Source organism: Heteronotia binoei, chromosome 2, assembly GCF_032191835.1.
Source record: "Heteronotia binoei isolate CCM8104 ecotype False Entrance Well chromosome 2, APGP_CSIRO_Hbin_v1, whole genome shotgun sequence".
Taxonomy (NCBI): domain Eukaryota; kingdom Metazoa; phylum Chordata; class Lepidosauria; order Squamata; family Gekkonidae; genus Heteronotia; species Heteronotia binoei.
Window position 1 is genome coordinate 69,004,133 of NC_083224.1, and position 288,358 is coordinate 69,292,490.

The 288,358-nt window shown below is 43.9% G+C and overlaps 3 protein-coding genes across 3 annotated transcripts; 1 reads left to right on the plus strand and 2 right to left on the minus strand.

Annotated features, from left to right (window-relative positions):
- Positions 1-19,457: 19,457 nt before the first annotated feature.
- LAMB3 (laminin subunit beta 3) lies at positions 19,458-106,267 on the plus strand. The gene is made up of 22 exons (XM_060231253.1): positions 19,458-19,495; positions 22,703-22,857; positions 46,206-46,320; positions 47,313-47,386; positions 49,987-50,178; positions 51,710-51,773; positions 53,023-53,210; positions 60,230-60,350; positions 63,416-63,604; positions 68,055-68,210; positions 71,062-71,255; positions 72,545-72,656; positions 73,483-73,855; positions 75,232-75,392; positions 79,287-79,495; positions 80,813-81,016; positions 83,152-83,296; positions 90,480-90,687; positions 98,911-99,052; positions 101,238-101,414; positions 103,621-103,774; positions 106,086-106,267. Exons 1-22 carry the CDS (start codon positions 19,471-19,473, stop codon positions 106,223-106,225), a joined length of 3,498 nt encoding a protein of 1,165 aa, XP_060087236.1. The 5' UTR covers positions 19,458-19,470; the 3' UTR covers positions 106,226-106,267.
- Positions 106,268-106,739: 472 nt separating this feature from the next.
- On the minus strand, positions 106,740-185,263 carry CAMK1G (calcium/calmodulin dependent protein kinase IG). The gene is made up of 13 exons (XM_060231254.1): positions 185,108-185,263; positions 159,668-159,785; positions 145,296-145,424; positions 143,288-143,362; positions 131,958-132,096; positions 129,599-129,722; positions 127,718-127,793; positions 125,133-125,245; positions 124,335-124,413; positions 120,927-121,014; positions 119,638-120,062; positions 114,454-114,585; positions 106,740-107,715 (listed from the first exon to the last, which is right to left on the minus strand). The coding sequence occupies exons 2-12, from the start codon at positions 159,757-159,759 to the stop codon at positions 114,495-114,497; spliced, it is 1,431 nt and encodes a 476-aa protein (XP_060087237.1). The 5' UTR covers positions 159,760-159,785; positions 185,108-185,263; the 3' UTR covers positions 106,740-107,715; positions 114,454-114,494.
- Positions 185,264-220,884: 35,621 nt separating this feature from the next.
- LOC132567311 (olfactory receptor class A-like protein 1) lies at positions 220,885-221,862 on the minus strand. Its single transcript, XM_060232992.1, has one exon. The coding sequence runs from the start codon at positions 221,860-221,862 to the stop codon at positions 220,885-220,887; it is 978 nt and encodes a 325-aa protein (XP_060088975.1).
- Positions 221,863-288,358: the final 66,496 nt, after the last annotated feature.

The following is a 288,358-nucleotide window of genomic DNA, read 5'->3' on the forward strand; positions in this document are numbered from 1 at the left end:
ACCCACCTTCATTTTCCCTCTGTTACTCCAAGTGCTGCTGGGGAAAGGAAGTTCTGGCCAGGGTTTGCCTGCTCATAGCCAACAAATGGCATCCGTAGATGTGATAGAATACTTCCCTTCCAACTCTATCCCAGTTGTTTGTTGCCCAGATCTGCAAAATCTGAGTTTCATGTAGAAATATGAATAAACTTGGGAAAGTTTTGAAAACTTAACCAGTTCTGATTTTTATGTTTATCTTTAATTTCTGTAAAATTGCTGAATAAAAGGACTGTGTGGTTTTAACTCCTATGCAACTCCTTTCACACCTCTGACTCAAGTTCCCCACCCCAGACCTTCTATTTGTTCCATATATCTACATTTTCCAGGTACAATGGTACAATGTCTTAGAGTCGACTGTCCAAAGCAGCTATTTTCTCCAGGAGAATGGATCTCTGCAGTCTGGAGATCAGTTGTAAATGTTGGAGATCTTCAGGACCCACCTGGAGGCTGACAACCAGAGGCACAATCAAGATCCAAATCACATACCACTGCCCTATAACTATTTGCTTTTTGTAAAATGTGCTGCAATCACTAACTACCAACTGATGTCTAGATTTCATTTAAGCTCCAGAAATACACATTATAATTGAATATGGTAGGAAATTATTACTCAGCGTGGGGGTGCTTTCACACATGTTGAATAATGTACTCTCAATTACTTTCAATGCACTTTGCAATCGGATTTTACTGTGGCAAATAATTGCAAAAGTGTTTTGAAAGTGGACTGAAAGTGCATTATTCAGCATGTGAGAACATGCTGTATATGTTAGCTAACAGGCTTGTGTGATGGACTGCACTTGTTTAAAAGGCTTAGAAATGCTGTACCAACAACTACAGGACTGTGAAGAGGTAATTTTCCACAGAGCCAGAGAGCCTTGAGTGACAGGTTGCTCTAGGCAATCTGGTTAGCATGAGCTGAGAAAAAAAATGTCTTGAGAGAGCTGGATGCTGAGAAGATTTATGCCTTAACTGAGAAGAGACATATTCTAAGACCATCTGATAATAGCCCTGACAGAAAAAGGGTTTAGTGCTGACAGTAAGGTTTCTGCCTTGAGTGAATGCAGTCTGAATTCAGCATTAGCTAAGAGCAGCTTCAACACAGACAGAGAACTGGGGAAAAGTTTGACAAGGAAGTTTGGGTATTAGAGAAGACTCCCCTTCAGGCCAAAAGAATGTATATAGATCTTCGGGGGAGAGAGGAAGATTTTCTACCCAATCAAACAGGGATAGTTATCTCTGAGGAGTATAGAATTCCCTGGTCTGGTGTGATTAGAAACTGTGAAACTGACCTTGAAAATCAGTGAACAACTCAAGAAGCATACTGGTGTTCCAAGAGAAGGGGTTTGGATACTGGGAAGAGGGTACCAGCCTTCTGGACACCAAAAGGGCCAGTGATTACTCCAAAAAAAGTGAACTAGAATGTTTGAGAAAACACTGGAACAAAAGCCTCTAAATAGAAAGATCTAAGTAACTATGAATAAATGAAAAACCTCTTGTTAGCTTGATATGTAAGATCAAAAGTCTGTGCTTGTACTAGTTTTACCTCAATAATTTCAACCCCTTTTGTTATTTTGATTTGTAAAGGATTTCAAGTGCCATTTTTAAGGGTTTAAGTTAAAGGGCGATCTTATCCCTTCCTGCAGATTCCTGGACTGAGCAAATAGTCATAATGGCCCTGTTCAGACAGTATGTTGAGTCCGTGCTAAACTGACCCGGTTCTGTTCCGAATATCTTTGTTTTGGATATTATCGATCAGACTGCCATACCGCAATTCGAATCATTCAGCAGTGAAACCGTCTTCTGCCATCCACACGACGGCACCATGAAGTTCTTTTTTCCTTCGCTTTTATGCGCATTATTCGCATGCACATAGGTTAAAACATTATGTGGTTATGCAGTTATACGCATATCGCTAAGTAGTTAAACAAATGGCAACCGTAAACCGGATGTCTGAGGCTCCTTTTGCTCCGGGACAGCCTTCAGATATCTGGAAGTTGGTCGAGAACTATCCAGACAGGGAAACTACGAGGTGAAACTGGAGAACTCAAAAAACACCACAAAGGAGCAGGTAACAAAATACTCTGGTTCCAAGAAGCATGGGGGGGGGGGGGTGGCTACTATGAGTTAATACCGGAAGGCAGATATTGCTGTCTGATCAGCCACTTTTAATCTGGTATGAAACAGCAGTGACAACTGATTATACTGTGTGTCTGAACAGCCCCAAGATGTTTTACTGACAGAATGGGACAGCTAAAGCTTCTCCAGGAGAGAAGAAAACATGTTACGAAGGCTGTTCAGTTAGTGAGGAAACAGGAAAATAGAGGAAAAAACTAGCTTCTAAGGAAGGGAAGTGGAAGGGGTCCATCATAACTTGAAACACAAACAATTGTATCAAAAGCCATGAACTGAAATAATAGTTCCTTGTATAACTTTGAGGGTTATTTCATATGCCTCAAGCTGCTAGCTGTTTTGTTAAAGAAAATTATTTATTATTTGTCTTTTATTTGATTTTATTTATATCCCGCCCTCCCCGCCGAAGCAGGCTCAACAAAAACCAACCAACCAACCATGAACATAAAAACAAACAAAAAAACCATGAACCATGAAAAAACACGCAATGTACTTTGGGTACAACTAGCTGAAGAATGCTTCCAAACAAATGTGTTGCAGTACCATAGAAATATCTTTGTGAAACTTTTCCGCAGCATTCATCACAGTGGGGGGGTTTGCACTTGATTTGCAACTGGTAATCACTAAAATCACCAGCAGTGGATGTATTGTTCTAATGTACTTGACTGTGGGGGTTTCTTGTGTAAAACCATGTAACCTCAGGAAGTGCATCTCAGGAAGTGAGCTCTGTGTAACAAAAACTTATGCTGGAATAAAACTGGTAAATATTTATGTTGCTACTCCTATTTAATCGCATTTCCTACAGCTGGTTTGAACAGAAGTTTCCTTATTACTACTATCCTGTCTTGCTGGAGATTTTTTTTTAATGTAGGATTTGCACCATTGCATCTGCATTACCCATTCACCAGAAGACACCAGAAGTCTATACAGCATAGTGTTGTGGGTAAGAGTAGAGGACCTTAACCTGGAGAACTGGGTTTGATTCCCCACTGCTCCACATGCAGCCAGCTGGGTGACCTTGGGTCAATCACACCATTCAGAATTTTCAGCCCCACCTCACAATTTGCCTGTTGTGGGGAGAGAAAGGGAAGGTGATTGTAAGCCACTTTAAGACTCCTTAAGGTAGTGAAAAGTGAAATATAAATCAATTCTTCTTTGTCCTCCCCAGGTAATGGCTATCAGATGTATGCTTGGGTTCCATTCTTGAAACTCTGGTGTGTGGGGCAGTTCAAATCAGGACCTTGGTGCATGGGGAGAGGTTGCTTAAGCCTTCCATCCATGCTGTTTTCTTCAGCCTGAAGCTTTAACCCAGTGCTTCCAATATCCAGGTAGGACATGGAGATCTCTCTGGAGGAAATGTCGTTTTCAGAGGGAGGACTCTATGGAATAGCATCCCTGGTAGGTTTACCAGGTCTGCGTTGGAAAATACCCGGAGACTTCGCAGGTGGATCTGGGAGAGGGTGGAGTTTGTGGAGGGGAGGGGCCTCAGCATGGTACAGTGCCATAGAGTCCACCTTTCAAAGCAGCCATTTTCTCCAGGGAAGCTGATCTCTGCCAGCTGCAGATCAGTTGTAAAACTGGGAGATCTCTAGGCCCCATCTGGAGGCTAGAACAACCTGGAGCACTACAGTAAAGGTTAGATGCAAACAAAAAACTGGAAAATCATGAAACGCAATGTAATACTACTTGAATATTTAAACAAAATTCAAAAAACAGCAGCAACAACAGTTCATATTAGAGTGTTGTGTATTTTCTTATAGTGATTACAAGAATTTTTCTATGAACTGTTGTTGCTGCTTTTAAAAAAACATTGTTTAAATATTCAAGCAGTATTACATTGTGTTTTGTGATTTTCCATAGTTTTTTGTTTGCATCCCACCTGGAGGCTCGCAGGTCTAAATTCCTTGGTGAGCTCCCTCCTGTCTCCAAAAGCTGCCCCTAAATCTCCAATAATTTGTCATGCTGATATTAGCAGCTTTAACCAGGGAAACACTACTTGTTCCACTGGGAACCTGACATCTACTGATGGGTTATGCCCAAGCATCAAAGGATCCACAATGGGGCAATTAGCTCCTCCCAAGGCTTTCAAGTCAGGAAATCAAAGTGTGGTGAGACAAGAATTAAGCCTCTTCTGCTATGCGCTGTGGGCCCGATCTGATTAAGCCTCCATGTTGCAGTTTGGAGCATGGAACTCTGAGCACATTATGATTGCCAGGTCCCTCCTGGAAACTGACAGGGAATTGGGGGGACTTACCAGGAGAAAGAGAAAGGCCCATGCCGCTGGCCAGTATCATATAGGAAGTGGTCCTTCTCTCCAAACCCCACCTTCCCGGGCTCTATTCCCAAATCTCCAGGAATTTTCCAACCTGAAGTTGGCAACCCCTGGCTGCATAGAAGCATACTATATGGCTGCAACTCCAAGCATATTTGCTAGTACATTTATTATCCTCAATGGGATTTACTTCTGAGTATACATATTTAGGATTGCTTTGCATGAACTGCCTTTCTGCTGATCAGACCTTCATAGTGTTTCCAACAGGCCTGAAGGAAACTGTCCTGTCTCTGACAGAAGCGTAATGTATGGAAAACGGCAGCTTAAACTTTTCGTGGCATGGAGGTAGATAAAATAACCTGGTAAATAACATTACATTAAACCTTTAGCAGAGGTACAGGCCATGCTTTTTACCAGGCAGTTAACAATCTTACATGTGTACACCAACAGAAGGAAAAGGGGTAGAAACAAGAAATAAGTGGCACACAGGACTTCTTCTAAAATAGCTTCCTAGTTTTGCTTGAGTCTGGGAACCTGAAAGACAAGGAGTTTGTTTACTTGAGGGCTTTGTAATTAATGAAAGGAAATTGTGGGAAGAGGGAGATAAAAACAGAATAAATTTTGCCCCTCTGGTAAGCCTGTTGCCTCTGTAATGCAGCATTTCCATGGGCAGGAGGCTGGCGTTTATTGTTCTGTTATCAGCTTGTGAATCACTTAAGCAGGAAGCAGCAATATTAAGGGAACAGTCATAGGACTGATTCATGCTACCTTGGAAATGTAGACAGCCACTTGTTTTCTCTGTCCAGAATGGGCTATAACACGTATTGATGAAAGAGATCTGGAGAACTCAAAACCTTTTATACTATTGTGTTCTTTTGCTTGGTTCTTACTAAAAGATATTACATGATTCTTGTATTAGAACATGTTACAGTATATGTTGGTTCACCATTGTAGGGATGTCAGCTTCCAGGTGGGACCTGTGGATCCCCTGGAATTATGGCTCATCAGTTTTCCCAGAGGAAATGGATGCTTTGGAGGGTGGACTCTATGGCATTGTAACCTACTGAGGTCCCTGTCCTCACAGGCTTCACCCCCTAGTCTCCAGGAGTTTTGCAACCTGGATCTGGCAATCCCCCTCCCCTACTTGGCAACCCTACACCATGGAGATGAATTATATGGACTCATTTATCGCATAGTGGTAAAGCTGCAGTACTGCAGTCTGAACACTCTGCTCACAACCTGAGTTCGGTCCCAGCTGGTTCAGGTTGACTCAGCCTTTCTTTACAATGGTATGACATAGATAAACTGGACCACCCTCCAAAACCAAGCAATCAACCTTTCACCATTTGAACTAAGAGGAATGGATGAAGAATGCTGGAACAAAGATACAAGATTACAACAATCAGTCTGTGAAATTCCACTCCCCATAAGCAACAGCCTTCAATGTAATTATACAAGCACAGTAAGATCATGTTGGGGCTTTTTCTACTCACTACAGTCCCTCTTCTTCTGAAGTCCCTATACTCCCTAGCCTTTACAGATATTCATTCTGGGTACAGAAATTAACTGAGACAGCAGACCTTGACTCTGAGCTTTGCATATGCAGTCCGCTTTCTGAATGCAGCATAAGAACATAAGAGAAGCCATGTTGGATCAGGCCAATGGCCCACCCAGTCCAATACTCCATGTCACACAGAGGCCAAAAAAACAGGTGCCATCAGGAGGTCCACCAGTGCCGCCAGTACACTAGAAGCACTCTCACTGTTGCCCCCCCACCCCAAGCTCCAAGAATACAGAGCATCATTCCCTGGACAGAGAGTTCCATCAATAAGCTGTGGCTAGTAGCCACTGATGGACTTCTGCTCTGTATGTTTATCTATTCCCTTCTTGAAGCTATATGCATATGTGCATATAGACTGCAGGCATCAAGTATCCACGTCGGGGGTCCTTGATGTGATGTCCATGGGCAACATGGCATCCACAAACAACTTTCTTGGTGCCTACCAAGTCGTTTTTAGAAAGTGAGTGAGACCAGATGGAGTTTTTGCCCAGCATGGCTTCTGATTGATCTAGGGTTGCCAAGTCCCTCTGCTGCTGCGGTGGGGGACTCCTCTCATGTGTGCTTTGCATGATCAGAATGATGATGTCACCCAGAAGTGATGTCATCACACCAGGGACATCATGCCAGGGATGCTCTAGGATTCACAGTACAACTCTATGGTACCATGTGTTATGTATTGAACATAAGTTACCCGGCCGCATGGTGATCACTACTAAAGGCGACCCCCTGGGTCCCCGGATGGAGCTCATCATTCACCCCGCCCATCAAGATCTGTGGCGGGAAGTTTGACCGACCAGGATTGGCCTGGTCGGAGGAGGGGGGTTGTTCCGGGTACTGTATATAAGCAGGGCCTGGCCTGTGTGTTCTCTCTCTTGTAATGTGCTACTGAATAAACTATGTTGCCTTCAAACCGTCTCGGTTCTCAGTACATTACAGTGGCGACGAAGGTGGGATGCTAGCTAGCCCATTCCAGAGGGGCTTAGCAGATCCGGCCGAAGACTTCGAAGGCAAACGGTGGTAGACCGATGCGCCCGCCGCCGCAGCCACGGCTAACCAGAGCGGAACCATGGGCTGGCTCGAAGAATTCAACCCTGCTACCCCGGTGAGGTGGGAGACCTACACAGAGCGGGTCGCGTGCTACCTGCGAGCGAACAGGATAACGGAGGACAGCCTGAAGAGGGATGTCCTCCTGAGCATCTGCGGAGAGGCCACATTCGAGATTGCCAAGGGTCTCTCGGCCCCCGCGAGGATTACGAAGAAGACCTACGAGGAGATTATCAGACTCCTCACCGGGCACTTCTTGCCCCAACCCTCACTGGTCGCCTGCAGGTTCCTCTTCCACAAGAGGGATCAAGAGGCGGGAGAATCGCAGCGGACTACCTGGCAACCCTCCGCCAAATCGTGGGCAACTGCAGCTACGAAAAGCTGGAAGAGACCCCGAGGGACCGTTTCGCCTGGGGCCTGAGTGACGAAAGACTGCAACAGAAGCTCTTCGCGAGGGAAGAGCTCACCCTCCAGAGCGCCTTCAACAAGGCCGTTGCATTCGAGTGGACCATGAAGACCTTCCCCAAAACGAGGGCAGAGGCCGTCCATCAGGAAGAGATGGGCCCCAGCCAACCAGATGAGGAAGAGGCACTCGAGCTACGCCGCCAGACGGGGACGGGCCCACCAGCGCCCCAGCGACCCCGAGTGGCCGATAGACCAGCTGCCACCAAGTGCGCCAGCTGTGGAGACCAACACGAGCGACGGGACTGCCCCTACCGCAACGTGGTCTGCAGAGGCTGTGGCAAGATGGGCCACATCGCAAGGGCCTGCAGGGCCAAGAGCACCTGCCGCCGTCAGACCACCCACCAGGAATTGACCGAGGACCACTCGATCGCCTCAACCTCCGTGCAGGTAATGAACTTGCCCAACGAGACCCCCCAAAAGGTCAAGGTTTCAGTCAGGATCAAGGACAACCCCTGCCTGATGGAACTGGACTCGGGTTCCTCCAACTCCATAATTTCAGAGGAATCCTTAAGGAAGCTGTGCCCATGTGGCCTGCCTAGACTGCGACTGGCAAGCTTCGTGCTTCGAGACTTTCAAAAAAATCCCGTGGAAATCCTGGGGTGGGCAACGGTGGGGGTGGAGTACAGTGGGTTTAGGGATAAACTCGACATCTTGGTGGTTAAATGGAGTCAGCTCACCACCTTGTTGGGCCTGGCCTGGTTTTGGCCGCTGGAAATAAAGATGGTGGGGGTGCAACAGCTGGGGACGAGGGGATTCGAAAATGTGTGCCAGGAGTTCCTGGAGATGTTTGACGGGGCCTTGGGGTGCTACAAGGGCCCTCCCATTTCCTTACCCCTAGATCCCCACGTGCGACCCGTAAGGCTGAAGGCCAGGTGGGTCCCATTCGCTCTGAAACCGAAAATCAAAGCAGAGCTGGACTGTCTCACAGCCCAGGAAGTGCTAGAGCCCGTGGCCTACGCCACGTGGGAGACCCCAATAGTAACCCCAGTGAAGCCAAATGAGGAGGTGCGCATATGTGCCGATTACAAGTGCACCATTAACAAGGCGCTACAGGACAACCCCTACCTCGTTCCAGAAATCAGCCACGTTCTGGCAGCACTAGTGGGGTCCAAAATCTTTGGGAAACTTGACTTGGCCCAGGCGTACCAGCAGCTGCTGGTGGACGCTGCGACGGCAGAAGCGCAAACCATAGTAACCCACAGCGAGGCGTTTAAGGAGCGGCGGTTGCAGTTTGGGGTGAGCGTGGTCCCGGGAGTGTTTCAGAGCCTGATGGATTCTCTCCTCAAAGGGATTCCCGGGGTGCAACCATTTTTCGACAACGTTTTGATCGCTGCACCGGACGCGGAGGAATTTAGCATCTGGCTGCGAGAAGTCCTCCGCCGTTTCCAAGAGGCCGGTCTGAAAGTCAAGCGTGAAAAGTGTTCCCTGGGGGTACCGAGGGTGGAGTTTTTGGGGTTCGCAGTGGACGCTGCGGGAATCCACCCAACGCCGGACAAAACCATAGTGGAAGCCCCCACCCCCAAAAGCAATGCGGAGCTACAAAGTTTCTTGGGGTTATTAAATTTCTATCATTCGTTCTTACCCCACAAAGCCGCCCTAGCTGAACCCCTCCACAGACTCCTAGACAAAAATGCCCCATGGGTCTGGGGAAAGAAACAGGACGCAGCGTTCCAAGCAGTCAAAGGGCTGCTCGTATCCAGCAATGTGCTCCACCATTTAGATGAGAGCCTACCGGTAATCTTGGCATGTGATGCGTCACTGTACGGGGTGGGCGTGGTCCTGGGTCACCAACTTCCGGACGGGAGGGAGGTTCCGGTAGCCTACTACTCGAGGACCCTGACCCCGGCAGAGCGGAATTATGCCCAAATAGACAAGGAGGCCCTAGCAATTGTGGCAGGGGTGCATAAGTTTAACGATTACCTGTACGGGAGACGTTTCACCATAGCCACAGACCACAAACCACTCCTAGGCCTCCTCGCCCCAGACCGCCAAACGCCCCAGATCCTTTCCCAACGCGTTTTGCGGTGGAACCAGTTCCTCAATTCCTACACATATGCCCTGGTCCACCGGCCGAGCAAGGCGATGGGACACGCAGACGCTCTCAGTCGCCTACCGCTGCCCTCCACAGACCCCGACTCGGCTCCAGCCCACCATGTGATGCTCATCGAAACGCTACCGGAGAGACTCCTACACGCAGCAGAGGTAGCAAAAGCCGCGAGGCGGGACAAAGTACTCGCGCGGGTCCTTGACTGGGTGGTGAGGGGCTGGCCAGAGGGAAAACAGGGCGAGGAGTTCAGGGCATACACTACACGCAAGGAAGAACTAGCAGTACACAAGGGATGTCTGTTATGGGGGAGCAGGGTGGTGGTGCCCCCCCACCGCTGCAGAAACAAGTGCTGGAGGCCCTTCATGAAACACATCCAGGAATTGTACGAATGAAGGCCTTAGCCCGCAGTTATGTATGGTGGCCGGGGATGGACGAGGCAATAGAGGGATGGGTCCAGAGGTGCAAAACGTGCCAGGAGTCCCGACCTGAACCGCCCAGTGCCTCCGCGCAACGCTGGGAAACACACAGGAAGCCGTGGTCGAGACTGCACATAGACTTTGCAGGACCCTTTCAGGGCCAAATATTCTTCATCTTGGTGGACGCCTACACCAAGTGGCTAAATGTCATCCCGGTCGCTTCAACCTCGACGGCGGCGGCCATCTGGGTGCTTCGAAAGGCCCTGAGCACATGGCATTCCGGACACCATAGTCTCAGACAACGGGACTGCCTTCACCTCCCGGGAATTCCGGGAGTTCATGCAGAGATACCTGATACAACACATCAGGTCCGCCTCCTTCCATCCGGCCACCAACGGCCAAGCCAAGCGGATGGTGCGTACCACAAAGGAAGCACTGGGCCGCATTGTGCAGGGGGATTGGGACCACCGCCTAGCTGCCTTCCTATTTGATAATAGGATAACTCCCAACCCAGTCACGGGGGTTAGCCCAGCCGAGCTTTTAATGGGACGAAAGCTAATCACGAGATTAGATAGGCTGCACCTCGACCGAGCCACCAGCATCTGAAATTCCCCGGAGATCAGAGAAGCAGCCCGAGGATTTTTCCCAGGGGATCCCATATACGCTAGGAACTATGGGTGCGGCCCCGAATGGGTAGAAGGCCGGGTCCCGCCATTACGAGGTGTCCACCGTGGGAGGCAATGTATTGCGGAGGCATATTGACCAAATACTTTGCCGCACATTGCCAGAAGAACTGGCCGCAATATGGAGCAAAGAGGGCCTCACAGCCGCGCCCCCACAGAGATCTACCTCAACACCGCTGACCTCTCCACCCAAGCAGGAGGTAGAGCCCAACCGCAGCGAGGGCGACTCCCAGGAAACTGGGCCACCAGACGCGTTGCAAGGTGCAGACAACCCCGGACCGGCAGTGCTCCCCCGAGGGGAAACCGTCGCCCTGGCTGCAGCAGAGGCCGCTCCTGCGACCGCCCCGACTCCACCAGTCATCCCAAGGCGGTCTACCCGGGAGCGCACGGCCCCCGCATACTTGTGGGACTATGTGTCCTGAGCTGGGGGGAGGAGTGTTATGTATTGAACATAAGTTACCTGGCCACATGTCGATCGCTACTAAAGGCGACCCCCTGGGTCCCTGGATGGAGCTCGCCATTCGCCCCCCCCCATCAAGATCTGTGGCGGGAAGTTTGACAGACCAGGATTGGCCTGGTCGGAGGAGGGGGGTTGTTCTGGGTACTGTATATAAGCAGGGCCCGGCCCGCGTGTTCTCTCTCTTGTAATGTGCTACTGAATAAACTATGTTGCCTTCAAACCGTCTCAGTTCTCAGTACATTACACCATGTGTGTAGATTTGGGAAATGTGTGGAGATTTGGGAGTTGTGGAGGTTGTCAGGTTCTACCTGGTCATAGAATCAGGTCTTCTATGGTACCATAGAGTTTTATCATTATTCCTAGAGTGTCCCTGGCGTGCTGTGCCCAGTGCGATTACCTCACTTTTGGGTGTTGTCATTGCACAGGGCATGTTCTGTGACGACAAGGCTCTTTGGGGGCAGGGATTCCCCAGCAGTCTGCTCGATGCTGGTGGGTTGGGGCCACTCAAACCAGTGGATTCTCTGCCTCTGGCAGGAGCTTGGCAGCCCTAGATTGACCATTGAAGATTTGATTGACCAATTTTTTTTATGTGACTGAAGGCAAGTTGTATGTAAACAAGACAATACCTTAAAATACATTCCCTTTGAAAGACATCCTGTTAAACAGAGCTTCTGCCTGAAGATTTACTACTATAGTTACACATAACCTCACTACCTGACATTTTGTGGTTGGCTCCACAGTTAAGCATCTCCTGCAGAAGCCATTTTATGGTTGCGTTCACCACCCTGTGTCAGAATTTAAAAAGTGCCTGCAGGCTCAAAAAGGCTGGGGACCCCTGGTCTACTTGTACATTTGGGAATCCTTCAGCAAGTGTGATTCCCACAGACCAGCCTACACATGTTCTGCCTGTGTTTGTGAAAGTTATTTCATATGCTTCACAAACTGGTAGCTTTTTGATGATTGGAAAACAAATCCATTATTAAAAATATAGCCACATGTGTCATTCTCAGAAGAATGCCTTTCTACCACAATTTCTTTCATACATTTGGTTGATCCAGACAAGGGCCATAGCATTTGTAGTCTTCTTTCTTCAAGCCAAACAGATCTATTTCACTTCCCTCCTCATAGTTGTACTGATTTTCCACATTCCACAATGGATCCTTGCCCTGTAGTACGTAGAACTGTGTTGGAAAGTTCAGTTAAATTCCAACTGCTTATCACAGAATGGGAAGAAGTGAAAAGCCATAGTTTAACTTATGCTCTTGTTAGTGTCCTTATTTTTAGACTTTTGCAGTATTTGGCCTAGAAAAGAAGGGATATTTAAGCCCCTCTGCCATCTAATTGCTCATTCCCCTTTGGCTCAATATCCTGGAAGACTAAAAGTATTGTGGGAGGGAACAAGCAATGGTTTATTTTGCACTGTGATAACCATTTAGATTCAATCCCATGTGGATTCGAATAGCATTGTCCTGCGTGTCTAAGTGATATTCACATACAAAGCCTGCTTCGGTGGGGAGGGTGGGTGTTGTGCCCCGGGCGCCCCCCATGGTCCCTCAGTGTGGCTGTCGCCCCTCCACCTGCGACTGCCCCCTTTTGGGCCTCATGCTGGTGTCCCCCCTGGAGGTCTCAGAAAAAAAGGGGGGGGCTGGGTTACTGCACCTCAGGCCCCCTTTCCCCTCTGGCTGTGTTTGGGCTCCTCTCTCTCTCTCAGTTGGCAGCCTCTTTCTCACATCAGCCAGCTTCCTCCCTGACCTCCTGGCCCTTGGCCTTTTATCCCCCTGTCAGTTCCCTCCCCTCTCCCTGGGTCCCACCCACGGCTAGCTCTGCCCCCGTACATAAGCCCGGATGCCGAGGAGAGGTGTCCCTGGGGCTGCTGGGTCATCCAAGGCCCTCAAGGAACGTTGGTCTGCCAACCCCTCCCTCCTCCCTCGTGGGGCTCCTTCTTTGCCTCTCCTCTCTGACCGCTGCCAGCACTGTGGGGTGTACAGTCTCCCCGCGGCCGAGGACAGGCATGCTGGCTGTGGAGGTTGGGGTGCGTTGCCAGCGGCATCACTCCACTGCTGGCTGTCAAGGTGTGTGGCGGTTTGGCCGTGGGGGGAGCAGTGTTGCTGCGGGTAGCCCCCCAGGCACTGGTGGGTGGGGAGGGAGGCTAGCGAGCACGTGGCCCCCCCACGGAGTCCCGGCCCAGGCCGGGCAGGACAGCAGGATACAAATTAAATATTATTATATTATTATTATAAAGTTTTAAACACACACACAATTCTCCCTTTTTTGTAACTCTACTCAGTTCCCTGACATGCTGAGAGCTGTTGACTGTAAGATGGTTTGTTGAATCAAGATTCCAAGATGAAAAATTTGGCACGGCAGCATTAGTAATTGGAGTCTGAGCATGCATGCAGAACAAAAGCAGGGCAGGCACACCCAGCAGCTCTACCCACTTACCAGAATTCTTGCCCCACCCAAGAAAGAACAGGCAAAAACTCCCAGCACAGCCTCCAAATATGTAGCCTTAGGAGATAGATTTTTTTTAGCCCTGAATTGTAGGCTTTACCTTCCGTTTTAAGAATTTAAACAGCCAACAGTACAACTGTTTCCTGAGAGATTAACGCATGTGCATATGTTTGTAAGAAAGAGCCAATGTGCCTACACTTTGCAATTGCTACAATTAAAACCAGGGATGAGTACCTGGATAAATGTGGGATTTGTATCACATGTTCAGCTATACATGTGTGGCAGGTAGCATGAGAATAACCTTACACATATATTAAAATGCCATGGACGGCACGTATTCAACCAGTGCTGTGCCAGCTACATCGGCTCCTTGTGGAGTAGTCAATTCAAGGTTTTGGTTTTGACCTTTAAAGCCTTGAGCAGTGGGACCAACGTATCTGTGGGACCAGTCCCTGGAAGAGCATTGCGCTCTATTGGTAACAACTCTCTGGTGATCCTCAGCCCTAGGGAGGTCCAGCTGTCCTTGAGGGTCTTTTTGGTCCTGACCCCGACCTGATGGAACTCTCTGCCAAAAGACATCAAGGCCCTGCAGGATCTTACTAAGATGTTCTTCCATGCCTTTGGTTGAGAACAATAACAGTTTGTCATTGGCTGATGCCTCCTTTTCCCCACCTACCTCGACACTTTGTAAGTTTTTCTTCCCTCACAGTGTGGCAAAAACTGTGCCACAGTCCAGGATGTGGTAGTCCAGGATGTAAACAAAAACTCATAGGGTGCCATCTGGGATTTTTGAAAAAAATTAAATCTAATTTATTGTGTTGGTTTTAACTTGCATATGCTTTTATGATATATGCTGTACAGCACTCAGACCTCAGCGTGAGCCAGGATGGGGTGATTAACAAATCCAATAAATAATAACAACAAAACAAATCAATTATCCTTAGGATTTATGCTTACTAACTTCAGGATGGAAATTCCTGGAGAGCTTGTGGATGGAGGTTGGGGAGGGTGTGGTTTGGGGAAAGGAGGACCTTTCTAAAGCTGCCATTTTCTTCCAGGGAGCTGATCTCTTTTGTCTGAGATCAGTTGTAATTCCAGGAGATCTCAGGCTCCATCTGGCTGCTTTTGAGAGTGAACTCCATGGCATTATACCCTGCTGAGCTCCTTTCCCTCCCCAAACTCAGCCCTTTCCAAGCTCTCCAAGAATTTCTCAGTTTGGAGTTAGCAACCCTACAGATGACACCTTTGAGGGACATCCTTGACCCCAGAGCCACAGGCTGAGTCACCCTGCTTGTCTTCTCCTGTCCCACCCTGCCCTTGGAAAGGAGGGAGGAAGAACAGGTGGTCCCCACCTCTGTGCTCTCCTTTTGACTTCAGCACAAGCAACAGGGTTGTCAGTCTCCAGCTGGTAGCTGGATATCTCCTGGAATTACAACTGGTTAAAGAGATGAGTTTCCCTGAAGAAAAAGGCTTCTTTGGAGGTACTTTACTGCAATATTCCCTGCAGAGGTCCCTCCCCAAATCCTGCCTTCTCCAACAAGAATGACAGCCTCCTTGTGGGACCTGAGAATCCTCCAGAATTACAGCTGATCTCCAGACTACAGAGATCAGTTCCTCTGGGGAAAATGGATGCTTTGGAGAATAGACTTGGTGGCATTGTACCCCACTGAGGTCTCGGTCCTCCCCAGGCCCCACCTCTAAATCTGTAAGAGTTTCCCAACCTGGAACTGACCACCCTACCCTGCCTCCATCAGTATCCAGGTAGAACCTGACAACCTCTACACCCCCCTCCCCAAAATCTCCAAACATTTCCCAAATCTTCACACATTGTCTGCTTCAAGAAGCTCAGGTATGCCTGGCCAGCAGTGGGGGCTGGCAGTGTATGTATATAGGTGTTAAGGTTGCCAGCCTCCAGGTGGGGCCTGGAGATCTCTCACTTTTACAACTGATCTCCAGCTGGCAGAGATCAGCTCCCCTGGAGAAAATGGCTGTTTTGAAGAGTGGTCTCCATGACATTGTACCATGCTGAGGCCCCTCCCCTCCCCAAACCCCACCCTCTCCTGGATCCACCCTCAAAGTCCCCAGTTATTTTCCAACACAGACCTGGCAACCCTAAATAATGTGTGTGTGTGTGTGTGGGGGGGGAGCAGGCTAGCAGCTGGCCTCAGGAGCCAAAAGTCCCTTGGGCTAGCCCTGTTGAAAAGTTGTGGTACGTAGGCCCTTTGGAGCTCCTTAGAAAAGGGTACATTGAAAACAGACTCAGAAAATGTGGCATCTTAAGGAGTAATGGATTTATTAGCATAGCTTTTGGGAGGGAAGAGTTCACTTCAAGAAAGGCACAGGAACTATAGAGTGCATGGTGAAAGTCAGGGCTAGGATTGCCAGTCTACAGGTGGTGGCTGGCGATCTCCTGGGATTACAAATAATCTCCAAATGACTTGAGAAAATGGCCTCTTTGGAAGGAGGCCTTTATGGTATTGTACCCCATTGAAGTTCCTCTCCTTTGCAAATCCTGCCCTCCAGAGGCTCCGCCCCTCAAATCTCCAGGTATTTCCTAACCCAGGGCTGGCAACCCTAGTCAGGGCATAGCTGAGGTTGCAATATCCTCAGTAAGAAAACATACAAATACATTTGCCTATTGGTTTTCCCTGTAAGTGTAATGCTTCTGTGCCCATTCTCTTGCAATTATTATTTAAGTGACTTTAAAAAAAAAATCATGGCAGAGTAGTAGCTTCTAGTCCTCAGGTTCTGCTGCATCCACTCATGTCTGTTCTTTTTATGAGCAGAATTGTAGCCTCTCTCTCTTTTAACAAGTCCTGGTCCTGTGCCTAAGTACATTTAATAGCATAAAGTTCTCTCTTACTTCAAGTTGTGAAGAAAGCTTCACCTGTTTAATTTCCATGTCAGACCATAAGGCACAGGATTCTCTTTGTTCAAAAGGAGAAAAATGCTGATGCAGCTAGTTATCCAGAGGGTGCAGTGAGACCAGACTGCACAGCCATCTGTAACCCCTCAATTATCTGTCCTGATGACAGTGCGCTAGTCAGTTCTGCTATTGTGAGGAAATCAGCTTTCTCAGTAATCAGACCATTAAGTAGAGTTGTTATGAAACAGTCACTTCCCCCTTTGGAAGTACAGTTATCCTTGGTGTTTTGTTGTGCTTATGGGCACTCACTGAACAGGCCTCTGACAAAGATGCACCCAAAAACTCACTCCATAGCTGTGCCATGTTGAATGTTCCAGAGTCTGGAATTTCTTTGTTCCAATTTCCCAGGGATTGCATCCACAACTTCTCTAGCATAGACACAGAATCTCATTTTCTGCTGGCAGTGTGGGCACAGACATCTCATTTTAATCATACCCCCCACCTGCAGATCCCCACATCATAAACAGCACTGGTCCTTGGGGTCCCTGTTTGTAGGATACAGTCCAGTGTAGGTGAGGCACTGTGAATACCCAACAGCAATATACAAATGTGAAGTATTAAGTAAGGGGAAAGCCTGTACGGCTTTAGAAAAGCAACAATGGGTATGAAAAGAGATTTCTTCTTTATTTCTTCTGTATTTCTTTACAGAGAGTACAAAAAAGGAAAACCAATCTGCTGTTTTAAAGGCAATATAGTTCTGTATTCTTAAATGTACATCCATTGCGGAGCTGGTTAAAGGATTGGCAGTTCTGTAGCTCAGGCATTGCTCACTGTCTAGAAGGTATGATGAGTTATAATGTAAATGGGTGTGTCTTGTCTGAAGAGATCATTGAATCATTCCTTCTATGATTGCTGCACCCACAGGAACTTATTTCCTCAGGTGAGGCCGTGCTTAAAGACAGTGAGCGAAAGACGATAGCTCAGAAGACCAGGTGAGGGATTCAGATCCCTGTAAATGAGAGGAGAAAAATCTAACACCAGAGCAGGTAGGTACTGTGCAGTGGGAGAATATGGAGATGGACATCACCCCCTTTGCCCCAGCATCTATGGCAACAGTGTACTTAATCTCTTCTTCAAGGAACTTTTCTTTGCTTCTAGCCGGCTGTTGATTCACAGTTGTGGGGATGTGTTTTATAAATTGAATGACAAGTCTTTTTGATACACTTCATATTAAAGGCTTGCAGATCTCTAAAGATCTAAGGAACTTTATTATTCAGAATGAAGTTAAAAAAAAAAAGAAGGCAAGCAGGTAAGGACGAGATGTATTGCACCTACTGTGTTAAAAGTGGTATCCTTTCTTTATGTTTCTACATTTAAGATTTATCTGTATGCCATGTATTTGTAGTTGGTTTTTTAAAACACAGCTCCAAAGATAATAAAATTGAATACCAAATATTTGGGTTCTCCGAAGTTTGAGTAGAAATGTAGTACTTTGTTTTGTTTCCCTGGAGAAAACAGAATAAAAGAACAAAATCCAGTTGAACAGTGCCTTGGAGAGTGTCTTTGTGGATAGATACTTATAAAAGAAAAAATTTAAGCAAACATTCATAAAAGTAACCTGAGATCAAGCTATGAATTCTTGAGTTATAGGGCACCTACTTCGGATGACAATGCTTTTGGATCTAGCTTTTCTCTTGGTGTAGTGGTTATGAGTGGCAGACTCTAATCTGGAGAACTGGGTTAGATTCCCACTCCTCCACATGAAGCTAGCTGGGTGACCTTGGGTCAGTCACAGTTCTTTCAGAACTCTCTCATCCCCACCTACCTCACAAGGTGTCTGTTGTGGGGAGAGGAAAGGAAGGTGATTGCAAACTGCTCTGAGACTACTTAAGGTAGTAAAGGGTGGGATAGAAGACCAACTCTTCTTTTACAAATAGGACTGGCTGTGAAAATTAGCTTGTGCAAAACTGTGACCTTTTGTGCAAGAAGGACAGATATAAATGCATGGGGGCCATTTAAGAGCCAGTCTGGTGTAGTGGTTAAGTGCGCGGACTCTTATCTGGGAGAACCAGATTTGATTCCCCACTCCTCCACTTGCACCTGTTGGAATGGCCCTGGGTCAGCCATAGCTCTGGCAGAGGTTGTCCTTGAAAGGGCAGCTGCTGAGCCCTCTCAGCCCCACCCACCTCACAGGGTGACTGTTGTGGGGAAGGAAGATAAAGGAGATTATAAACTGCTCTGAGTCTCCGATTCAGGGAGAAAGGTGGGGTATAAATCTGCAATTTTTCTTCTTCTTCTTCTTCTTCTTGATCTACACTGTGTCTGCAATTGATTGGACATATGTCAAAGCATAAAAGTGCACCACAGACCAATTTGATCACTAGTGAGGTATCACTGTGTCAGCAACTCCAGTGTCACCATTGAATTGTCCCATCATACACCATTTCTGATTTAAAAGAAACAGATGCTAATGCAGAACTCCATATATGTTCTAATGCAACAGGCCCTGCTGTTGCCACAGGGGTTTTTCCATTCACTTCAGTGAAAAGGACAGCTTTGCATATCTGGTGTCATCCCTTTTCAGCCTTTTGTGTACTCAGAGCTGTCTCCTCCAATGAAGGGAAGGAGAGCCCTTATGTAGCTAGGAAGGTCTGTGGGGAGGGACGGTGGCTCAGTGGTAGAGCATCTGCTTGGGAAGCAGAAGGTCCCAGGTTCAATCCCTGGCATCTCCAAAAAAGGGTCCAGGCAAATAGGTGTGAAAAACCTCAGCTTGAGACCCTGGAGAGCCGCTGCCAGTCTGGGAAGACAATACTGACTTTGATGGACCAAGGGTCTGATTCAGTATAAGGCAGCTTCATATGTTCAATGTGCATCTGATCAATTCCATCTGCTTCGTAATGTGTATAGGCCCAAGGAAAGTGAAATAATATAATGACAAACCTGGGCTGGGGAAGGGGTTAGGCTTGGTTTGCCTTTCTCATCATTTATGTACATTTTAAAATCTTTATTTCAGGTGGCTTGTGGACATTCATTATCATGTGGATAATTCTTTTTATTCTAAGTAAGTATTCCTTTCCCTATATATGCCTTACAGAATGAAAGCCTCTGAGACACTGTAGAATATTTTAGATGTTGCTCAGATTTAAAGGTAAATTCTATTGTTCCCAAGATATTTACCGTATTTTTCGCACCATAAGGCACTCCGGACGATAGGACGCACCTTCCTCCTGGGGGGCGATCCGCTGCCTCCAATCCCGGCGCTTCCTCCGTGCCTTTCTGCCTGGCTTCAGCTCTGACGTTTGCAGCAAGCGCCAGGATCGCTCCCTCTGCCCTCCGATCCCGGTGCTTGCTGTAAGCATCAGAGCTGAAGCCAGGCAGAAAGGCACGGAGGAAGCACCCAGCCCCTCTGCAAACCCAGTGCTTTGCGAGCACCGGCTGTGGAGAGGGCAGCATGCTTCCTCCGTGCCTTTCTGCCTGGCTTCAGCTCTGACGCTTACAGCAAGCACCAGGATCGCTCCCTCTGCCCTCCGATCCCGGTGCTTGCTGTAAGCATCAGAGCTGAAGCCAGGCAGAAAGGCACGGAGGAAGCACCCACCCCCTCTGCAAACCCAGTGCTTTGCGAGCACTGGCTGTGGAGAGGGCAACGTGCTTCCTCCGTGCCTTTCTGCCTGGCTTCAGCTCTGATGCTTACAGCAAGTGCCAGGATTGCTCCCTCTGCCCTCCGATCCCGGTGCTTGCTGTAAGCATCAAAGCTGAAGCCAGGCAGAAAGGTATGGAGGAAGCACCCACCCCCTCCGCAAACCCAGCGCTTTGGGAGCGCTGGCTGTGGAGAGGGCAGCGTGCTTGCTCCGTGCCTTTTTGCCTGGCTTCAGCTGTGATGCTTACAGCAAGCGCCGGGATCGGAGGGCAGAGGGAGCGATCCTGGCACTTGCTGTAAGCGTCAGAGCTGAAGCCAGGCAGAAAGGCATGGAGGAAGCACGCTGCCCTCTCCACAGCCGGCGCTCACAAAGCGCTGGGTTTGCGGAGGGGGCGGGTGCTTCCTCCGTGCCTGCCTGGCTTCAGCTCTGATGCTTACAGCAAGTGCCGGGATTGGAGGGCAGAGGGAGCGATCCTGGCACTTGCTGTAAGCGTCAGAGCTGGAGCCAGGCAGGCAGGCGCGGGGGAAGCACCGGGATCAGAGGCGGAGGCAGCGGATTGCACCCCCCCCGGAAGGTAGGTACCGGTACCTTCACTCCATAAGATGCACACACTTTCCCCCCCACTTTTTTGCGGGGGAAAAGTGCGTCTTATGGTGTGAAAAATACGGTACATATAATCTTTGTTTGAAATTGGTTAAAAATTATACTACTCCAGCCAGGATTACTCACCGGAAGTACTTGGCAGCACAAAAAGCCCCCGATAGTCACAACTTTAGAATCTGTCCGATTTAGTCAAAAGATGCCACTTTGTTACTCACCACCCCCACAAAAATGTCAGTACTTAGTGTTAGAACTTTAGTGATAGAACTTTAGTGTTAGAACTTAATGATAGAACTTTAACATGCTTTGCATACAGTCTCAGTAATCACTATAATAACCTGGTAAAGTACTTTAAATTTATTTTGCCCTGTTGCAGATACGTTGAAGAGAGAATGTTTTTTTGGCAGCTGAGCTGAGATTTTGTTAAAGGGACTATCTTGTTTATAATGTAGTCCAGTGAGCTATATAAGCTCTCCACTACCTTTATTTTGGTAGATTCACTTATTGTAAATGCCAGTTCTGTACCTTCAAGCTACAGACATCTATTGCATCTCTGTGTCAAAAATGTAAACATTTCATTGAAGCAATAAAGGCTCACCCCTTCAGCGGTAGTGTTCCCCATTGTGTTGTTAGCAAAATTGCTGGGGGTCTCCTCTTAGATGGGGGAACTAGCATGAGGATTACCCTGGTAGAGCTTAGGAGGGATATTTAACCAATTTAAAGAGGTCAAGTTTCAGAAAGAAGACTCCAGAATAAATATATTTTAAAATGTTTACTATAAGATATGTAGGAAATACAATCACACATATGCAATCAAACACTCATAAACTATAGGCTGGGAAAAATAGAGATGATTGATAGGGATTTTTAGGAATTTTTGCAGAGGATGATACTATCTTTCCAGGTGTGGTCCATGAATCCATGAAGCAGAAAGCATGAAGGTGGAAAGTGGCCCAAACAGAGTTTGGGGGGATAAGTCTGTGGTAGGGTAAGACAAGACACACTGAACTGGCTGACCATATGGCTATATATTACCAAATCTGTGTCCCCAGGCAATGGTATCAGATGTCAGGTGACTTATGACACTACTACATGTGACCTCTGATGTCACAGAAGGAGTGGAAGGTGGTGGCTCCCAGGAGTTTGACAAGATTAGTGATTCATGATGGGTTTACCTAATGTAAACTACCTTAAACAAAGAAAATAATTGGTCAATTTAGAGCCACATTGTAATCTACTGTAACACCATAGCTAACACAATGGGGCTGGTCTGCATGACAGGATTAAGTCCTTAGCAATGGTTGCTTCCTTGGGCTTCTCCTTTGAATCCAGTGATCTCCTAAATGTGTGACAGGAACATTCTTTGTTGCATGGGTGGGCATAACAGCAAGCTCTTTGTTAGCGGCTGGCCTCTTCCATTTGCATTTGCATTGACACACCTGGAATATGTGGTGCTCTTGCTTTACCTTCATGGTGGTTGAGCAGAAACAAGATGGTTGATGTTAAGGACAGGACTCCATCATGCCTTCTGGTGAAGGCTGCTCTTGGGCACTGTCTTCTGTTGACAGGATCACAGTTGTGTTCTGCATGGCTTGGCAGCTTCCTGGGGAAGCCTGATTGAAATTCCTTCTATGCAGGGGAATGCACACAGTCATGTCAGGAACAGGCAGGAAGTTTTCCTTAGCTTGGCTAGAGTACTTGCTGCTTGGCCCCACGCAGAGTGAAATGTCCATATTGGACTGGTGCCCATGTGATTGATTGGACTCAATATAGCAGGATGCATGTGCTTATAAGGATACATAGTCATAATAACTAAGAGTCCAGGGAGTCTGGCACCTGGGTCAGAGTAAACATAGTCCATTAAAGATGGAGAAAAAGGAGTTTGCATATCCACTTGAGTTGTTGTATATATAATGTTTCATCTTGGATCTCTGTACTTAAAGCAACCAGGATGTATGCAGCCTTTTGGGATGTTGCCCTTTTGACCCAATGGATGGCATTCTTAAAATACGGTTCTCATTTCACGCTAGCTTCATCAGACTTCCTGGCTGCACAGAGTACCTGCTCAGATGGGACTTGTTACCCACCTGTGGGAGATCTTCTCATAGGCAGAATCCATCATTTGAAAGCCTCCTCCACTTGTGGACTTGTCCAGCCTGAAACTTACTGCACTCCATATGCGGAAGTATGTATGACCCAACATTTCTTTAGAATTGCCAGCTCTGGGCTGGAAAATACCTTGAGATTTGGGAGGTGGAGCCTGGGGAGGACAGGGTTTGGGGAGGGGAGGGACCTCTGCAGGGTACAATGCCATCAAATTAATCTTCTAAAGCAGCCATTTTCTCCAAAGGAACTGATCTTGTTTGTCTGAAGATCATAGAATCATAGAGTTGGAAGGGACCTCCAGGGCCATCTGGTCCAACCCACAAATACCTACCCCAAATTCACAGGATCTTCATCGCTGTCAGATGGCCATCTAGCCTCTGTTTAAAAACCTCCAAGGAAGGAGAGCCCACCACCTCCCGAGGAACCCTGTTCCACTGAGGAATCGCTCTAATGGTCAGGAAGTTCTTCCTAATGTTGAGCTGGAAATTCTTTTGATTTAATTTCAAGCCATTGGTTCTGGTCCTACCTTCTGGGGCCACAGAAAACAAGTCCACACCATCTTCTAAATGACAGCCCTTCAAGTACTTGAAGATGGTAATCATATCACCTCTCAGCCACCTCCTCTCCAGGCTAAACATCCCCAGCTCCTTCAGCCTTTCCTCATAGGACTTGGTCTCCAGACCCCTCACCATCTTTGTCACCCTCCTCTGGACCCATTCCAGCTTGTCTATATCTTTTTTAAAATGTGGTGCCCAAAACTGAACACAATACTCCAGGTGAGATCAATTGTAATAATGGAGGATCTCCAGGAGGATCATCCTGGAGGCTGACAGACCTAGGAAAAACACACATTTCAGAGTGCTTAGAGTTGCTTTGTGTTTGCCACTGAGAAGATTAGAGTGTTGGTAAAATTACACCCCCCCCTCCCCATTAGGAGGCACAGTGAATGATCTCAGCTTTATAATAGTGCTTCCATGGGCCTCAGGGGTACATATTAAAACAATGGTTTCCACAGAAAGCCTTGCATCTGTTTTCCTGTCTTGCCTAATTATGGTGTGCCTATTTATAGATTAATATCAGCATTCAAGTTACGTTATCTAATATTTTTAAATTAGTTGAACACACAACAAAGTAATTGTCTTCTTTCCCATTATGAAATCAAACCACGGTGTGCCATAAATGCAAAGAAATATAAAACCTCCTACGTGGGCAATGGTTACTTGTTTCAACAAGTGGAACAGCTACATGTCCTTTTTATGTTTCTGTTTGTACCCTATACATAAGCATCTAGGAAATATTTCTCTGGCCTGCTGAATACAATCCTGAGTAATATTTTTGCTTTGGTCCTTAAATATGTCTTGATTGGGACTCACACATATTAGGATTATGCAGGTATTGTACAAATATTTTAAGAACAAGAACATACAATGCTGTCCTTTCTCAACAAAAAGTTCATATTCCTAAAAGTCATGTGGGAATATCCCAGTATCATTTTGGGCTCTGTGGCCTGAAGTGCCACACTTTGTTCAGGGGCCCATAGCTATATGCAGGAAGATGGAAAGCTGGCATCATTCCTGTAGTGTTCCTAAAGTGGAACTGCAGGAATTAGGGTATTATTTCTTACAAATATTACTGTTGATGGTGGGAAAGACAGAGTGTTAATATTTAAACAAATAAAGATAAATTCACATTTCCTTATGTTCTTTATAGGCTTACCAATCCCCAGGTCCCAGTGGGGGTTCTTCTACTTTCCCAGGCTCCTTCCCGCCCCCAGTCAGCTGGCCAGCGTGGGGAGGCCCTGCCCCCAGAGGACCATGTGCCTTTCCACCTCTGGAGGCTTCAGTGTCCAATTGAAAGGCTTCCTCTTGGGATGGTGTGTCTGTAGGGTTGCCAATCCCCAGGTGGGGGAAGGGGATCCCCCGGTTTGGAGGCCCTCCCCCCCCGCTTCAGGGTCATCAGAAAGTGGGGGGAGGGGAGGGAAATGTCTGCTGGGAACTCTGTTATTCCTTATGGAGATCTATTCCCATAGAAAATAATGGAGAATTGATCCGCGGGTATCTGGGGCTCTGGGGGGGGGCTGTTTTTTGAGGTAGAGGTACCAAATTTTCAGTACAGCATCTAGTGCCTCTCCCCAAAAATATCTCTCAGGTTTCAAAATGATTGGACCAGGGGGTCCAATTCTATGAGCCCCAAAAGAAGGTGCCCCTAGCCTTCATTACTTCCTATGGAAGGAAGGCATTGAAAAGGTGTGCCGTCCCTTTAAATGTGATGGCCAGGACTCCCTTTGGAGTTCAATTATACTTGCCACAGCCTTGATCTTAGCTCCACCCCCAATGTCTCCTGGCTCCACCCCCAAAGTCTCCTGGCTCCACCCCCAAAGTCCCCAGATATTTCTTAAATTGGACTTGGCAACCCTATGTGTCTGTGTTACTTTGAAGAAGTTGGCAGCAACTCGTGAGTAGAGAGGCCAATCCCTCACTTCAGAGTCACCAGAAAGGGAGGAGGGGAGGGAAATGTCTGCTGAGCACTTCATTATTCCCTATGTGGAGATCGATTCTCATAGGGTATAATGGGGACTTGATCTGGAGGTTTCGCGGGCTCCGGGGGAACTGTGTTTTGAGGTAGAGGCACCAAATTTGCAGTATAGTATCTAGTGCCTCTCCCCAAAGTACCCCCCAAGTGCCAACCAGAAGTGTCCCAAAGTGTGCTCTTTTGCAATTCTGGTAAATTTCTTGCTGATGGAAACACTCCAGTCCAGAGCCTCTTGTCTGCTCCGCTTGCTTTGGCTGTGATTCCCTCTAATACAATTTAAATCACCCGTGGGGGGGTGGGTGGGCTCCACCCTCCCAGCCTAGGGCACCTGGAAGCCTGGCACCAGCCCTGAATGCGCACCACCTCACCCAAAAGTCTGGCAGAACAGCTCTGTTTTACAGGCCCTGCAGAATTGTAATAGCTCTTGCAGAGCCCTGATGTCAAGTGGGAGCATGTTCCACCAGACCAGGGCCAGGGCCAGGGCCAATTCAATTCAACAACCTTTATTGGCATGATATTGAAGATAACAAGGAACCAAGCCATCCATCAAATGGAAATTTGGAAATACAAAGGCCTGGCAGAACAGCTGTCTTACAGGCCCTGCGGAACTGTAATAGCTCTTGCAGAGCCCCGATCTCAAGTGGGAGCATGTTCCATCAGGCCAGGGCCAGAATCAAAAAAGCCCTGGCCCTGGTTGAAGGTAAGTGGATGTCTCTTGGGTCAGGGATTACAAGGAAATTTAATAAATTGAAGCAAAGCTTGATGTCTCAGTGCAGTGAAGGGAAATTGAGAACTTTAAAATTTATTCACCACAGTCTTTTTAGTACATAATTTTAGTGATACTATGTGAGATGTTCCCAGAATTGTGCTGAACAGTGGAAAGTTTTAAAATTCGTTTTTTGCAACCTCTGCACAGGGTATGGAAGGGGTGGGGGCTTGCTTTCTCTCTTGTTCTTTCCTCACACTCTGCCCTGCTGGCCAATGTGTACTGTCTGAGTCTAGTGCCAACCAGAAGTGTCCCAAAGTGTGCTCTTTTGCAATTCTGGTAAATTTCTTGCTGATGGAAACACTCCAGTCCAGAGCCTCTTGTCTGCTCCGCTTGCTTTGGCTGTGATTCCCTCTAACCTTTATACTTTGTACACCCCAGAGTGACAGCATGTAGCCCAGGAGGGGCAAAGTCCAGACCATATCTATTATAGCAATTTATATAAAATGTGTATTAATTAATCTCATTCAGGAACTTGATTTATATGGCTGAAAGACAAATCTACATTAAAATCTACATCAGTATGCATATATTTACTGCTTGGAGGCAAAGAAAGAAAAAAAAAGGAGTAATTAAGATTGCAGTCTCAAGGAATCATAGAGTTGGAAGGGACCTCCAGGGTCATCTAGTCCCAGGAACACTTTCCTGGGAGTAATCTGCATTGAATAAAAAGGGACTGACTTGCGAGTAGAGCAATTTAGGACTGGTCTCCTAGGTTCCTACTTTTTCCAGCAGGACTCGTGTGCTTCTAACTGCTTTGTGACTGTCAGGAATTCAACAGGTGAATTTATTAAACTGCCTTCTGCATACTGTCTCATCTGATGGGCAATTGATTTGGCAGAGAAAGGCCCTTACCTCCACCTTACACCTTAGCTCTTTTCACTGGAGACCAGGGGCTTTCTACATACTCTACCACTGAGCCATAATCCCGCCCCCCTTTACCAAATAGAACTTTCCTAATACAGTGATACATTCATGGTAACATGTTTGGTACCTGAAATTTGTTTTGTAAGCTGTTAAAGACATAGGAGCCCTGCCAGAAAAAAGGGGATAGCTCTAGGGCCAGCTCAGTTTATTGAACTAACTCAGACCATTTTGTTCATATGTCTGATCTTCCATGATGTAATGCCATGCCTATACAATGAGCAAGTTGCCTATTTCTGATCCCCCAGGCAGCATCTGGAGATTTCTTGCTATTACAATTAGTCTCTGGACAACCAGTTCCCCTGGAGAAAATGACTGATCTGGAAGGTGTATTCTATGACATTATTTGCTACTGAGGTCCTCCCCTGCCCCAAACCCTGCCCTGCCCAGGCTCCACCCTCCCACCCAATCTCCAAGTATTTCCCAAACCAGAACCAGGAATCCTGTTTAGAATAGTGATGGTAGAATGACAGCAGGGCCAGTCCTCCCTCTAGGCAAACTAGGCATTTGCCTAGGGCGCTGAGCTGGGAAGGGCACCAAATTGGGCCCTCTCAGTCAGTGCCATAGGCAAATGCCCTAATTTTGCCACCTGGCCAGCGCATAGTCTTTTTATCGCTCCCTGAGCATCCTCGAGCTCAGGGAATGATACAGAAACTGTGTGCTGGCCAGAAGCCCTCCCCACCCCTCTCTGATGATTGGAAAAAGGGGAGGGGAGGGGGCAGCCTGGGGAGCAGCATCATAGAGGGGGCGGCGGCCGCTGCACTCCCTAGGGTCAGCCCTGAATGATAGTGTTATAGAATGAAGACCTTTTGATCCTATTGATGTTTTGTGGGGAGGGGGGTGGTGGAATCAAGTACACAAAAATCTCCATCTCTCTATGAGGCGTCCCTCAGAGTCCTATGCATGGTGAGGCAGATAATCTTGGAAGTTTATCCATGAACTCACCAGCCTAACTTTCCCTGTGTTCATTGTGTGAGAGTCCATGGATATTAAGGCTTTTTTTGACATAGGTCAAGAACATGGACTCTCATCATTATGTTGCTTGGCAACCAGGAAAGTATTAGTGCATGATAATCACATGGAGCTAGAAAATGCTTTTATTATCTGAGAAAACTATGTCTGTATCATCAGAAAGCCTGCAGAAGAAGTCTTGATTTGTAATTCTGTGTCTGGATGCACTTCTGTTGCTATTCTTTCATGCATATTAAGAAGCAAGCAAGCTAGGTTAGAGTCAGGTTCCAAATAAAAAGAAACCCATAGCAAGTGAGAGGTAGAATCTTTAAGGCAGATAGGAATGTGTTTTTATTGCCAAAAAAACTGGCTACTCCTGCCCTATTTTTCTGAAGTAAAGTTTCTTTTGTCAGATTCCAGTGGCACCTTTAAGACGAACAAAGTTTTATTCTGGGTATAAGCTTCTGTGCACACTTTTGTCCCAAGCAGCCAGTGCACATGGAAGCTTATACCCAGAATAAAACTTAGCTGGTCTTAAAGGTGCCACTGAACTCAAACTTTGTTCTGCTGCTTCGGACACACCCAAATATTGTTAAATTAAGGTGATGGATTTGGGAACTCCAGTCATTATCAGGGAACTATTATTCAGGGAAGATAACTGTTTTCTCCCACCTAGCAAAAGTCTGGGATGCTGTGGTCAACTTAGTTAAGATTACTGAAACCTTTCTACCACCTTTGTCTCTGATGGTGGCAGATCTTCCACTTACCATTATGAAACTGAAAGACGGCAGACTATTTTCATTGTACCTGTTTGCTCACATAGGCTTTTAAAAATATTGAGATTGTCCTCGGATTGCAAGAACTAATATACTGCAGTTAAGGTTTTCTGTCCATATTTTCTGCTTTGGGTGGATTCACATGTTACAAACACAGGTGGAAGCTACTTGAAATGGGTTCCACATTGCAGCTCTTCACCCAGCAGTGACTGGAATGCTCTTGGATACCCTTGGAATCTTTCTATGGCTGCATTCATATGGAGGTTTCATCTGCCTTAGCTTCCAAATGGCAGCAGTTTTCTTTAAAAGGGACATTTATACTAAGTTGACCTCTGTCCAGAGAGGCAGTTTGGTGTAGCGGTTAGGAGCATGGACTCTTATCTGGGAGAACCGGAGTTGATTCTCCACTCCTCCACATGCACCTGTTGATGTGACCTTGAGTCAGTCACAAGTTCTCACAGAGCTGTTCTGATTTAGAGCTGTTCTGGGAGAGCTCTCTCAGCTCCACCTACCTCACAAGCAATGTTCCCTCTAAGCTGCAGAATCTTGTGAGCAAAAATTCTACTTTGTTAGCTACTGGCATTAAAGTTGTGAGCTACTGATAAATTATTGTGTTTTGGGACCATTTTTCCTGAGCTAAGACAAAAATGTGTGACCGAGAGGCTAAAAATCTGTGAGCTAGCTCATGCTAACTCAGCTTAGAGGGAACACTGCTCACAAGGTGTCTGTTGTGGGGAGGGAGAGGGAAAGGAGATTCTCCTTCTCCAGGACTTCCCTGTCACATTTTTTCTCAGTCTTTAAAAAACAATCCTTCTGGAAAGAATGCTATCCAAGCAATGTAAACAAGCCATCTAGATAGGAAGATGTGCATTTCTGAAGGTCCTGCCTACGATTATGCCTTTTTAGAGGAAGGGCTGTGGCTCATTGTTATAGCATCTGTTTTCCATGTAGAAGGTCCCAGGTTCAGTCCTTTACATCTTTAATTAAAAGGATCGGGTAGAAGGTCATGTGAAAGATCTCAGTCTGAGACCCTGGAGAACTTCCAGTCAAAGTAGACAATACTGAATGTGATAAACCAAGGTAATTATAATGACAGGCAGCTGCATGCGAGCTTCCATCAGTCCCATGCAGCCAGTGTTTACCCTGCTGTCCTCCAGGAAACCTTTTTTGAGGGCTTAAAATTGGCTAATGTTTATGATCTACTAGTTCATCTGAATTCCTAGCTTTCACTTCTATAAAGTGAGATCCATAGAGATCTGCAGCAGAAAAAAAAAAGGACAGACTTTTCAAAAATGAAAGCTGAGAGTTGAGAGAAACTGAAAGTCCTCAAAAACTGTGTGATGGCACAGTGAGGAGATCCAGGGAAAATGGCACATTCCAGTCACATGTGGCACACAGTTCCTAGTGAAAAAGTTTCTGTGCTTACAATGGTGATGACAGGGAAGTAGAGAATCATCATCATGAGTTCACACCCTATGTACAGCAACTCCATGACAGCACAGGGCAATCCTGATGGTTATGACTGCTAATGCTGCTGTGAAGAACAGCTGACAAATATTAACAGGAGTGACATGGAGTGGCACCTTATAGAAACAATTTTTGGCGATGTCCAAATGGTGGCTGTTATGAAGAGTCAGTTATGAGGAGGTGTGTGCCTTTTTCTCCTATGAACAAAATCAGTTTCAAGTGGAGTCTATGGCTAGGATCGCTATCTCTGGCTTGGGGAATTCCTGGAGATTTGGGGGTGGTGCCTGGAGGTAGGACATTTCTTCCATAGGAGAAAAAGAAATTCTAGAGTATTTATCCTCTGCGGCACTTTAAGACTTCAGTTTCTCCAAGACTGTATGGTGCACCATAGTATCTACCCTCTGAAGCTGCTAGTTCCTGCTGGGCAGTGATCTCTGTTCCTGGGAGATCAGTTTTCATTCTAGGAGACGTCCAGGCCCCACCTTGAGGTTGGCAGTCATATCCATGATAGTCCTACAGGAAATGTCACACCATATTAATAGGAGTGCATAGGCATGCACAAAGAGTAACAAAAATGGCCTTGTAAAAAAGTGGGAAGCAAACAGGAGAGGTGATGGCAGTAGTGATGTATCTGCTAAAAAATTAATGGCTTCTTAGAAATCTTCAGTGTCTTGTTCATAAAAAATACTAGCATATTGCTCATTTCTGGAGAGCTGTGAAAAGGGTTTTCCATCCTTCATCCTCACAATGGCCTCTGTGATTTGGGTCAATACACCAGGACTGGATCTACATGCTTATTGAGGGGGGGGGGGCAAAATTAAAAAATGACGCCCCCTTATGGGCCATTCTATCTTATGGACCCATAGAATACAATGAACTCCATACCCAATTTGGCAGGCCCCCCTCTGTTGGCGCCCGAGGCAAGCAACCCCCTCTGCCCCCCCCCCCCTTGATCCAGCCCTGCAATACACCATCTTAGAGGAGGCAAATTAGAGCTGACACCCTTTCTTTTAGTTACTTAGTGAATCCAAAGCGGATAACAGCTTCATCTGGCATATTCAAAAGCACAGACTTGAAAATTTCCAACAATAAAAGATCAGTATAAGGTTTGTTCCTGAACATTGAGTATGTAAGGACACAGGTGTGGCTGTTTATTTGTATCTCAGCATAATGTCCTCTACAGTAGTAGATCATTTTTACCCTTCAGAGCCTATGTTATAGTTATGCTTGATGTACATACTATTACTGTATTGCCATGTGAGTTCAAAGCACTCATTGATTTGTGGTTTATGTACGCAGAGTTCTTGCTGTTAGTAATAACCTTCTGTCCTCAAATGCGCCTTCCCTATAAGTATTTGTCTGATGTATCTGCTGTTGACTTTATTATTAGACCCACTTGTAAATCTTCCTTTTAATCAGGGGAAAATAGAAAGCTAAAGGCATAATGTTGATTTAAAATGCATAACTCTCTGCTCTTGAAAGAACCATGCCATGTCCTGGCATGGTATGTCTTTAAAATGTCAAGCTGGAAAGTAGTTAATAAATCAGACCCCTTATGGGATGGGCTCCAGGTCGACTTGAATATCACTGCAACATTCAGAAACAAGATCTGTCCCCAGATTTTTGAAGCTGCTTATAGCAAGCCTGAATGTGATTCTATCCCACCTTTCCAATCTTCTGGCATGCTGGGAACATGCCAAGCTACTTCTTTTATTTGAGGCATTGTCAACATAACTTTTTAGAGATAAGATCTCTACTGCCCTGCAGAGGTATACTAGACTAGCAAAACAAGCTTGCCCAAGACAATACCCATGAGCAATGTATTGGGTGGATTGAGAGAAGTGGTTTTTAAAAATTGTACTGGGGATGACAAAATGTTTCTGATTTATAGCCAGTGAAGCTAAACTGGGGTATGTGGTGGGATACATTATGAGGGAGTTTTGGATTCAGCTATTACATCTCCTGGGCATGCTGTTGCTACTGTGAATGCCTCTGCGTTTGTAGCTACAATGAGAGCTACATGAATCATGATGTGGAAGCAGTCCTGGTTTGGGGGCCTTCTTGCTTTCTCTGCTTCTTGATCATTATCAAGGGAAATGGTGGCTTTAGCAGGTGAAGGAGGATGATGCATAAGGAGACAGGTAGAGAGATGGGTACATTCTGGCTGGCTGCTTGCAGCAGAGCCACCTGAAATTTAATCCATCAAAGATGGAGGTCCTGTGCCTGAGTCATGAGAAGGAGGCCCTGTGCTGGAGGGGTGGACATAGGATCCAACTCTCAGCCCTCAGCAGGGTGCTGCTGATGCCATTGTTGATGATAAAGTGTCTGGGTGTGATCCTGGATGCCTCACTTTCTATGGAGGCCCAGGTCATGGCCATTGCCAGGACAGCTTTTTACCATATCTGGCTGGTCAGACAACTGGCTCCTTATCTCCCTCCTTGCATTCTAGTCACAGCAATCTACACAATGGTCACATCCAGGCTGGATTACTGTAACTCTCTGTATGCCCTGAGCAGTCTGGGCCCAACATATCTATAGGGCCACCTCTCCCACTGTGTCCCTCAAGGAGCATTATGCTCATCTGAACAACAGCTGCTGGTGGCCTTGACCAGAGTCAGAGCCTTTCTGGCTCTGGCTCCAGCCGGGCAAAACACTCTCCCAAGTGAGATCAGGGTCCTGTGGGATCTATTTCAGTTTTGCAGGACCCATAAAACAGAGATGTTGTTCCAGAAATTTGGTTGAGGTGACAGTAGGGTTGCCAAGTCCAATTAAAGAAAAATCTGGGGACTTTGGGGGCGGAGCCAGGAGACTTTGGGGGTGGAGCCAGGAGACATTGGTGCGGAGCCAGGAACAAGGGTGTGACAAGCATAATTGAACTCCAAGGGAGTTCTGGCCATCACATTTAAAGGGACAACACACCTCTTTAAATGCCTTTCTTCCATAAGAAATAATTAAGGATAGGGGCACCATCTTTTGGGGCTCATAGAATTGGACCCTCTGGTCCAATCGTATTGAAACTTGGGAGGTATTTTGGGGAGAGGCACTAGATGCTATACTAAAAATTTGGCGCCTCTACCTCAAAAAACAGCCCCCCTCCAGAGCCCCCAATACCCACGGATGAATTCCCTATTATTCCCTATGGGAATCGTTCTCCATAGGGAATAATAGAGTGCCCAGTAGAAATTTCCCTCCCCCCCCCTACGCTTTCTAAAGGGGGGGGAGGGCCTCCAAACCAGGGAATCCCCTGCCCCCTCCCTCTCTCTCACACACACACTTACCAGATCTTCTTCCGGACAACTCTACTTGCTGTGAAAACGAAAGCAAAAGAAAGGGAGGGGCCGTTCTCAGAAGCCCTTCCTGCTTCCTGCCCAGCCTTAAAGGGGCAGACATTTTGCAAAGGGCTCAGGAGCTCTACAACATGACGCCTACAGGTATGTTCTCCCCCCCCACTCCCCACCCCCGCTTCCAGAGTTTTGAAAAGCGGGGGATCAGGCTGCGAACCCAGAAGTCTCCCGCCAGAGCGGGAGGTTTGGGAAGCCTAGGTGACAGTGTCTAATCATTCTGGTTTCCCCTGCTTTGTCTCCACCCCAACTTAGCTTATTTACTATCTGTGGGGGTGTTTGTCCCCCCACCCTTTTTAAATCTTGGACATTTTATAGACCTTTGAACCATTTTGGTATGTTCAATTATGTTAATTTATTGAACTGTATAATGATTTTATTGTTTTATCTGTAATATCAATCGGTTGTGAACTTCCATGAGCTGGCAGGTCTAATCTCTGAGACTTTATAGCTGAAGTGGCAGTCAAAATAAAAGTTATCAAAACTCATAAAAGTAGAGAGTTAAGAGAAACTAGTGAAGAGTCCTTGTAATAGAAGTGCTGCCAAAAGTCCAAAGTATGTTGTGTTGTGTGATGGTGGTAACTTAGATATTCATTATGAAGGAGTGATAGGTAATATAGAACAGCCTAGATCAAGGGGCCTCAACCTTACTGAACCTGTAGGCATTTCAAGATTTTGAGTATACGGCACTCGAGGCCAATCACAGAATGCTGGAATATTCAAATCCTAGCATTCTCCAATGATGGTGGTGGCAGTCATTATCGAATAGCTACTCCCTGCAGACACAAAGGGGGTGCCTCCTGAACTCTTCTGAAGCAAGTCCTGCTCCAGTGAAACAGAGGAAATGTAGAATTAACTTTTTGCTTTGGGGAAGAGATACTTTGGAGTATTAGTAAGTGGGCACCAGTAAGCAGTAGGGGTCATTGCGCCTACATTGGGGATCACTGGCCTAGATTTATCAGTAATGATTCTGAGACACCTGAAGACACCTATTAATTCTCAAGTACTACTTGGATTCTTGCTTAACTTTGCTGCAACAGACTTAATGCCATCATAAGCAGTCAATAGTCTTAGAGGGGTACAGCATGGTTTAGGGTGGTGTTGTAACATAGCTACCCCTCTGGAATTTGTGACAAATGAATCAGCTCTCTTAAAAAGCCCTCATCGTTTTTTCCATAACAAAGTTTTTAAAAAATATATTATTATATTATGTAGCAGGGTATAGAAAAAAGAGAGGTAGCAAAATCAGAATTATCCACAGTTATTACATTTTGTGTTTGTTGAAGCCACAGTCCCCACCTTTTAAAGCCTTTTTTACTTGGCTTCCTTTTTTTCCTCAATGGAGATTATCTTAAACCAGGGGTCCCCATTGTGGCGCTTGTAGGCACTATGGTGGCTGCTGACACCTGCTGTGGTGCCTGCCAAGTGTTTTCAGAAAGCATGTGGGTCCAGGTGTGGCTCTTGTGCAGCACAGCTTCTGACTGGATACACAGGTTGTCAATCTCCAGGTAGCACCTGGAAATCTCCTGCTATTATAATTGATCTCCAGATGACCAAGAGCAATTCCCCTGGAGCAAATGTCTGCTTTGGAGGGTGAACTCTATGGCATTATATCCTGTTGAGGTCCCTCCCCAGGCTCCACCCCCACAATCTTCAACGAAGAGCTGGCATTGAACACTGAAGATTTGATTGGCTCTGCAGATTAAAATGTTGTTGCTTTGGTGCTATTGCCACCCCAGGATTGGTTTTTAGTCTCTGATTTGCCTTTCCCAGTGTATTTTAAAAATTACTCCTTATTGTCTGCAATTGAACTTTCTCTGGGTATAGTGCTATGTCTTGTGGCAGCCATTTTGTGGTTGTACCCACTACCCTGTGTCAAATGGCAAAGGTTCACACATGCTCAAAAAGGTTGGGGTCCCCTATGAAGTCCTTCAGGTTTTTAAAATCAAGTGGAAAAATCAGTGGAAAAATACCAAGCCTGCTCTGTCCTTTGAGATTTTTTCGAAATCTGCAGTGAATTGTATGTCTGGCCTACTTCTCTCTGCTCAAAGATGAAGATGGATGTCTATGAGAGCTCTGTCTTGGAATTTTCCTTTATAACGTAACTTGATGCTATAATTATATCAGATTTAGAAATGTAAAGAGAGAGGGTTGCGTAATAGAGCTTTAATGAGTAACCCTGACCTGAGCTGACTTATTACTTGTCTCCATCCTACTTCTGCCAATCCTTGAGATAGCTTTCACTCTTTAAAAAAATCTACATACTGTTCTAGCTCTCTCTTGATACAGTCTGTGGTCAGACAAGCATTTTGATCCAAAGTAGTTGCTGTTCCCTTCCAGATTTAAAGTGCATGATCAGACAGCGGCATTTGCCTCCCATTTCTCAGTTGCTGGCACCTCGTTCTGACCCCTTCAAAGTGGAGTTATTAGGCACCAGCAAAAGTCTGGTCCTTATGGATGTCAGCACTTTCATCCCACATTTCTGCATGTCTGAACTGAAGTTAGTTGGGAAGCGTGATCGTTCCCATCTGCCCCCTCTCTTTTTGATCAGATAGGGACATGCACATAAATGCCCCCTGGTCATCAGTCACCACTTGTACATTTATTATTTATAGTTTACAGACATCTCTCTCTCTCTCTTTGTCTCTCATGGGAACTTCTCAAGACTGTGTTTTTCTTAAGAAAACCTCTAAAGGACATTTTCAAAAACATGCTAAACTAAATATCCCAGTAGACTCCTCCAGCAATCCCATTGGCCACTAGCTGCCACCATCCTGGCAGGAGTTTTCAGTGCTATTTAGCATAAGCACTTATGTGCATGCTCAGAAGACAAATGATGAAAGAAAGCTGCTTGACCACCCACTCCATGGTTGCTGCAGAGCAGTAATCTGATCAATCAACTACAGAGTGAGCACATGCTGAAGCAGGTTGCGATGGGACGTGTAATCAAAACTCTCAGGTACAACCCCCCCCCCCCCGGTTTAATTAAAGGTAGGGCCAGATTGCACTAAATCTGTTGTCTGACCACAGCCATAGTTCAACACCAGCAGTCAATAATTCCTTTAATAGTTCAGTTATAAGGACACAGAAAGCTTCACCCTGAGATGCTGTGTATGGTAGCCCAGACTGACAGATGAACCAGCAAGTGTAATGTGTAAAGTGTAATACATGACCAGCAAGTGTAATGTGTAAACATGGTTCCACATAATGAGATCAGTGGCTTTCTTGAGCCATTACTATTCTACTTTATCTTTGCTTATATATCCATACACTTCTTTTTCCCAAAGGCTATTTCAGTCTTCTAAAGGTGTGTACAACGATTTTCCTTTGACCTCCCCGCAAAACCTGGTTGCCAACAACCTGGAGAAAAAGTGTCCTGTTCCTTTAATAGTGCTTTGATATGTGGAAATGGGCAGGTGATGTTCCCCATGGCTTGGGGGTAAATAATAATATCCTGCTAAATAGCTTCATATTAAGTCATTATTGAAAGGACAGGACTTTTTTCCTTCAGGTTGTTAATAACCCTCTGTAAAGCCTGGAGAATTGTTTTGTATTAGAATGCACGTTATGTACTGCAATGAGCCACAGACTTTAGAAACATTCAAAGAACACAGAGTCATAATCCATGTATCAGGCTGCTATCTGAACCTCATTTAAACTTTGTCCTCAATGGGCTGATTTTAATGTGTTTTATACTAGGAGTAACTAGGGTTGCTAACAGGCCTGGAAAAAATGTATCTTTAATAGAAGCTTAATATGTAAAGGTGAGCAGCTTAAGTAGGGGTCCCAATCCCCCATCAGGGGTGGGTTTCCCCCCACTTTTAGGGCCTCCAATGCACCACCACAGAACTGTCTGGTGGGGGAGCCCAGCCTCCAAAAAGCACTGGCATGCTCAAAGTGCCCAGCATGATGACATCATGGCACTGGGCATGTTGCATGGGGGATGCTCTAGCATTAGGGTAAAAACTCTGTGTTGATCATAGAGGACTCCAGGAAAGAGGACTGGAGTCCTCTGCCAGCAGCCAGGTAAGACCTGGCAACCCTAAACTGAAGCTTTTAATGGCATGAAAGCAAATATCATCCTGCTTTGAGGAATGATAGGGTACAAATATTTTAATAAAAAAAGAACAATTTAGCATGAATTAAAAGGATAGAGCATTTTCCTCCAGACCATGGTTTCCCAAACTCCACCCCCCCCACCCTGTGGCCCGGTTATTTTTACACTTCTCCTTGTGGCCCACTAAAATTTGGGAGTGGAGCCAGGAGACAGGAAATAATGTACAAACATGCTTAAAACTCTTGCAATATTTTGTTTAGGAAAGGTAGGAAAATAGTGGGATTTTGCAATGCAATTTTAAAAATAAAAGATAAAGAAAAAGCACAAGGATCACACAGAAGAAAATTAAAAATATAAAATGCTCTCAGATTGGGAAACATGAAATGGCAGGGCATTTCAAGCTTCTCTCTCTCCCCCCCAGATCTACTCAGATTAGCAATGGCAAGGAAGGAAGGAAGGAAGGAAGGAAGGAAGGAAGGAAGGAAGGAAGGAAGGAAGGAAGGAAGGAGAAGAAGAAGAAGACGATATTGGATTTATATCCCGCCCTCCACTCTGAAGAGTCTCAGAGCGGCTTACAATCTCCTTTACCTTCCTCCCCCACAACAGACACCCTGTGAGGTGGGTGGGGCTGGAGAGGGCTCTCACAGCAGCTGCCCTTTCAAGGACAACCTCTGCCAGGGCTATGGCTGACCCAAGGCCATTCCAGCAGGTGCAAGTGGAGGAGTGGGGAATCAAACCCGGTTCTCCCAGATAAGAGTCCGCACACTTAACCACTACACCAAACTGGCTCTCAAAGAGGAAGGAAGGAAGGAAGGAAGGAAGGAAGGAAGGAAGGAAGGAAGGAAGGAAGGAAGGAAGGAAGGAAGGAGACAGGAGAAATGACTGACTGAGAGAAAGAGAGAAAGGGGAGAGAAAGAAGGAAGGAAGACTGGGAAAAGACTGACAGAAAGAGAGAGAAAGAAAGAGAGAAAGTGAGGAAGGAGAAAAGACTGACTGACAGAAAGAGAGAAAAAGAGATAGGGGAGTGGGAAATAAAGCAAATAGACGGGTAACAGAAAGACAGAAAGAAAAAGAAAGAAAGAAAGAAAGAAAGAAAGAAAGAAAGAAAGAAAGAAAGAAAGAAAGAAAGGGGAGAGAATTGGAAACAAATAGAAAAAAAAGAAAAAAGAAAGAGAAAGGAAATGGGAAGGAAGGAAACGGGAGGGAATGAGTGAAAGAAAGGAGGGACAAAAGAAAGAAAGAAAGAAAGAAAGAAAGAAAGAAAGAAAGAAAGAAAGAAAGAGAAAGAAAAAGAAAATCGGAAAGAAATAGGATTGGAGCTGGGTCCCCTGACTTCCGCTGGCCAGGGGGAAGTGGGGAGGCCCACGTGCAAGCGTAGCTGCATCCCCTCACTTCCGCCGGCAAGGGGGATGTCAATGGGAGGCTCCACAACCTGGCATTGAGGCCTGCATGGCCTGGTGCCAGGTTGCGACCCTGCCATTGGGAAATGCTGCTCCAGGCCAATTGGCAGCCTTACATATGCCTCAAGTCCCACCAGATGTCCTCACAAAGAGTTTCTTCTCTTATTTGAGGTGAAGCATTTTTGAGAATTCTTTCACAGCTACCACCTGTCCCCCCCCCCCCCCCAAGCTGGATTCTAGACCCCTGTTTGCATTGCAAACCACCACTGGATCCCCATACTCTTCATCTCCGCTCACACATGGCATTCTCATTTTAAAAATAAGCTTTTCTTCTAGGGGTCTGTATATTTTTTAACATGAAAGTAAAATGATGGGAAAGTCTGCTGAATTTGTGCCAATCATGCAGGTTTGGAGGCATAGGAGCCCAACCAGGAAAAAAGCTGTCAACCCTAAAGGTTTGTAGAATGTTTGTTTTAATAGCCACTAGCAGTAATGTCTGTTTTATATAAATGCTAGTGTTTAGAGCAGGTGTCCCCAGTCTTTTGGAGTGCGTGGGCACCTTTAGAATCCTGACATAGAGTGCTGGCACTAGGGTTGCCAGGTCTGTGCTGGAAAATATCTGGAGACTTTGGGAATAGATGAGGGAGATGGTGGATTTTGGGGAGGAGAGGGGCCTCAGCATGGTACAATGCAATAGAGTCCACCATTCAAAGCAGCCATTTTCTCCAGGGGAGCTGATCTTTGTCAGCTGAGATCAGCTATTTGTTCTATGGGAAACTTACATGAAATGATGGTTATATATGTCTCCCCCCCCCCCCCCAAAAAAAAGGCCATCATGAGGCCTTTGTAATCTGTTAAATAGCCCTTATTGTTTCTCTCCAAATGCCCAAGGACCTATCATTCTATGAGGAAATTAGTGATATCTGACACAGAAATCTCAGTACTCTCACAATTAGAGACTTATGCTGGCAGCTTTGACAATTAAACTGCTGTATAGATTTGGCCTTAAGGGTCTGTAGTTTTGTCTCTAATCCATAGCTTTATTTTCTGATCAGTGATTTCCCCTCTCTACTTTGAAATATGCGCCTCCTCTCACAAACTGCAATTTCAGCCAAAGGCAACGTTATGTTATTAAGCAATGAAAATGTTACACAATTTGTTTAAAACAGACGATTCCTACATTTGCTTTGAGTGTTAATTTTATATAAAATAATAAAAAAATTCAAAACTGCAGCAGTCTGCCTTGTGAAACAAATATTTCAGTGTCCAAGCACAGATGTGGCTAATCTGTGTGGCAGGCAGAACACTTTGGTGAAACTCTTCCAAAGTGGCATGACCTTGATTTCAACAAATGCAAAGTCCTACTGGAATTATTGACAGCAGGCAAACCTTTTACAGTGTTTTACATTGAGCAAAAATGGATGAGATATTTAGAGGATTCAGGTTCCTGAGACTCCCTGGGAGAATGACCTTCTTCCATGATGCCACAGTATATATGAGCATCCACTTTGCCTGCAGAAAGCCTCAGATTCAATCCCCAGGATTTCCAGTTAAAAGGAGCAGATGGTAGGCAGATGTGAAAGACCTCTTCTTGAGGATCCAGAAAGCTTCTGCCGGTCAGAGTCGAGAATACTGGCATTGACAAATAAGTGGTCTGTTTCAGTATAAGTCAGCTTTATTTATGTAAACTGCAGCTTGGAGCATGCATATTACTCCCAGTCTGCAGTTACTCTGTTGGTTGCCCATTAGTTACCAGGTCAATTCAAGGTCCTGGATATCACATACAAAGCCTTGGTCCCTCATATCTACAGATATGCTCTGTGCTCTGCCATGGCAGCTCTGGTCACCTGCAGAAGGTGTCCCCCCTGAAAACGGGCAATAGCAACAGCTGCCTATACATGCATTTTCTCTGTTATGGTTAGGGTTTTAAAAAATGTGTCTTTTCCTGGTAATTCTGAGATGGGAGGTAATGTGGCACTAAAACCTCAACCCATTATACATTTAGTTAATTTCCATGTTATTTTTTACTCTTTTATGTGATGAATTAGTGCTGTTATTCATTGTGATGTTACCAGGTCTCACTAAGGTTGTCAACAAAGGGTAAGGGGGGGGGGGGTTCTATTATTTTAACAGAGGCTTAATGTGTGGAAATGGGTGGGTGAAGGTCTTCATGCCATTGAGGCAAGTAACATAATCTGGTAAACAACAGCTCATTAAGCCTCTGTTGAAAAGACAGGATACTTTTTATCCAGGCTTCTTGCATCCCTAAATCTCACTAGGACCTGCTCACCAAAAGTCTCAGATTTTGAGATACTGGGAAGATGGCAAAAAGCCCTATGTAAAATTACTCAACACTGGCAGAGAAGGGCCTGGGTTCATAACACATCAAAGTAGCAACTAGGATTATAGTTCACTTTAAACCAACATAGCAACACAACACCTATGCTGTTTGAACTGCAGCTCCTCTCCTCAGTTGCTGTTCGGTGACTGGCAATGAATGCCAGGGCTCCTTCTTTCTCCTTCACCCCTACTGGACAATGACAGCTCTCTTTCACAAATCCGGGGGGGGGGGGGAGAAATCTTTTCTTGCACACAGACATCCCCCCATCTCAAAAAACTCCTCACCCACAATAATGCAACATCTTATCTGAACATGGATGCTGGTACCAGAGCTTTCAATAAACCCAGATGCCAGCTTTGTTGCCACATACTCGCAGACAACACAATCACTGGACCTAACATCAACTACTCCATTTTAGACTTACTCCCATGCTCATCTTCTAACATTATATATGCCATTAAATCAGGGCCGGCTCGCCCACTAGGCAAACTAGGTGGTTGCCTAGGGTGTCAGGAGGGTGGGGTGCCAAATTGAGCTCCCCCTCTCACTGCCTCAGGCAAGTGCCTAGTTTGCCTGCCTCCTCTCCCCCCTGCTGCTGACAGCCCCTCCTTTCTTTTCCCTTCCCGTTGCCTCCCCTCCGGCATGATCAAAGCACACCGTGCCTGGGACCTGCCAGCCATGATGTGGCGTGCATCTTATCTTTCAAAGGACGCACTGGAGAAGGCTTGGCTCCCCCTCCCTTCCGGTTCCGGAAAGGAGTGGGGAGAAGCCTCCGGCGTGTTCTTTGAAAGATAAGATACACACCATTTCGTAGCCAGTATGGCCCAGGCATGGCGTGCTCTGATCATGTGGGAGAGGAGGCAACGGGGAGGGGAGGGGAGGGGAGGGGAGGGGGTGGACGGGTGCTGTGCCTCAGTACAGTGCCCTCAGGGGTTGTGACGGAGCATGGTGCTGCGTTGGAGTGCTGCAGGGGTGGTGGTGGGGCACCTGCTTAGGGCACCATGTGCCCTTGGGCTGGCATTATATTAAATGCCAACAATGCCTTTCAGTTCTCTACACAGGGCAAACAGGACAAACCCTATACCAAAGGATAAATGGACACAAATCTGACATCAGGAATCACAAGAATGAGAATGTAGGGGAATACCTTAACCTCCCAGAACATTTAATGGGTGACCTCAAAGTAGCTGTTTTATTGCAAAGGAACTTCAGGAACAGAATTGAAAGGAAATTGCTGATTTATAAGTTATTACAACGCTCAGAACAAACACTCCTCAGGACTTAACAGGGATATTGGTTTCTTAACTCATTGCATATGCTAAACTCATTCTTACCAAGGACTATACTTCTTCTGTATTTTTATACATTTTCTCTCTTGGAATAATATAATGGAATAGTGTTTGTAATGCAATGTAATGTTTATGTAAATAGATTTTTTTCTGACATAACACCTCTTAAGAACAATATATTGGTATAGTATTTAGAACAATGTAATGCGATGAAACTTGAAATATACTGCACCCCACCCCAATTAAGAGGAAAAAATGCTGTTTGTTACCTTCATGCTTAAGGGGAAATGAATGGGGTGTAGTAAAGGAATCTCAGTTAACTTCCGACAATTAGAAAATATTCTTTTACACACATCTCTTATTTTGATATGTTTATTGCTTTAAGTGTTGTTCCCCCTTAATTGGATCTGTACAGCTGTTGACCATGTACACTTGGCTTGTTGTTCCTGTTTTGTCTGAAAACGTCTTCATCATGTTATATGCTAATTTGCTTTTCTATCCTGGCTACAAGTTTGAATGGTTTTCTTCTATTTCATTTTATCTGAAGAAGTGTGTTTGTGCACAAAAGTTCATACCTTGGATAAAACTTTATTGGTCTTAAAGGTGCCACGAGACTCTAGCTTTATTCCATTGCTTCAGACCAACATGGCTACCCACTTGGATGTATCGCTCTTTCATCTGCCTTTTGAAGTAGATTAATTACTGGCTAGCTCATTAAAAAAATTTTTTTAAAACAAACAAACCTTGAAAACTAAACTCCCTCAAAACTCAAGTTGCCTGTATAAGATTTCCCACTAGTACTCCTGGTAATATCACATTTTTTAAAAAGAGGTTTTAGTTGATGTTTGAAATATCTGTAAAGTTTCTTGAATGTGGTATGTAAATATGACCAGTATTTATAACTATAGTATGTCGCTTACGGTATCTGCTTTCTATCCTAGCTCTTTGTATGTTTGCTTAAAGAATTTGGAAGACTTTTCCTTAAGATTTGGGACTTAACATGACCTATCATTTGCTAGTTTGTTTGTGAAGTTGGGGCTGCAGTCTCTTTAAGCCATATATGCTTGATCCTTTGGGGATAACTCAGCCTGCTTGGGTTCTTGAATTACTCACTCCAGCAGAGGAGATGACTTTTGGTCTGCTTGACTTTCCACCTAGTAACCTTTCACCCACTGAAGCTGTTTGCCCTCTATATGACTGAATTAGGAGTGTGTATGGTGCAGTGCGGGCAAGGCTTGAAATGTTCTGAAAGATAAAGACCTTTTTGTTTGTCCAAATGGAGGGACTCCAACCGCAGCAGAAGGCTCAATGAGATAAAATGATAATATGCTTTTAATGTTTTTAGTTCCCTTGTTAATGAATGGATAAAGACATATTCAGCACCTTTGATGCCATGCATGTACAGAGGCAGAGAACCACAGAAGGCCATGAGAGCTGCCACCCTATCTACTTCCCCTTAAGTCTCCCCAAGCCCAGCAGCTTCTATACAATTGATGGACAGGTTTTCACAGACTGCTTGATATGTGACTTATAAACTGAGATAGAGATGGGCACGAACCCCGGTTCAAGCCGGAACTAGGGGTTTGACTTCCATTATCTTCCCATGAACTTCCATGTTTTTCATGGAGGTTTGTGGGAAGGTTTCTGCAGGCTCTGAAGACATTTAAATACCTTTGGCGCTTACTTCTGGGTCTGGCAGCTCAACCTGAAGTGAGCTCCAAAGGCTTTTAAATGCTGCCAGAATCCACCATTGTTAATGAATGGATAAAGACATATTCAGCACCTTTGATGCCATGCATGTACAGAGGCAGAGAACCACAGAAGGCCATGAGAGCTGCCACCCTATCTACTTCCCCTTAAGTCTCCCCAAGCCCAGCAGCTTCTATACAATTGATGGACAGGTTTTCACAGACTGCTTGATATGTGACTTATAAACTGAGATAGAGATGGGCACGAACCCCGGTTCAAGCCGGAACTAGGGGTTTGACTTCCATTATCTTCCCATGAACTTCCATGTTTTTCATGGAGGTTTGTGGGAAGGTTTCTGCAGGCTCTGAAGACATTTAAATACCTTTGGCGCTTACTTCTGGGTCTGGCAGCTCAACCTGAAGTGAGCTCCAAAGGCTTTTAAATGCTTCCAGAATCCACCATTGGCCCATGACCAAACCTGAGTGAGATCTAAAAGCATTCAAATGCCATTGGAGCCTACCTCTGGGTTGGGCTGGCCCAACTGAGCTCCCAGAGTGGGCTATGAAGCCATATAAAGGCCTTCAGAGCTCACTCTTGGAGCTCATTCGGCCAGCCCAACCTGGATGGGCTCCAAAGGCATCTAAATGCTTTTAGAGCTCACTTCCGGGTGGGGCTACACGAGTGATGAGTTTGGTTGACTATAATAGTCCCAGCATATGATCTGAAGATCTTGCTGAATCTGGGGTCTGTTCACTTGGATGTTTTCCTCTTCATTATTTTCAAACTGAAGCATTTAAAAAATATTATCCACATAATATTGTCATATAATCTTTCTCAACCTGCTTTGGCATGTCCTTTTCAGAAAAATTATAGTCAAAGCAGGTTTGCCTACCATGTGAGTGAGAAACTGCAGATTTTTGAAACTTATCACCCACATTCCCCTCAGTATCCAGTTTTCTCCAGTTTTCTCCAGCATGATACCAGTGAGCTGTCTCTGATGGTTAAAACTATTAGTAGTCATCATAAATGCTATAGAGATAAAGTTACTACTAATTAAAAAACCAAAAAGCTGTTCTGCCACAAGAGTGGCAGAAGAAGCTGCCAGGGAACTATGTTATGCACATTGCTAGCGCCAGACCATATGGCGCCCCAGGAGAGGCCCCCCGTGGTCTCACCCCAGCTTGTGGGCAAAGCACACACCCCAGTTCCCTCCCCCCCCCCCCACAGAGTGGAGCTCCCTTTGCTGCCACCATGCTGAGTGTCCTGGTGTGATGGCGCGGTACAGCCTTGCTTCAGGCACTGCAATCTGGACACGCACATTCACGCCGCCTTTGCCTCTGCTGCCCCCTCCCTCCCATGTGATTTAGAAGGCATGGGAGAATGCCAGTGAAAGGGCCACTGATCAGCTGATCGGTGGGACCTTTATCTGCTGGTGGGAAAGGCAGCGGCTCTCCCTTCCTCACTCGCTCACTTGCTCCCCGCCACCACCTGGGGGGGGCACCCAATTCAGTGTCCCCCCCAGGGCTGTACCCATTGAGCTCCCATCAATGAAAGGTAGGAAATAAGTGCAATAGCTAATGTTAAGTAAAAATGAATTGTGCTTTATTACTTTGATCAAGTTTAGGAGGAAGTCCTATACAATATCCTGCTTCAGCTGTCAGATTATTTTTCCCTGTCAGATCCCTAGGTTCTTTCATCCAAGATATTTTTCTTTCTTTCTTTGTTTCCTGTAATGTGCATACCATGTCCCTGAATTTACTTACATTTGAATAATGACTTGGATTTATTATGTAACAAAACCCTTCATTCAGAAAACAAATTATTATTTTCCAAAGGATAGAAATCTCATTTTCTGGGCAATCTAATCCGGTATCTGCCTCTTGCTCTCTTTCAGTGGCAAATGAAATGTTGCCGATGTGATTCCAGAGTATCTCATGCATTCAACAGTCACAGGGTGGACAATGTCCTCTCTTCTAATGGACCCATGCGATGGTGGCAGTCCCAGAATGGTAAGCTTCTAGCCTCCTCAGTATACCCTTCAAGGAACTGTTTTAAAATGTGCATGGGAGTGAAAGTAAAAATCTTACTGGTACTGTCTTTTGAGGGAGGAGGTGTTGAAGCAGAAGACAAGAAACTAGAAACAGCTCTAGAACCACTTTCAGACACTTTCTTAGCAGTGCTGTGTACCAGCCTGTGTCCATTTAAGGACTGATCACACAATACAAAGTCCTTGAGGCAGCCACAAGGCATTTGGATTATGCTTGTGCTGAAAGTTCTGTGGTTTCCAAGCACACAAGGGCCTGATTTGTTATGGGACTACAGAATGCATGGAGAATGGTCTTTGGCCAACCCCTCCCCCTGCAGTCTTCCTGTCCTAAAAGTAAAGTTGCCAGCTCCGCATTGGGTGCAGCCTGAGGATGGTGGGGTTTGGAAAGGGGAGGGACCTCAATAAGGTATAATGCCATAGTGTTCACCTTCCAAAGCATCCATTTTCTCCAGGTGATCTGATTTCTCTTATCTGGAGATCAGTTGTAGTAACAGGAGATTTCCAGCCACCACCTGGGGGCTGGCAGTCTTACCCCAAAGTGCTTGTATTTGCTTTGTGGGGAAGTTACATGTAAGATTTCCAATAGAGCAAACAGTGGTTCCAGAGCTGTTTCAAGTCAGGAAAACAGCATTGCGAGTGGGGAGATGTTGAAGCTCCTTTTCCATGTGTACCATTATCCTGATCAGAATCAGGCCTTTATGCACTTGGAAAGCACAAAACATCCAGTACACATTGTGTGAACTGGCTTTATGATTTTCAAACCTGACTATGCATCAGATTATCATAGAATGGGGATTATGGGTTGAAGGGATTGGGTCACATGGAGTTAGCAAATGGGATTTCAGTTTCAGTAAATCAAGTGCAAAGAGAAACAGGATAGCCAATAAGAAAAGGTTTTGGTTTTACAATCTCCATGACCCGGTCCCATGAAAACTGCTCTTTTATATTTCTTAGATGTGAATCCTGTATCTCTCCAACTAGATCTGGATAGAAAGTTTCAACTGAGTAGCATTCTACTGGACTTCAGGGTATGTATATAGCTGTGTGTTAACTACCGGGAGTGGAGTGGGAGGGAGAGAGAGAGTCACCAACTTCCAGATGGCATCTCCTGCTATTCCTATTGATCTCTAGACAAATGAGATCAAGTTAGCAGGAGAAAATGGCTGTTTTGGAGGGTGGACACTATGGCATTGTATCCTACAGAAGTCCATCTCCTGCTCAAACTCCCCTAAGCTCTACCCCCCAAATCTCCAGGTATTGCTCAATTCAGAGCTGACAACCCTAGGGAGAGAGAATCTGAATCTATAGCTTTCTCAGGGCCCTACATTGCACCCCCCCCCCCGCCAACTATGAAAGTAGTAAAGGCATCCATGGCAGAATAGTTATCAAGTTATTCTATCTCCTTTTCATGCAAATGAGGCATAGGACTGGATTGCCAGGGCTGGAGATGTTCCAGCTAATTTGAGGGTTCTGGGGAGGGGCTACTGGAGAGAGCTGCACTCCTCCTATTCAGGCATTTGCCATGTGCTGCTGACCCTCCCTGCCCTGGAATATTGTGAGATTGTCTGGTTTCTTTAGAATTTTTTGAGTTTCCCCTAACTGGCATTTGGATGCTGCTTCATGATGTCCAACTAGGCATAAATAGGCCTAGTTGGATGACTGGTTATGCTACGACTAATTTGGCAGGCATGTGGTGGCTTGCTCAGGAAAAGCAGGGAGAATTGGTTGGCATCCTGATGAAGCATTGGGTATGACAGAGGGGTGTTTCCTGAACAGCCTGTCATGATAGAGTGGGAAGCTAGGGGTGCCAACATCTAGGTGAGATGGAGATGTTTGAAGATGGTGATCAGTTACCCTGGAGACAACAGCAATTTTGGAGGGTGGGCTCTATACCCTACTGGGGTTCCTCCCTGCCCCAAACTTGCTTGACCCACAGGATGCTCCTCCAAATCTCTGTGAATTTCCAAACTCTGGGTTGGCGACCCTAGGAGCACCCTTGGTTCTGAGCAGCACAATCCAATAAGATGTTTATGCAGTGCATTGATGTTATTTTATGAACTTGGCCTTCCAACAGATATTTTAAGAAGATATTGGATTTATATCCCGCCCTCCACTCCGAAGAGTCTCAGAGCGGCTTACAATCTCCTTTACCTTCCTCCCCCACAACAAACACCCTGTGAGGTGGGTGGGGCTGGAGAGGGCTCTCCCAGCAGCTGCCCTTTCAAGGACAACTTCTGCCAGAGCTATGGCTGACCCAAGGCCATTCCAGCAGGTGCAAGTGGAGGAGTGGGGAATCAAACCCGGTTCTCCCAGATAAGAGTCCACACACTTAACCACTACACCAAACTGGCTCACCAACAGCTCCTGGAATCTGGGAGTTCCCAAAAAGATGCCTTAAATTTCCCCCTGTTATTCCAGCAGGTGCAAGTGGAGGAGTGGGGAATCAAACCCGGTTCTCCCAGATAAGAGTCCACACACTTAACCACTACACCAAACTGGCTCACCAACAGCTCCTGGAATCTGGGAGTTCCCAAAAAGGTGCCTTAAATTTCCCTCTGTTATTGAGTAGCCAAAAGCCAAGAGGTCATGCATTAATTTAAACTTACATTCTGATAATGTCCATGGACAAAATAGCCTCTTTAACGGTAATGTCTTGGGTCCTACGCACTAGAGCTTCTCTTTCCTCGGAAGTTTCAAAACAGAGGCTGGATGGCCATCTTGACAGCAATGCTGATTCTGTGAACTTAAGCAGATCATGGGAGGGAGGGCAGGAAGGGTTGCATCAGTGCTTAGTTCTTGTGGCCCTTTCTTACAGGCCCAAGGGAATGCTGATTGCCACTTTGGGGCCAGGAAGCAATTTTCTCCAGGCCAGTTTGGCCAATGTTCCTGGAGGTGTTTTGCCATCTTCTGGGCATGGAGGTCATTGGGAGTGTGAGGGGAGGTAGTTGTGAATTTCCTACATTTTGCAAATGTTTGGATTAGATGACCCTGGAGGTCCCTACCAGCTCTATGATTCTATTATTCATTGTACCAAACATGGCAATGGCTCATGGCACATTTGGGGAGGGGGATGAAACTTGGCACCTCTTGGCACATTTCATTTGCAGGTGAGAATAAACAAGGCTGGTGGAACAGCTGGCCAAGGTTAAAGCCAGGATGGATTTATATCCTGATTCTAGGCGGCCACCTTTCTCTCCATAGTGACCCAAAGTGGCTTAGAAAAAGAAAAAAAGTTTCCAAATTACTTCCCCCCCTCTGCCCAATAACTAAATAAGATAAAGCTGCAATCTTAAACCCACAGATCTCTGAAAGCCAACAGTAGATGCCTCAGGGAAAGGCTGCTCTCCATGAAGGAAAATTATAAATCCTGTTTGTCTACCCTCATCCCTAGTTTGTCTTCCATATAGCCTTCTTTCTGCCCTTGCCAAGATCAAACATAGCTGGAAAATGTCCCAAAGAAAATCACTTATGCAGCCCTCAAAACTTTAAAAGCTGCATACTTTTTGAAGAGATGTATCATTTAAATTTTCTTGGAGAGGATGAACAGAGACTTGTGAAATTGTATGTTCCTCTGTTTTGGTTTATCAAGGAGAGCTTGCCTTTAGTTCTCTTTCTCTTGTTTCTCTAGAGCCCTCTGCCAGTTGGCATGGTGATTGAAAGATCTACTGACTTTGGCAGGACCTGGAAAATTTATCAGTACTTGTCCACAGATTGTGCCACCTCATTTCCATGGATCTCCAGAGGCCTCCCACAGAGCTGGCAGGATGTCCGGTGTCAGGATATACAGACTCATCACAGACCACCTCAGGGTGGGGGGAAGGTATAGCCAATGTGATGCTTACCACCTACAGAAGGTGATGTGAAGTTCACAAAACTTAGCTAACTTATGGCATCTCAAGTGGTTTGTTTTGACATCTACTGTGATGGTGACAGCCATTCATCTGGCTAGTGGTAACTGTACAACTAGCTTCACCTTTTTCGCGTGGCAAACAGAAACCTCTAAAAAACCAGTTTCTGTTTGCTGCGCGAAAAAAGCGAAGCTAGTTGCAGCTCCAGGGCAGACAGTGTGAAATCCAATGGAACCCCCGCAGAGAAGAGGAGCGTGAGAGTGGCGTAAGGCTAGTGGGAAATCGGTCTATATGTTACCTGATTTAGTGATAAGATACTATTGTTTATCATTCCTAGTTCCCATTCCTATTCTATGCTTTGTGCTTCTCTGCATTAGCCTCTTCTCTGTTAAGGGAATATTTGGCTATCTTATATAGTTTGAAATGCCAGTCAAAGTCCATTACATTGTCACAGTGTGCCATATCTGAGCAGAGCCTTTCTTAGATAAATGACCAGTTGGTGGTATTCACAAACATCACACAAAACCATAGATTGGTGCTCATTGCATCAGTATTTCCATGCACTAACTTCTTCACTAGCAAAAAATGAAATTGCTGAGCAGACAGGTTAAAACGGATAAAAGGAAGTACTTCTTCACCCAAAGGGTGATTAACATGTGGAATTCACTGCCACAGGAGGTGGTGGCGGCCACAAGCATAGCCACCTTCAAGAGGGGTTTAGATAAAAATATGGAGCAGAGGTCCATCAGTGGCTATTAGCCACAGTGTGTGCGTATATATATATAAACAATTTTTTGCCACTGTGTGACACAGAGTGTTGGACTGGATGGGCCATTGGCCTGATCTAACATGGCTTCTCTTATGTTCTTATGTTCTTAATGATGTAGCAGAGCTGGAGAAGTATAGAACAGGGCAACTAAGATGACTAAGGTGTTGGAGCATCTTTCCTATGAGGAAAGGCAGGAAAGTCTGAGACTTTTCAATCTAGAAAAAAATATGGTTAAGGGGGGCATGATAGAGGTTTATAAAATTATACTTCAGGTGCATCAAGTAGAGAGAGTTTTTTCTCCTTCTTCCATAAAACTAGAAGAGGCACCTAATGAAGTGGTTGGGCACCCAGTGAAGTGGTTGGGCACATAAATGGAAATACTTCTTTACTCAGTGAGTACTTGAACTGTGGAATTCACTGCTAATGGATGTAGTGATGGACGTGAATGTAATTGGCTTTAAAAAGGGGTGAGACACATTTATAGAACACCTTCATGCCATGTTTGTTGGTCCTCCAGGTCGACTGGTTGGCTGCTGTGTGAAACAGGACTAGATGGACCATTGGTTGGATCCAGCTGGGGCTGCTCATTTTCTTATGTTCTTAGTACTTGTGTAAAAGTGCAATGGCCTTAGTGGGATGTGTCCATTGACTATTTTCTCCAATAACAAAAGACAGAAACACTTACACTATTATCTTTTGACATTAGTCATTTCTTCCTCCTCTGTTCTTGAAAGATTGAGTTCAACCTCATTGATCTTACATCTGGAATGAGGACATCTCGAAGCCAAAGTATCAACAGTATGTACATATGTTTGTCAATTATATTTATACTGAATGGATTACAGGGGGCAGAACTTGACTGCATGCTCCATTGGAGGATTCCTTCCAGCAGGTATTGAAGGTATCTCAACCCTGACAATAACATATGATTCAGAACCAGATTGTGCTCCTGCTTCTGATTACCTTTGCTGCTGCTTTAAGAACAAATATGTGCTTAGGGGTTGTGTAGGATGGGTGAAGATGTGAGTCATTGATTCTGTGGAAGGAACAGAAATGAATGTATCAGAAGAGGTAGATGCAGAGGAGGACAGTTCATTTTTGAGTAAGTTTTATAGCTGTGAGTGGAGCAGATGCTATGTCTTGGGGCTCAACATTGCATAGTCTGGAATTTTTATCAGAAAATTCTAGACGATTTCTCCCTATTAAATGAAATAATATAATGTTACACAGATAATATTACCTGTTATTATTAGCATGTTCAGCTTCTCTGGGAGCGGCTGTCTGCATCATTCAGGATTTGTTTGCACATTTTCTCTAGGAGGAAGCATGAGAGAGCTGTGAAGTTCAGAATTTTGTGTCAGTTTTATGTTTCACTTATTAGACAATCATCCTGATGTTTATCTAAGAAGCTTAGGGGGGTATATGTGGTCCTCCCCCCATGTCATCACAATAATTATGTAAGTAGGTTTGGCTGTGAGTGACTGGCCCAAGGTCATTTGATAAACTTCATCGCAGAATGCAGTCTGGAACACAGGTTTTCCCGTCATTGTCCTAAAGTCTCACAACTACAGTATGCTGACTACCTTTTAAGTGGGTTTAGCTTAATCCCATTTGGTGCCTGTGGAAACTGGGACTCAAACTGCTGTTCTGATGCCAAATGAAGAACCTCTGCACAGTAGTGCAATTGTGTGTGCTAAGAAATAATAATATTTATTGTTTGGAGACAAGGAAGCATTCCTTAAAATAGTTTAGCAACTCTGCGGGAGCCAGCAATCCATTTAGAAAGCATTCCCTGTGTAGCAAGGTCTGTTACTGATCTTTCTGAAATATACTTCTCTGGATGCAGACATAGCCCTATTATTTTCTTTCATTTATTGGTACATAAAAAGAACTACATACCAGCATGGCTATCACTGTCATGTCATTTTGGATCTTTGGTGTCTGAACCAAAGGCTCTTGGCTTAAAGCTCTTTTTGGCCTTTGTATACTTCTCAGATTTGTGTGTTTTCTCTGCCCTCCATTGTTCTCTCTCATTTGTCTTGGATAGATCTGGCTGAATTCACCAACTTGAGGATCAACTTCACTCACCTGTCCCACCCCACACACCATGGCTACCGCATACCCAGTGCTTTTTATGCCTTGACTGAGATGCAAGTGGAAGGGAGCTGCTTCTGTAACGGACATGCTGACCACTGTGTTGCCCCTGATGCCTCTTCTAGAGAACCCAGTGCTATGGTGAGGACAGTGAAGGTGGCACATTGTTTTCTGTCTCTCCTCCATAGATTCTAGTTTGCCTGCAGTTTGTACAGTTTGTTCCTGCCAGTTTGTAAAGGTATGTCAGAAGCCCATTGTGCTTTTGAAAAGAGAAAGTTTCCTGCAGAGACCAAAATCATGCACTGTAAACACAGGAAGACTGAAATGCAGTTGTACATCTGCTTTTCTCCATGGCCATCAAACCATTCAAAAGCCTGCTACAAGCACATTTAAAACTGTTGTTCTCTGTGTTGCATTTGCACAATTTCTGTTTTTTCTCTTGTACATGCTAACAGCAAGACAAGAAGTAAAAGGGCTTTAAATCAAACAAGTGAATTTAGGAGGACTGGTGTCAGCATACCTCGGGGTTGGGCATCTGCCAGGGCCCGGGGATACTGGCATGGCCCACTAAACTGACCCCCACCTCCCCACTTACTCTGTCACCTGCCTGCATGTCCTTCCCTCACCCGCTCATTTGCAAGCATTCCACCTCCTGTGCTCCTGGCTACCTGGGCTGCACAGCATTTCTAGGCAAAGGTATGTGGGCAGTGCAAGCAGTGTTCCTTATGGTCACAGCAGTGGCACTGCCAGCCACACATACTGCCCAGTGCCACTGAGGAAAAGGCAGGCAGGTGGCAAAGAAGACAGCAGCATCATGAGCAGGCAGGGGAAGGATATCCAGGCAGATGTGGTGTACATGTGTGAAGGTGGAGAGGAAGTGTGAAAGGGGGTGCTGGTGATGGGCAGAGGAGTGGAGCCCCCTGAGCACTTTCTACCCAGGGCTCCTCAGAACCTGGAAATGGTCCTGGAATTCAGCCTCTACAATCAAGGGGCTGATGGAGGAGAGGCTTAGCCATCTGCTCTGATGGAACAGCAAAAATAACTTGGGTCACCCAGCCTGCTTCAAACTGCATTCCTGAATAACTTTGAGCCCCTGAATTTAATCAGGCCTCTGAGCAGCTCAGTCATCCCATTTTCTCTACCTACAAATGCTTTTCTTCATGTGGGCTTTCATGACTTCTGAAAGGGACAGGAGGGCAGACGAGGAAGCAGGGGAGGGAAGGAGTGCAAGAATGATAATTGTGCACATCCCTTATAATATGTCTCCTTTCTCTCTTTCTGTATTTTATCATTTTTTGAGTTAGCAAGACAAATGGACTAAGACGCTTGAGGAAGTTTGGAGAGGAGCTTCAAGAAGAGAATTCTTTCCATAGTCCCTTCAGATGGGAAAAAGCTTAATAGGGAGCAAGGGGGAAATGCAGCTGCAAGATGGAAGCTTCTCTTCCTTTTTTTCTCACCATTTCATAGAGTGAGGAGGAAGATGGGAATATCTTGGTCAAACAAGCTTCGAGGTTTCTTGTGTATATAGGCTGATGGGTCTGAACAGGCAATCACAAGCTTAATGGGATAACTCAGCCTTCAAGAGCAGTGAAAAAGTCAAACTCCATACTTGGGGTTATTACAAAATGAGTTGACAGAATCAAAGTGCCTTTAAATCAGTCAGGCAGCCACATTTGAAATACTATATTCTGTTCAGGTGACCTCATTTCAAAAGCATACCAGGTGACTGGGAAAGGAATAGAAAGTCAGAAGGGAAATTAAAATGATCTGATGTAGGAGCATCTTCAATACAAGGGAAGACTAAAGTATTTGGAGTTTTTTGTTATTAAAAAAATGACTAAAGAAAGGGAGGATATAATAGAAGTTTATAAAATTATGCAATATGAAGCAATTGAATGGAAATAACTTTTACTTCCCAATTATGCAATATTAGAAGAAAGAAGCCCCCAGTGAATCAATTCATAATAGGATCCAAACAAACCAAAATATTTCTTAACAAAATAATTTATTTATGAAATTCACTGCCACAAGATGTGATGATGGCCACTAGTTTGGAAGGGAAGGAGATCGGAAGGGAAGGGAAGGGAAGGAGATCGAGACGAGATAGTGCTCGACCACCTTCCAGCCTGCGTCCCATCCCGATGGTGACAGGTAGGGGGGCAAGGCGAGATTACTCGCCTCCGTCACTGGTGTTATGTAATGCCAGGTCCATTAATAATAAGACCTCTATCCTTCGGGAATTCCTGCTCGAACAGGATACGGACCTGGCATGCGTGACCGAGACCTGGGTCTGCGATGGGGAGACCGTAGCTCTCTCCCAGATCGCGCCCCCAGGATACTCGGTCTTTCACCAGTCGCGGACTAGCGGGCGGGGGGGAGGGGTGGCCCTGTTCATTCGAGAGGTTTACTCCTTCCGGGCCCTCCCGGCTCCGGAGATCAAGGGCATTGAATGTGCCGGCCTGGCGTGGGATGTTGGGGAGGGGTTGGCGATCTGGCTGGTGTACCGACCGCCTAACGCACCGGCCAGCGCCTTACTATCACTGATGGAGGCCGCAACAGGATGGGCATTGAGGCACCCGAGACTTTTGATTCTGGGTGACTTCAATGTCCATGCCGATGACGTGACCTCCAATCAGGCGATGGACCTAGTGTCTTCCATGGCGACACTAGGACTCTCCCAAGTAGTTACGACACCCACTCACCAGGCCGGTCACATGTTAGACTTGATCTTCGCGTCGGGAGTTCTAGTGGACGATCTTGCTTCTATAGCGGTGCCATGGTCGGATCACTATGCCCTCAAGGCTCGTGTGGACGTCCCACCCCAACCCCGTTTGGGCGGCGAGCTTATTTTAGCTCGCCCGCGGAGCCTGATGGACCCGGAACGGTTCCTGACGGCTCTGCGGGATCCCTGCCCCCCTGGCGATTCTCTCGATGACCTGGTGGAGTCCTGGAATAATAGGCTCACCGGAGCCATCGATGAGATCGCGCCTAGGCGTCCTCTGCGCCCTCGCGCAAGGCCGACACCCTGGTATAACCAGGGGCTGCGTCGGCTGAAACGGGGACTCAGACGACTAGAGAGGCAATGGCGGCGTACTCGAGACGAAGCGACTCGAACATCTTATAGAGAGGTTATGAAGTCCTATGAGATGGCAGTCAAGGCCGCAAAGAAAACTTACTTTGCGGCGGAGATTGCGTCCGCAATTTCGCGCCCGGCACAACTGTTCAATACAATCCGGACCCTTACAACGCTGCCACAGGGCAGACCAAATTTTAATGAATTGGAAATTGGCTGTGAGGCTTTTGCGGATTTTTTTGCGGATAAAATCGCATCGCTCCGTTCCGACTTTCCTGCCATATTAGATACAGTTAGCGAACCTGAGGCTCCGTGCCTGTCTTCGGATCGCGTCCTGGACGGCTTCGGCGCGCTCAGCCTGGAAGAAGTTGACAGGATCCTCCTATCTGCACGCCCAACAACTTGTAAATTGGACCCATGCCCCTCCTGGCTTATTAAGACCTGCCGGAGGGAGCTAAGATATCCTATACGGGATATCATAAATAGATCCCTACTGGAGGGGCATTTTCTATCAGCGCTCAGAGAGGCGGTGGTCCGTCCCCTCTTGAAGAAAACATCGTTAGATCCGACCGAATTGGCACACTATCGGCCGGTATCGAATTTGCCCTTTTTGGGCAAACTTATCGAGAGGGCAGTGGCGTTGCAGCTACAGAGCTTCCTGGAGGACGCTTCTATCCTTGACCCCTACCAGTCTGGTTTTCGCCCGGGCCACGGGACGGAGACGGTGCTGGTCGCCCTGGTGGATGACCTTCAGCGGCATCTGGATCAAGGCGGCTCGGCGGTGCTGATGTTGTTGGACCTATCGGCAGCGTTCGATATGGTCGACCATCGGCTTCTGGCGCGCCGCCTTGCCGACGCAGGGATTCAGGGGTTGGCCTTGCAATGGTTTTCCTCTTTCCTTGACGGTCGGGGACAAAGGGTGGCGATTGGGGAGGAACTGTCCCGGAGACACACGCTTGATTGCGGGGTGCCTCAAGGGGCGGTGCTCTCCCCGATGTTATTTAACATCTACATGCGCCCCCTTGCCCAGATTGCCCGAAGGTACGGGCTCGGGTGTCATCAATATGCTGATGACACCCAGCTCTATCTGCTTATGGATGGCCGGCCCGCCTGCGCCCCAGAAAATCTGGACCGAGCGTTACAGGCAGTGGCTAGGTGGTTTAGGCTGAGCGGGCTGAAGCTGAAGCTGAATCCGGCGAAGACAGAGGTCCTGTGCCTTGGTCGCTCCGGCCCGGGAAGGGAAATCCCCCTGCCAGTTTTTGACGGCGCGCCACTAACAGCGTCGGGCAGGGTTAAGAGCCTGGGGGTGCTGTTGGAGCCTTCACTGACAATGGAGGCCCAGATAGCAGCCACTGCCAAGTCCGCGTTTTTTCACCTTCGGCGGGCGAAGCAGTTGGCCCCCTTCCTGGAACGTGACGACCTGGCAACAGTGATTCATGCTACGGTCACCTCGAGGTTAGACTACTGTAATGCCCTCTACATGGGGCTACCCTTGTGCCGGACCCGGAAACTGCAGTTGGTGCAGAACGCTGCTGCCCGGCTGTTATTAGGGCTCCCAAGACGGGAGCACATTCGGCCGGGGCTCCGGGATCTGCACTGGCTGCCAGTAATATTCCGAGTCCGGTACAAGGTGTTGGTTATTACCTTTAAAGCCCTATATGGCCTAGGACCTGTCTACCTTAGGGACCGTCTTTCCCCACACGTTCCCCAGAGAGTACTACGCTCGGGTTCACAAAACCTGTTGGTAGTCCCCGGGCCAAAGGAGGCCCGTCTAAAATCCACCAGGGATCGGGCCTTCTCAGTAATGGCACCTTATTGGTGGAACCAGCTGCCGGAGGAGGTGCGGGCCCTGCGGGACCTAGGGCAGTTCCGCAGGGCCTGTAAGACAGCCCTCTTCCGGCAGGCCTATAATACTGACTGACAAGGAAATCTTTTGGAGGGAACAAAATGCATCTGTAGACCGCCGGTTTTTATCTATCTTGCTTTTATTAATTTATGGTTTTAATTTTACTTGTAAGTGTTTTAAATTGTAGTATTTGAATTATCATGTTGTAAGCCGCCCTGAGACACTTCGGTGCGAAGGGCGGGGTATAAATCCCAATATAAATAAATAAATAGTTTATGTTTTTAAAAGCAACACAAACACCTGTTAGTCATGATGGATGTATGGAAACTCCATGTTTAGAGGCAACATGCCACTAATACTAGTTTGGGAGAAGCAATTGCAGGAGAGAGCTGCTGCCTTTCTGATATGCTTGTGGGCTTTCTGAGGACATCTGGCTTGTTGTTGTGGCAATAGGATGCTGTACTAGGCTGGTTCCATATAGAGGATTTTCCCTGTTTCAATCACCCAACCTGCATTTTTTTCATTTCTTGCATAACATTTTCCTCAGTTCCTGTACAAATTGTGAACAGCCTTCTGCAAAAGAACTCTTTTTCCCCCCAGGATATAAAATCCTGGCATGACATTTTGGGGGTCAGGACAACATTGTAGCACAGTTAGTAGAGGACAACAATAAAAAACTAGTCAGATTGGTAAGTGGTGGCAAGCAGCATTAGAGTTGTCTTCAGGGCTGCAAAAGAAAAGAAAAGGTAAAGGTAGTCCCCTGTTCAAGCACCAGTCGTTTCCAACTCTGGAGTGACGTCACATCATGATGTTTTCACAGCAGACTTTTACAGGGTAGTTTGCCATTGCCTTCCCCAGTCATCTACACTTTACCCCCAGCAAGCTGGGTACTCATTTTACCTACCACAGAAGGATGGAAGGCTGAGTCAACCTGGAGCCGGCTACCTGAACCCAGTTTCTGCCAGGATCGAACTCAGGTCATGAGCAGAGAGCTCAGACTGCAGTACTGCAGCTTTACCACTCTGCACCATGGGGCTGCTCTTCAGGGCTGCAGTGGAGCCTAGATATAGGGAGGAAGAAATGTATTACATAGTGAGATGTTCTTGCTGGTGTCTCATTATGTGCTGCAACTGAGTTAATTTATATATATTTTAAGGGGTGTTGGATTGCACTAATGCTGAGCATTAGTGGAAGGAGAATCATGATGGCAGCAAATGCGAAAGGAAAACAATGGCTGCTAATGGTGAAAAAATAAGAACATAAGAACATAAGAGAACATAAGAGAAGCCATGTTGGATCAGGCCAACGGCCCATCAAGTCCAACACTCTGTGTCACACAGTGGCAAAAAATTTTATATACACACATACACTGTGGCTAATAGCCACTGATGGACCTGTGCTCCATATTTTTATCTAAACCCTTCTTGAAGGTGGCTATACTTGTGGCCGCCACCACCTCCTGTGGCAGTGAATTCCACATGTTAATCACCCTTTGGGTGAAGAAGTACTTCCTTTTATCCATTTTTTGCCTTGTGCTATCTGGAATCTCCATTGCAAGTGCGAATTGAACCAACAGTAGCATTGACATCATGGTTAAATAGAAAAACACACACACCCTTTTGTGGAATCTGCCCAGATGTACTATAAATATGAGGTTCTTATATCTCCATCCCAGTCCCCATTTACTGTGCCATTTTTTTAAAAAAAGATTTTATTGCAATACCATTGTTAGACCCTTCTGAGCCCATTGACTTCAGTGGACTTCCACTGTTAGAAATTCTTAGCATCTAGTCGCAGAGTGTTGGGTTCTTACATTTCTGCCATAATTTAGGTTGAACTGGGTTTCCCACGTTATTAATTTGGCATTGTAGCATTATGCCCAAAATGTGAGAGTCAGAGCCAGCAAAAAAAGAGATACAAGAAACGCACACAGTTTTGTGCAACATTCCTTCATTTAGGCTATGCAGGGTGGTAGTGATCCTGGCAATATCCTGAGCAATAATTTAAATTCCAGGGATCTACATGGGGACTCACACAAGTGGCTCACAGATCTCAGGCATTCCAGTTCAGTGTCTGTAAGAACACCTAATAAAAATGTAGAATCTCCCAGAAATTCTTCTTTGAACAAGTCAGAAGATAACTGATCTCTGTAGGACCATCTAGGCAAAGACAAAGCTGAACACCAGTCCTTTGCCAGAGGGTAGCAGGCTGAATTACAAATAAAGCTGTCTTCCGTTCTAGGTTCATGGACACTGTGTGTGCCAACACAACACAGCTGGTCCCAACTGTGAACATTGTGCTGCTTTCTTCAATGACCAGCCATGGCGACCAGCTGAAGACAGCAACCCCAATGAATGCCTCAGTATGTATGCTTGGAAAAAAAATTGGTCATACTAAGAGATATTTTTAACAAAGTCTTTTAGAAATAATAACTAGGGTTTTTTTTAAAAAAAGACTGGAGTTTCTCCTTTGCTGTTAGCTTACTGAAAATTGTGCTGGGGGGAGTAGGTAAAAGAACCCTAAGGGAAAAAAATAAAAATTACTGGCAAATATCAAAAGGTGGTGGAAATGTCCCAGTCAAGCCCAATCTTGTCAGATCTCAGAAGCTAAGCAGGGCCAACCCTGGCAAGTATTTGGATGGAAGACCTCCAAAGAATATCAAGGCTGGGAGGCAGAGGCAGGATATTAAGCCACTTCTCTGAATGTTCTTCATGCCCCAGTAGGAGTTGTCAGAAGTCAGTCACCACGATTTCCAGGCATGGGCACACACACACGCACACATGCAAAATAATAAAAAAAAAAGTAGTGGAAACTGATGGCAAATGATGAAGATTTTCATTCACAAAGAAGTTTTTTATTGACACAACTGTTGGTATCAGCATGGAGAAAGCATATGAAGGCTGAGTTCAGAGCATATATAGCATGATGTCAATGCACTGATGTACCTTATGGATATAAGAAGCATTCTTGGACCCAAGATATTTCATTTATCATATTCAGATTGCCTTTTTTGGATTAGTGCTTCTGGTTTTGAACAAGTGAATGTGATTTTCACCTGCAAATGCCTTTTCATTTTTGAATCTTAAACTCTACCATTCTAATAAAGTAATTAGAAGGCTTGAATGAATACATAACTCCCATGGATACAATAAGATTAGTGCTATTATTGCAGGGGAAACAGCTGGGTTCTTCTATTGGCATAGTTTTTCTAGAATAAAACTTGGTGGAGGTGGTTATTTGAGGAGGCAAAATGCTGCATCATGAATGTTAATGATGAGGATGCTTGTGACACTGAATGAAAAGAAATAAAAAACCCCCAAATCTCTGTGTTTTGGAAAATTGCCCTACATTGGCCCCTGCCCCAGTCTAGGCCAATGAGTCTCTGCCCTGACTCTGGTTGCCAATATTTGTATAGGTCTTGAACATTGATGTCCCTTGAGACACAGATACCAGCAGATGTTAGGAGTAGATTTATGTGCGATGAGACATTTCTAAGTTACTGAGTGCTAGGCTGCTGTTAAAGGAACAGTTACAGGTAGAACTTTTTCCCTGACCAGTTGGCCAGCAACTTGCATAAGTTCTTTGGGACCACAACTCTTTTTCAGCCCTTATTCCTAAGTGCTCTTAACAAGAGGTGCTAGGCTTCAACTGGGGCCCTTGGTCATGCAACCCACCTGTTTTAACCCTTGAGTTACAGCTGCTGTTCTTAACTGTTTTCCAGCTCAAGCAGCTTTCATTTTCTCCCGAGCAGGGCACAAATTTAGGAAGCCCCTTTCTGAGTTGGACCTGTGTGGCCTTCATAGAGCTTCCAGCAATGAAATGGACTGGCAGCCACTTGGAATATAAAGAGATTAAAACATGAACAAGTTTGATTATCCTATTCTGTGGTATTGATGGTGGTGAAGATGCATTACTTTCCTGCCACCATTGCATCCAGGGCTTTTTTGGTAGAAAAAGCCCAGCAGGAACTTATTTGCATATTAGGCCTCACCTTTTGACATCACCATTGTTTCACATAGGGATTTTTTTGTAGAAAAAGCCTAGCAGAAACTTGCATATTAAGGCACACCCCCTGATGCCAAGCCAGCCAGAACTGCTTGCCTGTGCGTTCCTGCTTTTTAAAAGCCCTGATTGTATCAGTGCAAAGTTGTAGGTTGCGAGGAAGCATCTTTAACCATGTCCCTGATGATATTAACCCAGAATGCTGGGTAGCTAATTGTAACCCTTTGGGTAAGCATTTTGCAGAGAAAAACACATACTCCAGAATTTAGACCATGCACAAATTTGACAGTTCAGTCTCAGAACTGGAGCTTTGTCTAATCCTATTGCTTGGATGAATTTCAGTTATTGTGATCTGAGGATCTGAACAAGTTGTTTGGAGCAAGTTTGTAAGCACTCTTAAGTCCAAGACTTCAGGTGGAAACACAGATCTGTGACTGGCTTGTCACTGAGAGTCATGGACTGGCCACAGTTCTCCATATCCTGACCACATGGCAGCCTAGATTACTGCAACGGGCTCTGTGTGTAGCTGTTTTTGAAGACCATCTGCAAGCAGCAAGACTGATGTCTCAGACAAATAATAGGGAACATATCTGTGTGTGTGTTAAGTGCCATCAAGTTGCCTCCAACTCGTGGTGACCCTTTATATCAATGTCCCCCGAAATGCCCTATTGTCAATGGCCTTGTTCATGTCTTGCAAACTAAGTTTCTTCTAAAAGAGTTCAATTGGCTGCCCAATTAAAGATGTTGGTTATTACCTTTAAAACTCTAAATTGATAGACAACAGAGCTCTAAAATGATCACCTGCTCTCATGGAAATATGTTCACTAGTTCAAATCAGACTGCTCCTATCTGCCAACATAAGAAGAATGCCTAAGTAGTTTTAAAGCATTTATTTTGGGTTTTCCTGGGAGGTATTGCTGCTGTGGCATGTATAAAGTGCTGTCAGGTTGTAGCCGACATATGGTGACTCTGTAGGGTTTTCAAGGCAAGAGACAAACAGAGTTAGTTTGCCATCAGCTGCTTCTGTGAAGCAATTCTGGACTTCTTCGAAGATCTCCCATCCAAGTAGTAACCAGGGGTAATCCTGTTTAGCTTCCAAGATCAGATGAGATTGGGCTAGCCTGATTTTATACAATAATTGTTATAAAATTTATGTCTGTTATTTTTAAAACATGATTATCCTTATTGTTTATTGTCTTAGGAATTCAATGAATGAAGAATGCTGCTGAGATTCCCCCTCCCTAGACACATAGACTACAAACCAATATATATGAATAAACACACCTTCCCTCTATTATTATTAGCTGCTTGCAGTAGGATTTGGTATGGGAGACCAGTGCACCATCTACTGGTTTGCTGAAAAATATACACCATTGGTTTCCATTAATAATAACAAAGATATATATATGGTTTGCTTCTCTCCAGGGTGTAACTGTAATGGTCATTCCAACAAGTGTCATTTTGACCCAGCTGTGTTCCAAGCCAGTGGAGGAGTGAGTGGAGGCGTGTGTGAAGACTGCCAGCACAATACGGCAGGGAGGAACTGTGAGCACTGCAAGACCTATTTTTTCCGTAACCGGCAGTATGACCTCAGCCACCCCGAAGTCTGTCTTCGTAAGTGTGTCCTTTTGATATTCTCTTTTCCACCACATCAAACTTGTTTATTATTTTATTTTTATTTATTTCATATTTGCAGCATGAGTTATAAAAACAAAAAATAGTGTTCCAAAAGCTCACATTCTAAAATAAGATGAAAGGGGCTGACGAAAACTAGGAATACTGGAATATCAAATCCAATTAAGATTAGGTCCCCCAAACAAAATGTTCAAGTTTTTAAAACCATTTTCATCTTATGGTTAACCCCACCCATGCTGAAAGCAAAACAAAAACCCTGGAGTACTATGAATTCTGTTAGCGATCCTTAGACCCCTTTGGAACTACAGTTCCCTGCAGAGAAGGAATAGCTATTTATTTGTCTGAGGTGATTTCCACATGGGGAGGGGCTGGTGTAGTTGCTGAGAGTGCACAGCAACGGTGGAGCTTCCACATGAGAGGAACCACAGTTTGCCTCTCCCAAACTCTGAGTGCTACCTTCCCTTGGCCCAGAAAGGCTAGCTATTTATTTATTTATTTATTTATTTATTTATTTATTTATTTATTTATTTATTTTAAGATTTATACCCCGCCCTTCTCACCTAAGTGTCTCAGGGCGGCTTACAACATAATAATTCAAACACTTCAGTTTAAAACATTTAAAATACAGTTTTTAAAAATTGGCACTAGAATATCATATAGTACCAATAGGGGTACCAATTTTTTTTTAATCCCCAGTTTCCTTATTTTTTTTTTAGAGTAAATTTCTAGTTCCTTCCATTGTGGAGATATAAGAAGGAAAGCCATATCTTTGCAATGAAAGGAATTGGAAACTTTAAAAAGAAGAAAGTTGGTAATTCAGAAAACCTTGTACATGTACTGGTATAAGTATGCCTTCCCCCCTAAGTCTCCTGGTGTCAGGGGGAGGAATTGGCTGCTGCAGGGAAAGGTTTAGGAAAATGGCTGCTATGTGGCCAGGAAAATGTGATATTTTTTGTACACACATAGTTGTATCCGGGCTTTACTGTGACCTTTCCTTAAATATTGGAACAAATGAGGTTTGAGAGACCGGAGAAAAGCTGGGGAAACCGCATGAGGTGTACCAACACGTCATATTGTGAGGAAGTTGGAGATAAAACCCGCTTCCCCAAAACATAGCATTGGGACAGATAATCCATATGGAAGTAGCCTATATGGTCATACTAGGTATTTTGCCTTATTTTTTTGCTGAAGGAAACACAGATTTTCTTATACCAGCTGCTCACTAGCTGATTGCTGATCTTGTAACTGATCTCCTTTCTCATCTGACCTAGAGCCCTCAAGTTTCCAGTATATTTTGCCTCATATCCATTGAAAGGAGGTGTACATGTTTTGTAAACTGACAGGAAGAAATGGTGGTTATTGTGAGGGAATATTATTTAATTTCATTATCATATAATGCCTGTGTGTGATTTATTCAACCTTGTGGTCTGCAGCTTGGCTCACATTTTTGAGTCATCTACTCTGCATGTGAGTGCTGGACAGAATAAGTTTGAACTAAATATGGCTGGGTTGAAACAAAAGTCCTAATTTTAAGGTCCCATTTGTGGGTAAGAAGCTGGACTACCCTATTGTTAATAATTTGACATGATCTTATGGAGCTAGTGAAAGTTCAGCCATGATTGCCTTCTTTCTCTGTGCTTCAGCCATTTCGTTCAGATAGAAATATAGGGATCTTCTATACAGATTATCTACTCTAAGTTTGATGCTTTGAGGAAGCATGTTTTTTCCTGTTTTCCCACAACATTGTGGTATATTTGTGCACTCCAGGGGTTTCCGTGATTTGTCTCTGATCTTTCTCAAACTTGCTTTGCTCTGATGTTTGGGAAAAACCACAGTAGAGTCTAAATGGCTGCTGGGTGGGTAGATAATTTTGGATTTTCTGGCCCATGTGGCTGTAGTGTTGCAAACTCCTACCTCACTGCTAGATGTGCATGCAGCACGATGATGTCACCCAGCAGTGACATCATAATGTCTCTGACATCAAGCACAATGCTCTAGGATTGGGGCAAAAATTCTACAGTTTTTTTGTCTACAAAACCATAGAGTTAGCCCAAAAACCAGCACATTGATGTGCAATGTTGGCAACGTAACACCATCACTTCTGAGAGATATTATCATGTCAGGGATGTCATGCAATGCCATCCCTGTTTGGGGATGGGTTTTTCCCCACTGGCCAACTGGGGGCTGGTGGATTGAAGCCTGGAAGACCAGGAGATCCCTTGGCCAGACTGGGGGGGTGGGTCTGGCAATCCTATGTGGCAGCCATTTTCCTTGACCATGTATTCATGGCAGCCAAATCTTCCCCCAGCATAAAGGGAGTTGTTTTTTTTTAAAAAAAATCATCACTAGAATATTGTTATATTGATACACTGTGTAAGAATATGTGTAGCAGATTCTCTGAATTCCTAGACTTCATGTAAAAACATAAGCAAGTCTCTATCTCCTTCCCTTCAGGAATATAAGGAAACCCATGTATCTTCACAAAGGCAGAGAATAGAGCAGGGGTGTCAAACATGTGGCCTGGGGGCCAAGTTAGGCCCCTGGAGGGCTCTTATCTGGCCTGCGAGCAACTCACTATTGTCTGCTCCCTTCTCCCTCTCTTGCTTCCTTCTGCATCACAACTTGGTTTGCCAGGCTTGCTCAATCACACAGGAGCTAAAAGCAAAGCTCCTCCCTTGGGGAGGAAGAGGAGGAAAGAGAGCTAGCTTTACCAGGTTTTCTCAGTTGCATAGCAGAGCTACTGAGCCAAGCCTCTCTTCCTTCTGTTGGTTGAGGCTCAACAAGCCAGTGAGGTGAATTAGGCTGAGTGTGTATGTTTGTCTATGTTCTTTAAAAAGTTTATATCTCCCCTACCTGGCATTACATTTTATGACACACATGCCCAGCCCGACAAGGTGAAGATTCGTCCCTCATAACAAATGAGTTTGACACCCTTGGGATAGAGACTTGCTGGGAATTCAGAGAACCTACTACACCTATTGTTACAGTGATGTATTAATATAATAATATTCTTATGCCAATATTTTTATAATATATAGTTTTTATTAGTTTTCAAAAAGAAAAAGGGGAAAGGGAAAGTGGAAATAGAAAAGCAATAATACATCTGTTACTAAGAATATAGTAAATTCTGCATGTCAATATATCATTAAAAAGATTGTTTTACAGTATTGTTGCGCATTTAACTTTATATCACAAAGTGTTGTAAATATTGTAAGCCCTCGTTTAAGCTTTCCACTTTGGATTGTATTTCTAACATCCATAATAAAAGATAACAACAAAAATTCATACCAGTAAATCTTATGTAGCTAATCACAAATATAACTTCTCCCAGTACTTTCTTGCCTTTTCCTTGGATTTCCCAGTGAGTAATAAAGTTAAGTAGTCCATTTCTGCTGTTTCCAATATTTTCCCGATCAGTTCCTGTCTCTTAGGGGGTTCTTGAAGTTTCCATTTCTTTGCAAATAATATCCTAGCTGCAGTTTTGTCTCTTTTGTATAATCACTAGGATATATATTGAATAAAAATAGTTCTGGCAATATTTTTTAAACAATTAAGCATTAAACCAATGGAGGCCCCATTACTGCTGTGCTTTATCTGCAGCTGCACCAGCAATGGGGAAAACACAAGATCCCATCATGTAGAAGACATCACTGATAGGTAGCTCTCCCTGCCTTCTCTCAGTGTGCTGAATCTGCCTTGCTTCTTCTGTAACTGCAACGTTTTCCAAGGAAGAAATAGATTAGAGGTGTTTTGGATGGCATTTCTTGTTTTAACTCCTGCCTCCATTTTACCATGAACCATCATAACTGGAATATTTCAGTTCAATGCCAATTTTAAAGAAGCCATGGATTCAGTATTTAAGATGACACTAGCCTCATCCTTGGTGCTCCACTTCTGTAAAATTAGTAACATTTTTCTAAATACTTAATTCCCTAATAAGATGTAGAACATGTGTGTGGGGGATCTCAGAAGGAGAACCAGTACACATACATGTACATTGACCGGTAGCCAGTAGCTGAATTCACTTGCTTGAATTATCTGCTCTACATTTACTTTTACTTGTTTTATGCTTCTAGTACACTGTAGCTTGGGAAGCTGTATTACTTTCTCTTGCAATATTGTTTGGGGTGATTTGTAAGTGCATACAACAGACAAGCACCTTTAATGAATGGATGACATCTTCTGTAGGTTCCAACCCCTTAACATTTGGCCCTGGTAGGCAATGCCCCCAGGCTCCTCTAAGGAACCAGAATTCTTTATTTCTATAGGTGGCAATCCTGTCTAAAAATGAATAGTGTATAAAGAGAAATGAAGAGATGTGAAAACCTCAAGTAAACCCTCGGACTATTGCTTGATGGTATCTGGTGCCATCCTTTGCTACAGCCTCCAACTTCTAAAATATGATGAATATGATGTCTCCTATTTTTAGCTTGTGAATGTGATCCTGATGGCACTGTTTCTGGCTCCAGTTGTGATCCTGTGAATGGCCGCTGTGTCTGCAAGGACAATGTGCAAGGGGACCGCTGCCATCTTTGTAAACCTGGATTCACTCAGCTAGTCAACTCTAACCCCAAAGGTTGCAGAGGTTAGTGAGTCCCCAAGTAGATCATGAGTCTTACTTTAAAAAAAAAGACCAATGTTCAAGATAGTAATTGCCAGCTGAGCAAACAAATCACATGGTAAGACAATGGCTCACCGAAGCGCAACAGTTATTATGGAACTGTTTAGGGATGCTTGCCTAGGAATGGAGGAGATGCTTTTTAATGTCCCAGCTCTTCATAAACAGAAGCATCTTACCCTTTTTGGAGGTTGCCCCTGTTGCCTAATCCAAGAAAGGCAGGTGGAATTATAACTGTATAAGAATTTCCTTGCTTGAGCAGACAACCGGGGGGGGGGGGGGGGAGAGGAAATCCAAGCAGATGGGGGGGGGGGAAATCCAAGCATTCTGTGCCAAGCTATAAGTAATACTGGAGTTCTTTTGGAACCCCAGATATCTCTTTTGGCCCTAAACAAACTACTGGTTGTATGTGGCAATCAGGTGCATGAAGCAATCAGGTTGTATGGAGCCAATGGAAGAGGTAGGGCTAACTCTTCTCCATGCTGTTTCCCCCATAGACTTTCTCTCCTGGTCCTGGTGATATAGTTAAACTCAGTGCTCCATAATCAGAATTTGGCCCCTTTTCATCCAGTCCATGTTTTCACTGCTCAATGTTGTCAGTATGCAGTACCACTAAAATGAATGTAGCTTCTGCAATACTGGGAGAACGACACTGGCAGAGCAAGGGTATAGCCCTATTTTATTTGAGTCATTGAATATTAAACCTTAGCCAGACATTCATTTTAAGAAATTTATTTGCAAAACCCTCCTTCTCCAGGAGCATGCCTAGTCTGACTTTTGCCTGTTAGGCACTTTGTGCCATCAAGAACCAAAAAGGTAAGAAAGAAATCAAGTAGAGGGTCAGGAGTTAAAATAGCAAATATACATGTATTTATTTTGAGAGGAGATAAAAAAAATATAAGAGCCCAATGAAAACCTCATTATAAAGTACAAATGATATATACACAAGGACCAATTAATGTGACATAATGGGTTTTGGCCTGATAAGGTCTTCAGAGGCCAAGAAATATGAGGTACAAATAGGCACATGTTACAAAGAACTGGCAAATAATATGTCAATACTGGACCAAAAATGAATGTTTCAAGGCAAGATTAATAGACACAAGGCAGGAATGTGTATGAGGCATTTTAGAAATAAGTCCTGTGACAAGTGCATATGCAAAGGTGGTAAAAGATGTTACAAGTTGTGTATCTTCTAATTCTGGTCCAGAAAGAAACAATGCAGTCAATTAATCAGAGCCAAAATGTCCTCAATAGAAAACAGTCCAGCAGTTTCCATCCTCGTGTCTTTTAGCCACTTAGTGACAACTAGCACGAACATATATTGCTATATGATTTGAAGAAAAAGAATAAATTATAGTTTTTTCCAGGTATGTGGTAGAGAAAACTTTTTATATATGCCCTAGATTTGTACAACTTAATCCTCATTCTCTGTAGCTCAGCTGCTGACAACTTTGAGGAATAGAGGCTCAACTAAGCTTCATCTGGATGGATCCATATCTGTCCAGCAGTAGAGATTTCAGGGACAAATGCTTTTGGATTGACGTATGCTCCTCACAGTATACATCTGGATGGACTTCAGCTGCTCTCCAGCAGGTGGCAGTGGGTACTTAGTTAAATTTTGAAGAACCACAGAGAACAAAAGCAATAACTAGATAGTAAAATGATTATTGACAAAACAGCTCACCAATTTTAGTATTAGAAGTGTGATGCATATGCCCTTCTCCCTTTGCAAGGGTATTTGCAGGGACGTTAACCCAATAGATTTTTGTTACCAAACATTTCTCTGCAAAAAAACTGAGAATCCATTTTGCTCCATTTTGTACCTATTTGCTGCCAGAAGCTGCCTTGGGCACATTTTCGTAAAAAAACACCAAGTTCTTGCTGACTGTGATACACTGGCTCAAGAAATATATAGGTGGCTTGATGATACCATAGTGCCATTCAGTCAATCAGATTGGGCTTCATGATAATGCCATAATGGTACACTGGAGAAATTTTAATCATGTTACACTGACTCCATGAATGACAACCTCATGGTGAAAACCCAATGGTGAATATTTTCTATGGGGCAAATTTCCCCATCAAAATATCCCCTCCCCATTTTACCTCAATCCAAATTTCAGTACATATCAGCTCTACTTCCATTTCCTGTGCTGATGGTCTCTTCAAAGCAAAGCTTTACTTTAGAAAACGACATTTTTGAAGTAATTCAGAGAGTCTTCCAATATTATGTTGGTGACACAGGAGCTTCCTCTTCCTGTGGCACTTGGGTAAAGTTAGAAAGGTTAAGTTGGAAGTGTTGGGTCACCTGGCAGAAGGTCACACCTTCCAGAAACTAATGTTGGGAAGAGGCACATTCATTAAGTCCTCCATTCTCATGTTAGCTGAGTGGCAAAGGAAGGATGGAGCTGCACAGAAACAGTTCTCGCTCTGTCAAAACACCATTAAAAAGCCTTTGAGCTATTTAAAAATATTATACAGAATGTAGCGATAGACAGAGATGATAGAATTCTAGATTGCAGGCTAGGAGATGTGTGTGTGTCATGTTTTTTAAATGCTTCTGCATTGAGAAACAATATCCTTCTATTTAGAAAAGGAGCCTAACAGGCAGAAGGATTTAACATTGCTGTCTCTCTAGTACTTGCAAGGATACTTTTAAATGACCATCACTGTAATCTGCAGAGGCACAATTTAGAATTCTGTCTCTCTGGTCTACCTCCTCCTCATGCATTGTACATAATTGTGTGATATCTTCTAAAAGAACCAGTCATAACTGCCCCAGGCCTGAAAGAATAACAGCTTCTTTGTCTTTCAGATTGTGCCTGCAACATCTTAGGCAGCCGCAAAGTGCCCTGCGATGATGAAACGGGGCGCTGTTTCTGCCTCCCCAATGTCATGGGGGACAAGTGTGATAAATGTGCTGCAAATCACTGGAAAATTGCTAGTGGCGAGGGCTGCCAGCCTTGCAACTGTGACCCTCGGAATTCCCTCAGTCCTCAGTGTAATGAGGTATTGACTGTGAAGAGGAGGCAGTGAGGTGGCATGCCATGCTTGAGTGTGGGCCTGGCAGAAGGAAATTTCTGTTCAGCCAGTCAGGGCCTCATTCCAATCTTATGGGTAGTGAGAAAAGTAATTTTGCTAAACAGCAACCACTGAAGCTAGTTTATGTGAATGATAGAATCAAAGCGGAAAAGTTTTTCTTAGATTGTACCTGTCTGAACTAGATGAGATGTGGTTCTCTCAAACTGACAACTACAAAGGGCCAAAAGGCCAAATTTGCCACAGGGCCACAATTTGGATTCACACTGCAGTGTGGGTAGGAAAGACTTCTGCCAGTCTGGTGTAGTGGTTAAGTGTGCAGACTCTTATCTTGGAGAACTGGGTTTGATTCCCCACTCTTCCGCTTACAGCTGCTCGAATGGCCTTGGGTTAGCCGTAGCTCTCCTATGAGTTGTCCTTGAAAGGGCAGCTGATGTGAGAGCCCTCTCAGCCCTGTCCACCTCACAGGGTGTCTGTTGTGGGGGAAGAAGATACAGGAGATTGTAAGCCGTTCTGAGTCTCTGATTCAGAGAGAAGGATGGGGTATATATCTGCAGTTTTCTTCTTCCTCTATGGCATTTTCCTGAGCTGAAATGGCTCGGGGAGCTACACATGGCTGTGGGGACGACAAGCTGCTTCAGGAGAACTCCTACCTGAGCTGGGTAGTCTACATCTTGGCAAGGGTTGCATGTTGTATATTTAAATGGTTTCCTATGAATAAAAACCTCTAAGCATGCAAAAGCTGAGTTTATATAGGTTAGGCTAGTTTTGTGTATATTTTAAAGAAGTGGGAGCATTCCAGCAGGTCCTATGCCAGGTATTCTGCCTGATATATGTTCTGAGAACTGTAGTCTTCACAATTTCTTGATGTAATGCCGCCTACTGGACTTTGTAGCTGGCTTTAGAATTGGGCTTTTTAGCTGGAAAATAGTACCTGTTTGCCCCTCAGTATTCCTAGAAGACAGTATATGAAGAAAGGGCACCCATACCCTGCAGGCTGAAGTGCTTATTATAAGTTTACTATCCATAGGCAGGCATCTCAACCTGAGGTTTGAAGCAGCAGGCTGCCTGGAATCCTTCACATCAGCCAGTCTTCTTGGAGGGAATATAGTAGTCCACTTATTTTGTGGTTTGGATGTGGAAACACCTTCTGGTCTAGTCAGTTGTCCTCCAAATTAGTAAAGCCAGTTCTGTGGCACTGTGTCCAAACTTTTTCTGACTGCTTGTGTCTCTCTTTCTTACCATTCCTCTTGTTGCAGTTCACAGGACAGTGCCCATGCAGAGAAGGCTATGGGGGCCTGACATGCTCTGCTTCTGAAATACGGTTTTGCCCAGACCAGACTTATGGAGATGTCAGGACAGGATGCAGAGGTAGGGGATACAAGTCTCTGCACCCACCTGTAAGTTACTGGGTATCTTGTCAAGGATTATGCCTGTCTTGCTGCTCCCTTTCCACAAGACCTTACTGTTGATATTTGGTAGCCTTTTTCTCTTCTACTTCTTGCCATGTATCTGTTGCAACTCTGTTCCCCTGCCACCCTTGATTTGGCCTATTATTGTTGCACAGGATAGTGTCTGGAAAACAATTTAAAAAGCAGAATGTTGGAACTGCTTTCTTTCTCTGGAGTTCTGGGGAGTGTCTCCTGTTGGACTGTGAAATAAGAAAACTTGGTATATACCAAGAGTGCTTCCCCTTCTGCCTCCCTTTCTTTGTACTTGAAACCTGCTTCATAGCAGCCTGGTTTAGCTTTTCTGAAAAAGCAGGATAAATGTCACAGATGCTTCAGGGATATGTATCTTATAAGTAGTCATTTATTCTATTTGATGTTAGTAACAGTGTAACACTTTCACATAGAATTTATTACCTCAAATATATTTTAAAAGTGCAGCAATTGCACATCATGAGTTAAGTAAAGCCCCCACCCCAAGAGGCTTTTCAGGTTGAGAAAATGGCAACCATGCCCCTGTGCCATGGTCCTAATCCAAACTGGGCGCCTGAAGTGCTTCAGAATTGAGATCCCATGGGAAACTCACAGCTTGCATCCTACTACAAGTCCCTGTGGTGATTACAAAGTATATAGTTTTGGCCCTAGAAGAGTATACCTTTGTGAGGCAACATTGTTAGTCTACCACCAGCAAGCCACTTAAACATTCTTGAGCGTTTCATGCCTTTCTCTTTGTCTTCCCCATTCAATAGCATGTGACTGTAATTTCCGGGGCACAGAGGAAGTGGGCTGTGACAAGCTGACAGGCAACTGCCTGTGCCACTCTGGCTTTACTGGAGACCGCTGTGACCAGTGTCAGCGGGGTTACTGCGGCAGCCACATCAGCTGTGAGGCATGCCACCCCTGCTTCCAGGCTTATGATGAGGATATCCATAGGTTTGGTTTGCGCCAGGCCACCCTGAAAAATTCCACTCAGGGGCTACAACTGGGAACACTCAGCTCCGGCTTCAGTACTCGCCTCTTGGAAGCAGAAGGTGAAGTTCAACACATCCAAGGGATCCTGGGAAATCCTCTCATAACAAAGCAGGGGCTGGATCAGGTGGCCAGCACCATTTATACACTCAGGTAAACAGTGTTTTCTTTCTTTTAACTTGTGATAAATAAAGATTGCCTACAGGGCATCAACCTTGTGACTGCCATTGGCTCACATTCCCATTCTCTGCAGCTACTTCACAGACCAGCAGGGGAAAAATTAAGGGGCTTACTAGTATCACTTTAACCATAGAATTTGGGGTGAATTCTAGAGTGTTGCCCAATATGATGACATCACTTCTGGTTTTGCACAAGAAGTGACTGTCCCTGACCTCCCCCAGCATTTTCTGCTGGATTGTCAATTGCCTCTTGTAACACTAGAAATGCCCATGATACGTAGAAAAGAGCCCATATGTTTTACTGCTAAAACTATTTTTTCATATGAGATGGGAACAGGGTCTGGAATTTGTCTGTGATTACTGGCTATCTTCAGGCAAGTCACTATCCTATTTCCTTATGTAGAAAATGAAAATATGAATGACAAATCTCACTTTCCCTCTAAGGGACTGTAAAATAGCTTGCAAATCAAGTTGTGCAGTAAAACTGATAATGAGTTTAAATCAGTTGTTTCACCTTTTGGTGCAGTGGCTAGGAATGCAGGCTGTAATCTGGGAGAACTGGGTTTGATGCCCCACTCCTCCACATGTACCTGCTGAGTGACCTTGGGTCAGTTACAGTTGTCCAAACAGCAGTTCTCTCAAGAGCCATTCTTTCAGCCCCACCTACCTCAAAGAGCTCTTTCAGCCCCACCTATCTCACAAGGTGTTTGTTGTGGGGAGGGGAAGGGGAAGGAGATTACTTCTACTTCTTCTACTGCAACTTCAGCCTTTGTTAATTTAAATTAAAAATTATGTAGGGCAGTGTGCTTTCTATGCTTTTTTTCCTTCATCGAATACCCCAGGAACACTCTGCTGATGAAATATAGGCCAGGGGTGGCCAACGGTAGGTCTCCAGATGTTTTTTGCCTACAACTTCCATTAGCCCCAGCCATTGGCCATGCTGACTGGGGCTGATAGGAGTTTAGGCAAAAAATATCTGGAGAGCTACCGTTGGCCACCCCTGATATAGGCCACAAGCTCAAGCCCTTTAGTCTAGAAAAGTAGCATACTGGCTTCAGAATGGAAGCATGGGCAGAGTGGGGTTGAGAGAAACAGAGAGTGAGAAGCTGCTTCTCATGTGGTGAGGGGAAGAACATGATGCATGTGAGAGGACTTGTCCTACTTGATCCCTCTTCTTCCTGCTAAAGGGGTTGCTGGCCATCACTCAAGCTCTTCTCTTTTTCTTGCCCACCTGCAGCTTGAGGCACAGGTAGGACTCCATGTGTGCATGTGGTGTGTGTGCTGCCCCTAACTCCTACCCCACTTTCTCTTGCCTATGCCATAAGTATGTGTTTTGTTGTATAATTTCAGGCAAACCGTTGCAGATTTAAGATCTGAGATACCTCTTATGGATGAAATGTCCTTCTTAACCACAGACATGGATGCTCTTGCAAGAAGCCTGCTTCTGATTACCACAGAATATCAAAATAAGAAAGCACAGTTTGAAGCTAGTCGCAGTGCAGATTTGTCAGGTATTATGATTTTCTTGATTTGTGGTGGATGCTCTACTGCTGTGAATGGGACAAATGCTTGATTTTAAAAGAGGTCCATATTGCTGATTTTAAATCCTGTCTCAGATACTGAAGAATTGTAAGGCAATCTCTAAGAGCTCAGAAATTACAATCTATCACATTACATTTTTGCAGTCCCATGGTGAAAACAGGTCAGGACACTGATAATCCTTGAAGATCCGGTACTGTAAATAAACAGATTTCTTTCTGAGAATTCTGTGCACTCTTACAAAACTGTATTTCCTAAAACCCCTTAGAAGAAATTCTGGCCATGTTCACAAACAGTGTTTTAGCTATCAAAGATTTCAGGTTTTCACGGCTGGTAACATCATTAGGGTTTGTAGAATCTTTCAGGCTCAAGTGCCGTGTTTTACTGGAGAAAGTTTTCCTTCCAGACGTTTCGTTCTCAGCTGCGGAGAACATTCTCAGTGGCGTTGCAGCCGGAGCAGGCGCTCAGACCTTCTTGGCTGCTGTGCATTGAGTGGGGCCAGGGCTGCTGGAGAGCTGCTATTTCTAGGCTGGAGGGGGTGTGGTGAAAGGGCAATTGGTTTGTGGATGTGCCCATTGTTTGGTCGGGCTTCCTGGAAGGGTAGTGATAAGGAAACTGGCTGTTGAATGTGACCATTGTTCTGTGTTAATTGCTGGGAGGGTTGGAAGGGGTGTGAAGATAAGGAAGATAGTTGTTGACTGTGCAGATTGTTCTGTGGAATGTACATCCACAAACCAATTGCCCTCCACCACACCCCCTCCAGCCTAGAAATAGCAGCTCTCCAGCAACCCTGGCCCCACTCAATGCACAGCAGCCGAGAAGGTCAGAGCGCCTGCTCCGGCTGCAACGCCACTGAGGATGTTCTCCACAGCTGAGAACGAAACGTCTGGAAGAAAAACTTTCTCCAGTAAAACACGGCACTTGAGCCCGAAAGATTCTACAAACCCTAATAGTGTTTTAGCTCTTTAAAACTGTAAATAATTTAGGGCTGAAGACAGATTGTGGATGTCTTTTCTCATGGCTAAAAAAATTATCAAGCTTGTTTCTCCACAGTGGTATCCTTTTTGGGTGTGTGTGTGTCATAGTGTTTACCATTAGGCAAGAGAGTTGTTTGCGCCAAGGGCAACCATATCTCAACCATACAACCTTTACCTATCTTCAAAATTGCTATCGGTCTCTAGCCTTGAGTATTTTGATAACAAATAAATACATAAATAATAGCATTCAATGCTTTTCTCCATGACTGCAACCCACAAGTGAAACTTATGCTGGCAGAAATGTATCTTTTTATTTCAAGATGACTCTCTTCCACTTTCTGTCCCATATTAACAGCACTCACACATGGAAGGCTCAGAGAGTTTCTCGCAATTTCATATATGAAAATGCCCTTTGAGAAAGAAATTAGTAACAGTGGTTTTGCTTGTTAAGTAGAGGTCCTATTAATATTTCCATACATCAGTTTCATTGGCTGCATCTACACACAGTTTGATATTGCACTATATGAGTTGTTCAACTGGATTGTCAGGTGTGGGTAAGGCAAATCAATTGCAAATGCTATGTGCAATATCTAGTAATATGCAGATGAAACCACATTCTTAATCTGAAAGCTGACTTTATAATGCCTATTTAGCCCCTAAAGGCAACTTTGCCTCTGGATGCCATTTGTCAAGGAGTCTGAATCTATGGCCTTAGTGCTGTTAAAAAAAGAAGAAAAGCAGCTGAAGTTGCACTCTGACATCACAACAAACTGCTCATTGCTATGCTCATGCACTCATCTTGCTCCTTTCCCCTCCCTTTGTACATGGAGGTGGATCCACAGTTTCAGTGCCTGATCAATCTCTGATTGTCAAGATATCAAAATTCAGTCACCTTGCTGAATTGGAGTGTGTTTACTCTCCACATTTTGGGGTGTGGAGCCTTGGTTTAATTCCAGTTTAGAATCTTGATTTATGGTTCATGGGAGTTTAAAACACACACGCACACTCACATACAACTAATCTACCAGGTTATTGAAACACATTTTTGCAATTAGTTTTCTTTTCATTTTAGAGTATAAAAGATCTTGAGTTCACAAGGGTTTACTCCTAATTGAATATCACTGTAGTTGCTTTACAGAGAGATTGAGTTGTATTTGTCTGCCTTCTGTTATTGTGGTGGGTGTGAGAGAGAAGAACAAAGCTCAGTTGAAAGGTTTTTTTGTGGCCTTGATAATTTGCATGTAGGGATGCCACCTTTTCTCTGGGTTGAAGTTATTGAATATGAAAGCAAGGGAGTGGAGAATTTAAACAAATAAAACATTCCTCCACATGCTAAAATGTATATCCAGGTTGTGGGTGTCTGAAACAGGGTTAGGGAACTTTGAAATACACCAGCAAGCGAATCCACTGAAATGATTTTAGTTGGGGAAGGGAAAAGGTCTCTCTGAGATTTCTCTAGACCAGGGGTGGCCAAACTGTGGCTTGGGAGCCACATGTGGCTCTTTTACACACATCGTGTGGCTCTCAAAGCTCCCACCACCCCATCAGCTGGCTAGAAATAATTTCCCTGTTTAAATTACTTCTCCAGGCCAAGCCAGCCGCGACCTTGAGAATACATTTAAAGTTAAAGTTGCTTTCTTTCCACCTTCCCCCTCATTATTTTCCTTCCTTCCTTGTGGCTCTCAAACATCCGATGTTCATGTCTTGTGGCTCTCAAACATCTTACATTTATTCTTGTGGCTCTTACATTAAGCAAGTTTGGCCACCCCTGCTCTAGACTTCTTGCTCGCTAATTGGAAGTGTGTATCTTTCTGGGTATATTTTATAAAGTAGTAAATTTAGGTTTTCAGGGATGGGAAAGCACCTCCCCCACCTCAGACACCCATCACACTGACCTATATCTAACCATCTATATATGAAAGGCGCATGGAGTTTTCCTATGTTCTTCTCTGATCCTACAGCCCCTTCCAATCCTGACAAAGTCATTCCTAGTTTGTATGAATAGCCATTTGGGTAGGGAGAGTACAGTGAGGAGGCGGGAGGGAATGAAATTGCCCCCTTTCTTTTGTGGAAATGTACTAGCAAAAGAGGGAGGAGAAGCATTGTCCCCCCTCACTCTGGCTACCCCTCCAAACTGTGCAGCTGTTCTTATGCACAAATACCAGAATGATATTTCCTGAGACTGGGAAGGACTGCAGAACAAGGAGGAATATGGGATGACTTCCCATTCTGCTCATAGATTGTTGGATACAGGTCTACTGATTTATGCTATCAAAATCAGATATTTTTTTTTGACGGGGGGCGGGGGGAGATATTTGGGTCACTTAAGATAGATTGAAATTTGTCTTGGGATAGTGAATAAACCACAAATATTGTGTCAGTATTTTCCACTACATTGCTACAGTTAAACCATTAGCTAGTCTGGATCCATGCAGAATGTTTGCTCTTATTTAAGCCTTAATTCAATTTGATGATGGAACATTCCAGATAGATTGAATTGTTTGATGAATTACTGCATCATCTTCAGGGATGCCTCCTTTCCTGGCCCTGTTGGAGGGAGATATGACTTGCTATGTTCTGATAAAATAGAATGACTATGTGGAGCCAGACGTAGCAGGCACTCCATTTTGTGTCATATGTTTCCAGTTCCCAACCTTTTTACTGCCTTGATGCATTTTTAAAAAAAATCAATTGAAAGTGGAGACAGTAGATGTGAAAGGTAATTGCCAAGTACTTTTCTGTTGACATCTTTGTGATTCACAGGTCTAGTACATTCTTTGTCCTCCCCCACTCTCCCCTTGGTAAAATTAAGTATTGAGGGTTTGGGAAGTAATGCTGCATTTATGAGTCATGGAGCCATTCATACTGCGATTTCCTTTGCTCCCACAGGAGCATTCAAGACTGTCAGTTCATCACACCACACATCTTCCAATGCCAGCTTGCGTATAGCTGGATCTTCTAGACTGCTGACTCAATCCATGCAAAACAGGGAAAAAACTGAGGAGCTAGAAAGCAGTCTTACAGACCATGGCTCAGAATTGGAGGTTCTTCAGGGAGAATTAGCCTTCTCTCCAAACTTGACTCCAGTTATCAACAAGGTGAAACTAACTTATTTATATTTATTCTAGCCAGTTTGGTGTAGTGGTTAAATGCATGGACGCTCATCTGGGAGAACCAGGTTTGATTCCTCACTTCTCCACATGCAACTGCTGGAGTGACCTTGGGTCAGTCATAACTCTTTCAGAGCAGTTCTCTCCAGAGCAGTTTCTGTCAGAGCTCTCTCAGTCTCACCTACCTCACAGGTTGTCTGTTGTGGGAAGGGAAAGGAGATTGTAAGCCGCTTTGAGACTCCAAGTGAAGGGCAGGTATAAATCCAATCGATTATTATTATTATTTCTTGAGATTTCTATCCTGCAGGGTGGGTTACAATAAGACCAATAAACCAGATAAGAACAATTTCCACATAAAAATCAAATTAAAACCTAGAAACAAACCAATTAATAAAGATGGCAAACTACCAATCCAGCAAAGTCAATAAAGTTCCGTGGATGTATCACAAATGTGCACTGAAGGCCCACATATAACAACATCTGCTTGAGCCTTGCTAAACTTGGTATTGCTCTATCTGGTGATATATGAATAATTTGGTATCCAATGAAATTTGTTCCTCATGGTTCTCACTGCAGACTGAGTGGCTTTAATCTTATGAGCCAGTAGATATTATTAGCCAAGGTCTCTCATTTTTATTATTTTTTGTTGTTCTGATATTGCCATGGAGACTCATACCAACATCTCCTGTTACCCTGAAAATCACCAACCATTCATCTTGCTGTTTATCAAGTAGTGTTTTCAAATGAAAACGAATGTATTGTGGGGATGGTAGGGATGTCAGCAATTCTAGTTACATCTGAAACTTAGGGACTCCACCTCATATGAATGTGAGTAATATTGAAAACTGAGGCAGAAATTTAGCAGGATGCAATCGCTTTCTCCCTTTGGGTGCTTTATTTGGTTGTTGCTATGGCTGTATTTCTTTTGTTCAAGATTATCTGCTCAGCATTATTTACTCAGGACTTTCTCCAGTGCCCTTAATGGCCAATCTACCCCACCTATAAGTCTTTGTTTTTCATACCATTTTCTGTTACTTTATGATAATTTTTTTCCCAATTACATCTGCACAGTGTTTAATGTTAATTTAGGGTCAGTTGAATAAATGGCTCTAACTGGTATAAAAGTAACAGTGAATTGGGAACACTAGCAATTAAATATGTGTAAAACACAAAGGCTCCCAATGATGATACATGAGATGAAATGGCTTTGTGACCATGTTAGGATTATTAGCTCCTTGAATTGTTTGGGATCCCCCCCCCCAGTTGATCGCATAGTTCAATTAATTGTGTGGTTGCTTTGTTTAGATGTGCAACAGCATCAGATCAGAGATTTGCACTCCTGGAGAATGTCTTGGAGAACTGTGTCCTCAGCAAAATGCCACAGAATGTGACCCAGGTTTGGGCTGTAGAGGGATCTTCTCACGTTCTAGCAACTCCATCCACACTGCCAGGAAAACTGCTCAAGAGATCCATAAATTAAGCATTCGACTACAGGAGGCTACACAGATGGTGGGTGTCCAGAACAGAATTGGGGTGAGGGAAATTGGGTTCCAAGTGACATCACAGAGGGTGAGGGAGAATGCATGCTGTGTGCTGTAAATGTTCTTTGAACTTGTAAATATGTTATGAAATCTAACATGGAACAGACATCTTCAGTTATAATTATAATCTAATCCAGATTTATGTGATTTCTTAGTATGAATTGTTGTACATGTGCACTAGCACAATTGCTGAATGTCAAGCATTCAACTACTAATCTGGGGCTTGAGCTCTCCTGTACCCAAATGCAGTGTGTGGTGCAAATGGCATGATAATGTTGCCTTGTAAATGAGCATAATGCAAGACAGGGCTTTTTTTGTAGAAGAAGTCCAGCAGGAACTCATTTACATATTAGGCCACACACCCCGATGTCACCATTTTTTAGCACAGGACTTTTTGTAGAAAAAGCCCAGCAGGAACTCATTTGCATGTTGGCCACATCTCCTGACACTAAGCCAGCTGGAACTGCGTTCCTGTGCACTCCTGCTCAAAAAAAGCCGCGTTGCAAGGGGTCATGATGCAATGCTGGAATAGTACAAACCTCGAAGAATAAATTGCAATTAAATTAGGAGGAATAAATACTTTGCTGCGGTGAGGTGATGGTTACAGTTCTGTTACTTTTCTTTTTCTTTTCTTTCTTTTCTTTTTTTTTTTTAAAATACCTATAAGTCTTTTTAATGCTTAAGAACATAAGAACAAAAGAGAAGCCATGTTGGATCAGACCAATGGCCCATCCAATCCAACACTCTGTGTCACACAGTGGTCAAAAAACCCAAGTGCCATCAGGAGGTCCAACACTGGGGCCAGGACACTAATCCTTCTTTTTAGAATTAGTCATCCCCCCATGAGAGATGGCAGGTAACTGAAAAATTGGTTGGGTTGCCAACTCTAGCCTGGGAGATTCCTGGAGATTTGGAAGCAGTTCTGGTGAGGCACACAGGGTCAAGAGCTTGGGGGAACTATTGGAGCCTGCCCTGACAATGGAGGCCCAAATAGCAGCCACTGCTAAGTCCTCATTCTTTCATCTTAGGCGGGCAAGGCAGCTGGCCCCTTTCCTGGAACATGACGATCTGGCAACAGTGATCCATGCAACGGTCACCTCAAGGTTGGACTACTGTAATGCCCTCTACATGGGGCTGCCCCTGTGCTAAACCTGGAAGTTGCAGCTAGTGCAGAATGCTGCCGCCCGGCTGTTATTAGGTCTCTCCAGGTGGGAGCACATTCAGCCGGGGCTCCGTGGACTGCCCTGGCTGCCAATAATATACCGGGTTCAGTAAAAGGTGCTGGTTATTACCTTTAAAGCCCTATATGACCTAGGACCTGCCTACCTTAGGGATTGTCTCTCCCCACATGTTCCCCAGAGAGTGCTTAGATCTGGTTCTCAAAATCTACTAATAATCCCCGGGCCGAAGGAGGCCCGTCTGAAGTCAACCAGGGACAGGGCCTTTTCGATTACAGCCCCTTGCTGGTGGAACCAGCTTCCGGAAGAGGTGAGGGCCCTGCGGGACCTTGGGCAGTTTCGCAGGGCCTGTAAGACAGTCCTTTCCGGTTGGCATATAACTGACCGGTACCTGAAAAACCCCAAAGAAAGGTTGTAGGATAGCACATTGATAGATTGTTTTCTTGTTTTCTTGTTTTAACTGCTGTAAACTATTTAATGTATTTTAATATTCATTAATCTTATTGTTAGAATTTTATGTTGTGAGCCACCCTGAGCCGCCTCGGTGGGGAGGGTAGGATATAATTCGAATAAAATGAAATGAAATGAATTTGGAGAGAGCTCAGTGGTTATGTGATACTCTATCCATGCTTTGAAACTGATATTTTCTCCAGGAGATCTGACTTCTGTAGTCTAGAGGTCAGTTACTATTCCAGAAGACTTCCAGGTCCACTTTGAGGTTGATTAGGGAGGCCAAAAAACAGGGAATAGAGAATCATGTTGAAAGATATCCCTGCAATTAGTAATAGGAGCCTGAAGTTTTAAGGCTGTCCTGCACTCCATTTGGGGTCTTCTTTTTTTTTTTTAGGAGAAAAGCCAGTTTAATCCTATTTAAATTAATAATTAAATATCCCACGGACTCTGACTCTGCCTGCCATGTTAACAGATAAGATCTGCAGAAGTTGCTGCCAACCAGATCCAAGTAAATGTCCGAAGTCTGGGTGACAAAATGAGCACAACCAGGACCCAGATAGATGGAGACATCCGACACACTCAGCAGTTTATCCGCCAAGTTCGCAGCTTTCTCTCTGGTAAGGTCAGAAGGCAGTGTTTAAAACAACATGTATGTAAAAAAAGTAGCAGCAACAACTGGATAGAAGCTGGGGGATGGAGTGCAAAACTGGACAACTGCAAGAACCACATATAGGTATGCTACAATCACTTTAAAATGGGAATTCTTCCAAAGGCCACAGTTTATTTGATGTGTGTGATCCCTGCTGTGCTATCCCTTAGGAATCAGGGATATTGACCCAGTAATCAAGGGTACAGCTAAACATTTTATCATAGATCAATCAGAGCTGAGCAGTCATCTGGGATGTGTATGCTGAGATAAGTATGTGTAATAAAAGTGGGAATCAGAGACATGGGGGCTCTGTTGGCATGACATCATGTGTCTGTAGAAATCACCTTTATTATTTGCTTTATCTTTCTGAAGCCAGCCACCAGAATGACAGCAAGCTATGGGAAACAAAGATGTCTCCCGCCCGCCCCCACCAGTGGGTACCTGACAACCTTAGTATAACTTAACTTTTGGAATGACAAGGATATTTTCATTTTGTCTTCCCTTTTATCTCAATGCTGTGAAAATGATGAGATCCCCAGACCTCTAAAGAGTTCCAGGGGTATCTTTACCGCAGGTCATTGTGCTTGTAAAGAAGTACTAGAAACATATTGTGTTTTTGTGGGATCTGTTTCTTTGCAAATAGCAAATTGAGCATGAGGAATAGGCAGGCACTCTGTAAGCCAATGCTATTCTTTAAATCTAAGCAACTGACAACTGAACAAAACCAGATAGTTTGGCCTCAGGAGCCCCCTCCCCCATATACTTCCCCCCAGTTGAAAAACTCAGACTTCTGCCTCCTTCCCTGGCTTCCTTCTAGTTTCCTCTCTAGGCTGCATGCAAGCAAGCTAGTAGAAAGCTTATCTTATTTAATGACTTTAAAATATTTAACAAATAAAGAAAAAAATTCTACATAGTATATTTCCTTCCTTCCTTCCTTCCTTCCTTCCTTCCTTCCTTCCTTCCTTCCTTCCTTCCTTCCTTCCTTCCTTCCTTCCTTCCTTCCTTTCTTTCTTTCTTTCTTTCTTTCTTTCTTTCTTTCTTTCTTTCTTTCTTTCTTTCTTTCTTTCTTTCTTTCTTTCTTTCTTTCTTTCTTTCTTTCTAAAACAGCAACTTACTTTAATCCTTTTTAGTTGTAAAACACACAATGGGTATTTTTATTGCTCTCAGCCTTGCATTTATTTGAGATTTTAATCTCATTTGAGTTTGTAGTACAGTGCATTATACTTTATTATACCTATGTGGCAGGCCACATGTTTTGTGCTTTATGTTACAAATACTAGTGTGCCATAATACCCCCAATTTTATTTTGAATAAGGCAGATTATGTCCATTGTAGCACTGTTTCCTTATTCTTCCACAGACTTCCTGTGTCGTTTTTAGGCAAATTACTCCCTGCCATTAGATCCCTTTCTCTAAAATTACTGGTTTTGTATTGAGCAGCACAGGACAAGTGAAATTGTATCACTTATTAAGCCAATTAATTGATTAACATGTTAGGAACTATTTAAGGCTGGATATTACAATATAATTCCTTCAACTCTGACAAATGGCATTGTGTTGACAGTCCCACCTTTTTATACATGTGTTCGTACACAATGTTTTCTACCCATTGTCTGATTTCTCTCCTCTGTACTGAAATAGAATCCATTCTGCATAATAGTATTCGTGCTCACAGCTTTATTCAAAAGGTTATCAAGTGGGCTACTTCCTGTGTTCTGCTTAAAACATGCGGGAACTCTCTTTCAAATCAAGGCCACATCTCATGAGAAAAAGAAGAAAGGCAATATGCTTCTGTAGTTCAGAGAAAGGACATGCTAAACTTAGAACAGCTTCCAAAAGTTTAGCCTACATGTCTCGCAAGATGGAAGTCTCCTGGCATAATAAATTTTGCATCAATTCAAATATTGACTGTATACCCATGAAATTTTTAAATAGTTCTATATTGTCATTAGGCCAAATTTAATTAAAGCTTCTATTGTTGACTGTGATTCTGAACAAAATATCTGTGAATCAGAAAAGAAAAAACCCTCTGCAAATTGGGGAAGGGCCCTGATTCAGTGCCAGAACATCTGTTTGGCTTGCTGAAGGTCCTCAGTTCAGTCCATGGCAGGCCCATAGCCAGGATTTTAAAAATCAGGGGCATTTAGTTTTTTCAGGAGGCACTTAGCAGCTCCCCTCCCCCATGGCCATCCCTCTCACCTTCACCACCACTTGGGGATCTTTGCTGCTGGTACTTCTAGTTTGGTGTCGTGGTTAAGTGTGTGGACTCTTATCTGGGAGAACCGGGTTTGATTCCCCACTCCTCCACTTGCACCTGCTGGAATGGCCTTGGGTCAGCCATAGCTCTGGCAAAGGTTGTCCTTGAAAGGGCAGCTGCTGTGAGAGTCCTCTCAGCCCCACCCACCTCACAGGGCGTCTGTTGTGGGGCAGGAAGATAAAGAAGATTATGAGCCACTCTGAGATTCAGAGTGGAGGGTGGGATATAAATCCAATATGGTCGTCGTCGTCGTCGTTGTCATCATCATCATCATCATCTTCTCCTCCTTCTCCTTCTTCTTCCCTTCACTGGGAGCTGCTCTGGAGAACCCCAGTACTGTTTCTTCCCTTCCCCCCCTCCCCAGCTACCCTTGGCCCTTCGGCTGGCTGCCAGGCTCCTGCCTCCCCACACTCCCGAATGCAGAGAACATAAGAGAAGCCATGTTGGATCAGGCCAATGGCCCATCCAGTCCAACACTCTGTGTCACACAGTGGCCAATTTTTACCACCTCCTGTGGCAGTGAATTCCACATGTTTTAACCTGTCTGCTCAGCAATTTCATCGAATGCCCACGAGTTCTTGTATTGTGAGAAAGGGAGAAAAGTACTTCTTTCTCTACTTTCTCCATCCCATGCATTATCTTGTAAACCTCTATGATGTCACCCTGCAGTCGACGTTTCTCCAAGCTAAAGAGTTGTTTTCAATTCCCTTCCTAATAATTCCCAGCATGGCGTTGGCCTTTTTTATTGCAAACGCACACTGTCTTGACATTTTCAATGAGTTATCTACCACGACCCCAAGATCTTTCTCTTGGTCAGTCTCTGCCAGTTCACACCCCATCAACTTGTATTTGTAGCTGGGATTCTTGGCCCCAATGTGCATTACTTTGCACTTGGCCACACTGAACTGCATCTGCCATGTTGACGCCCACTCACCCAGCCACAACAGGTTCCTTTGGAGTTCCTCACAATCCTCTCTGGTTCTCACTACCCTGAACAATTTAGTGCCATCTGCAAACTTGGCCACTTCACTGCTCACTCCCAACTCTAAATCATTTATGAACAAGTTAAAGAGCATGGGACCCAGTACCGAGCCCTGCGGCACCCCACTGCTTACCGTCCTCCATTGCGAAGACTGCCCATTTATACTGACTCTCTGCTTCCTATTACTAAGCCAGTTTTTGATCCACAAGAGGACCTGTCCTTTTACTCCATGACTCTCAAGCTTTCTAAGGAGCCTTTGATGAGGAACTTTATCAAAAGCTTTCTGGAAGTCAAGGTAAACAACATCTATCGGGTCTCCTTTGTCCACATGTTTGTTCACCCCCTCAAAGAAATGTAACAGGTTAGTGAGGCAAGATCTTCCCTTACAGAACCCATGCTGAGTCTTCCTCAATAACCCGTGTTCATCAGTGTGCCTACTCATTCTGTCCTTGATAATGCTTTCTACCAACTTTCCCGGTATTGAAGTCAGACTGACTGGCCTGTAATTTCCCGGATCTCCTCTGGAACCCTTTTTAAAGATGGGGGTGACATTTGCTACCTTTCAGTCCTCAGGAACGGAGGCAGATTTCAATGAAAGATTACAGATTTTTGTCAAAAGATCCACAAGTTCAACGAGTTCTTTCAGAACTCTCGGATGTATGCCATCCGGACCCGGTGACTTATTAGTTTTTAATTTGTCTATCAGTTGTAGGACCTCCTCTTTTGTCACCTCAATCTAACTCACAAAGAGATTTACAAAGGAAGAAAGAAGTCTTCCCAAGCAGGATTTTCAGGACTGGCAAGGGCTGCTTCAGGCTGGGCAAGTGACAGAACTCACTGTGAAACTTCTTTCCCCATTCCCCTGTTCCAGGCACCTCTTGCTGGCTGACTGGCTGGCTCCTTCCTCACTTCCTAACTGAAGGGGGGAGTAGAGATGGGTGAATTCTTCCTCCTTGCTGCCCCAGTAGCTACAGGAATTGGTTTGGGGAAAGGGAAGCCAGATTGAAGAACAGGAGTTTTGGGACTGGACTGTGGGGTGGCTCTGCAAACCCCCATGTGCAGTTCCAGACCTGAGCACAGGGAGCGAGGTGAAGGTGGTTAGCCTTAGGCACAACCAGACACTGGGACATGGTGGAAGAATTTAGGTTTGCAAACCTTGGACTATATTTGGCATCTTTGCACACACACACACACAAACACACGGGGGAAAGCAAACACCCTGTTAAAGTTGATGTTACTGTGATCTGTAGGGAATGGATAGCATTTACACTTCACACCATTTCCTGGGCACCAATTTGGTGTGGTTAAGTGTGCAGACTTTAATCTGGGAGAACCAGGTTTGATTCCCCACTCCTCTGCATGCACCTACTGTGACCTTGGGTCAGTCACAGTTCTTTAAAGACCTACTCTCTCAAGAGCAGTTCTCGAAAGAGCTCTCTCAGCCCCTCCCCACCTCACAGGGTGTCTGTTGTGGGGAGAGGAAGGGAAAGAGATTGTAAGCCACTGAGTGAAGGGTGGGGTATAAATCCAGTGCCAGAGTTACAGGAAGTGCTGCCAGAGTTACAGGAAGTGCTGCAGCTTTTGCGTAGCAAATATAAACCGCTAAAACCCAGTTTACGTTTGCTACCCCAAAGCCGCGGTACTTCCTGTAACTCTGGCGCAGATGGTGGGAAATCTGACCAGACGCTGCAGAGGGAACAGGATTGTGACGGTGAGGAAAGCTGTGTGCGAAAATGGTCTTTGTTTTCCTTAGCACTCATTCACCCAGCCTTCTTGGGGCTCTTGATTTAAAAATCTATATATGTTGCTGAAGTATTCTCTTTGTCAGGTGGGAACAATATATCTCCTTTTTATGAAAATTGTAGTGCCACAGAGCAAGTGGGTTATGAAAATAAAAGATTTCAGTGGATAAAATTAGAGGGGCACTTTAGGTGGGATGATAGGACAGAAAATCTTTAGAGCTCAGCGATATAGTGATGGGTCTGTTACTTACTGCTTTGAAAAATGTCTACAAGTAGAAAGATGGGGGAGAGAGAGAGAAGTATTACTGACAGCAGTGTGTGTTTGTGTGTGTGGGGGGGAGCACATAACTGTGGAAAGCTGTTATCTAACATTGCCAGGTCTGACTCAAGAAATATCAGGGGACTTTGGGTGTGGAGCCAGGAGCAAGGATGTGACAGACATGATTGAACTCTGAAGGGAGTTCTGGCCATCACATTTAGAGGGACTGCATGCCTATTAAATGCCTTCCCTCCATTTGGAAACAGTGAAGGATAGGGGCGCCTTCTTCGGGGCTCATCGAATTGGACCTGCTGGTCCAATCTTTTTGAAACATGGGGGTGTTTTGAGGAGAGGCACTGCATGCTATGCTGAAAATGTGATGCTTCTATCTCAAAAAACAGCCCACCCCCAGTCCCAGATACCCATAGATCAATTTTCTATTACACCTTATGGGAATAATTCTCTGTAGGGTATAATAGAGCATTCAGCAAACATTTCCCTCCCCCCCCTCTAATAATCTAATAATCCTGAAGTGGGGGGAGGGCCTCCAAACTGGGGGATCCCCTGGCCCCACCTGGGGATTGGTAACCCTAACATATGCTCTTTCTAGGCAAAGGCTGACTTTCTGCACAGTCTGAATCTTGATAATTCAGAGTCGTTACATGCAAATGTGGGAAAGGAATCCTGCATAGCTTTTTAAAAAATGAAACACAGCTTTGGAAGGGATAGACCTTGATGGGGGGGGAGGAGGTAGTGTAGAGCCATTTCTTTACAGGGTCATTTTTTTTTGTTCCAAATCACATGCCCACTCAGAAGTTTTCATCAAGGGCTACGTATGTGTGTTTAGTCTCATTAACATGCACTTGGGACATGTACGGAATGCACTAAGCAGACCCCTCTCCTGCTGTCCCTCCACTGGGATCACATCTTCCTAAAATTGTTTCACATATTTTAAAAAATAAAAGACTGTCAAGGGTTTCTTATATACTTTAATGTCAAGCATGTAATTTGTCTGTAATGGCAAGGTCTGTATCCTTCCTTACTCTCCTAAGTGCCATTCTGCTCTCAGTCTCCCAAAATGCTCTTATCCTTTTTGGTTTTGAAAAAAGTACAACATACTTTACTCTAAAAAACTAAATTAGATGTAGAAATAACTTTCTAGGTATTTTATTTCCAAAAGTAATTTGTATTTATTTGCCTTTGGAAAGTCTTTGTAATGTGAGTCATCACAGCAAGGCTTAGGTTTCTGTATGCTAAGCAGGGCTGCCGGCCCTGGACTATCTGGCACCCTAGGCAAGCCTAACTTCTGGAAACTCCCCCTCCCTGTACTGATAACGTCACTGAGTCACATGGGGTGCCCAATTCAGTGCTCCAAGAAGGCTGATGCCCTAGCCCAGTGGTCCTCAACCTTTTTGGCACCAGGGATCGGCAGGGTGGGGGAACTGAATTTGGCCTCCCCCCCCCCATGCTGCACAGCTGCGCAATCTTGCTGCCCCATGCCCCCCGCGGTGCCTCCTCTTCACCCCCACCACGGAGCCTCCTCCCCTCTGATTTTAAGCTAGGGAAAGCACCTTCCGGGCACTTTAAAAGCTCACGGGTGTGTGTGTGTGGGCCATGGGCCATGGACAGGTACCGGTCTGGGGCCCGGGGACCTCTGCCCTAGCTGATCACCTAGTTTGCCTAGTGGCAGAGCCAGGCCTGATGTTAAGTAACAGTATCTGCTAAGACTTGGCTTATTTCTTTGTTCAGAAGAGAGACAGACTTGTCTGCTCCTTACTATACAGCTATGTCATTTTGTTTGATTTAAACCCTTGATGACAACTTCTGTATAACATGAGTGCTTGTTATGGAATTGAATGGAAGATGTAATTTCATGGGCTCTTCATCTGACTTTCCTTTGTAATCTTTACAGAGCCAGACACTGATGCAGCTGCTATCCAGCAGGTCAGCGATTATGTCCTTTCCCTTCACCTTCCAACTGATTTTGCCATGGTCCTCAGGAAGATGAATGAAATCCAGAACTTGGCAGCAAAATTGCAGTGTCCTGAAAGCATCATTGCTCAAACAGCTGGGGACATCACTAGGGCCAAACAGCTTCAGCAGGAGGCTGAAGAAGCCAGGTAAAGAGGGGTTTGGTTGTTGCGCCTCAAAAAAGGATAAACAGAACTGGCACATAACTTCAATAATATTTGGCTTGAGCCTGTGAATGGAGGGAGCCTTTTCTTTCTTACTCTTCAGTAAATGTTAACATGCTTCCTTAGTGAAGTTTCTTAGACTCCTTATGCTTAAAAAGCATTTTCCCTTAAGATGACATGTTTTTCATATTTAATTCATACCTTATTCACATTTATTGCTAGCTGCAGGGCCACTTTTGTGAAGCATCATCCTATACCTTTACAGTAAGTGACTGGAGACAGGAGCCATGTGAGTGGGGACAATTACATTGTCCCTTTCCTGCTGATCGTTGCCCATCACTTTGGCCACACAGCAGTCAGGTGAGAAGTAGCTATGCAGCTGGCCCTTTCCTCTTGTAGTCAATCAGTTTTTGCAACAGTATGGGAAGATGCCATAAGTATGGAGCAAATGTGAATGGGACTTTCTATTAGGCTTTCTCCACTGAATATTGTTTTCCCCCCGAGGTCGGAATAAAGAGTCAGACACAATGCATTGGTATAAACTTGGGCCACTTTTATTAAACATCATAATAAATGGCAAGGGTACTCAGTCAGCGACCTGGCCAGGGCTAGGGGTCACCGTGACTGCTCCCCTGTCATTAGCGGGCGAGAGACCCAGCCCCCCAGCTGGAGCTGTGTGGTCTGCATTCTCCACACCCCGGGTCACCAAACCCCAAGGTTGATTATGCCAGACCCCTAATTCCCCAAAAGGGGGATGCTTCACAGTCCTCTCCTAGCCGCATAGTGCCCTAAACCCCAAAAACCTGCCAACCAAAGTTACCTCCTATTTAGCAGCACCTCCCGATAGCCAAATCCACAATCCACTGCACTGCTATGTAGGGTAGGCAAAAAACACACCCCAGCAACTGCCAGTTGGTGTAGTGGTTAAGTGTAGAGAGTTGGTGTAGTGGTGTAGTGTAGAGAGCCAGTTTGGTGTAGTGATTAAGTGTGCGGACTCTTATCTGGGAGAACCGGGTTTGATTCCCCACTCCTCCACTTGCACCTGCTGGAATGGCCTTGGGTCAGCCATAGTTATCACAGAGGTTGTCCTTGAAAGGGCAGCTGCTGTGAGAGCCCTCTCCAGCCCCACCCACCTCACAGGGTGTTTGTTGTGGGGGAGGAAGGTAAAGGAGATTGTGAGCCGCTCTGAGACTCTTCGGAGTGGAGGGCAGGATATAAATCCAATATCTTCTTCTTCTTCTTCAATCAGCTGGGGCGTAAAAAATTCCTACCTGGCTCCCCAAATGAGGCAACCAGCAACCGCCTACATAACATACAGGGTGGGTGGGAGAGCCGATAATCTGCAGGACTGCCAGCGAAGTGCGGGGTCTGGCTGTTAGGACTGCCAAGCCCAGCCCACAGCATTGCGCTCCCAAACGGCGCACACAGACTCTCTCCTTCCCGGGCGGCAAACAGGCTAACGCAGCCTAGCAGCGTTGCTGCTGGCTGCAAGCCTCAGATTGCCCCCCGAGGTCGGAGTAAAGAGTCAGACACAATGCATTGGTATAAACTTGGGCCACTTTTATTAAACATCATAATAAACGGCAAGGGTACCCAACCGCGATTGGTCCCCTGCCGTTAGCGGGCGAGAGACCCAGCACCCCAGCTGTAGCTGTGTGATTCAGCTCCCGCCAGGCAGGCCCAGCAGGGAGGCATGCACCAGAGGCCCCAAACCCAGATGCACATCTTGATGGAAGGCACCCTCTAGTCGAGCCTCCAGGACGGTCTGCATTCTTCACACCCCAGGTCACCAAACCCCAAGGTTGATCATGCCAGACCCCTAATTCCCCAAAAGGGGGATGCTTCACAGTCCTCCCCTAGCTGCAAAGTGCCCTAAACCACAAAAACCTGCCACTACTAAGGCCAAGTCTCTACTTAGGGCTTAGTGCCCAAAGCCACCCGCAACTCTTGCCGCAAATCTCTCAAGAAAAGCATATTACCTTTTTCTGAGAGATGTACTCCATCCCCTCTGTAGAGGTCAGGAAATTTTGCAGAAACATCCGGATGGGGCAGATAGTGGCCCAACCCCCCTTCCAACACCTTCTTAAGCTCCTTATTAGTCTTATACCGGGCCCTCTCAATAGCTGCAGGGTCCCAAGCACAGTGCCAAACGAGGCGGGGCAGCATGGCTGACCAAATTATGGTGGTCCCAGGCCATCGCTCCCTAATATACTGAAAATCATCGCGGGCCTGCCAAACTAAGGCCTTGCCCTTTAAAAGCCCCAGATCATTACCTCCCAGGTGAACGATTAAAATCTGAGGAGGAGGACCCACACTATCTTGAAATAACAAAAGCAGCAGGTCCGGCCACTGAAGGCCCCGGTGCCCCCACCATTCAATACAAACATGTTGGCTGAGTCCCAGCTGAGATCCGACCAAAGTTCTCTGCGCCTGATGAGCGGCCCAAAACACGTGGCTATGGCCACAGATGAGAACTCGGCTCCTCTGGCAGGAACAACAGCATCTAAAGAGAAAAAACAGTTAAACAAGAACAGAACCAGTAACAGTCCAACAAACAAGTCACTTAAGGCCTGAGGAAAGGTCGAACGTAAGACTTGTAGGCCGATGAACACCAATGGCCCAAGTGCTGAGTGGAGGAGGAAGGATACCCCATGGCGGCAGCCGTCGAGGCTGCCCCAATTCTAAAGGAGTGGGTCCCAAACCGTACCCCAGTCAACCCCAGATCATCCAAAGCCCGTGACATTACTGCCCAAAACTGATGCTTCGTCAACGGGCTACCATCATAATGGCAAAACAAAAACCCATCCTTGGGTCCCTGGACTGCCAAATAAGCAGCCAACGCAGTAACCGGACACAGCTCAAGCTCTGAACAATTACCCAATTCAAGTACGATACCTTTTTGCAACTGATCCATCTTAGAGCGATGGACAGTGATCACTGCCTTACCCTCAGATAGCTTCAGGTCCCTTAACAACAGAGCCTTGCCAGAAACATCGTTTCTGGACTGTGCCACCAGCTCGCTGGCCCCAAAAAAGGCTACTAAAGACGTGGAATGAAACAAACATGCTTCAAAAGAAGAAGCACACACCACATCCCAAATCCCCTTCAAACCCCGCAGAATCGACGGAGATATAGGATATGAAGAACATATGAAGCTGCCTTATAGTGAATCAGACCTTTGGTCCATCAAAGTCAGTATTGTCTTCTCAGACTGGCAGCGGCTCTCCAGGGTCTCAAGCTGAGGTTTTTCACACCTCTTTGCCTGGACCCTTTTTTGGAGATGCCAGGGATTGAACCTGGGACCTTCTGCTTCCCAAGCAGATGCTCTACCACTAAGCCACCGTCCCTCCCCAGGATTCCTCGTATCTACCCTGGGTCCGGCTTCTCTGGCCCACCCATCCAACATTTTCTGAATACGAAAATCAGCTGTTTCCTCCCTATAACCCAGTGCCTTACTGGCAAAAGCCAATGCAGACAGGTGTCCCTTAATGGATCGCACGGCCAATGCCTTACCTCGAAGCGAAACACAGTAATGGAGCAACTGCTCCACTGGGAGGGGCCAAACAATGCGATACCCTACCTCAGCCCTAAAGTCTTCAAACTGCCACACAACCTGTTTGTACGGCTTCCTGGTGCTAGGTGCAATGGCTAGGCCTATCGCTCTGCAGGCCTCGGCTCTCCAATCAGCCATAGCTCCTGGGGCATTGGCACCGCCTCTCTGTTGGCATCTGGGGCCAGCTGATGAAACCTCTCTGTCTGTTTACGAGAGAGAGCGTCAGCCACCCTGTTACTCACCCCAGGAACATGCTTGGCTAAAAACAAAATATTAAGTTGCAAACAACGCAGAGTGAAGGCCCTCACCAAACTGCCGGGATTTGGATGAAAGGGAATTAATGACATGGCCTACCGCCATATGATCACACCAAAAATGAATGCTGTGATTGGCCATATCCTTCTCCCACAGCCAAACCACAACTAAAATGGGAAAGAACTCAAGAAACGTAAGATCTCGGTTCACACCTACCTGTATCCAGGAGTCTGGCCAACTATCTGCGCACCAATGTCCGCGAAAATAGACTCCAAAACCCAAAGACCCTACAGCATTAGACATAACCTGAATCTCAGCTTCTAGCCTCAAGTCCTCTCTCCAGAAGGAGACTCCATTGAAGGACTCCAAAAATTCCTGCCAAACCCTCAAATCATCCCTCATGCTGCAGGTAACCCGTGTTCTATGCTGAGGCAAGCGTAACCCTGCCATAGCATCACAGAGTCTTCTAAGAAAAGCCCTCCCCAGAGCAACCACTTTGCACACAAAGTTGAGATGCCCTACTAACTGTTGCAACTCTAACAAGATAACCTTTTAAAGAAGAAAGGCAAAAATCCTAGCCCTCAATTCAACTATTTTTTGAAGAGGTACCCTGGACAGCTACGCCATAGTATCAATCTCGATCCCCAAAAATGTCAACTTTTGGGTCAGACCCTCCATTTTCTCTGGAGCCAAAGGGACCCCAAGCTCCTCCAGCAGCTCTATAAAGCCAGACAGCAGCAGCCCACAACGCCCAGTCCTCTTGGGACCCACAAAAAGGCAGTCGTCCAAGTAATGAACGACCTCCTGTAAACCCACTTTCTCCTGCACGGCCCATTCCAAGAATGTGCTTAAACACTTGAAAGCAGAACATGATACAGAGCAGCCCATTGGTAATGCTCTATCCATGTAAAACTGGCCCTCAAAAGAAAACCCCAGAAGCTCAAAATCATCAGGATGCACTGGCAGAAGGCGAAATGCAGATTTAATATCTCATTTTGCCAACTCAGCGTCTACCCCGCAGCGCCTCACCATGGCTACCGCCTGGTCAAAGCTAGTATACCTAACTGAGCATAAGTGCTTGGGAATCCCATTGTTCACAGACCTCCCCCTGGGGAAGGAGAGATGGTGAATCAAACAAAATTCACCAGGCGCCTTTTTTGGCACCACGCCCAACAGCGAAACCCTAAGAGTACCCACTGGAGGATGTGAAAAGGGACCCAAGATCCTACCCTCTGCCAACTCCTTAGCAATCTTGTCTCTAACAACCTGTTCCAACCTCTTAACTGACTTAAGGTTCCCAGACATAAATGGGACTCAAGGCCCCTGAAAAGGGATCCTAAAACCAACTTTAAAACCTTTCAACAAATACAAACTATCTGCCCTTCGAGGGTACCTCAACAGCCAATGCTTAAGAAGCCCCACCCTTATCGGGCTGGGCCCCTTTTCTAGCTTGATAGGATCCTCCACCCCCACCAAGCTTTGTTGCATTCTTATGTCCCCGAGATCTGAGGCAGCTGTCAAAGGACTGGGACCCACCGCACATGGGGCATTTGTGCTTGAACTGGCAAGCCTTTCTGCTACACACTCCCAGAGAGCCAAATTCCCAGCAGAGCAAGCGGGGTTGAACCGCCTGCCCCGCTGAGCCGCAGGGAGAGCCTGATGAAGTCGAAGATGTTGTAGATGACCTGCTGACCAGGTGACCGCTATCGGAGTGATCACCCAAGTTAGGCCTAGCCGGAGACATGACCTGCAGCCACAGCTGCTGATGGATACGGTCCCATTGAAGAGAAGGATACAGGGCAGCCCTCATCCGAAATTCCTGATCGTACTCCAACCAGGCAGGGTCGCTAAATGCCGTGTAGCTCTTATAAATGATATCTAAATATTGGAAAAGGGCAGCTGCCCGCCAAAGCTGCGCCCGGGCAATCACCCTGGCATAAATACAAAGCCCCGGAAGCCAATTTGCCCAAGTCCTATCCACCTTTTGCTTTTTTAATTTCTCCTTCTCATCCAATTCCTCCTTATTTTTTTTCTTCAACTCTCGAAAGAACAGAGAAAAAATATCCACATACTCCCTTTCCAGGATTTTTTCCCTGGTTGCCAGAAGCAAGTGATCCCCTAACGGCAAGGCGACATCCCCAAAGGGCAAAGATGTAAAAGGCACCATCCCATAAGGAGAAAGTGTGCCTATAAGAGAACCCGCCATACCCAGATGCCCCACAGGGCCACCTTGCTCGCTAGGCCAAGCCCAATTTGACAGGGACCCCGACTCAGAGGAAGCAGGCACTCCCGGACTCACAGCAGGATATCCCTGCCCAGCCATCAAGGCAGGACCCCATGGCCACGCCTGCCCAACACCAGCCTGCCAATTGTTCCCGGACTTACCTCCAAATCCAGTAGGAACCAAAGATGATCCTACTTCAGATGCTCCAGCCGCTGACACAGCACCCACATCTGTACCACTAGAACCAGCATCCCTGTCGGCTACAACTCCACCAGACCTGCCCTCAAGTATAGACAGCCTGGTTAGTATATTAGCTTGCAACCCCTTCCTAGAAGCCCTATCACCCTCGACCCCTCCAGGAGAAGAAATGCCTGACGCCTGCTCCAAAGCCCACAACCTACGCATAATATTGGCGTCAACTGCTACCTCACCCTCCTCGTCAGACGAGGATAACGGGGATGGGGGCCTCTTAGCTGGCGCCTTGGGTGCTGGCTTCTTACCCTTGGACCTACCAGACCCTTTACCACCGGACATATTCACAGGCACACTAATACCCACAAAGTGGCCACTCACAGGTGCTAACTAAAATGGCTGCCTCCCCTCTGACAAGAAAGGAGCTTAAAATGGCCACTCACAGGTGCTCTCTACTATGACTGCCTCCCCTCCAAGAAAGGGACTCAAAATGGCCGACTACACTCTACCCTCACCAAAGGAAGGCAGCCCAAGCCACCAAAGTCACCCTATATACCCCCTGGGACACAAATCTCCCTTATGAAGAAAGGGAGAGAGCAGACCACCCCAGGCACAACAGAGAACTCCAGCCAGAGCCCTCAGCCAACCCCCCAGCCCAGCAAACCACTCGGCCAAGGGAAGAGGCCGCCGCTGCCGAGCCTTCAGCTGCTCTCCGCAGCTCTCAGGGACCCCCCAAGGAAGCCACCACCGCCAAGCATTAAAACGCTAAAAAAAGGAGCCGCTGCCACCGACATGGAGGCATCCCCACACCCACACAGATGAACAAGCTGCCCTCCGCAGTCTTGATCATCTGCAGGACTGCCAGCAAAGCGTGGGGTCTGGTCATTACGACTGCCAAGCCCCGCCCACAGCATTGCATGCCCAAACGGCGCACGCAGACTCTCTCCTTCCCGGATGGCAAACAGGCTAATGCAGCCTAGCAGCGTTGCTGCTGGCTGCAAGCCTTGAATTAGTATGTATATATAATTTTCCCAAGTGCTTGAAGTTCTCAGTCGGCATTATTGCAGAAATCCTGGCAACCTCACTGTTAGGCAGGCCATGATTCCCATGTTACAAATAGGGTGGATGGGAGGAACTGATATGCAAAGATGTGTGGGAAGTACTTTTAGCTTTGCCTTTAGCAACAGTGATGATTTATACTGAAGGCTAAAACAGATGCTGAGAGTTCACTGACTGGACCTTCCTGCATTTATCCCTTACTGGGACCAAAGTTTAAGGGGAGAAGTTTTGAGCCTTCCCTACTGCACTGTTTTCATAATATGAAACAGTCCCAGGGAACTAATGGGGCAAATAATATATCTTTTGTTACAGTTTGGAGCAGGGCTTTTTTTCTGGAAAAAGAGGTGCAGGAACTCTCATGAGGGAAATGAAGGAGAAACACACAGGTGCCCCGCACAAACCTGTAAACATTATTGAGAATTTTGTGTCCACAAAGAAATTCCAGAACTCTGTTCCACCATATTCCCCCAGGAAAAAAGCCCTGGTTTGGAGTTTATATGTGAACCATGGAGTTCCTGTCTCCCCACTTGTTCTCATAGCCATTATACTGCATGAAACGAGTTGTTCTCATTTTGAGCAGTTAGGGAATGGAACCTTTTTGCAATGACTGTTTTTCATTGAGCACTCAGTGGGCATGTAAGATATCAAGTGAAAACTTGCCCATTTGTGCTGCTTAAAAGCCTCTCAAGGTCATTTACATTCTTTTATATGTTGTTTGGGGGGGGGGGAAGTGTGCCACCTTCACAGACACCTGCTCAAGGCACGTCCCAAGCAGCAGCAACCTGCTGTTGCCCAGTGTTGCTGGGTTTGTTGATCTCATCTTCCATCTTATAATCATTAATCGCAAAGCAGTACATGAAGGGGACTGAGAGGGATGATTTTGATTAGAAGCTGTATACCTTTTGGGTGTTTAACATTTTCCTAGGAACAGAGCAAATACTATTGAAGGCAATGTGGAGGATGTGGCAGAAAATCTGAGACAAGCTAACATAGCACTTCAGGAGGCTGAAGACACTATTCATGGGTCTGGTTATTCCCTTCAGCTCATCCAGGACCGCCTTGATGAGGTGAGTGTGCTTGCTGAGCTGCTGGTATTGTGTCCTTGTATGAAATGTTTGCTGTGAAGTCATGGCTGCCAACTTCCAGGTGGGGCTTGGAGATTTGGAATCTCCAGACTACAGAGATCAGATCCTTCAAAGGAAATGACACTTTCAGAAAGTGGATTATATGGCAACATGTTCTTACTGTGCTTCCTCTTCTCCACTTAAAGGGACTGCACAAGAGAGTCCAAAAGAGCTGAGCTGGTGGGGAGCTGTCTTCCCACTGGCTCAGCTGTTTTCTGGGCTGTCTGCTGCAGTCCCTTTAAGCTCACCCTGTTTGAAGGGACTGCAGAAGAAAGCCACGCCCCCCCCCCCCAAAAAAAACCACCCAGCTGAGTGGCCAGAGGAATATTTTTTTTCTTGTTTTTTTTCTTCTTGGATCTATTGGAACCCTACCTCCCGAATTTGGGATTTCCAAAAAAATCCCAGATCTGAATACTTTATCAGTATTGGGATTCAGGATTTTTCAGGAATCCTGAAATTTTGGGGAGTACAATAGACCAGAATCCAAAAATACCAAGGAAAAAAATATATACTCCTACTCATAAGATTCATAAGGCACAGAGACTTCATACATAGCACATACAGATTGCCTTTCTCTTTTTGCTGTGTAAATGGTGCTTCTTCTTGGAAGTCTTTTATTTTTGTCCTAGAGGCCTTTCCCCCTTTTATCTAGGCATCCTCTTTAAACATATATGGAGCCTTTAGAAACTGGGTGAATTGAGTATATTTTGCCCATGATTACATTTTGTTCCTGTCCTGAAAGAGATCACGGCAGCATGCATGGCTCTGCCCTCTTCCATTCTTTGTCTAGCCAGATGCTATTATTTGCCTAGGCAAATGATGGATCAGGCTATCCACGTAAACATATCCATATAAAATGGGGCAGTGGAGAAACATGTATGCTATCCTGAGCTCCTTGGAGGAAGGGTGGGATAAAAACGTGTTAAACAAAAAAGCAGAATTTTTCACCTGTTCACATATACAGTGTGTGTATGGGAACAATTGAAATCAAAAGTAAAAGAGTTGGTGCTCTTACCAAATTTTATCTTTCCTTTTTTGCTGCCCTCACTTCCAGATTAATGTTGAGGCACTGAAACAGGAACAAATGAAGCCCATATGGTGAAGTCATATTGGTCTCCAAAAACGAGGCAGCATTTAATGAGAATACACAGTTGAAAACTGTAGAGAGCAAATCTTCCAGCAAAATTCACTTGTGTTTTATTAGCACTTCACACAATTAGACACGATGGAGGAGGGAGTAGAATTCCCCTCCCCCAATGTACATTCAATATCTGAAGCTGGGGTGGGAGGTCTGTTTTAAAAAATGGAGCATGTGGGTGGAGGGAGGTGACTTTGTAAATTATCTTCCTGTGCTCTGTTGCTTTCAGCACTTTTAATGCACTTTTCCTCTTAATTTCTTGACCAAATCTACATTTTGATGGACACATGTGCACATGCCTTCAGTGGTTTCCTTCCATCCCAATTCACTTCCAGTATTGGAGCTTGGCTGGAAGAAAAACATCAAAAGCTACAATACACAGGACAGTAAGGCAGGGGAAGGGCTCCGAGAGGTCGTTGCAGTGTCTGACTTGGCCTCGCTGGTCTTAAGCCGAGAGAGAGAGAGAGAGAAAGGCAGGGGAGTGGGTAGGATTAGCTCCATTGTTGCTTTAAATTGATTCCCGCCCTCATTTTGGATGAGACCAAGTGGACATATGTTTAAAACTCATCTGCCATATCTAATTTAGCTAGTGAAGGCTGGACATTCAGTTATCAGAGGCCATAAAATATATTCCATCATTTGTTTGATTTTAAAATGCAAGGAAGAAGTTATGAGTGGGCTGAACGCTCATTAGCAGAGGCAATGGAATACCTTCCCTCATTAATTTGGTCTATTTTAAACTTGCATAACATCTAAAACTTGGCTTTAGTTCTAAAACAACAGAACTTTATTTCCCTTACTTAGATTGGTGAACTTTAACTATTATAATGTTGAAACTATTATAATCTTGATAAGATCATTGCATTCATAATTCCTTAAGGCTGAGACTTCCAATGACAGGAATGAAGTTTCCCATCCAGTACAACAACATTTTTGTAGATGGAGAGGCTTAGTTAAATTGCTAAATGGTTCCTATTTTGGGATGTTCAGATCCAAATGGTCCTTAGTCCAGCTGAGAAGAGTGTACAGGACATCAGTGATCAGCTAAACAACTTTACAAAAAGACTCAGCCAGTTACGGTACAAGACAGACCAGAACCGGGTATGGGCTTCGGATGCCCAGCAAAAAGCAGGGGAAGCCAGTGAGCAAGCAAGGACTACTCAACAGGTATGACAACAGGATCTTAAAGGTGCTGCATTTTTAAAAGAATCTATCTATGATCCAAGGAGAACATACCATGCTCAGGGTCCTATGGGTCCCTGGAAAAAAGATTTCTCTTCCTCCCACACACACATTTCAAGAAGAAAGAGAGAAGGCAGGGAGAATGCCTCTCTAAGGAACCCAAAACCTTTTATTTAACTGGAAAAGCAAATATGCTCTTGTGGGAAAGCAGTTACTATGATTTCAAGTCAAGTGAAGGGTTAAATGGAATGATTAAAACAGTTCTAAACAAGATTCTGCAGCTGAAGGCCCAAATTTACAGCTCATATTCAGTGAGAGCAGAATAAAGTAGTTTTATTGCAATTTGTTTTGGGTTTTTTTGTTTTTATTTTATGCTTTGTTTTGCTTTGTAGTTATGAGCTGCTTCTAGCAAGTGTGGAGAGGTAGCCTACTCATTTTCTAAATAAGTAAATAAGTGTACTTCTTGGGACCTGCAGAATTTTATATCCTAAATCCTCCCTGATGGCTGTATATTAATTTTCCCAGATGCTTGCATAGTCAGGTTTGCAGCATTATTCAAGCATTCCTAGCCAGTGCTTTTTGGCAGATGCTTTAAGTTCTTATCCCAATTTGTCCAGTAATCTGCATAATGACTTGGGTCTCTAGATATAAAACAAACTTCTCTTCTGCTGTTCAGTGCCTGAACTTTGCCCATAAAGAGTCAATTGATGAAGAACTGATAGAACCCCCAGAAAGATTAGGGCTGCCAGATATGCTTCTGTCCAGGCTACTGAGGCCCAGTTCAAATGTTGCAGTGTGCAGGGAGATTGGGCTTAAGCCTCCCCCCATATTGAATTCCCTACCTGATATGGCTACCTTGCTGGGGAAACTTTTATGTATTCATCAGTTTATGTTAAGTCTCATCATTGGTCAAATAAGGACTTCCTGGCTGGTTTCAGGTTGGGAAAATGGCACCATATCTCTGTTTGTTGCAGTCCTGATCAGAAGCTGGCTCATGTATGCCTGAGAATGGAGTTCTTAGCAAGGAACCGAGGGGCATGTCAGTCTGATAGACCTTGTAGTAGACATGAGGATGTGTGAATCAGTTTTTTATGGGTATGGTTTCAGGCAAATTGATGAGCTGAAGTGAATCAAAGGGTGTCCTGGGAGGGCCTAAAACTGCAAGAGGTAGGAAGTAGGGAGTAGGCTGAAGTGCAAATGGTACTCTCCTACACTTAGAAGAGGCAAGGAAGGACTCCTTCCCTTGCAGACAATCAGAAATTTGAGTAAGTAGAATTGCTGGTTATGGATGATACTGAGCTCTGTGGGAGGTTGGGCCATGGTTCTTCCCCCACAGCTATGCTCAGGACCTAACCCAATAGCCTGTGAAGTAGGAGAGATTGCTTAACAGGCAGCAGTGTCTTCCTTTCTTGCCCCTGACCCTTTTCTTCCCCCTCTTAAGGGGAAGTGTTTGTGAGTTTCCTGCATTGTGCAGGCGGTTGGACTAGATGACTCTAGAGGTCCCTTCCAACTCTATGATTCTATGATTCTGTTTCCAGCAAGTAAGGTCTGACATGTTCTCATTGGCCAACTTTCCAGCCCCCTTAATCCTTGGTCCCATTACCTGTACCTGCCTTGGTCCTGCCTCCACTCTCTCATGACAGGCTCTCATCCCATGATAGGCTGGAGGCAATCCCCTTCACAGCCCAGGGGAGCATCCCTCTTGAAGTCTCACTTTGGCACCTAGCTTTGCCTGAACTGTAGATAGTCAGACCTGGCCTTCCAGATATTCTGTCAGACTGCCATCAAACAGCCCATCCCCCTCTTCACCCTTTTTTTTTTTTTGGACTTTCATGACATTGTGGTTCATGCAACGATTTTAAAAGTCACTTTTCTTATTCCCCGGTGAGCCTTGTGCCACACCTGTCATCACTCAGTGCCAGAGTAAGAATCAGGCATGTCTTTCAAGGACCTGGTCTTCTAGCAGATTCCTGGCACTGGTCTCAGTGCCTTCTCCCTCCTGGAGCAGACGCCAGTGGTATGTGTGTGTGTGTGTTGTGGAGCTGAACCAGCCTTCCCTGACAAGTCTCAGTGGTGAAATGGCATAACTCCTCTTAGAAAGAGCTAAGGTTTCTGGCGTTGGTTCTATGGTATCAACATGATCATTTCATCAGAAGCTCATCCATTGTTCTATACATCCACTTCCTGATAGGAATTTGAACAGGTAAAACAAAAATATGCAGAGCTGAAAAGACGGATGGGGCAAGGTTCAAACTTGGGAGCACAAGGGACCCGGATCCAGAGTGTTCAGATGGAAGCCAACACATTGTTTAAAGAAACCTTGGGTATGATGGCAAAGATGGGAGGTAAGTAAAACATGAATGGAAGCTCACATGCCTTTTAGCTGACCTCACAGCCATGCTGTTTCCTGCACTGCCTCACACAAGCACTCTGGACTAGAAATGTTAAACATCTGGTTAAATTTCTGTCTATTATCACTGGAATAGGTAAAATCTTCATGGCTCATTATGCTGTTTTATATGAAGTGTGATCCATTTTCATTGCATTCTGGGGTCTAACGTGGAAAATATTTATTGCAAGATACCCTGTGACCAGCTGAACATGCACGTGCACTTTCTCCAAAATGGAATCTAGGTGTGGCTTTTCAGCTATAAGATTTGTGGACAAATCTGAAACTGCAGGGATCTCAGCATGGCTTAAAGCTTGTTTTTTGGTGCTAGGTCCATTCAGAAGCACTATAAACACTCTGTTCTGTGCAACCCCTCATAGGCTCACTTAAAAACAGCCAACTGCCAAGCCATGTTTTTCAGTGCTTGAGTCACACACTTTAAATCATTCAGGTTTACTGATTTCACTCAATATGTTTTTGGGAATCAGCCAGCATGTGGACTAAATGCCTTGGCCCCAGCAGCAGGTGTTGCATAAATAACTGACTGGCTCAAAGCCAGAGATTTTATTGGGAAGGAGGTTCAGCATTGCTTTCATTGATAAAGCTGTGCCTCTAATGAATGTCTTTCATTGAAGGTGTCTCTCCATGCCAGAGACTTGGCATCTGGCTGCTGCCAGACAGTTACCCCCACTCACTGTTTACTGAATGCAGCAAGAGTATTATTAAATAGGCCAGCTGACAATTTCCCATGCAGAACATGACAAACATACATTATCAGTGTCTGCTGACGTCTGCTGATAAAACCCATTTGGCCTTGGAAGGAAAAGCTGCAGCTGTATCAGGAAGAAGTGCTAACCTGATGAAGATTGGTATGGGCCAGAGGACTCCTTAGTGGCCTGGATCAATGCTTATAGTTAAGGGAATGCTGAGTGGTCTCCCATCACTGGGGTTGTGGATGGGCAGAAAATCTGGACTGCAAAAAGTCTGTGGGAAGAGGCCCAAGTCAGAGCTCAGGATGTTAAAATGATGAATGCTGTTTCCTAGAATTTATTAAGGAGTTTATATTAAGTTGTGGCAGTGTACCAACCCTCATCTTCATGTCCCTGGCTATCTTGGTGCTGCTTGTTGCATGCATATGCATTTACTCCTCTGGGCTGAGATGTTTAAAAAGAAGGTTTGATGCTGAATATGTGCACAAATCTCTGTGCACCTTCAGTAACTTTGCTAAAAAGCAAACAATAACAGAATACAGACGAGAGGACACAACCTGGGTTCTCCAGCAATAAACTGTAATCTTGACAGCTGAAGATGAATGTACTCTTTATAGTAAGAAGCACGTGTTGTATGATTTGTTGGACATAACAGATTTGTCATCCTTTGATCAGACAAGGGTAAAAAATCCAGAACAGATACTGACCAATAACTTCATAATGTTGAAGACAAACAACACAGTGACAATTCTCCATGTGGCTTTCATTGTCAACTGCAAATGGAGCAATGAGCAGTGCACCCACACAGCAATTTTCCCTGCCCTTTCCTTGCCTCAGCTTCCTGTGTTACCAGAGAGCTTCTTAGGGCTTTTAGGTCCTCTGGATTCCTAGAAGTCTCTAGTTTCTTTTGTTGCAAAGATATAACGGAAAAGGCAAGTTGCCACATCAAAAAGGGCTAGAGACTTCGTAGTTGAGAAATCAGAGGAACCTAGTAGATAGAATGTTATGACATTGTAATGCTATTGTTGATTTTTTTAAAAATGGAAAGACCACCATGGTAAAAATAGTTAATTTAGTACTCCACTTTTCTCTACCCTAAGGAGTCTCAAAATGCCTTCCAATAGCCCTTGCTTCCTCTCCCCACAACAAGCACCTTGTGTGGCAGGGGGAGCTGAGAGAGCTCAGAGAGACCAGAGACTGGCCCAAGGTCACCAAGCTGGCTTCATATGAAGGTGTGGGGATTCAGACCTAGTTCTCCAGATTAAAGTCTGCCTTTCTTAACCATTACACCATGCTGGCTTTCTAGTAGGGGAGATGGCAGCCACAATAGAGCTGAGGCAAGGAACATGGTGCTAGTTTTGGGAAAGATCAAAGTACAGTGGGGAGAAATACAGCAAGTGAACAATTAGAGGATAATATTGTGTGGATACTCCCCAAACCCCGCATCATTTTGAATGCCAAACTGGAGAAAACCCTCTGCTTGAAAGCAGCCCAAATGAAGTCTAGAGGTAGCAGAGTTTTTCCGGCATGTTAACCCATTTCTCTTTAACCTTTCAGCTTTAGAAACAGAGCTCCAAGACAGCAACAATGCAATTATCCTTGAATCAGCCAGGCTGGCAGGCTTGGAAAAGCAAGTGGAAACAATTCGAGATCATATCAGCCACAGAGCAGCATACTTTGCCACCTGTACTGATTAGCATGGCTTATTCTCATTTCCTGGCTGATGTCTTTTGCTGAGCAGACAGGTTAAGACGGATAAAAGGAAGTACTTCTTCACCCAAAGGGTGATTAACATGTGGAATTCACTGCCACAGGAGGTGGTGGCGGCCACAAGTATAGCCACCTTCAAGAGGGGTTTAGATAAAAATATGGAGCAGAGGTCCATCAGTGGCTATTAGCCACAGTGTATGTGTGTATATAACATTTTTTGCCACTGTGTGACACAGAGTGTTGGACTTGATGGGCCGTTGGCCTGATCCAACATGGCTTCTCTTATGTTCTTATGTTCAAATCACACAACTTCATCTACCTTTTCTTAAGCAAACTTACCTTTGAACCAAAAAGCTCTTTGTGAAAGACCTTCTTGCTATATCAAACTTTCTGATACAGGAATTGATGGCTGTTGTGTTAACTTATTTGTTCAAACATTTCAAGTTATATATAAAAATCTGGAATTCACTTATTGAATTAAAACCTTTTGATGGCTTCTTCTTTTTTTTAGAGAACATATGTTTATTTTGCATTTTTCTTTCAAGGAAAAACAGGGTTGAAGCTGAATTTGGGATTAGAAGAAATATACACAAACAGGAATGAATAGTGTTTTCACAAACAGTAGCTATACAAATATATCCCAGGCTTCAGGGCTAATGACTGTAACAAGGAATCTGGTTTATTAGCCACCACCTGCTTTACTGACAGCATCACACTTTGCAAACAAAGTATTATAGGAAACAAATCTGCCATTACAGCTGGAGTGGGGGGGGGGGATCTCCAGAGTGAATTAAGAGCCCATTATCAATAACTGGCAAGCATTAGAAAAACAATGAGCTTTATTAAGCACAGTATTTCTTATGCAGTTAATAACTTGGAAGCAGCAGTTAACTATATCAAGAACAGGGAAGCTGGGTAGCCTTCTCTACTTGTTCCAGTGGGACTGTGCAGAAGCCCTGTGTAAAGTTCCATTGAAGCAAAAAATGACTGGGCAGCAGCCATGCTTGGCAGATTGCTCTCAAATCATAGATGAAAAAGCAACACAAACCAGAAAATGTTACTTTCAGTTTCAACCATCACTTCCATAGGGATTCAGAATAAAAAGAAAACACCTTGCAATTGTTCTGTTGTTCTGCTGAACACCTACAGATACATAACATACTTTCACCCCAAAAGAAAAAAAGAAACAAAGGTGTTTTTTTTTTGCAAGGATGTAAATCAATACACTGAAACTGTTAGCAGAAGCCTGTCATCTCTTTCTTCTATAAAAATGTGTCTCTGTTTGAATGAAATGACCCTTCTAACGTTTCAAGGTAATCGCACCATCAGATTTGTCAGGCCTCTGGATGTCCACCTCTTCAGTGAATGGCCACAGCCATCTGAGAATGCAGCTGCACTGGGCAGAATTTAGGCTCTTCTCTCTTTTTGCACTATTGATGTTTGACTTTGAAGCACAGAGAAGCCCTTTGAAGCCCTTCTGCAATGGAAATGGGAGAAATGAAAATAAGTTATTCAGCCATTCAATACTATTTATTTAAAGTATTTTAATTTCGCTTTTTGGCAGAAAACTGACATAAAAAGCCTCCCCCAATACTAAATAATTATTAGAAAGAGTCAAAAGGTGCCAGATAGGGTGCATACTCCAAGGTGGGAAATTTCTGGAGATTAGGAAGTAGAGGATGGACTTTGAGGGGGGAGGGAGACACCTCAGCAGGCTATAGTATAACGTCCTTGCTCCAAAATATCTGTTTTCTCCAAAGGAACTGATCTGTGTTGTCTGGTGATCCCTTGTAATTCTGGAAGATCTCCAGGCCCCACCAGGAGATTAGCAACTCTATGCCAACAGCCAGATAGCTAGTGAAACTTGCAAAACACAAAACTCTCTTCCAAAAGTTCATTGAAAAAGCATGATCTTTACTAGGCTTCTGAAAGCTATAGGGATGGGTTTGGCAGGATATGCCTCACAAGGCAGGTAGTTCCAAATTCTCAGTGCCATGAACTAGCACTGAAAAATCTCTTTAACATGTGACTCTACCACCAATTCTGATGGGGCTTTTTTTTCTCGGGGAACACACTGGAACAGAGTTCAAGGACCTCTTTGTGGAAAAAAAATTCTCAAAGAATGTTTAAAAGTTCATGAGGGACACTTGTGGTGTTTCTCCTTCATTTTCCCTTGAGAGTTCTGGCACTTTTCCCAGGAAAAACGAACAAACAAAAAACACCCACAGAACTGAGCTTCTGATGACTAGATAGGCTTACTCTAGAGAAAGTACTTTCAATTTTTGCAATTTTTATCTTGTTTGTACTTTTATAAAGCCCTATGAGATTTCTTGCTATGCTGTTCCTTTCAGATATTCAACTTCATTCATTCAAAAAGGCAAATGAGCAAAATTGATAAATACATGCATTCTTTTTTTGTGCCCCCCCCTTTGTAATTTCCTCCTTAGTAAGGTTAGGAAAGCTCCCACTCTCCTGACTTTCTAAAAATGATGAAAAATGGAAATATTCAAAAGTAAATGGAGCTATACTGTAATGAAATGGTCAGAAATGCATTGGTGAAAGAGATGGGACTGTGGGCTATGCCACTATATTCCTACCTAGGACTGTAAGTATGTTCCAGACTTAGGGTTGTCAGCTCAGGGTTGGGAAATACCTAGGGATTTTGGAGAAAGGAGGGTGTGGGGAAGGGAGGAACCTCCCAAGCACCCATCTTCTCCAGAGGAATGGATCTCTTTCATCTGGAGATCAGTTTGTAACAATAAATCATCTCCAGGTAGTACCTGGAGATTGGCAACCCTATGACCAGACTAGGTAATTTCTACACCACTTAGTGTGTCATATTCAAAAGCTCACACTTTGTTTCAGCTCTTTTTGAGTTTTATGCTTGTGTTCAGATTTCTGTACAACCTCTATGGTATTGCTCACTGGACATCCCATCCTGTTGATTGTGCTTGATTTACACTATGTAATCTGCCTTGAGTCTCAGTGAGAAAAGTGGACTATAAGTAATCAAAGTAAATGAATAAATATGAGAATGAATAGAAAGACAGTGATTTGCCAACCACCACAACATTCCAATGTTAGGGATTTACTAACTGGACATGGTAGTATTGGACATGGTAGCTAAAACCAGTTTCTGTTTGCTGTGCGAAAACACCGTTTGCTGCAGCCCTGGGGCAGATAGTGTGAAATTGGAAGGAAGCCCCACAGAGAAGACAAACGTGAGAGCGGCATAAGGTGAATGGGAAATCAGTCTGGGTCTTCACATTTACTATACTTTGGTTTTCTGACATGAGTTACATTGAGAGCCCTTGGAGGCAGAATATAAATATTTAATCAATACTATGAATAGTTGGATCATTACCATACATTCCTATAGGGGAGTTTTGCTTGTTTAATGTTTACTTCTTGGGAGTGAAGTCAGCCCCCCCCCCCCATTCATCCTATATAAAAAAGGCAGTTCCCTTGCTTGATCCCATCAGCCTTCTGGTGCAGTACACACCATCCTCCTCTTAGGAGCTGTGAACATAGAATTAATCTAGGATGCACATTTCATGCAAGTGACACTGGATCACAGTTAGTGCTACTTTGAATGCTGAGCATGACAATTTAGTTTTTATTCGTTTTCTATAAAGACTATGGGTTAAGAACATAAGAGATGTTGGATGAGGCCAATGGCCCATCCAGTCCAACATTTTATTTATTTATTTATTTATTCTATGACTTATATCCCGCCCTTCCCACAAAATGGCTCAGGGCGGCTCACAACAAACGACAAAACAATAAACAAAGTGCAAAATTATTACAATTAAAAAGTCAAAGCATTTAAAAACCATAAAATCTTAACATTAAAACTATACCGTATATTTCACTAAGGTCTGATAAGCTACATTAATCTAGTCAGGCGTAGGCTAGCCGGAAGAGGCTTGTCTTACAGGCCCTGCGGAACTGAGTAAGATCCCGCAGGGCCCTCACCTCTTCCGGCAGCTGGTTCCACCATGTGGGGGCCATTGTGGAAAAGGCCCTGTCTCTGGTTGTCTTGAGACGGACTTCTTTGGGCCCGGGGATGGTGAGAAGGTTTTGCGTCCCAGACCTCAGTACTCTCTGGGGAACGTGTGGGGAGAGACGGTCCTTCAGGTAGGCAGGTCCCAGGCCATATAGGGCTTTAAAGGTAATGACCAGCACCTTGTACCGGACCCGGTATATTATTGGAAGCCAGTGCAGAGCCCGAAGACCCGGCCGAATGTGCCCCCACCTTGGGAGGCCCAATAACAGCCGGGCCGCGGCATTCTGCACCAGCTGCAATTTCCGGGTCCGGCACAGGGGCAGCCCCATGTAGAGGGCATTGCAGTAATCCAACCTCGAGGTGACCGTAGCATGGATCACTGTTGCTAGGTCGTCGCGGTCCAGGAAGGGGGCCAACTGCCTTGCCCGCCTAAGATGAAAAAACGCGGACTTGGCAGTGGTTGCTATCTGAGCCTCCATCTTTAGGGACGGCTCCAGTAGCACCCCCAGGCTTTTGACCCTGTCCGCCGCCATCAGCGGCGCACCGTCAAAAGCTGGTAGGGGGATTTCCCCCCCTGGACCACAACGGCCCAAACAAAGGACCTCTGTCTTCGCAGGATTCAGTCTTAGTCCACTCAGTCTGAGCCACTCAGCCACGGCCTGTAGTGCCCGGTCCAGATTTTCTGGGGCGCAGACCGGTCGGCCGTCCATAAGTAGATAGAGCTGGGTGTCATCCGCATACTGGTGACACCCCAGCCCATACCTTCGGGCAATCTGGGCAAGAGGTCGCATATAGATGTTAAATAACATCGGGGAGAGAACTGCTCCCTGGGGCACTCCACAATTAAGTGTGTGCCTCCGGGATAGCTCCCCCCCAATTGCGACCCTTTGTCCCCGACCTTCAAGGAAAGAGGAAAGCCACTGCAAGGCCAACCCCTGAATCCCCGCGTCGGCGAGGCGGCAAGTCAGTAACCGATGGTCGACCGTATCGAACGCCGCCGATAGGTCCAACAGCATCAGCACTGCCGAGCCACCCCGATCCAGATGCCGTTGAAGGTCATCTACCAGGGCAACCAACACCGTCTCCGTCCCGTGACCTGGGCGAAAGCCGGACTGGAGTGGGTCAAGGACGGAAGCGTCCTCCAGGAAAGTCTGTAGCTGCCTCGCCACTGCCCTCTCGATAAGTTTGCCCAGGAAGGGCAAATTTGAGACCGGCCTATAGTGTGCCAATTGGGCCGGGTCTAAAGATGGTTTTTTTAAGAGGGGACGGACCACAGCCTCTTTGAGCGGCGCTGGAAAGAGCCCTTCTGTCAGGGATCTGTTTATGATATCCCGTATAGGATATCTGAGATCCCCTTGGCAAGATTTAATAAGCCAGGAAGGGCATGGGTCCAATGGGTCCATTCGATGTCACACAGTGGCCAAAACCCAGGTGTCATTAGGAGCTCCAGCAAAGGGGCCACAACTCCAGAAGTCCTCCTACTGTTGCTTCCCAAAAATACAGAGCATCACTGCCCCTGACATAGTGTTCCATCTATACCTTGTGGCTAACAGCCACTGATGGATCTCTGCTCCATATGTTTATCCAATCTCCTCTTGAAGCTATATATGCGTGTAGCTGCCACCACTTCCTGCAACAGTGGATTCCATGTTGGATTACTCTTTGGATGAAGAAGTACTTCCTTTTATCTGTTCTAAGCCTACAGCTCATTAATTTCATAAAGTGACCACGAGTTCTTGTATTTTGAGAAAGGGAAAAATATTTTTCTCTGCCTTCTCTATCCTATGCATAATTTTGTAATCCTCTATACCCAGACAACACTATCATTGGATCTAACAGTATTAACTATACCATCTCAGGCTCATTCACCTGCTCATCTTCCAACATTGTATATGCCATTAAATGCCAACAATGCACTTCAATTCTCTACATAAGACAATCAGGACAAACCCTATGTCAAAGGATAAATGGACACAAATCTGACACTAGGAATTCAAAACAGACCTATTCCCCACTAGGCTTGTTCTGGCTTTGGAGCTCTACCCCCCCCCCCCCACACACACTTCCATCCAATTTTGCACAAGCTGCCCCACAGCTGCAACTCGGCCTGCCTCTTTCCCGCAGCAAGCAGAAACCGATTTTCAGAGGATCTTACTTGCTGCAGGAAAGAGGTGGGCCAAGTCTCTGCAGTGTGGCAGCTTGTGCGAAATTGGATGAAAGCGTCAGGGGAAAAAGAGCTCTGACACCAGAACAAGCCTAGTGGGAAATTGGTCTGTTTTGTAATTCCTGATGTCAGATTTGTGTCCCTTTATCCTTTGACATAGGGCTTGTCCTGTTTGTCCTATGCAGAGAAGTGCATTGTTGGCATTTAATGGCATATATAATGTTGGAAGATGAGCAGGGGAAAAAGAGCTTTGACTCCAGAACAAGCCTAGTGGGGAATCGGTCTGAGAAACCCATAGGAGAACATTTCAGTGTTCTAAGACATTCAATGGGTGACCTCAAAGTAGCTGTTTTACTACAAAGAAATTTCAAGAACAGAATGGAAAGGGAAACTGCTGAATTACAAGTTATTATGAAACTTGGAACAAACACCTCCCTGGGACGGAACAGGGATATTGGTTTCTTATCTTATTGCATATGCTAAATCCATTATCACCAAGTAGAGCTATACATCCACTGTATTTCACTGTATTTCTCTTTTAGAATATTGTATCAGAATAATGTCTGTGATATTATGCAACAGAATAGAATAGAAATCTCTCTGACAGAACTACTCTTAGAAAAGGATGTTGTTAGTTTAACCCAGGGGTGGTCAAACTTGCTTAATGTAAGAGCCACAGAATAAATGCCAGGTGTTTGAGAGGCCCAAGACATGAAGAAGAAGAAGAAGAAGATATTGGATTTCTATCCCGCCCTCCACTCCGAAGAGTCTCAGAGCGGCTCACAATCTCCTTTACCTTCCTCCCCCACAACAGACACCCTGTGAGGTGGGTGGGGCTGGAGAGGGCTCTCACAGCAGCTGCCCTTTCAAGGACAACCTCTGCCAGAGCTATGGCTGACCCAAGGCCATGCTAGCAGGTGCAAGTGGAGGAGTGGGGAATCAAGGCCATGCTAGCAGGTGCAAGTGGAGGAGTGGGGAATCAAACCCGGTTCTCCCAGATAAGAGTCCGCACACTTAACCCAGATAAGAGTCCGCACACTTAACCACTACACCAAACTGGCTCTCCACACACCAAACTGGCTCTCCATGAATGTCAGATGTTTGAGAGAAGGAATGAAGGAAGGCAAATAGATGGGGGTGGGAGAAGGGACAGGCGGAAAGAAAACAACTCTAACTTTAAATGAACTCTCCAAGCCACTGGCTGGCTTAGAGAAGCGATTCAAAGAGACAAATGTCTTCTCCAAGCCATCCAACAGGGTGATGAGAGCTTGAGAGCCACACAATATGTGTGAAATGTAGCCCCCAAGCTGCAGTTTGGCCACCCCTGGATTAACCCATGCTTGAGAGGCATACATTCACTGTATTCTAATGTATTTTTGTGTTAGTATTTGAACAGAGTAGACTTCAGCTTCATTCTACAGGAAAATGTTGTTATTTTAACCCATGCTTTAGAGGAAACCAATGGAACATTACAATAGACTCAATTTATTACTCTTCATGATTAAGAGACATGACATTGACATCAGTCTCCAATTCTGACATTTATTACCTTTGTTGTTTTTTTTCTGCCCAGTCAACCCAAACCGACAATTACCAGACCTCAACTTGTCATTCTTTTAATCTGCTAAAAACATTTTCACTATTTTGCATACAAATTCACTGCCCACTCTCTATATATGTAGGACAGCTAATTCCATCCCATACTATTGTCTGATGAAGTGTGCTTTTAGCACACAAAAGCTTACATTCTCAATAAACTTTGTTGGTCTTAAAGGTGTTACTGGACTCCAACTTTGCTCTTTTGTAAACCTCTGTAATGTCATCCCTCAAACGTTGTTTCTCCAAGGGTTGGATCCAGCCAGCCTTTTCTCTGTTTTGTCCAATTCTTCTCCTTCCTACAGCCTCTGTCCTGCATGGTTTTATATTTATGCAGGTCCCATTATCCCCAGTGTAGCTTTGTCAGAGGATATACCTCCACTCTTTTTCATTAGCAGAAAAACTGGCTGGATCCAATTTTATGAATGTTTGTATTATGTATGATTTACCTGTAAAAGCGTGCATGTGATTCATATGGCTGTTTCTCCAATCACATGATCAAGCAAACTCCAGTTTGCCCAGTGCCAAAATATGAGTGGTTATTGGCTTTCCCTGGAACAAGGACCTCTGATTTGAAGTGACTGTGTTTTAGAAAAAAAAGAATGGAGGAAAAGCAAAATAGTGAATTTCTTTCATGGATGGAAAAAGCAGCATTTACTTATGTATAGAAATGAGTCAGCTCATTAGCAAAATGTCAGCTTAGCTATGTGATTCAAGGATGCATTCACTAATAAATACCAGCAGTAAAGGTAGTAAGCTACTGTGTTATTTCCGCATACATTTGAAAGGCCGACCAAAGCTAAATCTTGAAAGAGACAAAATAGTTCACAATAATGTTTAAGCAGTTACAGAAAAAACCTTTAAACACTATTCATTTTTATACTGTTTTTAGATCATTTTAGACAAGCCCAATACAAAATTCAAGGTTCAATCCAGTTCTAGTCATGTGTACTTAAACTGCCCACAGCAGCCATTGCCTCTGGGCATGCTGAGACCCAGCCATATCCCAAGATGCATCCAGTTACTTCAAGGGGAGGCAGTCATCAGCATTGGATGTCTATCTTTTTGAGTCTTTGATCTTAATCAGCTGATTGCATAGTAGCCTGCTTTTGCATGCAGATATGTCTTTGTTGGGTTATTATAGCAGCCATTTGAAAAGTAAATTAATTAAACTCTATGACTTCACATATAACACCCAAAATATTTGAATTTCGCATGTGCTATTAGCGCCTCATGGGATTGGGGTTCACACAAGATAGATGATGGACAAAAATTCCACCCTGTCTGTGGATACTTAAAGCCAGAGACTGGACAAAGCAGACTTTTCTACAAAAGTTTTTGAGGTTGGGGGTGGGAGATCCCTCATTCCTGCCGGGCCCGTAGCCATGGGAGGTTCCTGCCAGGCCCGTAGCCACAGGAGGGCATGGAGGGACACGGCCCCCCAACCCCACCTTGCACCTTTATGGCCCCTCCTTTCCTCAGCCTACTCTCTCTGCCGCCACTTTTCTGGCGGCCTTGGATCTCCCTGCAGCTCTGGCGGCCTCCACTCCACAGGTGCCTTCCCCTCCCTCCCTCCCACCAACTCACCCACCCACTGAAGTAGTAAAGAGTGGGCGGTCTCCCCTGCAGGAAGAAGCTGTGGGAAAAGCTGTGCCGTGCTGTCAGCTGAAGCAGACACGGCTGAGGAGGGTCAGAAAGGTAGAAGGAGCCCTGGGGACAGAGGGGAGGAGTGGAAGAGAGGACCCCAGCCCAGAGGCTCTAGTGGAACCCGATGAGAGCAGAGGGGCACAGGGCTTGGAAAGATTGAGGGGGTATGGCCTGCTGCGCGTACTGGGAGGTGGCTCCACTTTGCTTCTTGTCCGGCTCCCTCCCGGGGTGGTAGGGGATGGTCTGGGAAGGGCTCTTCAGCTCCCATCTCTGCCACCCTTGTCCCTGCCATCCCTGATGGGAAACAAACCCACCCCCCAGCAATATGAGCTGGGAGTTGGTGGCCGGGGCACTTGGCCCAGGCTGGCACCAGCAGAAGAAAACCTCCAGTCCCAGCCCATCTCTCTCCTTTCGACGTGATGTCCTGGAAGCGCTGGCTCTTGCCACCAACCTCCCGCCGCTTCCTGGCATGCTCAGCATGTTCAGCGGGTGGGTGGGAGGAAGGGAGGGAGTGGAGTAAGGCAGGGGCCGCCAGAGCAGTGGGGAGATCCGAGATCACCAGAAAAGTGGTGGCAGAGAGAGTGGGGGCTTCCAGAGGGGGCCCCTCCACCCCCCAAAATTATTTGTGCCCCCCCCCCCAAACTAAAATTTTCTGGCTACAGGCTTGGTTTCTGCCCACCACTGGCCAGTTGGTTGGTGGGGAAAATCCTGCTCCCAGACATAATCTCACTTCCACATGATGTCAGCACATTATCACATCAGCAACACACTGTTTTTTGAGTAAAACTCTATGGTTTGAGTGATTTTACTATAGTTTTGCCCAAAAAGCAGAGTGTTGCCACACAACATTGCTGACATGATGAGATCGCTTCCATGTGACACCAGCACATTGGGGTGTTCCACCTTCACTCTCAGAAAGTCCCTCCCTCACAAGTGCAATCATAGGACCCAGCAACCCTAAATTAAAAAAAAAAATAAGGGGGAGGGTTAACGCACCTCAAATGATAAAAAGAATTCCTGTAGCTCTAAGAAACAGATACCCCAGTGGCTATTGCTAGGGAAACACAACAATATTCAAGTCTTGGTTTTTATTAGAAAAAGTCAGAGGGATAGAGAAGGAGCCCTTTCCAGGGTTGTCTTAGCCTTTGAAGGAGGACTTATTGGGGCCAGACCTGACAACAGCCACCTTGAGAAATGCTACCATGTGACTTGCATGACTCACCAAGGCCCAATTGCTTGCTATTGTTCAACAGCAGTCACTAAGGCCAGTAGCAGACTAGGATCTCGGAGACCCACCTTCAAATCCCCACTCTTCTGTAGAAGCTCCCTCATAATGCAGGGTTGTTGTGAGGATGAAATGGAGGAGAGGAGGAGGTGAAAGCTGCTTTGTGTCCCCATTGAAGAAAATTGGGACATAAATGAAGTAAATAAATAATAAAAATAGTTGAAAATAAGATGCAGATAAAAATATGATGGTGGGTGGGAAGTAGAAAAGGAAACAGGGAAAGTTGAGGATATAGGGTCACCAGAAGGCGAGTAGGAGCAACTAGTGTGTACCCACAAGTCCTTGTAGGTTTCCCACCATGTGATTGGGCCAGACTCAGTCAGGAAAAAGATATGCACTGTTTGGCCAGAGTTTTCCTAGGGAGAGGCTGCCAGGGGGAGGGAAGGAAGGAAAGCAGAAGACAGAGGATTGCCCGCCAAGGTCGGAATAACGAGTCGGACACAATGCATTGGATTAAAATTGGGCCACTTTATTAACTCACAACATGAACAGCAAGGGAACCCCACCAGCGGCCTGGCCAGGGCTAGGGGTCACTGCGACCGCTCCCCTGCCATTAACGGGCGAGGACCCAGCCCCCCTTCCGAAGCTGAGCTGCTCAGCTCCCTCCAGGCAGGCCCAGCAGGGAGGCCCGAACCAGAGGGCCCAAACCCAGACGCACGTCTCGGCAGAAAGGCACCCTCTAGCCGAGCCTCCTGGACAGTCTGCATTCTCCAACCCGGGTCTCCAAACCCCAAGGCCGATCATGCCAGACCCCAAATTTCCCCCAAAGGGGGGGATGCTTCACAGTCCTCCCCTAGCCGCATAGTGTCCTAAACCCCTAAAACCTGCCAACTAAAGTGACCACCTATTTAAAGGCACCTTCCCAGAGCCAATTCCACAATCCACTGCACTGCTATGCAGGGTAGGCGAAAAACACACCCCAGCACCAGCCAATCAGCTGGGGCGTAAAAAATTCCTACCCGGCTCCCCAAATGAGGCAACCAGCAATGCCTACATAGCAGACAGGGCGGGTGGGAGGGCCGATCGTCGAGGGACTGAGGAAGGGACGGGGAGCCAGCCGTTGACTCGGCTAAACCCCGCCCCCAGCAAAGCGCGCCTAAACGCGGCGCAGTCCCACTCTCCCGCCCTGGAGGGCAAACAGGTCTAAGCAGCCTAGCAGCTACGCTGCAGGCTGCAAGACCACGATTATATAAAAGTAGGTTGCCTGGTAGGTGGGAAGGAGAGAAGGAAGCAGGAAAAGGGAAGAGGCTATGGGGACTTTCAGGAAAGGGAACAAGGAGATAATAGGGAGGGGAAATGAGATGCTCCTCGTAAACCCTTGTGGATTAAGTACGTGTTTCTTTCTATTTTGTATTGTATATGCCTCATGCTATATGAAAGCATTATTTTACACTGTATAATCCACTTTGATACTCAGTCAAAAGGGTGGGGGGGATAAAATTAAGTAAAAGTAAGTAAAAGAAAATATTTTTTTGTGAAAGAAGATTGCTTTAGGCCTCATACATTACCCTTAGGAAATTACAATGTAAACAAATTTGTTGTGTCTAATACTTCTCTTGAAATGAGGATCTGTGGGTTTTCTTAAAAAAATCAAGGAAGACATAAAAGAAGGTAAACCATTTGTGGAATCATTTCTGCTCTAAGGCTTTCACATCGTTTTGTACTATTGTTTTGGCACATTATTTGGGAAAAATAAAAATGCAAATAGCTGGTACTTCTATCCCTATGGACAGAAGTTTGTATCTTGCTGTAGTGAATCAGAGTCCAACTGTAATGGGGATGGGCAAGTACAGACAATGAATCAAAGCAGGCTCAAGTTGTTGGATCATAGTCATTATATGGTGTAGATGTGCACTTTATGCCTAGTGAATATGGCTTAGATGTAGACCTCAAAACTACTTGGCTGATACACCTATAATGTGCCAACTTTCAACTTTTATAATGTAGGTGGTATTACAATCCAAAATGGAGTCCACAAATAGTGCCGCCTGGTAGCATTCAGGGCAAAGGGACAGTGAAACCGATTTTGTACTAGGCTTGTTCTGAATGGATAGCCCTTTTGCTCCCAGCAGTTCTCACCATATTCGCACAAGCTGCTTCAGAGCTGCGAGTTGGCACACCGCTTTCCTGCAGCAAGCAAGATTCTCTTACAAGCGGTTTCTGCTTGCCATGGAAGAGCGGTGTGCCAACTTGCAGCTCTGTGGCAGCTTGTGCGAAAACAGAGAGAAGTGCTGGGGGCAAAAGGGCTCTCTGCCTGGAACAAGCACTAGTGTGAAATCGGAATGAGAATTAACGAGGCTTTTTCCTGCAATGGTGCTCATAGTCTGGATCTCTCTCCCCAGGAAATCTTGTTAGAGCAGTAGTAGAGACCTTTTAATATTTCATGCCATTAGAGGCAATAAGAGGTGTTTGATTTTATCTGATTGTTTTTGATGCTGCTATTACCTTTTATTTTGCTGTTTTATGCTATCATTGTCTTATGTTGTGGTGTTGGTTTTAATATTGTGGTCAGTTTCCTTTGTATTGTTAACTACCTTAGGATTCCTTGCAGGGCAAAAAGACAATATCTCAGTTTTTAATCACATATCACAGCTTTGTCTATTCTGTCCGCCTTCTTTGTTCCCTATAGTTAACTCTTACCGTACACACAATAATTAGAACATTTTGTTTAATAACATCAGATAATGCAGCAAACACTTACTGAGGCTTAATAGTTCTTTTGAAGAGCACTGACTCTGAACAAAAGGTTGGCTTCACTTTCTCATGTGTTCCGCATGTTGAAGAACAGTCAAATGGAGATCTGTTTGGAGAGGTCTGATCTTCTGCCGTAGCTGTGCAGGCATTCATGGGGAGAGACTTGCTAACCAGGTGCTTCAAATACGTGCTGTCTGCCATTTTGTCTTGTTCATCAGAAAGATCTAACACATTGTGGAATGGTAACAGAGGCATCAAAGTACTGACATCTTGTCTGGGTTGTTCCTTACTGGTGACTGGTGGACTATTAGGTCTTGATGCATCTTGCACTTCTATGACTGGGAGACTGCTTCCAGCATTGGTGTCTGCATGGTGGCAATTCATATGGAGTTTCTTCATATGATGAACAACAGCTGCAGCATTGAACGCTTGCTAAGAAAGGAGAAGACAGTCTATTTTGTGAAAATGCTTGCCAGAATCTTGGACATTAGTTCCTTTCAGATGCTACTTCACTACAGGCATCTTATCCTTAGAAGCAGACCTCAAGGTGGTCTTCTCCACATGGAGCCCTGCGCAGACTGGTGGCCTGCCACCCCCCCCCCTCCACAGCGCCCCCACGCCTCCCCCCTCCACAGTGCCGCACCCCCTCCTCCCTCCCTTCCCCACCCCGAGTCTATTTCAATGTCTGGAAGGGTGATCGAGCGCCTCCCAGGCTGTCTAAAGGCACCTCCCCCCTCCACCGATAGCAGCTCAGCAGGTAAAACTGTGCTCCGCACTCGCTCAGTGCCTGGGCAGGCCAGCAGCAGCATGAACCAACCGCATCCCGTAAGGACACTGCTGTTGCTCCCAGGTGGAGGGAGCAGTGGTGCCCTTTCAGGACGCAGTTTGTTCATGCTGCTGCTGGCCTGCTCGGGTGCTGAGTGAGTGCACAGCACAGTTTTACTCGCCAATCAGCTGATTGGTGGGAGGGCTGCCATTAGACAGCCCGGGACCGCACTCCATCACCCTTCTGGGCATTGAAATAGACCTAGGGTGGGAAAGGGAGGGAGCAGGAGATGCAGGGGGGCAAACTAGGAGGGGGGGGTAAAGGCTGAATTTGGCGACCCCACCCTGCTGGTGCCCTAGGCAACTGCCTAGTTTGCCTAGTGGGTGAGCTGGCCCTGCTACCCTCATTATAGGCAGAAAGTAATCAATTAAACAAGATAGGTTTCTTTTAATCTAGGATCCCCTACCCATGGAGATAAAATAGCTTTTTAGCCTGCTGTATTGTTGGGATGTTAGCATAATGCAATTTACCTTCCACTTGCTTTTTGCAAAATTTTTCTGGATCTGTGCACTGACAGATGGGTATATGTCGCGGTGGAGGGCTGTGTTGCCATTAATCCTGCAGATGGAGTGAGAGGAAGAGCAGGCATGTAGGCAGATGGTGCTTGCAAGGCATTTTCAATTCTTGCAACAGCTCCATAACTTTTTTGTTATGTTCAATCAGTAGTAACGAAACCCAAAAGAAAATTCAACAAACTACTACATACAAAAATTCTTCAATGGTTGAGGGGGTTCAGAGTGTGGTGCTTCCATCCCTTGCTGTATGAATGGTGACCTTGCATATCAATAGTAGGTCTAATCAACTTTCCCAAGCTGCACTTTCACAAGCCTTTACCATAATATTCCTAAAAGTGCAACAGAAGGTCAAAGATGTTTTTTTTTTAAAAAATCTGACTCCTTGTCCTGCATATAAGCCTCAGTCTCATGGAGATGGTAAGTATATCTCTTGAGTTGTGGTGAGTGTACTACTACACTCTGGGGAAGATGGGTAACCATGCTAGTCTGTCTGTAGCAATAGAAAAGAGTAAGAGTCCAATAGCATCTTAAAAACTAACACAATTTGTGGTAGGGTCACTGCACTTCATGAGCCACTGCTCACTTCTTCAGATACCTCATATCTGAAGAAGTAAGCAGAGACTCATGAAAGCTCATACCCTACCACAAATTTGGTAGTATTTAAGGTGCTACTGGACTCCTACTCTTTTCTTCTGGGGCTTGTGTTATTGAATGATCTTACAATCACATGAACATATGCCTCATACTGAATCAGACCATTGGTCCATTAAGGTCAATCTTGTCTACTCAGACTGGCTCTCTAGAGTCTCAGGCACTTGTCTTTCACATCAACTCTTATCAGATTCTTTCAACTGGAAATGCTGGGACTTTCTGTTTGCTAAGAAGATGTTCTGCAACTGAGCCCCAGCCCCTCCCCCTCAAAATGCTGTCCCCACAGATAATAAGAAATCAGAAGGAAGGAGTCTAGCTTGGCCTTCTCCCTGACCTTTATGACTATTTTGCAGAATAGCACTCAGTTTCAGACTGGCCAGAACATAGGATTACTACCTTGTTAAGAACTAGGACCTAGGTTACACGCCTACACCTGTTGCAGAATGATGTGGTAATGAGATGGAAGAGTACTGAGGAAGTAGAATGGATTGTACCAATTCAGACTGTAGGTGAGACAGTTAAAAGTTTCAAAAGTTGCCCTACATTAACAAACTCACTCCATATTAATAAAAAGGCAAATTAGTACAGGCTGTGAAGAGCTGAGCTAAAATTTTTTTTTCTGGTGAGCTTTTTAAAATTTGCACAGGTTTGGGTTTTTTGTTTTTTTTAATACCGGAAGCATTACAAATGTCTGCCCCACCACTGTCACCTGCAGGCTTTAGAAATAACATCCATTTTACCATCTCAGGATTCTGCTACACCAGTAGGCTTCCCAAGCCTCCTGCCCTGGCGGGAGAATACTGGATTTTCAGCCTCTTTTCCCGCTTTCCATAACTCTGGAAGCGGGGGGAGGAGGGGGGAATGGCGCCAAGGAGCATTTGCGTCGTCCGGGGAGGAGGTGCTGAGCCTGGCAAGGGAATCTTGAGAAGGGAGGCTGGCTCGCCAGCGAGCGGGTGGAGGTGGCTGCCGAACGCAGGCGGGTCTTGACGGACTCCAATGCCCGATGCTTCTTCTCCTCCCTTCCCTTCCCACCCAGCCCCGTTGCAGCAGCCGTTCTTCCTTTTCGCAAGCTGCTTCCTGCGCCCAGTCAGCTGGCTGGGGGGGGGGGGAGGAGAGAAACCCCGCCTGCAAAGGACCATGTGCCTTTGCACCTCCGGAGGCTTGATTGCAAGGCTCCACTTTGGGATGGTGTGACTGCTGCTGTAAAGAAGCTGGCAGCAACTCGTGAGTAGAAAGGCCAGTCCCTCGCTTCAGTTGCCAGAAAGGGGGGGGGGGGAGGGAGGAGGAGAGGGAAACGTCTTCATTATTCCCTATGTGGAGATCAATTCTCATAGGGTATAATGGGGAATTAATCTGGAGGTTTGGGGGGCTCTGGGGGAGCTGTTTTTTGAGGTAAAGGCACCAAATTTTCAATATAGTATCTAGTGCCTCTCCCCAAAGTACCCTCCAAGTTTCAAAACGATTGGACCAGGGGGTCCAATTCTATGAGCCCCAAAAGAAGGTGCCCCTATTCTTTGTTATTTCCTATAGAAGGAAGACATTTTAAAAAGTGTGCTGTCCCTTTAAATGTGATGGCCAGAACTCTCTTGGAGTTCAATTATGCTTGTCACACCCTTGTTCTTGGCTCCGCCCCAATGTCTCCTGGCTCCACCCCCAAAGTCTCCTGGCTCCACCCCCAAAGTCCCCAGATATTTCTTGAATTGGACTTGGCAACCCTATACACCAGTCTAGGTCTGAGAAAGGCCATGCCCAGCTGTTACAGGGAATCTGCATTAATCTATTAATGGACTGATTTCTCCCATTCTAGTGTGCATGAGAGGTTTAAGAACAGCCAGAGCACAGAACTGTTTGCTATGGAAAGCTGGAGATAAAAGCATAACATTCTATTGCCTACCTCTACATGTTTATCAAGGTACTGAGAATTCTCTCTAGTCTTCCTTTCCAGAACTACAATCCACAAGGCCTGGGTCGAGACTAAATTTTTTTCACCAGTCTATTCTGAAACTGCCTGCCAGCTCAATAAAGTAATATTTTTGCTTATCTTTGAGTTATGTTGCCTTGTCTGTCACTGAAAAGAAAACACCTTGCTCTGCCTCGGTGTGAGGGGAGTATAGGTTGTTACAAGTGGAACAGAATCTTCCTGACTCCCACAGATCTCCTGACCTGATCTCTAATCCTGGGGGATCAGGGGACTTGGGGATGGCACGAGAAGCAACTTGGGGGACTGAAGCAGGAAGGGGGAATTGGTGGAAATTACTGTCTCCAGTTAGCAGGAAATTTAATCTAGATCTAACTGCAGGCTTCCTGGGAACAGAGAATGAATAATGATTTTAAACCAATTTCAGTTTTTAGTGGGAATATGCCCTCTGAGAGGGTCTAATCATGGTATCACACTGGCACTGATACCAAACTATGCTATGTTGTCCTACTGTCCAGTTCTACTACATATTGTAAGGGCAACTGCAGTTTTAATTTTTTTTTAAAAAGCATATTATTTTTAACAGCCTTGTACTCTCAGCACATGCAACACAAAACTTTATAGCTCCCTATTCACATTCTCCTCTCTACTGGTTCTTGCAGATGGCAATCCTGTTTAATGAAGACAATCCTGTTTTATGAGCCATGGCTGATGCCACAGCAGTTAAGCTACCATTTGTCACTACTCCATTCCATAGCTGCACTGTCTGATTGCAACAGCATCATTGATCCTACCAGGGGTGCCTGAGAGCTTTCTCACAGGTGAACCTCTTATTTGGATTCTTCTCCAACAAGTGACAGATGAAATCTTTGGCTGTTTGGGAGAAATGAGGAGAGTCAGTGATCAGCATAGGCCTGATATGTACAATGTGGGAAATGAGACAAGCAAACGAAGGAAGCAAAAACAATCTGTCATAAGATTCATTGTTCCAGAGTTTTACTCCTATGAAACATAAAATGGCTCAGAGGCTCTTGCTTCGCTCATATCATAGTGAGACTATAACATGCACTGGCTTTCATGAAAACAATCTCAGAGCATGTGGACATAAGCACAGGAAGCTGCTTCATATTGAGTATCCAAGAAATTGTTCTTCTGTCCCACTTACTAGTTGAAGCATGTTACCTTCCAAATGAGAGTGATTATCACAATCAAGCGGAACTAATGTTCTTTTGTTAAATCTCTGACCACCATTAGTTGCTTGGTGAGAGGCCTATGCACAACCAAATTCATAACATCATGAAAACTTAGGTTTGCCAGGTCCCCCTGGCCACCATTTAGGGATAAGGGGGTAGGATTGCCAGATCCAGGCTGGGAAATGCCTGTAGTTTGGGGGTGGAGCCTGTGGAGGACAGGGACCTCAGTGGATCACAATGCCCCAGAGTCCACCCTCCCAAGCATCTATCTTATTCAGGGGAATTAATCTCTGTAGTCTGGAGATGAGGTGTAATTCTGGGGGATCCCGAGGTCCCACCTGAAGGCTGGTATTGCTATGAAAACTGCTGAGAGATTTTGAGAAGGAGGCAGAAATATACCTGATTCAGAAATATCATCCCAAAATGGAGATTCAAATTCAAAGTAACCTTCTTTGATCTTTTCAAACAGCTTGGACTCTGTCTCTTCATAGAAAGGAGGATACCCACACAGGCTGAGGTAGATTGGGAAAAAAGCAGGGATGGGTTAGACAATACTGTAATCCAGTCTCCAAAAAACAACACACATGCAGACATAGAGAGATTATTCTGAAAGTGGTGGCACAAAAGAGGTTAAGGGGATTCATTACATCAGTACAAAGATACAGGGACTTTTCCCATTCAATATACTGTAAGTCCTATAGGTAAGGTTCTGAATATATTGTTGTGATCTCTGTAGTGTCCAGCACATTACTGGGGCTAAAGAAATGTAAAATCATAATAGTAAACGATGCCTTCAGGCACTACAGAAGGAGGTCTAACCAAGCATAGGAGAAACAATCCCATACTTTTGTAATCATGATGAGCCATATATTGGTAGGGCTGAAAGAGACAATTTGTTCTTGAAATGAGGGGACTTCCTGTTCTCATCAGGGCCACCAAGGCAGCTAAGAAATTTAAAATACCCATGATAAAACATGTCTTCATTAAAGCCAAACAAATAAAATTACAACAATTAAAACCAAACTAAAACACACATAAAAACAACAATTAAAACATTGGGCCTAGCACCACTTGATGTAGCAATGAGGATTAACAGTGGTATCAAGTTCAAAGTATTAATAGACGTCTGAGAGGGCAACTGGTGAGACTTTAGGGATCCATGATCTGATCATCCATCTCTTTCTTTTTTAAATAAACAGTAATTATGGAAAGTCACATTTTTATAGGAACCATGGCTCTATGGGATGATTAAAAAAATTCCTGTTGTTATTTTCCAGATGTAAATTGTTTGTTCATCTGAATATGTTATCCCATCAATATATTGTCCCTACTCAGTGGCGTACCTATTTATTTATTTTAGTTAATTTATTTTTCACCCTTTCCCAAGCGGGCTCAGGGTGGATTACATACGGATAAACCAAGCAAATACAATACAGTAAAACCAATAAAACCAATAAAATACAATTAAAACAGTATTTAAAACTAGCCTATTAGGTGTCTGGGGATGGGGAGGATAATTTTTTAACACCCCTCCCTCCTTTATTTATTGCCATCACCCCTCCCTCCTATTTATTTATTGCCATCAAGTCACAGCTGACTTATGACCACCCTGTATGATTCTCAAGGCAAGAGACGTTCAGAAGTGGTTTGCCATTGCCTGCTTAGCTTCTGAGATCTGAAGGGTTGCCAGGTCCAATTCAAGAAATATCTGGGGACTTTAAGGGTGGAACCAGGAGACATTGCGGGTGGGGCCAGGAGCAAGGTTGTGACAAGCATAATGAACTCCAAAGGGAGTTCTGACCATCACATTTAAAGGGACTGCACATCTTTTAAATGCCTTCCCTTCATTGGAAATAATGAAGGATAGGGACACCTTCTTTTGGGGCTCATAGAATTGGACCCCCTAGTCCAATCCTTTTGAAACCTGGAGGGTTTTGAGGAGAGGTACCAGATGCTATACTGAAAATTTGGTGCCCCTACCTCAAAAAACAGCTCCCAAGCCCCAGATAGCTGCAAATCAATCCTCCATTATTGGTTTCCATAGGGAATAATGGAATGCCCAGCAGACATTTTCCTCCCTCTCCTGATTTCTGATGACCCTGAAGTGGGGGGAGGGCCTCCCAAACTGGGGGAATCCCCTGCCCCCACCTGGGGACTGGCAGTCTTACTAGGCTGTGGCCATCCAGGTCAATACAACAAAATTATTTTCAATAATAATCATTAATAATAATAATAATAATAATAATAATAATAATAATAATAATAATAATAATAATAATAATAATAGCAGCCAGAAAATAGATACATGTGGGCAGCCATATTGGTCTGAGGCAGTAAAACAAAGTTTGGTCTTGAAGGTGCCACTGGATACAAAAGAACCTCAGAAAGTGAAAAATTCCTTGTATATATATATATAATCATGCCAGTTTTTAAAAAAATCAAATTGCAATATGCTATTCCATCACAATAGCCAGTGTGGTGTTGGGACTAGCATCTGTGAAATCCAGGCTCAAATCCCCATGGAAACTTGCTGGGTGACCTTGGGACAGTCATATTACTCTCAGCCTAGCCTTGACCTGGATAGCCCCAGGAGAGCCTGATCTCGCAACATCTCAGAAGCTAAGCAGGGCTGATTTGAAGCCAGGCAATGGCAAACTGCTTCTGAATATCTCCTGCCTTGAAAACCCTTGAATCCCTAGTCTGCCATGGAAGCTTGCTGGGTGACTTTGGGCAAGTCACACACTCTCAGACTAACCTACCTCACAGGGTTGTCGTGAGGATAAAACAGAGGAGAGAACAATGTAAGCCACTGGGGAGAAAGGCAGGATATAAACAAAATAAATCAATTAATTTATGTGTTTTTTTAAAAAAAAATGACATGCCACAAATATCACAGATAAGTAGGCTGGCCAATAAATACTGGGAATGTTTATGGACAGCTTTACAAGCATACTCTGCCAAAGGCAACAGGTGATGACACTCACAGGATGTAAGTAATGACTCCTATTGACCAGCAATCCACAGCTTTACTATATGGCTTTTGTTCTAGCACTTCTGGAGCTGCAAGAAATAAAAACAACATCAAGGTAAGAAACAGAGTGGTAAAGCTGCAGTACTGCAGTCTAAACTCTCCGCTCATGACCTGAGTTTGATCCCGGTGGAAGCTGGGTTAAGGTAGCCAGCTTAAGGCTGACTCAGCCTTCCATCCTTCCGAGGTTGGTAAAATGCGTATCCAGCTTGCTGGGGGGAAAGTGTGGATGACTGGGGAAGGCAATGGCAAACTACCCTGCAAAAAGTCTGCTGTGAAAACGTCGTGATGTGATGTCATCAAGTCAGAAACGACTGGTGCTTGCACAGGGGACTACCTTTTTAAGAAACACTGGGCGTTTTTGCACTCACGTTCAGCCGGCACGACCCCCCTCTTCACCCCTCAGGATCTGCGCGGATTTCGCACTAAATGCCGCGGAGCAGCCGGAAGAGCCGGAAACTCCCGTCGCAAAAGCCGCGCAAACGGAAACTGCTTTTTGGCGGTTTACATTTGAGCAGCTTTTGCGCCGGGAGTTTCCGGCGCAAAAGGCTGCTCTGCGGCATTTAGTGCGAAATCCACGCAGATCCTGCGCGGTGAAGAGGGGGGTCGCGCTGGCTGAAGGTGAGTGCGAAAACGCCCACTGTGAACAATTCTTTAAAAAACAAAACAAAAAAAACCAAATTCTCTTTCAATGTTACAAGACAGAGTTAACATATCAAGAGCTCTGCCAGATCAGATTGGTGGGCCATTTAGTCCAAAGTTCTGTTTTGCACAATAGCTACTCAGTTGCCCTGGAGGACCACAAACATGGCATAAATGCCAAGGCCTTTCTGTGACATTGCCTCTTAGCAGTGGTATTCTGAGATTTACTGTTTCTTAATGTAGAGGCTCCTTTCACCCACTATGGCTAGTAGGTGCTGATGGACATATCCTTCATGAATCTCTCAAGTTTCCTCCTAATACCATCTATGCTTTTGGCCAACACTACACTGTCTGGAAGTGAAGTCTGCAATTTAGTTACAAGCAAGCAAGAAAAAAGATATTAAAATTACCCAGAAAAGGGAGATCCCATTTCTACAGCAGGTAATGGCACCTACCATAGTAATACTGATAATTATTCTGTAAAGCGTAAGTAAAACAAAAACAAGAGAGTCACAACAATCCATGGGAAAAATCAGAAGGATATCCAAAGGTGTCAGAGACAATGTATCAACTTATTACAGAAATTCACCCCAAAATATTTTTCAGTTATACAATGGACAGATTTTCTTCTTTCTGCTGTGTTCCCACTGAAAGCAGGAAAGGGAAAAAAGTTTGGTTCTTTTATAAGTAGTGCAAAATATCCATGAAAAGCAATGCCTCAAAATACATCAGGTGAATTTTTATGATAAATTCATCAGTTGTTTCTGGCATATTTTGATACTTTATTAAACTCATACAAAGCACAGCTTGATGTTCTGGTAGCACAGAGGACAATTTTTTTTACAAATTTCTAAGTCAGTGTCTAGACAATAATTTGTATATTTTCCCTACCTTCCTACATATTAAAGCTGCAGTGCTATGCACACACCCTTTAACTGACATCAATGTGTTCAGGATAAGAATGTTAATACATTCCAGTTTCAGAATTGCATTTGGAACTTCCAGATGAAACTGTTTTATTTCACTAACAAATTTAAGGGACATCAAATGAAAGGGAACTGTGGGGGAAGGGCCCAGAGGTGGCTGGGAACTTAATTTATGATCAATACATTTAGGAAATCTTGCTGGAAGGAAGTTTTCATTCTTATTGTAATATATAACCCCAGAAACAGATAATCCCTATTTTGTTGCTTACCAACATAGCCTGGTGTTCCACATGCTGTAGACATGATGCCATTCTGCTCCATTTTAGACAAGCCAAAGTCAGTGATCATGATTTTGGAGTCCTCCTCAGGAGTTAGGTAGAGCAGGTTTTCAGGCTGTGGACAAGAAGCTGTTATCCCTCTCAACTAGCGGAGATGTGAAACTAATGAGATTGTAGTCTAATGAGCCCTAGAGTAGTCACACTCCATTCAGAATGACTTACCTCTGATTAAGGGCTTCTTAAGCCACTATCCTACTTCTATTCAGAAGAAAGAAACTCAAGGCCAAATCTGCACTTTGAAAATGTTTCATTTTTTTGCACTCTTGACTTAACTGACGGTTAGGAATGGGGATTGTAAGAAATGGTTATTCAAACCAGAAAACTGTATGCATGAGTCATGACATTCTAGTGCTGATACTGTTCCCAGTTTCTTCCAGCTGTGTAAGACCATGGCAAAGTGTCTGAAGCGTTAGGGTTTGTAGAATCTTTCAGGCTCAAGTGCCGTGTTCTACTGGAGAGAGTTTTCCTTCGAGTAGAACACGGCACTTGAGCCCGAAAGATTCTACAAACCCTAATGATGTTACGAGCCGTGAAAACCTGAAATCTTTGATGTCTGAAGCGTGTTAAGATATGTGGCTCAGTACAGATTGGTGGATAGCTATAAGAGTCTATGGAACCCTAGGTAGGTATACTTCACAGACAATTTAGCAGCATCATTGTCAAAACAAGGAATAAGGCCCATTGCGAAGAAAAATACAGTGGGCTTTAGAAAGAGGCTGAGCGAGTGCCCCCCACCCTTGCTGTCTTCCCACCCATCCACTCACCCAAGTCAAGGCATTCACTCCCCCCACCCTTGGCGTCTTCCCACCCCCATCCTAATGCCTCCCCCCCCAAAAAAACACCTCTTCCTCTAAACTACTCACACACTCTTGGCACGCCACTATCCCCCACCTGTGACATTCAGTCATCCAGCCCAACCCTTGGAATTCACTTGCCCCTCCCCCCACTGTCTCCCCACCCATTCTGTAGCTGAAAGAGATGCTGGATTCCCCCCTGCATGTGTGTGTGGGTGTGTCCCTGTCTGTGGTGGCTCAAAGCCCTGAAAGAGGCCCAGAATGGAGATAAGAAAGAATAATTGCAAGGGTGTGGGGGGCATGATGACAGTCACACAGATACTGAAGCTCAGCATTCCTTTTGTTTGCAGTGCATTTTTGCTGCCTTTTCCTGTCATATTCAGACTTGTGGCATTTAGCATCAGCATGAGCTTGTGGCGTGATCTGGGGTGTTTTGCCTGGCTTGGTATAGTGGTTAAGTGTGCGGACTCTTATCTGGGAGAACCGGGTTTGATTCCCCACTCCTCCACTTGCATCTGCTAGCATGGCCTTGGGTCAGCCATAGCTCTGGCAGAGGTTGTCCTTGAAAGGGCAGCTGCTGTGAGAGCCCTCTCAGCCCCACCCACCTCACAGGATGTCTGTTGTGGGGGAGGAAGGTAAAGGAGATTGTGAGCCGCTCTGAGACTCTTCAGAGTGGAGGGCGGGATATAAATCCAATATCTTCTTCTTCTTCTTCTTGGTTGCGTTATGATATACAAAGAGTATGTGCCTCAAGGTGGCTGTTTTCTGTAAGGGAACTGATCTGACTTCAGCTTTCCATCTCCTTCCCCCCCATGCATCCCCTACCTAGGAAAAGTACAGTCTTTCTCTACAGTGTAGACCAAAGCAACTTATATCATTTTTCTCTCCCCCTGGAACAGTTGTAATTCTGAGTCATCTCCAGCCCTCACCTGGAGATTGGCAGCAATAGCCAGCCTTACCTCAGAGAAAGACACAGCTCTGATGCTTCTCTGTGTCCAGTGGTTGCTGAGAGGCCAGCTTTGTGGGCCTCTGAGGGGGCAGCAGAGTGCTATTGCTGGTAATTGGTCTAAAGCCAGTCAGGAGGGCATGATAGAACAGTTGGGCCTGCGTGAGGGTGTGGAAGTCCACAGGAGACAGATGGGGGCTGCATGTCCTGGGTGGTCATCTGTGTGGGCTGTTGAAGGGGTGGCAGAGGTCTGTTGCTGGTGGTGGTTGCAATGCCCTGCATGAGGCTGCAGTAGAGCGGTAGCCCTTTCTGAGGCTGGTTGACAGAGAGGACACAGAGAAGCATAGAAGATGTAGCTGTCTCTAAGGTAAGACTATTTTTGGCAGTTTGTTCAACATTCCTGGGCCTGCAATGGGAGGCCAGAGACGCTGACTGAGCCATGATGGGCCAATGGTTTATGGAGCGCATGCAATGCACCCCTAAACCAAAGGGAGAGCTCTATTTGGCCACCGCACTAGATAATTATGATTCTAAGGCCAAAGTACTATACCTTCAGATCTCGGTGGACTATCCCATTCTCATGAAGATACTGCACAGCTTCCAGGACTTGTCGAATTACAATGCTTGCATCTTTCTCAGTGTATACACCTCGTTCTAAAATACGGTCAAATAATTCCCCTCCAGACACTCTATGACGGAAGACAGAAAAATGATTTTAAAATCCTTCTGACAGAACTGCATGAAAGTTCAATTTGATTGTTGCTTGAACTACTGGAACGTTTCTGTAAATTGAAGTATTTTGCCTGTGTGACATGACTTCCTTTCAGTTTCAATCCCCAATGCCCCCTGAAAAACCACTCATTTGAAGGGGATTATTTTGGGGTGGAGATGAGAAAATTGTGCTCCATGGGTAGAAATCCTTCTGTCCCCAAAAATGCTACAGTAGATCCAAGTCAATGCATTTAGGCAAAGATTATTCCCTTGACTGTGTTCCATTTCTTTTCTTCCATGCTAATTTCCACATAAAGCACTGCTGAATAACTTGTTTACTAGTGATGCTGGCATTTTTGCATCTTATTTATTTAACTGTAATCTAAATGGGCCTATGGACATGGAAATAATTGCTCAAGTGAGAAATTGTGTTATGGCACTTCCATTCCATGAAGAACCCCTGATGAGAGATTGCATCCCATCGTCTACAAAGAATCTCTGGAGTCATTGAACTGACTTAAACTCATCAAGGTTCCAGCCTTCTATAGACTATAATAACTTCTGAAGGAAAACTGGATGGTATGAGCAAGATTAGACGGCGCTAAGGTAAAATATTCTTATCTATCATTCTGGGAGCAAATTAAGACTGTTTAAAGAAAAGTGCTAAGATCCAGAACTATTTGTCAAAGTAAGAAATTAAGGAGAAGTGGAAGGGGGTAAAGGTGGAATTTTTGGAGCTAAGAGAAAGCAGTAAAGTGCAGAAAAATACTTGCTGTTTGGAATTTTTGTGGCTTTGAAAAAAACCCCCAGCCATAACAAAGCTGCAGACTCTCATGACGAAGCAGGAAGTGACGACTCCTTCAAGTATTGTGAGATTTACAATCATAGAGAACAGGACTTCATTGCCAGATAGTCAGGAAGCAAGTGGCGAAAGAAGAGGAACCTCCAAACATCCGGGTATATTCCAGAATCAGGAACCATAGAGAATCATTGAAGGCCATTATAGAAAGGCCAAAGTTTTTTTTCCCCAATTTTAAATAAATTTATTAATATTAATATAACAATAACAATCCAACACATACAACTATTACAATATCTATAACTTTAGCCATCCCATTATGATTATAAAATTATGTAGAGAGACTTAATAGAATACAAAGTCTATATATTTTTCTGGCAGTTGACATGAAACATTTTGTTGTTCTTGTACAAACTTAAAGAAATGATACCATTTTTCCACAAACGTGTTATTGTCTTTTCCGCTTTCTAAAACTTCTGATTGCCGAATTGTGTTTGCTATCTTATCCATTGCTATTATGTCCCAGACCTTCAGGAACCATTGTCTTTTAATAAAAGTTTTAATAAAAATAAACTGGATTTGGACTATAAAAATGTTTAAAACCAACACAAATCATCCTCAAATGGCAAAACAGTTTGGACTATATATTTGGAAATACAGACTAAGCCCTAGGGGAAAAAGGAAAACTTTTTAAAACAGAGGCTTGAAAACATCGCGGCTGCCATTTTGAGGAATTTAAGAACTTTTAAAATTAATATCTGGAGCTAGGAGGCTCCTAGGATGGCAATTTTGGCCTTGCTGGAAAGGGCAGGCTTCAATCTATTGAATGCAACCATTGGATTGTGGATTGGTGAGACCAACTAAGATCCCATTATAAGCAATGGGCAGATAGTAATGTCTGATCAGAAGCTGGGATCTAGAGTTACACGTTTAAGAGCAGCCTCAGTGGGAGAAGGGAAAATGTCTAAACAAGTCCAAGAACAATTGGACACTATAGAAACAAGATTATTAAAGGCAACAAAGGAATTAATAACAGGCAGTGAAAAGAAATTAACTAAAGAAATAACCAAAGAAATCAACTCTAGTGCTAAAGAAGTAAAGAAAGAATTTAAGAAGGAGATTGAGGAACTTAAAAAAGAATCTCAAGCAACAGCAAAAAAACCTGAAGAGATTGAAGTTAAAATAAAAGACCAAGATGCTACTATCAAGAAATTGCAGGATAAAGCAATATTGCAAGACTGTAAGTTGATGGAGAATATGATTCGTCTAAGGGAAGTGCCAGAGGGTGACCAAGAGGATTTGAAGAAGTATATGGCTACAATTTGGCGAATTGCTGGAAGACCCAGTTGAGGTGACCATATATATAGGGTCAACTCAGAATTTGCCAGGAAGCGCAAGCTACCCAGGGACGTGGTAGTGAAATTTACTACAAGGGATGTGGTGGGAAGGATCTTAACCAAGCAGTTTAGTAGCCCAATGGTTGTGGAGGAAAGCAGAGTGAGAATCATGAAGGAATTGCCAAGAAGAAAGCAATTCAAGAAATTGACTGACAAGCTAAGAGAGAAGGGCATAAGATATAGATGGATTTTACCTGAAGGTCTCAGCTTTGAGTATAATAGACTGAGAAAAAACAATAGTGGACACCCAAGGCATGAATGAATTTTTGGTGGACAATAAAGATTTCAAGGGTACAGAATAATTGTAAAAACCATTATGGATTACAAATTAATCTCTTGGAATGTAAATGGACTTAACTCACCTCAAAAAAGAAAGGCAATTTTTCATTGGATTAAAAAGCAGAAATGTAATATAATTTGTCTACAAGAAGTACATATTAAGCAATTGGATTACAATTTTTTATAGAACAAAGCTTTGGGAGAAGAATTTTTCTCACTAGCAAAAGTTAAAAAAGGGAGTTTTTTTATATTAAAAAAGAACTGGAGCCGAAATTGGTTTTTAAAGACAATGAAGGTAGATATATTGCGGTGGAGGTGTTTATTAATGAGAAAAAGACATTGTTGCTGGGACTATATGCCCCTAATGGGGTGAAAGATGCTTTTTTCAAAGACATTTTGCAGCAACTTGATCAAATGACTTATGAGCATGTAATGTTAATGGGAGACTTTAATGGAACTATTAAGAACTCTTTGGACAGATCTGGAAATAAAAAGAATAAAGATGGCAAGTTGCCAAAGGGCGTTTTTGCACTCACCTTCAGCCGGCGTGACCCCCCTCTTTACCGCGCAGGATCTGCGCGGATTTCGCACTAAATGCCGCGGAGCAGCCTTTTGCGCCGGAAACTCCCGGCGCAAAAGCCGCTCAAACGTAAGCCGCCAAAAAGCAGTTTCCGTTTGCGCAGCTTTTGCGACGGGAGTTTCCGGCTCTTCCGGCTGCTCCACGGCATTTAGTGCGAAATCCGCGCAGATCCTGCGCGGTGAAGAGGGGGGTCGCGCCGGCTGAACGTGAGTGCGAAAATGCCCAGAGTCTTTTTTTGAATAAGTAAAGCAAGAAAGTTTGGAAGATATTTGGAGAGAGTTCAATCTTTAGGTATGAGATTATACTTTTTTGTCAGCAAGGCATGACACTTTCTCGAGAATTGATATGATATGGTCTACGAAGGACCTGGGACTTATTGCTAATAAAATAGAGATTAGGGTTTGTATTTTATCTTTGATAAAATAGAAATTCTTCCGAAAATAGGTGCAGACCGCAATCCATTACTGTGGAGACTAAATGAAGATTTGCTGCAAAAAGTTGAAGTAGTGAAATCTCTGGAAAAAGAAACTAAAGCTTTCTTCCAAATGAATGAAGATCAAGATGTTAAAATTCAGACCGTATGCGATGCATACAAAGCTGTTATGAGAGGAATATTAATTTCACTGAATAATAAAGATAAAAGAGCTAAAGAAAAAACAAATGAAGAACTTACAAATAGAAATAGGCAGAAAAGAAAATGACCTGAAGAAAAGACCGGGGAAGAAAAAAATATTGCGAGAGATTACAATTCTACAGAACCAACTGAGACACCTATTGAAAAAGGAAATGGAGTGGAACTTAAAAAGGTTGCAGCAGAAATCTTTTGAAGGCACTAACAAACCAGGGAAGTATCTGGCCTGGCAATTAAAGAAGAAAAGACAGAAGGAATTTATAAATAAAATTATTTCAGATGGTAAAGAAATTTTAGATCAAGCTGGAATTAAAAGGGAATTCTACAAATTTTATGCCAAATTATTTAAAGGCCAACAAGTGAATAAAGAGAAAATTGAGGCCTATTTGCAAAGAATAAAAGTGAAACCTTTAAGTGAAAGCATGGAAAATTTTTGAATGATTCTTTGAGACATTAAAAGTGGTAGCCAATCCGCGACCGGTGTGAGAACCGCGACTTGAGTCAGGAGAGAGGAAGCTGTTGGTAATGGCGGACGCGAGCTGAAATTCTCCTTCTCGGACGCGGAAGACGCAACCAGTGCTGGCGGTGAGCTGAGACAGAATCTTTCTGAGTGTGTTTGACGATCCTAACTCCCCCCCCCCCTTGCTTGTCTATTTCCGGATTTCTTTATTTTTTGCCTTTTCATCTGCGCTTCCGCTGGAGCTTTATTTTTTATTTTTATTTTACTTTTCACTTTGCTGAAGAGGATGGGTTTTGTTCATGCAAATACTTATCTCTGGGATAACTAATTTTTGGTAACAGCTTAAAGGGTAGAGTAGTGGTTCTTAGCAGCTTCTGCTGCGGCTGCTCTCTATTGAAGATTGTGGTTTTTAAATCTATAATTATTGGAAACAGGGTTAGGCATTATATCTAGATTTTTGAAACCTTCCTCTTTGGAGTATAAGAGACTGGAAATTTTGGACTCTAGAAAACATTTTCCTTTTCATCTTTCAGAACGTGGGGATTTATTAGGACTAAAACTAGAACTAAAAAAGAGATTCAGGAATTTTTTAAACTCAACTTGGAGAAAGACACAAAGATCCCAGTTATTTGGGACGCATTCAAGGCCTTCTTTAGAGGAGTTGCCATCCGATATTCAAAGAGGAGGAAGAGAGAACAAAGAAAATCCTACAATGAACTCATAACAAAATTGAAATACTATGAGAAACAACAGAAAACTGGGAATCCAAGAGAGGTGAAGGCCAGAATTATTTTCATCCAACATCAGATAAATATTCTTTTAGCAGAAGAAATGGAGAAAAAATTAAAATGGACAAGACAAAATTATTTTGAAAATGCTAATAAAGTGAGTAGATGGCTGGCTTACAAATTAAGGAAGGAAAAGGAGAAGAAGATCATAAAAATGTTGAAAAATGAATCCAAGGAGGAGGTGTTTCAAAATTCTCAAATGAAAGATATTATTCAAAACTTTTAAAGGAATCTGTACAAAAAGCAAAAGATTGAATAATTCAGGCAAGAAAATTATATAAAGGGAGTCGAAATGAAACAATTAACAAGGGAACAGCAAGCAAGCTTGGAGAGCCCAATCTCAATGCAGGAATTGGTTGATGTAATTAAAACCCAAAAAAGTAACAAGACCCCAGGTCCAGATGGACTTCCGATTGAGTTTTTTAGAGCTTTTGAAGACTTGTTATTGTTGCCTTTTAAGAAAGTAATTGAGAATGTTTATCACTCAGGCGATTTGGGATGAAATTAAGCTGATGTATACTTATACTCCAAAGTGGCTATCCCCGATAGAAGCTCTGACTCATCCCAACTTGTATAATTGGGATAACTCACAAGATTATGCCTATTTGTTGAATAGCCAAAATGATTTGATTGAGGAAGAACTATCCAAGCTAAATTGGTGGCTCCAGTGTCAACTTAAATCAAGATTCCAGAAAGACAAAGAAAGGGGCTTTTCGAATAAACCAATTGAATTAGATCAATATTATAGCCAAAGTCCTTAAGCCAACGGATCCATGCTTCTTTTACAACTTCACCCTGCATCTTGACTTGAAGTAGCCAATCATACGCTTTAGAAATTATCTTCTGCTTGGAGTCTAAAATAAGATCTAATTCAATTGTTGTTCCATATATGGTGGCAATGCAAAGAAGCCAGAAAATATTGGGCTCAAGTTAATATTTGGATTCAAAAAATCTTGAAAATACAAATTAAGCATGTGCCAGAATTGTATCTTCTAAATATTTGTAGGCAAAATCTGCCTATGACAAAACTGAAATTGTTACTGTATATAGTCACCATTGCTAGAACTTTGTATGCCAAGTATTGGAAAAATGATAGAATCCCGAATAGGGACGAATTTATTAATAAGCTGTTGGAAGTCGCTGAATCTGATTTAATGTCCACAAGACTAAGAGATGGTAATGTGCAAAAATGTCAGGAGGAATGGGACCCCATTTACAAATGGGTCAAAAGTAGAGGCTTCGACATGGAGTAGCTAGAACTTTTCTTTTTTCTCTTCAAATCCTCTCCATCCCCCAGTGTGTAAGAGTGGGATGTAGTGGCAGATGTTAGATATAGATGTGTTTTGACTGTATGGCGCGCTTAAGCGTTTACATGTATATAGCTTTTCTTGAGTGTGTTGCGCAGTAAGGTGTCTGGAATGTATCTTTCTTTGTATGATTAATGTGGATTGTATTTGTTTGTTTTTTAATTCTTTCTTTTCTTTGTATGTCTATCTTTTCTTAATAAAATTTCTATATTGACTGGAAAAAAGAAAAGAAAATTTTTGAATGATTCAATTGAGAAAATGGAAATTGAAGCAGCAATTTGTTCAATGAAAGTAGGTAAAGGGCCAGGTCCTGACGGTTTTTCAGCAAAATTTTATAAAGTTTTGACAGAAGTATTTGTACCTAAACTTCAAAAATTGATGAACTGTATCAGGCAAGAGGGGAGGGTACCAAATACATGGAAAGAAGCTGTAATTTCACTTATACCGAAAGAGGAAAGAGATTCCATGAATGTTAAAAACTATAGACCGATTTCACTACTGAATAATGATTATAAAATATTTGCTAGAATTCTAGCAGAACGACTCAAACAGCATTTGAACATTTCTATTCAACAGGAACACAGAGTGTTGGACTAGAGTGTTGGACTGTGTGACACAGAGTGTTGGACTAGATGGGCCATTGGCCTGATCCAACATGGCTTCTCTTATGTTCTCTTAAGTTTCTAGGGCAAATGGCTTCAGTGAGCAGTAGCAAGGTATCTCCAAGCCTTCTTACATGAGACAGTTTATCTAGGTCAGTTAGAAGGACAGTGCTCAGCAACTTAGCTCTTGTGCTCCATGGACCAGCCTTGCCCCCCCTTCTTATTTAATATTTACTGATTGTATGCAGAAATTACTATGCAGCAGAGGCGTCACTAGGGCAGGGCCAAGGGGGCCATTGCCCCCCCCCCCCAGAGCATTCTCATTGGCCCCCTAGGGCTCTTTGAAGGCAGCAGGCGGCAAGCAATCACAGTCTTTATTGGCGGGAGACGCGGGGAGGCTCTTTCAAGGCAGTGGCGAAGCGAGAGAAGGCCGGGAGGGAAGAGGAAAGCGCAGCTCTCCGCAGGCAGGCATCAGAGGGCGAGCAGGCAAACCAGGGAAGGGAGGACGTTGCGAGCCAACCAGCGAGGGAAAGGAGGCTTTAGACGCGCGGGGCGCAGGAGGGAAGGGAAGGGGGCAGGCAGGCAGAGAGCGAGGGAGTCCCTCACGCAGGAGGAAAACAGGCGGCATCGGCCGCGCTCGCAGCAGCAAGAGGAGGAGCGGGTGAGGGGTAGCGCAGGAGCATTGCCGGCAGTGCGCATGAGCGCCAGTGCTGAAGACTCCGCACCGCAGGCGCTGCTGCTGGCGGCGGGGGAGGAGGGGGCAGGCGACGAGGACCCGAAGCGGGCTTCTTTCTCGCTGGTTCTCGCCAGGTGCGCTGAGCTCCCCCAGCCGCCGCTCTCGGCTAGCAACTGGTCTTGCACAAGCCCGCGCCGCCGCCAGCGCCTTGGGAGGGACGGACTGATGGAAGAAGTAGTTTGCAGGACGAGCAGCGCCTCTCCTCAAGTTTCGGGACGGTTACCGTCCCCAAATCTTTCGGCTTCTCCAGGCGGAGGCTTCCTTTGTTCGAACGCGAGGGATTTAGCACCTCTGGGCAGCGCACGAGGACTGCTGCTCTTCCCTCCGAGTCCGGCACACTTGGCCCCAGGGTGCAACCGACTTGGCCCCAGGGTGCAACCCACGCACTTGGCCCCAGGGTGCAACCCACCCCAGTGACGCCACTGCTATGCAGGATAAAAGTATTTAAAATAAAAACAAACCAATCAACAAAATGTAATTTCTCTGTTCTCTCTCTTTGTATTGATTTTTTGCTTTTTCCACAGCCAAAGAAACTCCTTCTTATAAGTTTCATTCATATAAAACTATCTTCATAAAATTCTAGCTACAAAATAATAATGCATAGAGCATCAATAGACATGAGTGTGTATCTAGATATGCACTCGCACACACACATACATAATTTAGAGAACAATGATTTGTCCCGTTTCCTGGTTATAGGAAAGGTAGTGGAAGTGATAGGAAGCATCAGAGTAAAGAATCCGGGATTCTTTACTGTGGTAATGTAAGACGAAACATACTCAGTGGGAATTTGCCACAGACCATGTAGTAACTGTGCCCAAAGAACTAGGATCATTTTCAGTGCAGCTGTCATTCTTATAGATAAATCTCTCTTTAGCAATCCGTGACATAATCTGATTTACCAACAGTTAATCTGCATGAAATAAGATCATTAGATGATTCTCCCTCTAACCCAGGACTAACCGACATGCTAACCCATTTTCCTTTTTAAATGCCACACCATGGAATAAATCTGAAACCTTCAAGCTAATTCCACAGTTTTGTCCTTTTCAGAAAGTTATGAGGTAGTGGTGTGGAATATATCAACAAAATGGGATCTTTTAAGAGCCACCTGCTGGCTCTACTTCACTATGGAGAAGTCACTTCCACCTAGATTTTGTGTTGCATAATTGCTGATACTTGTTATAGACATCCTGAGCCTGCTTCGGCGGGGGAGGGCGGGATATAAATAAAATTTTACATTACATTACATTACATCCTGTTGCCTCAAACACACCAGCTGGGACTTGCACAGATGAAATTCAATGACAATACTGGGATCAGTCAATGATGCTCATATACATATAGGGCTGATGAGTAAATAAGTGGTATGCTGCTCCTACCTTTTTTTCCTAGTCAGTGACAATTTTCTTCCATTACCATGAGTAGCTTTAGACCAAGCAGTTACTGGTGACAGGGAAGGAAGTAGACTTGAGTCTGAGGGAATATTGACTGGGAATAAGTCCCTCAGAACCAGCTGCTGGGAAATTATCCTCTTTCTCTTTGCTCTCAGTAGGTATATTATAGACTAGGGGTGGCCAAACTGAGGCTCGGGAGTTTGGCTATTGAAGCCCCCACCACCCCATCAACCAGTTTAGAGAAGGCAATTTTCTCTTTAAATCGCTTCTCCAAGCCAAGCCAGCTGGCTGCTTGGAGAATGCATTTAAAGTTAAAATTGCTTTATTTCCACCTCTTCCTCCCCCATCTATTTCCCTCCCTCCCTGTCTTGCGGCTCTCAAACATCTGACCTTCATGTCTTGTGGCTCTCAAACACCTGATGCTTATTCTATGTGGCTCTTACAAGTTTAGCCACCCCAATTATAGACCACTTATCAGGCCAGCCCTCTTGGCATAAGGGCTTTTGTTCCATAGCTCTCTTCCTGGGGTGCACAACTGGAACCCAGCCATTTCAAGCAATGACTGGAAGAAGCTCCACCAATACAAAAAAGAAAGCCCTTTATATGAATTTGCTCACTCCAGTCATTTTTGGAGGCCATGCTTTGGTTGCCTCCACCATCTGTGGCTAGATGGGTGGCAACTTAAGAAACAGCTTTCTCAGTCATGGCACCAAAACTTTGGAACTCCCTCCCCAGAGAGATTAATTTGTCTCTTTCTATAGGTGCCTTCTGCCAGTGGAGAAAGACTGTTTTGTTTGGCATGTCTCCAATAATGGTTATTCGCCCTCCTTCCTGGTTCTGGTATTATGTGTTTTTAAAAATTATTTAATAATTTTAATGTTATTTGTTCTAATCTTTAATGTGCACTGCCTTGGGAACCCTGATCAGGTGGCAAGGCTGCACAAAAATATTTTAAATAAAATAAATAAATATGGCATTGAGCCTTCCTATCTGCAGGATTGCCTCTTCTATGCTCCACCATGACAACTTCATTCTTCAGCAGGCACCACCCTGCAAATGGGAAAAGCAACACTTGCCTGTACATGTGCATTCTCTATTATGGCTTCCTCCTTACGGCATGGCCTGCCTAATGAAATCTGGAGGCTCCCAATGTCCTTGCAGTCCACAAGATATGCAAAATTAAAGTATACAGGAGGGCATTTTTACAAAAGTTAGTAGGCTTTTATTATAATGGAATGGTTCAAGATGCTTTAATAAAGGGAACAAGACTGTGGTGGTGAGCTCCCCCTTACTGGCAATCTTCGAGAAGATGAACACTTGTCAGCTATGCTTTAGGCTGATCCTGTATTGAGCAGGGCATTGGACTAGATGGCCTGCATGGCCCCTTCTATTTTTATGATTGTATTGTGTGTAGTATGTGTGCTCTGCTGATATATGTATTTACTCTATTATGTAATTTCTGCATTGTTTAATATATCATATTAATACTAGTTTCAACTTTGTTTCAGATATTTACTTAGTATAATTTTCATAATCCCACTTTTACTTGGTTTAATTTCCACTGCTTATTGGATGTCCTATCCTCATGATGGCATTGAGTTACACTGTGTAATCTGCCTTTAGTCTCAGTGTGAAAGGTAGACTATAAATAATGTAAATAAATACATTAAAATATATCGCACTGAAATATATGGTCTGGCTTTGTTTATGATTGCATTGTTGGACTAGTTCATAATTCAGAAGAAAGTTGGCTTGAGAGATCAGAATGACCCATTCAGTTACATTAACATCAAAACTGAAACCTATGGCTGTGCAGCATCACTATTCATGGTTGAGGAATTTATGTATTTTAAATATCACCATAGTGCCATGGTGTTGCTGTGACATTTAAAGGCCCATCCTCAGGGTGGGCTGTTATCATGAAATTGTCACCCCCCCACCCCCCAGTCCTGTCTTAATACAGTTTCATGTAAGGGTCTGTTCTACTGGCTTCACCACTAAGGCTGGAGACCTCTGAACATGATAGCAGCTTGGGATGAATCTAGAGGAAAGTAGCTTTCATTGTACTACCATAACATTTTAAATTGTATTTGTGTGACAGATATTTGTATTTGTAACTGTGCCCAGCGCTCATCTCTCATGGCACTAGAGGTCACTGACATTTTGCTGCATAGCCTATGACCTGATACTTACAGCTGCATGACCAGATAATAGTGGGTTGAGCTTTCGTAAATGTCTTCCAGAGTTACTATGTTTTCATGCTTTATTCTGCAACAAAGAGATAAATAGTTCACAGTGATATGTCAAAAAGTGCCAGACTAAAAACAATCCCTTCATGTGCTATATATTCTTTTTACTCTCATAGATGTTCCATCATTTCAGTGTATAAATTCTGTTTTACATGGGTTAGAGAATAAACAAGAATACAATACTCTTCAGCAGCTAAGACTGTAATATCTAACCATTTTGCTCCCATGAAGAGTGTGGCTGCTGAACTGGAGGAACTTTTTGTAATTTCCCCATGAGTATCATTAGTTTGGGCTACAAGATGAGAAGTACATTCTTTTTTGTTGGTAGTTCAAGCAAGTTTTTGTTGTTGAATGGTCAAAAGTGTTTAAAATAATGTATTTTACACTGTTCTCATCAATGACAGAAAAAGGGCTTTAAAAAAATGTTTTCTTCTTTTTTTCAGAGTTGTTCAGACTACATAGGACTTGCTGGATCACTGTCTGCTATTTTTTGCCTCTGCCATAATACTAATCAGAAGACTTCTTGCCCTGAACATGATGATTTCATTTAGATTGTATGGTCATTGGCCCTAATTCACTTATCATGTATCTTATCAAGTTCTAAGCAGTTGAACAACAGGTGTGGTATTGCTCTGTGCCCATAAGAATAACATTATGCTGAGATATTCATATAGCAAGTTGGCTTAGGATCTATCTGCACATTACACAATTCTCTTGGGTTGTTGGGGAACAAAAGGATTTTGCATCACACATGCAATGGGAGTTTTGTGCTTCCTGAACATGCTGTTTTCTGTTTGTGATACCAGCATGCAGGGAGAAGTGATTGATGGTGCCTCTCCCCTGCTATTTTCACATCCTCAAACTGCAGCATGGAATGATTACTGGCTCTACTATGAAACTTACATGCAGCCATGTGAATAATTCCATAGGGTTGTTTTGAGACTGCAAAAATTGTGTGTGTGTGTGTGTGTGTGTGTGTGTGCAGGCTGCTGCCATTGCTCCCTGTGTGCTGTGGAAAAAGAGATGGTGTGTGTCAGGGAGGAACAAAGCTCCCACTGCATCCCCCCACAACAAACACAAGGGCTTTGCAATCAAGGGAACAAATTAAAACAATTATTGGAAATAAGCAGCTGAAGAAAAACAATTGTCCATCAATGTTCCCTCTAAGCTGCGGAGTCTTGTGAGCTACTGGCATTAAAATTGTGAGCTACTACATAAATTAATTTGATGTAGGGCCATTTTTCCTGAGCTTAGACAAAAATGTGTGAGCTGGAGACTAAAAAAATATGAGCTAGCTCACACCAACTCAGCTTAGAGGGAACACTGCTGTCCATTCTATTTTGGAAAACCTTACACTAGAAACCTATATAGGCTTTATATTTACGATTTCCTTCAAAGAATCATGGGAACTGTAGATGGTGAAGATCTTGAGAATTCTCTGTAAGAGATTCATGGGCTACTAATAACTCCCATGGATGACTACTATAAATCTGTTTAAGGCTGCTGTATGTTTTTCCATTGGAAAAGATAAAGAGCAACACTCAGAAGTAAATCCTACTGAGCTCAATGGTGCTTACTTCCTTGTAAATCTGCTCTAGAGCACACCCTTTGACCCCTGCATTGAGAACCCTGGCAGTAAACTGTTTTCTTTGCCTAACATGGCATGTGCCATATGCTGCAATGCAGTTGCTTGGGGACTGAGGTCTCATTTGTTTTAGCTTCTGTTGTTTCTTTTGGGCTTGGGATTGCATATATAGGAAAGAAAATATTTGAAACATTCTGTACTATAGTGCACTAAATCATTAATAAAACATTCATATGTCAGCTGTGGCTTCTGCTTCTGCATCTGATGACACAGCCCTTTTGTTGATACTTAGTCCTTGATAAATGAGTACCTTCTAGTGGGCCTCTAGGGATGGTGGTTGTAGCTGGCTATGTTTTAATGTACTCACTTCTTCAGCACGGCTATTTCATTTTCCAGGTTGCTCTCCCGGGTGACTGGTGACTTTTTAATGCACTTTAAAGCATAGAGCTTGCCAGTAGCTCTTTGCTTCACCAGAAAAACTTCTGAAAAGGCTCCTCTGTGAAAAAAGCAAAGTGGGAAGGAAGTTTGGTTTAACTGGTTAGTGGAATACATGTAGAAAAGGCAGTAATGCAAATAGCCAGCAAACAACTAATAACAACTCCTTTCAGAAGCAGATGGCATTACTAATTAGACCTGAGAATTTGGCAGCAAATTCAGTACATTAATTGCATAAATATCCCATGGGAATTGATCTTGTGACTGTTTGGGAAATTTTGAGAGATAATTGCTGAATTAATCAATGATGGATATGTGGACTGAGTGTTAGAACTGCAGACTGAGAGAACATAAAAGGTACCATGCTGGATCAGACCCGTGGACCAACTAGTACACAGTTTTATGAGCAGCCAACCAGTTGCCCTTGGAGGGTCAATCTTCAGGGCACAGAGGCCTTGGACTCCCCCCCGATGTTGTCTCCTAAACTGAAATCCAGAGGTTTACTGCCTTTGGATGTAGAAGTTCCATTTAGTCAGTCTCTGATGAATCTGTCCTCCAAGAATACAACTAATCCCATTTATAAAGCCTTCCATGCTACATCCAGAGAGGCCTCCAGATTAAGGATACAAAAGGTAGCTAGTATGGATTTGGCAGTCTCCTTAGTTCTTCTGGCACAGTAAAAATGGTATCTGACATTTTTGTCTTGATACTCTCAGGTCATTTCTCTACATCAGCTGGGGTGGTATAACTCAAGAGTTGCCCAGAGTTCACTAGGTACAGCTCATATATCTAGGTTTTCTGGTACTGCTTCTGGCATGGCATATTTTTTGCATACACTAAAAATGCACAAAGGAATCCTTTGCAACAAATGCAGAGAATCCTGGGGCATGCTTCCCCTTCCCCAACCCCTATAGAGACAGGCTCACTTTGTTTTGCTTATCTAGAGCAGCTAAAAAGTTTGAATTATCCCCATGCAGAAGTTCAGCATCTAAAATGAGATAATATTTTCAGGATAATTCAGCTATTTATTTCTCATTTTAAACACACCCTTCCTTTGAGTAACTGAGAATGATGTATGATTTTTGCTTCCTGTTACCCTTTTAATAGCCCTGTCAAGTACCTCATGAGAGACTAGTCTAAGGTTACTCAGTGAGTTTCATGGCTGAGTGGGGATTTGAACACAGATTCCCACACTCTTAGTCCAACACTCTACAAAAACTCTGGCTTCAAAGTAATCCTGCAGATTATCTAAAACATCAGAACCTACAGTAATTCCAGATCTATAACTGAGTTTTTGAAATTCTGTTCTGAAAATTAAAACATGGAGAGCAAGGAGATAATGGTTGTCAGTATAGCAATTCACTCAAATATACTGTATGCATGACCCTATGTCTTTGGATGAAAAAAAGAGGGAATAATAGAAGTGAGATGCATGACAAATCGAACTCAACAAACAGGGTGCAGCGGTGATGTGAAATACACAATTCCAGCAATGTTCATGATGCAGAGCAATATAACCTGCCAGAACAATTTGCACGTGTTGATACATGAGATTTTTATTTTTGCCAACAAATGACAAATCTCTTATTAAAGATAAATCAGTGCTGGTGATTCTAGGCTATTATAACATCACTGTGACAACCACATAAACTTACACTGGTACCATGGCAACCTCTACCAGTATATGGGACCAGAAGAGGCAATGGAAATTAGAAAGCTCCCACTGCATTTAATGGAGAGACAAAAGTTCAGTCCCTGTCACCTCTAGTTAGACCTTAGGCACCATGCATTGGGAATGACTTTTTTCTGTGTGCCATGATCTCATCCTAAACACTGTCGTTTATAGATAGAGCAGAACAAAGTTTGAGTCCAGTGGCACCTTTAAGACCAACAAAGTTTTATTCAAGGTATAAGCTTTTGTGTGCATGCACAATTCTTCAGATACAATGAAATGGAAATTATCAGTCCATACATATAGATTGAGGGTGAGCAGTAAATTAGCGTACAACATAATGAAGATGTTTATCAGATTCAAAACCAAACAGAAATAACAATAACAATTAAGGATACATCTGCCCATTGATCTATTCTGCTATGGTTAGTATTGTGTTCAGTTTTGGGCACCACAGTTTAAGAAGGATATAGACGAACTGCAACATGTCCAGAGGAGGGCAATGAAGATTGCAAGGGGTCTGGAGACCAAGTCCTGTGAGGAAAGGCTAAAGGAACTTGGTATGTTTAGCCTTTAGTGGAGATGACTGAGAGGTGATATTATAACAATCTTCAAGTATTTGAAAGACTGTCATATAAAGGATGGTGTGGAGTTGTTTTCTGTTGCCTCAGAAGGTCAGACCCCAACCATTGGGTTGAATTTAAATCAAAAGAGTTTTTGACTAAACATCAGAAAGAACTTCCTGACAGACCGGTTTCTCAGTGAAACAGGGACTGATTTTGCTGTTGCTTATGCTGTTGTCACGTTCGTCTTCTCAGCACGGCGTCCTTTGGATTTCCCACTATCTTTGCTGGGGCTGCAGCAAACATAGTTTTCACATGGCAAACAGAAACCACTAAAAACCAGTTTTCATTTGCCACGCGACAACTGCAATGTTTGCTGCAGTCCTGGCACAGACAGTGGGAAATCTGAAGGATTTTTTGGCCATATTCTGGATATGGCTCATGGGTCACTGGGGTTGGGGGGGGTATTTGTGAATTTCCTGCACTGTGCAAGGGGTTGGACTCAATGAGAAGACGAACATGACAGCAGCGTAAGATGAGTGCGAAATTGGTCTGGCTTTCTCAGGACATGTGTGGGGCTCTCTGGAGGCTAGATGGTGCCTCCAGATTCTAATGCTGATTCTGTGAACTTAGGCAGATCATGAGAGGGAGGGAAGGGTTGTATCAGTGCTTAGTTTTTGTGGCCCTTTCTTACACACCCAGGGAAATGCTGATCTCCAGTTTGGGGTCAGGAAATTTTTTTTTCTCCAGGCCAGTTTGGCCAAGGTTCCTGGAGGGGTTTTTTTGGGGGGGCCATATTCTGGATATGGCTCATGGGTCACTGGGGTTGGGGGGGGGAGGTATTTGTGAATTTCCTGCATTGTGCAGGGGGTTGTACTCAATGACCCTGGAGGTCCCTTTCCACTCTATGATTTAAAAATTATTAAATTTTAAAATGTAATAGAGTTTTAATGTCATGTAATACCTTGTAATGCCCCTCACAGTCTACTCATAGCTTCTCTCCTGATATTTCTTGGTACCTCCATGACATACTAGTTAAATTTCTTACTGCGAGTCTGCATTGTTTTCCTAGTCACCTACAGGAAGACACAGAATGCAGTTCTATTACAAGAGCATTGACAGTAAGCCATCATGGGCACCAAAGGAAAAGTGAAGAAAGTAACCAGCTAAACTGAGGCTGCAAACCAAAGAACACTTTCCTGGGAGTATGACCCTCTGAATAAAATTGGACTTACTTCTGAGCAGCCCTGTATAGGATTGTTCTCTTAGACTGCCTAATTTAGGCTTACATATTTTCTAAATTCTGAATCAAGTATGGGTAGCATTTTAGAAATGAGTCTAAGCTTGCTTCATAGGTTCCAGCAGCTTCAGTGAATAACCAAGATATACTGCAACCCAAAGGGAGTGAAGCGACAATGGTAGTGATGAGGCAAGCACTATTTTACACTGCCACCAAGCAGCCTGTTTGTGCAGCTTATATATCTGCAGATTAATCAATGCAGTGGATCACAAATGGAAAACCATCAGTTAAAAGCCCTAGGAGAAACTTCTCTTTTGGCCTCTGACCTTAGTTGCCCACTTCTTGCACAACAGACTTAGACCAATAAAGGCTTAATTAAGATCTGACAGATGAACATCCCATCCTGTTTATTGAAGAACTCAGTTCTATGGGAGGAAGTGTATTTTTAACTTGCTAAAGCTGGCAATCTTGTTAAAGGTTTTGCATAGGCAGCAGAACACGTGGCCACCTTAGCAGGTTAATAGTGATTAATTCTCACCACTTGAATAGCTGCTCAGCTGAAGAGAGACTGCTTCAAGGACATTTCTGCTGTTGAGGTAGATTCTTCCAGAGCCCCTTTCTACCACGAGTCAATGTATGTAATAGTCAATAAAGACATCCGACTATCCTTGACCAGAATAAAGGCTTTTTCAGCCCTGGCTCCTACCCAGTAGAACTCTCTTGCCAAACAACATCCATACCCTGTGGGACTTTATGAAGTTCTGCGGAACATGCAAGGCAGAGATTTTCTGCTAGGCTTTTGGTTAAGGACAACACTGGTGACTATCTTACTGGTGCTCCCTTCTCCTCCCCTACTCTGTTTCTTCTGCATATAGCAAGTCAGCAATGCGTATTGTATGACTCTCTTGGTGTCATTCTGATGTCATTTTTTAAAAGCTATTTTAACTGGATTTTAAATTGTACAGTTTATGTTGTTAGCTGCCCTGAGCTCTGGGAATTGAGAGAAGGACAGTATCTGAATCTAAATTATAAATAAATGAAATGCTATATACCGTAGTTAATCTCATCTCGACTATTTGCGAGTGATGGGTAGGAAGGTCCTGGTTTCCTTCGTGGCATAGTTGTTAGATTAGTGGCAATATTTAGCAACATTTGTGAGTTTTCTCCCTGCCTCGTATTTCATTTTTAAATAGGAAAAAAATAGTAATTGGGATATAAAGCATTTTAGTCTTTCTTTCAGTCTCTTTTCCAGACCAAACCATGCATTAGCGCATCCACTGCTGGCAGAAGCAGCAAAGATACATACATAAATAATAATTAAAATATAAAAATGGAGGTCTTCAGTTCATGGACGTTTTTATAATGTAAGATACTTGGATAGAATTCATCACACATGGGAGGAGCCATGGGTCAGTGGTAGAGCATCTGCTTGGCATGCAGAAAGTCCCTGGTTCAATCCCTGGCACCTCCAGCTAAAAGATCTAGCAGTAGGTAATGTGAAAGACCTCTGCCTGAGACCTTGGAGAGCTGTTGCCAGTCTGAATAGACAATACTGACTTTGATGAACCAAGGGTCTGGTTCAATATAAAGCAGTTTCATGTGTTCATGCTATCATTATGTCCCATTCACATACACAGCCTAAATGTACTTAATTTCTCTGCAGCCTTTTCCACTGATCCTCAAGCCTTTTCCCATCCTCAAGTATTATGTGCTGACATTTGAATTCCTTAAGCAAAATCTTCATGATACCACAGCAAGATACCACAGCAACTCATGATAATCTTCATGATACCACAGCAAGATACCACAGCAACTCATCTAACGGGAAGGGAGACTCACTTCCTTTATCGCTAGAATTCTGTGACATCACAGCAGCTCAATCAATAGTTAGAAAGGTTTTTGAAATTGCAGTCTGTGTTTTCCTCCATTTTGCTATTTCTCTACCATCACAATGCTTTAAAACAGTCTTCACACTTGGCTGGGTGTCAGAAAATACACAGAAACAGCAACCCATAATGGTATGTGGAGGGACATAGCAAAGGGAAAAACGGTTTTTCCTTTCCTCTGTTCCTTCACTTACCTGTTTCTTCCCATGGCACCTTCCTGAGACCAATTCAAAGAAGGACTCAATAATTTCTTCCAGTAACTCTGGGTTTAGACCCTGTCCTCAGAATAGACTCCGCACACTGCAAATATGTCCATCAGTGTGGACTCCTCAGCTTTCTAAGTGCAGCTGAAACTTTCCTGAACTTAGAGTACTTCTAAGGCTTTAGACAGGACCTCATGTAATTACATTAGAACTGTACTAGACACTATGACTTGGATCCCGCAGAGAGTTTATATTGCCCAAAGGATTTCTATTTGTGAAGCATGACCTTCTTGTCCCGCAGCCTTCAGCTACAGCCCCCAAATGCCTAATGAAATGCTGTTCCTGGTGGGCAAGAACAGCATTTCATGGGCATCTTGGGCTGCAATAGGAGGTGGAAGGTGAGAAAACTTGCTCCACTCCTTTCTATCAGCAGAAAAGCTCCATGGGATCCAGCCCTAGAACTAGAACTATGTCAGTGTCTCTTTGGCTTCTGAACATTCACAAAATGATGCTCATCTGTTTCTAGCTTTCCTATGCATTCACAAAGAATAGAAATCTGCCATGTGTGGATTTAAATCAATAAAAGGAGAGTTAAGTAGCAAAGAGCTACTAGTAGATAAATATACGTAGGACTGCAGTCCATGGATATTAAATTGCCCTACACAGCAGATCCCATGCCTGCAAAGTGTACTTGTGCTTGTAAAGTGTACCTGTGAGCATGTAGGAGATGAATCATTGTCGTTGAGATTTTTGGTGCAATGCTGCTTGTTCCTTTCTAGTTTTCATGTTATTTTTATTCTCTTATCTGCACTACCTAATCACACTTCTCTACTGAAAACACCCACTGCATTGGGAGGGAATCAAAATTTCTAGCAGTATCTTTTCTTTCCACCCAAGACAGTAGGAAATCATCAGCCCCCAGATCAGATGCTGTGGCATCTGTTCCATGTTTCATTCCTAAACAGTTTAAGATAATTACAGCCCCACATTTAGTCTACTTGAATCAACAAGCTGGCACAGAGGAAACAAAGGCTCTCACCAGCTCTCCTTCTATATTGCGCTGCAGGGCTCTGGCTCTCTAAATCTGATCTCATCCCTAGGGCTGACTAACCAGGCTTCATCACCCTATGTGCATAAAAGCATGAGTGAACAAGGCAGACATAACATTATATTTAATTAGCAGGATTTAAAGGAACAGGACTTCCTCTGTCCTTTCATAACCAGAGCCCTAGCTCTGTTCAAATGTAACTATGTCTCAGTTTCAGACCAAGTCAATTCAAATTTGGTGCTTGTTCTCCAATTAAGAATGACATGCATAACCCCAAGCTTCTATTACATTTATTTCAGCTCTGTTCAAGCTCTTTCCCTGTTTGAATCTACTTCAACACTTTTTGTGACTGGAGGGGATGGTACCTGATGTTGAAGCTGGTTTTTTAGCAGCCCCCTCTCCATTCTACAGTTAGCTATGGAATGGATGGCAGAAGATTAAAGTTCCTCTTAACTAACAGATGTGGATAACTGGTGGGCCATTTAAGATCCAAACTTACATACCCTACAATATGTCATAAAAAACCTCAGTGCTCATGTTCATAGCCCTTTCCTTCCCATCCCATCCCATCCCTGAAGGCTTTTCCTGGCATTGCATTTACTCTGCACAGTCATGCTCTGCTCTGGCTTCTGAAGCAACAGTGTTATCTTTTACAAAAACAGCATCACAACCCTCTTAAGCTCATTCAATTCAATGGACTTAGAACAGTGTAATGATGTTTAGGACTGAACTGCAAGTGAAGGGAATCTAAAATGCAGACTGTCAGGTTGACAGTAGGGTTGCCAGACTCCTCCGGGGGTCAGGAAAACCCTTGCTTTTGAAGAAAAATACCACTCCCATTCCCAACTGGCCCAAAAGTCAACATGATAACATCACCTGACATCACATTACCAACATTTCACAGAGATCCTCTAGTTTTTGAGCAAAACTCTATGGTAAAATTGGCTACAAACCTGGCAACCCTAGTTGATACAGCAACTAGATTTTACAAAGGAACCCTGTAAATCTTCCCTCTGATATGTGTAAGGATTTACTAAGGACAGAGACAAATATTAGGTTCTGTCCCTAATAAATAGGAACAGTTAAAGTGTCCAGCTTTGATTGTTGGGCTTCTTGTGGGGTACAATTATAGACTGTAATAATTGATTGGTTCCGCTCACATCATGTTTGCCAGTGGTGAACAGGGAGCCAATTTCCTAATGAACGGCCTGTTTCCTAATGAACTGTTTGTTTACCATTCATGGTTGTTTGGCAGACTGCTTCCCTGACAGCCAGCATGGTGTAGTGGTTAAGGCCAGTGGACAATAATTCTCCTGCTGCTGCTATTGTATTCTCTCCTAACAATCAGCTTTCCTACATCTGTAGCTGCCATCTTCTCCACCATAACACTTATGAGTTTAAAAAATTGCCATTATGCTATTTTGCACTAATAGTTGTGTTATTGCATACTAACTCGATTTATTGCCACAACATCTGGTCCCAGTTTTTACTGTTAAAAGTCTCTATCTTTATTGCAAAATTAAAAGTGGAATCTTAATATACCTTGTTCAGATGCCACCTCCCATACTTCAGTTTCTTCACACAACATTATCTAGTCTAACATCTGCTACATAAGGTTGCCAACTTCCAGGTGAAAATCTCCTGATACTATAGTTGATCTCTAGATGACAGTTATCAGTTTCCCTGAATAAAATAGCTGCTTTGGAGGCTGGACTTGATGGCATTGCACTGTGATGAGGTTTGTCCCCTCCCAAAGCCCCATCTTCCCTAAATTCTTCAGGTATTTCCCAACCCAGAGCTTGCAATCTTATACATGAGTGTGAGTACATTTTCTAATGTTCACTTACAAACTTGTTTATGATTTGTCAGGAAGAATATGAACTTTTAAATGTCAACTTTATACCTTGTTCATAAACAAATGAATAATTTCCCACTGCTTGAATGTTTTTTTTTCCTCTTATGACATGTTGAGACTGAAACTATTGGTCATGAAAACAATCATGAATTTTTTAACCTTTCCACCTAGCTGAAGATGCATGGATGACTGAAATATTATAATTTCTGAAAGGGTTCATTTTCAGCTATTTTATGCTCTTCTTTCAATTCTTTTATGGGAGGAAAAGCTGTGCTGGAAAAATGCAAATAGTGAGAAAAGTGACATAGTGAGTAAAGTGTTTTTAAAAATCCATTATTCCCAAAGTGAGTCTTGCTATGGGAGGATAATTGAGAAGATAAGCAGACCCCTTATAGGCGTGAGGAAGGAGAAAATGACAGTTGTGGTGCGATATTAGAGTCACTTGAATGCCAAGGCAGAATTAAAGAGGATGTAAAGTGTGAAGGAGAAATCTTTTCACCACTCAGCCATGTAATCATAATCAAGCAACTGGGGCAGCTGCTAAACAGGGCAGAAGTTCTTAGAAAACACAATGATTTTGTTTGTCAAACAGAATGGAATGGGAGGAGGACAGCCAGGCAAATGATTGCATAAGCCTTAAGTAGGAAGGCTCAAGGCTTGGTGGGTGCAGGCTTGAAAGGAGATTGTGCTGGAACTTATAATAGAGGAAGTATACTTTACAAAAGGCAAGAATCTGCATCCCTAGTTCCATGTAAAAACCTAGTGTGACATCATCACTCTGCACATGGCCCCAGCCCATGTCCAACAGCCAATGAGATGAAAGGAGAGGCAGGGCAATGTAACAACATTGATCTGTTAATATACCTAGCATAGATCTGTTAGTGGAAGTAGCAGTTTGTTTCTGAAAATTTTAAAAAATTCTGGGGGGAATCCATCTCCACCTGGTGAAGTATGGTTCTTTAGCTGGTTGATAGCTAATTCAATTTCTTTTGTGTTAATTTCTGATTCCATCAGATTTTTGTGTTCTAAAGAAATCTTTGATATTAAGTTGCCATTCAGTATCAATTCCTGAATGTTGTTGATGTTAGGGGCTTTGGAGGAGTATAGTTTAGTGTAATACTCCACAAAACAATTAAGAATTAAATCCTATGAGGTCAAAATATTACCCGATTCATCCTTCAATGAAGAAGAAGAAGAAGAAGATATTGGATTTATATCCCGCCCTTCACTCCGAAGAGTCTCAGAGCGGCTCACAATCTCCTTTACCTTCCTCCCCCACAACAGTCACCCTGTGAGGTGGGTAGGGCTGGAGAGGGCTCTCACAGCAGCTGCCCTTTCAAGGACAACCTCTGCCAGAACTATGGCTGACCCAAGGCCATTCTAGCAGGTGCAAGTGGAGGAGTGGGGAATCAAACCCGGTTCTCCCAGATAAGAGTCCGCACACTTAACCACTACACCAAAAATCAATGTGTCTTGATTTTTTTTGGTCTTTTGCTTTCCAGGCCAGATACCGAAGGGATTTCTTGGATCTTATGTAATATCTTTGTTTTGTGTATATTAGGTTCCTTTGAATCTCCTCGTTTTCAAGAGATTCAAGAATTTTCCTCTCTGCTGTTAGTTTTTGGTAAGCAGACTGACTACGTTTTTTTGTGGCTAAGTTCTAAATTTTTGATTGTGTTTTGCAATTTCTTAACAGTTTCTCTATGTTCTTTTTTTAGGTGTGATGATCACTTGCCCCCACAGGGTGGCTTTAAATGCTTCCCAGAATGTGGATTGTGAAGTGTCTTCAGGTAAGTTTCTTTTAAAAAATGTTTAATGTTAGTGGCCAATTGTTGTTTGATGTCTTCATGTTTTAGAATGGCAACGTTAAATGTCCATTTTCGCTCTAGTGGGCAATGTTGGAATGAGCTGAGACAGCAAGTGAATGGGGCATGGTCTGTCCAGGCCTTATACACAATTTCAGCTGAGGTTATTTTTCCTAACAGTGCATTTGATGTCAAAATTAAGTCTATATGTGAGTAGAACTGAAACCTGGGAAGGCAATAAGTATAGTCTCTCGTGATCGGTTTTTTGCATCTCCAAACATCGTTCAGGGCAAAATTATCTAGTAAGCTCTTCAGTTGAGAGTCTGAGTTATTACTGTGCTCAGCAGATTTTTTTCTGCCTGATTTGTCCAAGACTTTATTTACAATGTAGTTGAAGTCCCCGCCCAGGAGAACTTCTCCCTCCTTGAATTCTTGCAAAGTTGTGAGTGTGTGTTTTAAAAATTGAATTTGCAACTTATTTGGAGCATATATGGAACCTAGTGCGATCATGTGGCCGTCTAGATAGCCTTTGGCAAAGATAAAGCATCCTTGGGGATCTTTAAGTTGCTCTTTTAAGTCAAAATGGGTGTTTTTTGCAATTAGAATTGCTGCGCCTTTGGCTTTTGAGGAGCCAGGGGCGTGAAATTGAATTCCAAACCATGAGGATTTGATGATAGGGTGATCAGCTGTTTGCATGTGAGTTTCTTGTAGAAAATGCTACATATTTTTTTTCTGATGATGCAGTGAGGGCTGCTATATAGAGGGCTAGACCTGCATTGTGGCTATATGAAACTTCCCATTTGCGTGTGACTGTGTGCACTTCATAAAATTATTGACTTGGAGCTGATTTTTTTTACCCTCATAGGGTACAGAAACTCAAATTTTCTCGCAATTGTGGGTAAAAGATTTTATTTTTGTCATCAAGTTACAGCCAACTTATAGTAACCCCATTAGGTTTTCAAGCCAAGTTCAGAAGTGCCTACCTTTGCACACTGACCCTGGCATTCCTTGGTGGTTTCACATCCAAATACTAACCAGGGCTGACTCTGCATAGCTTCTGAGATCTGATGGGATCAGGCTATCCAGGTCAGATTGAGATAGTGATTTTTGATAGGGAGATGGCCATGCTTGCCTGCTTCTTTAAATCTCAGTCCCCAAGCCTGTTTTTTTTTTGTTAAAAAGTACAACTGCAACCCCTTGTCCCCTAGAATGTTTCTGGGTCCACAGACAGAGACTAAAGTAATGAGGGATGGCTTAAAATAACTTCAGTATGAAGAACAACTAAAATGTCTTGTACAGAAGTCTCTAAACCATTTTCAAGGACCCTAGGGTTTGTGAGCTTGAGATAAGTGCCCTAATTACCAGTTCCTTGACTGTTAAATATATGGTTATGTCTCTTAATTATAGAATCTTTCACTACAGGAAACATGTAGTTCTGTCCTAAGATGTAGCACAACTTTTTGCTTGGCTGTCCTCTGTCCCAATCTTTGTCCCATCAGAGCTACTCAACAGTAACATATTAATAACTCTGCCCTATCAACAAGTAAATAGAATCAAAGAGTTGGAAGGTACTTCCAGGGTCATCTAGTTCAACCCCCTGTACACTGCAGGAAATTTACAAATCCTTCCCCCTCATACCCCAATGATCCCATTTTCATGCCCAGAAGATGGCAAAAACCCCTCTAGGAGCCATGGCCAAACTGGTTTGGAAGAAAATGGCTTCCTGACTCTAAAGTGGTGATCAGCATTTCCCTGGGTGTGCAAAAAATGGCCAAGAGAACTAAGCACTGATGCAACCCTTCCTGCCCTCCTTCCCATGATCTGCCTAAGTTCATTGAATCAGCATTGCTGTCAGATGGCCACCTTAAATACTTTTAAGTACAATTAAAAGTGTATGAAGAGGACTTCTCAGTGACAATTTGCAAGTTCAAAATCCTCTTTTTTCAGAGGTTCACTATAGTCTAACTTAAGTGTCCCATGGTCTCATGAAGATGCTTTAGCAGTTGTCATGCAAACTGAAGTTTGATCAGTAGTATATAGCAATGTAGTTTTGTAGTGGGACCAAACTATCAAATTTACAGCTTGACCCGATTGTGGCATCTGCAGAAAATTTCAGCCGTGTAAATAACACAGTGTGCCACCTGCTGGTCCATGTTTGATATTTGTGGCACTTTATGGCCATTCCATTCTTTCAGTTTGTAAAAACTGGTTGCATGGAAGTGGCTGTTTGTAAACTCCTTAATCATGGGTGTAAAAGTTTCATGAGAATGTAGTGCAGGTGGAATAATTAGCATATTCGATTGACATGCCTTGGGTAAAACCTACCACTATCTCCTCCTCTGGAAATACATTTTTTTATTTTCTTAGTACTCTTCCCTGTTCCTCTGATATCAAAAGCATCCCACTAAACCAGAGCTGGAGTAATCAGTCATCATCTACATAGGTACATAAGAAGTTGCTTGCTAGATCAAACCACTGGTCCAACTAGTTCAGCATCCTGTTTCACACAATGGGCAATCAATAGCCATTATGGAGAACCAACAAACAGCATAGATGCCAGTTCCTTCCTTCAGTGTTGCCTCCTAACACAAGCACACAGAGGTTCACTGTCTATGGATGTGGAGGTTCCCTTTTGTCATTATAGCTACTAGCCATTGATAAACCTGTCTTCCATGCATCTGTTTTAAAAGCCATTATTGTGAATTCAGCGGCACCAAATCACAATTTAATTAACTGTTGAATAAGGAAACACTACCCATTATGCACCCTGAATTTATTATCTATGAACATCATTGAGTGTCTGTGAGTTCTAAAATTATAGGAGAAAAAGCTCTCAGTCTACTTTCACCTCCTTCACTACAGCCAACATAAAATTGAGCTTTACCTGTTTCCTCTAATTTGCTGTCCTGTAATTCACAGCCAAGATGTTCTTTGCAAAGTCAGTCATGTTTATGCTGAGTAGCTTGTTCTGTACTGATCAACAAGTCCCTCAGATTTATCATATTATGTACACACTCAATCATTCTTTAATAGTCTCTCATGGACCCCAATACTTTTATTTTGAGCTGATGGATGTTGGGAAATGGGAACATACTCATTCCAATCTGAAGCAATGGCACTGGCTAACAATTAGCTTCTGAGATTTCAGGTTTTCACGGCTGGTAACATCATTAGGGTTTGTAGAATCTTTCGGGCTCAAGTGCCGTGTTCTACTGGAGAAAGTTTTCCTTCCAGACGTTTCGTTCCCAGCTGAGGAGAACATCCTCAGTGGCGTTGCAGCCGGAGCAGGCGCTCTGACCTTCTTGGCTGCTGTGCACAGCAGCCAAGAAGGTCAGAGCGCCTGCTCCAGCTGCAACGCCACTAAGGATGTTCTCCGCAGCTGAGAACGAAATGTCTGGAAGGAAAACTTTCTCCAGTAGAACACGGCACTTGAGTCCGAAAGATTCTACAAACCCTAATTAGCTTCTGGTTCCAGTTCAAAATTAAAGCCCTTCCTGGCCTAGAACCCAGATATCTCAGAGATTACCTCTTTCCATACAACCCCAGTGGCTAATTTATGTTCTTTAGGTCTACCTCTTCCAGTGTTTATGAATATTGTGTCCCTTTAAAAAGGTAAAGGTAGTCCCCTGTGCAAGCACCAGTCGTTTTTGACTCTGGGGTGACGTTGCTTTCACAACGTTTTCACGGCAGATTTCTTACAGGGTGGTTTGCTGTTGCCTTCCCCAGTCATCTACACTTTCCCCCCAGCAAGCTGGGTACTCATTTTACTGACCTTGGAAGGCTGAGTCAACCACAAGCCAGCTACCTGAACCAGCTTCTGCTGGGATTGAACTCAGGTCATGAGCAGAGGGCTCCAACTGCAGTACTGCAGCTTTACCACTCTGCGCCATGGGGCTGTTTACTGCTGCCTATTTTTATTTGCTTCTGACTTTCTGTTTTTTATTGTTTTGTTGCTTATGCTGTGTTAAAAAGAAACTTAAGCACTAGTGGGATATGAATTTTTTTAAAAACAAACAAACAAAAGCTACTTACGATCCAAGCGCTTCCATGAAAATGAATGTTTTCCTGATATTGTTGGTTTGCTTCTTCCAGGAGCTGCCCTCCTCCTCTTGTTTACGGCCCATCTTCTCCAGTGTTGAAGCTGAGTGTTCTGTTAGGATATAAGAATTGTGCCAGTTTTTTTTAAAATGAAGGAAAATATGCTCCCGTAAAAAGAATACACAGCCACTAATGCTAATCTATTAATATGTTCTTGTCTGTTTGTGGAGTTCAGCTAGTTTTCACAACACTGCTGTAGACAATGGGCAGCACCTTGCTAACCTAAGTTATGGTGCTTCACAATTATTGATTAGAACTAAAAGCCATTCCTTCTTAAGGAGAAAGATCCAATTTTAGTGCTGGTATCCAATTTTTAATTTTGATCACTGCCTTTCGCCCTTTTTATGATTAAATTCATATTCATGAACATCCTAAGACAGCAATCTAGACCAGTGATCCATCTTCACGATGATGTTGCTGCAGTTACTCAGAGATGATGGAAAGGTACTCTTATGACCCAACAAACCAAATGTAGCCCAACATCCATGGATGGTGGTCCAACATAAGATTTGTTGACTGGAAGGGTGCATAAATAAAAGGGTGGTTGGATTGCTAGAAAAACACACTCTATGGCTGGAGAGCTGTGTCCAAAATGGTGGGTTTCTAATTGTGCAGATCAACCTTGAGTTTTCATCAACATTTTTTTTAAAAGGAAATGATTGTGCCACTGGTGCACCCCATCTTAGGTTAAGTTCTGACCCAGTTGTGCATCATACCTGTTGCCAGGTTTTACATCAGCAAAGCAACAACTGCTGCACACCAGCTGTCCATGCAACAAATAGTTTAATTATTGTCTCCATATTATGTTAAAAGTCATAAATGTGGATAGATAACAATTAATAATTCATATTTATTTTGCATCTTGATACTTAAGAGCTTCTGATTTTTCAGCACGACAGTTTAAAGCTGGAGCTGAGCTGAGGTTCTTTAGTTCTTACAGAACAGTGGTCTCCTATGTGTTTCCATAGGCACCACGGTGCACACTGACATCTTGCCTGGCACGCACCAAGTGTTTTCAGAAAGTGCATGGGGCCAGGTAGGGCTCTTGCACAGCATGGTTCTGATTGACCACTGGAGATTTGATTGGCTGTGCAGATTTAAAAAAAAATTGCTTTGGTGGCAGATGCCAGCACAGTGTTGGATCTTTCACTCCTCTTTGCCATTGTATTTCAAAAACTACCCCTTTTCTTCCTGCACTGGACATTTCTGTGTGTAACTCCACCTCCTGTGGCAGCCATTTTGTGGTTAGTGCCACCTCCTCTGGCAACCATTTTGTGATTGTGCCCACCACTCTGTATCAGAATTCCAAAGGTGCTCACAGGTTCAAAAAGACTGTTATAGAACACCCTGTTATAGAACACCTGTGCTGCAACAAGAAATTTTCCATCAGAAACATTCTGGTTGTATTGTGGCTATGACTTCTAAGCAGTTACTAGGATGGTATAATAATAATGGAGCTGAGGTATTGATAGCTGCTTTTTTTTACTTTTACAGTGATGGAGGATGCTGGATTGTCATTGCAAAAGATATTAAACTTGTTGTTTATACACACAGAACAGGAACACACACAATTACCATCATGAATCAATTTTGGAAATCATCACACACAAAATCCTGATTATATCCCATCAGTCTCTTCACAACAATAATTTTGTATGCTATTTCTATTAAGGTGACTGCACATATTTGTGTTAAACACACTGCCTTAGAATATTAGATGCTAACATAGTATTTAAAATGGCAATGATGGTAATTTATAGTTGCTTCAAGAGTTGCAGGATCTCATTGTGCTGGGCTCATATAATGTAATTGCCTACCATTGGCAATCAGAGCAACCACACATAAAATCAAATATATTCTGTATTCACAGTTTGCATAGAATTAAGGTCCATGCTTTAATCCAGCAGGTTTAGTAGCCAAGAATTAGCAGCTGTTGATAAGAGCTGTTTGCCATCAAAACAGTGGCAACATGTCTCCTCATATCTGAGAACCATGGGCAGGAGGATGGTGTTGCAGGCATTTTGCTCATGGGCTTCCTAGAGGTTTGCCACTGTGTGAACAGAATCTTGGACCAAATTGGCCCTTGGTCTGATTCACCATGGCTCTTTTCATGTTCCAGATGAAGAGCTCAGATTTTTTTTTTTTAAAAAAATGAAATTAACAACAGCAACAATAATACACTTCAAAACCCAGGGAATTGGATCCAGTGGTCATTTTCACTGATGGAAAGGATTTCAATTTGTGGTATGGGATTTTTTTTTTAACCTCTTCACCCTATTGCAGCCTGAATTTCTCTCTGAAATACCACTGGGTTCAGTTGGAGGTCTGCAGTGCAAAGGTAAATATGTAAAAAAGAAAAGAAAAGAAGAGAAAAAAGTCTCCCTCTTCCATTGTCAAAACTATAGGACTGAGTTCAAAAGAACACAGTCTGTCTGCAGGTTTACCATCTTAAATGATAACAAGACCATAATGAAAATCAATGAAATTAATGGGTGAAAGGGAGCAGGGAAAGGAGGAGAGGCCAAGATTTGTCAATATGGAAGAGGAGATTAATTTTCAGACACTGACCATATATGAAGTCTTGTTTATCTAAATGTCCGGGGGTGGTGTTGTTATCCAAATCATAAGAGCAATTGAAAGGTCTGAGTGTTAATGCAGGGTTATTTTAACACGGAGTTATGGTGATAAAGGACCTGAAGTGCTAGAAAAAAATATTATAGGAATACTTGTAGGGTTGCCAGCTCCCAGATCCCAGTGGGGCTTCCCCATTTTGGGGGGCTTTGGCATGCAACAAGCCAGCTGGGAAACCTCGCCCCAAACAGTGACATCATCACATATCTCCGCCTCTCTCAGTATGTCCCTGGAAGAACATTATGCTCTGGGAACAAATACCTTCTGGTGATCCCCAGCCTGAGAGAGATCCCACTGTCCTGAACTAGGGCCAGGGCCTTTATGACCCTGGCCCCAGCCTGGTGGAACTCACTGCTAGAGAACATCCACACCCTACAGGATTTATTACCTTTCCTTAGGGCTTTTCAGGCAGAGATGTTCAGCCAGACATTTGGTTGAGGCAGGGCTTTTTTGTAGAAAAAGTCCAGCAGGAACTCATCTGCATATTAGCCCACACCCCCTGATGGATGTCACCATTGTTTCACACAGGGCTTTTTAAAAAGAAAAGGCCCAGCAGGAACTCATTTGCATATTAGGCTACACCTCCAATGCCAAGCCAGTCGGAACTGTGTTCCTGTGTGTTCCTGCTCAAATAAAGCCCTGGGTTGAAAACAGCAATGATCTGGCAACCTCATATCCCTATCTCTACCCTCTCACCTCTCCACATCCCTTCTACCCAAGGAAGCTTGGATAGTCTGTTTCCACCATCTTGGATAGTCTGTTTTATTATGGATATTTAAGCACTTTTAATTAGTTATTATTATTATTATTATTTATTGTATCTACCTCTAATGTAAGTCATCCTGAGCCCTGCTTGCTGGGAAAGGTGACCTAACAAATTGAAAATGATGATGACATCACTCTGGGAAGATCCTCTGGTTTTTGGCCAACTCTATGGTTTTGAGGCCAAAAAACCCATATAGTTTTGTCCCAAAACCAGAGCGTTGCCTCTGACATTGTGATGATGTCACTTCCAGATGATGTCATTGCAGTGGGGATGTCACATCCAGCCCTGAACACCACCACCCCAAATCCCCCCACCATAATGAAAAGGGGACCTGGCCAGTTGATCAGTGCCTACTAGCCATGGGAACTAAAGTGAACCTCCATATTCAAAGGCAGCAAAACTCTGGATATCCATCCTAGGAGGCAGCATCAAGAGTAGGGTTTGGACTCTATGCCCTGTTTATATGGCACTCTAGGGCAACTGGCCAGCCACTGTTTGAAACAGGATGCCAAACTAGGTGGACAAGTGGTTCGATCCAGCAGAGCTTTTTTTAAAATTCTTAAACATGGCTGAAGTTTGCAGGATTTATCACATTGGCAAGTGATTCAAAAGAAAAAAAAAAGAGGGATTAGGTCCATGTAGGTCTCCAGTAACCTTAAGGCTACAAAGAAGCAGGTTCAGAAATCAAAGAAACAACCTCCCCAGCAGCCTCTGAACACTGACATTTCAAAATAGTCACTGAACATGGATTGGTCTGAACAAATCAAGGTTGGCATCATGCTGTGCTGAATTATGCAAGACAGGAAGAATCCAAATAAATAAGTAAACATCCTGATGTGGGAGTAGCAAGGACAGAGGCCCCATTTTTGCCAGCACCTTCTGCTTTGTCTTAGGTTATCCCATACCATTTTCCCCCAAGACTTTCCCTTGTAGCTGTGGAGGCCAAAAATACAAAACAAACAACTGGCCCCACATTTTTGCTTCTGTTTGTAAATAGAAACTTGGGCTTTTTGCACCTTTTCCATTTACAAAATTCCTAACTATGGAGAGTTGCATATAGACAGAAGAACAGGTGTCAGTCTTTATTGTTAATTGATTTTATTTTATGTTACTCCCCTCAGTACTTTACATAGCTCAGGGAAGCAGGTGTGGTTCTCCTTCTTCATCTTCACAACAACCTTATGAGGTTGGTTATGTGTAGAGGCAGGACTTGATCTACATGTTTTTTGAGGGGGGGCAAAATTAAAAAATGACACCCCCTTTTGGGCCATTCTATATTATGGTCCCATAGAACACAATGGACTCCATACCCAATTTGGTGCCCCCCTCTGTCGGTGCCCTGGGCAAGCCCCCCTAGATCTGGCCCTGTGTAGAGGTGACAAGTAGTCCAAGATCACACACACAGGGCTGAGTACTTCATTTCTATTGACACCACTCTATCTGAACAATCTATTTCTGCTTTTCCAGTAAACTGGCAGAAGACCAAGAAATATTAATGCATTTGCTAAATAATAATTCATTGTGTTAAACATAGATTCCTGGAAAAGATATTCAGCAATGGAAATTGAAAACTTTCCCATTGTCTTTGAGTGCCAAAGAAATGCAGGGGGGAGGGCTGGCTGCTAAAAGTGGTCCTGCTGCATTCTTCACTTCTCAGAAGGAATGAGAGCCTTTACATTTCCCAGAAACAAAACAGACTCTTTAGTTAAAATGGAACATTCTGACAGAAAATTATAACAGTCAAGAAGCTGAAAGTTCACATCTTGAAACAGGTAGTTAAGCTTTTCAATCCCCACTGAAACTATATTTGCCACCTTTAATTAACAGGGTTACATGATTTTCAAGTGCCCCAGCACTGGGTTTCAAAGGTTAATTCAACTGTCGTGAAAGAGAAATTGACTCACTGGCTAAAGAATGACAGCTTCAGTCTATAAACCGCTTAAAAGCCACAATGTGAATTGGCCTTTACCTTCTTGCAAGTGTGTGACATTCCCCAGTGAGAATTAAGCAGCTAATCGTGATAAAAACATGGCCTTCTTAATATATGCTGATGAAAACATTGGAGCAGAGTAGGGGAATTAAATAGAGACCTTTTATTGGCAAAACTTGTAGATGCTGAATTGTAACCAATATTGCCCTTGACCCAGCCAATCATCTGCACAAGAAATACCAATTTGGCACTCTAGAACTGAGTCATATACTGACAACAAAGTTTGCAGTGAGCGAATTTTCAGGTAATTCAGCAGTACTCAATCTGAATATCAAATGAACTGATTTTTTCAAAGGCTACATTTTTACATACCCTGCATATTTGGAGTGGCATATAGAGCCACTTCATAGGAACCAGTATAGCCCCCTTCATCTCCACAGGGCTACATTCACACCTGGCAGGCACCCTGCTCAAAGTGCACAGCTTTCTAGCAGTGCACTCCATGCCTCTAATAACATTCAGTAACATGTTTCTCCAGGCCCGCATAGGCACCTGCTTCTGTTGAGAATCACATACAAAATGCTGGGCAATAAATTCTTGCTAGATATTCCTGTGGGATGCATATAAGTGCTTTGTATTGGAATAAATGGTCTGGCCATGTTCAGTGTGGCAGGAGTAGGGTTGCCAGCTCTGTACTGGAAATACCTGGAGACTTGGTACAGTGGGCCTCAGTATGGTACAATGCCATCGAATCTACCCTTCAAAGTAGCTATTTTCTCCAGGGGAGCTGATCTTTGCCAGTTAGAGATTGGTTGTTAAAATTGGAGATCTGCAGACCTCACCTAGAGGCTGGCAACCCTAGATGGTTTGGGAATAGAGGGAAAGCATTCTTAAAAGGGTCAGGAATTTACTATGGGTATACTCCTTCTTCTGGATGAATGATTGACGATTTAGGAGAATGCAAACCATACTAAACATGAGGGCTGATTTAACACAACTTTTCCTGAGGATAGCGAATTACCATCTGATGAAAATCACCTTAATTTTTATGCAGCAAATGGAAATTATGAAAGTCCCCCTCTATAATTTCCACACAAGAACCACATTGACAACAAATAATTTTAGAGGAATAAAGTCCTCTATGTGTGTGAGAGAGAGGGGGGAGGGAGGGAGATGAGGAGAATATGTGGGACACTGAATAAAGAATTATTTGTCTGAACAAGCAATACAGAGAAACTTATAGTCCCATACACTCCGGAGCAGAATGGTGTAGCTGCAAAGGATACAGAATTCTCAACCCAGAAACAGAAAAGGTCAAGATTTGTAAGATCTACACTGATGAAAGGGGGCAATCAAGAAATGTGGAGAAAGTAAACATCAGTGAATCTACAACAACAGGAAAAAATGAAGCATAGCAAAAAAAAAAAAAAAAGTGCATCTGAGCACTAAGGACAATGCATATGACACACTTGCAGAACCTAAAGAACTGAAAGGGGCTGCAGAGCCAAGTGTCAGATGATCAACCAGATCAAACAAAGGAGTACCACCAAGAAGACTTTCTTATCTAGCAAAGGCAGAAGCTATACTTGAGCCTTCCTCACGGGAAGACATAGCAAGAAAACCTACAGAAGAAGCAAAAACATGAATAAAAGCCACTTCAACTGAAATGCTCTTGAGCATAGCAGCAGCAAGGAAGATGCATGAGGAGTATCTGGACATAGACTGCCCTTCTACATGAAGAAATAAAGGAAGTTGTTTACATGGAACAGCCACCAGGATTTGAAGAATCTAAAGACAAACAACAGTAAACGGCAAAAGAGCATATATGGACAGGACTAGCCCTGCCACTAGGCAAACTAGGTGATTGCCTAGAGTGCCGGCCTTCTGGGGGCACCGATTGGGCATCCCCCCCATGTGACTCAGTGACCTGGGCTATCCAGGTCAGGGAGCAATTTCAAGTTTTGTGTTTTTCATTTTCTCCACAATTCATCTGTTTTTGAAAATTGGTTATTAGTGCTGGGGGGGCAGATGTTAGCCTTGTCAGATTCAGATTTATTAACAGCCCATGGCCAATATAAAAATATTTGAATATCACAACAATCACAAGGAAAATGATTACACAATAAAATGATTAAAACTTACTAAAATGAAATACATAGATTTACAACTCTAGTAAGACAGTTATGCAATTCAGCTTCCCACAGTTCCTTGAGAAACATAAATGGAGCGCAATTTCATTGCTTGAGTACAGAATTTCACAATTTTTTACTAATCTCCGGGTTCTCATCAGAAAGAAATTTATTAACAATCTCTTCGTTGGAGATTTTGGAACCTTTTGATAATATTGGAGAAATAAAAGTCAAACAAATATCATTATATATCAGGCAATGAAGTAAAACATGTATTGACTCTATTGCACCAACATTACAGGGACAAACTCTCTTAGCTTGAGGGATTTTATTATATCTACCCTTGATGGCAATATAGCTAACCTTGCAAGAGAAAAGGCCCTTCTCTGATTGGCATTCTCCAGGCTATATAGATAAGGGGATGGTTGAAGAAGGTAATGTCTTTGGGAGGCAACAAGGAAGTTTGGTGATTTGGAGATGTCAATCTGACATTCTGTGTCTTCCACTCTCTGCTTAAAAAGCTGTCTAGCTGTATCATGGCCCAAATGAAAAACTGTATCAGGGGAAAGTTTGAGCTGAGCTAACTTGATTGAAAATCATCCTGCAAAATTAACGGTGCAAGACCGCAAGAGTTTTTATATATCTTAAACCAAAGGTCTAATGAGGAAAGAGTTATTCTGGCAGTTATTTTCACCATCCCTGTTTCTAATTGAATAATTGAATTGGAGACACAATTTGGGATCCCATGGGCCTCTCTGGCACCAGAGGCTTGTACCACCATCCCCAAATATCTAAAGAGGAAATTGGGACAAACATTGCCCATTCATTGACCAGTGTCTCACTTTGGGGAATTTATTAAAAGTCATTACCTTGGTTTTATCATAGTTAATTACAAGCTGGTGTTCATTGCAATATGTAGCAAAGCTGCTAAGAGCTCTTTTTAATCCCACTGGAGTTCTTGAGAGAAGAACGGCATCATCAGCATAAAGCAACACTGAAATATGTTTGTGAGCCAATTTGGGTTGATGATGTTTGTTTACGTTAAACAGCCTTACTATATCCTTTATATAGAAAATAAAGAGTAAAGGGGCAAGGAGACATCCTTGTCTGACCCCCTTTCATGTGGTAATGGGTTCCGTGAGCTGTCCCTTCTTGTTATATTTAACTCTTAGGGTGGTATTCTGATATATGGATCTACGTAATTAAAAAAAGTCTTTTATCAATTGAAGATGACTCTAATTTATCTCGCAACTTGATCCTGGAGATGGAATGAAAAGCAGCCTTAAGGTCCACAAAGGTCGCATATAGGGAGGAGGTTCCTTTGTTACCATACTTTTTGATAAAATGCTAAAGGACCAATCAATGGTCTAATGTGGATCTACCCTCCATAAAGCCAGCTTTTTCCACTGGAATGATGTCATTACTGGATAACCAGTCTACCAATTTGTCTTGAAGATGACTAGCATACAGTTTGCTAATTATAGACAATAGACTGATGGGTCTGTAATTGGAAGGGTCATCTGGCTTACCTTTCTTGTAGAGTAGAACAATGACTGCTGTTTCCCAACCTTTAGGGATACGACCTGTAGCGTCGATATAAGTAAAAAGGGAGGCAAAAAAAAAGGCCCACCAGTCCTCATTTTCTATCAAGAATTCAGCTGGAATGCCATCTATTCCGGGAGCTTTATTCCTTTTAAGGCGATGTATGTGTGACTTAACTTCCTGCTCTGAAACCGGAAACCAACCTGGCAAATTATCTGAGAGAGAAATGCTGCTGGGGAGAAGATAATCATCATAAAGACTTTGAAAATAAGTGATCCAGGGGTCTGTATTCAAAGCTATCTTTTTGACTTTACCTGAAATAATTTGCCAAAAAGTATTTTTCTCTTTGGTGGCTTGAATAAGAAGCGTCCATTGTTCTCTGGAGTTATCTATTTTGGCTTTGCGACTCTGGGTGTTGTACAGTCTCTTCTTAATAAGAAGAGACTCATAGTTATTCTTACGCTCATCCGGTCTCGAATAAATGTACCTACTGTGGCCAGAAGGGATTTGGCCTTAACACAAGATTTGGTAAACCAAGGTTTAGAAATCTTAGAATGTTTCAAATTAGGCTTCCTATGAGAACTTAACAGTGTGTTTCCAACTGCTGGATCACTTTATCATATTCCAGCAAGGCATCCTGCAAAAAGTTGAATTAGACAGTGACATACAGAGATGAGAAAGTAACTCAGGAAACAACTGTTCCTTTAATTTGAGACTAAGCTGAGTGGACCATTTGGGATGGCAGAACTGCTCGTCAGAGTTTCGAGGTTCAGCCACTAAAGACGATGAAGAGTGCTCTTTTAAGGGAGGTAGTTCAGCCGTAAGGGAAATAGGAAAATGATCTGCTTCCAAATATGGAAGCACCTGAAACTTAAAAAACTTTTCCCTAAGTAAAGGGCATACCATCATATAATCTAAAGTGCTGGCCTTAGTTCCAGACATAAATATATATTCCCCAGGGTAATCCTCTGGGATAGAGCCATTAAGCATGGCCTAGCCTATATGCAACTTTAATCAAGCATAGGCCTGCAAAGTTAGAATGTTGGTCTTTAAAGAACCTTGGGAAAAAGGAAATCTCTTGATTCTCTCTAATCTTGCCCAAAATGTGGTGGTATTTAGACTCTATATGATCATCACCTGGGCCCAATCAGGCATTTAGATCCCCCAATAGTAAAATCATGGCTTCTGGATGGTTGGAAATTAGAGAAGCTAAATACTGTTCAAGGAAGTCCCAAGTTTTCTCCACATCTGATTTCCTGGTTTGAGGAGGCTGATAAGCATTTATAATATTCAGGCTATCCCCCTCCCATGACATGTGCACTGCCATCGCTAACTGGAACAGAGAGAGTTTCTCTACACATTTAACCTTAAGTGCCAAAGATATGAATAAAGCCAGCCCCCCCTTAAATCTCCCAGGAGATGCCACAACTTTGAAGGCGGAATAACTGTCCATAGTCAAATCTGCAGCCGTCCAGGTTTCTTGCACTGTTATAACATCATATTTCCATTGGATAGGAGGGATTTCAGTATGATGTGCTAGGCAGCGGAACCAGCCAGCAATGTTCCAGGAAAGAATCTTCAGCTGGGAGGAGGAATCCAGGGAATTGGAGTCAAAATAGAGTCAAGATCTGACATTATTTTGACAGGACTGTGGAGGACTGCCCAAAGCACTGTCAGAAAAGGAAACTGCAGTCTGAGAAAAGTTTTGATTAACATATGATGAATCGGAGGGATCAAATATGGCTCTTAACAGCTCCATGTTTGAAGGGATCACCATATCGAAAGACTTATCCACTGATGAGAGATTTGTTGATTCCAAATTGATAAGAGCAGAGGTGTGGTTGTTAATTTCACTTAAATGAGGGGGATCCCAAGTGGAATCAATACTTAGAGAGTTTTCCATTCTCTCTCCTGTTCAGTTAGTATGCAGCTTTAAGGAAGTCTGAGTAGTACAAGGCACAGACTGTTCAGTTCAGGTTTTTGTAGAATTCAGAGTTTGCCTAGGAGTTTCATGTCTCAGATGTACATCTATGTTGTTTGGCTTTCTTGAACAGTTAAATCCTAAGGTAGTTGCTCTCTGGCGAAGATGGACTGAATTCTGTCTTTCAATGCTGGACTGTGAGCTGACCCTTAAATGGGCCAGCAGAGGTCTCCTTTTAGCCACATGAAAAACTCTTATTGGCCGGATCCAGTAAGCGTCAAGATGGAATTTCTTTTTGAATAATAAGCCAGGAATAAAGGAACTTGCAAAAGAGAGTAAATGCCTTTTGCCTTCAGTAGTGTCAGGTAGTCTTTCAATGGTTTTTAAATCAATTTCCCAGACCGATATCCTCAGAAGCTGGCCTAAAGAGTTAATTACTTTATTTCTGCTAGACCATCCGTCAAAATTTATTGGTATCTTAGCTACCACCAGAGTTATCTGGTTTCTGGATAGCATAAGAGAAGTCTCTGGCTTAAGTTTAGCAAGCATATTTGTGACTTGAGCAGAACTCCTCTCTCCAGCGGGCACAGATGAAACCAAGTCAAAAGGGGGTGACTCAGCAAGTTCAGAGTTAGCAGCCACAGCAGGACAGTTTGTGAGAGATCTTATTTAGATGCTTAAAAATGTCCACTACAGTCTCTGTTGTAAGCAAACACTGATCCCCAATTAATTTAAAGATTCCAGCCTTAGGGAGCTCCCTGTTTATCAAGGGGAACGAACCAAACTCATAGGAGGCTGGAGACGAGAAATGGTCTTCTTTCTCCTCTCTGGAGACATTGTCCCCTGCTGGATTATGCAAAACAGAAGTGGGTTGAGCAACATCAGAACCCAGCAGCATAGTCTCCTCATTTATAAGACTTAAAGAAGCAAACCTGTTTTGCAATGGCAGTGAGGGGCAAGGCAACTGCTCATTGTTAAAAAATATCATCAATTCTCAGCTGCTTGCAATTTCTGGATGATGGTTATTGGGGAGAATGAAACTCGTTTTGCTCCCTTCCCCTTTTTTTGAGGGTTTTAAAGGCAGCATTACCAGGTAGGAGAATGCTCCCAGTTAAAACGCTTGAAGTCTTGCAAAAGTATTGTAATGTTTATCCGATCGCAGGAAAAGGAGAGAGAAGCAAACAAAACAGTTCAGCAGCAGCAGCAACAAAGTAACTCTAATTAACTGACCTTCTCTTATCTTGCAGGTCCTCCAAACAGTTCAAAGGAGGAAAATAAGTGTTGCAAATCAGTCAAAAAGAAATTTAGTTAACAATCCCATGATAAGGTTTCCTTAAAAGGGAAACATTTTGTGTCTTTTGGCGGCTGCAGCTAAAATAATTAAAATATATAGTTCAACAGTATTAAAAAAGGAGCTGAGCTACTCCCCACAGTTTCTTACCGCTAGCCAACTGGAACCAACCCGTTAGCCTTGTCTAGGCTGCCAGATAGTCTATGACTGGTCCTGTATATGGACTGAAACAGAATGAGAGATGTTGGAATGAGAAACTTCATCAAATGCTAACAAAGTAAGGATTTGAGTAAGGCAAGATAGAACAATACCTATGCTCAAGATATAAAGACAAAAATGGATTTACATTCTGACTTTGTGGATGACCTGACTTTATGCTATGAAGACAAGAAGGACTGTGATGAAAAAGTTCAACACCTGAATCAAGAAGTAGAACTGAAATAATTTAAAAAAATCATTTACTATCTTGGAATACAAGTAGAAGGAGAAGAAAATGGAAGCTTATAAATCAGAAGCAGAAAATCCTAGAATTTTTGGACTGCATTAATTATGAAAGGAGGTAAGCCAGCAAACACTCCTATGGAGAAAAACTACCTGTACCAGCAGGAAGTAGTAAACTTCTGCCTGGCAAAAAGCAATACAGAGAAGCAATTGGAAGAGTGCTGTACATGAGCACATTGATGCTTCCAGATTTCATAGCAGCTGTGGGCATGTTATGCAGAAAGATCACCAAGCAAAAATCACCAAGCAAAAGGCATTGGAATTCAGTCAAAAGACTTGCGAAGTACCTGCGTGGCACTGCACATCTGAAATGAGCTACCAACAAGTGACAATTACAGACTAGTAAGATACATAGAAGCAGACTGGGCAGGAGATACTACAGACAGAAAGTCAACTAGTGGACATTTATTCTTCTATGGTGGTCAGCTGGAGCAGCAGGAAGCAAGAAACTGAAGCTGAGTATGTATCTGCAACAGACAACTGAAATGGATACTGCAACTAATGTAAGGCTTTGGGATAGAGGATTCCAAGCCAGTACAACTCTTTGAAGACAACCAAGGGTGCATAAAACTTGCACAGATGGAGAAGATCAACTAAAGAACTAAGGACATGGATGTGAAACATCACCTAGAAAGAAATATGCAAGAGGAGGGGCTTGTTGAGTTGGAATACTGTCCTACAGATGAAATAATTGCAGATGTAATCATCACCAAGTCACTTTCTTGAGAAGTCTGAAAACCTAAAGAAGATGAATCTTGTGGACTGTCACTAGACCTTGAGAAGGGGTATTGGAAAAGGCAATGTCTGGTGCACAAAGTAGAAGAGAAGTCGATACTGTTGAGAGCAGCAAAAAGACAATTAGATAGGATAGTGAGGTCAGCACCTTCTCTCCTTTTAAGCGTAATTCCTTGTCTTTCACCAGATTGCTACTCTTGGGGTGCGGTCACACATCGCATTAAAAGCAGGTGTGTAGCACTCAAATTTGAACCGCTAAATATTGATTTGATGCAGGGCCGATCAGACGAGCATCCAAGAATGCAACTCATCCTGTTGTTGAGCAATCAGACATCCAATACTATCACGTTATTTTCTTGGCGCATGTGTGATCAGATGGTGATTCCTGGGGGGGGGTCCATTGGACATGTGCCCAACTGTTTGGAGGTGGAAAATCAAACTTTGCTTCAGAGGCGGGGGGGGGGGGGGGAGGGGAGAAAGTTTCCAGAATTTACTTTGCCGATTCAAACCAGGGGACTGCCAGGAACTACTTTCTTGGAAATTGGCAGTGACAATGATATCTGGAAATCCTCCACATTGAAAATTTTTTTTTTTCCTTTTCTGAATAGTGGGATAACTTCCCCCCCTCTCCCCGATCCTGTGTTGATCGGAGAAGCAGAAGCGACACCTCAGATTCCCAGATGATCTGGCAATGTGCATGTCTGCTGCGGCTTTTTTTTTAAAAAAAAAGGTGGGAGGGACAGTAAACATTCCAAGGGGCAGTATCGTGCGTGAGCTGTCCAAACAGGAAAAAACCGATCGTGCACCGCTTCTGTGAAAAAGGGCCGGACTTTCTGTGCTATCAAATTTATGTGGCATTGATCCGCAACAAGCTGGGATGACCCGGATGACACTCGATTGCCAGATGTGAATGTCTGGATGAACAAATTTAATCCGTCAGCGAGACGGAGCTGTGTCGCCACTAATGGTACATCTGAATGCACCCTTGGGGCAATTTCCCACTTCTCAGAAGTGACACACTCAGTCTTTCTCTCTCAGCTAGAGAAGTAGTTAGGAACCTATCTCTGTTTCTCCTCTTTCCTATCAAGTGTGTTAATTCCTAAATAAACCTTTATCTACAGTTTAATCTGGCTGTGCAATGTTGCTATTTAATTACTCTGCCAACACCAGATACATTTTATAATAACTAATCAAAACACCTTGTTTGCACAACAAACAGCATTTGTTTCCAGAAAGTACCTGTGATACTGATCTTATTTAATTATTTAGACAATATGTATGTCAGCTCACAGAGATCTGTTGGATGCAGCTTACAGCTAAAACAATGAAACAAAACCAGACAAGCCACTAAAACCAGAAAAAAGTTTAAAAAAATAACTAATGAACATCCTGAAATGATATACATAAAACAGTCCTCAGGATAGAAGCAGACTTGTTAGTCAAAAGCCCAGTTAAAAAGAAATGTTTTGTCTGTGTCTAATGGAGAGCAAAGTAGGTACCAGGAGAACCTCAAGCAGGAAGACATTCCAAAGGCAAACTACCCCCACTGAAAAAGTGGTTGGAAAGCATTCAAAAATATTACCTGCAACCTACAGTCTGAAGTGGTACAGTATATTTATTTATTTATTTAATCAAATTTATATCCCGCTCTCCCCTAACTGGCTCAGGGCGGCTCACAAAACAACATAAAATTTAAAGCAAGATATACAATAAAATCATTTCCATACATTTTACAATCATTACGTTCAAAATGTGTATTGATATTCTGATCATTCCAATGTTTTTAGTTTATTATGTTTTTAGTATATTCTCTTATCTCATCATTCAACCATTTCATTATCCCTTATTATCATGCTCTAGCATGAAATATGGTCTTCATTGTAACTGCCTAGAACTAGGGCCAGTAAACTCTTGGTACAGACTTCATTTTGGGAAATAACGAGGAACTATCTCAATTTCTCCAAAGGCATAGCTGCAGAATGATGCAGAAGAGCGACTCATAGAATTCTGTAAAGACAACAATTTATTCATTGTGAACATGTTTTAGACAACTAAACAGTTGACTGTATATGTGGAAGTAATGGAAGCTGTAAAAGGTAAGAAGGACTCCTTTAAGCGGTGGAAAACCAGTCCAAGTGAGATTAATAAAAGGGAACACAGGCAGTGGCAAATCAAATGCAAGACTGTGATCAGGCAGGCAAAAAGGGACTATGAGGAGCATATTGCAAAAAACATAAAGACCAACAATAAAAATTTCTTCAAATATATTAGAAGTAGAAAACCAGCCAGGGAAGCAGTGGGGCCCTTGGATGACCATGGGGTAAAAGGATTACTGAAGGAGGATGGGGAAATGGCTGAGAAGCTGAATGCATTTTTTGCCTCTGTCTTCACCGTGGAAGATGAGAAGTGTTTGCCCGCCCCAGAACCACTAATATTGGAAGGGGTGTTGAAAGACCTGAGTCAGATTGAGGTGACAAAAGAGGAGGTCCTACAACTGATAGACAAATTAAAAACTAATAAGTCACCGGGTCCGGATGGCATACATCCGAGAGTTCTGAAAGAACTCAAAGTTGAACTTGTGGATCTTCTAACAAAAATCTGTAATCTTTCATTGAAATCTGCCTCTGTTCCTGAGGACTGGAAGGTAGCAAATGTCACCCCCATCTTTAAAAAGGGTTCCAGAGGAGATCCAGGAAATTACAGGCCAGTCAGTCTGACTTCAATACCGGGAAAGTTGGTAGAAACCATTATCAAGGACAGAATGAGTAGGCATATTGATGAACACAGGTTATTGAGGAAGACTCAGCATGGGTTCTGTAAGGGAAGATCTTGCCTCACTAACCTGTTACATTTCTTTGAGGGGGTAAACAAACTTGTGGACAAAGGAGACCCGATAGATGTTGTTTACCTTGACTTCCAGAAAGCTTTTGATAAAGTTCCTCATCAAAGGCTCCTTAGAAAACTTGAGAGTCATGGAGTAAAAGGACAGGTCCTCTTGTGGATCAAAAACTGGCTGAGTAATAGGAAGCAGAGAGTGAGTATAAATGGGCAGTCTTCGCAGTGGAGGACGGTAAGCAGTGGGGTGCCGCAGGGCTCGGTACTGGGTCCCATGCTCTTTAACTTGTTCATAAATGATTTAGAGTTGGGAGTGAGCAGTGAAGTGGCCAAATTTGCAGATGACACTAAATTGTTCAGGGTGGTGAGAACCAGAGAGGATTGTGAGGAACTCCAAAGGGATCTGTTGAGGCTGGGTGAGTGGGCGTCAACGTGGCAGATGCGGTTCAATGTGGCCAAGTGCAAAGTAATGCACATTGGGGCCAAGAATCCCAGCTACAAATACAAGTTGATGGGGTGTGAACTGGCAGAGACTGACCAAGAGAGAGATCTTGGGGTCGTGGTAGATAATTCACTGAAAATGTCAAGACAGTGTGCGTTTGCAATAAAAAAGGCCAACGCCATGCTGGGAATTATTAGGAAGGGAATTGAAAACAAATCAGCCAGTATCATAATGCCCCTGTATAAATCGATGGTGCGGTCTCATTTGGAGTACTGTGTGCAGTTCTGGTTGCCGCACCTCAAAAAGGATATTATAGCATTGGAGAAAGTTCAGAAAAGGGCAACTAGAATGATTAAAGGGCTGGAACACCTTCCCTATGAGGAAAGGTTGAAACGCTTAGGGCTCTTTAGCTTGGAGAAACGTCGACTGAGGGGTGACATGATAGAGGTTTACAAGATAATGCATGGGATGGAGAAAGTAGAGAAAAAAGTACTTTTCTCCCTTTCTCACAATACGAGAACTCGTGGGCATTCGATGAAATTGCTGAGCAGACAGGTTAAAACGGATAAAAGGAAGTACTTCTTCACCCAAAGGGTGATTAACATGTGGAATTCACTGCCACAGGAGGTGGTGGCGGCCACAAGCATGGCCACCTTCAAGAGGGGGTTAGATAAAAATATGGAGCAGAGGTCCATCAGTGGCTATTAGCCACAGTGTGTATGTGTGTGGGTGTATATATGTATATATATATATATATATATATATATATATATATATATATATATATATATATATATATATATATATTTGGCCGCTGTGTGACACAGAATGTTGGACTGGATGGGCCATTGGCCTGATCTAACATGGCTTCTCTTATGTTCTTATGTGGACATCACCAGATGGTCAGTGCAGAAATCAGCAGCAGAAAGTGGAGAAGCTCAATTCTCTCTGCTAAAACAATTGTGGTACAGACGATGCGATTGTGGTACAGACCATGTGGTACAGATTGTGCTACAGGCCACAAATTGAAAATTAGAATAACGCTGCAGAAAGACACCAGAACATTCATAGTGCCAAAATACAATCTAAATAACATTTCTGAAGAGTTTAAAGACCATGTAAAGAGCAGATTTGCTCAAGTGAATGGGAAATGGAAGAACTAAGGATTGAAACAAGATATTTTCAAGGTAGAATGCGCAAAAACTATTTCTGTAGCGAAAAGAAAAGCCTCAATGGATGACTGATGAAACTTAAAATTGCTAAAGATAAGATGAAAAGCAAAAATAAAAGGTGACAGAATAGAATCAGACAGAATGCAACATTTAGGGTTGCCAGCCCCCAGATTCCAGTGGGGGTTCCCTTGCTTTTGGGGGCATTGTTCCACCACTGGTCAACTGGCTGGCAGGGAAAACAAGGGACATCATGTAGTGGCACCCTGGTTTTTGGGCAAACTCTATGGTTTTGAAGGCAAAAACCCATCGAGTTTTGCCTGAAAACCAGAGTGCTGCACACGCCAAAGCAATGATGTCGCTTCTGGGTAATGTCATTGCATCAAGGGTGTTGTGTGCAACATCCCATCCACCCCAGAATACCCCGAAATCCTCCCACCATGATGACAAGGGGACTTGGCAGCCTTTGCAACATTCCAGTGACTGGCATGTTGAGACAAAGAGAATCATTATAATAACCAATATAAAGAAACAAAGGAGAACAACCAAAAAAGAAGGAACAAGAGATCTGTTCCACAAAATCCAATAAATCAAAGGGGAATTTAAAGCTTAGTTAGGTATGTTGAAAGATCAACATAGAAATACATGAACAGGACAAAAAAAAGATGGAAACAATACAATGAAGAACTATATAGAAGAGATGAAAGGTTCTTTCCAAGAAGAATCCTTTGAAGAAGAACCTACAGTTCTAGAAGGTAATACGAAAGCTGCACTTAAAGCAATTGGGAGAAACAAATTACCAGGAGTAGCTGCCATATCAATAGAGTTATTTCAAGTCATAGGAGTGGAGTCCATCAAACTCCTAACAAAAATATAGCAACAAATATGAAAAAAAAATGGTGCACAGTCTGGAAATGTTCAATCTACATTCCAGTTCCAAAGAAAGGAAAAACCAAAGACTGCAGCAGCTATTGGACCCCCACATTCATTTCTCACGTAAATATAGCGATGCTCAAAATCTTACAACAATTACCATATATGGAATGAGAAAAGCCAGATATTCAAGCTGGATTAAAAAAATGAAGATGCACTAGAGATCACATTGCAATTTATGAAAATTACTGGATCATATGAGAAAATTTCAGAGGAAAATCAGTTTGTGTTTCATAGAATAGAGCAAAGTTTTTGACTGTGTGGATAATGAAAAAGTTATGATTGGTTCTAAAAGAAATGGCTGGATCTGAAAGAAACGGTACTCATTTGATTGTTTTGATGTGCAATGGATACTCTGGAGAAGAGTATTCCATACTGTTTAGTATGGAATAAGGAGAAACAGAATGGTTTCCAGTTGGCAAAGAAGTCAGACAAGAAAGTATTTTATCTCTCTCTTTCATTTTAAATGCAGAACATATAATAAGGAAAAGTGAATTAAATTTAGAGAAAGGTGAGGTGAAAATTGGTGGGAGAAACATTAACCATTTGAGATATGTGGATGATACCACATTATTGGCAGAAAAGAGTGAAGACTTGAAATTACTGATTAATGTTAATGCAGAAAGCAATATACACTTGAATATCAAGAAGACCATAGTAATTATGAATTATACAACTTTGACAATGAACAAATTGAAAATTGTTAAATATTTTCTATTCTTTGGTTCCATCCTCAACCAAAAGGGAGACTGCAACCCTCTTGTGTCAGAAGCACTCAGAAGGAGGTTGAGACTGGGAAAAGCAGCTATGAAGGACCTGGAAAAGATTCATAAGGATGTACTGCTGGAGACTAAGATGAAGGTAATTCAATTTCATACCATAGTATTTCCCATTGCTTTGTATGGGTGTGAAAGTTGGACAACGAAGAAAGCTGACAGGAAGAAAGCTGATTCATTTGAAATGCAATATATGGCAGGAGAGTTTTATGACCGCCCAAAAGACAAAGAAGTGGATTCTAGATCAAGTCTGAACTCTCCCTAGAAGCTAAAATTACTAAACTGAAGCTATTATATTTTTGGTCATATAATCAGAAGACAAGACTTACTGGAAGAGACACTAATGCTAGGAAAAACTGAAAACAGCAGGAAAAGAGGAAGACCCAACATGAGATGGACTGATTCAATAAAAAAAGCCACAGCCCTCAGTTTGCAAGACATGACCAAGGCTGTTAAGGATAAGATGTTTTGGAGATCATTAATTCATAGAGTCACCATGAGTCAGAACTGACTTGATGGCACTTCACACACACACATGCATGCACACACACACACACACACAGACCATGAGCATGTAACAGAGGTAGGCTTGCCTCATTAAGTTCAAATCTGAATTTGAACAAATAGCGAAATTTGAACAAATAGCGAAAACCGAGCTATTTGACAAGAGGTTATCTCTCCTGTGCCTAGTTCCAAAATACGAATGACTCAAGAATAGCAATCATTTCCCTCTCTCCTCCTTCTCTCTTCTCCTCTTCTTCCTCTCCAATTACCTTGCAGTTATGGCACCATTGAATGTTACTGCAGTGGCTGGAGGTAGGGATGCCAACAGCTGGGGGGGGGGGGTGCACTGTCTTAGTATGATGTTATTTATGCTCATGCCATGAAAGTTTCACCTGCCCGTTTCCACACATTAAACTGCTATTAAAAGGACAGGGCATTATCTCTCCAGGTTGCTGGCAAACCTAGCTGGCTCCTTAGGGTTGCCAAGTCCAATTCAAGACATATCTGGGGACTTTGGGGGTGGAGCCAGGAGACTTTGGGGGTGGAGTCAGGAGACATTGGGGTGAATCCAGAAGCAAGGTTGTGACAAGCATAACTGAACTCCAAAGGGAGTTCTGGCCATCACATTTAAAGGGACTGCACACCTTTTAAATGCCTTCCCTTCATTGGAAATAATGGATAGGGGCACCTTATTCTGAGGCTCATAGAACTGGACCCTCTGGTCCAATCCTTTTGAAACTTGGAGGGTATTTTGAGATGAGGCATCGGATGCTATGCTGCAAATTTGATGCCTCTACCTCAAATATTTGGTGCCTCTACTTCAAAAAATGGTGCCTCTACCTTCCCCAGAACTGCAGATACCTGTTGATCAATTTGCCTTATCCCCTATGAGAATCAGTCTCTATAGGGAATAATGGAGTGCCCAGCAGACATTCTCCCCTTGCTTTCTGATGACCCTGAAGCGGGGGGGAGGCCTCCAAACTGGGGGATCCCCTGCCCGCACCTGGTGATTAGCAACCCTATGGCTCTTCTTCCTTTCCCTAGCACCTTGACTGCATCCATGGGGTACCTGAGGCATCATGGGACACCTGGCATTAGACAAATAGATGCGGATCACACTGATACAAACTTCTGCCTGCAGGAAATACTTTCCTGCTTGGGCTTTGTTTTACATTCCCACCACAGAATATAGCTGCACTCCTCTTCCACTGAGCAGGCATCCCCTTGACGAGCAGTGAACTCTCATGGGTGCCATGAAGAAGTTAAGCCAATTTGATTAAGCCACTGAAATGAATCATAGAAGCAAGCAAGAGCAACTGAGAATCCACTGTGATCACCAAAGCATGGAAGAAGAGAAGCTGCAAACAAGTGTAATTAGGGGATTAATTAAGAGGATGTGCACATGATAGAAAGATCCCATGGAATAAACAGGGCATTTCATTTCACAATTGTGTGCTGCTGTATTCATATATGCCATTCAACAGCACCCAGTCTCTCTGACTAGAGACAGAAGACAGTTCTAAGGGAATGAGAAGCAGAAGCATAGACTCCCACAACAGATACACACATTTCATTTGTTTTGACATTGTCTGTGGTCAATGATAGATTATTGAAACTCTAGAGCCTTTGAATAATGGAAGGAGTGTGCACACACTGGGGAATGATGCCTCTTTCATTCCATTTTCAATATAGGGGGTTGGATTCTGAATAATCTGTGCTAATGAACCCCTTTCTATTTCTGATGCTATTTAATGGTATATCCATCCTCAGGTATATCCTTTGCAACCTGAGGACAAAGGAATAATATTTTAAAATGTTTTTATTCCATTTACTGAATATACGCTGGGATCGAACGGCAGGCTTGATGTGGTCTGGCTGCACCTCTAACCTCTCCAGAACTATTTGTTCTGGAGAAGGAGTGACCTTCTTCTTCTTTTTTAAAAAAAGACTCTGTACATGCACAGAACCACTTATTCACCATAGATGAATATGCAGTTATACACATATCAGTAACTGAGGGGGTGGGGGGTTGCTGCCAGGGAACAGAAGCCACAGATCTCCTGACATCTTGTGTGTGTCTTGGGGTGACTAGATGGCTGGAAATGCATGGTAACAATTACAACTGTAAACACTGGACTTTCTCAGGGGTCAAAGAAGTCTGGGATAAGGATTGGGGGCTGATGACTGGGAACTGGCATGGAATGAAGGACAGATGTTACTTTATGGACATGCATATTAAATCTGGTAGGGAGAAGGGACATCAGACAAAACAGCCTGTCTGATCACAGCTGTACAGAGGATTTTTTAAAAAAAAAACAAATTAAAAAACCTGCATCCTATTATTCTTCCCATATGGAAATCAAAGGAAAGTGCATATCCAGGTGCTGCCCAAGCTCTATTGAGCTTTAGGTTGGCTGCGATATCATGTGCTTTCTAATCATATCCTGGATTTTTTTTTCAAGGCAAGAGACATTCAGAGGAGATATGCCACTGCCCAGCTCTGTCGCATAACCCTGGTATTCTTTTGTGGACTCCCATCCAAATAGTGACTGAAGCTGACTCTGCTTAGCCTCTGAGATCTGAGAGACTGGGTTAGCCCAGTCTATCTAAGTCAAGGCATATCCAGGATTTGGGTTTGGATATTGAACACTGACAAGGGAGTTCTTAAAATTCGAGACTTATGATTGGTGTGAAACTTTTCTTGTATCTTAGAATTTTTGAGTTCTTACTTTTGAAAGTTCCATCTGCCCTAGAATTAGTGATCTTTATTGTTTCTTGCCTTCAGCTTAATACTGGCTGTGTTGATACTTAAACACAAATCTCTGTGTGAGTTCATTGATATTTACTCCTAAGTAGGTGTTCATAGAAAGTCTGCTTCATTGAGCTCAAAACAACAGACAAAAGATCCACATCAGTCCTGAACAAACACATCAGAAAATAGCTGTGTGGTTCTATGTAAAGTTACTCCAATCTAAATTCATTAAACCCAATAATCTTAGACTTGGAGTAATTTTGCATAAGATTGCATAGCAAATCCCATTAATTTAATGTGGCCTGCATGACACATTTCCATTTATTCTGTTAATAAAATGCTTCCCATGAATTAGTAAGCAGTGGTGATATAAACAGTACATGAGCCACTTATTAAAATCCTAAGATTCTTTGTTGTATTTTCTAGCCAATACAGAGTTGTCATGCCCTCAGTTCTGATCTTGTTGTTTCTGCTTGGGGCAAATCCCTGAATTCCTTACTCAGGATTAGATTCTAATTCAGTGCTTTAATATACCCTCGTGTATGATCATTCTTTATACAGATGGCAAACAAAATGCTCATTGCTTCTTCACTCGTGATGTTATGGCAACTTTGCATAGCTGCTAGCAAGACTATATGCAACTGTGAATGTTCACTCCATCTGCTTCATGCTCCCACTCAACCATTTTATCTCCTGTCTGCAGCTTTTTCATGCATCTTTCATGTGGGAATAACAGTGCTGGCCTACCTTAAAAGGGTGTTGGGGGTGAGAGATACTATTTGTGAAAATCTATGAATACTCAAAAGTATTACTAATAATAATAAAAACTACCACCACAATAATAATAGTCACAGGAAAAAAATTAAAGAAGCAACAGAAACGGGAAGTGCTTCCTCTGAGTCCCAGGTTTTGGAGCAAGAAAGTACAACATATTTTATATCTCATAACCATTAAGGAGTGCTCACAAAGTACAGTGTCTATTATTTATTCAGAGTATATTAAGTTTGCTACAAAATCCCTGTTAACTTTAAAGAAGGCTATGAAAATAAAGATATTACTCATTGTATACTTTGTTAGATGGGAGAGCCAGTACTCTGCAATGGTTAGTATAGTAGACTAGGATATGGAAGACCTGGGTAGAGATCCCTACTCTGTCATGACATAGAGAGCCAGCTTGGTGTAGTGGTTAAGTGTGTGGACTCTTATCTGGGAGAACCGGGTTTGATTCCCCACTCCTCCACTTGCACCTGCTAGCATGGCCTTGGGTCAGCCATAGCTCTGGCAGAGGTTGTCCTTGAAAGGGCAGCTGCTGTGAGAGCCCTCTCCAGCCCCACCCACCTCACAGGGTGTCTGTTGTGGGGGAGGAAGGTAAAGGAGATTGTGAGCCGCTCTGAGACTCTTCGGAGTGGAGGGCGGGATATAAATCCAATATCTTCTTCTTCTTCTTCATCTCTGCCTAATCTTAACCTACTTTAGAGGATTGTTGTGAAAAATGGAAGGGACCCCCCCCCTGAATTGGAAGGGAACCCCATGAATTCTACCCTGAGCTCCTCAGAGGAAGGGAGGGATAAAAATACACCAAATAATTATGATAATATAGCTTTGTCACTCAAGAATAACAGCATGCAGAGTGGTTAAATATCTCAGTCCAGATACCTATTGCAAAGGGCAAGAAGTAGTGATATTGAAGGGTACCCCTCCCAACCACTTAAATGAATTAAACTGTTGCTACATTCTTTTTGATCCAAATAATGTCACCAACTGCAATCTAATGAGTGCTGGTATAACCCTGAGTAAATATTTCCCCAAGAAAATGTGTTCCATTTTATACCCTAGGAGCAGTAGATGCATCTACAGATAGTTTGCTGCTGAATGGATCCATTAATAACACCATAGACACACTGGGTTGTTAGCTGAAAGGCAAAGTTAAGATGAATAAGAAAGCAAAATCATGCATTTTTTAAACTCTCTCTTACAATTTCAAATTTCAGAGAGAAAAAAATAGAGGATATTTGTAACACAAAGAATTTTTCCCATATTATTCAGTTATATTATACAATGTAATTCAGCAAATATATAATATGGCACTCAATCAAATTCTGGCACTCACAATCACATATAAAAGAAAAACTCAAGCAGGGAAATATATTCTCAGCAATGAAATGCTCAAAAGAAAAGCACATAACCCATATAGGAGTCATCAGACAACATTACTGATACCAGTGAATTCATTAACTTAGGTCAATGGAAAGGTCATTCAAAAATCACTTTTACAGTTTATTTTCAGATTCATGTTTGCAAAGTAAAGATAGCTCCCTCCCTCATGCTCTCGTGCTTCAAGATAAGTGTCAGAACTAGCGTAGTATTAGTCTGAGCTAAAAAATCTGCTAAACTGTATTTTCAGAATGAAAATCAAATGAAACTGAACCTAAAAGAGAAAATGGATTGTTCAGGATGCACTTTGCACAAGATCAGCAGGGAAGACAAATGAGAGTCAAGGAAACAGGATCAGCTTACCCCCAAGACCCAAATGAAGCAACTTCTGTTCTCTGATTCTCCTGCTCAGCTCTGCAGGGATTAAAGGCAAGCACTGTGCTAACAATAAACTGAGATTAAAGGGGAGGAATGCTGGAGGCTCCTTTCGGGAGATAGTAGCTAGGCAGCTCTTAAAGGGGAGTGAAAGAATATGAGAATACACTTCTCTGTGGGTGTCTCTGAAGCAGTAATGGAAGTGTATTTTACACTTCTAGAGCACCTGTCATTAGCACACTCCAAGGAACATAGCAACAGCCATTGATTTACATTCATGCATACCAAGAAACTGATTTAGCTGGTCCACAATCCATTTCCAAGGGGATCTTGCTGAACTCTTATACTTGCTGCCTGATCATGAGCCAAACAGTGGCTTGCTCCATGGCAGTGGCTTGACAGGTATGGATGTGCTATGCTGCTCTACACAATGTGCCAAAACTCCACTATAATGCCTTTCTCTGAGGCAAATGCACAAAGTGCTGCCCAAAATCCCTAAACTTGAAGAGAGGATCTGATGTACCAGTTTTGAGGCTGGGTTCAATTTTCAATACAAGAACATCAAGAGCATATTATTGATCCAAGAGAAAGATGTCCAGGCCTGATCAGAAGTGCTGGATGCTAGTTGCTTTTGGGAACCATCTGGAAAACACTTTTTTCATTGTGTCTGACTTGAGGACCTTTTCAGGCATCTGTTTGGTCACTGTGAAAAACATAATGCTGGACTTGAGACACCATTGGTCTGACCCAACAGGGCTCTTCTTATGCTCTTGTCTTATAATACATAAGCTGAAAGCTATGGGAACACCATCTAGTCCACTCACCCACCCTTCAAAAGCAGGACTGCCAACCAACCTGTGTATCCCATGCTGAAGTATACCACACACATAAGGAGGAAGAGATGATACAGAGCTCACAGCTAGGGGTGCCAGGTCTCCCTGGGCCACCAGTGGGAGATAGGGTTGACAGCTGCAGGTTGGAAAACTCCTGGAGATTTAGGGATGGAGCATGGGAAGAGGAGAGAGTTCTATAGGGCAGAGGTGTCAAGCTGATTTATTATGAGGGCTGGATCTTACATAAATGTCACTTTGTCAAGCCAGGCCAGGTGTAACACAAGGTACTGGAGATATAAACTTTATACATATGAGTAGGAGCAAGGCCCGTTGTGAAGAGCAATACAATGGGCTCTAAAAGGAGAGTCTGGGCGAGGGAGGGCTGTCTTTTCACCCACCCAAGTGAAGGCATTTACTCCCTCTCCTCCCACGTTAAGGGGAGCTGATCTGTGCCATCTGGAGAGCAGCTGTAGTTCTGAGGGATCTCCAGCCCTCACCTGTCTGAGGTCCCATCTGTCCTCAAACCCCACCATCTCCAGGCCCCACCACTTAAACCCTATCTCCTTCCCTTTATCTGCCGCTATGACTTCAGGTTTCCATCACCTTCCCCTTCCCTGCAGCCTCTACATAGGAGAAGCACAGTCTGAAATCACTTCACTCTCCAAGACTCACATTCTAGCTGTATCTGACAAACTGAGCTGTGACTCATGAAAGCTCATGCCCTGCCACAGATTTTGTAGTTGTTAAGGTGCTACTGGACTCTTGCTTCCTTCAACTAACAAAGACTGCAAGCCATGTTGCAAGGTTTCTTCCCCCTGCCAGTCTGTTACAACTGGAAAGGGAGATCTCTCTTTCTCTGACTTTTTCACTCCCCTTCCCTCTCTCTGAAGATGTGTGCATGCACATGAAAGTTTATACCTGGAATAAAACTTTGTTGGTCTTAAAGCTGCCATGGGACACACTCTCTCTCTGACTCTTTCCTCTCCCCACCCCCACTCACTTCCTTTCCAAAAGAGGAGGGGGAGGAGCCCTCAGCCAATCGAGGGAAGGGAGGCTTGGCTTTCTTGCTGTCCTCTGTGAAGCAGGAAGCAGAAGAGGAGAGAGCTGGGCAAAAGTGAACTGTGAATCAGGAAGCAGATGAGAACCATTTGTTCACACTGTAGGGTGGCCAGACCGTCCCGGGTACCCGGGAAAGTCCCGGTTCTGGCCCCCTATTCCCGGCTCCCGGGCTGGCTATACCGGGATCATTAGAGGTCCCGGTTTAGCCAGCCAGAGAGCCAGTGGGCCCCGCCCGCGCGCGGAGCCCGGCGGCGGTGGCGGAGGCCAGGGAGGAGGCCGGCGCCTCTCCGCCGCCTTCCTGGCCTCCGCGACCGCCGCCGGGCCCCGTGCGCGGGCCCTACACTGCAGGAGGAGGCCGGGGAGGCGGCGGAGAGGCCGGCGCTGGTCGCTGGAGGCCCTCCAGCGACCAGCGCCGACCTCTCCGCCGCCTTCCCGGCCTCCGCGACCGCTGCCGGGCCCCGTGCGCGGAACTCCACTGCAGGCAGAGGCCGGGGAGGTAGCAGAGAGGCCGGCGCTGGTCGCTGGAGGCCCTCCAGCGACCAGCGCCGACCTCTCTGCCGCCTTCCCGGCCTCCGCGACCGCCGCCAGGCCCCGTGCGTGGAACTCCACTGCAGACAGAGGCCGGGGAGGCGGCGGAGAGGCCGGCGCTGGTTGCTGGAGGCCCTCCAGCGACCAGCGCCGGCCACTCCGCCACCTCCCCGGCCTCTCCGCCGCCTCCCCGGCCTCTCCGCCGCCTCCCTGGCCTCTCCGCCGCCACCGGGCCCCGCATGCGGGCCTCCACCCGCCCTGAAAGCAGGTAACCAGGGCAGGCAGGGAGAGAGGGGGCCGAAAGCGGGGGGGGGGCGGCTGGCAGGAGGGGGCGGCCTTCCTTCCTTCCTTCCCTCCCTCCCTCCTCCCTTCCTTCCCTCCTTCCTTCAATCCCTCCCTCCCTCCTTCCTTCCTTCCTTCCTCCCTCCCTTCCTTCCTTCCTTCCTTCCTTCCTTCCTTCCTTCCTTCCTTCCTTCCTTCTTCCTTCCTTCCTTCCTTTCTTCCTTCCCTCCCTCCCTCCTCCCTCCTTCCTTCCTTCCCTCCCTCCCTCCCTCCCTCCTCCCTCCCTTCCTTCCTTCCTTCCTTCCCTCCCTCCCTCCCTCCCTCCTCCCTTCCTTCCTTCCCTCCCTCCCTCCCTCCTCCCTTCCTTCCCTCCTTCCTTCCCTCCCTCCCTCCTCCCTTCCTTCCTTCCTTCCCTCCTCCCTCCCTTCCTTTCTTTCTTCCTTCCCTCCTTCCCTCCCTCCCTCCTCCCTTTCTTCCCTCCCTCCCTCCTTCCTCCCTCCCTCGTTCCTTCCTTTCTTCCTTCCCTCCTTCTCTCCCTCCTTCCTCCCTCCCTCTTTCCTTCCTTCTCTCCTTCCCTCCCTCCCTCCTTCCTTCCTTTCTTCCTTCCTTCCCTCCCTCCTCCCTTCCTTCCTTTCTTCCTTCCCTCCCTCCCTGCTCCCTTCCTTCCCTCCCTCCCTTCTCCCTCCCTTCCCTCCTTCCTTCCCTCCCTCCCTCCTTCCTTCCTTCCTTCCTTCCTTCCTTCCTTCCTTCCTTCCTTCCTTCCTTCCTTCCTTCCTTTCTTCCTTCCCTCCCTCCTTCCTTCCTTCCTTCCTTCCTTCCTTCCTTCCTTCCTTCCTTCCTTCCTTCCTTCCTTCCTTCCTTCCTTCCTTCCTTCCTTCCCTCCTTCCTTCCTTCCTTCCCTCCCTCCCTCCTTCCTTCCTTCCCCCCTTCCCTCCTCCCTCCCTTCCCTCCCTCCTTCCTCCTTCCTTCCTTCCTTCCTTCCTTCCTTCCTTCCTTCCTTCCTTCCTTCCTTCCTTCCTTCCTTCCTTCCTTCCTTCCCTCCCTCCCTCCCTCCCTCTGGCCACCCCTGGAGTAGACAATACTGACTTTGGTGGACCCAAGCACTGATTCAGTATAAGGGAGCTTTGTGTTTGTGACTGGAGTAGACAATACTGACTTTGGTGGACCCAAGCACTGATTCAGTGTAAGGGAGCTTTGTGTTTGTGACTGGACTAGACAATACTGACTTTGGTGGACCCAAGCACTGATTCAGTGTAAGGGAGCTTTGTGTTTGTGACTGGACTAGACGATACTGACTTTGGTGGACCCAAGCACTGATTCAGTGTAAGGGAGCTTTGTGTTTGTGTCTTCTGGTGCAATTTTGTTCTCAGATCCTGTATTTACTTCATCAGTATATGGGATAAGGCACTTTCTCAACTGTGCTGCATAATGCAGCCTATTTATTTTGTCCTGTTTGCTCTGTTGGCTCTATTTGCGCCACCTTCATCACTTTCGGGGTGTGGATCCCCCAGTGGGGTGGTCTCCCGACTCCCTCCGCCGGCTGTTTCTGATAGCCCTGCGCCCCCTCTTTCATTTGATATGTGTCCCGTGCGGGTGCCACCCTCCCGCCGGGAGATGCCGCAAAATGAGCCCCCTTGAGGCTTATGGCGGCAGGGCTCTGGGGAAGCGAGCTAGACTGCTGTTCTTTTGAGGGGTCATAGAGTGTTTCGAGCCCGTCCCTGTGGCATCGGTCCCATCGTTGTGGGGCCCAGGGGGCCGGCGCAGCAGCATGCTGAAGCAGCCTGTTGGTCACTTCCGGGTTCCTGTCCTGCATCTCGACCTGTCACTAATAACACAGGTCACTAATAACACAGGTCGAGATGCAGGACAGAGAGTGAGTATAAATGGCCAGTCTTCGCAGTGGAGGATGGTAAGCAGTGGGGTGCCGCAGGGCTCAGTACTGGGTCCCATGCTCTTTAACTTGTTCATAAATGGTTGGGAGTGAGCAGTGAAGTGGCAAAGTTTGCAGAAGACACTAAATTGTTCAGGGTGGTGAGAACTAGAGAGGATTGTGAGGCACTCCAAAGGGATCTGTTGAGGTTGGGTGAGTGGGTGTCAACGTGGCAGATGAGGTTCAATGCGGCCAAGTGCAAAGTAATGCACATTGGGGCCAAGAATCCCAGCTACAAATACAAGTTGATGGGGTGTGAACTGGCAGAGACTGACCAAGAGATAGATCTTGGGGCTGTGGTAAATAACTCACTGAAAATGTCAAGACAGTGTGCGATTGCAATAAAGAAGGTCAACGCCATGCTGGGAAGTATTAGGAAGGGAATTGATAACAAATCAGCCAGTATGAAATGCCCCTGTATAAATCGATGGTGTGGTCTCATTTGGAGTACTGTGTGCAGTTCTGGTCACCGCACCTCAAAAAGGATATTATAGCATTGGAGAAAGTCCAGAAAAGGGCAACTAGAATGATTAAAGGGTTGGAACACTTTCCCTATGAAGAAAGGTTGAAACGTTTGGGGCTCTTTAGCTTGGAGAAACGTCGCCTGCGGGGTGACATGATAGAGGTTTACAAGATAATGCATGGGATGGAGAAAGTAGAGATAAGAAGTACTTTTCTCCCTTTCTCACAATACAAGAACTCGTGGGCATTTGATGAAATTGCTGAGCAGTCAGGTTAAAACGGATAAAAGGAAGTACTTCTTCACCCAAAGGGTTATTAACATGTGGAATTCACTGCCACAGGAGGTGGTGGTGGCTGCAAGCATAGACAGCTTCAAGAGGGGATTGGATAAAAATATGGAGCAGAGGTCCATCAGTGGCTATTATTATATATATGTATACATATTCATGTATTTATGTGTGTGTGTGTGTGTGTGTGTGTGTGTGTGTATATATATATATATATATATATATATATATATATATATATATATATATATATATATATATATATTTTTTTTTTTACCACTGTGTGACACGGAGTGTTGGACTGGATGGGCCATTGGCCTGATCCAACATGGCTTCTTTTATGTTCTTAGAGGCAATTGTTATTATCACTACTTCAGATTTTTTGAATCAGCACAGGCCATCGTGCTCTGCAATGACTATTCCCATGTGCTTATTCAGGTTCACTTGTTAATGCCAGAGGAATTTTGCTATATATCTCTCTCGGCTTGGCTTCGCGAACGAAGATTTAAGAAGGGTGCAATAGTCCACGTTTGCTGCAGGCTCGCTGGTGGCTGACAAGACCAATGTGGGACAGGCAGGTCCGGCCACAGCGGCTGCAGGGAAAAGTCTGATTTGGGGTTGGTGCTGTAGCAGTGCGATTCTTCCTCAATCTCCTTTTGTCCTCAAGACCAGCTATGTGTGCGTTCTCAAAGGAAGAGACAGCCTGGTGGATGGTGTGCCTCCATGCTTTGCGATCTGAGGCTAGGTCAGACCACTGGTGATATATATATATATATATATATATATATATATATATATATATATATATGACGTCTTTGCTATATATATATATATATATATATATATATATATATATATATATATATGACGTCTTTCTTTAATGATCCATCTGGCTGGATTCCATTTGTATTTAATGCAAACATAAATTGCACTTTTGTCCTTCATACATCATCCTATTGTCAGAGCAATAAGTGAAGAAAGATGAATTTTGTAATTGAAAGGTTTCATCCCTGGCTACTTCAATGAATGAAGAAATACTGCCCTCTAGAGACAGATCCTGCACAGATACCAGGTCTCTAAGATGCTCTTGCTCACTCTTGTCTTCATCATTAGAACCGAGGAGCTATATCTATCAAATGCTCTCTGAGCTTAACTTGTCACATTGGTCACCACATTTTGAGGAAAAAAAGCAAAGCCATGGGTTTATCTCTAGAACTACTGGCCATGCTGTCCCTCACCGCCGCAGTCCAACAAATTAAAAACAGGTTGCTAGATATTAGCACCAAGAACTATACAGTCTGGCTAAGAAAACTTGTTCCCCACTGAGCTTTGAGATCCCTTTCAGTACTGGGTCTTGCAGGTGCCACAGCAGCTTAGAGCTTTCTCCCTTGCCAGATGTAATGCTATGCGCTCTGCCATTCTTTATGGCAGATTCAGCAAGACAGTCTACTCAGTCAGATACTGCCTCTGTAAACAAAAATGTGTTGAGTCAATTACTCATACTCTTCTTTATTGTCATTTGTATACAGATCTTTATCGCAAGTATGTACATCCTCTTTTAGTTAGCATGGTTGATTGTTCTGATGCACTTAAGGTCTACAGACTTTTGAATGATTCTTCATCTAGTGTCACTGAGAAGGTGGCTAAGTTTCTTTACTCTGTTTTAAAGGCACGCCAAGGGATCTCATAGAAACAGTTTATGTTTATGCTTACTCTGATGTATATGTATGCAATCATTCCATTTTACTTTTTTAAATCTAATTTGCTATGATATATATATTTATATATTTTATGCCAATAAAGGCTAACTTGACTCGACTTGACTTGACTTGAGCAGAGCTTACTTTGAAATAAGTGACATGCAGCATGGTCATAAACGGAATGATATCTCTGAAAGCCATCAAAATAAATGAATTTAGAAGGTATAACTCTGCTTAGGATTGCACTGTCAAGATGTCAGTCTTATATCCTAGAAGATGACGCAAGGCTTACCAATGTCAGTAGCAATCACTTCTGAGTAATGTGTTGAGAACTTGGCTTGTGAGGTGCTTAAGAATGACCTGAACACCACTGGGTGACTTTGAAATTGCCATGGAACACACTGTGGGAGAAGATATTGAAATATTCTGATGGTAATAGTATATTACTGAGTTGCAGCTATCAAGTTTATTTGGAAAAAGGTTAAGCAATGTTACAGAATAAACACAATTGCCTATTTTGCACACAGCTTACCCCGCGGTCACGTTCCTCTTCTCTGTGCAGTATCCGTTGGATTTCCCACTATCTGTGCTGGAGTTACAGGAAGTGTTGCGGCTTTCGCGTAGAAACGTAAATCGTTAAAACCCAGTTTATGTTTTTACGCAAAAGCCGCGGCACATCCTGTAACTCCGGCGCAGATAGTGGGAAATCCGACGGATGTTGTGCAGAGAAGAGGAACGTGACCGCGGGGTAGGCTGTGTGCAAAATCGGTAAATGGCTCACACAGATTTGGTATGCAACAGTTGTAGACCCCCCCCCCATCCTCTTGATTTGGAATCTAGCCCCCAGTGAAGTGGCCATAAAGCAGCCATGGAGAGAAAAAACATTTACAGTGAAATAAGAAGATGCTCTGAAACTTGTACCATGGAAATTGGGAACAAAAAACTACTTAAGCCAGAGCAGTAGATTGGCCTATGTGAGCAAATTGCTTTTTTGAATAACTGGTGAAGGCTTTATAATGGTTTGGGTGAATATTTCTTTCTTTGGAGAGGGAAAAACAGCGATGAATTCTGCCATCCCAGGCTAACGACAGCCAGGGAGAACAAGGACAGCAATTTACTGCGGTACCATCAGTTATGACTACCCAGCATGGATAAATGGACAATATGATCCAATATCTTTACGCAGGGGAGTCAAAAGTTTATGAAGGAGATACTTGGGGGCTATTATAGCCCTTGGAGGCACAAAGCTCCTGAATGGCATAACAGCATCTAAGAGCCAAAATGTAAATGACTTTGTACACGTGTTCCACCAAGTGTTGCCTGAATGTCCTTTAACATGTAGCCACAGGTCCACTTGTTCATCTTCCTGACAATGTTTCATGTGCATATGCTGTCCACTTGATTATGTGAACATCTGACCGTCCACATGTTCAGCTTGCTTACGATTACATCATCTTGCTATTCTTTCTTCAACAACTTGATAGTGAAATTGCAGAACCCATGGCCAAGAAACATGGCAATGGCAGCACAGGATGTGACTGCAACAGTGAGTGCACAGCAGAAAGGGTAAGAAACACATGGAACCCCACTTATAGTTTGGCTCTGATATGGATACAAGTAATGACATTGCTGCCTTTCACTGGATGCTGCTAGCCACTTAGCAGCCACAAGTTTGTGCTGTGCTGCAGCAGAAGCCTCAAGTGCAATCTCCTGATGCTTTGCTATAAAGATTCCCAAAAAGATGCCATGAAGATTTCCAGATCAGTGGCACCTCAAGCAGACTCCCACAGCAGCTGCCCTGGGAAAGAATGCGAGATAGACAGTCCAAGAGCGAGGCTCAAACAGACAGGCTGAAACATAGTGATTCTCTAATGGAGAAATCTGGATCTACAGACGAATTGGCAACTGTTCAGGTATTTGATTCATTGGCATGTATATGTGAATAAAACAAATTGTGAAGTCAGGACTATACATGCTGTAACTACCACTGAAATACCTTCACCAGCGAAATCCTCTTTCTTAGCTAAGCCGAGAAGAGTTCATTCTTTGAGTGGTCTATAACCTTTCTAACTTGAATCTTCCAGATATCACTGAATTTTGCAGATGGGCTATTTATGAAATTTTGATTCAGCTCCCCCTTAAATATCAACACTCTTCATTTGTTTTCCCAGGCTATTAAATCCTAATGAAGTCTCCCAATTATATCCATTACACATTATAACAATTGCTAATGTAGTCGAGGCATTTATTAATCATACTAATACATCAAATTTGAAATGAAGTTCTTTGTTATCACAGGAACCAAACTTTAGATATAAGGTTTTCTGGAATTTTTTAAATGACTATCATCTATCAACCATGTTTTTAAAAATTAGCAAACTGTGATAGTGGAACATTGTAAAAGCTCTACAGTTAACTAGTTTTTGTAGTTATGAGAATACAGAATTGTTTTTAATTAGCCTGATATTTAGTCAAGTCCCTTTCAGGTTTTGGGTATTTATAATGACTGTAGTAATTTGCTCATAAAGCAAGATCAGAACTTGAAATTTGTCATTTGTAAAATACAGATCAGCTAGCAAAAAATATTATTGGAGATAACGCAACATTCTACTCTTGTTATTTATTTTAAATTCTCTTGATATTTGGACACAATTCTATTAGGGCCATTTTGTCCATTTCTTTAATAGTGCTGGAAGAAGAAGACGACGACATTGGATTTATATTCTGCCATCCACTCAGAGCCCCAGAGCGGCTCACGATCTCCTTTATCTTCCTTCCCCACAACAAACACCCTGTGAGATGGGTGGGGCTGAGAGGACTCTTTTGCCAGAGCTATGGCTGACCTAAGGCATTTCCAGCAGGTGCAAGTGGAGGAGTGGGGAATCAAACCCGGTTCTCCCAGATAAGAGTATGTGCACTTAACCACTATACCAAACTGGCTCCAGATGCACTCTGTTTTCAGTTTCTGTCTACTTGCTCTGTTACTATTTCCCAGGATGGTGTGGAGAAAGTGGGGATCATAAAGAGTAGGGAATGGCTCAATAGGTACATGCTAGCCTCACCCACCCAGATCATTCTGCCTGTGTTCTTTGCTGCACAGCATGATTTTTGATAGGGGTTTCTGTACACAACATTTCCCTCAGTTGTATAGTTAGCTCATGGATGGGGATGTGGGTGTATTTTTCATTATCAAAATGGAACATGTAGGAGGTAATGCTTGTGCCTTCCCACACCTTCCCTTTACTTTACTCTGCTCTTTGAAGCATTTAATTTTCCCCAGGCAAGTACACCAACTCTTTGATGGATGATGGAAGTTACATTAAGTTACAAACAAGCTGCAAGTAACGTTTTAAAATGAAAGAACCAAGTACAGGGTTCATATGTAGAATTTAACATCCCTATAACCACCCTCTGCCCATCTCCTTTACCTTTCCTTTTTCCTCCTCAGTTTTCCTCAACCAAAGTCCAATTCTCCTGTCCTTGAAGCAGTGGGAGCAAAAAGGGGGTGGGGACTGGCATTGGACAACACTGTGACATCAGTGGTGTTGTGTCATGACAGTGGGTGGCACTGTATGGACTTTGCAAATTCTGTGGTAAAAATTACAGAGATCTGAAGAATTCCTAGAGCACCTTTGACCCTGGTTTTTGCAGCTCCCCCCATGCTCTTGGGTGTAGCCAGGCAAAGGCTGGTAACCCTACTGCTCTGGGTAAGGAAAAGGGGACATCCTACTGCTCTGATGCTCCTCTCCTTTAAGCCTGATTCACTTGAACCTAGAATTCCCATCTCATCTTCCTCCCTCACCTGCTGTACCCCTTTCTCTTCCTCTTGCTCTCCCTCCTTCCTACCTGGCTTCCTTCCTGGGGACATCACTTATGCTTCAGAGTTAGCTCTGTTTGGACTACCTCTGGGTGGATACATTTAGCTTAATACAATGGCTTCCACTAGGAATTAATTGCTTGTTGACTGCCTATTCCCGTAATACGTGCTTTGCATTTTGCAACTCATGCGATTAATTAGCTTTTAGTATACTATCCATTTTTCGGTGTATTTTGTTGCATTGCCTTTTAATCTACCTTCCTTTTTTGCTTTTTCTTTCTGTTTACCCATGAGTAAAATGAAGCAGAGGAGAACAGTGTAGGCTGCTTTGGGTCCCCATTGAGAGGACGAGGAGGAGGAGGAGAAGAGGAAGAAGAAGAAGAAGAAGAAGAAGAAGAAGAAGAAGAGATTGGATTTATACTCTGCCCTTTGCCCAGAGTCTCAGAGCAATTTACAATCTCCTTCCCTTCCTCTCCCCCAACAGACACCCTGTGAGGTAAGTGGGGCTGAGAGAGCTCTCAGAGAACTGCTCTTAAGAGAACAGCTCTGAAAGAACTTGTGACCGACCCAAGATCATGCAGCTGGCTTTATGTGGAGGTGAAAATGTAATGAGTTGTCCCTCCACCCCCTCATCCAAATCATTTATAAAAATGTTGAAAAGTACTAGCCCTAGAACTGAGCCCTGTGTGACCCTATTGGACACCTCCCTCCATTCAGATGAAATGCCATTGACAACTACTCTTTGGGTGTGGTTCTCCAACCAGTTCCCTATCCAACTAACTATCCTAGAGTCCAGTCTGCAGGCCTCCAGTTTACCCATCTGAACACATAATAGCACATAAATTTCACCTGCATCTCCCTGTGCTGGTTAGGGCCCTCTTGCCCACCCTCGACTCTGTGGTGAGGGAAAAAGCCGGGCTCACAGCAGGGTGTCTCTGCCACAGAGTGTGCTACCAGTCTGCCATTGCTCTGCCTCATGCGTCAGATGTGGAATTTGGAACTATGGCAGCCTGGTGGCACACGCTCTAAAGCACAGCCATTGTGCAGCACAGTTGCTGCACTTGCCCTTGCCAGGGATGGGGATGAGGGTGGGGGGCCTTGCCTAGGGTTCCTGCCATGCATCAACACTCTAGAACCACTGCTGCTAGAGGCCTCACTTCAAAAAGAATGTGGATGAAGTGGAGCAAGTACAAAAGAGAACAATGAGGATGATTTGGAGCCTGGAGAGGAGAGGTTGGGGACTTTGGTATGCTCAGTCTGGAAAAGAGGAGGCTGAAAGAGTACATGATTGCTCTCTTTAAGTATTTGAAAGGCTGTCACTTACAGGAAGGCAGGGAGTTGTTTCTATTGACACCAGATCAGGATTTCTTTATCACAGGTGTCTTTAAATCAAACCATTCTAAGTGGATCAGTAGAAAGCCAGTATTCATGAGCAAGCCCCAAAATATAGAAAATTATAATACTCTAAGGGTGCATAAAACCTGAACTCCATGAAAGGAAGTGATGTCATCGAGAAAGATGATTGGCTGAACCCACAGCTCCCCTCCAGCACAGCAGTTTTTGCCTCCAAAACAGGTAATAGACAACAAGCAGCAACTTTATTTGTTTAATCATTCATTTATTTCAATTTATAACCCCGTCTCTCCAGAACTTGCTCAGAATGGGTGACAGTTCTAAAAACACACATCCCAAAAACCTTCTATTACAAAAAAAAAATCAATTTAAAAAAATACAATAAAATCAGTAAAAACAACTACTGTACAATCTAAGATGGCATAAAATTCACATGGAGGGGCAGTATATAGTGTCTGATAAGAAGGGAAATGGGGAGGAGGAGAAGGAGGGGACTGTCCAAAGCTAGATGACACCTATCAACAAGGAACCCATTCAACCAGAACAATGCTGTTTTGCAGGCCCTGTGGGACTGTACCAGATTCTGCAGGGCCCTGATCTCTTCTGGAAGAGTGTTCCACCAGGGTAGAGCCAGGACCAAAAAGGCTCTGGCTCTGATTGAGGATAACTGAGGATAACTTTGGCCCAGGAACCACCAGCAGATTTTGTTCAATTGACCATAACACTCTGTGGGAGACATACCAGGAAAGGCAGTCCCAAAGGTATGCTGGTCCCTGACCATTTAGGACTTGAGGGTAAATGCCAGAACCTTGAACTTGATTTGGTCTTCAATCTGGAGCCACTGGCAGTCTTTAAGCAGCGGCTGGACAAACATTTATCAGGGATGCTCAGTCTAGGCTGATCCTGCATTGAGCAGGGGGTTGGACTAGATGTCCTGGATGGACCCTTCCAACTCTGTGATTCTATGATTCTTTAATCATTAGCACCTAGACTCCTTAGAGGTCTGAAATTAACCGGAGCCTGTGAGTCAATGGGGCTGTTCTGCCACAGTAGGAATAAGAAGCATTGCTTCCAACAGAATCTTCCGTGTTTAATGTTGTGCACATTCTCCCAAACGTTCAGACCCGTCCATTCACTGTAGAGTCATAGTTCCATACAGGCCATCTAGTCCAACCCCCTGCCCAATGCAGAATCAGCCTAAAGCATCCCTGACAAGTGTTCATCCAGCTGCTACCAGTGAGGGGGAGCTCATCAGCTCCCGAAGCAGCCAGTTCCACTGCTGTAAAAAAAAAAAAAAATCCTAATATCCAGTCAGTACGTTTCTGTCCGTAATTTAAACCCATTAGTACAAGTCCTATTCTCTGGTGTCAATAGAAACAACTCCCTGCCTTCCTGCCCCAGAACGCTGGATTTCAGAGTTTGAGCAGAGTTTGCTCCTTGCTTCAAAGCTTGAGCAGAAATTAATGGTTTCTAATTTTTCCTGTTAGGAACTATGAGGCACACTGTGTTCTTCATCCCAACTGGCAACTCAACAAAGCCAAGCGATAAAAGGCTCCATTTGTGTAATAAACTGTGGTATAACATACTGTTCAGGTAAAAGGTCCTTGAAAACTTGCAGCCATTCTGCACATTGCATTAAACTTAAACCGGATGTATACCTACAAATCCTCAGTATTCATTCAACATCTTCAGGGATTCAGTTGTTCAGCATTTCACCGCATCTGAATTTAGCACTTCACTTAAGGATCTCAGAGAGGTACTTTAGTTCCCAAGAATCTCTGTGAGATAGGCTATGCTGAAAGATACTTCCTCAAGGAAAGGAAAAGGAAAGGTCCCAGGTGTAAGCACCAGTAGTTTCTGACTCTGGGGTGACGTTGCTTTCACAACGTTTTCACGGCGGACTTTTTTATGGGGTGCTTTGCCATTGCCTTCCCCAGTCTTTTACACTTTCCCCCAGCAAGCTGGGTACTCATTTTACCGACCTCAGAAGGATGGAACTACACAGCAACGTTTGCATGGCCATTTGTATACTGCCTTAAGGCTGCATGAGCCACACCAGAGACGTAAGGCATTTCTGTCCTTTCAAGATGGTGCCCTCATTATGCCATTACTAGACTGGTGTGGAAAGCCACTGCAGAAAAGCAGCAACTACATCATAACTGTAATACTAGAAAGGCTCTTGGCTAAATGGTGAGGTGATCTTGGATCATCTATACCTAGTCCCACATCAGCTATTATACTGGTTTATACCAGACTCTAGTCCTTTTGAAACAGATAATAAAAATGGTGTATACAGAAATAGGGTGTGTCATGGTATGTTTAAGGACATTCAAAACACTAACATATAGGAAAGTCACCTTGATAAACTCTCCACTGCAATAAAGTAGCGTGATGTATTTGCTGGAGTGCAGACTTGGACTGAGGAGATTCAGATTCAAATCTTCTTCATGTCAAAAAGGCCACTGGGTAACTTTGGACCACTCACCAAGCACACTGCCCTGAGATCCTTGGAAGAATGATGGGATAAAAATCAAATTAATAAATATATTAATCCATTGGTACCAATAACTAACATAACCCTAGTGATCAGGTTTTGTTGATCCATCTCACCTTCAAGAACAGTATCTTGAAACATCCAGATAATGGTGTGAACAATATTTTATATATTTAAACATATCTTGCAAGTAGTAACAGTAAGAGATTATGCTAACAATCTTGAAAGAAACTGACATTCTGCAGGGTACCTTTTTTCAAAAGAATGATATGGAATCATAGAGTTGGAAGGAATCTCCAGCGTTCTGGGGCAAAAAGCCTTGGGTAGAGCTCCAGCCCTCCTGCCTCATCTCCTCCCTCTCTTCCCTGCACTCCTCTCCTCCCTCTCTTCCTGAACCCAGCTTCTCCTCTCAATGCTGCACTTGGCAAGAAGCAGCACAGGGCATCTTCATTTTTGTTGGATTGATCCAGCAGCGACTTTAATCTCTTAATGCATGGATGGGTTTTTAAAAAATATATATGAAGTGAGAGGCAAATGAAATAAACATGGCAAAGTTACTGTGAGTTAAATTTACTGGCTCCACCCCACCCCACCCCAGCTGGCTTCCAACTGTCCCTATATGTTACCTGGTGAGCCTCACTCTCTTCTGGACAATATCCTCTGGTGATCCTCAGCCGCAAAGACATCTTCTTAGCCTCAACCAGAGGCAGGGGTATCACAGCCCTGGCTCCAGCCTGGTGGAACTCTCTACCGAGTGAGATCAGGGCCCTGCAGGACAGAGAGGTTCTGCCAGGCCTTCTGTTGAGGTGGCAGGTGCCTAGGTACATCAGCTTCCCCTGCTTCACCCTATCCCTCCCGCTGTCATTCCATCTTACCAACAGTGCTTCTCACCTAATTCCCAAACACCTGTTCTATTGTGTATACATGCAAAACCTCCTGGCAACTTTGAGAATTTGTTCTGTCACTTTGTGATTAAATGATAGGGTTTTAATTGGATTATTGTTTTAAATGTTTGACTTTGTTGTGAGCTGCTATAAGCTCGCTCATGGGGGAGGGTGAGATATAAGTGCAATAAAATAAATAAACAAGCAAATAAATAAATAAAAAGCAAAGAAGGGCTGTGGCTTCCTTTACACATTTCAAAGTCATCGTATTTTTGAGGAACAACATGAGGACTTTGTATCTCCTGGGCAATAGTTTTGTGCCTCCTAGGTACACACTGGATCTTTTCTGTTTGTGCCAGATTTAGCCTCCCCCCACTACTTTTGTGCCCTCAAACTTCCCCATGGAGCCTACACTGGTGATGAAAAGTGACAGCTGACTTACAGTAACCCTGTAGGGTTTTCAGAGCAAGAGATGTTCAGAGATGGTTGCAATTGCCCGTGCAGCATCCCTGGACTTCCTTGGTGGTCTCCCAAACAAATACTAACCAGAGCTAGGGATATCAGGTCATACCTGGCTGCCAGCAGTGGGTTCCAGGTCTGTTCTGGGATGTACTAGAGAATCCACTTTGCACACATACCACAATGACATCACCTGGAAATGATGTCATCACATCACTGATGTTGGGGGATTATGCTCTAGTTTTTGGGCAAAACTCAATAGTTTGAGCCCAATTTTACCATAGAGTTTTGCCAAAAATTAGAGCATCACCCAGATGTTGGCAACATGATGACATCACTCCTGGGTGCCATCATTATGTTGCATTTGGGAGCATTTGTGGGTGGGGGTTCCTCCTGCTGGCATCTAGCTGGCAGCAGAAAGGGGCCTGCAAAAGTGGAGAAAACCCCACCCAGACCAGGAACCTGTCAACCCTAACTAGGGTTGATCTTTCTTGGCTTTTGAGATCTGATGAGACTGAGCTATCCTGGGTTATCCAAGTCAGGGTGGAACCTGGAATAAGTTTCATCATGAAGCCCATAGTAACTTCATGAGGTGGTTTGACAATACTGTGGCTAAACAGGCCTACTGTGGCCTGCAGGCTCTGTTCCACCATGCTCTTCAAGGTCTCCCACCCAGCATCTGCTTATTTTCTGCCTCTTTCTGGATTTGAAGGGGCAGCAGTATATATCCTAAGTAAAAAAGGCATGCAGGGGAGGGGAAAGAGAAAGAGCCCATCCCCACTGCTTGCCTTGGCCATGCCCCTAACCAGCCTTGGCCCTGTCTTTCACCATGGTAAGGCTGAGTGGGGGAATCTCATCCTTTGCCATGGCAAGGCTAGCTGGGCATATCGCACCTTTGCTGTGGTGAGCCTGGGCCAGGCAAGGGTGGGCTAGGAAAGCATGTCCTTTGCTACTGTGAGCCCTCCAGCATGCACTTGCCCTTCTAGAATGGATAAAAGGAAGTAGTTCTTCACCCAAAGGGTGATTAACACATGGAATTCACTGCCACAGGAGGTGGTGGCAGCTACAAGCACAGCCAGCTTCAAGAGGGGATTGGACAAACATGTGGAGCAGAGGTCCATCAGTGGTTATTAGTCACAGTGTATTGTTGGAACTCTCTGTCTGGGGCAAGTGATGCTCTGTATTCTTGGCGCTTGGGAGGGGCAACAGTGGGAGGGCTTCTAGTGTCCTGGCCCCACTGATGGACCTCCTGATGGCACCTGGGGTTTTTGGCCACTGTGTGACACAGAGTGTTGGACTAGATGGGCCATTTGCCTGATCCAACATGGCTTCTCTTTTGTTCTCATTAAGCTGGGGTGGGCCTAGTAGGGGGTGGTTCCCAGTAGAGGTGACCCCTCCAAGCCATGAGCTCACTGGTACTCTTCCTGGTGGCCTTAATCGCCCATCTGCTCCTGTTGTTAAAGCAGCAACAACCCATCAACATGCTGGATTGGGGGAAAGCAGAGGATTTAAAGAATACATTTGTTCAGTTATGCTTTGTTAGCCATAACTTTCCACCATCTGAACAACTGGCTAGTGTTTTCTTCCTCTTTCTCCTCCTTGGGAAAGAAGAAATACAGACAGGCATGGTCAAAGGAATTTTAAGAATCTATTGACCGATCAGGGAATAATAAAGATAGCTCTATGTCCAATATACTAGTAGTGTACATTTGTGGAATGGCTGGTTTAAAGGCCCTCTGCCTCCATACGAAGTGATTAGCCTGCCTGCAGTGCTGAGTTAAGGATGAGACAAAACAGCTACCGATTACATAGCTGTATAACTGGTAGCCTCGTAAGTAGTATGGTAAGGCCAGTAAGGCTGGTTATCTGGTAAGGCCAGGAAGCAAGCATAAAGTAGGACATGGGGCTGGGAGGCAGCCTGAATCAGTGGAACATTGCCCTGTTTGCCCCCTGGACCAGCCTCCATGGCTTATTAAGCTTTCAGAATATTTTAAACCTTTATCCAGATTCCAAAGCAGAGCTGAAAATTAGCCTACAAAGCTGGTGAGTAGGTCCATGTGTGGCCCAGAGTTGTTCCATGCCTTACAGTGCAATTCTATGTGGAGTTACTCCAGTCTAAGCCAACTGATTCCAAGGGATTTAGAATAGCCTTGCATAGGATTGCACTGTTAGATGTTGACTGAACAGTAGCCATAACATGACAAATTCTCTCTTCCTCCCCATCACAAATATGACTACAATTTCTGGCATTTGACAAGTGATTTCTCTGGCATTAAGGGATGAGCACTTCTCAGTGTCTCCGATCAAGAAGTCCTTTAATATGAAAACTACTGGGGAACTCAAAACAATCTGTCACCTCTTTGTTGCCACTTTCCAACATTTTTGATGCTATTTTTTTTCAAGGGATATTCACTTCCCAACAACATGTCTTAAAGGGAAGGTTTAGAAGGATGAGGCTTTAGACACCTTGGTGACCTTTGTGAGCGAAGATTAGAAAGTCAGGAAATGAATGAATGAATAAGGATGAGCAGGCTTCCCCTTCCCCCAGAGTGAACAGCCTTTCTATACCAAGATCCTCTTCTCCTTGCCCCTTCCCCCCATAATATATGCAATCAAGGTCTGGGCTAGCACACTGGTAAGACTACTAGCAGTGTTGCTCTCGAGAACAGTCTAATATGTACTCATCTTGCAAACCAAGGCCCAGTGCAACACAGAACACTTAAAAAAAAACCCAATCAAAACAGTTGCTGAAATATCTGTAAACTGTCTTTCAAGATACACAGAACACAACTGGCTGTATCAATACAACCTGTTGCATTGAAAAATATTAATGAAATACATTTTGAAGTCCTCCGAAGCACCAGCTCCACTTAATACCTGTTTATTTACTTCCTCCCTTTCTCCTCAAGGTGGCTTCATAATTCTCCTCTCCTTCATTGTACTCTCACAACAACCCTGTGAGGCAGGTCAGGCTGAGAGTGCATGGCCAGGCCAAAGGTCACCCAGTGAGTTTCCATGGCTGAGTGGGAATTCAGACCTGAGTCTCCCAGCTTCTAGTCTGATACTCTAGCCATTACACTACACTGCCTCTCATATATTGGACCCTTTCTCCTTAACCTATATGCCAACATAGGGCCTCAGAACATGTCTTTTTTTGTGCTCTCTTCTTGACATGGTGAAAACTTTCCAGGGCAGATAGTATTTTCTGTTACCTTCCCAGTCCTCTGGAATGCCTTCCAGAAGAGATCCAGTGAATATACTTCAAGAGAATTTTTCAAAAGCAGTGTAAGGCACTCCTTTCTGTGAGGACCTTTTCTTTCTGAACTCTTTCTTAAGCTATAGTGCCGCTGAGTGGTTTGGTAGATTGGTAAAAGTTGGCTGTCGTCCAGTTTGTCTTTACCTTTTGTGATTTTAATATGATTGTACTTTTAGTGAATTGATTTCGAGCTGCCTCAAACACAGAGAGAGGCAAGATATAGATTTTTCATATAAGTAACCACCCAAACAAAAAATGGCATTCTGAGGTCAGATAATGGAATAAGGTAAATGAGTTTTAGATTGCACAGGCTTTTTGCCAGAGTCCTCCCTAGGCTTTTGCTTCATATCTTGCCTCTCTTTGGATGGCACTTCAAACATGATTTGCTAACTGAATCTTACCAGGACTATTTTAGGCATGCCTTGGATTTCTCACACAATTTTTGCCTGAGTGAAACTTCAAAAACTCACCTCGAATGAGGGTTGGGGAGAGTGGTGACATTAACAGCAATTGCCAGCAGAGGGCAGTAGACCATAAGCTATGAATTGACTGGGCTGCAAACTCCCCTCCCTTCCCCCTCAGTTACTGCATGGAACAAGAAATGTTAGAAGCAGGACTGATGAGAATTTTAAGAATTTGACAGAGTGGTCTTAATGCTTTGGCTGGACTTCACTTCTCAGAGTAAACTGCATTTAATCAGAGCTTCCTTGTTGGCACCCCCACCAATGGTATTGATTTGTATTAGTGGCATTTTTCTGAAAGTGAAGCCTACTTGGAAAAGAAGGATCATCTTATTAGCAAGAAGGACAGACCAGGCCTGCAATCATTAGAACTGGGGATAGGGCTGTCAGGGCCCACTGATATTCCCAATGTGATGTGAGAGTTCAACAAAGAAGAATACGGAAGCAGAAATGTCTACCTCCGGTCCATCTTGTTCTTCCATTCTGCTTCTCCAGATGCTGTAAGCTATAATTAGGGTCCTGTCTTATTTTCACACTAGTTATATTCCCCCCTAACATCTTCTAAAAACGTTTATCAGGGAGGCAGCAAAATTGTATTTTATATGCCATTCTCAAAGAATCAGCACAAGTGCTATTTGTGTCCAGCGTTGGACATATGTAATTTGAAACAAATATATTAAACTGTCTAATACAGAGGATCACTGGCTCCATCTAGTACAGTATTGTCTTCTTTGACCAGACATAGTCCCCCCCCCCTTCCAAGGCCCTATGCCACCCCTGAGCTATGGCCCCTTACCAAAGTAATTAGGGTCAGAAAAAGGAACTCCTAGAAATGTTACACTGTAGATGTGGTGATGGGAATAAGTGAGCATTATGACTTCACCAACATGACATAGGAAGGGCCTGCCTGTAGAAGAGGAGGAGGAGGAGATTGGATTGGGTAGTGAAGGGCTAGGTATGCCCAAAGGAGTCTCAGAGTGGCTTACAATCTTCTTTTCCTTCCCCTCCTCACAACGGATGTCCTGTGAGTTGGTGAGCTGAGAGAGCTTTCAAAGAACTGATCCTGAGAGAACAGTTCTGCTGAAAACTTATGACTGACCCAAGGTCATGCCAGCAGCTGCATATGGAGGAGTAGGGAATCAAACCTGATTCTCCCAGATGTGTCTGTGCACTTAACCACTACAACAAATTGACTCTCCAACTGGGCCTAAATTAGCCACTGGAGATGACTACAAGAAGGAAGTGTATAGGATAGATGACAACTGCAGTTCTGTGTATACAGGTGTTGTTAGGACTAGGGGTGAGAGGGACTAAAGAAGAGAGGCCAGCTGAGTGGCAGGTTTTTTTGGAGAAATGTAGACTGGTGATGTTATTACTCAAATGATCTACAAGTGTTTGACTCCTAAACACTTGGAGCATCCCCTGTGTTAATGAAAACACACAAGTCTGTCTGAAGTGGGGAGGGAGTGGGTGGAAGGAGAGGAAGGAAGTAAGAGGCAGGGCAACAAGTGAGCTTGATTCTGGATCTCTGAAGGTCCTGTGTTGAACAATCACAGGGTCCTAAGTGGCATTAACAAGGAAGATAAGGGGAGTGGTTGCTTTGCTGCAAAGATCTGGGGATTGGAGTTGGGGGAGGGGGAGTATTTATACTGTAAAAAATGCTAGGAGTGGTAAGTGGGCTCCAAAGCTGGAATTGGTTTTGGAGCCAAAAGATTTGATTCTCATTGAATCTTAGGTGATTCTAAACGATAGGCAGAAAAACTGTAGATGCAAAAGTTACACACTAAAGTTTGAGGGCGAATGACTGGAATGGAGCGATCACTGGCATTTCTAGAGGGTGGACAAAGAAGCTGGTTGTGTCCTAGGGAGACAATAGACTTAAGATAGGGGTGACTGCTGACTAGACCTTCTGTGCATTAAGGGTATGCTATCTAGGGCTGTCAGGTCTGGGTTGTAAAATACCTGGAGACTTTGTGGTGGATTCAGGAGTGGGTAGAGTTTGAGGAGGGGAGGGACCTTAGCATGGTACAATGCCATAGAATCCACCCTTCAAAGCAGCTATTTTCTCCAGGGGAGCAGATCTCTGTCAGCTGGAGATCAGTTGTAAAAGCAGGAGCTCTCCAGACCCCACCTGGAGGCTGGCAATCCTAAATCACAGCTAGTTGTTGAGACTAATTCCATTGCCTCCTGGGTAGACCTATTCAGGCTGTTTCCCTTTTGTTATGCTCAGAATTACCTTCAGGCTTGAGTGAAATTTGAACTTATTCAGGCTGCTTCCCTATTATCATGTGAGGAAATGGAAATTCCATTCCTTCAGGCTGAATGGAATTTTGCTGGAGTCCCCATCTTAATTTTACTGAAATATGGGGATTCACTTATGGATGTCAATATCCTCTGGTATCAATGTGATGATTCTCTGCTGGGTCAGACCAGAAGTGATATCACCATGTTGATGGCTGATATCACCAGCAAGGCCTTCCCACCAGCTGCCCATCTGAAACAACCAGCCACAACTAAAGTACTGCCTCAAATGGTCCCCACAAGCAAGGATGTGTTTAAATAGGGGTTTAACAGATTCATGGAGGAGATGTCCATCAGTGGCTACTAGCCATGATGACTAAAGGAAATTTCTATATTCAAAGGCAGCAGCAAACCTCAGAATACCAGTGCTAGAGACAACATCAGGGAAAGGAGTTGGCCTCTATGCCCTGTTTATTGACCCACCAGAGTAACTGGATGGCTGCTGTATGAACAGAGTTCCCTACATTGCCGTGACAAATGCTGGGAGATTTAAATGGTAGTGTCTGGGGAGTGTGGAGTTTGCGGAGGATGTAATCCTGGTGACACTTCTTGGAATTCCCCCCAATCTCTATGGCCAAGACCAAAAGACATGGGGAACTTCTTAGAATGTCATGATGGAGGCCATTTTCTAGCATTTTATCACACTCCCCAATTTCTTGGGAGATTGGGGCCAAGAGTGGGGGGTTTGCCAGCCACAGCCAGGCAAACAGCAAACCTATGTGTTAAGCAGATTCCTGGATCAGGGATGTTCTTAAATGCCTCTTAGAAACAGTGCATTTTGAGTATAAGAGCTCAGAATATCTGCCTCTGGTGAGTATTTTCCTGGATTTGAAGATTTCATATTATGAGAAATATATACCTGAGTAGAACTCACAATGGAGGAATGCAGGGCTTTTATAGCGTTTTCTTTCTGGAATGCATGCACAAACATAAGCAAAAAGCCCTATGCTTTGAACAGGGTGCCTGTGCCCATCCTGTTTTTTTGTTTTTTGTACTGAGTACATTGGGCTCCTGTTGGGTTATGAGCTGGTCTGTTTAATTGCTCTATATAGCCCAACCATCCTGGAAGACTATATAAATTAGATCTGCCTCCTCCCTGAAGGTACTTTCCTGTCAGTTGACCTGCCCTCCCTGTTTTAGAAAAGGCTGAACTGGAGTTTTGGGGACCCCTTCAGATTGGCTGGAAGAGAACTTTTCTTTGTCTATTACACATTTTTTGATAAGTTTGGGGTTTGATAATAATTGGTTTTGGTTGACATGGCTCATTAGACCATAGGAGGTTGGTTGGAATAAGGTGGTTTGTAAGAGAATAAACAGGGCTAATTGGTGGACTTCTTGGTTGCCTAAGTGTCAATTTACACATTAGAATGATTTGGCAATGTGTTAATTTGCAAGAATGAGAGGCCGTTTCCAAGCCAGTCTATTATTGTCTTGTCTAGCCAAGTGTCTTCAGGGGGAGACTTCCTTGTTGCAGGGTAGCATCAACTAGTCCTTTGGTTTGAACAGGATATGGGAGGAAGAAAATGAAGCTTAGTACCTTTCAGCACAGTTAGGAGTGCAGGCTAATATATATGAAGCTGTCAGAAACACATCCCAAGTTTGGAGCTTGGGTATATTTGCCAGTGAGTCTGGTACCTCGTTAAAACTGTCTGTTAATAGCTTGCACTTAAGATGTTAAGGCAATGTTTCAGTTATGCAAGTCTGCCATAAATAAATCCAAGTTCAACCAAAATGCTTGACGTCTTTTATCTTTGCTGAGAGGAGGGTGTATAGAATCAGTTTTGAATGCTGTTACTGTGATTTTTTTTAATATCACAGGAGAAAATAGTTGACTTATTCTGCTACATAAAAGCAACACAAATAAAAGGAGACCCTTCAAAGCTGCAAATTGTTTAAACAATTTTAGACTTTTTTTTTACACACAAGGGGTCAGTTTTGAAGGAATGCTGTTGTTCTTTTATGACAACAAAAATAAAGAAAAATGTTATTTTTTTCTATCAGGGAAGTGGTTTATTTAATATTTGAAATATATCTATAAATGTCAAAGGAATACTCATTTTGTGAAAAAATTTTCTGATCCCACAAATCCTCCTTCATTGCAGACAGACATCTGGAGCAGAAGCCAAGCCATAATGGAACTGCAAAATAGCAATGGAGCAGAACTGAAAAAATCTGTTCACCCTGATTCTAGGAAGGGATGCAAAGGCAGTATTTATTTATGTATTTCATTAGATTCAGGGCAGGGCTCATGGCAGTGTACAACACAGTAAATCCATGACATAATAAATTCATGACAGTATGAACAGCAGTCTCACAATACTCTTCTGTGTGGAAAATACACAGCTATCCTTATCAGAGTTGCACCCTTCTAAAACTGTTGAAATCAAGGGGCTTAGAAGAGTCAAATCACTTAGGATGGCTCTGATAGGAAGTTCTAACATAGTATGAACTTTCATGCAGCTTTCAAGTAACAACAATTCCTTGAACATATAAATAAATAATTTCACTTGAATTTTTAGTGTCTCAACTTAGACTTACTGCCTCAAACAAAACATATAAACTCTTTTGGAAAAAAGTAAACACATTTGAAGATGTAGGCTTGCACATTTCATTGTCTTTCACAGGGCAGAAGATGACCCATCGTAGCATCTGCCTACATGAGTATAAAGAGGTGTCACTTTTAACAGTTATGACAGTGAATTTGGAGTCAGTGACACCCTTAAATGACACAAAGTTTCCCAGCTGCTGTTGAGCAGTGATATGTGAGCATCTGAAAGCAATACTCATATTTTCTTTTGCTTGGCAATAATGGTTCTTGGCTGTAACTTCACAAAATAACAGTTGTTCAAGATATATTTCCATAGCCCATTCCTTTGAGCAATGAGCATGATCAGTAAAGGGCCAGAAAGGCACCATTTACCATCTTCAAACACTGCATTATAGGATTAAGTAGAAGCCTGCTGCCAAGGTAATGGTTGCCGAGTTCAAATCAATACATGAGACTCACCTCTTCCCTTGCTTCTTGGCCCTTGCTAGCCTATTTGTGTTGCCAAGTTCCAATGCTGCAGTGACAGTAGAAGTCCAAAGCTGGCAGAATTCCCTTTCCATATGACCACTGAAAGTACAGCATTGCTATCAAGGCCCTAAAGTCTCAGTTGAGAAACCCTTAGCTCTCACAGCTTGCCAGGGCTTTCTAAAGTTTCCTGCCCACCACAGCTTTTTATGCCTCTTGAAAAGTTATTTCAAAAAGATCAGCCAGAGTGGCATTTAATGTGGCAAGAGGGGAAACTGGCAAATCCCATCACGGGCAGGCTGAGTTTGCTCTTGGGGCTCAGTGAATCCCAGCTTTGGATGATGTGGAATAATCAAGCAGTTATATTTACCAAAAGAATTTATATATATATATATATATATATCAGGAAGAGGGTTTTTTCCTCGTTGCTTTTTCAGCCCAAATGTATGGCATCAATTTCTATAGCACCTTAAAGACCAAAGGTTGCTTTCAAAGATCTTTTGCATGAGTGGAGGCACTCTATCTTGCTTGGGGGAGGAGGTGATTTCAGCAGATTCCACTTTCCTATTGTCACCATCCCTGTGCAGGCAGAATCCCAAGTTACTCTTGAGGATCCTCCAGCCTACAGGGGTGATGCTTGAGGGGAGGTGGGAGACAGTAATATGAAGGTGACAAAGCTCCATGTCATGACCAGAGTGCCTCTCACAGTTCTTTGGATCTAAACATCACAGCCTTATTGTGGCATATTTGGGGTGTGCATTCGGTTTGGCTGAACCGACTCAACCGCCGAATCACCCCTGATTCAGCTGTATACGGAATCGCATACAGCTGAATCCAATTGGGGCCCATTATGCAGGAGCTGAGTATGGCTCCCCGTATATTTCCATATTCGGAAGTATACGGAATTCAATGCAAAAGGCGGGAAAGGGGCGTCTGCAGCCTTTGGTAGCCTTTTACCGCCTTTGGTAGCCTTTTCCCGCCTCTCCCATAGCCTCCCTGGGATCGGGGGGGGAGGGGGAAGAGGAGCCCCAGCAGCCAATCCAAAGCATGCATTTGCAAAATGCATTTGCAAAATGCATACTTTGCAGGGCTGTTGTGTAGCTGATCCCCCAGCCATCAGCAACATTGTTGTTCTTTTGATCTTTTGCTTACTTGGGTATCCAAGTAAGCACTGTTGTCTGGCCAATCACAAAGCAGTGCTATTTTTTGAAACTGTAGGGCCAGAGAACCTTTTTAAGGAGTCTGCCTGGCTGGACTTCTCCATTGCTGCTGTGTTGGTGTGAGAGCTTGTGTCCTGGCAGAAGATATACCGTAATCTAAATGCCCATTGGTACCAATTACATTGCATTAAAGGATCTGGCCATATAAAGTCTAAAAAGAAAATTGCTTTGCATAGCAGAACAACTGTTGTTCACCCTCTTGCCTTTGGCATCAGCAGCAAGTTAAATATGTAAGAATGGCAAAATGTTCTTATTGTTTTTCCACATGAAGAACCAAAGTACCAAAAAGCAGCCCATAAACCCTATAGAGTGTTCTTCAAGGAGAAGGTTTCAGCTTTCTTTTATCTCACATGCAGCATATACACCTGATTCAGTGATAATATCTGCCCTATGTAATCAGTGAAGCAATAGACTCTCTGTATGGGAATGTTGTTGCTGGTTCCCATCTTTTTAATAACCACACTAAATGGGCACTCTTTGGAGTTCTTTGCACAGCCTCCAAAGACCTTAAAAATAAATGCTAATTGAAACTAATGATCAGGCCTCAGATTTAGTGGGAAGTCACGGGAGCGCAGCTCCTGAACCTTTCTGAGAGTTCCACCTCTGTGCCCATTGAATAGTAGGTGCAGCTGCATAACAAGCCCTGGATGAGCTCCAACACCTATTTTTCTACAAAATGTGTCCTGCTGATGATTCACCAAGTGACTAAACAGTAAGGGGCAGAGGTGAACTGTTGCTCTTTGCCCATTCTAGCAATAAGTATTGGTGGGTGAGTACTCCAGGAATGGGGCTACGCAGCTTGAGAATATAGAGTTAATGAAAATTAAATTTTAAAATTTCATAACATTTGTGTGTGTGTGTATGCAAGGTGAGGGGAAGAAGTTGCTGCATCTCTAATTGTGAGAGTACAATTAAAGGGACACTGTGCTAAAAATACCAGCTTTTGTTGTTTTGCTTTTGGCATCACTAAGTGTGTAGAAGGATATGTGGGCAACCGCATTCTATGCAGCTGTCACAATTAGCAATGTATGTTTTGTTAGGACTCAGGTCTCTCAGGTTCAGGATATTGAACTGAACGCTCAGAAAATGAGATATCTCCTCAGCAGGTCAACTGGTATGATGATAGATGAACCATACACAATTAACTTCTGATCTTACAGAATAGAATCTTCAGCAGCTGGCCGCATCATGGCTTGGCTGTCGGGGGACGTTTGCCGCCCTGAGGAAGAGAGCGGACTTTTTCCGGCCCCGTTTGGGCGTGTTCTCGGTTTAAACAATTTTATTGATAACATATGGTAACAATTTCCGTTAATAACTTATTTTCATCTATCCCATATGCTTCTTTCTAATCACCCATCCCCCCGTTACTTGACCTCCGCCAGTGTTATTTACTCAAAATACTAACATTAAAAGGTACCCTTAATTACTAAGAACTAAAATTAATATTCTTCTTTCTTCTAAAGTTTAATCATTATCAACAATTGTCCAAAGTCCTTTTACTTTTCACTCTTCTTCTACATAACTTCTAAATTTTTTCCATTCCCTTTTAAAATCTTCTAAATCATAGTCTCTTAAAGTTCTTGTTAATTTGTCCATCTCACTCCATGTCATAACTTTTACAATCCAATCCCATTTTTCTGGTATTTTTTCTTGCTTCCATAACTGCGCATATAGTGTCCTAGCAGCTGAAAGCAAGTACCAAATTATAGTTCTATCTTCTTTTGGAAATTTTTCCATTTGCAATCCCAACAGAAAAGTCTCTGCCGCTTTCTTGAATTCATATCCCAAGTTCCTAGAAATTTCTTGTTGGATCATCTGCCAATACTTTTTTGCTCTTTCACAAGTCCACCACATATGGTAGAAAGAACCTTCATGTTTTTTACATTTCCAACATCTATCTGACATCTTGTTATTCATCTTTGCCAATTTTTTAGGAGTCATATCTATACCATCTATACATCATTTTAAAACAGTTCTCTTTAATACTCTGACATGTTGAAAGTTTCATAAAGTTCTTCCATAAATATTCCCATGTATCCATCTGTATTTCTTTATTTACATTTGTTGCCCATTTAATCATTTGAGATTTCACTACTTCATCTTCTGTAGACCATTTTAAAAGTAACTTATAAGTTTTTGAAATTAATTTTTCATTATCTCCAAACAGAATTTTTTCCATTTCTGTTTGCTCTCATCTTATTCCTTCAGTTTTAATATCATTTTCCACCAAACTCTTTATTTGTTGGATATGAAACCAATCGTATTTGTTATTCAACTCCACAGCAGTTTTCAATTCTATTTTGCCACTTTGTATTTTTAATAGTTGATTGTATGACAGAAATTTTTCCTCACCTGTTATTTTTATCACTTCTGCTGGCACTATCCATAATGGTTTTCTTTCATCACCATATTTCTTATATTTCATCCAGGTATTCAACAAATTATTTCTTATATAATGGTGAGAGAAAAAACTATCCATCTTTTTCTTCCCATAATACATATAAGCGTGCCAGCCAAATTTATTTCCATGACCTTCCAACGCTAAAAGTTTTTTATTCAACAGTGTCACCCAATCTTTTATCCACACTAAACAAACTGCTTCATGATATAATCTTAAATTTGGTAATTGGAATCCTCCTCTTTCTTTAGCATCTATTAAAACTTTCATTTTAATCCTTGGTTTCTTCCCAGCCCATACAAATTCTGAGATCTTTCTTTGCCATTTGTTAAATTGTTTACTGTCTTTCACAATCAGAATAGTTTGAAACAAATACATTATTCTTGGCAAAATATTCATCTTAATTACAGCTATTCTTCCAAGCAAGTTAAACTTATTCTATTTTATCATATCTTCATCCATTTTACACCATAGCTTTTCATAGTTATTTTTGAACAGCTCAATATTCTTCATTGTTATTTCCACACCCAAATATTTTACTTTAGAGGTAACTTCACATCCTGTTAGTTTCTGAAACTCCTTTTGTTTATTTATTTGCATATTTTTACATAAAAATTTTGATTTTTCTTTATTAACATAAAATCCCACCAGTTCTCCATATTCTTGTATTTTAGCTAACAACAAAGGTGTTACTTGTGTAGGATTTTCATTTATAAACATTATATCATTTTTGAGTCATTATAAGAGTCATTATAAACAACAAAGGTGAAAGCGGACAACCTTGTCTTGTACCTTTGCTGATTATAATTTCATCTGTAAGATCTGCATTTATACATAACCTTGCACGTTGTTCAGTATATATTGCCTTTATCATTCTTATAAAGTTTTCCCCCAACTCTATTTTCTCCATTACTGCAAACATAAAGTCCCAGTTCAAATTGTCAAAAGCTTTCTCTGCATCCGCAAAGAATAATGCAATTTCCTTCTCTGGATGTCTTTCATAATATTCTACAATATTTACAAGAGTTCTAATATTTTATTTGCCTTTTAGGGAAAAATCCCTTGATCTTCCTTTATGAAATTTATCAAATATTGTTTAAGTCGTTCTGCCAAAATTCTTGTATATATCTTATAGTCATTATTTAGTAATGAAATTGGTCTATAGTTCTTTACATTCGTGACATCGTTATCTTCCTTAGGAATCAAAGAAATTACAGCTTCCTTCCATGTATTTTGTATTTTCCCTTTTATTCTTATCATATTCATCAATTTTTGAAGTTTCGGTACTAATTCTTCTTTAAAAATTTTGCCATATATCCATCTGGCCCAGGTGCTTTTCCAATTTTCATTGCATTAATTGCTGCTTCAATTTCTATTTTTTTTCAATTGGATCATTCAATTTTTTTTTCATATATTCAGTTAAGGGTGCTATCTTAATCTTTTGCAAATACGCTTCCATCATTTCCTTCTTTACTTTAACACCTTTAAATAATTTAGCATAGTACTTGAAAAATTCTCTCTTTATTCCTTCTTGATCTACCATCTTTCTTCCATCAACCACAATTTTATTAACTTCCTCTCTTTTTCTTCAGTTGCCAGGCCAAATACTTTCCAGATTTATTTGCTCCCTCAAAGGACTTCTGTTGTAATTTTTTCAAATTCCATTCCAATTCCTCATTTAACAAATGTCTCATTTGTGCTTGTAGTACTGTAATCTCCCTTATAATTTTCTTTTTCCCTGGCCTTTTCCTCAGTTTCCCTTCTTTTTTCTTTATTTCATTTTGAATGTCCAACATCTGTTTTTCTTTTGCCCTTTTGCCCTTTTTGTTTAATGTAATCAATATTCCTCTCATTATGGCTTTATAAGCATCCCACACCTTCTGAAATTCTATATCATCTTTTTAATTTATTTGGAAGAAAGCTTTAGTTTCATTTTCTAGAGATGTCACTAATTCTTTATTTTGTAGTAAATCATTTAATCTCCATCTTCTTACTTTTTTAGACAATTTTGTAATTCATAATATTGGGTTATGATCTGCACCTATCTTCGGTAAGATCTCTATTTTCTTAGTTATAAGGCCTAAGTCCTTTTTACCCCATAACATGTCAATTCTGGAAAAAGTATTATGACTTGCTGAAAAAAATGTATAATCTCGTACTTCAGGATTAAATTTTCTCCATATGTCTTCCAAGTTTTCTTGTTTAACCAATTCAAAGAAGGATTTTGGCAATTTTCCTTCTTTATTGTTATTTTTTCCCCAGATCTGTCCGATGTATTCTGAATTGTTCCATTAAAGTTAATCATGACCTGGTCGTATGTCACTTCATCAAGTTGTTTTATAATGTCTTTTAAAAAAAAACATCTTTTGCACCATTTGGTGCATACAGTCCCAATAATAAGGTTTTTTCGCATTTATTATTACTTCTACTGCCACAAATTTTCCATCTTTATCTTTAAATATTATTTTTGGATCCAATTCTTGTTTAATATAAAAAATCACACCCCTTTTCTTCTGTTCAGCCAATGAAAAAAATTCCAGTCCCAATTGTTTATTCCACAAAAATTTATAATCCTTTTGTTTAATATGAACTTCTTGTAAGCAATTTATATTACAGTTTTGTTTTTTAATCCAATGAAATATTGCCTTTCTTTTTTGTGGTGAATTTAGTCCATTTACATTCCAAAATAATAATTTATAATCCATCATGGTGTAAATTCTTTATTCTCTTCATAAAATTTACGCAGCTCCTGTGTATTTGTAATTGTAATCCTTCTTCCTTGTAGCTCAAAGCTCAAACCTTCAGGTATTATCCATCTATACATCATTCCATTGTCACGTAGTTTTTCTGTTAATTTCTTATATGTTCTCCTGTCATTTATCACTTGTCTTGGCAATTCTTTCATTATTCTTACTCTGCTTCCTCCCACTATCAATGTCTTTTCAAAATTTTTATTCAAAATTTTCCCCACCATTTCTTTTGTCATATATCTTATAACCACATCTCTTGGTAAGTTATTTTTCTTGGCATATGATGAATTCACTCTATACATATAATCATACATATTTCTAGTCCCTTCAGGATCTTCCTCCAAGAAATTAGAAATTATTTTTATTCCATGAGATGAATGCGGCTATTCTTTTGAGGCTGCGGGCCCTGGAGCAGGCATTGGGGTTGCCACCTTCGTTTGTTGCTCAGAAGGAGCCGGTGTCAAAAATGGCTTTTCAAGCTGACATACTAACACGATTATCCATTTTAGAGGGCAGGTCTGCTGCTGTGTCTGGTGGAGCTGTGGGTCTGAGTGTTCCTGATGCTGGAGCTGGCCCTTCTTCGGGTGTTGTGAGTGCAGGTACTGCCTTGATGCCTGCTGGATTGCCAGGTAAGTCGGGTGATGCCTCGGCTGCCTTCACAGGGTTTTCTTGGCCATGGGGGCCTTGGGGACCTGCTGCACCTAATGCGGCTGGCTTGGTTTCTGGGGGTTTAAACACTCCTTCCATTTTGGGTGGGGGTGTCCCAGGCTAGCTGGGCATGGCTGCATGCTCAGTTTGGACCATTTGGGAGTTGGTCAGGGGCTGGACAGCAGGGGGTTGCACCTTCTTTAACTGGGGGTTGGGGTTTACCTTCCCCATATGGTGCGGTCCCTTTTGGTATCATGCCTTTGGGTGATGTCGCCTTACCTTTGGGTGACCACCTTTTGCCAGCCACTAAAGAAAAGATCCTCAAGGGAGAATATGTGGATATTTTCTCCCTTTTATTTCGTGAGCTTGAAAAGAAGGATAAGGAGGATCTTGATGACAAGGAGAAGGAGAAGTTGAAAAAGAGGAAGGTGGATCAGACCTGGGCTAAATGGCTGCCAGGCTTTTTTGTGTATGCTGGAGTGATAGCGCGGGGTTTACTTTTGTGGACATTGGTGCACAGAGAGTTGGCCGGAGTCATGGGTGCAGGCTGGGTTGAGTTGGGATCTCACTTTTAAAGAGTTTTTTCCCATTTTGGTTGTGGTTTGGCTGTGGGGGAGTGATATGGCCAATCGCACGGTGCATTTTTGGTATGATAACATGGCTGTGGTTCATGTCATTAACTCCCTTTCACCCAAATCGCAACGGGTTATGAGGTTGGTGAGGGCCTTCACTCTGTGTTGTCTGTGGCTTAACATTTTGTTTTTGGCCAAGCATGTTCCTGGGGTGAATAACGGGGTGGCTGACACTCTCTCTCATAAACAGATGGAGAGGTTTCGTTGGCTGGCCCTGGAGGTTGATCAAGATGTGGCGCCAATGCCCAGGAGCTATGGCTGATCGGAGAGCCGAGGTCTGCAGAGCGATAGGCCTAGCCATCACGCCTAGCACCAGGAAGTCTTACAAACGTGCTGTGTGGCAGTTTGAAGACTTTAGGGTCAAGGTAGGGTATCACATTGTTTGGCCCCTCCTGGTGGAGCAGTTGCTCCATTATTGTGTTTCCTTAAAAGGTAAGGGATTGGCTGTGCGATCTATTATTATTTTATTATTTTATTATTTTATTTATTTATTTATTTATTTATTTATTTATTTATTTATTTATTTAATATCCCGCCCTACCCCACCGAAGCGGGCTCAGGGCGGCTCACAACATAAAATTATAACAATAAATCAAAAATTAAAATACATTAATAATTTACACAGTAAAATAAAACACAATTGTCAGCGTGCTATGCTACAGTCTTCTTAAAATTCAGCTATTCAGGTATTCAGCTATTCAGATATTCAGATATTCTGATGTTCAGATGTCGGTCAGTTGTATGCCAACCGGAAGAGGACTGTCTTACAGGCCCTGCGGAACTGCCCAAGGTCCCGCAGGGCCCTCATCTCTTCCGGCAATTGGTTCCACCAGCAAGGGGCTGAGATCGAAAAGCCCTGTCCCTAGTTGACTTCAGACGGGCCTCCTTTGGCCCGGGGATTGTAAGGAGATTCTGAGAACCCGATCTCAGCATTCTCTGGGGAACATATGGGGAGAGACGGTCCCTAAGGTAAGCAGGTCCTAGGCCATATAGGGCTTTAAAGGTAATAACCAGCACCTTGTACCGAACTCGGTATATTATCGGCAGCCAGTGCAGTCCCCGGAGCCCCGGCTGAATGTGCTTCCATATTAGAGGACGCCTGTCTGCCCTGGCTTTTGCCAGTAATGTGTTAGGGTATAAAGAAGAAGCAGCAGACTTTCATCTTTGAAAGATGCTGGAAGGGTGGTCCAGGGAGGTCGGGGCTAACCCTGACACCAGGAATCCTATGTCCCCTGAGATTCTAGGGGTTTGAAGGGGGGTTGGAGTGCAGTTTGTGCATCTCACTTTGAGGCTGTTTTATTTCATGCAGCCTCTTTGGTGGCCTTTTGGGGGGCATTTAGGATCAGTGAGTTAGTGGCAAGCTCCAGGAACGATGTTTCTGGTAGGGCCCTGTCACTTAGGGAGGTTAGGTTAATGGAGGGTAAGGCGGCTCTTACCATTCGGCACTCCAAGACGGACCAATGGGGCATTGGGACTGTAGTGGAGCTTGGTCTGTGTTCTGAGGCGGAGCTTTGCTCGGTTTCTGCATTGGCTGATTATTTGTCTGTGCGTGGAGGCTGCGAAGGGTTGTTGTTTTGTCATTCTGGAGGCAGCCCTCTGACAAACATCAGTTTTGGGCAGTGACGTCTAGGGCCTTAGCTCTGTTGGGGTTGTCTGGAGTGAGGTTTGGTACCGACTCCTTTAGAATTGGGGTGGCCTCTACGGCTGTAGCCCTGGGATATTCTGCTTCATCCATTCAGCACCTTGGCCTTTGGCGGTCTCGGGCTTATAAGTGTTATATTCGCCCTTTGCTCCACTCGTAGCTTTGTTTCTGGAGCTGGGGTAGTTATGGTTATGTTTTATAACTTGTCTGTTTCTCTATTTAGGTGCTGTTGTTCCTGGTCGGAGGAGCCGAGTTCTCATCTGCGGGCACAGTTATGTGTTTTGGGCGGCACATCAGGCTCGGAAAACTGCTGTTGGCTCTCAACTGGGACTCATCCAGTTTGTTACTGTTGAGTGGTGGGGGCGCCGAGGTCTTCAGTGGCCTGGTTTGCTTTCGCTGTTATTTCATGGGAGTGTGGTTCCTCCTCCTCAGGTTTTAATTATTCACCTGGGGGGGGAATGATCTCGGGCTGGTTAAGGGCAAGGCTTTGTTCTTGCAGGCTTGGGATGATTTCAAGTACATTGGGAAGAGATGGCCTGGCACCATCATAGTTTGGTCGGCCATGATTCCATGCTTGGTATGGCGCAGTACTTGAAATCCGGCTGGGATAGAGAGGACTTGTTACAGAGCAAATAAGGAGATCCGCAAGATATTAGAGGGTGGTTTGAGCCACTATTTGCCTCATCCGGATATTTCTACAGAATATCCTGACCTCTACAGAGGGGATGGGGTGCATCTCTTGGAAAAGGGTAATATGCTTTTCCTGAGGGGTCTTCAGCAAGGGCTCATGTTGGCTTTGGGCCTTCTGGTGGGTGCTAAGCCCTAAGTAGAGACTTGGCCTTAGTTGTGGCAGGTTTTTATGGTTACATGTGGCCTGGGGAGGACTGGTAAGCCTCCCCCTTTTGGGGAGTTAGGGGTCTGGCAGGATCAACCTTCGGGTTGTGGTGACTCGAGGTGTGAGAATGCAGACTGTCCTGGAGACTCGATTGGAGGGTGCCTTTTGCTGAGACACATGTCTGGTGACTGGGGCCCTCTGGTGCATGCCTCCCTGCTTGGCCTGCCTGATGGGAGCTGTGACACACAGCTCCGGCTAGGGGGCCGGGTCTCTCACCCACTAAAGGCAGGGGAACGGTCTGTGAGACCCCTGGCCCTGGCCTGGCTGCAATTCTGGTTGCCCTTGCCGTTTTTCTGTTAATTAATAAAGTAGCCCATAGTTTTACCAACTCATTGCGTCCGCCTCTTTATTCCGACTTGGGGGGCAAAGGCTCTTTCAAGTTTGGAATTATCCAAAGTAGATTGCTTGTTTTTTTTGTGGATTGACAATAGTGGATCTATCTCACAGATATAAAGTTAAGATTACGAATTGCAAATCTTCCCATTTGTTAGTCCCTGGATGTTCTTGGATGAGTGGTTTCTAGTCAGTAACTCACAGTTCCCAAGAGCACATTTTAAGCTAGCTTGAATCTTTCTGTTTCTCAGGATAACCAACACTGGACTTATGGCTGAGTAGCAAGAGTCAAAAAACAGGCGTGCATCTGCAAACTGCAGTGAGACAGGAGACACGCAAAGGTTGAACATCCAGAAGATGCTGTCCAGTCCAAAGCTGAAAAGGTATATGACCAGCAAGCATGTTACTGATTTTGCTGCATGGAGCTCTGCCTGTTTAATTTGTAGCATGGGCAAATGTTTCATCATTTCCCCATGTTTCCATAACAGAAAGAGCAGGTAGCCACTAGAGATAGTCATCAAGCTGAGAAAGAACATGTCTCGGGTGACAAATATCACTCCATTTCCAAAGTACAAGAGGTGGCTAGGAAACACTACACAGCAGAAGTCATATATTACTGTGATTTCCTCCTTGGTACAGTTGGTATCAGTGCGTGGCATAGAATAAAGCAAACGGGTACAGCAAACTAGTACATTGAAACACCAAAGAGAGACCATGACAATAGCGGGTCTCTCTAAGAGGCTGTACCCCAGTTGCAAACACCTGGGAGGACGTGGGACAATGACGAGACAATGGAAACAGCCCAGCATGGATGTTAAGGAGATGCTCATGGCCCTGCTTACACAGTAAATGTAGAGGGTGATACCACAGCTCAAGCTGTCATGCATAGTGTGGACTCCAAGGGTTCGGAGAGTGAGTGGGACTCCCCGTGTCAGGATAACCAGGAGGTTGGCAAGAGAAAGCTTGCCCAGGATGATTTCACTGGGAGTGAAGCTCTGCTGGCAGATGGCATTGATGAAGGCATAGAGGATGGCTAGATTCCCAGGAATGCCTATCACGTCTAGTGAAACAAAGGCAAGCATGTTCAAGATGAACCAGACTTGCATCACCGATGTGGGGTCTTAAGAGGATGGTTGCTGTGTCTTTGGATTCTGCAAGACAAGAATGTTGAAAAGCAGAAGATTCATCTCCCCTTTCAAAAACCAGCACAACAAAGCACACAGATGAATTAAAGGCTTTTCCAAATGATCCTTTCTTTTTTTAGTGCTACACTTATACTGGCTGTTGCCCTGTGTTAAATGGAAAAGTTGTTTTTAGATGCAGAACTGCACAAGGGACAAAAAGGTTATTCCACAAATAGCATGCATTAGAAGACACTAGCTTCGTCTTCAATTATTGTGTTGTTTTGATCGTTGTTCAACAGCCTCATTATATAGAGTCAGTTATTTAAGTCCTATTCCTGAGAGATGGAGCATTGGACTTGTAGCCAGCAGAAGTAAAGACTATTCGCTTTTAAAGAAATGAAAGTTAATGTTTAGTTTCCAAATAGAATTTTATACTTTTAGCAAGCAATGTTACCACCACGCTGGCCCTTAGCTATGACATATTGGTGATCATCTCCAGGACTTATTCACAATTTTATTTATTTATTTTATGTAAAATAAAATAAATAAATAAAATGCCATCTGCCAGCAGAGCTTCACTGTGCCACCTTTTCCCTCAACAAGGCAGCCAATGATCAAAATTTTTAGAACAGCATTTAAAACATAGATATCTCCATATGAACTTTTATTTATTTATTTATATTTATTTATATTTCGACTTATATCCCGCCCTTCCCACCGAAGTGGCTCAGGGCGGCTCACAACATATAAACTTACATAAGTTTAGCTTAAAAACAATTTCATAGTAACAGTTAAAGGTTTAGCTTAAAAACAATTTCATAGTAACAGTTAAAACAATAAATTAATAAAACATAGAACATAAAAACCAGCGGTCTGTCAAATGCATTCTAGCTCCATCCAGAAATTCTCAGTGCCAGTTAGTTGTTGTAGGCCAGCTGGAAGAGGACTGTCTTACAGGCCCTGCGGAACTGCCCTAGGTCCCGCAGGGCCCTCACCTCCTCCGGCAGCTGGTTCCACCAGTAAGGCGCCGTTACCGAGAAGGCCCAATCCCTGGTGGATTTCAGACGGGCGTCCTTTGGCCCGGGGATTACTAGCAGGTTTTGTGAGCCTGATCTTAGTATTCTCTGGGGAATGTGTGGGGAGAGACGGTCCCTAAGGTAGGCAGGTCCTAGGCCATATAGGGCTTTAAAGGTAATGACCAGCACCTTGTACCGGACTCGGAATGTTATTGGCAGCCAGTGCAGATCCCGAAGCCCCGGCCGAATGTGCTCCCATCTTGGGAGCCCTAATAACAGCCGGGCAGCGGCATTCTGCACTAACTGCAGTTTCCGGGTTCGGCACAGGGGTAGCCCCATGTAGAGGGCATTACAGTAGTCCAACCTCGAGGTGACCGTGGCATGAATCACCGTTGCTAGGTCGTCGTGCTCCAGGAAAGGGGCCAACTGCCTCGCCCGCCTAAGATGAAAAAATGCAGACTTGGCAGTGGCTGCTATCTGAGCCTCCATTGTCAATGAAGGCTCCAATAGTACCCCCAGACTTTTGACCCTCTGCGCCGCTGTCAACGGCGCCCCGTCAAAGACTGGCAGGGGGATTTCCCTTCCCGGGCCACAATGACCCAAGCAGAGGACCTCTGTCTTCGGCGGATTCAGCTTCAGCCCGCTCAGCCTAAGCCACCTAGCCACCGCCTGTAACGCCCGGTCCAGATTTTCTGGGGCGTAGGCAGGCCGGTCGTCCATAAGTAGATAGAGCTGGGTGTCATCAGCATACAGCATAAAAAAAAATTAAAACATATAAACACCAAATCAGAGAGGAGGGCCAGTGAGAGTTAGTTAGGGAACACCAAATCAAACATTAAAATGTCTTCATTTCACCATTTTATTATTTGGGAACCCTGAACACCCTGCTTCCCTTGAGTTCAGGAGGTTCACTGGGATGAACCCTAGTTTTGGCAGCCCCTGCTTGAAAACATGTGTGGGACACATGCAACCTCTAACTTCCAGTAATTAAAGATCCTTGGGGCATTTGTTCACATGCAGACCTCGGATTCAGTGGGAGCTCACAGGAGCACAGCTCCTGAACCTTTCTGAGAGTTCCACCTCCTCCTTCTGAGAGTTCCACCTCCTTGTCCATTGAATAGTATGTGCAGTTGCATAACAATCCCTGGATGAGCTCCACCACCTATTTTTCTCAAAATGATCCCTGTTCACATGAATAACTTTTCCATTGTTAAGAACTCTTTCTAGCCCCTGACAGCTTTTCCCACCCCCACCGTTTGAGTTTGTTATGGCCTTAATGTGTTAAAATGTTTCTGCCTCTGTAAGATATAGACTCACTCAGTATGATGGAATCACTTTGTAGTCTCTTCCCTTGCATAAACGACATAAGCTTTCCACTCATGTCCCTAGATGTGTTCTTCCCAGTTACACTGCCAAATACTGACAAGGATATCTGCACAGGAGACTGCTTTCATTTCATGCTGGCTGATAACTATTTCCGTTTCACATCAGCTTGGCAGTTTTTCAAAGACAGATGGGTGATGGGGTTGCAGCTGATGCTAAAGCTGTGTGAAAGTAGGTGGGTAATTAAATCTTATAAGAACTGAAAACTTTAATGATTATCTGAAATCCAGAGCCAGTTTGGTGTAGTGGTTAAGTGTGCGGACTCTTATCTGGGAGAACCCGGTTTGATTCCCCACTCCTCCACTTGCACCTGCTGGGATGGCCTTGGGTTAGCCATAGCTCTGGCAGAGATTGTCCTTGAAAGGGCAGTTGCTGTGAGAGCCCTCTCAGCCCCACCCACCTCACAGGGTGTCTGTTGTTGGGGGAGAAGATATAGGAGATTGTAAGCCGCTCTGAGTCTCTGATTCAGAGAGAAGAGCAGGGTATGACTCTGCAGTTCTTCTAGTTTGGATCAAAGTAGATGGAGGTCTCTTGTCTGTTGATAAAGGTGTTTTTTTTGCCAAATATGAAAAATATAGATCTTGCCATAACTGCAGGGGAATGAAACCATACATTTGCCTCACAGCTTCACTGGGACGGGGGGGGGGAAGATATTCAGACCTCTCTTGAGTGCATAAAAAAGAATGTAGCAGTCATGGAATTCCTTAGCTTTGCATGCTTGTCATTATCAACATAATTTGCAAAAGTTTATATAGCACCCACAGTGGAATGACTGTAGGGAGGGGTAAGACCACAGGGGCACAGACCCATGAAGCATGAATTTCTCATCACTACCCTCCTGCAGGAGCTCCCTCAAATGCTGCTCCTGGGAGGCAGGGGACCCCTAGGGACTGGATTTCCAGGGGTGTTCCAATCTGTGGGCATAAATCTTTGTGCCTACAGAAGAACTCCAGTAGATCCAAGACCCAACTTTACAAATGTATTGGTTTGATGCAAATATCTGATTTAAACACCTCTTCTCCCTTTTGGGAAATGAACCCACAAGCCTTTATTTTCACCCTGTGTTTCTGTTTCCTTGAACCAATCCCACCCCCCGACAAAATGCTTTCATTTTCAACAGTATTTTTGCATCCACTGTATTTAACTTGCATATAAATGACATTAAAAGGATGTAAAAGGAACAAAAGAAGTCGGCCCCTCCCAGCCGGATGGCAATGCCAGCAATAAGCTGGGGGCCGCAGTTGCCCTCCCGAAAGGCTGGCCCCATCGTCCCGGGCATCCGGGAAACTGCATATGGTTGTGGTGTTGGGGCTATAAAAGCCCTGGCCCCTCCCAAAGACATTTTTGGCTCTCGGGAGGAGAGCTGTGCCTGGGGAGTTCCTTGTGGGCTGGGCCTTGGGCAAGTGTGTGAGGAGGAGCAAGGCTCAAGCAAGCAGTAGGCCCCAGGCAGCTTGGTGCAGCGAGGGGCATCGTTCGCATGTGGTGGCGGCAGGAAGCAGCCCGCAATATAGGCTGGCGCAGCGAGCTGCTTGGTAACGAATTTTTTGGGGCAGCGAGGAGTGCGAGGAGGTGGACCGCAGGGGAGGGCTAGGCAAGAAGGCCTCCCCTCCTTGGCTTTGGCAGGGCTGGCAGCTCAGGGAGCGCTGGATTCTTCCCCCACCCCACCCCCTTTGCATTAATTGGGAGGTGTACGTAGGCTGCCACCCCACCCCCGCAACGCTCTACTTTTAGGGAGGTTGCCACAAGTGAGGTGGGCAAGGTTAACTGCTTAAGTTAAAGGCAGGGGGCCACATAATTGTGGTTATGGCACCCAAGAAGAGTCAGGGCCCCTCCAAAGGGAAACAGCCAGCTAGGAAGCGGGGCCAGCAACCTAGTCCACGGGTGACTTGGGTGAGGAGGCCCAGTTAAGACAGGCCATTATTGGTCAACTTGATGCTTTGGAGCAATAGCGGGGCATGGCAGGGGCCCCCACATGGGAGGGGCACCGCAGGGCAACAGGCCGGTCATCCAGGCTAACTTTTGAGAAGGAGGTTCCGGCTCGCCTTTCTGCATTACAGGGTGGGGCTGTCGGTGTGGACATGCGGCAGGAACTGGACTAGGAGGACGATGCGGATACAGGGGAGGTACCCGGCGGGGAGCTCATCAACCACAGAGCAGTGGGGGAAGTGGTGCAGCCAGCCCCGGCCGTAGCAGTGGCTGTCACCCCTGCGGTGGTAGTGGGTAAGTCCCCCTTGCAACATCAGCTTCCGACGGCCTTGGGGCCACTTCCAGTCAACGGTGCCCCATAGTACATCAGGTTTGGCTGCACCAATGTCGGGGCTGTTGGGACAACAGGGTCAGGCAGGGCCTTCATGGGCTTGGGGTGCACCTTTTGCATCACCTCAATGCCAGAGTTTTGTTGGTTCCGCCACTCAGCCCCTTTTGCAATCAGCGGCCGCAGCACTGTTGCAAGGCACCTCTGCTTCACAGGCTGCACCAGGTGTGCTGCCGTGGGGGGAAACAACAGTTGCTGCAGCACGGGGTGTGGCCGGGTTATCAGGGGAGTATGTGGAGTTATCCCCCAAATCCTTACGGGTTCATACCCTTCCAAGTCCTTCCATATGGCGACACTGCATTGTCCTTAGGTGATCACCTGTCAGTGGCTACCTGGGATAAGATTCTGAGGGGGGAGTTCGTGGACATTTTCAGCCTCCTCTTTAGAGAGCTTGAAAAGAAGGATAAGGAGGACCTTGGTGACAAGGAGAAGGAGAAGTTGAAATGGAGAAAGGTAGACAGGACCTGGTCCAATTGGCTGCCAGGTTTCTTGATCTATGCTGGGGTAATAGCAAGGGCACAGCCTTTTTGGGCTGCGGCGCTTTTCCAGTATTGTGATATAGTGCACCGCGCATATACGGATTTCATCGGTGCGGCGTGGTTGCAATACGACGAGGCCTTCAGGATGAGGGCTGCGGTTAACCCAGGGCTTCCTTGGGATCAGATTAATCAACAGCTCTGGCTGCAACTGATGTCCCCGGCAAAGCCCAATATGGGTGATAGGTCCGACAGTGGGCATCTGGTGCATAGACAACAGAATAGTGTAGGTGCCCGCAGTATGGCGGGCCAGTCGGTTCAACCCCAGCTGCTCTGCTGGGAATTTACATCCAAGGGCACGTGTTCCAGAAAGGCCTGCAAATTTAAACACGAGTGCCCGCTATGCGGGGGTCACATGCCTTCTCAACCTGCAGTAAATCCAAAACCAAGGGTGGTGCCAAATGCCCTGGGGGAGGGAGCAACCAGTAACCACCTGGGAAAGGGACCCAGTCCCATACGACTGAAGGTATTTAGGCGGTTGCTGGGCAATTATCCCCTGGCGGCCGATGCGGCCTATTTACTGGAAGGCTTTACCTATGGGTTTTGGATTCCGTACCAAGGACCTAGAGTACCTTGTTTGGCCCCTAACCTCTGCTCCATAGTAGGGATGGAACACATGGTCAGGGCAAAAATAGTCAAGGAATGTGCGGAGGGGAGGGTCCTTGGCCCCTTTGAGGCTCCGCCAGTTCCCACTTTACGGGTATCCCCTTTGGGGGTGGTACCTAAGAAAGCGCCAGGGGAATACCATTTGATATACCACCTGTCCTACCCCAGGGGCGGATCAGTGGAAGATTCCATTCCGAACGTTCTCTGTTCGGTCAGGTACACTTCGTTTGACCAAGCAGTCAAAGTTGTTCGGGGTTGTGGTGTAGGGGCTGAAATGGCAAAATGCAACATTTCGCCTTTGCGAAATGTCAGCATTTCACCTTTTGCCAGTGCATCCAGAGGATTTTGATCTGCTGGGATTTTCTTTGAAGGGAAGTATTATATGGACAGGGCTTTACCCATGGGATGCTCTGTGTCCTGTGCCACTTTTGAGCGGTTTCGTTCCTTTATGGAATGGTCTCTTCGGACCAGGTCAGGGTTGAGTGATACTGTTCACTACCTGGATGACTATCTTTTTGATGGCCCTGTGGGGTCTGGGCAATGTGCCAGGTTATTGCAGTCATTTGAGGGCCTGGCCCGGGAGCTCAGGGTGCCATTGGCACATGAAAAGACAGAGAGCCCCAGCAGCCTCACGGCTGCCTGCGGATAAAATGGGGGGGGGGTCTTAGAGTTTGATTAACCTCTCTCAAGAAGCAGTGCAAGGTGTTGCTGCTGGAGCTCCAGCAGTTGGTGGGGCATCTCAACTTTGCATGCAAAGTTGTAGCCCCGGGTAGGGCCTTTTTGAGGTGGCTATGTGATGCCATGGGCCCCTTGCGGCTCCCTCACCAGAGAGTTCGAATGACCGCAGGCATGTGGAAGGATCTGGAGGTGTGGGAGGAATTTTTGGAATCCTTCAATGGAATTCCATTTTGGCGTGATGACTTAAAGTACTCGAAAAGCCTATGAAAGGGCAGATCTACAGTTTCGGGTTTTTAGAAGGGCTGCTGGGCTTCTGGATAGTTGGCCGGTCCCGGTGGCACACATTATACAATTTTGTATTCATCAGAAGGACAGAGGGTTAGGGCTTTAGTTAATTAAGGGTCAATTGGCAGCATTTTCCTTTATTAGTAAGGTGCAGGGCCTTTCTGAGGACACTGGTGATTTTAGAGTCAGGAAGATGCTGGAGGGTTGGACAAAAGAACGGGGGCCCCCGGACGGACGCCCGGCAGGCCATATCTTTTGCAGTGTTGAAGGGGCTTCATTGGGTTTGGCCTGACGTATGCTTGTCTTCCTTTGAGGCCTCTCTTTTTCATGCGGCCTCTTTGGTTGCCTTTTTCGGTGCACCTCGTATCAGTGAGTTGGTGGTGCAGTTAAAAACGGATAATTCTGACTGGGCGCTGCCCACCAGTGATGTTAAATTTGTAGAGGGGCAGGTTCAGCTGATGGTATTGTCAAGTCTGCTGTATTTTGGTCAAGCTGCATCCTAACATTGGTTCGGAAGTAAAAGGTTCTGGGTAAATCACACTGAACACCGAATGCTGCTAGCTAACTTTCCTCACCCCCTCACCGTCCCTTTGTTGTGTAGCCTGCTTTGAAATGGTGATATGGGAACAAGATAGTAGAGCCTTCTCAGGCCGGGTGTCTGTGGGAGTGTGAAGGCGCCAAGGCCTCAGCTTGGGAACGAAGTAGTAACATCCTGATGTGAATATACACTGCATAGAATGCCCCTCCCTCAGGAATCCTTTTGATCTATACCTTAAATGCTTGGTTAATGTCTATGTACCCCAGTCCTTCAATCTCCATCATGGTCTATAGTTCTGTCTCCAATAAACTAGTAACTTTGTTTCAACCAAAGTCTCGTTATTGAATTCAGCCAACTTGACAGGTATGGCAGTCCAAAACGGACCAGCATCAGAGGGGCTCTGTCATTATGATTGGCCAATGTGCATCACCAGAGTTGTGCCCAGTCAAGGCCCTGGAGCAGTTTATACTGCTCATGGGGGAGGTTGATGGCCCCTTGTTTCGTCATAGAGAGGGCCCCCCCTTACAAAATACCAATTTTGGGTGGTGACAGGTAAGGCACTGGCTGAACTGGGGTTGGGGGGGGGGTCAAATTTGGAACACATTCATTTTGAATTGGAGCCGCATCCACGACGGCAGCGGATGGGTTGGTGGCGGTCAGCTGCCTACAAATCATATGTGCGCCCATTGGTCTTTCAGTGAGTGCCTGGGGGCAGGTTAGCAGTTTGGTTGCCCGTTGGCATGTATTTTCTGGGTTGTGACTTTTTTCTGTTTTGCAGGTGCTGTGGCTCGTAGGGAGAGGCGTCGGATCCTCATCTGTGGGCACAATATGGTGTTCTGGGCAGCCCACCTGGCCAGGAGATCACCAGTTGGCACCCAGCTGGGTCTCAGCAAGTGGGTGATGGTTGAGTGGCTGGGTCGCCATGGCCTGCGTTGGCCAGGGATCATGCCACTGTTGTTCCGTGGGAGGAGTGCACCTCCTCCGCACATCATGGTCATCCACCTGGGTAGTAATGACCTGGGTTTTATGAAGGGGGAAGGCCCTTTCTTTGCAGGTGCAGGAGGATCTGCAGGCCATTAAGCGCAGATGGCCAGGAGTTCTCTTGGTGTGGTCGGCAATTTTGCCATGTAGGGTCTGGCGGTCTGCCCTGCATCCAGGGGGGATAGAACGCACCAGAGGCAAGGCCAACCATGCCTTGCAAAAGGGGGCTCGTGCATATTCCTTCCCCATACGGCCAGGGGGATAGAACGCACCAGAGACAAGGCCAACCGTGCATGGAAGGGGGCTCGTGCATATTCCTTCCCCATACGGCCATACGGGTCGAGAATGTCAACCTGTATAGGTCAGATGGGGTTCATTTATCAGAGTTAGGCAACCGGGCCTTTTTGGAGGAGCTAAGGATGGGGTTGCAGTCAGCTCTAGGCCGTCCAGTGGGTGCTAATGCCTAAGCAGAGGTTTGGCATTGGCAGTGGCAGGATGAGGTATGGGCTACAGTGTTTTCAGGGGAGCACCTATGGCTCAGCACCAGTTGGTGCAGGTGGTCTGTATGAACTGCAGATGGGCTTTACGGCTCAATGCTGGGAGTGCAGATCACAACAAAGCCTCACCAAGGCGGATCTTTCCAGAGGGATTGATGCTGGCCAAGGTGGAGGTGGAGTTTGGGGCCTGGCTGCTCAGCACCAGCCAGAAGATATTGGGCTCGTGCTGGGAGCAGGGTGGCTCGCCCTCTTAAAACAAGGTGGGGTCCTGGGGTTGACCCCAGGGCTTGTTCTGTTAGGCCTATACCCCTTGCCATTCTAGTTCATTCAAGTTATGTTCAATAAAGCAGCCTGGTTTTATCCAACACATTGTGTCAGCCTCTTCATTCCGACTGGAGGGGCAAGTCAGCCACTCCCAGCCGGCTGGCAACGCCAGCGATAGGCTGGGGGTGGCAGTTGCCCTCTCGGAAGGAGGGAGGGCTGGCCCTGTCGTCCTGGGCATCCGGGAAACTGTGTATGGGTGTGGTGTTGGGGCTATAAAAGTCCCGGCCCCGCCCAAAGACACGCAGCTCATTTTCGGCTCTTGGCCCACCCACCCGCCCTAGCAGTACAGGTTTTTACCGGTCACCTTATTAGGTGCTAGGTAGGAATTTTTTCATTTTCACAGAATTAGCCTATGTGATTTTTTTTTTTTTTGCCTACCTTGTACTGCTTGATAGTGTTAGGAAGTCGGGGGTAGGAGTTTTGTTAGTTTGGTCGCTGGGCAAGATGAGGTATGGGCTACAGTGTTTTCAGGGGAGCACCTATGGCTCAGCACCAGTTAGTGCATGTGGTCTGTATGAACTGCGGATGGGCTTTACAGCTCAATGCTGGGAGTGCAGATCATGAAAAAGCCTCACCGGGGCAGATCTTTCCAGAGGGATTGATGCTGGCCAAGGTGGAGGTGGAGTTTGGGGCCTGACTGCTCAGCACCAGCCAGAAGATATTGGGCTCATGCTGGGGGCAGGGTGGCTCACCCTCTTAGGACAAGGCGGGGTCCTGGGGTTGACCCCAGGGCTTGTCCTGTTAGGCCTATACTTATACCCCTTGCCATTCTAGTTCGTTCAAGTTATGTTCAATAAAGTGGCCTGGTTTTATCCAATACATTGTGTCAGCCTCTTCATTCCGACCGGGGTGGCAATAATGATCAACTGAGAAAATTAGGTAGGCTGAAACAGATGATGACAATGCATTCAGTCAAAAAGAAAGTATATAGCTATATTGCCTCATCCCTGCTTTAGGAACTCCAAAACAAGAGTTCACTAAGGTTTAAATTTATTTAGAAGTCATGATTTTTCAGGATACCTTGTGTCCAGAGTTAACATGCAGATAGAAACATATCGGTCTGAAGCAGCAGAACAAAGTTTGAGTCCATACAGCATAATAAAGATGTTTAACAGACACAAGGACCAAACAGGAATAACATTTGTTTGGGTTTCTGAGAAAACATAGTGAAGGAAATAATTATGTCAAAATTGGAGATTGACATTCTGATGTATCCCTTAATTGAGACCCTGCCATTTTATAAAGAGTTACTCCAGTCTAAACCCATGTAATATATGATAGTGATGGTAGTATATCTGCTAAAATTAATCTCAAACCCAGTTAATATAAGGGCTGGCACAGTATTTCCCCTCTCTGTCCTCTCTCTTATACATGTTCCCATTTGTGCTGGGGAGGCATCTGGTAAACAACTGGCTTTTATATTTCCACTGGGAGAATGGCCAGTTTTTAGGGACTTTCACACACTCTGAACAATGCATTTTCAATCCACTTTCAATTCACTTTGCAACTGGATTTTAGTGGCTGAAAAGGCAAAATTCACTTGCAAATGATCACTTAAAGTGCATTGAAAGTGGATTGAAAGTACATTAGTCAGCATGTGTGAGAGTGCCCTAACTCTGTCCCAGAAGTATCTAGCATATGGTGAATTTGGTAAATCCATAGCCATATCCAAACATAACAGCAGTGCAATACCTTTTTATCTGAATCTACCAAAATATCATAAAAGAGTGAGCTTGGAAGTTCCCAGGAATGCCTCATCAATTAATGGAGCAACAAGGAAATGATAACAGCAACCTTAAGGAAAGATACATCCTTCTAAATCAATCTAAATCAATGGGATTAGAAGGGTGTAACTGTGTAGGATTGCACAGTTATTGAATAAGAGGGGAAGAAGCAAAAATGTTTCAAGGCATGATAGAGAAGCTCTTAGCATGTAGTCTTAAAATGAAATGCAGGTTTTGCAGGCTAAATGTGATAAGGTGGTGCTGCGGGAAAATCAGATTCCAAAATATCCAAAGATGACAGGGATGGATATTAGCTCACTGGACCTCTCATTTAGCAAATGCATATTAAAATATCCCACTTTACTTTTCCACCTATTGCTATTTGATGAATTTGAAATGAATAAATGCTCTTGATAAGAAAGCAGGAGCCGGAGAATTTTTCCATTTCTCTTGGTGTTATGTTTCAATATCCAACTATTCTCACTGGTAAAATACACACATTATGGGCCATGGGTTTGTATGCATATTCAACATTCTTAGAACTTCGTGTTTTTTTTTAATAACTTGGAAGGTTCTAAGAATGTTGAATATGCATACAAACCCATGCTCCATATATTTACAAGCCTTCAGTGTCCACTGTCTGTTCATATGTCATTGGAAACCACAGTGTAATTAAACAATGGACCATTTCACTAATGTGAACTAGTTAGGGGAGATGTAAGCATGGTTTAAAGTAGGTTTATTAACCACAGTCAGCCTTACCTATAATTTTGCATGACATGAATGTTCTGGGCTGCTCCCATGTACTGCCCTTGCCTCATTGATGCAAGTGCCAACTTAGTCTTTGTGAGGGAAGTGGGGGAAAGGTGATGGAATCAGCATTTTCTGAGGAAAACCAGAATTTGAATGAGCCTTTGTAAACTGAGTGGAATCCTGGGTTTACAAACTATCCCAGTTTAAAATGGTTTTGTTTCTCTCTGACTTGGGCTGATGTCCAGAAAAGACTGAAACTGTAGCCAGGCTGAAGATGAAAATATAACCTAGAAAATATAAATGGAAAAAGCACCAGAAGTATGCTTAAATATACTCCTGGTGCATATGGATCATTTTGGACTACTCATCACAGGGAAAGAGTGGTTGGAACACAAAATGTACATGTTCTGTAACTGCTACATATATACTTATTCATATCCTAGATAAATGGATTATTATTAACTAGGAATAAGGTTGGTTGTGGGAATAAATACAACAGGCTCTAGAAAGAGCTGAATGAATTTACATGTTGTTATTGTAATCGTTGTTGCCTAGTTATTCTGTCACAGCTCATTTGTCCTCACCTGGAGACTGGCAACAATGGTCCCCCTGGAGGAAATGCTGGTTTGGAGGGTGGAGTCTATGGCATTGTACCTGTCTCAGGTCTGACCCCTCTGCAAACTTACCCTCTCGAGGCTCCACCCCTGAAATCTCCAGGAATTTTCCAATCTGGAGTTGGCAACCCTATCTCCTTCTTAGCCAAGCATCAACCTATCCTTATCTGCCCCTCTGACTTCAGTTTTCCATCTCCTCCCCCGTACCTACAGCCTCTACCTAGGAAAAGGACAGTGAGGACCAAAGCAGCTTGCAGCATTCTTCTCCCTCCCCCTTTTGATCTGCACAACAACCCTGTGAAGTAGGTTAGGTTGAAAGTCTGTGATTGGTCCAAAATCACCCAGTCAGTTTCCACAGCAAGAACCTGGGTCTGGCAGACCCTGCTCTGAAGTGCTAACTGCTATCCTACACAGGCTATCATAGTGGTCTGATGCTGAACAGTAGCAGACCAAAATCACCACCACTGTGTATCCAAACAATAAAGAATTTATAAATCCAAATTTGAAAAGTCTCTTCCTATTTTCCAAAGATACCTTATACACAGTACAAAAATTTCCAAAGGGGCTGAATTACACAACACAAATATCTAACCAATTCTTTCACCAATGTTCCATACAATTTTTCAGGGAAGTTCCTTGTTGAAACTTTCATTTAGAGCATAAGTTCATAGTCCTTCTCATTGTTGTGGCAAATCCAAATCCCCTAGAGTAATGGCTCCAAAGACTCCAGTCTTCTCCTTTATGGGTCATGTTTCGCAGAGATGCTTGATCACAGAGCCATTCTGCAAATTCAGCCTTTTGACATCAAAACTAAGACTTCTTGCATTCACAAAAGGCACAACTTCATCCCACTCACCCCCCATCTACCACTGGTGGCCAGAGGAGACCTGGCAACCCTAGTTCAGAGAAATTGATTAGTTGCCTTTAGCTTATCTTTTAGCCTTCAAGTTCCTTCTGTAAATTAATCCCTCAAATACCTTTTAATATAAGATTCAGTGATGGAATAGGATGGTATAGTACCTGTGGTGACACCAACAGGTAAACAATCTCAGTTTTTAATTTAAAGTGGTCATGCCTTTCACTAAATCTGGACAACCAACATTTGTAATTGCTTCCCAAGTGCAATGAAAATGGGAGGACACATGACACAGTTCAAGGAGGCATACGGAAAACCAGGCATTTTATAGTGTGAGGGTATATTGGAAGGAACCCATTCAATGGCATCTGCAAACAACTCCTTGATGTCTTGATGCATATTCCTCATGGGGCACCCATATATCTACTTAGTTTGTAGTTTTTATAATGAGTAGTCAGATGCAGGATTGCCTTATTTTTATTGTTCTGTCCAGCTGAAGACTAAAGGAACTGGGCTGACTGTTCTATTGATCAAGTGTTCTTATCAGGTTGTTGAGACTCCATATGGAATGGTTTTGAATTGCAAGTGTGATCTTGCAAGAAGAATAGTTTGTGGGCTGCTTACACTAATTCTGCTATATAGACAAAGCCTTATTCTTCTCTGTCTCACAGTAAATCACTAAAAGTAACTTGGGGTTGTTAATTTCAGCAAGAGATTTTGTAGGATCATTTTAACCTTGGCCAATTAGATTAGGACTGACAATCATTAATTAAAAACTGCTAAGGGATCATGTAATTTGCTTCTAATAAACACATGCTGCTAATTAAGCTACTTGATGGTACATTTAGTTACAGCTTAATTAGGTATCTAAGTAAATCTCTGTGTCCTTCTTTTGTTATTACCTGAAGACCCATCTTTACAGGACATACCCTTACTCATACACAGTCTATTTTATTAGAACAACAGATCATATAAGCTTCATGGAGTGTTCAGTTGTTTTTAATATGTTGCCACTTATGGAGATATTTGGCCTTTATGGCTAAATGTTTAGATCTGAGCTCAGGAAATGGATTTGTAGGTGAAAGAGAAAGAAGAAGATTCTGTTTACAAAAAGAAACAACAGCCTCTTATAAAATACTAGGATGATGAAATCATAAGTACAACTGACTCTGAGAATCATCCAGATCTTACATTGATACTCTTTTTAGCTTCTGATGAATGCACATGAAGCTGCCTCATACTGAATCAGACCATTGTTCCATCAAAGTCAGTATTGTCTATTCAAATGGGCAGCTGGTCTACAGCAGAGATCTTTCACATCACCTGATCTTTTTTATATGGAGATGCTTGGGATTGAACTCGGGACCTTCTGCAGGGCAAGCAAATTTATTTTATTTAATTTTATCAAATTTATATCCCACCCTCCCCTCCCCTAATGGGCTCAAATGCATTACCACATTGGTGGTAATGCATTGCGGAGGGACAGTGGCTAAGTGGTAGAGCATCTGCTTGGTAAGCTGAAGGTCCCAGGTTCAATCCCTGGCATCTCCAAAAAAGGGTCCAAGCAAATAGGTGTGAAAAACCTCAGCTTGAGACCCTGGAGAGCCGCTGCCAGTCTGATTAGACAATACTGACTTTGATGGACCAAAGGTCTGATTCAGTATAAGGAGCTTCATATGTTCATATGCTCACCACTGAGCCACAGTCTCATCAAATGCTGTTACCGCCCCCCCCCCCCCCCATTCCACCTCTTTTGATTTTGACTGATCACTCACTGAATAATTAAATTCTGGCGCTCACTACCAATGGATGTTGCAGTGGTCACATGAGCATAGATGGCCTTAGAAGGGTATTAGACAGATTCGTAGAGGATTGGCCATCAATGGCTACTAGCCGTGATGATTTAAGGGAATCTCTACATCCAAAGGCAGTAATCCCCTGAATACCAGGAGGCAACATCGGGGAAAGCCTTGGCCTCTATGCCCTGTTTATTGCCCTGCCCCAGCAATTGGTTGTCTACTTTGAGAGATAAGTTGCTAGACTAGCTGAAACACAAGTATAATCCAGCAGGGCACCTCTTATTTCTTATGTACCCTGAAGTCATAGAAAGGTGGTGTGGCCTGTACAAAGTTTATTCTCATGAACAGCATACTATCAAAGAAGGGTATTCATGTGAAACTGCATCTCATCCTATAGATGTATTTTATCTACTTCCAAGAGAAGATCTGCAGTCTCACTAATATTTCTGTATCTGACAGTGCATTGCTGTCATGAATGCAGCATCTATACCATATGCTTTCCAATGACATCTTATTGGTAGGGATGACAGCAGCCTAGAGACAGAGGGGAAAAAATCCTGCCCCCTTTAACAGAGGCTTAAAGTAATATTATTTACCTGTAGACATTATTCCTGCCATGAAAAGCTCCAACTGCCCAATTTCACACAATGAGCTGCTGTTTAAGGGGCAGGCAATTTTTTTTTGTCCAGGCATGCTGGCAACCCAAATTATCAGTGTGCTGCAGTTGTGCCTCAATTTCAGAGCTTTTTCCCAACAAGGGAACTGCCTTTCTCCACAATATCTATGCAGCCATGACAGTCCAGTTTATAGCAGCCACTTGAAAATGCTTATCTGAGCATAGGGAAGGAGGTATAAAAAAAACTGTACTAATACATAAAATAACAAATAGGTAGAGTGAGCTGCAGGTGAACACTAGTCCATGGGTGTGGAGCCAACACAAACAATGTAGAGCATCTAACAGAAACCCAGTGACTGTGTGAACTAGCCCTGTGGCTGCAATCTTACACACAACTACTTGGGAGTATATTCCCTTGAATTCTGTAGTGCTTACTTCTGCATAAGCTTGGATGGAATTTCTGTGCAAGAGACAGACTGTTGAACAATAGGCTGAGTAACTAGTATCTACATCAAAGGGAAAATGGATGCTATTTTTTGCTGCTATTTTGATACCCATTATTTGGCAGCCACATTCAGATGGGCTTAGTTTAATGAAACATTTTACAACACTTAGATTAGACACAGCATTAAAAATATTTCTCACCGAGCTCCACATCTGATTCTGAGGCCCAGTATGAAAGCTTATTCTGCTGGCTGCTGCCTTATCCTCTTGCTGAAATACCTTATTTCCCAAGATGGTTGTTTTAAATGCTCAACGTACACTCTAATAGGAGACGGCAGCCAATTAGGAATCTAAAAGAAATTTTTCATCAGCGATTGGAAACTTAATACCATAATTATTTAGGTTTAGAAGGATACATACTCAAGGGGTCAATTATGTGCCTGTAGAGGAGCAAATTTTGATTTGCTTGGCCCAGAGAATTAAGAGATCCACACAGTGGGAATATTGCCTACAATCTTGTAAAAAAAAAAAGAGAGAGGGAGGGGGTTGAAGTAGAAGAATTCAAAGGTATGAACAGATTTTGTTAACTCTCCCAGTGAAAGTTCTGTGTTGCACTCTGGAACAATCAATAAGGAGTTCTTTGTCATCTGAGAGTGGAAATAGTGAAAATCAATTCCATAGAAATTAGTAGGAATCAGGGCAGGTCTACACATCACTCTACAAACAGATGGGTGAGGTGGAAACTTTTTTGCAAACAAATTTCCAGTGCTTTATTTTTGCATAGAAAAAAATCCATTTTTGGTCCCATTCATTGTTCCATATAATTGATAACAATTAAAGGATGCCACTGTCAATAAGGCAAGCCTGATGGTTTCAAAATTGTAAATATTTTTCATGATTTCCAGCAAGCAGGGCCATTGCCAGACTTTTTGGCACCCTAGGCAAGTCTACCTACTTGTGCCCCTCATCTAACCAATTTTTTAAAAAACAGAAGAAATGTAGGAAAAATGAAAAGTGCAAAACATGAAATTTTTTACATTTGATTTTTTTTAAAATTTAAACTTGTCACTGCCTCCCTCTGCATCATGACCCTGGACTTCCTGGGTAGTCTCTCATCCAAATACTAACTAGGGTCAACCTTACATAGCTTCCAAGATCTGACAAGATCGGGTTAGTGGCAGTGTTTCTTCTAAGCTGAGTTAGTGTGAGCTATCTCACAGATTTTTAGCCTCTGGCTCACACATTTTTGTCTTAGCTCAGGAAAAATGGCCCCACAGCAAACTAATGTATGCAGTAGCTCACAACGTTAATGCCAGCAGCTCATGAAGTAGAATTTTTGCTCACAAGACTCCATGGTTTAGAGGGAGCATTGGTTAGCAGACTTTTTGTGGTCTCATCTAACCATTCCTTCTGATCTGCTGACTTTTCCCCCTCCAGGACAGACCTCATTTCAGTAATGCACCTTCTCCAGATCAGCATTTCGTTTCTCTTGGCATTCTCTCTGCCTAATAAGATCCATCTCTGATGGGTGCTTTAAAAAAATTCTCTTCCAAAACCTCATTTCAATCAGGTTTCTCACACAGAAGGTTTAAGAAAGGTGCCTAAAAGACTTCGCCAGCTACCTTCATAGCCAAGAAGAAGGTGTCCCCCCATTTACAGCAGAACAATACAGACTCAGGAGAGTCTTTTAAGTGTGTTTGTCAGCTCATTAGCAACTGGAAAAGAGGGGCTGTTGTTGTTTCCACCTGAGGGACTCCAAAGGGCAGAGAATAGCCATTTACCCTGAGGTATGTGCTGTGGAGCTTGTCCAAACTTTAGCAACAGAAAAAATCTCTTTCACCTTCCCACACACTCCCATTTTTTGCTCTGAATCTATCCTGCAACAGAGTAAATGAAGCATGTTTAGAGAACAATATCCCCCAGCAAGCATCCATAAGATGGTATTCTTACAGTGAAACCCTAAGAGCACTTTCCTTAAGCCCCATTTTAATAGACCCTGGTTGAATTCAGAGTAGACCCGCTGAGAATTGCTTTGTTGGTCATTTATCTTGGAAATGCCATTGAAATGGGTGTAGGGCTTAAGTGTGGAATTGTCAGCTGAACTCTGATCCAGTTGGGTTCGATTGAAGGATGTTGATTCCAAAAACCACTGGACATATACAAAGATGGATGAAATGTCATCTTGACTTCCTAGATCCTCAAGAAACAGGCTCTTCATTCCTCCTCTCCTCAACTTTTTTTCTTAACCCCTCATATAAAAATAATACTATGATAGCAAAAAAGAAAAAGAAAGGAAAGAAAAATGCCAATACATTTTTTAAAAAGCCCCTCCAAGTGTTCCCATTTCCTGGAAATCTTTAGTTAATTCTGCATGTTCCTGGATGGATTCCCCCCTCTTAGAAACCTGGCATGTGTGGTGGTGCGGTAGTGCTTGTGAACACACACACATGATCTGCATACTCACCTTTAAGACAGCCCAGCTTCTATGCCTGCCTTTAAGTCAACCCTTGACTGTAGAAATCCCAATGAGTAGGAGGCAGTGATGGTGGAGTTGAGTTGGGGAGTCAAAAAGCACTGCTCCAGTCCCTCTCACCCAACTCTCATGCCTGTACCGAGCTGACCTTGTCAATTTCCATGCTGGTAGCTGGTGGCTGGTGGGAAATGCTCACTTAGCAGAAGGGTGGGGGTGGTGAGAGCCAATTCCAAGCTTCCTGGAAGCACATGCGGAAGAAACCTCAGGCACCCTGCCAGCCACCAGGTGCCAAAACCCACAGGCAAACTCTGCAGTCATGCCCACAGGAGGAAGCACTCGGGGGTGGGGGTGGGGAGAACACACACACTTGTACTTCCTGCCTTTCAAAAGAAGAGCGCAAGTGGCCACCACACTACAGGGTGCAGAGAGCAACAAGTAGCTACTGTTTGGACTTGCTTGGCCACAGTCTGTAATGGTGATGAAGGGCCAGTGTTAGGAAGAAGAGCCCTCTGCAGCATCCATGGTACTTTACCGAGCTACCCTGTCACTGAAGACTTCTGGAACACCTAAGCATTTTGCTTCACCTCTCTCTCTCCCCCCGCCCCACCCCTCCACCAGTCAGGTGTAGTTGGTTCTTCCTTTGTTGTAGTGCTATAGAAATACTTGCCCAACAGACTGTGTGTTGTTCTTGTCTAAATAGACAGGGTGCCAAAATGGCCATCCCAGTTTCCAAGGCATAAGGTGGTATGCTGATAAATACCTACTTTCCCTTCTTTGTGGGGAATAGACACACACACACACACACACAGACACACATACAAGGCAGCAGCTGCAGCAGCCTATGTGAAATTCTCAAGGTATTTTCGCCAATTCGAAGGATGCAGCCCTGTCCACCCTGCTCTCTTGCTTGTTTGCTTCCCACCTTTCCCTGCTCGCTCACTCTTCCTGCAACCAGGCACGCCTGTGGCCAGATGCAGCCCTAGGCTGACTCCCTAGTGTTGGCCTTGCTAGCATGTGTGAACAAGTACATGGATGCTTTATTGATTTGTAAATCAAGATGAGGAGATAAAGCAACAGGTACGTATAAGAATCCAAATGCAAAAAAAATAGCTTAAATTCTTATTTTTGTTTTTCTTACGTGCTGGAAGGGATAATCACCAGTTGAATGTAGACCAGGAGGTAGAACTGAGCAGTCCCAATGATCTTCTTGGAAGCAAGTTAAATTCAGTTTAAATAGGTGAGTGGACAGTCACATCTGTGGCATGGCATGCACAGATATTTGGGTGTGCTAATATTAGTGTGTCAAGAGTTTTCAGTGGTTTTGCTTTGTTTTTGTTAAAATTAAGTCATGTAAAAGGGCATGCTATATTGTCTTTACATTTTACATGTTTATAACAATCCCCCCCCCCCATTTATGACATTTAAACCACACTTGAGAATATTTTTCCTGATCAAATATTTCACATCAAGTATTTGTTGCTAATGGAACATGCAGTACTTTTAAGACATTGGGCGTTTTCGCACTGACCTTTTACTGGCGCGACCACCCTCCTCACGCCGGCGGATCTGCAGGGATTTCGCACCAGAAGCGCCGGCGCAGCCAAAAGAGCCGGCTACTTCCGTAGCGAAACCCGCTCAAACGTTTTCCTGCTTCTTGGCGGTTTCCGTTTGAGCTGGTTTCGCGACAGAAGTTGCCGGCTCTTTTGGCTGCGCTGGCGCTTCTGGTGCGAAATCCCTGCAGATCCGCCGGCGTGAGGAGGGTGGTCGCGCCAGTAAAAGGTCAGTGCGAAAACGCCCATTGTCTATAAGTTAAAATAAAAATACTAAACCAGATCATAACTTGACCTGAATAGCCTAGGCTAGTCCAATCTTGTCAATTGTCAGAAGCTGAGTAAGATCAGCCCTGATCAGTATTTGGATGGGAGACCACCAAGGAATGGCAGGGTTGTGATGTGGTGACAGGTAGTGGCAAACCACCTCTGAACATCTTTTGCCTTGGAAATCCCATGGAGTTGCCATAAGTCAGCTGTGAAACCAACACCAGATCACATTTTATTTTGGGTATCAGAACATTTTCTGATTCATAGACTTCCAGAAAAAACAATAACAACAACAAAACCTATAGATCATGTTGCAAACACTATTGCTACATGCATATCAGTGTTATACTGATGTTTCCACTTAAAGCATTGTACATATGACATCCATGTTTTACTGCAGAAACATCAGTGCAACACTGGTAGTATACCACCACTGAGATGTACTGTGATCCTACTTTGGGGTGCATATGCTTAGGAGAAGCAATAGTACTTCTCAGAACCAGAGCAGCAGCAGAACCAGTTGGAGCTATCACAGTTAATCCTTTTTAAAATGCCTTTCACATCGTAGGATATTCAAGGAGAAAACAGTTGAGTTGTTTTTCTGAACTGTGGCTATATAACACACTGCTGGGGTTGATGAGAAAATGAACAAAGGATTACATTGGAGACCTCGTACGGTATCATGCAATTGCTCTAGATATACTTTGGCAGCAGATTTGCTCAAGGGAAGATATTTTGCAAAACAATTTAAACAAAGTCATTATGATGGACAGTGCATGTACACTGTACCAGCTTTTGTCAGCATGCTAAGTGTGTCAGACCAATGTGAGTGGCTAAAAGAAGCCCAAGGAGATATGACTCTATGCTATAGACAAGCTTGTTTTTGTTTGTTTATGTAGAAGAATTATTAACTGCATTCTCCCAAAATGCTAGAAACTGATGACATATACATTTTTTTTTTTAAAAAAAAGGCTAAAACCAATATAACTATGAGCAGCAGAGTAAAACCTTGCTTGGTCTGGGTAAATTTTATGGATGATCTGAATGCAGGAAAACAAGGTGACTTTTGAAATGGCAAATGTGAGTGGCATGTGAAATCTCTCTCTCTCACACACACACACATACAAACAAACAAATCCATACAAAATCTGAATAACAATTTGTTTGCTATTCACTTTTGTTCTGCATTGGATGCAAAGTTCTGTTCTCCTACCGGTTGCTTGAGCCTTCTACAGGTGCAAGGAGGCTTCTACCTGGGCAGCAGACCTCTTCCTTTGCAAGTCTGTCTTTTTACAGGAGAGGCTCTGCCTCACAAGAAGGGCTCATCCTTAGCAGAAAAAGGACTTTTGGATCTTACCCAGCAGTTGTTAATCCCACTCTCTGCCCAGGAGCAGTTGTTATGCTTAAAAAGTAATCTGTAAAACAATGAAACTGTGCTTATAAATCCATGATGAGGTAATAAAAGTCAACTAAAACCAATGATAAAGCAGTTTAATTCCCACCATATGAATAATTTTGTTTAACAGGGCTAAAAGATGAGATTCCCAGGCAGTAACTTCAGCAGTTAAAAAACAACATAAGAGAAGCCATGTTGGATCAGGCCAGTGGCCCATCCAGTCCAACACTCTGTGTCACACAGTTGCCAAATACACACACACACACACACATACTGTGGCTAATAGCCACTGATGGACCTCTACTCCATATTTTTATCCAATCCCCTCTTGAAGCTGGCTATGCTTGTAGCCACCACCATCTCCTGTGGCAGTGAATTCCACACGTTAATGACCCTTTGGGTGAAGAAGTACTCCCTTTTATCCATTTTAACCTGACTGCTCAGCAATTTCATTGAATGCCCACGAGTTCTTATATTGTGAGAAAGGGAGAAAAGTACTTCTTTCTCTACTTTCTCCATCCCATGCATAATCTTGTAAACCTCTATCATGTCACCCTGCAGTTGACATTTCTCCAAGCTAAAAAGCCCCAAGCGTTTTAACCTTTCTTCATAGGGAAAGTGTTCCAACCCTTTAATCATTCTAGTTGCCCTTTTCTGGACTTTTCCAATGCTTTAATGTCATTTTTGAGGTGCGGTGACCAGAATTGTATACAGTATTCCAATTGAGACCACACCATCGATTTATACAGGGGCATTATGATACTGGCTGATTTGTTTTCAATTCCCTTCCTAATAATTCCCCGCATGGCGTTGGCCTTTTTTATTGCAATCGCACACTGTCTTGATATTTTCAGTGAGTTATCTACCACGACCCCAAGATCTCTCTCTTGGTCAGTCTCTGCCAGTTCACACCCCATCAACTTGTATTTGTAGCTGGGATTCTTGACCCCAATGTGTATTACTTTGCACTTGGCCACATTGAACCTCATCTGCCGCATTGACACCCAGCCTCAACAGATCCTTTTGGAATGCCTCACAATTCTCTCTGGTTCTCACTACCCTGAACAATTTAGTGTCATCCGTAAACTTGGCCACTTCACTGCTTACTTACAACTGCAGATCATTAATGAACAAGTTAAAGAGCATGGGACCCATTACTGAGCCCTGCTGCATCCCACTGCTTACCGTACTCCACTGTGAAGACTGCCCATTTATACTCACTTTTTGCTTCCTATTAATTAGCCAGTTTTTGATCCACAAGAGGACCTGTTCTTTTAATCCATGACTCTCAAGCTTACTAAGGAGCCTTTGATGAGGAAATTTATCAAAAGCTTTCTGGAAGTCAAGGTAAACAACATGTATTGGGTCCCCTTTGTCCACATGTTTGTTCTCCCCCTCAAAGAACTGTAACAGGTTAGTGAGGCAAGATCTTCCTTTACAGAACCCATGCTGAGTCTTCCTCAATAACTTGTGTTCATCAATGTGCCTACTCATTCTGTCCTTGATAATGCTTTCTACCAACTTTCCCGGTATTGAAGTCAGACTGATTGGCCTGTAATTTCCCGGATCTCTTCTGGAACCCTTTTAAAAGATGGGGGTGACATTTGCTACCTTCCAGTCCTCAGGAACGGAGGCAGATTTCAATGAAAGATTACAGATTTTTGTCAGGAGATCCACAAGTTCAACTTTGAGTTCTTTCAGAACTCTTGGATGTATGCCATCCGGACCTGGTGACTTATTAGTTTTTAATTCGTCAATCAGTTGTAGGACCTCTTCTCTTGTCACCTCAATGACTCAGGTCTTTCAACACCCCTTCCAAAATTAGTGGTTCTGGAGCAGGCAAACACTTCTCATCTTCCACAGTGAAGATTGAGGCAAAAAAATGCACTCAGCTTCTCAGCCATTTCCCTATCCTTCTTCAGTAATCCTTTTACCCCTTGGTCATCCAAGGGCCCTACTGCCTCCCTGGCTAGTTTCCTGCTTCTAATATATTTGAAGAAAGTTTTATTGTTGGTCTTTATGTTTTTTGCAATATGCTCCTCATAGTCCCTTTTTGCCTGCCTGATCACAATCTTGCATTTGGTTTGCTACAGCCTATGTTCCTTTTTATTAATCTCACTTGAACTAGCTTTCCATTGCTTAAAGGAGTCCTTCTTACCTTTTACAGCTTTCATTACTTTGTTTGTTAACTATGCAGGCCTTTTCTTATACCTGTTTGTGCCTTTCCTAACTTGTGGTATATATTTTATCTGATCTTCTAGGATTGTAGTTTTAAATAGCCTCCAAGCTTCCCCAAGGGTTTTGACTGTATTTACCTTTCCTTTCAGTTTCCTCTTCACATGCCTCCTCATCTCAGAGAATTTACCCCTTTTAAAGTTAAATGAGGTTGTGCTGGTCTTTTGGGGCAACTCCCTATTTATACAAATGGTGAAGTCAATAATGTTATGATCACTCTGAAGCTCAATAAAAGTTTGAACAGGAAAAAACCCCCCCATGGAATAGAACTTTTAATTTTTTTCTCCAGGATGGCTTTGGATAGCAAACCTGATGCAGATGAAATATCTAAGATGAATCACACGTGCTGAATACCAAGATTTAGATAGAGCAGTAGAGTTGCCTGGTGGGAACCAGGGTTGGTTAAATATGTCTGAATAACGGGAGATCTCAGGGAGAAGTCTGCCTCTATATGTGTCCCAAGTCTTGAAGATAGCATTAAATAATGGGTTTTGTTTAACTAATGTTGGACAAGTGTGTGGAGTAATCCAGACAATTTTCCCTGGAGAAAGTGGTGAAAGAAGAGAGTGGAACTGTTTAGACCATTCAGCACAGTCCCTGGTATGCACCAATTTAACAATGTTTGTCAGCGGAGTAATCTTGTGATACATAGATATATCAGGAAAATTCAGGCCACCACAGGATTTCTGCCATTTAACACTGTGGAAGCTTACCCTCGGTTGTTTATGTTGCCATAAGAATGAGTTGAATAATATTTGCCATTTGTGAAGGAGCATTGGAGGAATGATAATGGATATGGTACAAAAAAGATATAAGAGTTTAGGGAAAGCGAAGGATTTTAACAGATGCATTCTGTCTGTGAAAGATAGGGTTAATTTATTCCATCTGAGAAGGTCTGATTTTCTTGAATTTTGCCATTTCCAGAAGTCATTTAATAGAGTTAGGGATATGTACTCCCAAGTACAGCAAAGAGGAAGAAGCCCATTGGAATGAATAGTGTGTATGAATGAACTCTATCCAAGTCTGAAGTAAGTAGAGAGACATTAGATTTGATTTGCACTGATTGATTCGCAATCCAGATAAGGAACTGAAGGAAGATAATAAATGCTGGAGATGAGGAAGAAAGACTTTGGGTTTTGAAATATTCAGTAACATGTCATCAGCAAACAGATTGCATTTCAGTGAATGGAAGCAACAAGTAATGCCATGAATGTTGTTATCTAGATGTATCAGGGATGCTAGTGGTTACAAAACTAGAGCAAAAAGGGCAAGAGAAAGGGACATCCTTGCCTTGTACCTTTTTGCAGTTTAATTGCTTCAGAGTCCAAACCATTAATATTAACTCATGCTGTTGGAGCAGAATAAATAGCTAAGATAGCCATGATAAAAGTAGGTCCAAAGTCCATATGCTGTAAAAGAGAGATCATGTATGAAGTTCTAAAGAATCAAAAGCTTTCTTGCTATCAAGGGAGAGAAAAGCAGCTTGTGTTTTGGATGCCTCACAGTAAGAAAGTATGTGGAGAGTCTTGTGGATGTTGTCCATTATTTCCCTGCCCGGCATAAACCCAGCTTGATCTGGATGGATATAATCAGTAATCAAGGAGTTAAGTCGTTTAGCTAATGTGGCTTTAAAGATTTTGTAGTCCTGATTTGACAGAGACGGGATAATAGGAAGCAGGATTTGAGAGATCTTTACCCTGCTTAGGGATGACTATGATAGAGGTTTCATTCCAGGTGGGAGGTAGAATCCACATCCGAAGAACTTAATTGCAAGCATCTGTTAAGGGGGTGACAAGAAGATGTGCAATTTTTGTTTTTTGTAAAATCCAATGTGTAGCCATCGGTCCCTGGTGCTTTATTATTTTTGAGGTCTTTTATAGTGTCCAGGATTTCTGAAGTCTCAAATGGATAATTAAGAAATAAACAATGGTCTTCAGAGATCTTCTTGATCTGAGGGAGTTGTGCTAGGAAGTCAGACATTGAACAATCAGAAGGCTTTTGAAAAGTATATAGAGAGTGGAAGAAATCATTAAAAAAACATTAGTAATGGTTGAAGAATAGGTTTACAGACGGCCTTTAGCATCATGGGAAGTATTGATGAATCTAGAGGATTTTTTGTCTAACTTTTCAGGAAAGAAGCTTGAGTGAGTGTGGGGAGTTGACCCAATGTCTTTGCTTGATGAAGAGTACATTTTGTTTTACTTTGGGTACTCTCAAGTGATTCTAGGATCTTACGCTCTATAGCAAATTTTTTGTAATTTTTTTGCCACCTCTTTCTTTATTTAGTTGTTCCAGTTTTTTAATACGCAAGAGTACTTCCAGTTTAAATGCTTCCCTCCATTTCTTTAAGGAAGAAGACACAGATTACCCCTGAGAACAGCTTTTAGGGCTTTCCATAATGTAGAGTAGTTGATGTCAAAAGTGGAGTTCTCCTGTAAATATTGTTGAATATGGACTTCAATTTCTTGTACACAATCATCATTAAATAGCAAGGACTTATTCAAAGACCATTTTCTGGGAGACTGAGGGGAAGAGTCAGGTGAAAGTGAACAACTCACCCAAGCATGGTCAGACCACACAATGGGACCTATCTCTGCTTTCATTATGTGGCCAATAAAAAGAGTTCAAAAATAAGATATAGTCTACTCAAGTGTAGATATAAAAATCATAGGGAGTAATAGGTATAGTCTCTATCATCTGTGTGTTGTTGCCAAATGTCAGATAAATGGAATTTCTAAAAGAGAGTTGACAATCTAGTAGATTTTATGTTGGTTTTGGTTCAATGAGACATCAGATGGGAGCGATCAAGCTCATGGTCATCTATAAGGTTGAAGTCACCAACAATGATAAGGTCACCTTCCTGGAAGTCTTGTAGAGCAGTCAGAATATCTTCTAGAAAGCATAGTTGATTGGAGTTAGGAGCGTAGATTGAGGCTATTGTAATCTTTTGGTCATCTAGAACAGCTTTCATGAACAGAAAATGTCCACGAGGATCAGTTTGGGTTGTTTGATGTGAGAATCTGACAATTTTGGACAAAAGAATGGTGATTCCTCTTGAGTTGGAACTGCCTGGTGTGTGAAACTGAATCTGAATCTATGATGCTTTCAAATGGATAACATGTGGATTTCTCAAATGGGTCTCCTGAGTGCAAAGTGATTAGTGCAGTGGTTTTTGTAGAAACTATAGTATGATAGAAAATACAGTTTGTATATAATGAAGAAAGAAAAAAAAGAAAGGAAAAATGGCAGATGGGAACTAAAAATAAAAGGTTATGGTAAAAATATGTGGCTTTGAAGGATGCAACTAGAAGTTGAACCACAATAGTCTCACGTAATTCTAGGAGAAAGAAATGAAAAAGACCCTAGAATTACTGGAATAAACACAAAAGCAAGATACTATTGAACCACAGAGGCAAACCCAAGAAGACCTCTCCTCCTTCCCCAAATCCCAATATGCAATGCATTCTAAATACTGCATAATGTTAAACTGCTCCAAACAATTATGAACCATCAATGCAAGTCAGTTTAAAGAGCCTAAGGCAATAAGACATACAGATTTAATTATGGAGAAAACCACAAACAGTTAAAGCAAAGAGCATAAGGCAATGTATCACTCAGTTTTAAGTAAGGAGCAAACTGCAAACCTAGTAAATCACCATTCAGTCTTCTGTGGATGACGAGGAGGAAGGATGACGAGGAGGAAGGATACCATCAGTTTTTGGATGGGTCTTGAGCTGGTTTAATATTAAGAGTCTTGAGGAATGCAACAGGAAAAAAGAAAATTATAAGGGAGATTACAATATTACAAACACAAATGAGACATTTGTTAAATAAAGAATTGGAATGGAATTTGAAAAGATTACAGCAGAAATCCTTTGAGGGAGCAAATAAACCTGGAAAGTATTTGGCTTGGCAACTGAAAAAAAAGAGAGATGAAAGAGAAAATAAAATAAAAAGATAAGAGAGAAAATAAAAATATTAATAAAATTGTGGTTGATGGAAGAGAGGTGGTAGATCAGGAAGGAATAAAAAGAGAATTCTATGCCAATAAGGAAGGAATAAAAAGAGTACTATGCCAAGAATAAAAGGGAAAATACCAAATACATGGAAGGAAGCTGTTATTTCGTTGATTCCAAAAGAAGATAGAGATGTCACGAATGTAAAAAATTATAGACCAATTTCACTATTAAATAATGATTATAAAATATATACAAGAATATTGGCAGAACAGCTTAAACAACATCTGATAAATTTTATAAAGGAGGAACAAGCGGGGTTTCTTCCCAAAAGGCAAATAAGAGACAATATTAGAACTGTTGTAAATATTGTGGAATATTATGAAAGGCATCCAGAAAAGGAAGTTGCATTATTTTTTGCGGATGCAAAGAAAGCATTTGATAATTTAAACTGGGACTTTATGTTTGCAGTAATGGAGAAAATGGAGTTTGGGGAAAACTTTATAAGGATGATGTAAGCAATATATACTGAACAACGTGCAAGGCTATGTATAAATGCTGATCTTACAGAAGATATGATAATTAGCAAAGGTACAAGACAAGGCTGTCCGCTTTCCCCACTGTTGTTTTAATAACTATAAATGTTGTTTATAATGATTTCAAATCTTACTGATGCAAATCCAAGAAGACAAAGAAATAGAAGGATTAAAAGTAAAAGGGTTTACTTATAAATATAGGGCATTTGCAGATCATATAATGTTTATAAATGAAAATCCCATACAAGTAACACTTTTGTTGTTAGTTAAAATATAGAGAATTGGTGGGACTTTATATTAATAAAGACAAATCAAAACTTCTATGTAAAAATATGCAAGTAAGTAAACAAAAGGAACTGCAGAAGCTAACGGGTTGTGAAGTTACCTCTAAGGTAAAATATTTGGGTGTGGGGATAACAATGAAGAATATTGATTTGTTTAAAAATAATTATGAGAAACTATGGCATAAAATGGATGAAGATATGATAAAATGGAATAACTTTATTTGTCATTGCTTGGCAGAATAGCTGCAATTAAGATGAATATTCTGCCAAGAATAATGTATTTGTTTCAAACTATTTCAATTGTGAAAGAAAGTAAACAATGTAATAAATGGCAAAGGAAAATTTCCCTCAGTAAATTGATTTTTGAGCGGTTGAATGAGGGAAGTGATCATTTTGGTCAGTCTCATTTCCATAGCGGAAAACAATACAGCTAATGAGGGATCAGGAAAAGACAGAGCATTTGAAGCTGGGGCCCCCTCATCAGTCACCATAGTGTGTTCCTCAGGCTCTGGAACTTTATCAGAGGGCAGCTGAGAAAGAAGGCAGGAATGTTTTTACAGCTTGCAGAGTTCTGCGTGGCTTTGTCACTATTATTTTGCACATAATAATAAGATGCTGAGATCAATTATAGTAGTAGATTAAGGGGTTTAAGGTAAACAGGGGGAGAGAGCTCTTCTTCTAGTTGGCCATCTTCTTCAGCGCCGATGCCACGCCCCCATTTTAAAACATTTTAGATACTTTATAGCAGGGGTCATTTTGTAGAAAAATAGGTGGTGGAGCTCATCCAGGGATTGTTATGCAGCTGCACCTACAATTCAATGGACAAGGTGAGAAGGAGGAGGTGAAACTCTCAGAAAAGTTCAGGAGCTATACTCCTGTGAGCTCCCACTGAATTCAAGGCCTGCTTTATAGTGTTTTTACTGCCAGTGATGGTCACAAGCATTGATGGCTTTAAAAGAGAATCAGACAGACTGATGGAGGTCAGGTCCATCAGCGGCTACTAGCCATAGTGACTGAAGCGAAGCTCCACATTCAGTGACCATAACCCTTTAAATATCAGTGCTAGAAAGTAGTATCAGGGAAAGATCTTGGCCTCTATGCCCTATTTGTTGGCCCTCTGAGAAACCTGTATAAGGGTCAAGAAGCAATGGTCAGAATGGGATATAAAACAACTGATTGGTTTAGAATAGGAAAAGGAGTTCAACAAGGATGTATATTGTCACCCTGCTTATTTAATTTATATACAGAGTACATCATGTGGAATGGTGGCCTGGATGAAGCACAAGCTGGAATTAAGATTGCCGGGAAAAACATCAACAACCGCAGATATGCAGATGATACCACTCTAATGGCAGAAAGTGAGGAGGACCTAAAGAACCTCTTGTTGAAGGTGAAAGAGGAGAACACAAAAGTAGGCTTGAAACTCAATATCAAAAAATCTAAGATTATGGCATCCAGCCCCATCACACTGTGGCAAATAGAAGAGAAGGCATGGAAGTCGTGACAGAGTTCACATTTCTGGGATCCAAGATCACTGCAGATGGTGACTGTAGTCATAAAATTAAAAGATGTTTGCTCCTTGGAAGGACAGCTATGGCGAACCTGGGCAGTATAATAAAAATTAGAGACATCACCCTGCCAACAAAATTCTGCATAGTCAAAGTGATGGTATGTATGGTTGTGAGAGATGAACCATAAGGAATGCCGAGCGCAGAAGAATAGATGCTTTTGAGCTGTGGTGCTGGAGAAGAATCTTGAGAGTCCCTTGGACTGCAAGAAGATCCAATCAGTCAGTTCTAAGGGAAATCAACCCAGACTGTTCCCTGGAAGGTCAGATGCTGAAGCTGAAGCTCAAATATTTTGGCCACCAAATGGGAAGGAGAAGATCCTGATGCTGGGAAAGGCAGAAGGCAAAAGAAGAAGGGGACAGCAAAAGATGAGATGGCTGGACAACATTACTGATGTAACAAACATGAATTTGAGCAGACTTTGGAGGATGGTGGAAGACAGGAGGGCCTGGCGTGACCTTGTCCATGGGGTCACAAAGAGTTGGACTCGACTGTGCGACTGAACAACAAAAATGCCCTATTTGTTGGCTTTCCATGACAGTTACTGGGCCATTGTGTGAAACAGGATATGGGACTGGTCTGGTTTGGCAAAGCTCTTCTTATTTTCTTGTGATGGGTCTAATGGATTTTAACACAAGAATCTAAGCCATTTATGGCAAGGAGAGTTATTCCCTTCTAAACCCATTGACTTTACTGGATTTAGAAATGTGCAGCTTTGCATAGATGGCACGATTGAAGAGGTTTGACATTCCTAGTGCAAATACAATCGTAATCTTGCAGCCTGCAGCGTAGCTGCTAGGCTGCTTAGAGCTGTTTGCCCTCCAGGGCGGGAGAGTTGGACTGCGCGCTGTTTGGGCGCGCTTTTCAGGGGGCGGGGTTTAGCCGAGTCAACGGCTAGCTCCCCGTCCCTCTCTTCAGTCCCTCGATGATCGGCCCTCCCACCCGCCCTGTCTGCTATGTGGGCATCGCTGGTTGCCTCATTCGGGGAGCCGGGTAGGAATTTTTTACGCCCCAGCTGATTGGCTGGTGCTGGGGTGTGTTTTTCGCCTACCCTGCATAGCAGTGCAGTGGATTGTGGAATTGGCTCTGGGATGGTGCCTTTAAATAGGCGGTCACTTTAGTTGGCAGGTTTTAGGGGTTTAGGACACTATGCGGCTAGGGGAGGACTGTGAAGCATCCCCCACTTTGGGGGAAAATTTGGGGTCTGGCATGATCGGCCTTGGGGTTTGGAGACCCGGGTTGGAGAATGCAGACTGTCCAGGAGGCTCGGCTAGAGGGTGCCTTTCCGCCGAGACGTGCGTCTGGGTTTGGGCCCTCTGGTGCGGGCCTCCCCGCTGGGCCTGCCTGGAGGGAGCTGAACAGCTCAGCTCCGGAAGGGGGGCTGGGTCCTCGCCCGTTAATGGCAGGGGAGCGGTCGCGGTGACCCCTAGCCCTGGCCAGGCCGCTGGTGGGGGTTCCCTTGCTGTTCATGTTGTAAGTTAATAAAGTGGCCCAATTTCAATCCAATATATCGTGTCCGACTCGTTATTCCGACCTTGGTGGGCAAACTACATGCCTTCCTTTGTTTTTTTCCTGAATATTTTGTGGAAAGGCGGGGACTGGCTGGAAATGGATTCTTCCAACATTTACAGATAGTAAGAGTTGTGTGTGTTTTAGAAGTAGATATGAATTGCCAAAGCAAATGTGGTTGTATTTTACATGTGATAAATTAGGGTCTTCCTGAGGCAATACTGTAAAGTGAACCAAACAGATACTTACTTGAAGTATTCTTCAAATCACTGCTTGATTAATTGGGCATTTTATTAGCTGAACAAAGTTTTAGGCAGTATTAAAACAAAAAAGGAATGGAGAAATAATTACATGACCAAACATCAACAGAGAATACTAATGAAGGTTTTAAAATGTGATTTAGGATTTAATCAATTCCTTTACAACCTGACAGATAATTAATTAAGCCTTAAAACAGATGTCCCAAAAGCATGAACCAAATCTCAGGCCCCATTTATCTGTCACATCCACTCAGTGGTGTGATGGTTTCTTGGCATTACTAGGTTCCCGTGACCTTTCTTGATACTGAGATTTCTTAGTCACTTGCTCCCTCACATGGACTCAATGGAAATTGCAGTCCCTGTTGAAAGCATTAATGCTGCATCATATTTGCCACAGTGCAATTGCAGAATAAACTGTCCCGTAGCAGAATGTGATTGTTTAAGGAAAAGGACTCTCAGCTATGAAGCAGCCCCTGACAATGCAGACATCAATATCAGAGTTGTGGCAGCAATAACACTGGGTCTGTGCACAGGAAATAGAATTGTATTTAAACCTGCCAATTTGTGTTGGTATTGATCTTCAGATTTCCGGAGCTGAGAGGCACATATGAGATACTGATAGAGAACTTAATTCTGCACTGCCCACTTTTTGTACTGCGCTCTCCCTTTCTCTCTCCCCCCTCACCCCCCGGTCTGTCTTTTCAACCCCTTCCCTGATCTCACTCAGTTCCTACTCCTGTCTGCCTAGTAGTTTCTCCTTCCTGGAGTGGTCTCAGCTGTTACCTTCTTTGCCAGCCCTATTTGCATTATGTCTACCATTTTCATGCAACATGTGTGCATTCATAGTACATTTTTGAATGGCAACAGTCAAAGAAAATAGGTCGTGATGCCTGGGCCAAGTCATTATTACTGCTTCCACTCTTAAGAGTGTGTACAAACACATATAGTATATTTGGGGAAGCAAAAAAAAAAAAGCTTTAACACTTGGTCATGACATTGATCACTTAGTAGTAGGGTTGCCAAGTCCAATTAAAGAAAAATCTGGGGACTTTGGGGGTGGAGCCAGGAGACTTTGGGGGTGGAGCCAGGAGACATTGGGGGTGGAGCCAAGAACAAGGATGTGACAAGCATAATTGAACTCCAAGGGAGTTCTTGCCATCACATTTAAAGAGACAGCACACCTTTTAAAATGCCTTTCTTCCATAGGAAATAATTAAGGATAAGGGCACCATATTTTGGGGCTCATAGAATTGGACCCTCTGGTCCAATCATTTTGAAACTTGGGGGGTATTTTGGGGAGAGGCACTAGATGCTATACTAAAAATTTGGTGCCTCTACCTCAAAAAATAGCCCCCCCCAGAGCCCCCAATACCCACAGATCAATTTCCTATTATTCCCTATAGGAATCGTTCTCTATAGGGAATAATAGAGTGCCTAGTAGACATTTCCCTCCCCCCCATGCTTTCTAAAGGGGGGGAGGGCCTCCAAACTAGGGAATCCCCTGCCCCCTCCCTCTCATACACACACACTTACCAGATCTTCCTCCGGACAACTCTACTTCCTGTGAAAACGAAAGCAAAGCAAGGGAGGGGCCGTTCTCAGAAGCCCTTCCTGCTTCCTGCTTCCTGCCCAGCCTTAAAGGGGCAGACATTTTGCAAACAGCTCAGGAGCTCTACAACATGAAGCCTAAAGGTATGTTCTCCCCCCCTCCACCCCCCACCCCCGCTTCCAGAGTTTTGAAGAGCGGGAGATGAGGCTGCGAACCCAGAAGTCTCCCGCCAGAGCGGGAGGTTTGGGAAGCCTACTTAGTAGTAACAATTATAATTAACAGTGAAAAAGCAACTAAGTGGGGCCCACTCCTTTTGCATTACATTGACTGGGACTGGTTTGGTATAAGCAGCCATTTTTGTCCTATCAACACACTCATGTGACCATAGGAAAAGTTTGTAATATTCCTAGGAACATTCTGATCCTCCCATCACAGTTGTTTGTGTTATTGCTTGAGGAATTATTTCTCTAATAAGTAAAGCGCAATTGCAGATATTTTGTTATTCTCCTCTCTCCTTTTACTGTTTCTAGTGCAGCTCCATTCAATTGATTGGTAATTTTTACCACTGTTTTAAATGGGAATTGGATTAAACCCCAAATGTACAATCTGAACGTATATATGTATGGGATCAAAGCCCTGGTTAGACATTTCTTCTTCCATTATAGCAGTATCTAAGTGTCTAACATATTAAATATTAAATGTAATATAGCAGATAAATAGTTAATGACCAAATACATTAATGATGGTTTAATTCCAGGTTTTTCTTATTGCACATATAAATACAGAGAATTAGGTTATTACTGCAATACACTCTGCACGGGACTGCCATTGAAAACTTCAGCTGTCTAAAATGTGGCCAGTCAGGAGTGGAATACAAGTAGGGTTGCCATCTTTCCAGCAAGGAGTGGGGTTCAGCAGAGGGACTTCCAAGCGACCGGGGGCATGTCCAGCAGGGAGACATACCAAGAAGGCCCAGGCAACATTGCTAGTATCACACAAGAAGTGATGCAATCATTTTATGCTGTTATATATTAATACATTTTTATATGTTATGTTTATGGAATGTATTGATTACTGGTTTTTTGTGACATTTTTATGAATATGTAAGCCACCCTGAGCCTGCTTCGGTGGGGAGGGTGGGATATAAACCACATAAATAAAAATAAATAAATACCAATGACGTCTGGGTGATATTCTGGTATTTGGTTAAAAACTCTATGGTAGAAGCTGTTTTTATCATAGAGTTATGCCCAAATACTAGAGTGTCACAGTGACAGTGCAATGTGATGGCATTACTTCCTGTGTGATGCCTGAGATGTTGCCTGGGCTTTCCTCTGTCTCCTGGTAAGTGCCTCCATCCCCCACCAGTTGCCAGGAGAGACCCGGCAAACCTAGGACCCCCCACCCTTGGCTCTCATTTCCCACCACTGAGATGTAAAATGGCAGAGAATTGTTGAGTTTCCTTCAGCACCCATTTCCCAGCTTCCTGTGTTTATTAGCACTTCCCATGAGACTGATAATCAGCAAGCAGTACCACAGCCTTGGTGAATTACAGAATCTTTAATTTAATTTACTATTAGAAAAATAAAAACAAGAGTTAGGGTGATTCAATGCCAGTTTGTAAATCTATCTTTCTCCAGCAGACTTTTCATCAGCAAGGCCTGAGTTATTGCAGGGTCTTTGCTTGGCATTGCCAAATGCTCTAACTTCTAAGCAGCCAAGATTTATACTGATTTATCCTTTCAAATGCTAGCCTCTTTCACATAAAACCAGGCACATCAGCCATGTGCAGCTAGCCAGCCAACCACCTGCCTTTCTCCTGATTTATCACTCAGGTCATCCAATGCCACTGGACTCCACCTAGAATATAACTCACTTATTATTTAGATAGCAAAGCACTAAAGTCACTTTCAGGTGCCTGGATTCAAATTTTTAACAACCCACCCCCAGTCGGCATGGAGTTTTTGGTCAAAATGCAAAGTCCAAAAAAAAAAAATGCACACTCAGCGCAGGTTTCATGTTATAAAGGGAAAACATGACAGATCTTATATATCCTCCCAAGATCCCTTTTTCTTAAGCATTATGTGCAAGGTAGTGAATCAACAGAAGATGTTGTAGAAAGTTCATGGATTCAGTTCTCAGTGGAAGAGTTGTCACCTTTTTCCTGACAAGGACTAGCAAGCAGAAATTTTTCCACTGCTGTATCTCCATGAAATAATTGCCCTCCAAATAATCAGCACAGGCAGAACTGTGCTAGTGTGGTGTAATAGTTAAAGGACTGGACTAGGAGCTTGGAGATTGAGCCTCAAATCCCCACTGTGACATGAAGATTTTTAGGTGACCATGGGTCAGCCTCTGTCTCTCTGTGTGTGTGTGTGTGAGAGAGAGATTAACCTAACATACTTCCAGGTGGGAATCAAAAAGCAACAAAAAGCACAAAAAGCTAAAAAAAGCTACAAACAATAATGAAAATTTTGGATTTTTTTAAAAATTTGTATGAGAAACTATCTACTTCAAATAATAAAATGTTCACATAAAGAGCTACATCTAATGCCCCACAAAAGTTACATGCCTAAACTTAATGTAGATTCGGGGAAAAAAAAAACATTTGTGCATACAATGAACAGCTCAATTGGTATACATCCAATTTTAGAGTCCCACAGAAAAACTTGACATTATAAGTTCAAAGTCCCAAAAAGAGCTTAACATTGTATCATAGAGCTCTGCTCCTTTCCATGAGTTCATGTGGGAGTCTGAAGAAGGCAATTCCTGTAGTCCCCACACAAAATAACATGATGGATAGTGTGTACCAAGTCATTTCCCAGAGGCTTTGTCAGGCAACTGTGATCAAGGGACAAAAAAGCACATTGGTGAAAACACTCAAACACATTGAACCATGCAGGAAAGCTGGCATCAAGCAGACCACTCAGAACAAACGCCCATTATGCTTCCACCTTGTGTTGGTTTGTTAATTTCCAGGTGGGGCCCGGAGATCTTTTAGAATCTCAGCTGATCTCTTTACAGTGATCAGTTCCCCAGGAGAAAGTGGGAGCTTCAGAGGGTGGACTCTGACATCACATCACATCAGTACTGAGCTTCCTCCCCCTCTAAATCTACCCTCCTCAGGCTCCACCCCCAAATCTTAAGGAATTTCCCAACTCAGGGTTGGCAACAATACTTACACAGTTGTTTTGAGGATAAAATGGAAGGAGAAACCATACATGCTGTCCTAAGCTCCTTGGAAAAAGGGTGCAGTAAAAATATATTAAATAAGTAAATAATAACTTCATTATTAAGGTCCTGGTGGGCCCTCAATGATGTGAAAAGTAACAGGTCCTTTACTTTTAAGCAACATCTGTTAGCATCAGTTCTGCTGGTGTCCAAATCAGCTGAGCACTTCCTTTGCAGCAGGGATGCAGAATTCCTAAAGGTTTGCAGGTGCCCACTAGGGATGTGCAAAAAAAAAAAAAAAAAAAAAAACGGTAGTACACAGATTCGGAAATATACGGGGGGGGGGGGGGGGGGGATATGGAATCCCGTATATTTCTGAATTCCGAAGTTGGAATAGCCGCATATACTGTAGATGCGCGGCTATTTCCAAATATACAGCCCCATTATACCCTATGGGCCATTGAAAACAATGGCAAATAGGGTATATTTAAAGCTGCCTGGAGGGGAGGGGGTTTGAGGGAGAGCCCCCAAATTTGCAGGGGGCCTGCAGGGGACTCTCCCCTACAAACCCCCAAGTCCCAAAAAGATTGGACCAGGGGGTCCAATTCCTGGGGCACCCAAAGCCAAACCTAACTTCACACCAGAGAATCTCTATAGGACCCAAATGCACTATATACATCTATCTACTCTATGAACCCTGCCACACAAAATACAATCTGCTCAAGGTCTGCAGCAAACCCAGATGCCAGCTCTCCAGCCCTGCCCCAAAGAACGCGGGGAGAGCTGGCCAAGCACAACAAGCCTGCTGGTTCTGGGTCTCTCACCCAGATGCCAGCTTTCCTGCCACAGAACACACAATCTACAGATGCCAGCTCTCCAGCCCTGCCCCAAAGAATGCGGGGAGAGCTGGCCAAGCACAACAAGCCTGCTGGTTCTGGGTCTCTCACCCAGATGCCAGCTTTCCTGCCACAGAACACACAATCTACAGATGCCAGCTCTCCAGCCCTGCCCCAAATAACATGGGGAGAGCTGGCCAAGCACAACAAGGCTGCTGGTTCTGGGTCTCTCACTGCTCTGTGATTGGCCAGGCAACAGTGCTTACTTGGCTCCCTAAGTAAGCAAAAGATCAAAAGAACAACAATGTTGCTGATGGCTGGGGGATCAGCTACACAATAGACCTGCAAAGCATGCATTTGCAATGCATTTTGTAAATGTATGCTTTGGATTGGCTGCTGGGGCTCCTCTTCCCCCTCCCCCCCCTCCCTGATCCCAGGGAAGCTATGGGAGAGGCGGGAAAAGGCTACCAAAGGAGGGAAAGAAGGCAAGCAGCTCCCCTGAGGCTGCAGAAGTCCTTTTCCCGCCTTTTCCATGGATTTCCGTATACTTCTGAATATCTATATGGAAGTATACGGGGAGCCATACTCGGCTCCCGCATAATGGGCCCCAATTGGATTCGGCTGTATGCAATTCCATATACAGCCGAATCAGGGGTGATTCGGCGGTTGATTCGGTGCCCACCCCTACCCTCCATCCCTTGAGAACCAGTGACTGCTTCAACTTCCAAGTGGGGCCTGGAGACCTCCCAGATATACAGCTGATCTCCATACTATAGAACTAATTTCTCCTGGAGTAAATTACAGCACCATAGGGTGGACTATATGGCATTATACTCTGCTGAGGTCCCTCCCTTTCCCACATTCTATTGCCCTTAGACTTCTCTCTCAGATTGTCAGGAATTTCCCAGTCCACAGTTAGCAACCCTAGCTTCAGCTGTATGGAATTTGCAGTACGGCAGACCTTTTCTGTGGATGGATTTGATCTGCCTCAAGGGAGGATGAGGGGTGATGTAGTGAAGGAAACTCACAGAGACCAAGTTTTGGTGAAATGTGGACACAGCTTTTATTGAACACAGTTGAAGAAGCATTGGTGCAGCATGGGGACAGCCTCCCCTCCACAAAAGAAAGATCTGCCCCAATGACTAAAACCGCCCAAGCTGTGATAAGAGTCATAAAATACCACAACATGCCAAAATAACTCATGATATCTGACGTGCCAAAAAATAGGGGAGGAAGGGCAGGTGAACAACAGAAGGCAAAACCAAGGGTGAGCTGGACGCAACGTAGGCTTTAAATAGTCCAGGGAGCAACCGTTCCCGGGGGTTGCCTTACCTGACGCACCTGGTCAGTCCTTAGCCCATAGGCCTCCCAGAGCCCAAAGGCAGCACAAGGCACAAGACACAAAACTGCCAGGCTATCTCTTCCCTTGCCTAACCGCCCACCCCACCCATCTGCAAAAATCCAGCAAAAATCAGTGCTGTACTTCTTGGTTCTTTGACATCCTCACATGGATGTCACATTCAATGTGACAGATCCTGTGTTCTGTATGAATCCTTCCCTTCTTTGTTTTACAAGATTGGCTGGCATTCCTTCATGTTATTGTCTAAGTAAGCTGGAAATTCTAACACCTCGGGGAGTCTAAAAATATCTATTATTAATTACATTTTATTTTCCTGTTCTTTTTAGACCAAGCATTGGAGAGGACATTAGTCACACTTAAGCTGTGCATGTGAGTAGATGCATCTCTTATACAGAAACATACCCTCTCTCTCTCACACACACACACACACTTAAATGACTTTGCTAGAAGTGCATATCAGGCCATAAAACATCTTTTAGACATGAAATATGACTTTTAATATGCTCTGGTTGCTACTGCCTCAATGACACCTAAAACAGTGTATCACGAATCAAAGTGTTCCAGTGGGATGGAATCTGATCTATCTGGCCCTCTAGAGAGAGTTAAAGGAAATGGAGTGCTGGTTTGCTTTGTGGGTTTTATTGCCGTATTATGACATTTTACCAGGTGGTCAGCTTGTACTGAGTTTCATATGGATGCACTGTCATTTGGCATCAATATACTGCATGTCAGTTCAACCTTAAGCTTGGATATGCAAATAGGGCTAGTTCAGACCACTACTAGGGCACGTGACCTTTAAGAAGCATGTGAATGCTGCTGAATTAATCATATTGGACAGATAATGGTTTTATTTAATCTTTACCGTGTATTACTGTGAGGTGCTTGCAGTCCACATGGTCACAGTCCCAGAACATCTTCCACTGAACAGCCACTCCAAGCAGCTGAATAAACTTTGTGTTGTCAATCTACAGTAAATGACTTTAACCTATGATCTTGTCCTAAAGTGGGATGCCTGGGAGAACCAAAACCATTTACAAAAGGACTAGTCACATTTCATGATGGATATGGCTTTTTAATGGGTCTTAATTGTTAGGAAATGGCTCTGCCCAAAAATTCATCAGAGCTTGAAAGAGGGGTGACCTACATGCACTTCTGCATGTCTGGCAAGGGTGGGGCAAAGCTACCTCTTGTCTTAAGACTCTGTCCTTTGCTGCTGTGAAATATGGCAGCAGGGCAAAATGCTGGGGCAGAAGTGCTCTAGGATTCACTTGAAATGCTGTAGTGTTTACCATAGAGTTTTGAGGAAATCCTAGGGTACCCTGTGATGAGGTGATATTACTTGCAGTTACACAGCCAGAAGTCATATTGTGGCACTGCTGGATGTCAATTTGATACCTTTACACACCCTTCCCACCAGTCTCCTGGGCAATGCCAGCCAAGAACTGCCAACCCCAACCAGGAGTCTCCAACTTGTTTATTTATTTATTTATTACTTTAAATTTCTATCCCGCCCTCTCTGCAAGCGGACTCAGGTAACAACATACAGCTAACAACATACATTTTTACAATTTAACCAATAAAACTACAATTTAAAATTATTTAAGACACTTAAACATTAAAACATTCCATTGCATTTCTGGTGCTGTATCACTATGATATAATTTAACATAAATATAAATGATGATCATGGTACTCTGTAATGGTGTAGAGTGGCAGCTCTCTCCCAAATTAGGTTAGCTTGTGTAGCTGGTGGTGGTTCAGGAATACTGCAATCACTGAGTGGGTTGCCAGCCATCAGGTGGGGCCTGGAGATTTCTTCAAATTACAGTATCACCACATTACCGAGTTCAATCCCCCCACAGAAAACGATTGCCTTGGAGGGGTGCTCAATGGCATTATACCTCACGAAGGCTCTCCACTCCTAAATCTCACCCTCCCCACATGGCTACATGTTTGGTCAACCATAAAGTGGCTTCTATGGGCTGGTTCCAGGCACAAAATGTTGGAATGTTACAGGGCAATAAAGGTGCTCCCTACAGATACAAAGACAATGCCTCTTGAGCTGAATCACTCTCTGCTCCAGTGAAGGAAGAAAAGCCAAGATTTGCTCTTTGCTGTGTGGAAGGATGTGAGCACCAGGAAGCTCACTGGCAGGCACCACACTGGAGATCACTGGGTTAGAGCAAGCCCTGAAATGAAAATTTTATAACTTCAACTTTTTATGGCCTGGGTAGCTAGTTTCTTGCACAATTACTTCTTCTGATAGAAAGAAGCAGCAGAAGCAGTTCTTAGTGTGTCATGAAAATGACATTTATACATGCCAACATCTATGACCCTTGATGAATTTCATCAAGAGACAAGCCTATAGGTGGCTTTCCTTGTATTCTGCTCACATGTTTGCCTGTATTTTGCATTCTGACAGTAGAACAGAGTTTATCAGCAGCAGTTCATTTGTAAAAGTAACCTTTCAAGATCCAATATTTGTTCATTTCCCTATTGCTTTATTTCCACTCTCCCATCCTTTCCCTTCTCTGGATGACATGGAAGGAAAGTGAAAGCAAGAAAACCAAACTTCATTACATAGTCAGGACATCTAGCAAGTTACTCATTTCCCGGTGTTCATAATATCTTTCTGTAGCTATGGATGCTGACTTCCTTGCTGTGTTATGGAAGGGCTTGTCAGCAGTGTGTCAGACTTGTTCTCCCTGAATTCTAAAAGCAGCTTTGCATAGACTTTAGTGATGTAGGTATCTTGCAGTACCACCCTAAGCAATGGGCTTAGAAAGGGTGCAGTCCAACATACACATCTGGGTGTAAGCAGCATTGAAAGTAATGGGGTATACTTCTGGGTAGATACAAACTGTTAAATCCTAATAGTGTGACTATGCCATTCCTGGCAACTACTGGGAGTTTCGGGGGCATGGGAAAGTGACATTGCATACATTGTGATATCACTTCTGAAGAAGAAGGTATTGGATTTGTATCCCACCCTTCACTCTGAATCTCAGAGTGGCTCACAATCTCCTTTACTTTTCTCCCCCACAACAAACACCCTGTGTGGTAGGTGGGACTGAGAGAGCTCTCACAGAAGCTACCCTTTCAAGGACAACTCTGCAAGAGCTATGGCTGACCCAAGGCCATTCCAGCAGCTGCAAGTGGAGGAGTGGGGAACCACACCTGGTTCCCCCAGATAAGAGTTTGCACACTTAACCACTACACCAAACTGGGGAAATCTGAAAGTGAGAAAATGACTCTCTAGGTATTACCAGAAACTTTGGTTTTCCCACAGTTTCCAGTGATGTGACATCACTTCCAGTTTCCCCCAGAAGTGATGTCACTTCAACATTTAAAAAGCTCTTTTTTTCTCTCCTGGCATCACTTGGATCAGTAGCAGGCACTGAGGGTTGCCAGCTAGAGATCTCCCACCAGAACTGGAGACCAGGCAACCCTAAATCATAAGTAGAGTTATACATAAATACATTGAAGATAATGGTTTTAGAATGGTGAAATTATTTTTAGGATTATACTATATATAAAGAAAACACATTGGCTGTCATCTTGTTGCATGCCTCTAGCAATTTTTTGGTATAATGTTTTGTCTACTTGGTATGTTTGCGAATCTAAATAAATGTATACTCAGAAGCCATTATAAATCAACATGAAACAGCAAATGTTTAAAGGGAAATACTCTACTGTGTTTATTTACTAAATTAGTAGATTTTTAATAAGAGCCAAATACATATAAAACTATTTGCATTTAGGGTCCTTTTATTTTTTGAAGGCTTTGAATATATTCTTTTTTTCCCTTCCTGCCAGAAAAGAGAAATTCAAGCAACTGAAAGCAAGAAAACCATCAGCCTTCTTGCTTGCCATGAACTATATATCAGAAGGCAGTACTAGGAGATTTCTGTTCAACCCCTTGCCATTGGTTTATGGGGTCCTGCAAGGTCCTGCTCCAATGTGCATTACTTTGCACTTGGCCTCACTGAACCTCATCTGCCATGTTGATGCCCACTCACCCACCCTCAACAGATCCCTTTGGAGTGCCTCACAATCCTCTCTGGTTTTCACCACCCTGAACAATTTAGTGTCATCTGCAAACTTGGCCACTTCACTGCTCACTCCCAACTCCAAATCATTTATGAACAAGTTAAAGAGCATGGGACCCAGTACTGAGCCCTGCGGCACCCCACTGTTTACTATCCTCCACTGAGAAGACTGCCCATTTATACTCACTCTCTGACTCCTATTAAGTAGCCAGCTTTTGATCCACAAGAGGACCTGTTCTTTTACTCCATGACTCTTGAGCTTACTAAGGAGCCTTTGATGAGGAACTTTATCAAAAGCTTTCTGGAAGTCAAGGTAAACAACATCTATTGGCTCCCCTTTGTCCACATGTTTGTTCATCCCCTCAAAGAAATGTAACAGGTTAGTGAGGCAAGATCTTCCCTTACAGAACCCATGCTGAGTCTTCTTCAATAACTTGTGTTCATCAATGTGCCTACTCATTCTGTCCTTGATAATGGTTTCTACCAGCTTTCCCGGTATTGAAGTCAGACTGACTGGCCTGTAATTTTCTGGATCTCCTCTGGAAGTCTTTTTAAAGATGGGGGTGACATTTGCTACCTTCCAGTCCTCAGGAATGGAGGCAGATTCCAATGAAAGATTACAAATTTTTGTCAGGAGATCCACAAGTTCACCTTTGAGTTCTTTCAGGACTCTTGGATGTATGCCATCCGGACCTGGTTGTTACACCTCAACTAACCTTTATTGGGGAATATTAATATTTCTTAGCTCAAAATGGTGAGTCTATGAGAGGCGAGGTGAGCAAGGATCCATGTTTAACATTAAGGGAGAAATCTATCACTTTTGGGGAGCTTCAAAGGAATCAGTTTGGAAAAACAGGGACATAAAAAGTCATTTGGCCTGTGTAATTAAAAAAAAATTCCTCTATTGGGGTATGGGTCTATGACACAAAGATCTCTGATTGGATATTCCACATATGACACTCCGATTTTCCATTGGTGTGACACTCTGCTTCCTCATTGGGTAACTGAATCGCTTGATGTGACGTAATTTACCCTAGAAAACAGGCAATCCTACCTGTCAAGATTAGGATTTTCTCCATCCCCTCCTGTCTTCACCCCCCTCTTCTCAAGAGAAATCTCCCTCCAGAGGCTTTGTGTTTCCTCTGACTGAGCCTACTCTGCAAGATGTAGGTATTGTATCACCTCTCCCCCATCCATACTTATTCAGCTAACCACTGTATTCCTCTTGTATGCTTGAAATTGTTTGATTGGGATGTAACTATTTGAAAACCAATACCTATAATAAAATCCATTATTAACTGAATGATTTTCAGTGGTCTATCTCCATAAACATTGATCCATCAAGTGTTCAGGAGATTGGTTGACTTTGATAGCTTGAGCAGTAATTAAAGAAAAATAGAAATTTTGTTAAAACTCAGATTCCCTGGCAGAAATGTGAGACCAGCTTACAGGTATACCACATATTCACGACAAGATGGCCACTTAACCTTTAGCCTTTGTGTTTCTCCTGTCTTGCCCTGAAGACGCCATTTATTTGTGTTGCAGGGTTCCTGGTCACCCTTATAGTGTTTTTATGTTTTGATAACAGGACTTAAAAGGTTGCCAAAAGAAGTGAAGGAACTTTTACACTCTCTGCCCACTCCGTGTCCCTCTCTGGGCCTGGAATTCTTCATTTTCAGGAGCAGAAAGATGGATGCTCCTTAGCCTTTCAGCATAGCTGCCACATCTGTCCAGTCTGTGAACCAGACTTGACATCATTCCAGCCTGCCTGGGGCCTAGAAGGAACTGGATTTTTCTCCCTTATGAGCAAAATAGACCATTCCAATTCAAATGGGCATTGCTGTGTCATATTAATATTCTAGGGTTACATTGCAATATCACATTTCAGGGGTGCATGGCTTGGGAATCAGTACAGGGTGTCTTTCTGGATATCAGTGACTTATTAGTTTTTAATTCGTCAATCAGTTGTAGGACCTCCTGTCTTGTCACCTCAGTCTGACTCAGGTCTTTCAACACCCCTTCCAAAATTAGTGGTTCTGGAGCAGGCAAACACTTCTCATCTTCCACAGTGAAGATACAAAAAATGCATTCAGCTTCTCAGCCATTTCCCTATCCTCTTTCAGTAATTCCAAGCTGGAGGCTGTTAGATTGCTTCAAATCATTCCTCGTAAACTGGATCCAATGGATCACATTGGAGACCAGTTATCACCAGTGTGCGACTTAACTTGTGGGGTTCCACAGGGTACCATCCTATCACACCATCATCCTATAAAGCACTTAAGACACACCATTCATAGTTTTGTGATTGTCATCAATATGCAGATGATGCCCAGCTCTATATCTCCTTCTCCAATCCCTGGTGAAGTGGTAGAGGCCATGAATCACTGTGTACCGCTATGATTGACTGGCTAAGAGTAAACAAGTGGAAACTAAACCCTGGAAAAACAGGGGTAATGCTGGCTGGGAAGGAGCTGTCAAGAGGACTCTTGCCATTAACCAAGAGTGTTTTCACTTTCCACTGTCTCTGCTTTGCACCACCACTATATCTGTGTAACAAGTGAAACATTCCTTTCTGTCTAGTCTCAGGAATGCCCAAGGTTGTTCCTGTTTGACTATGCTTGCACCTGGGAAGAACTCTGTGGGGAGGGACTGCTTGCTTCGCTGCCTTGCTTTGAATGTGTAACAGTCTATGCCTGTTCTATAAGAAGGGACAAAACGCCTGCCAACATCAGTTTTCACAAGGGCTGTCCTGTCCTGACCTGTCATTGTATGAATAAACAGCTATTCTTGTAATGGACTGTCTCTGATCTCTGAACTGCCGGGGACGAGCTGTAGTTTCCGAGTTTGGTACAGGGGCAGCCCCATGTAGAGGGCATTACAGTAGTCTAACCTCGAGGTGACCGTTGCATGGATCACTGTTGCCAGGTCGTGATGCTCCAGGAAGGGAGCCAACTGCCTTGGCCGCTTAAGATGAAAAAAGGCGGACTTGGCAGTGGCTGCCACCTGGGCCTCCATTGTCAGGGAGGACTCCAGTAGCACTCCCAAGCTCTTGACCCTGCGCACTGGTACCAGTGATGCACCGTCAAAAGCTGGAAGGGAGATCCCTCCCTCTGGAATGCCGCGACCCAGACAAAGGACCTCTGTCTTCGCTGGATTCAATTTCAGCCCACTCAGCTTGATCCAATCTGCCACGGCTTGCAACGACTGGTCCAGATTTACAGGGACATCACCAGCTTGGCTGTCCATCAATAGATAAATCTGAGTGTCATCAGCATACTGGTGGCAACCCAGCCCATATCTCCGGGCACTCTGAACAAGGGGGCACATGTAGATGTTAAATAACATTGGGGAGAAAACTGCCCCCTGAGGCACCCCACAATTAAGTAGGCGTCTCTGGGATAGCTCTCCCCCAATCGCCACCCTTTGTCCCCGACCCTCAAGGAAAGAGGAAAACCACTGCAAGGCTAACCCCTGAATCCCTGCATTGGCGAGGCGGTGAGTAAGCAGCCGGTGATCGACCATATCGAATGCAGCCGATAGGTCTAACAATAGCAATACTGCCACACCGCCTCGATCCAGATGTCACTGGAAATCATCCATGAGGGTGACCAACACTGTCTCTGTCCCATGGCCCAGGCGGAAGCCGGACTAGAATGGATCCAGGGTGGAAGCATCATCCAGAAAACTCTGCAACTGCAATGCCACAGCCCTCTCTATAACTTTGCCCCAAAAGGGCAAATTTGAGATCGGCCGGTAATGCGCCAATTCAGCCAGGTCTGATGTAACCTTTTTCAGGAGGGGGCGGACCACTGCCTTTTTCAGAGGGGTTGGAAAAAGACCCTCCGAGAGAGATCTATTTATGATGTCCCATATAGGACATCTCAGCTCCTCCCGGCAGGCTTTAATTAGCCAGGAGGGGCAGGGGTCCAGATCACAAGTTGTTGGACGTGCCATAGAGAGGATTCTGTTAACTTCTTCCAAGCTGAGCAGGTCGAAATGATCCAGGGTCAAACCAGAAGACAGGCATGGAGCCTCGGGTTTGCATACTGCATCCAATATGGCAAGGCAGTCGTGGCGGAGCGATTGGACTTTGTCTGCAAAAAATTTCGCAAAAGCCTCACAGCCTATCTCTAATTCCCTGACATTTGACTTGCCTTGTGGCAGTGTGGTGAGATTCCAAATTATCCTAAATAATTGTGCCGGGCGCGAATCTGCAGATGCAATCTTAGCTGCAAAGTACATCTTCTTTGTGGCCTTGACTGCCACCTCATAGGACCTCATAAACTCCCTATAAGACGCTCTAGTCGCTTTGTCATGAGTACGCCGCCATTGCTTCTCTAGCCGTCTGAGACCTTGTTTCAGCTGGCGTAATTCCGGGGTATACCACGGAGCCCGTCTAGTCCGAGGTCGCAGAGGGCATCAAGGTGTAATCTCATCGATGACCCTGGAGAGCTGGCTATGCCAGGTCTCAACCAGGTCATCGAGGGAATTGCCAGAGGGCCAGGGATCCCTTCGAGCCATTTGGAACCTAAGGGTGAGGTGGTCCGACCATGGCACCGCTACTGCGGTTATATTGTCTACCATGACCCGGCCGCAAAGATCAAGTCTTACATGTGCCTGGCCTGGTGAGTGGAGGATGTAACGAGTTGAGAGAGTCCCAGCGTCACCATGGATGACACTAGGTTCGTCGCCCAACTAGAGGCCGGGTCATCAGCATGGATGTTGAAGTCACCCAGGATCACCAGCCTTGGGTGCTCCAACGCCCAGCCTGCCACAGCCTCAAACAGGGACGGTAGGGCGTTGGCCGGTGCGCTAGTCGAACGGTACACCAGCCAAATTGCTAACCCCTATCCAACCTCCCATTCCAGACTGGCACATTCAATACCCTCAATCCTTGGGGCTGGGAGCACCCTAAAGGAGTAAGCCTCACATATGAACAGCACCACTCCTCCCCCCCCCACCCGCTAGTCTGTGATTGGTGAAAGACCGAGTAACCCGGGGGAGCTGTTTGTGAGAGGGCCACCATATCTCCTTCTTGAACCCAGGTCTCAGTCATGCAAGCCAGGTCCATGTCCTGCTCAAGTTAGAACTCTCGGAGGACAGAGGTTTTATTATTAATGGACCTGGCATTGCATAACACCAATGACGGAGGCGAGACATTCAACCTGACCCTACTACCTGTCACCCTCGGGATGGGACTGGAAGGTGATCGAACGCGAACTGGTCTTGGTCCCCTTCCCTTATAACGTTGTCTGTTTCCACCGCCATACCTCCCTCTCCCCAGGAGCACTGGAATCCCTAGGTCAGTCATCCCCCCGCTAGTGGTAACTGTTGTTGTCGTAGCCACCACTAGTGCCTGTTAACACTGCCCTTAAATGGCGCCCAAGTCCACTCCATCCCACCAGATCCTAATTTTCAAATCCACCCAATCAACCCAATCAAGCCCACCCCACAATCTCCCTTGTGTATTAATTGGTAAAACACATAATTTAAGTCTAATGGCAATAACTGACTATCATCCCACCCTCAAATTAATTTGCCAGAAAATTATATCAAATATGAAGCGCTTCATGACCTCAGTCCCTCATAACTATAGGACTGCCTCTCCCCCTGTGGTCTGCCACCACAACTTCTCGTATCTGAGTAGTCTTCTGCAGGTGCTACCTTGCAAATGGGCAAAATCCAACAACTTCCAATACACATATCTTCTTTGTTGTGGCCCCCACTTTATGGAATAGCTTGTGTGATATGGTTAAGAAGGCTCTCACTTGGCTTTTTGCAAACTATGCGAAACAGAATTATTCAGGAGGGCTTTTTTATACCAGTAAGATAGCTGCCCTGTAAGGAACTAGTTCAGGAAGATGCTTTGGGAAAGAGATAGAAACTATATAGAAAGCCAGTTTGGTGTAGTGGTTAAGTGTGCGGACTCTTATCTGGGAGAACCGGGTTTGATTCCCCACTCCTCCACTTGCACCTCCTGGCATGGCCTTGAGTCAGCCATAGCTCTGGCAGAGGTTGTCCTTGAAAGGGATCTGCTGTGAGAGCCCTCTCCAGCCCCACCCACCTCACAGGATGTCTGTTGTGGGGGAGGAAGGTAAAGGAGATTGTGAGCCACTCTGAGACTCTTCGGAGTGGAGGGCGGGATATAAATCCAATATCTTCTTCTTCTTCAAGACCAGTTTCTGTTAGCACTCTCTAAGCTCCACCTCACAGGTGTCTCCATCTCACAGGATGTCTGTTGTGGGGAGGGGAAGAGAAAGGAGATTGTAAGCCACTCTGAGACTCCTTTGAGTAGTGAAGAGCAGGGTATAAATCCAATCTCCTCCTCCTTCACTATACTGCTGTGTACAGTTCATACTGTCTGTTGGTGTAAATTGGTGTGGTGGTTAAGTGCACAGACTCTAATCTGGGAGAACTGGATTTGATTCCCCGATCCTCCACATGCACCTACTGAGTGACCTTGGGTCAGTCACAGTTCTTGAAAGAGCTGCTCACTCAAGAGCAGTTCTTGAAAGAGGTCTTTCAGCTCCACCTGCTTCACAGGGTGTCTGTTGTGGGGAGAGGAAGGGAATGGAGACTGTATGCCACTCTGAGACTCTGAGTGAAGAGTGGGGTATAAATACAATTTCTCTCTTCTTCTTCTACTATGTAAATTTTGCATTGTTTAATGCATCTGTTTGGATCTGGATTTCTTCACTCCAAACCATATTTGGATTTACTGGATAACCTATCCTGTTGATTGTATTGACTTTGTGTAATTAGCTTTGAGTCACAGTGAAAAAGGCAGGATGTAAACAAACAAACAAACAAAATATACCATCTTTATAGTCTTATTATCAACCCATGATTTTTCAAGGTCACTGCTGGCTGGCTGTGTGCTTACAAAAGATAAATTTCAGAAATGATAATTGTTTCAAAAGCAAATTCATTGCTTATGGAAGAATTTGTTCAAGGCCTTAGATCCTGATTGTTTGAATTTCACAATTATTAAATCTATTAAAATTCTTTATTCCCCAGAAAATCACAATAAGAAAAACTCAGAAATAGATTTCAAAAATGTTTTATCTGATGCCCAGAACCTATTGGAATTTGGCACTATAAATCCTGTGACATATGGCTCTTCTGAGTAGACTCCCCCATCATCCCATAACAGTGCCTTATTTGTGGAAAGCAAGTTGTCTGGTTCATTTGCCTGAAGCAAAGGCTGCCCATCCTCTCCATATGTGCTTAGAAAATTAATTAAACCAATGAATCAATTTCTTTTGGTCTGAGTTGTGAAGAAACTTGTGCATTCAGATCCCAAGGCTCATAATACTCTGAAACATTGCACCTATCCAGGATTTTCCACTTGTCAGTTCAAACTACTGTTGCAATAGAACAAAATTTGAGTCTAGTGGCACCCTTAAGACCCAGAAGAGTTTTATTCAAGATATGAGCTTTTGTGTGCACACACACTTCCTCAGATAAGTGTGCATGCACATGAAAGTTCATAACTTGAATAAAACTTTGTTGGTCTTAAAAGTGCCACTGGATCCAAACTTTGTTCTGCTGCTTCAGATCAACATGGCTGCCCACCTGAATTTACTACTGGAATAAAAATTGAAAAAAGCTGAATTAACTTATATAACTCAAGATCCTTTCTCTGCTTCTTGGCCAGCTGGTACATGGCAATTGTTTCTTGGCTTGGGTAACAGTGGAGACCAAAAAGCCAGAGGAATGCAGAGTAGCAGTTCAAAGGCAAGACACTGTCAGATGATGGAGGTTCAAAGTAAACGGACTTCCATTTGTTACAATGTTAAGGCATTTATTTGATATCTCAAGGTTCTGGACAAAGGAGCATTGGAACTGATGCCAGTTGGCGGGAAAAGCGATGCTTTAAGCAGTGTACATCAAAAGATTTCTAAACAATACGACATTCTCACACTTCTAGGATACATGTAACACCTTCCCTCCCTCTTATCTCTTGTGGTTCCTTTTCTCACAGAGGAGCCCTGCTGGCTCTCCTTGAGGCTCACTATCTTCAAAGGGCTGTTGCTTTTGTTAGTACTATGCAGAGGAATTCCCAGCAGGTGTTAGTAACATCTCTGTTGCTACTTTGATATGCAAGGCCTGTTTCATGGTTAGTAGCAAATGTTCAAAATGGAGTTAGTCATGTCAAGCTACAATTGCATTTCAGTAATATTTATCATAACACAGCATTAAGATTCTCCAGTGTCTGACATACTGCCCTCCCCCTAAGCTCTTGCTCGGGGCTTGTCTGGGTGCAGTAGGTAAAACTTCTTCAGAAGGGAGGGGGCCCGTAGGTCAGTTGACTTGACCCATTCATCACAACTAGTAGGGAAATACTTCCAACGGACCAGATAGTACAACACCCCTCTTTGGATTTTTGAGTCCAGCACCTCCTGCACCTCATGGTGACTCTGAAAAACAGGATGAATTTCACTAAACATTTTGGGAAGGTCCAATTCTACTGTCACTTGATTTATTACTCACTTTATTTTAAACGGGCCCAAGAACTTGTATGCTAGTTTTTTGCAAGTCTGTGGCAAAGGCAGGTTCTTGGTTGACAGGAACACACTCTCCCCCACTTTAAAGTCCCACTCCGGGGAGTGCTTCTTGTCAAAGTAGGCCTTATAGTCTTTCTTAGCCATCTCCAAATTCTCCTGGATGATTGCCCAGCCTTTCCTCACTCGTTCCCACCACTGCTGGCAGGAGCTAGGTGGCGCTGCTCCCTCGAGACTGGGCAGCAACGGGAACAGCTTGCCTTTGTAGCCGTTCATTATTTGAAATGGCGAGGCTTTGGTGGAGCTGTGTAGGCTGTTGTTGTACCCGTACTCTGCGAATGGGAGTAGCTCCACCCAGTTGGACTGCTGGTAGTTTATATAGCACCTTAAATATTGTTCGAGAAGACTGTTTACATGTTCTGGAGAGCCAGTTTGGTGTAGTGGTTAAGTGTGCGGACTCTTATTGGGGAGAACCGGGTTTCATTCCCCACTCCTCCACTTGCACCTCCTGGCATGGCCTTGGGTCAGCCATAGCTCTGGCAGAGGTTGTCCTTGAATGGGCAGCTGCTGTGAGAGCCCTCTCCAGCCCCAACCGCCTCACAGGGTGTCTGTTGTGGGGGAGGAAGGTAAAGGAGATTGTGAACCGCTCTGAGACTCTTCGGAGTGGAGGGCGGGATATAAATCCAATATCTTCTTCTTCTTCTGTCCGTCCATCTGGGGATGGTAGACGGAACTCAGCCCTTGCTCTATCCCCGCCATTTTACAAAACTCCCACCAGAAGTTGGCAATGAACTGTGGCCCACGGTCGCTAATGACCTTGTCAGGGAACGAGTGTAGTCTAACCACGTGATGGAAAAACAAATAAGCCAGTTTTTTAGCCATTGGTAGTTGCTTGCAAGGAATAAAATGAGCCTGTTTGGAGAAGGTGTCTACCACCACCAGCACTACTGTTTTCCCCTGGGAGGCAGGGAGCTCCCCTGTAAAATCCATTGAGACCACCGACCATGGTCTGCTGGCAGTGGGGGTAGGTTGCAATAACCCCGGTGGCTTTCCCCCTCTCCGTTTGGCCATGACACAGATGGGGCAGGATCCCACCAAGTCAGAAATGTCTTTTTTCATTTGCGGCCACCAGAACTGGTGATTCACCAGATGTAGTGTTCTTACATAGCCAAAGTGGCCCGCCAGCTTGCTGCAGTGGCAGTGCTGCAAGACTTCTGCTTGGAGGGTCTTTGGCACATAAAACTTCCCCTCGTAGTACCAAACCCCCCCTTCTCCTTTCAGAATGCCATCAGGCCTCCCCTCTCCCTCTTTTTCTGTTTCCTCGATCAGTCGATTGCCCCTCCAAGGTTCTGGCCGCCCAGTTTTCTTCCCGGACCGGGTGATCACCCCCCCCAGCCACTGTGGAGGGGGGAATGATTGAGTCTATGACCTCCTCCCTCAGACTTTCATGCTGGGGAAGGCGTGAGAGAGCATCTGCTAAGAAATTCTTGGAGCCAGGGATGTGCCGGAGCACGAAGTCGAATTTTGCAAAGAAGCCCGCCCACCGGATCTGTTTAGCTGTTAATTTCCTCCGGTCAATTAGGGCCTCCAGGTTGTTGTGGTCCGTCCGTATTTCGAACGGCACCCTGGCCCCTTCTAACCATGATCTCCAAGTCTTAAGGGCATATGTTACAGTGAATGCCTCTTTGTCCCAGACCGACCAGTTGCGCTGTTCGTGTGAAAATTTGCGTGAAATGTATGCGCAGGGTCTCAACCTCCCCTCCTCATCCTTCTGCATTAATATGGCTCCTATGGCCACATCGGAGGCATCGCATTGGACTACAAAGAGTTTCAGTTCGTTTGGGTGGGCTAGTACTGGTTCACTAGTGAATAGTCTTTTAAGTTCATCGAACGCCGCCTGGCACCTGGGGGTCCACGGTAGCTTTGCCCCTGGTTTTTTGGCCTCCGGACCCTTCCCCTTGGTCTTTAGCAAATCGGTCAGGGGCAACATTACTTGGGCAAACCCCTGTATGAACCCCCTGTAGAAATTTGTGAACCCGAGGAACGATTGGAGCTGTTTACGTGTCCTCGGGGGTTCCTACTCCAGCACCGCTTGTATTTTGGCTGGGTCCATTGCCAATCCCTTCCTGGACACCCGAAACCCCAGGTAGTCGAGTTCCATTTGGTGAAACTCGCACTTCGACAGCTTGGCATACAGTTTGTGCTGATACAGGGTTGAGAGCACTTTTTGCACTAGGGGCATGTGAGACGCTAGATCCTTCAAATAGATAATGATGTCATCCAGGTTCACCACCACCCCCTTGTACAGGTATTCCCGTAGTACTTCATTTATAAAGTTCATAAAGACTCCGGGCGCCCCTTGTAGGCCGAAAGGCATCACAAGATATTCGAATTGCCCCATGGGGGTGTTAAACGCCATTTTCCATTCATCCCCCTCTTTGATCCTGACTCGGAAGTACACGTCCCTCAGGTCTAACTTGGTGAATACCGACCCCTCTGACACCGTACTTAACAAGTCTTTGATCAGGTGGATGGGGTAGTCGTTTGACATCGAAATCCCATTTATCCCATGAAAGTCTGTGCAAAGTCTCAGACTCCCATCCTTCTTCTTCTGGAAGAGAACTGAGGCGGCATGGGGGGCAGTCGCCGGTCTAATGAATCCCCGCTTCAAGTTTTTGTCAATAAACTTTAGCAATTCGGCTTTCTCTGCCCCACCCATCGAGTATAATTTAGCTTTCGGTAACTCCTGCCCTGGGATCAATTCAATAGCACAGTCTATGTCTTTGTGGGGTGGCAGCTAGTTTGCCTCCTCCTCACTGAACACTTTGTGGAGGTCTCGATACTTCTTTGGGATGGAGCAGACCTCTTCCACTGATACACACATCTTTTTGTTCACCAGGGGTGGTGTTGGCCCCATCGCCCCTGCCAGTGGTGATGGGTGCACCTCCGATCGGTAAAGTCTATAGTTTGCACCCCCCATTGTATGTCCAGCTGGTGGCGGGCTAGCCATCCCACCCCCACATCAAAGGATGAGGAGGGGGCTATGACGAAAACCTCCACCTCCCAGTGTTCTTTTATTCCCACTGGCAACCCCTGGGTTTCTTCCGTGTAGGGTTCCCCCCCATGTCCGTCCCGTCCATCTGCTCAAATTGGATCAGGTGGGGAAGGGGGACTTTAGACAGTCCCAGGGCGTCTACTAGTCTCGGGGTGATGATTTCTCGGGTGCAGCCTGAGTCTACTAAAGCTCGGGCGTGCATGAACTGCTTCAATTTCGGGTTCAACAAAGTCACTGGTACAAAGAGTAGGGCCCCCGTTATTCTCACCCATAGTGGTGCCGTCAAATCCATGACCTGCTGTCCGGCACCTCTTAGTGCAGGTCACTCTCATTTTCCACCGGTTCTGGCTCCCACGATTCTTTGCCCGAGTCCTCGGTTATTATAGAATCCTCATCAAACGCCATGGATGTGGCGACGCTGCCCCGACTGGGCTCCTTGGGTTTACCCCCCGTCTTCTTCGGACCAGCGGCCGTTGGTTTTGGAGTCAGGGGGGGGGGGCTTGAGGTTTCTATGGGCAGTTGGCGGCCAAATGCCCTGGGTCGCCGCACCAGAAGCATCGATGCCTGGGGGTGGATTTAGGTCCCCCCCCCGGGTCGTCACCTTCTTGGGTTCGGTCTTAGTCCCTGTTTTGGCCTCACGCCCCCTCTTGCTCCCTGCTGCTGCTGTTGCAGGGCTACATGTTTCAGGTTGGTCTCGACTTCCCCAGCCAGTTGTATCCAACCCACCAGGGTTGTGGGTCAGGCCTGCTGGAAGCATCGGTCGAGGATGCTCGCGTTGATGCCCTGATGGAAGGCTTCGTATTTCATCCTCTCGTTCCACCCTCGGACTTTAGAGCAATGGGCTCTAAAGTTGGCAGCATACTCCCTCACCGTTCTCGCCCCCTGCTGCAATTACCGCAGGGCAGAGAGGGCCTGGACCTCCTGCAGTGGGTCGCCGTACTGCTGCAGCATGGCTTGTAGGAACCCCGCTACAGTGGTTAATTCGGGGCCCTGGGTTTCGTACAGGCTAACAAACCACTGCCTTGCCGCCCCCTTCAGTTTCGACCCCAGATAGTCCACCCGGCTAAGCTCGGTTGGGAAGGTGTTTCCCCAGTGGATCATGAAGCTGTTGCACTAAATGGTGAAGTATTCCACTTCCTCTGGGTCACCATCGAATGTGATTTGAAGTTCTCGGCCCCTGCCTCCCCCCCAGGGCAGGAGGGGTTGCGGGCTGGCAGGGCCCATCGGCCAGCCTGGAGGGAGGGCTGGCACTGGTGGAGTGGCTGGGCCCAGGGCTGGCGGTGGTCCCACCAGGACCAGCGGCCCTGCTGGCTCTCTTGGTAGGCCCCTCGGTTGGTCTGGCTGTGGCGCTGGCCGGTTCGGGGGCTGCTCGGCTGGCTCTTTGGGTGGGCCCGCGGGCAGCTCCGGTGGCAGTCTCTCTGGCTCCAGTCGTGGCTCCGGCTCACCCGGCAGGGCCCCTATCTGCTCTCGCATCTGATCCAGTTGTCTCTGCACCTCGTGTGCAATGTGCATGGTGTTTGCCTGGATCTCATTTCAGATTTCTCGTATCCAAATTTGCATCTCGTTCCTCAGCAACTGGACGTCCTCTCCTCCCCTCAGGGTCTGGCTTTCGTCTTCCCCCAGTCCGCCGCCTCGGTCCTCTCTGGCCAGGACATCTTCCCCTTCACTCCCCATCCTGGTAAACAAGTTCCCGAAGCACCCGGCTGCCTCGTCCATGAGCGCGGTTGAGGTGCGGGGCTGCCACTTCCTCGGGGTGAAGAGTAAGGTTGAGAAATGCAGCGGAGATCCTCCTTTCCGTCTCTCGACTGTGACACCTGGTGGGATACCCGGCTCTTCTACGAGTTCGGTGGGTTCTCCGTTATCCGGAACTTTGGCGGCCATCCAGCTAGCAAGTTGCCAGTTTGGATAGACCCTTATTGGATCAGTTCCAAAATGTCAGACGATGGAGGTTCAAAGTAAACGGACTTCCATTTGTTACAATGTTAAGGCGTTTATTTGATATCTCAAGGTTCTGGACAAAGGAGCATTGGAACTGATGCCAGTTGGCGGGAAAAGCGATGCTTTAAGCAGTGTACATCAAAAGATTTCTAAACAATACGACATTCTCACACTTCTAGGATACATGTAACACCTTCCCTCCCTCTTATCTCTTGTGGTTCTTTTTCTCACGGAGGAGCCCTGCTGGCTCTCCTTGAGGCTCACTATCTTCAAAGGGCTGTTGCTTTTGTTAGTACTATGCAGAGGAATTCCCAGCAGGTGTTAGTAACATCTCTGTTGCTACTTTGATATGCAAGGTCTCTGTTTCATGATTAGTAGCAAATGTTCAAAATGGAGTTAGTCATGTCAAGCTACACATTGCATTTCAGTAATATTTATCATAACACAGCATTAAGATTCTCCAGTGTCTGACAGACACTTCCTTTCTAAAGGCCTTAGCTTCCTGCCTGCCCCTTTCCAATTATAATGTTTTTGCTCTCATGATTAGCTCCCTGTAGGAGCCAAGCTATGACTCTCTCCTCTGCCCTTGCTTATTATTATTGTGGCTCATGCAGATTCTGTGAGATGGAACAGTTATAACTCTAAGATACTGAACAGGGAAACTTCATTTGCATGAAAATGAAGACACCCTGCTGGCCACAGCCCACAGATCACCTAATAAATATTTGGAGCATTTTGCTCTTGTTAAATGTATGCAAGACATGAGAAATGCAAACAGTGTTTCCTCTGTGGAATGGCCTACGGAAATGCATTGTGTTCCTCTAAAAAGGCTTTTCAGGAATGATTCTGATGGGAAATGGAAGGCCTACTAATATGAACACTTCAGAGTAGAAGAACATTTCAGAGATAGAAGAAAAGAAAATCCAAGTTTGTTCCAAGCCTTGTCAGTGACATACTGGCCAAATGCATTTACAGAAAGGAGCACAGGATTCAACTTTGATGTTCCACAGCAAAACACTGTTCTTAAGAAACAGGAGTGGCATGTCACAAGCTGCTTTTTTATTATTTATATTTTATTGTCAAAGTGATTCTTTTCTTTTATAACACAGATGCAGATGTGCCAATTGCAGCTAAAGATGTGAAAGTGGCAACATTCAATTTCCATATTAACCTTGTCTTTATGATAATCTGCTCTATTCCCTTCTTATTATGCAATCCTAAGTAAAGTTACATCCTCCTAAAGTAAGGCTACTAGGTTGCCCACAATGACAACCTCCCATTCTGAAGACTGATGCTCCCTCTGTCTCTCCGAGAACAGTGAGAGAAAAGAGGAGGGAGCAAACAACTGGCAGTGCTTGTTTTCATCAACCTGCCCCTCCCCAAGTCCATCCTGGCAATCAGCAGGAAACTTGTGGTGGAGACTTGGGGGGAAGCCTCAGTGAGGGTGTGACATATGTTTTAAGAAAACTTGGAAGTGACATCAATTCCCTCCAAGAATCACCAAGAACTCTTTGGCTTTATCACAGAATTTTTAGCAATTCCTAGAGAGGTCACTTCCTGGTTTTCTCAGAAGTGACACCTTATAGTTGCCAATGGCAATTTTTTTTCTTTCTGCTGGGCACTGGTATGCTAACAGGTAAAGGCTGATGGGAGCAGGAGATCTCCCAACCCAGTGGGCACATGGCAACCCTATTCATGGCACAGACTTTGAACACCTTAGATGATTTATGGTCACCAGCTTTGCGCAGAAGCTGGGAACAACAATATCTCAGGCTTCTCACTTTTGCATGATCACATAATACAGGCAGCATTCTTCAGTGCCCTGGAGATCCATAGCAGTGGGATGCAGACAAGCAAGTGTTTGATATGGGTGGTATAAAGTTTGAATATCAGTGAAAGGTATTCCTTCTTAATGATGGCCATATATTTAGGCTACAGTTAGTGTGACAGGTGCCATCTAGCCTGATACAACAGGAAGTGATGGATACTCAGGACTTTACAAATTGATGCGAAAAGCTAGCCTCTCTTTCTGGGTTGTAAGAGATACATGAGTGTTCTTTTGAATGCTGTGTACAACACATTCTTCATGCTGGCTCTGCCTGCAAGGCAGGACACTGTTCACTCTTCTTTTTGTGGCTGACAGCTCTTCAGGGACATGGACACACAGCTCATTCTGGCACATCAGCCAGCACACACATGCTTTCGTTTCTTTAATAGCTTTTAATAATTAAGCCTAATGGAGAAGCTTTGATTGCATTATGCACTCAGTGGGTTAATTAGAAACCTCTAAATAAGTTACAAACCGGCTCCTTTGGACTCAGTTCCAGACTTACTCCCATAACTGAAATGCTTCATTCTCTGGAGAGCTCATGTTAGAGAATTGAGTGGAGGTAATTATGCCCAATAATTAAGATTACTAAACAAAGTAATTTAATTTTCTACCCTCCCTCTTCTCCCCACCTTCAGGAACTAAGCATGGCTGTGGAATAGCAGCCATCAATAAAAGCCCCTTTAAAAGGTTAATTTGGTATTGTATTGAAAATGCTTGGAATCAAGAGAAATCCAGTAAAGATGTTGAGCAGAGTAATGAGGTTTTTCAATGACTGAATGGCTGTTTGTCCTTCTCAGAACCTTTTCTTTTAATTTTACATATCTGCCAGGAAGAAAAGTAGAGTTCCTAAGTGTTAACACCAGAAAGCCAATTATATACCCTTCACGAGAATTATATTTGATAGTGCCCAATGATAGTACCCAAGCATAATTTCCCTGTGTCTGATATGCAGCTGTAATATCCACCCACAATGCTATCCCAAACATCTCAAAAATTTCGGTTGTATTTCTGAAATGACATAAATAGTCCATATCAGATAACAGGCTCAGCAAAACACACTTATTCCTTACCCAATGCTTGGACCTGATTCAAGGATGCTTGCACAAGAAGAACACAAAAGATGGTTTCTGGACCTACTTCACTTCTGAAGGGGAATTTGTCCTGATTTGATACAATTCGCCCCTGAGTTTATTAAACACACTAACACCAGTACTAACAATAGTAATTAAGTAAAAGCATACAAATCATATCTCACTCAAGGGAATTAACAACACCAATTGAAGCAACAGGGTGGCCACCCAGTCCCTTCAGAGGCCTTCTTAGAAATGGCAACAAGGAAGCTAGCACCCCATGGTCATATTTGGCTTTACTCATGCTGTGGTTGGAGAGCCTAAAAACAAGCCTGTTTCATAGGGTAGTCATGTTGGTCTACATTAGAACAGCAACATTCAATTCAAGTAGCACTTCAGAGATCAACAAGATTTTGGGGCAGTGAGCTTTTGAGAGTCAAATCTCCCTTAGTCAGATCTGATTATGGGAGGTTGGACTCAAATCTTGCTGTTGTAAAAACAAGCTTATTTTTCTTTGGGTTTGTTTCTTCCTGTAGTTCTGAGCTTCTGTTAGATAGATAGTCCACTTTGAAAGAAAAATGTTTCTATTGTTTTTAATGGGCAGGTCAATTGTTCGTTACATCTCCTTGTCACTGTCTTTTCCACAAATGTTCTGACCACATCTTGTCCAGGAGAAGCATACTTCAATGTGTATACATGCTCCTAGAGTATGATTACTTCTGTATTCAATGCCTTCCATTCCCTATCCATTCCTAGGCTGTGTGATCTCTCTTTGCTGAAGCTGTGATGTTACACCATTATTTTCATGAGAACGTTAAACATATGACTGGCACTTTATTGGGCTCTGTGTTGGTCAAGGGAGAAAGAGCACTTCCAAAAGAGGCCTATTTACACCCCTGTGCATCAGGATGCTCTGAAGTGTTGCTGCTTGCAAGGGCTATTCTTCATCATGTAAAGAACATTAACAATATTGCAATGTCTCCATTTGCTTGAGCTTGTGAGATATTAATCTGAGAGATAATATATTGGCCAGAATTGATACTTCCCCGACTTAGTAAAGATCATCATCCATCAGTCCTGCTTTCATTTGATAAAATCCTCTTATGTCACTTTTACTTAGACTGATGAGATCACAGTGCCCCTTTACAGCATGATGGATGGGCCTGGGATGAAGAATTGCCCAGTAAATTAGCACCTCTGGATCCAAACTGTGAGATTCCTCCCATCTGCTGCCAAGAGGACTCACCAAACATCATAATAAAGTGGAATCAAATATAATAAGTTAATTAATCTAGGGCTTGATTTTGCTGCACATGCTGAGAAGCAGTAATGCAGTAGCTTGCTAGAGGTTTAATTTTGTTAAACGCCAAGAGTTACAAACTCCCTTTGAAACATTCCTAACACTTAAGTTGAATTAGACTTTATGGAAAACAAGGCTTCTCAGTCCTTTTGCCCTCTCTTATAACCAGGGCTAGGAAACATTGCTAAGGGAGAGTTGGGAAAAGGGCACTTAACCCCTCCTCCTTCCATTAATTCTTTCCCACAAAAGGCACTCCAAGTTGATTTAAAATTATTTTAATTCAGCCAAGCGGCTTTCTAGGAATATTATCTCCCCCCCCCCCGCAAATATTAGTAATGAATACTAAAGGAATATTGTGGCTAATATTCTCAAAACATTTGTATCACTTCCCCCCTAAATATATAGACAATTTAGAAGTGTTAGCCAAATTGCCCTCAGAAGAGGTATGAGGAATTTAGTTAGGTGGGTTAAGATGACTAAAATATATGGGGCTGATAACCTGTGTATATGGCAGCCTTCTTAAATAACAAGGAGATTGATATGCTAAAAATAGATTTTTGTTAGAAAGATTCTCAAGCACTCATAAGAAACACAAATCAATATCAATCACACAGTCCTAGGAAAACAGAAGAAAGAATTGATAGGGACATATGAGGGAAGACAAACAGGACTATATGTTACCTCTCGAAGATGGAAGAAGGATGATCCTTCAGCGAAGACAAGAAGGAGAAGGGGTGCAAGAGATTACTAGCGTCACTCTCAATAAAAGAGTCCAAAACTGATCAGAAATTGGGGGTGGCTCTGGCAGCAAGGTCGGGTACCATTAGAGACACACTTGTGAGGCCAAAAACCTGGTCTTCTTATAGCCAATTTCATATCCCGAGGCAGGATCATGTGATGTGGGAACACCTACCTAGAGATGGCTCCCAGGAGATGGGACAAAAGAATTTGATGGGTGATTTGATGGTGAATTTGATGGGCACTCAGTAAACCATCTTTTATAGAAAAAAACTAGAGTGGGCAATTTAGTCCCAGATCTTTCCCTATTGGAACACCTTGGACGGAACATTGATGAAACAAAAGAAAGGGGATGTGAATGTTGACAGATGATCATCTTCAATGATGCTCTGTTGTGTAAGAAACTTGTCTTGATGGGTGACAGAAAGAATCTTTTGTTTGGCGGGAAGATGTTGCAGAAGTTTATTGTTAGTAGAGATGCCTTTGCATCTGCATTCCCATAGCACTGGCTGGTCTCTGGAATGTGGTATTTGGTGGAGAAACTTACTCTGCACGGCAGCTTGCAAGAGAGAATGTTGTCATTTTGGCACATCTCAGGAACATGACTTCTCTCAAGGCTGCTTCTGGTGCTGTCTTCTCGATGACAGGGCTGCAGTTGCTGTTCTGCAGAATTGAGCAGCTTATCTTTGAAACACAGTCTGGTGTTCTCTTAGCGTGGCAGGCATAGGCAATTCATACAATACCAGGCACAGGCAGGAAGCTTGCTAATGCCTGGCTTGTGGCGCTGTTGTACAGTCCATCAGAACTAAGTGTCCATATTGAGACTGGCACAAGCGCCAAGTAATTATAGTCCATTGAAAACTGAGTGTTCATAGTGAGTGGCATAGGAGTCAGATTATCAGAGTCCATAACAGTTGAAGAGGGGGTTCAGGGGTAACAGAAGGATGGTTTCATTGTGGATAACATGATATGTGTATGCACTGTGAACAACTCTGTATTGTAGTAAAGTAGTTATTGTGCATAAGACAGATGCCAGGGCAAAATAATAGGCTCTCCTTCTCTAAACACAGAAAATAGCCTCAATTTCTTGAAGAGAGAGAACAATAAATACAGAAGGCCCCCAAAAGCTATACATTGTAAAGTACATCCTGAAACACCGATGCATGGATGCTGCTGTTTTCTAGCTAATATGCCCCGGTTGCATCATTTGCTGTGCAGTGACATTGAAGTATCTGGAAACAACCAGCCTGGATTGAATGATGAATGATGCAGCATTGCTCGAAGGTTCAGCTCTTTCTTTTTTTACACTGGCAATTTGGCAGGTCTTTGTTCCAAACAAGTTTACAGCCATCCCCAAACTGCATCTGACAGGGTTCAAGGTGAAGAAAAGTTGCAAGGACTTTCCACTCCTCTGTTGGTGATTCCTTTTGTACTGAAACAATATGCCTCTTCTCTAGTCACATAGCTGTTCCTTCCCATTTTTTTCCTTCTCTGTTAAGGGTGAAAGCTGAGACTTATAAAAAGCTCTAGAAAGACTTATAGAAAGGGTTATAAAGAGAGACAATTTGATTTAGGAATTGTCTGAAGGAATTCATGTAAACATAAAGCTCCATTTTACATTTAAATTAAATTAAAGTGAAGTGAAACTCAAAGTATTAGGAAATTCAGTGGATTCTACCCTGTGTCAAGTCATTAAGAAAGCCATAATTTATTCAACAGGAATGAATATTCTGATAAACTGGATATTTGTAGATTTTTGGTTGGAACTGGAACCAAAATGCATATGCTTCTTCTCCAGAAATGGGTTTGAGATCTCTACTGATGGTCTGATGCTTCCCAATTCAAAAGACTGCAATTTTTTTTTTTGTATTTAAGATAGGGAGTTCTTTATTTTCCCTGTCATTTATGATATGCAGAATAAATATAGAAAGGTTTGCAGTTTGTGTATATGTGCAGTTGACCTTCCAAATTCCCTATTAAATTATTGTGAAACTTTCCTAAACTTGTACAAACATTTGCCACATTTTTAATCAATTGGGAAAAATGCTTAAAAAGCAGATAAATAGTAGTAGTTTCTAATCCCCCACACAGTTTTTAAGTAAGTACCATTCATTAGATCATATTTGGAATGGTTCTCTTTAATATATACACATGAAGGTATTTTGTCTGAATGTATTATCCATGTGAATTGTTTGAAGATGACCCCATGAGATTATCCTGGCTTTCTACTGGGTGCACTTCACCTGAAAGTCATGTATCATATTTCACTGGAGCAATATAGCTACCGCTTCCTTGTTGCTGAATCTTACTTTGCTTTGGTAACATTTGAAATATGGTCCTATTTATGATGGGTGCTTACCAGGCCTTGGATTCAGTGGGAGCTCACAGGAGCACAGCTCCTAAACCTTTCTGAGAGTTCCGCCTCTTTGTCCATTAAATAGTAGGTGCAGCTTCACAACAATCCCTGATGAACTCCACCACCTATTTTTCTACAAAACAACTCCTGGTGCTTACCATATGCCAGTGGTACCCTATATAAGGGATGCTGATGCTGTGAACTGACATTGTGGTATTTGGGAATGGTCACTGTAGATTGATTGATGTAGCAGAGCTTGAAGGCAGAGCTCTTTGTTTGTTTAGCCAGGTAGTACCCATATGATCCTAGTGACATGATGTCACATTAGAGAACTGTGGAATTCTGTCATGGGAAAATGTGTAAACTTGATGTTCCAAAATGTATAAGTCTTATTGTGCCCATTCTGTCCAGGTGAGTTGAGAAGGAATCAGCAGCTGCTTATGGCCTCTGAATGAAGCTTTACATCACATCCCCTGGGCAGGGTATGCTGGGGCAGTATGGTTGCCCCTTTGTTGTTCCATAGTACATAAAAGTATTAAAGGCAAAAACTTGTAATACGAGTCCAAGATCTCCTCTCACATCAACATCCAGTTCTTTTCAGATTCTGAGTTATTCCAACAGCTTTAATTGTAGTGGTATATTAATGGCTGATTTTCATGCTTTTCAGTGTATTTTCTGCAGTCACTATTATTAATGTGTCAACGGGTCTTCAGTTTTTATTCAACTCCAGATGGTGACATAAGACATTTCTCATTTTAAAATTAGACCTCTTCATCAAAAAACCCATAAACAATAATAAAGTAATGTTGAAGCTTCCATTAATGTTTTCACTTCAAAAAAGTCAACACCTTTCTTTAGAAGTTGCTAATAGGATGCCAACCAAATAATAGAAATAGCGTGTTGTCAGATTTAAGGTGGAGGAGGCCTAATTGAACTCCCCCCCCCCTTTGCATTTAAAGATCATGGCCAAACTTGCATAATGTAAGAGCCACATAGAATGCCACAAGATGTGAATGTCAGATGTTTGAGAGCCACAAGGAAGGAAGGAAGGAAGGAAGGAAGGAAGGAAGGAAGGAAGGAAGGAAGGAAGGAAGGAAGGAAGGAAGGAAGGAAGGAAGGAAGGAAGGAAGGAGAATAGATGGGGGGAGGAAGGAGGGAGTGATGGAAGGAAAGCATTCTCCAAGCTGCTAGCTGGCTTGGCTTGGAGAAGTGATTTAAAAAGAGAAATCCCTTCTCCAAGCTGGTTGACAGGGCGGTGGGGGCTTCAAGGGCCATATAATATACGCAAAAGAGCCACATGTGGCTTCTAAGCTGCAATTTGGCCACCCCTGGCTTATACCATGGAAACTTGTGTTGGTCTCTAAGATGCTACTGGATGCAAGTTTTGTTCTGACACTACAGGCTAACATAGCTACCCACCTGAAACATATTTATGCTTATGTATCCAGTGATGCCTGAGCAGGATGGGAAAGTGTAGTGCAGATCCAGTTGTGCCACAAAGTGATGTCACAAAGGCTCAAGACAACTTATGATGGATCAATATAATTTCAAATGAAATAGCAATGGTCTCATTGAGCAAACAAGTGTACATATGATTCACATATTTCATTAATTTTAGAAATTGAATCAAAAGAAATTCCTGCACATGTGGAAAAGATAGTGAAGAATCACTTTCACTCAGTACAAGCAGACAGAAAGGAGTCATTTTAGGACTTCCACTTGCACAAGGACTGTTGCATGTGTAGAAGTCTTCTGTGTGATCCAACCTTTTGATATTTGTGTGACAATGTAATGGAATTCTGCCTTGTGATTTGATGTTTCTGCCATAACTGATCCTACACCACTCAGGCAATATCAGGATAAATCACAGGCCACCTAGTCCAACCTGCTGCTCAATGCAGGATCAGCCTAGCCCTAGAGCATTCCTGACAAGTGGTTGTCCAGCTGCTGCTTAAGATAGATAGATAGATAGATAGATAGATAGATAGATAGATAGATAGATAGATAGATAGATAGATAGATAGATAGATAAATTTATTGTCATTGTTCTCAAAAAAGGAAAATGAGAGCAACGAAATGAGGTGCTCTTCCACAGACATATCAACACATCAACACTAAAGAAAAAACATATACATAAACCATTTAAATACATCTAAAACAAATAACCATTCATAACCCTACATTTAGCCTACATCTAAAACATCTAAAACAAATAACCATTCATAGCCCTGCATTTAGCCTAACCAGACTGACAGTGAGGGGGAAATCACCTCCTCTCTATGTAGCTGATTCCACTGTTGAACAGCTTACTGGGGAAAAAAAAGGTTTCCCTGATATCCAGCCAGTACCTTCCTGCTCCTAATTTAAACCCATTATTGCAAGTTATCTCCTCTACTGCCAACAGGAACAGCTCCCTGCCCTTTGAATACTTAAAGAGAGCAATCATGCCCCCCCTCAACCCCCTCTTCTCTAGATTGAACATTCCCAAGTCTCTCAACCTTTCCTCATAGGGCTTCCATCTTTATAACTCTCCTCTGCTCCCTCTGCATTCTGTCTGCACCTTGTTGCCAGAGAATAACATAGCCATTTTCTGTAATAAGTCTGCTATTGTTGCTTTTAGATCCCTTCCACTCCAAAGCCCCTTGGGAATGGTATGTAATTCAGCACTTGGAATACCATGGGGGTACCTTCTTATTTTAGCCTCAGCCTTTCCATTCTGG

Bases quoted from the DNA above. Each gene is read 5' to 3' on its own strand.
- LAMB3 (XM_060231253.1), top strand. From the start codon at position 19,471: ATGTGGATAATTCTTTTTATTCTAA. The intron at 73,856-75,231 runs GTAAACAGTGTT...GTATAATTTCAG, and splicing joins AGCACCATTTATACACTCAG to GCAAACCGTTGCAGATTTAA. The intron at 90,688-98,910 runs GTAAAGAGGGGT...ACATTTTCCTAG, and splicing joins CAGGAGGCTGAAGAAGCCAG to GAACAGAGCAAATACTATTG.
- CAMK1G (XM_060231254.1), bottom strand. From the start codon at position 159,759: ATGGGCCGTAAACAAGAGGAGGAGGGCAGCTCCTGGAAGAAGCAAACC. The intron at 143,363-145,295 runs GTGAGTACATTA...TCTTTGTTGCAG, and splicing joins GAAATAGCCGTGCTGAAGAA to AATAAAGCATGAAAACATAG. The intron at 125,246-127,717 runs GTGAGTGTCATC...AATCTACCTCAG, and splicing joins GGAGTCATTACTTACATCCT to CCTGTGTGGGTATCCTCCTT.
- LOC132567311 (XM_060232992.1), bottom strand. From the start codon at position 221,862: ATGCAAGTCTGGTTCATCTTGAACATGCTTGCCTTTGTTTCACTAGAC.